Source organism: Calliphora vicina, chromosome 5 (assembly GCF_958450345.1).
Source record: "Calliphora vicina chromosome 5, idCalVici1.1, whole genome shotgun sequence".
In the NCBI taxonomy this organism is placed as follows: domain Eukaryota; kingdom Metazoa; phylum Arthropoda; class Insecta; order Diptera; family Calliphoridae; genus Calliphora; species Calliphora vicina.
In genome coordinates this window covers 84,861,703-85,150,060 of record NC_088784.1, presented here as the reverse complement: position 1 = coordinate 85,150,060, position 288,358 = coordinate 84,861,703, and the positions used below count along the sequence as shown (strand labels likewise).

Here is a 288,358-nt window from a genome sequence, read left to right as displayed (position 1 = left end):
GACCTGGCTGATATTTGTCTTCCGTGTCAAAATCGCCACTTCTGAACCACGCCAACCATTTGAATCACGTTGAAACCGATGGAACACATTCACCATAAGCTTTGGTGAACAATCGTAGTGCTTCAGCGGCACTTTTTTCAAATTAAAGAAGTAAAGCAAAACTTTCGAAGCAAAGAAAACTTTGTTGTTTACACTATAATGTTCAATAACTAAGAGATAATAAATGACAAATATGTACCCTTCAAAATGACATATAGGTTGAACTTTGTCATTTAATAATGGAACACAATATCATTCATATGACTACCGCGACTGGCTCGGCAGTACCTCATCCGATCAATCCAATTTTCGGTACATTTTCGATTGTTTCGGCTCGAATCTCTTCAATGGCAACTTCGGTTTCATGTTTCAACGCTTCAATTGTCTCTGGATGGTTTGCGTAACATTTATCCTTAATTGCTCCCCACAGATAATAATCGAAAGCGCTCAAATCACAGCTCCGAGGCGGCAAATTGAGCTGATTATTAGATTTTCAAAAGCAGTGCGTAAAATATAGATGGTTGCGTTGGCTGTGTGACATGCGGCCCCGTCTTGGGTTGAACGGATGAAGTACTGAGGTGGTAGTCATATGAATGATATTGTGTTCCATTCTTATATGACAAAGTTCAAATAATCAGTGCTTTTTTATAGCCGATTCAAATTTAAATTTTTAAATGGCCTCCCTGTACAGTGGTTGACAATACAATGGAAACTTGATAACCTCCCACGGATCCATTTTTTTTTGGAATTTCTCTTGCTTTTAAATGATCTTGTCTTACAGTAGTAAGATGTTGAGTTTTTACAGTTCCCTTCCACCGGTTCGACTGTTACCCTTCTAAAACTTTTCATGAAATTACACATTTATGACATTTTCTCCCAGGATAATTACTATAATACTTATTGTGAAACAAATATGAGCCGATTGAGAAAAATTAAAAAACACTTTAATGTTTTTATTTGCTTGTGAAAACTTGTGCAAAAAAAAAAACAAAAATAAGTGCGAATGAATATGTACGCATACATATTTTTGTACCAACAAAGTACGTCATACATTAATTATGATTTAATACTCATGTTGTACAGAGCAAAAAGGTACCAACATATAATAATCGTGTACTTTTGTTTCTCATACTCTTAGTACGAGTGGAAAACTACATTAGTATTTTTTTATTAACCGATTATGCGCAATGACAGGAGAGCGTGATGTCATTGGAGATGGAGAGTAAATAGTTTAGTGTAATATTTAGGTGTTTTTCTCTATATAGTGTTTAACAAGTGTTCTTTCTGGCATTGGTGTTCAATGATTTTTTTTTAATACTCCATGAAAAATTGTTCTCCATTATTTTCTATTATTATGATTTTGTGGATTTTTTTTGTTATAATAGAATTTTCTCCATAAATCTACTTACATACATAGACACACAAACTTTCACATAAAATTCTATTCCTTGGTACTGTTTTTTAGTATCAGGGATGAAAAAGTTTGTGGTATTGGGTTTTGGTACAATTGTGCTATTGAAAATGTTTGTAAAATTATTGAAAATTTGTTAATACTGTGAGTGGCAATACAATGGAATATTTATTTTTGGGAACTATATTCCATTTTCAAAAACATGATCTAAGAGATCTAAGATAAATTCTAATTTACTATTAAAATATCGTAAATTTAAGCGTTTAAACTTGGGAATAAGTTCTCGAACTGTTAACCGCAGGATAAATAAGGCTGGTCTTGGTTACTTTCCCATTGTAAAAAACATATTATTTCCATGTTCAAAGAACGTTTAAACTGTTCGAGACAGAAATGGAATACTGTTCTCTTTTCGGATGAATACAAATACAGTTAAGAAGAATATTTTTAAGACGGCCGAAAGGAAAGAGACTGGACCTCAAGTGCACAAACAAGAAAGTCAAGTTTGGGCGGTGGCAATATAAAGGTGTGGATCTGTTTTCATGATACTATACGTGGAATTGGATACATCTCCGTTTTTAACGATGTTATGTATCCATACGCTGAGGAAAATATGCCCCTACTTTGGAGATTCCAGCACGACAATGACCCCAAATATATCTCTAGGGTTGTAACCGAGTGGTTACAATCCAATAAGGAACGTGTTTTCAAGTGACCTGTCCAATTGCCAGAACTCAATCTATTATAAACCTATGTAAGTTTTAGATCCCATAATTCGGAATCAAAAAAGCGTTATTCAAACAAATATTTATTATCACCAGTATTAGATGGCAAATCGCCCAAATCTTTGAAAGCAGATCCACAGATTATTGCACAAATTATATTTCCCTTCATCGCAGACTTCTGGGAACCGAATCACTTCCCAGTGAACTTAAAGAAGTAGTTATTTTCTTAATCCCGAAAAAACCTCAAATATCGAAACAGTTGGCGAGGAATAACATTCAAAGGAGACGATTGAATCTTTAGTTGGATCAATGCATCCTCTCTGTGAAGCAGTAATAAAAAAACACGGGATATCCAACACAATATTTATTATTACCAGGATTAGATGGCATATCGCCCAAATAATCTTTCCCCACTGAACTTAAAGAAGTAGTTACTTTCTTAATCCCAAAAAGCGACCTCAAAGATCGAAACAATTGGCGAGAAATAACACTTCTCAGCATGATTAATACAAATAATAGTTCATATTCACCCCTATCGCGAATCAACATTTCACATGAAATATTTTCCCTTTTCCTTTTTTCCTTCATCAACTTTGTTCAAGTGAAAAAAATTCTCCTTGTTGTGAAATTTTTAGATGGAATTTTGTAAACAATAAACAGCTGTTACGAACAAAATCAACTATTGTGAATGTAAAGTTCATCATGATATTCCCGATAGCAATTTTCCCTTCGAGGGAAATGAATATTTCATGGGAACAAAATTTCACATGTTATTGCCGATAGGGGTGATTATCTTCAAACGAATCTCTGAGCTAGTAACAACAACACTCAGAAATTAACCGTCTGGCTTTAGGCCCCATAAAGCTAGTATTGATCATATCAATCAGCTGAGCATCATAACGGAGCAATCTTTTGAATGACGATTGCCACTATATCTTTGTTTTGTAGACTTTGATCACAACGTCATATGGAGCACGCTAATATGTAAAGGTGTTCCAGCGCAACTCATTTCTCTTATTAAAAGCAAACAAAATTTCACTTCAACATTGTTCTCGATACCATTATGGGGGCCTGAATGGAAGCTTAGCAACCTAGATTACGCTGATGATATTTGTATTATGACACACAGCTTCAACGATATGACAGGCAAGCTACAAAAACTAGCAAATACTACAGAAGACGCAGGTCTGAAGATAAATGAATAAAACAATGCATTACAAATTCTGCATTAAAAACCTTGAACTGGACTAGCTACTTGGGTAGCATTATAACAGAGACTGGTGGCTCTAAGGAGGACATTGAAAACCGTGTCACAAAAGCCAGACAATCCTTTGGTATGCTGAAATCCATCTGGAGCTCTCGAACTCTTTCTCGTCGAGTGAAGCTTAAAGTATTCAACATAAACGTGAAGTCAATCCTACTCTGTGAAACATGGAGTGCTGCCCCTGTGATATCCAAAAGCTGCAAGTGGTTCTGAAGAAGATACCAATCATATGTATCTTCTGGCCTAATGTAATCACAAATGTCAGATTTTGGTCCGAAAGTAATCAACTGTCACTTGCAACAGAAATGAAGAAACGCAAGTGGACTGGATCGTCCACATTCTACGCAGACCAGCTAACGACATCACCAGCTACACCATTGACTGGAATCCTCGGGGTAACCGTAGAATTGGAAGACCAGCACACACATAGAGGCAACAAATTGACATCGAAGCTGCTGCCATGTACAAAAGTTGGGGAGAAATATAATTACTTGCCAATGAAAAGTGCCCACTGTAACGTTATTTACCGTATGATAGTAAAATAACTTTGTACTTATTTAAGTAACATATAGGGTTATACAAATATGAAGCTTTATCTAGGATCGGTGCTTTGCGTTTGTAGAATATTTTACTCAAACTTAACATTTTTTTTTTTTTAAATTGACCAAGTTTTAATTCGTTTGGAGGGGCTTATGTCCGATTAAGTGAGCCAAATTTTACTTTATACGCTTTTGGATTAAGTTCTCCTTCCGGGACATATATAAATTTTATAGTTCCGAAGAAAACTAGGGATTTTTTTGGAAAAAAAACTTAAATATGGCCATTTTTACATGTTCTAGCTTTGGGAGCGTGTAACTTTTTATAGGGACGAGATTACTGTTAGCCGGTTGTTTTTATTTTATTCGGAATTTTATCACAAATATAGCTGATATTCTAAAAAAAAATTAGACTCTTCTTAGGTCCTGAAATTTTCGGGCAAACATTTACGTAGAATATTTTAATCCTTAAATGTCCTGTTTGAAAGGACTTTTTTGATTTTCTCCAAAACGGTGTCAAATTGACCCATAAAGAGAGGAGCTAGAGGGTTAAGATCTTCCACAAAAATGATCCCCACAAAATTCCACAATATAACTATGACAATAAGAATTGTCTAAGACATTAACTTACAACATTTTATTCATTTAGTATAATGCTCTCCTCAATCAATAAATTTAAATTTTGACCAACTGTAAAAAAAATACTGTGACCAGCTGGACTAAGGAAATGATCTACTCAACATGACCTTTCGTATGGTTGCTATTCTGTTCCAATCAAAAAGTCTTAATTTATTGGACTGTGTAATTAAATTAGTAAGCATTTATTCAGAAATAAATTTTTTCTTAAGATAAAGAAATTAAAAAATGGCAATAAAACTGATGAAAACATTTCTTTTTCTCTAAAATTTACACCACAGACGTGAGCTTGTTTGCCATCAAAAACTCATTTTCATAAAAATCTAAGATAGAGGATATCAAATATACTCCCTTGGTATTTCTATACAAAATATTTTGTACAACAAATATCATTGTTTAACGAAAATAATTAGAAAATTTAATTTAGTACTCTCAGGGTGAAAAAAGTACTTACAATTTGTTTATTATTTTAAAAACCAAACAATAAATCTCATTTTCCATCCCTGTCATGTATACATACAAACAATCCAATATACGAATACAACAACGAGAATTCTCGTGTTCGTTTTTTGCCTTCGTAAACAGTATTGTTGTTGGCTTTTCGTTTCGTTTTGCTTTAATTCATATTCTTGTTGTATTTAATGGTTGTTTTACACAGTTTGTTAGTATTCCTTGGTTATAGTCAGTAAATGCGTTTTCCTAAGAGCAAAAGATTCATACGCACTGTGTGACTCTTGATAGACGTAGACACCGTCAGCCAGCCAGTCCATTTAAAAGTTTGCAAAGGGCGGCACCAAAGAAAAAAAAAATATAAAATAAATTTAAATGAACAGTTTTTTTTTGGTGAAAAACTAAATTGTTTAAACAAATTTAAAGGTTTCTGGCTACAAATAAATAGTAGTAGACCTAACTAAAACTAGTGAAAAAATTATTAAAAAAAAGTAGTGTTCAAAAAGCTGGGTAATAGAAAATATCTAAAAAAAAATACAAAAAAAAATGTATCATCCGTTTCCGTTTAAATAAAACAAAAATTAGCTGCTTAATTTTAAATGAAAAAAAAAATCTGTAATATATCAGTGAAAAAAACCAACTTCTTTAAATTGTTTATACATAAAAAAAGAAATATATAAAATTGTGTATCTGATTAAAATAAGAAAAAAAGCTGTTGAAAAGTGTTTCAAGTTCTTTTTTTTTCTTCTTTTTTTGGTGAATGATTCATAATTCTGTTTTGGAATTTACTTTATAATTGTGCCTTGTGTATACAATGTTTTTTTTTTACAATTAAATTTTCTCCTGTGTGTAAAAGTGTGTGTGTATGAATAAAATACTGTTTTCATCCCATTTTGTGTTGTTACTCTGCTCCCCTTTTCCATTATTCTACAACAACAACAACAAGAACAACAGCAACAACATCACATCATTAAACATCGAGTGCTATAAACAAAATAAAAATAAAATAATTATAAACAAGAAGAAGCAAACAAAAATCTCCAAAAAAAAAATCATTTCTCTTTTTTTTACCACTATTAACAGTGTTGATGTATTTTCTTGTATCTCTTTCCAAAGCAAAGAGAGTTTCTATGTTTAATATAAACAATTGAAAATTAAATTAAATTCAGAAAAGAAAACACATTAAACGTAAAACTAGTGTAAATAAAATTAAAAAAAATCATTATAAAAACAAATGTACACTCATAAAATTAATCAAAAGCAAAGAGAATTGAAAATTATCCACCCATATGTTTTACTTGGGTGGAAAAAAAATAAAAAAATGACCTTGTTTAGAAGTTGGAATCCTTAATAATGTGTAGTAAAATTGTTTAGAGATTTTGTTTAATTAAACTGAAATCAAATCAAGTTGTTAATTTAATTTCGTGTCTTAAATTTAATGTATTAAAGCATAAATAAGTAAGAAATTCATTAATTTAAAATTTATGTTAAATATTTGTTTATATGATTTTTAAAAAAAGAAAAGTGAATAAAATTAGTGGCAATAAGAAATTGTATGCCTTATAAAACAGAGAGCCTATAAAATCGGTTTATAAGTAGACCAAAACTCAGTAAGAATTTTGAAATTTTAGTTGTCTTAATTCCCGGGAATTATTAAAAAAATGCCTATCATACCCGCCAATTATATTTTGGTTAACAAAACAATGGAAACTTTTCGAAATATTCAAAAAACCTCTTAAGAAATTTTGTATTTAGCCCTACATAGGAATATTTGAAAATAAAAGCATTTATAATGCAATTGCAATTTTTTTTTGCAGTTTTGACAAATGTCTACCTTTTTAATTTTTTACTATTTCTCAATTTATTAAAATGTGAAATGTTTAATAAACAGTCTATTATTTTTAAACATTTTATATAAAAAACTCAACATTTATTCTCTTACAAAAATTTTATTTTTTTTAAATAAAAAAAAATTGAATGAAAGTTTATTTTTTAGGAAGAAAAGAGTTGAAGTGGTTTTAAAAAAAATAAATAACTATAATTAGTAGGCGTTCATGTAACAGAACAATTTTTATTGTGCCGTTTAGCCCCCGTCTAGACTGGCAATAAATTCATTAACATATATTGCAGCATATGGGCAATTTCATGTCATCGTACGTGACATTTGTACGCCTATAAAGAAATAGATTTTGCAAAAATAAGAGTATCTGAAAAATAATTTGATCTTTATGTTCCCTTCAGAGGGTACAATATTTAAACAAAAATATTAAGTTCCTTCGAAACATTATTTATACAATCAACCAAATATTTTTCGTTTACAATAAATCCGTCATCTATATATATCTATATATTTAAAAATGAAATGGTCCATGTATGTAATGGCATCACGTGAGAACGGCAGGATCGATTTGGTTTCAAGAGATGGTTTGTAAAGAAAAAAAATTAAAAAATTCCGGGTAAAACTCGAAATTTTTTTTATTTAAAAAAGCACCCTAAAGTATGCAGTACAAATTTAGATATTTTATTTGCAAATAAATAAGAACAGGCAGGTGGGTTGGAGAAACTTGAAGAATTAACATTAGTAAATGCTACCGGGCGAAGCCGGGGCGGTCAACTAGTATTTAAATAAAAACAATCATTGGATGATTTTATAATAAATAAAATTTAATATCGTACGTGACAGATTTTTCTCTTATAGTAAAACAATATACACATCTGCTCAAAATAATAGATACACCAAAATTTATTTTTTAAAAACGAAAAAAAAATAATGGTATATTGTAAAATTATAAAAAAAATTCAGTCGATTTTTATTTATAGTTAAAAGGAGAGTAAAAAACAAAAACAAAATATTTCATAATTAATAATAAATATTATAAAGTAAATTAAATTTCTTAAATTTCGAAAAATTTGGTGCTCATAATAATAGATACATTTTTAAAAATTCTTATTAAACAAAAGCTAATAAATTTTATCTTAAAAAAATTAGTTTATTATTAAAGTAAAGCTAGTATCCAGTATATCCACCTTTGTTTTGTAAAACTTTCTCCACTCTTCTGGGCATACTGGATATCAAGTTCTGACACTTCTCCAATGGAATCTCGTACCATATTTTTTGCGTTTTCTCCCGTAAATCGTCTTTATTTTTGAAAACTTCCTTCGAAAGCCTTATCTTTAATTCACTCCACAAGTTTTCTATTGGGTTTAAATCAGGGGATTGGCTGGGCCAGCTTAAAACATGTACGTTATTCTCCAAGAACCAGTTTTTAACTAATCTTGAACTATGTTTTGGGTCGTTGTCCTGCTGGAATGTCCATATTAATGGCATATTTTCCGATGCATATGGAAGCATTACGTTTTCCAATATGTCTCTATACCCACTAGCATTCATGGTATCTTCTATTCGGAATATCGGACCAACACCATTCCATGAAAAGCAACCCCAAACCATTATGTTTCCCCCGCCATGTTTTACCGTCTTTTTTGTAAATTTAACGTGGAATTCTTTTCCTTTTGGTCGGCGTACATTTCTTTGGCAGTCGTTTCCAAACAAATTTATTTTTGTTTCGTCGCTCCATAAAATATTTCTCCATTTTTTTTCGCCTTCACACCCGGACCATTGTATGTGCTCTTTAGCAAATTCTAATCTTGTCTTGATATTTTTTTGGCGCATTAGTGGCACTTTTCTGGCAATTCTTCCCGGCAATTTAGCTTGTAAAAGACGACGACGAACTGTTTGTGGACTGATTTCGTTACATAGCTCCGCAGAAATAGCTTTCGATGATATGAAAGGGTATTTTTTAACCATAAGGACGATCCGCCTATCTGTTTCTGGACTGGTTTTCTTTGGTCTACCGCGAGTTTCTCTTTTTTGTTTTTTAGATAAAGCATTTTGGACAAAATGTAAAGATCTTCCTATGCTCTTTGCTATTTCCCGTAATGATTTTCCTTGATTTCTCATCGTTTGAACAATTTTTTTCTCATCTTCGGTACAATGATGATTTCGTCCCATTTTCTTCAAAAGAGTCCTATTTTTTATAAAATTGTTGCTAAAATTTAAATTATACTTACTGTTTCACGTAAATAGGAACAAAAATTGCACAAAAAAAAAATTGTATATAAACAAATTACAAATTACTGATGTGTATCTATTTTTATGAGCAAATCATTTTTTGTAATTCAAATAAATTCGTTTTTAAAAAACAACATGAAAGCAAATAGTTGCCAGATTTTTGACTGACATGACATTGCCAGATAGAAATTTTAATAATATGATGTATTTTTAACGCTTGCGAGGAAATTTTCAATGTTACCCATTTAAATTTTTTCCAATTAGGTGTATCTATTATTTTGAGCAGATGTGTATATTCTGTAAATATAGCAAAAAAAAAAAACACTATCAGAGTCAAATTCATTTCATACTACATGCTAATTGGGAGCTTAATTTTTGCCACACATTTAGCCTAAAACATAACAATTAAATTAAAAAATTAAATATAGTCAGTTTAATGTATTATTTTTGCCCTTAAAATGTAATAAACTCTAAATACTCTCACATATTAATATTTTATTGTTTTTTCGTCTTGAAAAAAAGGTTTCAAGGGTTTTTGTGTTTTCAGTCGTTGTTGTCATTCTCATGGAATTGCCTATATGTCAAAATTATGTTATCTCCAGTGAAGACGCATATTTTTTCGTACCTGGCAAAAATTGTCAACAGTTTTTCGTTGACAATTACTGCGAACATAAAATGTTAAATTTGGTTGTCAATTTGTGTTTGACATTTCAAGGAAAACAAAAACATTTGTACAATATAAATTTATTGAAAGTATTGGCCATTGTTAGCTATGACCTTTTCCCCATCTTTCTGGCAACATATGGATTCCGAGCCAAAAGAACTGTTCATCTTTTGAGACCAAAAACGAATCAAGCCAATTTCGGATACTCTGTTCTGAAGTGAAGCGTATACCAAAGAGAAAGTTCTGCATCGATCGAAACAAACAGTAGTCGGACGGGCAACGGTCTTGACTATAAAGTGGGTGAGGCAAAACTTCCCAACCACTTCATTCTAAATAGTTTTTAACAGATATTGCAACATATGGCCAAGCGTTGTTATAATGGTTTCATGTCTGGCCGCATATTTGGGTCGTTTTTCGGGAAATGCTCGCTTCAAACGAATTAGTTGCATTCGGTAAAGGTTTCCTGTGATGGTCAGGTCAGATTTCAGCAGCTCATAATAGATACGACCCTTTTGCTTCCACCAAATACAGAGCATTACCTTAGCGCCCTGGATATTTTGTTTTGGTGTCGATTAGGCTGGTTGGCCGGGCTTCACATACGATTTCTTACGCTTCGGGTTATCGTAATGAATCCATTTTACATCGCAAGTAATGATTCGCTGCAAAAATTATTATCTTTTATAGTGTTCAAGCATCATTTCGAACATGCAAAATCGTCAAGCGAGAGACCTTAAAAGACGATTTTGCTTCAATTCGTATGGTACCAAATTTTCCTGCTTTTGGATGAATACTGCTGCTTGCAAACGTTTTGAAATTGATGCTTAATAGCTCCTTGAGTTTTGACAACAATCTTCATGGAGTAATGGCTTCAGTTTTTGGTCCTCAAACTTTTTTGGATGCCCAAATGATCTGTTTTATTTAAGTCATACACTCAATACAATTTCCCCCATAGGTTTTCTAATGAATTGAGATCTGACGATTGGGCAGGCCACTTTAACACACGTACCTTACTGCATTGTAACCACTCGTTTACAATCCTAGAGGTGTATTTGGCGTCATTGTCCTGCTGGAATATCCAAACTAGTGCCATATTTTCCTTAGCAAATGGATACATAACATCGTTTAAAATGGATCTGTATCAGATTCCAATCATAGTATCTTTTATGATATGAATTAGATCAATACCTTGCCCCGAAAAACATTCCCATTCACATAATATTTTCACCGCAAATTTGACTATTTTCCAGTCTCTTTCTCTTTAATAGGTTTTTTCGAAAGGATTTCAACCAATACCAGCTTCATTTGCCCTGCGGCTAACAGTTCGAGAACTAATTTCCAATTTTAGATTATTGAACATTGATAACCTCCACGGGAGTTGTCTTTGGAAATTTCTTAAACTTTCTTGCTATTAAACCTTGTATTGAATTAGTTTTTACGAGGTCTTCCCTGTCTCACGAAATTCTTTTATAATTTTCGAAACTGTTGATTTATTAATTGAATATTTATCACAGATCTTGACTCTAGCGATGTAAATATGGAAATAATGGTAAAAATTAATGGTTTTTTCATCGTTTTCTTACATATTCTTTTTGTTTTAGTCTTCTTTATCGCAGAAGTTTGAACGTTTCTATTGTTTTGCCAGTGCTAAGAAATATAACCTCTTTCTATTAATGGATTTTTTGTTAAAGTTCAATGCTTAAAAACGCTGAAATTTATTATATTTAACAAAAAACCTAGTAAATTTGAATTTATCTTAGAAATATTACATATTTATTTGGCCAAAGGTCATGTTTTTGAAAACTGAAATTAAAATTCTCACTCACTCTATGTAGTTACGACAAAGTTGGCATCTTACCTCTTAAAACTACGGGGTATATAAATATGTATTGTGTATATTCTATGTGTTTGTATTTGTATTTGTTTTTTATGAAAATGTCAATGTGCGTGTTGTCATCCTAGACCACTAAGGACAAATTAAAAAGGAAACCGAAGTATGTAAAAGTTTTTAATTAATCTTTGCTATTTGTGGACAGATTTTTTGTGTTGTTGGAAAAAAGAGATGGAAAAATTAATTACAGACATTTTTGTCGAAGGTATTGCTAAAATTTTAATAAGTTTTTTTTTCCTATACTTTTCCCAAGTAATACATATTTACTTTGTAGGAGTTTGACAGGTCTAAGGAGGGAGAGGGGTCAAAGTATTACACGTTTTACTTTTAACATGAAAAAATATTAATAAAATTGTGTGTTAAAGATATTAACTAGTTAAATGTTGAAATAACAAAAAGGGAATAATGTTGTTTTTTTAAATATATCCAAAATAGCTTTTTATGTAGCTTTTTTAAATGTTTTTTTCTAATTCCTCCCATTAGTGTTTGCATGAAACTTTCATCAATTTTTCTGGCTACCAAGTTCTAAACTTTTCTATAGTTGGCACTGCCATTTATTTCTACTTTGAAGTTTTTTTTGGGGATCCACGTCTGATCTAAATATATTGGGATAAGAACTGAATTTTTGGTTATTTTTTGAACTTTGGGGGGCCGCTACGTACACATCTAAATACAAATCAATTCAAAACACCTCAGCACTGATTATGTGAAATTTCATTAAAATATCTTCAATCGTTCACGAGCTACCGAATCATTTTCCAAATAAAAAGTTTTTAAACCACTAAAATTCCCCAAATACTTTAAAATATCACCTACTCTCAAATGAAATTTTCTCTCCCCAAAATCACTATAAAATTCCCAAATTTAACAAGCCTGGTTTTAGTATTGAATTATTAGTATGAACCATGTTAGCGTATGAGTAATATTAATCAATCATAACAGGTATACTCAGTAATAATAAGGTTTATTAATAAGACAAATTTATAGTTTCAAAAGAAATGGCTGTGCCATGACTTTGGTTACAGAGGTAAATTAAAATGGAAAATTTTCCAAATATTTAGCCAATACACGGTGGTAAATTCCGGCCAAAAATGTTTTTTTTTTTTTTTTTAATTTTTATAAAATTTTGATGGTAAATTTATCCTAACACTTCAAAATATACAGTATCATTGTTATTTTGATTATAAAGTAGCTATATGGTTATTTATAGTGCTGTAAAGTCAAAGGTTTTTCTTGTCATTTTAATATATGAAAATTTTGATTTTTTTTACATTTGAATCGAAGTTGGCTGTGCTTTTTTCTTTATGTTTTTTTTTGCAAATTAGCACATGTTTTTAAAAAACAGTTAGCAGTTAACTATTCCACGTGTTTATTACGGAGTTTTTGCGTGTTGGTTTTTTATAAAAGTGAAGTGATTGGGAACTGGTTTGAAATCTATATAAACTAAATAAAAAAAAGTTTGAAAGGCCATAAAAAATTAAAAGAGGCTATTAGAGCTTAAGTGTAAATTACATCTAATACTGTAAAGTGTCAAAAGTAAGTACCATAAATTTCAGCTGCAATTATTTGCCATTCCATTAACCAGAACGATTTCAGTGCCTTCATCTTTTACAAATGGCGAACTTTTTGAAATATTTCAACTTAACCAAAATAGAAATTGGGATGAGATATTAATAATAATTTTGAAATATATAGAAGAACGTTCAAAAAAAATATTGAAAGAAGATGAAATAAAAAGAAAAATTGCTGGTTTAATAAGCACCGGCCGAAAGAAATGGAATACATGCAAACGATGTAGGAACGCGTTTGAAAGCCGTGAATCGGTATGGTTGAAATTAAATTTTAATTACTTAGAATGCGAAGACTGTGTAAGTTTTATAAGAAATATGTATATGATTAAAACTAACAATAAACAATATTTTTTTTACAACAAAGGATACCGGGACTAGTAAACAGTTAAATAGAGGAAGACCTGCAATGTCTTTTAAAGAATGTTCAGAAAGAAGCAAAAGACGAAAAATTACAGAAATCTGCACATCATATGATGCATCTTTACTGCATAAGGCATCTGAAAAGCTCAGTAAAACAAAATGTTGTGCGTTAGATAAAGACTATCTATTATTTAATGGCGCCCTAGCAATGTTTATGGATTTGCAGCTGTCAAAATCAAAATACGAAAGTTTAAGATCGTATAATGAGTTGTTGTTAGGAACAAAATATTATCCTTCATATCCTCAAGTATTGGAACGTAAAAAAGATTGTTACCCCGAAGACATAACCATAAACGAAAAGGGTGCTTCCATTAAATTGCAGGCGCTATTAAACCATACTTCAAGGAGAATATTGTTATCCATTGAAACGGATTTAACAAAAATCAATGAAACAAATTTTGAACTAATTGGAAAGTGGGGAATGGATGGCTCAACAGGGCAACAAATTTTTAACCAGAAGTGGGAAACTGAAGAAGATTTAATAAATGTAGATGAAAAAGCAATTTTTATGATCACATTTGTTCCTCTTCAATTAGTTTCAACGAATACAAATCTTATTATTTGGAAAAACGAAAGACCTTCATCTGTTCGTTTCTGTAGACCAATTCAGTTTGAGTTTGTTAAGGAAAATAAAGACATCGTAGAAAAGGAGTACAAAAGTGTATGTGAACAAATAAAAAATTTATTGCCATCAGAAATTGAATTCCACGACAAGCGTAAATTTATAATAAAGTATACTCTACATTGTACGATGGTTGATGGCAAAGTTGTAAACATTCTTACAAAGCAGATGTCTACGAGATCTTGTAATATATGTAATGTCAACCCGAACAACATGAATAAACTTTCATATGTTAGAGCACTAAAACCAGTGGAAACCAATTACAATTTCGGTTTAAGTACCCTCCATTGCTGGATTAGGTTTATGGAATGTCTTCTCCATATTGCGTATAACATGGATTTCAAGAAATCGTTTGCATCGAAAGAAAACAAGACCAAAAAACAAAACAGAAAACAGCAAATCCAAACCGAAATGAGAGCAAGACTGGGGATATGTGTAGATGTCGTTAGACCTGAATCTGCTAATTCAAATAACGGTAATGTTGCAAGGACTTTTTTCAAAAATTATATTGTAGTTGCTGAAATATTGAATATCGACGCGAGATTAATAAAAAAATTTGCAATTATTCTTCAAGTATTAGCTTCAGGGCATGAAATTAAAATAAATGAATTTAAAATCTTTTGCGACGAAACAGCTGAACTATTTGTGAGCCTTTATGGGTGGTACAATATGCCCCCGACTGTGCATAAAGTTCTTGTTCATGGTGGAGAAATAATTCAACATGTTGGAATTCCAATAGGCACTTTATCAGAAGAGGCTCAGGAGGCATCCAACAAAATTTTTAAATCAGCCAGAATGAGCCACAGCAGAGGATTTTCTCGCAAACAAAATAATGAAGACGTTATTCATTATCTATTAATATCATCGGATCCATTGATTAGTCAAATAAGAATCAAAAGTGATAAGAAAGAAATAGATATGCTGATCGAATCCTTAGAACTTATTAACTAATTTATGTCAAAATGTTTTAAAACAATTTTATTTCATAAAAAATAATATTTGCAATAAATATATAAAAAGTACTAAATGTGTATTTTTTTGGTCAATTTACAAAATTATGTAAGTTTGAGAGTTATTTACGTCTATGCTTATTTGTCCAAACCATGTAACTTCTTCAATATATCATTTATGTAATTTTGAATTATAAACCTAATTAAAGCCATTTACATAAATTACATACTTTTTTCGATACTTTTATAGCGTCAATGTTTATTTTGCCAACCCCTGTATGCAATTTCTAATATTTTTTGCGATGGATCAAGTGTGTTGTTCTTAAATTCACACAAAATTTCAATCATTTACATGAATAACCTATTTTTTTCGATAATTTCAAAACGTCCATGATTGTTTGGCCAAACCCTGTATATGTATTCCGAAATTTGTACAACAATTTTTTTCAATCACTTATGCTATTCATCATTTTTGGACTAAATTTCAGGCATTTACATGAATAACCTAATTTTTTCGATACATACTTTTAAAACGTCCATTATTGTTTGGCCAAACCCTGTATATGTAATCCGAAATTTGAATGACCAATTTCTTTTCGATCACTTATGTTATTCTTCATTTTTGGACTAAATTTCAGCCACTTACATGCAATTTTTTTGATACTTTTAGAACGTCCATGCTTTTTTGGCCATACCCTGTATTTGAATATCGAAATATTTATCGATCGATCGGTTATGTTATTCTTAATACAAATACCAAATTTCAAAAATTTTTATGAAGAAATATAGAAGTTATGGATTTTTGGCCGGAATTGACCACCGTGCAATAGTTCAAAATCTAAAAAAAAAAAAATTAATATACAATTTGAATTTATTTTAGTATTTTGTTTTATAAACATTATTTTTTTATTTTTAACAATAAAAATAAGAACATTATTAATTAAATTCTTAAAATAGAAAACAATCTAAAATGTATTCATTGTTATGGTATTGACAAAACAATGGAAACTTATCCCAATAAGCACTTAAGCCGAAAAACTTCAAGCACTTAAAATTTTAATTGCTTTCAACATGAATTCCAGTAAAAATGCTTATTGGTATTTGGCAAAATTAAATATTTTTTCAATCAAAAAACATTTGGCTTGAATTAATGTTTTCTTTTTACTGGAGTATGCTATTGATATAAAATGTAATACAACTACAATTCAATTGTTTGATAGTGGACTCAAGGCTTGAATTACACTTGTTTTCAAATTGAATTCCAGCAAAAATGCTTTAATTTTTAAAAAAAATGTGTCTGGCTCCATTTATAACTCAGTATTTTGTTGAATATCTCTTCATTTTTATTAATGCATCGCAGCGACAATGCTTGGAAGCAATTGAAGATTCAATCAATATGTTTCTATTCCCTTATAACCGCATGGTGACATAATTCAGAGTTTGTATTTTGCTATATACACTTCCCCATATGTTTTCTATGAGATTGGTGATTTTCTATGGGGTTCATAGACGTGCTGGAATCTCCAAACTAGGGATATAACATAGTTTTAAAAATATTTATATCCAATTTCAATCATAGTATCTTTTATAATATGAATTGGACCCATACCTTGCCCTAAGCAGCTTCACGCCATAATATTGCCACCGCCTAACTTGACTGTCTTATTTGTCTACTTGGGGGGTCAAGTATTTCCCCTTCGGTTGTCTTACCAAAGTTTTCCCATCAGTTTCCCTTAAATTGTATTTGAATTAATCCAAAATGAGAGCAATATTCCATTTGTGTCTTGATCATTATAAATGTTCTTTGCAAATTGTACTAGCAGTACGTTTTTTTTAAATATAAGAGGTTTTTTCTCGAGCCTATAGCAACCAAGACCTGCCTCATTTGCTCTGTGGCTAACAGTTCGATAACTATTTTCCATTTTTAGATTTTGGGAATTTCTTAAACTCTCCTGTTATTAAATTATCTTGTCTTGGAGTAGTTCAACGAGGTCTTCCTCTCAAATATTGAGTTTGTACAGAACCCGTCTTACAAAATTTTTATAATTTTGGAAATTGCATTTATTGCATATTTACCACAAATAGTTTTTCGTTTCAATTCAAAAATCTCTCTTACCCCCATTTTATCAATCGTCTTCTATTTCTTATCATGACAATATGCTGACAGTTCTCATACAAAAATTATATTAATTGGAAGTACATATTTTTTGACTTTCCTGAAATTTGGGCGCCTCGAAAATGATTTTTGAAATATGTCGTAGTGGAAATTTTGTTCCTCATGCCAAAAGCTATCGAGAAATCGATGGCACAATATCGATAAATTTTTGTCCTAACAAATCGGCCCACCCTAATAACCACATCCTATAAATGAATTTTGTTAAACAAAAGCTGACATTTACGAAATTTAAATAGAAAACATAATGAATTTGAATTTACATAAAAAAAGTCCGTGCCTTTTTGAATAAAAAATCATTTTATTTTTCAACATTGTCTTCTTTGTCCAACATTGTTTATCTTTTCCAAAAAATATGATTTCATCGTTGTAGTTAAATCTTTTTCCGCCGAGACATTTCTTTAGAGTTCAAAACAAGAAATAGTCACTCGGAGAATAGGTCGGAAGAGGTAGGTAGCATTTATTAGCCTAATTCATGGATTTTTGAAATGGAAACTGCGGAAAGCTTTCTTATACCCAAGTGATCATTCAAACTGAAACCACTGAACCATATAAGATGCCTATGGCTTCCACAATCTTTCAATCTACGTTCCGCAAACACCATATCGATATCTTTCGTGCTTGTACGGCCAAAACGAAATTCAGTAAACTCCTTTTTATACCCTTCACCTTCGTGAGCGGAGTCGATTAAGCCATGTCCGTCTGTTGAAATCTATTTTCTGAAGACCCCAGATATCTTCGGGATCCAAATCTTCAATAATTCTGTCAGACATGCTTTCGAGAAGTTTGCTATTTAAAATCAGCAAAATCGGTCCATAAATAACGGAGATATGAGCAAAAAACCGGGACAACCTCGATTTTTGACCTATTTTAGATCTATATATGGATTACTAAGTCATTAATATAGACAATATGGATATCTAATGATAGATATTTCAAAGTCCATTGCAACGATGTAGATAAGGCTATAGTAAATTGGACCTACAATGGGTCAAAATCGGGAAAAATATTTTTTAACCCGAATTTTTTTTTCATCAAAAAATTTTTTTGTCTTACATTTTTTTTCCAAAAAAAAAAAAAAATTTTTTAAAACAATTTGTAAAAAAATTTTTTTTAAAATAAAAAACAATTTAAAAAAAAAATTTTGAAAAAAAATTAAATTTTGTTTACCTAAAAATATTTAAAAAAATGTGTTTTAAAGTATAATTTGGTGAAGGGTATATAAGATTCGGCACAGCCGAATATAGCTCTCTTACTTGTTACCATTGAAATTGATGGTGCAGAGTTCCTGAGTATATATTTATATTTATCAAGATTATCCTTTATTTAAAAAAAAAAAAAATAATGCTATGAAATTCACTTTTTTCCAATTTCTAATCATGATACGAACGAAGTAGTCTGCCATTAATGGCTGTCAAACACTTACTAAATGACGCAGCTTGTTCAAATTTCGACAGGAGTCAACTGGCAGATGGCTGTTGACAGGAGAATTATATACTTATTGACCCACTCTCGTATTACATATATGTACACATAGAAAACAGATTCGTAGTAGTAACCGAATTTATTGCCAATCGATTGATTCGTTTGAACACATACAATTTGTCGGTTCTATCAACAGAAAGTCAGTTGATGAAGAAGAATCTCGGTTGAAGCAATCAAACTTTTGTTAGCCCTTCTATAATGTTGTACCCACAACTGTAAAATTCATTCTATAAGACAGATTGGCTACAAATTCGGTTGCTACCTCAAATCTGTTTTCTCTATGTATATTTTGAAAAATTCATGATTTTGAAAACTGAAATTAAGGAGTATAGTTCTCAAAAAAGTTTCCAATTATATTGTCACTTACCGTAAGGATCTCAATGATTTTCAAATGATTTTTAAGTTATATCTTTAGATTATGAATAGTCGAATATATTCTTACATTTGCATAGAGATGCAAATTTACAACAATTTTTCACATTTTTAAGGACTCTCTCTAACTAAACACAATTAATCTCCGATTTGAAAACAAATAAAATTCCATATAATAAAACATAATTTTAACACCAAAATTGTGCAATTTTCTTTTACAGAAAAAATAAAATGTTAATAAAAAGTACAAAATTGTATTAAAAAATTAAAAAAAAACAGCAAAAAATAAACTAAAAGTGCTTAAAAGTGTAACAGATTTAAAATAATTTATTTTATTTCAAATGGTCCTTAAAAAACAAACATAAATAAAGAAATACTCAAAGAAAGTTACAAAAATTAATTAAACGGAAATAGGAAAACAAATCAACTAAATACTACAACAAAAGTTGAGAAAAAGAGAGAGAGAGAAAGAGTGTGTGTACAAGTGTGTGTATAATTCTACGTACATGTGTTTTATTTATTCAACGAAATTATTATAAACTACAAGAACAACAATAACAGCAGCATCATCTTGGATTTGGAAAACGTTTTTTCAACTCTCTGTTAATGTGCTAAAAATCCTTTATTAATTACACTCCCCTGCTTTGGTGTTGTTTGAAAAGTTAAGAATAAAAAATAGAAAAATAAACGAAAAAAGTTTCTTGGAAGACGTATTTTTGTGTTTTCTTTTCATATTTTCGAAATAATTTCTTTTTCGTGTGTCACGGTATTCGGCCAATTGTGGCCGATATAAACGACCTTCAAAACGTTTTGTGTTGAAGCAATACGCACCATGGGCTGCGCACAGAGTGCTGAGGAGAGGGCCGCAGCCGCTAGAAGTCGTTTGATTGAACGAAATCTAAAAGAAGATGGCATTCAGGCAGCAAAGGATATTAAACTTCTTTTGCTTGGTGAGTTTTACTCTTTGTTCTCGTTATTGCTAACGATGTGTGTGCAAATATGTGTATGTGTGTGTGTGTCTGTGTGAAAATGTAGGTCTCTGTGTGTGTGTGTGTGTGTGTGTCTACACTCCTGTCGGTGTGAGTTATTTAATAAACATTTATACAATATTTTCTTTGCTAAAGTGTGTATTTATGAAATTGTATAAAGTATATTTACATTTTGTTTAACTCAAAAGGAATTTGAAAAGGACATACGTTAGGGTGGTCCACCCAAAACAAAAATTGTTGATGTTTCCAACTAAAATAAAAGTTTCTCAATAATTTGGTGAGGATTTTATGCTTTTTCTCGTATTTCTCCCAAAGTAAACATATGAAATATTGGCATCATGTTAAACGTCTTTGAAAGGCGCTTTCAATAACGTTTCTAAAATTATAGCGTAAGTTAAAAATAATCGAACTTTTGTATTTGTTCATAAGGAGTGAAACCTTAACACACGTTTTTCATTAAAACTTTTAATCCAAGTATTATTTGATGTTTTTTGATTATGTTTAATGTCAATTATGTTCATTTGTTGTTAATCTGATTAAAATGAGTGACGAGAAAAAAGTGCATACTAAAATTATTAAATATTTTCAACAAAACCCAACTTGGTCCTACAAAAAGTATCCGTCAAACTGATTACAATGTTATTATACAGTATCGGGAGAACTTGTCCGTTGATAGAAAACCTGGTTCAGGTAGAAGGAAAGGTCCACATAGTGTTTCTAAAGCCAATAAATAGAAAGCTCAGTACTCGGACTATTTGGTACGAAAAGTTAGGTTTAAAAACATACAAGGCTCAAAAACTTCCTGACAGCAACTCTGCTAAAAATTTAGAGGCCAAAGACAGAGCACGGAAATTGAAGTCAAATCATGTAAAAAGAAATATACCTGCTGCATAATGGATGACGAAATTTTGCATGTCCGAAATGATGCTTGAACACTGTAAAAGAAAATAAGTTTTGCACCGAATCATACCCTTTAGTTCAGAACAGAGTATCCGAAATTGGCTTGATTCGTTCTTAGCCTTAAAAGATGGGCAGTTCTTTTGGCTCGGAATCCATATGTTCCCAGAAAGGTGGAAAATGGTCATAACTAACAATGGCCAATACTTTGAATAAATTTATATTTTACAAATGCTTCAAAATAAAAACTAAAAAATTAAAAAAAAAATAACCCGCATATTCTATAAAAACTATATTTCCAAAAAAAAATATTTTTAAAAAAAAATTTAGTAAAAACCAGATTTTATACCCTCACATTCGTGAGTAAGGTATATATAAGTTTGTCATTCCATTTGTAATTTCCACATTATAATTATAGTAACCCTATAAAGTATATATATTCTGGATCCTTATAGATAGCGGAGTCGATTAATCCATGTCCATCTGTCTGTTGAAATCAATTTTCTGAAGACCCCAGATATCTTCGGGATCCAAATCTTTAATAATTCTGTTAGACATGCTTTCGAGAAGTTTCCTATTTAAAATCAGCTAAACCGGTCCACAAATGGCTGAGATATGAGGAAAAAACCAGGACAACCTCGATTTTACCTATTTTTTTTTACCTATATCTGGATTACTAAGTCATTAATATAGGCAATATGGATATCTAATGATAGATATTTCAAATTCCTTTGCAACGACGTATATAAGACCATTTTATACCATTTTCAACAAAAAACAATTTTTTTAAAAAAATTTAAAGAAATATGTTATATGCTTAGATTTTTTCGTGCAGTGTAAACAAATTTTTCGTTTATTTTTTTCACTTCAACATAAACAATACATATATTTGAATAAAGCTAATGCTGGAAAAATGGCAGCAGCAGAAAATTTAGAACAAATAGAAAACAGCCAATTTAAAATACCCTAAATGGAAAAATGTAATATAATAATTTTGAATTTGTTGGATTTGAATGCTCCTTTCTTTTTTTTAAGCACTACATAAATATTTTATCCTGCAACATAATTACAACAAATTGTCATCAGTCCATTCTAGTGAATCAGATGAATAATGAGAAACAGACAGATAAGAAAACTTTAATTTATTTGAAAGATTTGGCTTCAATTCGTCATGAATTTTTATTTAAAATTACAATGTCACAAATCCCTTTCACAAAACAATTATACTGAAATTTTGAATGTAGTGTTCGATAGGAAAAGCCAAATTAAAGAGTTAAAGTACATCATACACATAAGAAATTAAAATCATCAACATCCATTGTTCGTCTATAAAAATAAATACATATTTTTATTTTCAATAAATCGCAATTTCTACGTTCTAAATACTTTTTTTCTTTTGTTTTTTCAATAAACAAATAATTGAGGTTTAATATTCCCCCCATAACTTTTCTAAAACAAAAAAGAAATTCATAAACAATTTTATTGATGGAACAGTTGTAACACACTTTTCAAAAATATTAAAGAAACAAATAATAACACAAAATTATCAAAATTCCAAATGCCTTATATCAAATGCTTTAATGAGTAGAGCAGGGAGAAGGGAGGTATTTTACTAAGAAATTAAATAAAACTTAAAGAAACTTTGCCTTTATGTAACCGTTGAAATCTTAATAAAAACAACTGAAAATTCAATGAGACATAAAATAACTTTTCAAAGAAATATTTAATGAAACTTTTTAATTTAATCAGCTTTGATTACACAAACAAATACGTAACAAACATAAATAAGTGTTTTTGAGAATGCTAAATAATATTTTCTATTCTTGTAAACAAATTCAAACTATTTTAGGATTATTATTCCTTACAATAGACATTGTTTTTTGTTTTTGTACTTTATATTACTCGTAAATAGAAAAGTATGAGTAGTTCTGAGAAATGAAGAAAACAAATAATTTTTTTTTGTATCAACAACAATGTTTATGGTTAGAAAACTGTTTTTTTCTAAACAAATTTGTTGGTAAAAAATTCACATTAAAAAAAATATTTTCCGAAATTGGCTCATTATCGATGAAAACTTCTAATAACTTTAATATTTATACATATTGTCTGTATACATAATTCAGTATCCGAGATATGGGCAAAACTATATCTAACAATCAAGGTTGACGTGATTTTTTGTTTATATCTCAACCATTTAGAACAAATAGGCAGCAATCCATTTAAAATAAACAAAATGGAAACTTATGATATACATACAAGCAAAAATATAATAAATGGGGGGCGGATTTTCATGCATTTATAAAAAAAATTATGCCCCTAAGAATATGCTTTATTAAAAAATAATTATTAAAGCATGAAAACAAACAAACAGAACGAGTATTGATCTATTTTGTTTTTGTTGTTTTTCGTTGTAATAACTATTTCGTTTAACATATGAATCTATTGCCTATCTTTAGGCGCATAAGTTTATTTATAAATGCATGAAAATCCGCCCCCTATTAATAAATTACATGTCATTTCGTTTTTTGATATTTTGCTCAACTCGTTTCTCTTTCTACAGCAATTCAATGAGGTGTTTGATTAATTTAATGCTATCCCAATAAGCATTTTTACTGGACTTCAAGTTGAAAGCAATTGTAATTCATGCCTTGAATTATAGTCAAGCAATTGAATTACAGTTGTATTACACTTTATTTCAATAGCATTCTCCAGTAAAAAGGAAACATAAATTCAAGCCATATGTTTTTTGTTTGAAAAATATTTAATTTTTTAAATATTATTCAATTTTAAAACATAATTACATTTACATTCAAGTCAAATTCCAACAAAATGTTCAAGTGCTTGAATTTTTGTGGCTTTGGTGCTTATTGGGATAATACAATTACAAATTATATTCTAACTTAATTTACCGATAACAGATCAGAGACTCTGGCTGAAATCGAACCCGCAACCTCTAAACTGATAGATACATTTTATTTTGTAAACTACTTTTTTACAAGCTTAGCATTCGTTTATTCTGCAAAAAATAATGCTTAATGAGCAGCCGAAATTCACTTTTTCCATTTTCTTCTCGCTGTAGTCTGCTATCAATGACTCTCAAACACAAACTAAATGGCACAGCCTGTTGAAATTTTAACAGGAGTCAAGACAGATAGATGTTTGTTGGCAGGAGTTAAGAGGCGGGAAATTCAAAAACTCACGGATTTATTGACGCGCCCCCGTACTTGGCCAATATTCATTTATTGGTAGCAATTCTGGACAATTAGCTGAATTGTTTTTTTTTTTGGTATAAAATTGATTTCGTTTTTGTATATACCATTCAATCTTGTCCATTACATAATGATAAGGTCGGTGGCTAGGTCACGCCAAAATAACGCTTAAATAGTGTGAGATCTTGCAAATGCTAACATACGTTTTGTTGAAGTATTCTTCTCTATAAAAATAAAAAAAGAAATGATTTTCTGTCAGAATGAATTGCTTACCAAACCAGATACATTTTAGGGAATTTGAAAATCACCCTTTATAAATTATACATTTACAGTGCGCTCGCGATAATATGAACCAGTTTTCTTTCACATTTTCCTAATTGTTCCAAAATGTCTGCTTTTTCTTTTAAAGTTAAAAATTTGTGTTTTTTTGTATGCATTTTAAGAACTTTTTACGTTAAATTTATATTTAAACAAGAGAGCTATATTCGGATGTGCCGAATTTTATATACCCTTCACCAAATTATACTTCAAAATAAAAATTTTAAATATTTTTAGGTATACAATATTTATTTTTTTTTAATTTTTAAAAAAAAAATTTTCGAACGGTTTTTTTAAACTTTTTTTTTAATTTTAAACAAAATTAATTTTTTTTTCAGTTGTTTTTTTAATTTTTTGGAAAATAAAAATTTTCAAATTGTTATTAAAATTTTTTTAAATTTTAAAATTTTATTTATTTTAAAAATTTTATTTTTAAATTTAAAAAAAAAATTTTGTTTTTTAATTTTTTTTTTTAAAAAAAAAATTCGGGTTAAACTTTTTTTCTTCCGATTTTGACCCATTGTAGGTCCAACTTACTATGGTCTTGTATACGTCGTTGCAAATGTCTTAGAAATATCTATCATTAGATATCCATATTGTCTATATTAATGCCTTAGTAATCTAGATATAGGTCAAAAATCGAGGATGTCTTGGTGTTTTCCTCATATCTCAGCCATTTGTGGACCGATTTTGCTGATTTTAAATAGCAAAATTCTCGAAAGCATGTCTGACAGAATTATTGAAGATTTGGATCCCGAAGATATCTGGGGTCTTCAGAAAATTGATTTCAACAGACAGACGGACAGACAGACAGACAGACAGACGGACATGGCTTAATCGACTCCGCTATATATAAGGATCCAGAATATATATACTTTATAGGGTCGAAAATGAAAAATGTAGAAATTACAAACGGAATGACAAAGTGTTCGGATAATCGATGTTAAAATTCCATGTATTTTGATGTGTTTAATTCTCTCACAAGGCACTATAGTTCAAAGTATCACTTTTTCCGTGCGAAATTAATAATTTTAAAGTATTCTACTGTTTGATACTAAAATTGGACCATAGGTAGAAATACTTATATTTTCAACAAATTTAAGAAAAAATTAACCCTCTGTCGACCATTCAGGAGAAAATTAAAGTAAATTCATTGCTTTTGATTAGAAAAAATTTATTTCATATTAGTTTTCAGTCAAATTAGTTGAATATAAAAATAAATTAAATAAAAAAAAGAGGGAAATACATCTGTAATTTTTAAATCCTTAGTTAGATTTGAATAAAATTTGGCATGCGCAGAGAAGAAGTGTTGACGAGTTTATATTTTCAATTTTGACCGCATGGGCCCACCGGGGGTGCGACCAGGGGTCCCCATAGTAGGACACCTCGGGTATGTTCAATTTTTAAAACGATCCTATTTCTTCGTCTGTGTTTTCTATCGTCTGCTTCGAATGTATTAATACCTTGTGTACTGTTGATGTCATTGGTAACCTAAGATACAAATCTGAAAGCATATATCACCATTAAGCCATATAGTGTTTTCATTTCGAAAATTATCTTCCTTTCTTCTTCATTTTTGACATTTTACTTTTAAGTAATTGTAGACAAAATGGCGGACTTTTTCATCCAATAATTTCTTATAGCCCTTAGGAATAACAGGAGCACTAATTTTCTTCACAATATATTTAATAATAGCATCATACTTTGTGTCTTTTGGGCGTTCTTTTAGCCAAATTTCAAAAAGTTAATTTTTTTTATAGCACAGTAACCTAGAAAAAATTAAATTACTCAGAAAGCGCAAAAATGCGCAGTATGAAATAAAGTGAAATGAATTCACTACATTTCAATATATTCATTTCTTTTTGTTTCAAGTTTAACAAACGTTAACATTTTTTTAAAAGCTTCTATAAAGATAAAGTTTTGTAATCAAAAGAAATTACTTTAAGGTTATGTTTAAAAACTGTAATTTTTAATATAAAGGGAAATAGTTTCCAAATATTTAGGAAAGAAAAATTAAGTACTTAGACGTCTCGTTGTTTTCCATTTTAAATATTATTTAAATTATTCACACACTTTCCACAATTAACGGTTAAATGTTACAATATAATATTGATACTATTCACAAATTTTTAAAAATGTATCGAAACTTTGACTTTAAAGGCGTGCTGTCAAGCCGTATTTTGTACTTTACAAAAATCAATTGCGATTTTGATTGCATTGGAGTTTTAGTAACAGGTTGACAATAAAAAATAATGAATAATAACAACTTCGAAATTTGAATTTCGCACGGAAAAAGTGATACTTTGAACTATAGTGCAAGGGTTTGATTTTCTCTTAGCATTTCTCTCAGAATAAACCAGATATTGTTTGGTGAATTTGGAAAATCCGTTTTTTATTTACGATAAAATTAAATTGAAAATAATATAAATAACAGCTAATTTTAATTAACTAATTCGTTCTGAAACAGTAGTTTATGCTTTGTATGCTAAGCTTTTTTCGTTTGGTGTATTATTCCAAAAAAATAAAATAAATAAATCTTGCTCATTTGTTCTGAAAGACTGCTTTATATTTTGTATGCTTAGTTTATTTCGTTTAGTGTATTATTGTTTAATTTTTTTTCTGTGCTTATTCCAACAAAAATGAAATTATTTAACTTCAAATAAATGGAACGTGTATTTGTTTCATTTTTGTATTGAATATTTGTTTTTGTATTTTTTCATATTTCTTTCAATATTATTTATATTCAAATGATTTCTAATGATTTGTTTATAATTATTTTCAAATATATACAAAATAATAAAATAGAGAAAAAACAACTCATATGTATTTTTGAGAACTAATTGATGTGTTGTATATAGTTTGCAATAAAAAAATTTAAGTTTATTATTAGAATAATCAGAAATGCCCTACTTTTCAAATTAAAAATTAAAAAAAAAAAAATAGAACTCGAATTTAAAATTTAAAATTGTGTGTTGAATATTTAAAACTAAAGAACACTTAACAATGAACTTGTTTTAAGCCAAAACAAATTACTACTATCAACTGCTGATCGTCATACTTAATCACAATTCAAATTAAATTGTATTAAAATAATGATTACAAACATGCATGCAATGTATGCTTAGGAAAACAATGAATAAGATTTTAAGTGCAAAACTTAAGTACCCTCCTTATAAACATCTTCATGATGGAATCATCAAGTAAATCTCTTGTATTTTTCGCATTAAAAAAAAAAATATAATAAAACCCACACTAAACTACAGCCCATCATCTGATATCACTTTTTCACATCATTATTTAGTGGTGAGTAAAGAAAAATTAAAAGAAAAACAAAGAATTTTCTTATAATTTTCCTTAAGATGGATGAACTGTAGCAAGAGGAGTAGCCTAACACGCGATAACATCAACAAATAATAATAATATTTGTTTTATATGGAAAATCAAGTTCAGAAAAATAAATTAATTAATCCACCACATTTATTAAATATTTGCAATATTTTTTTGTAATACTTGCGTTATAAACAAATAATTCAATCAGATTTGATGGAATTCTATAAAGATTTGTTTTTTTTTTTTTAATATAAACATTAAAAATTATTGCTTTTGAAGGATGATTGTTAATAATAATTGTTTAAATAAAACAGCATTCATTTTTTTTTCGTAGAAAATTGTGTAAAATATGTAAATTTAATATAAATTTTCTTTAGCTTTTGAAGAGTAAGGGTTTTTCTTCAAAATAGCTGATTTTATGAAATGTTGTTATTAAAATTATATTGGTTGTATGACTTAAAAATGGTGGATTTTTTTAAACTTTTAGCTTTTATTTTGAAACATTTGTACAATATAAATTTATTGAAAGTATTGGCCATTGTTAGCTATGAGCTTTTCCCATCTTTCTGGCAACATATGGATTCCGAGCCAAAAGAACGAGTCCAAAAACGAATCAAGCAAATATCAGATACTCTCCTCCGAAGTGAAGCGTATCCCAGAGAGAGCATTCTACATCGATCGAAACAAATAGTAGTTGCACAGGGCATGGTCTGGACTATAAGGCGGAAAACGTTAAACTTCCCAACCACTTCTTTCTAAATACTTTTTAACATGTATTGCTACATGTGGCCTAACGTTGTCATGATGAAATATTACAGTATCATGTCTGGCCGCATATTCTGTTAATTTTTCGGTCAATGCTCGCTTCAAACGAATGAGTTGCGTTCGGTACAGGTTCCCTGTGGTTCAGGTTATCGTAATGAACCCATTTTTCATCGCAAGTAATGATTCAGTGTAAAAATTGTTTTATTTTATATCTTTCAAGCAACATTTCGGACATGCAATATCGTCTTTCAAGGTCTTTCGACTTCAATTCGTATGGTAACCAAATTTCTCTGCTTATGAATGAATCCTGCTGCTCGCAAACATTTTGAAATTGCTGCCTGATTAGCTCCCAATGATTTTGCAAGCTCTTGTAGAGTTTTGCAACAATCTTCATGAAATAATGACTCCAATTATTATTTCAACTTACAAAAAATATTAATTTTATAGTTCTAATCAATAGTGATGAATTTATGAACCTTTTCCGGAAACCCTTCCATTAAGGTTTTTATAGATCTTTCTGTCACTTTGTTCGAACAGGTAAGTCCATCTCCGTATAAAATCTACAACACTTTTGGACACCTTTTTGTGCTCTTCAATTCTTTTTTAACAAGAGCTCAATCACCCATATCGCGAAATTTTGTTCCCATGAAATATCCATTTCATTCGAAGGGAAAATTGCTATCGTGATATTCCCCTAAACTTTTCATTCACAATAGTCAATTTTGTTCGCAGCAGCTGTTTATTGTTTACAAAATTCCATCTAAAAATTTCACAACAAGGGTAATTTTTTCACATGAACAAAGTTGATGAACGAAAAAAGGAAAAGGAAAAATATTTCTTGTGAAATATTGATTCGCGATAGGGCTGAATATCTTTACACTGGCCTTAGCTCCAGGCAGTTTGGAGGATTTGCCTCTCTTGGTACAAATACCACATTATTGCTCTTGTACTACTCAATACCTTGCTTAACATAGTGACAGGATGCCAAATCAGCGCAAAAATAAGTGGATACATTAAGAATTATTATGAATGGAAGCATCCTCTTTTGTAAACATTCCTTGATGTAAATTTCGATATTTATAGAGACTTTTGTAACAAATGTTGCGGCTTGTTTTGCCGCAACTGCATATTGCTTGCCATAGAAAGAACTTTTTGGGAAAATGTTTTGCTTTTGGGTCCTAAACTTTTCTACAACATTCCCTCCAGCATCAGCAACATAAAAATATTAACCCGAAAGTTGCGAAAAATTTCTCGGAACATACGTTTCGTCATTCATTATGTAGCAGGTATATTTTTTTTTATAAAATTTTACTTCAATTTCCGTGCTCTGACTTTGGCCTCTACATTTTTAGCAGAGTTCGTACATTGGCTCTAACTTTTCGTACCAAATAGCACAAAGTATACAGAGGCGTCACGGCAAAAAAAAATATATTTGTCTCTTTCGCTCGAAACAATTTCAACTGGTTTGGTGTTGTGCTTATTTATATAGTTGTTTGTTTTAACGCACTGTCTGTATTAAACCGCAAATTTGTTTTCTCTTTCTATCGAAACAATTTCAAAAAAAGCTGATTTTAGTGTTTTTGAACTGTCAAATTTGACACCTCTGTATACTTTGTGCAAATAGTCCGAGTACTGAGCTAACCGGACTGCTTTCCTACCTGATGTATTGGTAGCTCTATTGAAAATGCTTTCTATTTATTTGCTTTAGAAACATCATGTGAACCATTCCTTCTACCTGAACTAGGATTTCTATCAACGGACAATTTCTCCCGATACTGTTTAATAACCTTGGCATCATTGTTACGCCAGACCTTTGATTGTTTGGCCAACTTTTTGTAGGACCAAGATGGGTTTTGTTGAAAATATTTAATAATTTTAGTAGGGTAGAAGGCGGATGATTCGCCATAGGGGCACATCTGCCAACACCGAATAACTTAAAAACCGAGTAATCGATTTTGTTACATTATCAATTTATGTATTCGTTTATCAATTATTAGTTTTTGTGATACAAAAAAGATATTGGTTGGCGATATAATGTCAATAATAGTGAACAATAAGTGCCAATAGTTCTTTCGTTCAATTAATTTAAAGTACGAAAAAAATGTATATTAAACTTCAAAACTACCCCTGGGTCACATTCGCCAGATATAAGGAATCCTTTGATGTAGAGCAAAATGTTGATAGAATATAGAAAAAATCAGTCACAATTTGTTTAATTTTTTTTCGTTAAGTTATGTGAAATCTATATATATAAAAATGAAATGGTCCATGTATGTAATGGCATCACGTGAGAACGGCTGGAGTGATTTGGCTGATTTTTTTTATTATATTCGAAATTTTCAAGAGATGGTTTGGGTAAAACTCGGAATTTTTTTTTGCGTCCAGTCAACTGCAATAAAAAAGCTCCCTAAAGTATGCAGTACAAATTTAGATATTTTATTTGCAAATAAATAAGAACAGGCAGGTGTATGTGGATTGGAGAAACTTGAAGAACTAACATTAGTAAATGCTACCGGGCGAAGCCGCCCCGGTCAACTAGTAAACTATAAATATCTAGTTTATTATAGATTGATTTGTAAATTAAGATATAAAACAGTAAAATATGTTTATATTTTTGGATTTTTTTTTGTTTTATTTTACAAATGACAAATCTGCCTCATCCTTTTGGCGTATTTACCCCATGGGTGGGGCGGTTTCGCCGTTTTTGGTCAGTACAGAAATGTTAAAAAAATATGTATATGAAGATGAGATAGGCAAGATTGAAATGATCAAAACTAAAGCCAACATATCTAAGTATCCGAAACAAGAAACAAATTAACAATATGTATTGTGGTTTTAATTTGAGATCGCCTCAAAAAAAAAGTGACGTATGGTCCCCCTTCTACCCTATGCACTTTTTTCTCGTCACTCATTTTAATTAAATATAATAACTGATATAGTTTTCAAATGTAACTTGATTAATAAAAAAAAAATAATCAAATAATACTTGGGTTAAAAGTTTTAGGAAAAACATGAGTTAAGGTTTTTTCGATCTCACTCCTTATTTGCCATATTTTTAAAAGCTAACGTGATTAACACTCTAACCCGCAAGAGTGCCTAAAAGCATGCATTACAAAACACCAATTATCTCAAAAAGTAATAAATAATATATATTTTTATACCCTTCACCTTCGTGAGAAGTTTGTCATTCCGTTTGTAATTTCTACATTTTTCATTTCCGACCCTATAAAGTATATATAATCTGGATCCTTATAGATAGCGGAGTCGATTAAGCCATGTCCGCCTGTCTCTCCGTCTATATGTCTGTTGAAATCAATTTTCTGAAGACCACAGATATCTATATCTGGATTACTAAGACATTAACATAGACAATATGGATATCTAATGATAGATATTTCGAAGACATTTGCAACGACGTATATAAGACCATAGTAAGTTGGACCTACAATGAGTCCAAATCGAAAAAAAATTTTGAACCAGAATTTTTTTTTTCAACAAAAAAATTTTAAAATTTAAAATAACAATTAGAAAATTTTTTTTCCAAAAAATGAAAAAAACAACTTTGGAAAAAAAAATTTTGTTTACCTAAAAATATTTAAAATTTTTATTTTGAAGTATAATTTGGTGAAGGGTATATAAGATTCGGCACAGCCGAATATAGCACTCTTACTTGTTTTAAATTTAACTGTGACTTTAGTTATAGATTTGTAATCATATCCCTCGAAGGTCGAAATGCATTCTGACTTTTAGTTTTTGTTCTGTCAGCTGTTTTGTGAGTGATGTCATAATTTTAGCACGTGAAATTTTGTGTGTCATTTTTATACCCTTCACCTTCGTGAGAAGGGTATATATAAGTTTGTCATTCCGTTTGTAATTTCTACATTTTTCATTTCCGACCCTATAAAGTATATATATTCTGGATCCTTATAGATAGCGGAGTCGATTAAGCCATGTCCGTCTGTCTGTCTGTCTGTCTGTCTGTCTGTCCGTCTGTCTGTCTGTCTGTCTGTCTGTTGAAATCAGTTTTCTGAAGACCCCAGATATCTTCGGGATCCAAATCTTCAATAATTCTGTCAGACATGCTTTCGAGAATTTTGCTATTTAAAATCAGCAAAATCGGTCCACAAATGGCTGAGATATGAGGAAAACACCAAGACATCCTCGATTTTTGACCTATATCTAGATTACTAAGGCATTAATATAGACAATATGGATATCTAATGATAGATATTTCAAAGATATTTGCAACGACGTATATAAGACCATAGTAAGTTGGACCTACAATGGGTCAAAATCGGGAAAAAAAATTTTAACCCGAATTTTTTTTTCAAAAAAAAAAAATTGAAAAAACAAAAAAAAAAATTTTTAAATTTAAAAAAAAAAAATTTTTAAATTTAAAAAAAAAAAATTTTAAAATTTAAAAAAAAAATTTTAAATTTTAAAAAAAAAAAATTAAAATAACAATCGAAAAATTTTTTTTTCCAAAAAATTAAAAAAACAACTGAAAAAAAATTAAATTTTGTTTACATAAAAATATTTAAAATTTTGAAGTATAATTTGGTGAAGGGTATATAAGATTCGGCACAGCCGAATATAGCACTCTTACTTGTTTTTATTTTAAATCAAAGTTTTACTAACTGTTAGTCGCCCGAACTATTCGAAATATTTTTTATTAGTTCTTTTTCATTAGTTTTTCAATAAAATCATCATAAACTTAATTTGCAAATTAGTTTCTGATGGCTGTTCTGACTTTTTTTAGATTTTTAAAGTCTGCGGTTTAGAAAAAAAATAATTTGTTGTACCAAGGTAAAGTTTTGGCTGGAATAATGTGTATAAGTTTTTTCTAACTGACTCTTTATGGTGAAAGGTATAAAAACAGATCATTTTACTTTATGCTGATCACGTTAAAGCAAAAAGCTATAGAAATTTTTTGAACATACGGATAAAATTTTATTATATTTTCTTTTCAACAAGTCGTATCGTCAAAATCTATCTTAAGTGGATAATTCCTATTAGAACTTTATAATTAACACAATCACCAACGAAAATTTATCTATGTTCTAAGAAAAATTCGAATATAATTTGAAGTTAATGTTTAGAGCGGCTTAAATTGAAAGTATTACCGTCTAGACTACATTTTTAATCATCTTAAATAATACCATGTAATAATTTTTAAAGATTTTCAAGTTATTGCTTTAATTTAAGCTGAAAATGAAAATGCAAATAAATTGTTCCTAATGAACTGCAACAATTTAGTTTTGAATATTCATGAGTTTTCTTCAGCGACATTTTTCTGCGTATTAGTTTAATCTAGTTTATAGGGGGAGGCAGGTGGCTGGATTTTGGCACGGTATTGTGGAGGATATGATGTTGCACGTACAACTATCTGCGTATTTATTTTATCCTTACGATAGAGTACAATGTAGCAAGCAAGTGTAACAGCGATGTTAATGTTTGCATGTATTTTTCAACAATTTATACAGCTTTTGTTATAGATACAAGAGTATGTACAGATAGATACATACGAATTTATATACAAGAAAATACAAAATGATACATACGAGTATTAGATACAAATATGAACGTACTGTGAGTACGTTTTTATTTTTCTCTGTTTATTATTCACAACACTGATTTCTACTTAAGATTCAGTTTTTTTTTTTTTTTTGTATTCTTCTGTTGAACAATTTTCTTTTTTTATTTTTCATTCTTTTGCATATTGCAACATCAGTTTGTGTGTTAATGTGTGTTGATTTGTGTATATATACGGATTTACACACATACTTATTAAGTGTTTTGCACTTTAAAAAGCCATTAGGGTACTGAACACAAAAACACTGTTTAGCTTAAACAGCCAGCAACAGCAGCAGCAACACAATTTAGAATTTGAAGGAAAGATATGAAAGGAAAAGTATTTGCTGGTTTAATTATTTAATATTTAAATAAATAAAATTAATTAACTAAAATATTTAATAAGAATAAGAATGCAACATAAAATTTAACCCTCTAACCCTCAAGAGTGCCTCAAGGCATGCATTACAAAACACCAATTATATCAAAAAGTAATTATAATATTTTGTTTTTAAATTTAACTGTGACTTTAGTTACAGATTCGTTAACATTTCCCTCGAAAGTCGAAATGCATGTTTTGTGTATAAGGGGCGGATTTTCATGCATTTATAAACAAAATTATGCGCCTAAGAATATGCTTTATTAAAAAATAATTATTAAAGCATGAAAACAAACAAACAAACATAACGAGTATTGATCTATTTTGTTTTTGTTGTTTTTCGTTGTAATAACTATTTCGTTTAACATATAGATCTATTGCCTATCTTTAGGCGCATAATTTTATTTATAAATGCATGAAAATCCGCCCCCTAGTTTTTTTTTACGTTTATTATAATATTATTCCTGCCTTTAATTTCTAGGCCTTACAATATGTAATTAAATCTTAAAACTAAACAATTATTGTTCTCTCAGTGGAGAATCATATTTGGGAAATTAGATGAGTGGTAAATCAGTTCTACGCAGCATTGAGTGATGTCATAATTTTAGCACGTGAAATTTTGTGTGTAATTTTTTATTTTATTTTACATCAAAGTTTTAGTAACTTTCAGTCGCCCGATATATTCGAAATATTTTTTATTAGTTCTTTTTCATTCGTTTTTCAATGAAATCGTATCATAATTATTGTTTTTTTACACCTAAACCGGCAACAATGCCCTGAGGCTAGGGTTGCCAGCCGGGCTGGACTTGGCTGGATTGTCCAGCTTTTTTGATGCCTGTCAAGTTTCAAGCTAAAATTGGATTTGTCCAGCTAAATATAAATTTTCTACAATAATATCCATAAATGCAAATTTACTCTAACACAAGTCAACAGGAAAAAAGGCTTCACTAATCAATATTATTATAATAACAAATTGAAACAATAAATATATTTTTTAAGTGAAAAAAGCAAATTATTGTGTTTTAAACAACTCACGAAAAATCTAAAATGGCAGAAATTGTTCAGGTTTATTACTTTGTCGCAAAATCGTATATAATAGCAACAAAATAGTATATCGAACATAAAAATCGATTGATTCTTTTCGAATTTATTCACAATTAAGTAAATTCGATCATTTTCAAAAAATTTCACTTTTTTTTGTATGATATACATATAATTGTGTAGTTAATGTTCTTCTTTCAATTGCTTGAATTTTGAAAACATTTTCCCTATGCTATGTACAAATTTTCACATATATCTTGCGTTTCAATCGGCTCAGTAGTTTCGGAGTTGTAATAACAAATTGAAGCAAAAAATATATTTTTCTGCGTGAAAATAATTTTTTTTTTGTTTTAAAAAAATCATGAAAAATCGAAAACGGGAGAAATTGTTCAGATTTATTGCTTTATCGCAAAGCGACATGTAATAGAAACAAAATGAGATTCGATCATAAAAATCGATGGATTCTTTTTTGAATTTATTCACAATTAAGTGAATTCGCTAATTTTCCTAGTTTTTTTTACTGTAGCACCGTGTACAATGGATATAAATATATTTTTAAAAAAATATTTACACAAAACCAAAATTAACATTGTCTCGGTCATATTTGTAATGTCCAGTTTTTTTTGATTTGTCCATATTTTTAAAACCCAATGTCCAGCTTTTTGCGAATCTGAATCTGGCATCCCTACCTGAGGCTCTCTTCACCTTTTTGCACCTGGTTCCTATACTTAATTTGCAGATTAGTTTCTGATGGCTGTTCTGAGTTTATTGGGTCATAATTACCCTAAAAAAAATTATTCGACAACTTTTTTTTAGCTTTTTAAAGTTTGAGGTTTAGAGGGTAAATAGGAAAAACTCACAGTCAAGGGTAGAGTTTCGTGTTAGGTTTTAATGGAAACCGGGTAAGTTCTGGTAACTTGTCGAACATTTTTCTTTGCCTCCATAAAATATGCTATGATTGGGGAAAATATGCTCCTAGTTTGGATATTACATCACGATAATGAGCCAGTAATAAAAAAACAAAGGATATCCAAAACAAAAGACCGAGTCTCTAAAAGGACCAGACAATTTTTGTAAAAATAACACCCAAGTTTCCATTGTTTTGTCAATACCACAATAATTATTTAATACTTTTCTGTTTGTTTTCTATTTTTATAATTTTATTAATTAGTTCAACAAATTTTTCAATATTTTTTTTTTTGGATTGAGATTGAAAAAACCTTAACATACGTTTTTCATTTAAACTTTAAAGCCAAGTATTATTTGAGTTTTTTTTTTTTTGATCAAGATGTCAGTTATTAAGTTTAATAACAATTATGTTCATTTATTGTTAATCTAATTAAAATGATTGACGACATACTAAAATTATTAAATATTTTCAACAAAACCCAACTTGGTCCTAGAAAAAGTTGGCCAAACAATCAAAGGTCTGCCGTCAAACTGATTCCATTGTTATTAAAGAGTATCAGGAGAACTTGCCCGTTGATAGAAACCCTAGTTCAGGTAGAAGGAATGGTCCACATGATGTTTCTAAAGCCAATAAATAAACATTTTCAAAAGAGCTCCCAACACATCCGGCAGGAAAGCAGCCCGATTAGATCAGTACTCGGAGTATTTGGTACGAAAAGTTAAAGCCAATGCAGGTTTAAAAACATACAAGACTCAAAAAGTTTCTGACAGCAACTCTGCTAAAAATTTAGAGGCCAAAGACAGAGCATGGCAATTGAAGTCAAATTTTATGAAAAATTTGCCAGCTGCATAATGGATGACGAAACGTTTGTTCTGGAAAATTTTTCACAGCTTCCGGATCAATATTTTTATGTTGTAGAAAAGTTTAAGACCCAAAAGCAGAAAATTTTCCCAAAAAGTTCTTGGCATGACAAGCAATATGGAGTTGCGGCAAAAGTAGACAAACATTTGTTACAAAAGGCTTAATAAATAACGAAATTTACATCAAGGAATGTTTACAAAAGTGGATGCTTCCATTCATAAGATTTCTTAATGTGTCCATTTATTTTTGGCCTGATTTGGATTCCTGTCACTATGGTAAGCAAGGTCTTGAGTAGTACAAGAGCAATAATGTGGTATTTGTACCAAGAGAGGCAAATCCTCCAAACTGCCTGGAGCTATGGCCTGTGGAGAGATATTGGGCTCTTGTTAAAAGAGAATTGAAGAGCGCCAAAAAGGTATCCAAAATTGTGGTATATTTTAAACGGTGATGAACTAACTACCTGTTCGAACAAAGTGACAGAAAGCTCAATAAAAACCTTAATGAAAGGGTTTTCGGAAAAGATTCATAAATTCATCATTATTGATTAGAACTATAAAATATTTTTCAAATAAAAAAATCAAAACTGTATTTAAAAATTTAGTGGTTTCATTTTTATTAACATTTATGTATGTTAAGATTTTTTCGATCTCAGTCCTTATAAATTCAATATTTGGAAAAGTTTCCATTGTTTTGGCCAAAATTTGAAGGACATGAAATCAATTGTTACTGTTTAATTGGTTGCTGTCACGATTTATTCAATCTCCATGATTATTTGACCAATTTCAAAGACTTTAGAGAATTTGACTGAAACGTTTGGAGGTGTTTAACAATATTTTGAATTTCAGACAGAAGTAGTCTGTGTTATTGATCTTCCGAAGCATTTTGTGGTAAAATAATAATGTTTTTCTTACTCTTACTTTAAATAAATTATGTCATACAAATTCATAGATTATATTATCATATTTAATTTGTGTTATTTTTTACTAATGAAATTTCTGTTTTGATTTCTTTTCATTCCAGGTGCTGGTGAATCAGGCAAAAGTACAATTGTTAAACAAATGAAAATTATACACGAAAGTGGGTTCACTCCTGAAGATTTCAAACAATATAGACCGGTTGTTTATAGCAACACAATACAATCATTAGTTGCAATACTTAGAGCAATGCCAAATCTTAGTATTCAGTTTAGTAATAACGAAAGAGAGGTAAGTAAATACACAAAATACATGTATATTTATGCCAAAAAAAAAAAAATAATAAACACGAAAAATGAAAGTCAATGTTCACAATATTATGAGTAAACATAGGAGGGTTACTAAGGGAGTCTATGGAAATTTGGCACTAATAGTGATAGGAAAGAATCCGAAAAAAAAAGAAAGATGACTTACCTTGTAATCTACAATGTAATGGGAGTCACATCATCGAATTAATTCAATTTGAGCTAAATTCTCTAAAATCTTTATTCAGAATTTAAAAATGTCAATAATTTATTCCAAAACTACATTTACAAAAAGATTAAAAAGGCATTAACTTAACCCCAATCATGTACTCATGGGTCAAAATTGCCCAAACAGTTTTTAATGCTTTAAAATAGGAAGATGCTTCCTTTGTCCAATTTTGTCAAATAGCTCTAGATATTCAAATAATTATTCGGCGTGCAATAATCAGGAGTGATAAAAACAATCAGAAATAATGTTAGTTGTGTTTTATTAATTCTTAATAGAATTCATTCAATCTTAAAATATTTCAATTTCTGTAAGTTCAGATCTATTTTCAATTAAATGATAATATTTTTTAATCATTTACAAATTGTATAAAGCTGAAAGATGTATAGTTCAAGACTTGTACTGGATCATTATAGACCAAAGGAAGGGGGGGGGCTTTGAAAATGCTCCAAATTGGGGAACCTCGACATGTTTCAAATTCAAAATTATTCCTATTTTCCAATTTTGATATGGGGTCGAGGTCTTGTGGCCGGTTCTGTTTAACCTCTACCTCTCTAAACTCCGAACGGGAAATAAGGTTTGCTTGTAATATCTTAAGGCGGCGGATCACATCGACGAAATCAACAATTTCTGCGCAGCACGCAACCTGCTGTTACACCACGAAATCATCTGCAACACTCTTCACCACCTGGCCGAAGGAATACAACTCAATTTAGGCATCATGGTCGACGGCGTACAAATTCTGACAGTGAACCTCCCGAAAATCTTGGTTGTCACTTTTGATAGCCTTTTTACCTCCTCTGCTATCACGCACAAATTGCGCAATAAGAATGAAGTCCTCCGGCACTAGCTGGTAGCATGGGTGAAAATGAGTGTATGGATAATGAAACCTTGCTAGTTACAAAAGGTTGGGCCGCAAATCGTCTACTATGCTGCCCCAGTGTGGTCACCATTTTTGAGTAATATTCAGCCTTAAGGATCATCACAGCCTGTCTTCAAATACCATCCGAACACCATCTTCCTGCGGTGACTAATGTTCTACAAGTCGAAGTACTACAATGATAGCAATTTATAAAAGATTGAAGACTCTCTCTCTTCAAATATTCGAAAATAATGATTTTTATAGGAGGTGCCACACCCACTGTTCTGGGTGTGGCTGGTTTGCTTCATCCAAAAGCAGGGAACTATACGAATTGAAGCCGATAGACCTTGAACGACGAATTTGCATGTACGAAATGATGTTTGAACGCTATAAAAAAACATTTTTGCACCGAATCATTGCTTGAGATGAAAAATGGATCCATTACGATAAACGAAGCGTAAGAGATCGCCCGGCCAAATCGACACCTACCCCAAATATCCAAGGCCCTAAGGTAATGCTCTGTATTTGGTGGGACCAAAAGGCAGCTATCTATTATGAGCTGCTGAAATCTGGCTAGACAATCACATGGAACCTGCACCGAACGCAATTGATTCGTTTGAATCAGTGAATTCGCATTGGCCGAAAAACGCAGAGAATATGCGGCTAGCCATGAAACCGTAATATTCCATTATGACAACGCTCAGCCACATGTTACAATACCTGTTAAACAGTATTTAAAATGAAGTTGTTGGGAAGTTTTACCTCATCCGCTTTATAGTACAGACCGTGCCTCGTCCGACTACTATTTGTTTCGATCGATGCAGAACGCTCTATCTTGGATACGCTTCACTTTGGAACAGAGTATCCGATATTCGAATATGGCCAATAATTTGAATATATTTATATTGAAAAAAATTTTAAAAATTTGAGAAAATCCCTAATTTTTAAGTCACACACCCAATAGTCCTCAAGATATTGGAAAATAACTATTTACTTGAAGAGGTTCACGACTGTTCTTCGAAATGGCATTGCGATCCTTCTGAGATCTCACCAGAGGAGACATAAAAAATTAGACAACAAACAGTTGGAGGACTCCCCGAAGCATGTCGGAGAGAAACTACGTATATACGAGGAGAGTATATAGAAGTATTTGCATTCAATCGCAGCTTGTATATGACAGCTTTGAACGACATTCATAGAAACGCATTTAATTTCGCAGTGACAGGATACAGCACTTAAAGGTCGCAAAGATTCTATCGCAGAAAACAAGAGTCGTTCTGGCACAACTTATGCCCAGCAAAACCCTACTACACTTGATCTCTATTCAGAACCCCCTGATTGAAAATTGTTTATTTTTTAATTTTATTATTGAAAAAAAACGCCTTTCTTCACAACCCTCGCTCTTTTATTTCATGTGCAACATAATAATATTTTATTCATATTATATTTCCGTTTACAATGCTAATAATGTTGATATTTTCTTCTTTTTTTTTGTTTCCATCCATACAGAATGATTCCAAAATGGTATTCGATGTGTGTTCACGTATGCATGACACTGAACCTTTTTCAGAGGAACTTTTAGCTGCCATGAAACGACTATGGCAGGATGCTGGTGTTCAAGAGTGCTTCTCACGTAGCAACGAATATCAACTAAATGATTCTGCTAAATAGTAAGTAAAATAATGTATTTTATTTCATTTTTATTACAACTATAATACTTTCTATATAATATTGTACATAAAGTAAGTATATTAAAATGGAAAATACATATTTTTTTTTGTGTATTTTAAATAAACTATAGTATAAGGTTTCGAAATTTACAGGAATTTTTTGTTACAGAAATGTTCATTAAGGTTGACAAAGTAACCTTCAAATATAAGTAATAGGATTCCTAAAATGAATACGTAGTCAGATTTTTTTAAAGTGAAATAAAATACATTTGCTGATTATCTTGAAATAAGGTAATTAGGGATTTGTTCTGAAAATATGTTTATTTCAAATCAGTCAGTCGCTAGTAAAATCCATACAAAACAACCATTCGTTGTTCACATCACAATTTTAGATAACTCCCATTTAAGATCCACTTCCAAGAATAACTATGACACCCATAAAATTCAAAATAATATTGTTACCCAGTTCCCAGTTCTAGGGGACTGTCCAGAACTATTAATTTTAAGTATCATTTAGGGTGACAACTAGTTATTTTAACACATGCATGTCCTAAGTTCCAATTGATCCCTTTCGATTACAATGAGACTGTCTAATAGCTGGGCCAAATTAGTCGACGCATTGGATTCCCATACCGGTTACATAGAGTCAGTTACCTTACTAGCTACCTTACTGGCTACTTGATAAGCTACACAACAAGTTATTTTCACATTTACAGGTGACAATTAACATCAAATAGTCAGTTAAAAATACATCTTATAGACAATTGACTTCTCTCTGCACTACAAAGAGCACATAAAATAAAAATGAAAGGGAGTCAGCCAAGTGGTGCGACATTAGTGAAAATTACTGCCTAGAGCATTTGTGAAGCTCTTATTTGAGTTTGATGGTCTTGTTTTTCAGTTTTTAATTTAAAATAATCTCTCTTCTATTTAAAAATGTCCAAAATTCCTTTCGTCCAAATTCGTTTTAGTTTTTTTTTGGCTGTATGACTTGAAAATGAAATCACAGATTGCTTGTAAACAGACCTTCATACTACTGTCCTTCAATAGATTACTTATGGTGGGTAAAATAACTACTTTCTAAAAAAATAACTACTTTCTAAAAAAATAAACGTTTAAAGAGACTACAATCTAGGTTACTTAGAGACACTTAAGTGACTATTGACTTCACGATAGGATGCATAGGATGTCAGTTTACTTAAGCAAAATACTCACAAAAAAGAGCATAACAAATAAACGTTTAAAGTGACTCCACTCTAGATTATTTAGAGACACTTAAGTAACTATTGTCTCCTCTCTAGATTACATGGGATGTATAAACTAACCAATTGACTTCTCTCTGCACTACAAAGAGCACATACATGTCAAATGACCCAAAAAATAAAAGGGAGTCAGCCAGTTCGAAATTTGTGCAGGTCTTATTTGTGTTTGATGGTCTTGCTTTTCAGTTTTTAATTTAAAATAATCTACAATCCCTCTTCTATTTAGAAAAGTACAAAATTCCGAAATTCGTTTTAATTTTATTGGGTGTATAACTTGAAAATGCAGGAATTTTTTAAAATTTTTAACTTTTATTTTAAAACATTTGTACAATATAAATTTATTCAAAGTATTATCGATAGTTAGCTATGACCTTTTCCCATCTTTCTGGCAATATATGGATTCGAATTCAAAAAAAACTGCTCATCTTTTGAGGCCAAGAACGAATAAAACAAATTTCGGATACTCTATTCCAAAGTGAAGCGTATCCCAGGGAGAGTTCTGTTTCGATCGAAACAAATAGTAGTCGGCCGGGCACGGTCTGGTCTATAAAGCGGGTGAAGCAAAACTACCCAACCACTTCTTTCTAAATAGTTTTTGACAGGTATTGCAACATGTGTCCGAGCGTTGTCATTGAAATATTACGGTTTCCTGTCTGGCCGCATATTCTGTGTGTTTTTCGGACAATGCTCTCTTCAAAGAAATCAGATCTGGTTCATTGGGATGGTCTGGTCAGATTTCAGCAGCTCATAATAGATAGTAGGCCTTTTTGCTCCCACCAAATACAGAGCATTGCCTTAGCGCCATAGATATTTGACTTTGGTGTCGATTCGGCTGGTTGGCCGGGCTTCACGTAAGATCTCTAACGCTTCGGGTTGTCGTAATGGCTCCATTTTTCATCGCAAGCAATGATGCGGTGCAAAAATGATTTTCTTTTATAACGTTCAAGCTGCATTTCAGACATACAAAATCGTCTTTCAAGGTCTCTCGGCTTCAATTCGTACGGTACCCAATTTCCCTGCTTTTTGGATGAATCCTGCTGATTGCAAACGTTTTGAAATTACTGCTTGAGTAGCTCCCAATGATTTTGAATCAAGCCAATATCAGATACTCTATTCCAAAGTGAAGTGTATCCCGAGAGAGCGTTCTGCATCGATCAAAACAAATAGTAGTCGTACGGAGCAAGGTCTGGTCTATAAAGCGGGTGAAGCAAAACTTCCCAACCACTTCATTTAAATGGTTTTTAACAGGTATTACAACATGTGGCCGAGCGTTGTCATGATGGAATATTCCGGTTTCATGTCTGGCCGCCTATTCTGTGTGTTTTTCGGACAATGCTCTCTTCAAAGCAATCAGTTGCTACAGGTTTCCCTGGTATGGTCTGGTCAGATTTCAGCAGCTCATAATAGATAGGACCCTTTTGCTTCCACCAAATACAGAGCATTAACTTAGCGCCATGGCTTTGGTGTCGATCCGACTGGTTGACCGGGCTTCATATACGATATATTCGCCTTCAATTCGTATTCTTTTGGATGAATCCTGCTGCTCGCAAATGTTTTGAAATTGATGCTTGAGTAGCTTCCAATGATTTTGCAAGCTCTTGTTGAGTTGGACAATAATCTTCATGGAGTAATGCCTTCAATTCTTGGTCTTTAAACATTTTTGGCTGGCATGGGCGATATTTGTCTTCCGTATCAAAATCGCAACTTCTGAACCGCACAATCCACTTCTCGCACTTGGAAACCGATGAAACACATTCACCATAAGCTTTGGTGAGAAATCGGTGTGCTTCAGCGCCACTTTTTTCCAAATTCAAGAAGTAAAGCAAAACTTCCCGCATATGACGCTTTGTTGGTACAAAATTCGACAATTTCGAAGCAAAAAAAAACGTTCTTGTTTACACTATAATGTTCAATAACTAAGTGAGAATAAATGACAGATATGTACCCTTCAATTAAAAACAAAAATAGCATTTAACAGATGGCCCATCTATTGTAAATCCCGCATTTTTAAGTCATGCCGCCAATAATTCAAAATGATTCCTGAAAAACCTCTAGCTCAATTATTTATTCATTGACTAGCTAGCGGCAATGATTTTGTTGCAATTTTTTCCCTCTTACGTTATATATTTTAAAATACTCCAAATAACCACCAAAGCCCAAAAAATTCAAGCACTTGATCATATTGTTGGAATTTGACTTGAATGCAAATGTAACTATGTTTCAAACTTGAAAAATATTTGAAAAAATTATATATTTTTCAAACAAAAAACATATCACTTGATATAAAGTTTAATATAACTACAATTCAATTGCTTGACTATAATTCAAGGCTTGAATTACACTTGCTTTCGACTTGAATTGCAGTAAAAATGGTTATTGGTGTCTTATTTCTTTTTGATATTTAATTATTTTTTATTACTTAATATTTATTACAAATATAGGTATTTATTTATGTGCTATAAACTTAAATTCTATTTAAATAAAATATATATAACTATCTGTATATACAACTGGATTCCAGCATTTTGAATTCATCATCATCGATAGCAATTTAAATATTTCAGCTCTCCCTTAAAGTTAATTTAAAATTTAACGGTGACTCTGGTATGTAGGTTGAATTGACTTTATAAACCAATTCACCATGATTGTATTCCACTCTATATTTACGAAATATCTGCAATGACAAACATAAAAAAACAAACACAGTTATTTTATAGCAAAAATCTTCAGTGAGTAGTGCTTTACATTTTCTTTATTTTCTGTTTTGCAGTTGAAATATTTAATTTGAAAAAGCAAGCACTGCACTGAACTTTTCACTTATTTATGAGTTAAACAGCCCCCTCAACAGACTGTTACTCTATAAGTTTCCTTACCTTGGCCAATAGGGTGTGTAATTCAATTTCCGCAAAACGTCGTCCAACACACATACGACGCCCAAAGCCAAATGGTAAACTGACAAAGGGATGTATTTTGTGACCAGCATGTGGACAGACTGATGATGTTCTATCGGTTTGGGAAACATCTACAAAACAAAAGAGAAACTATTTAGTTATGGTAGGGATAGGGAGATAGGAAATTGGTAACTACAAATTTTTTGTTAATTAAATTCATGTTACAGCCAACACAACACTTAAACAATATTCAGAGAGATTTTTATTTTTGTAAAAAATGTGTTTCACTTGATAACGCTGATTATAATGATGTGACTGACGGTGTTGTCATGGCTATTGCAACATTTTGTAATTGAGTACATTTTGTAATTCGTGGTACATACCATTTTGTTTAAGCCATCGTTCGGGTGAAAATCGTTTTGGTTCTGGGAAATATGTTGTATCATTTGAGACCACTAGATGTGGAAAAATTACGTGGGTCTATATAGAAAATAAAGAGAATGAATATTAAATTTAATTCAATTGCAGTTTTTATTGAAAGTTATAAAATTTCAAATGAAAATACTTATTTTATACGCTAAACTTCAACGTTCGCAGTTTATATTTGAAATATAATGCTAATTTCGCGTATATTTTCCATTTCTGGGACATAATAAAAGAATTCACGAGAATTTTTATGCCCACCATCAAAAAAGATGGGGGAAATATTGATTGTTTTTCATTTATTTTGTATCAAATCGAAATATTAGTCGTAGAATCAAAAAGTATATATATCTTGGGACCTCATAAGATTCTATGACACTCTAAGTATGTCTGTCCGTCGTACTGTCTGTTGAAAACACGATAGGGCTCTAACCAAAGGAGCTAGCTGGCTAAAATTTTCTACAAATTCTCTCTGTTTTTTGGGATTGAAAAACCAAAATAAACACCAAATAAAGCTTGGACATTCTTCTTTTAAAATGTTTCCGCAAAAGTAAAGAAAATCGTGGGTTTTGACAAAGTTATGAAGAAAACTCAAAAAAGGCCGACAAACTCGATTTTTGGCAAAAACTCCACTTGAGTGACCTCTAAACCTCTTCCGAAAAATCTGAAAAAAAATCTCAAAAATACTTTACCCTATAAGCTTTCAAAATATGCTTGAGCTCCAACAAAATTTTTTTTGGGGACACACTTGGTGCACTTCCACTCGAAGACCATATGGTCCATTGTGATTCCCTTCTAGAGTCATATATAGAGAAAAAAGTGTGAAAAAGAAGAATCCAAATCTGCACAGAGAGGAACAAATTGGTTAAGGATTTGAAATCACTGTAGAACGTCCTTTAAATAGGTAACCTATTCCCCTGATAAAACCTAGTATGTTACTCAGTTTACAGCCAGCAACACTCCCAAGTTCATCCAGAAATCTGTTAACTAGCCATTTAAATCTATGACCATGAAGTCTCGGGCAGTTGCACATAATGCGCTCTACTGTCTCCAACTCCTCAACATCCCCACACACCCTACAGAAATCCTGTGTGCCATTATATAATTTACCTATGAAGACCTCAATTGAGTAGTGGCCGGTTATCACTCCTACTAGAATTCTGAGACTACACCTATCTAAAATACCCTGGACACTTGGCAATACGTCCTACTACTCCAGGATTGGTTGGTGGAGTCACGGAATCTTTCAAATATTAGCCTGTAGTAGTGACATATAGGAGGTTTTACCCCCCATTCCCTAGTACCATGATCTAAATCAGAACCATGTATTGCCAGTTCATCTGCCACCTCATTTCCCTGTATGTTACAGTGCACCGGAAACCAATACCCAGAGTCTCTGACAGGAATCGAACCCGCAACCCTTGGATTGATAGTCCAGTACACTATCGTCTAGTCTATCGGGGCACCTTATTGAATAATAACTCTTCGAGAACTCTCCTACAGTCTTCCACTAAGCTGGAATATATTAAATGACATTTCAAAGCCATAAGTGCCGCCTGACTGTCCACATCTATACTCACTACAGTGTGCCTTTATCAACTCGGTGGCTTTCCAGATCTCGAAGATCTCTGCCTGGAAAACAGCATTCGTTAGAGATTCTATATGAACGTTTAATATCCTTGTCGATAAGATAAATCCCGCCCCCTGTACTAGAGTCCATCTTGGATCCATCAGTAAAACTGCACCCGCATCGAACAGTTGATAGGATTCAACCCAATTATCCCTACTGGGGAACTCTACTGTGGCATATTATTAAATGGAATTACTTGTGTTTGGTATCGTCAAAAAGGTAATTTAATGTATAATACTGTGAAATTAAAAGTTTAAATGGACTTTTTGGAGAAACATTAAATATGCATATCAATGACCTTTTGAATTGCCGTCTTTTAACTGAAAATTTGAACAAGCTGCGTTATTTAGTTTGGCTGTCAAGCCATTGATAGCTGACTACCTCGTGACTTGAGGAGAAATACATAGGAAAAAAGTGAATTTTGCTCATTAAGTATAATCGATGGTTAAGAATGGTTATAGTTATACTCTCAACCATAGATTTCAATGGTAATAAAGAGTTATACTGAATTTCGTTGTGGCCGTACAAGCATGGAAGACGCCGAACGTTCTGGACGATCAGTTGAGATCTCTACACCCAAAATATTTGGAAAAATTCATGATATGGTGCTGGCCGATCGAAGATTGAATCTCACATGGATCAGTGGTTTCAATTTTGAATGATCATTTGTGTATGAGAAAGCTTTCCGCAAGATGGCTGCTGCGTTTGCTCACAATGGGGTGCACACTAGGGTGGCCCTTAATAAACGAAAGTTGGATTTCGGGCATTCTCACGCCCCCGTTTGGTAAACATTAGTATAAAAATCATCCTGAAAAAATTTTAGGTAAATCGGTTGGGGTTAAGAAGTGCCGCAAGCCCTCTGAAGTTTTGAGATGCATTTATAAGGAGAAAAATGCATTTTTTCAGTTTTTGTAAAAATTTTGACATTAAAAAATTACTTTTGCAATTTAATAAAATGGGCTTTTATTTTAATATTTATCAAAATATGTTAATTTTGTTCCTACATTTCTTCTTCTAGTTGCCTGAGACACAGTAATGGCCTGGCGAATTTTTAATAACATTAACATTTTTTGACCAATTTCTGTTTTTTATATCTCATTAGAACGACAATTACGTACACATTTCTATTCTTTTAAATTAAATTGCAAAAGTAATTTTTTAATGGCAAAATTTTTACAAAAACTGAAAAAAATGCATTTTTTCCCCTTGTAAATGCATCTCAGAGGGCTTGCGGCACGTCTTAACCCCAACCGATTTACCTAAAATTTTTTCAGGATGATTTTTTTACTAATGTTCACCAAACTGGTGGGTGAGAATGGCCAAAATCCAACTTTCGTTTATCAAGGGTCACCCTGGTGCACACATGTGCAGTTTCCATAGCAAAAATCCATGAATTATGCTATGAATTGGTCCCTCATCCGCCCTAATCTGCGAATTTTACCCCGAATAACTATTTCTTGCTTCCAATGATGATTGCATATGACAAACAAATAATTGATGACCTCGACAAATGTTATTTTTTGGAAGGGAAACAAATTAGGAGAAAAGTTGGACAAAATTTACACTCTTTAGAGGAACCAGTGCGATATATATTTTTTGGTATATTGGGTTTTGACTAAAAATCTGAGAATTTCAAAATTCCTGTAATGTTCAACTTTAAACTCACCGATTTTTGGACTCGTATAATATATTGATTTTATAGTTTTTACGTGTAATCGGTAGGAGCATTTTCTAAACATAGATGTTAGTTTTAGTAAAATTCTAACTAAAATTCTCTGCAATATTTCAAAAATATGCATATTTAGGGAAAAATTTAGAAATTGGAGAATACATAAAGAATTGTTTATGTCGGTACACCTTTTGTTACCAAATGTTAAGTTAATAAATATTTAAAAAAGCAAACTCCGTAATTCCCAAAAAACAAATCAAAAATCAAATTTTTTTGCATTTTTTGGAATTTCTTCCATAAAGTCATAGGCCCATAATCATAGTCAGAAATAAAGTATATTTTAATAGAAATAAAGTCGTCTTTACTTAAGAGTGGACTTTAGGTCTACCATAGACAAGTTAAAGTATATTTTTGACGTTAAAGTCGACTGTAAATATAAAACTAGCTGAAGCTGTTATTAACTCATTTAACAACAGCATCAGCTGTTCTCGCCATGTAAAAAGGTTCGGCAAAAAGTAAACAAAATTATATTACAAGAATTTGGCAGAGATTTTGCAATTATTGAACAGTTATCAATAAAATTAGTACCAAAATATTCTAAATATGATATTAATCTTATCTTTTCCATTTTTCCACCACAAAGAACTTTTTTTCTTTAGTTGTCCCGGTGACTTTTATTGTTTACCTTTTTTGGTTTTTGTTTTAATTTTCTATGTCAGCTGTTCAGCGGTGCCACTTGTCTGTATTTTGTTGTATATTGTATGAAAACATTTTCTACATTTGAGGAGGCACCCAGTTTAAAGTCGGTTCAATTTAAAACATACTTTAATTTTGACTATAGTTGGGAAATAATATAAAGCGGGTTTTTAATTTAAAGTTGTTTTTAAAAAGAACCGACTTTAGTGTTTGACTATGATTATGGGCCATAGTATCTAAAACTATTAGCCATTTTGGATTTCCTGCTTTGGGATTTTATACTTAACCTAAATTCAAGATTTCGATAATAAATAGCTTAAATTCGAATGGGCCTTGAACGTATTTTAGGCATTTTCTTTTTTAATGCTTTCTTTGTTGAGATACCTTTCAAAGAAATATGAAAGCATTGTAAATTCCCTAAGAAAAAACAAAGAAAAAACGAAATTTTCGCCTTTTCTCAATTCTCAATTTCAAAATCGACAATTTTCGGACTCGTAAAAGATATAGCTTTGAAAATTTTGATATATCGTACTCGTTCAACAATACTGTATTAACTCAAAATTTTAAAATGTTCAGTAGATGGCAAAAACTGTTTGTGATTACATTTTAAGAGAATTTGAAAATCCGAATACATCATATTAAGCAAATTCCATTTGAAAATATATTTACATTGTTTTTCTTTAAATTTTTTGCAATTATTGCAAAATAAATAAATTTTTTGAGTTAATACCATTCTTCTGAAACTTCTTGATATTTTTTTGTATTATTTTATCAACAAAACAGTATCAACTCAAAATACAACCAAATTTAAATAAAACAATTTGATTATTTTTAACTTGAATAAAGGCTCAATTCAAAATAATACATTTTTTAATGAAAACATACGATGAATTTCTATTTAAATTTTTGTATTAACTCAAAATAATACCTTTTTGTTGATACAAGGTAGTCACTAATTATCACGAAAATGGTCTCAAATGTGGTTTTCGAGATGAAAGAGTAATCGGAATATGTTGAAATTTTTACAGTAGATAGATATTGATATTGTTAGTTGATTTCTTGCAAAAAGTGAATTTTTAAAAATTTTGAGTTAATACAGTATTGTTGAACGAGTGCGATATGATTATTTTTATTTTGTCTCATATTATGAAAAAACTGAGAGAAGGTTTGATAAAAATTTGAAATTTAGTAAATTGCTCCATGTGTTTTTATAGGGCTTCAAGAATATATAAAAATCATTGATTTTATACGAACCACAAAAACATGCGCCAATTTTTAAAAATGTTCAATGTCTGAGGTGTCCTACTTTGAGACCCCACTGCGCCGCTTTGGGGTAAACGGATCTTTGGGGTCCGTCTTCAATAAATAAACTCGAATATTAATTTGCTTGGAATGGCAGATTCATTTACAAAATACTTTAATTCTGTCCCACTGTACATTGTTTAAAATTCCTAATTGTTTGGCACACAAACAATTTGACGTTAAAACATTACTACATTTGCTTCTACAAATTGTTATTAATGACATTGATGTTCCTCAACCACACCCCCCCCCCCCATTTTTCTTTTCTTGGAATTTTAACCAAACGTTGACAAATTTCCCATTATCATCCCAACACCTCTGCCTTGTAATGACTTAATTCATATCCTTATTATGGCATACTTACACCTTTTGGTATGTGATAACCATTGATTACAGCATCGGATTGTAAACTACGACCATTGGCTATAACCACCGGATACATTCTACAAAATGGGACATGAAACAAATAATAAAAGAAAGAAAAGTAAAACCAAGTTAAATTAAAATTTATCACCAGCCATCATAGAACTTCCATCAAACCAACCACCACAACCATCCTCTTCTCATGTGATGTGGATGGATGTTATTTTTGCTAAATCTCACCTTAAAGTTTCCTTAATACAAGCCCTCAAATATGGTATTTGTTCAAGGGCATTTTGATTAATTTCCGCTTCACGTGTTGGAAAAACACGCTGTAATTCTTCAAATAGTTTTTGCTGTTTCTCAGGATTTTTAGCCAATTGATAGATGGTAGAAGATGCAGCCACTGAAGTCTATGTGGTTTCGTATAAAGTAAAATAAAATGATTTATATTTAAGTCTAGATATTGTTAAGTTTTATATTTTGTACTCGATAAGTAAGTAATCTGCTTACCGTATCTACACCCACTAAGAATAAATCCAATGCCAATATGGCTGCCAATTTGCGATTGCCCGTTTTACGGACAATTCTTTCCACAATACTTATATCCCCTTCCGCTTTATTAACAGTACAATTATCAGCTGCATCCATGGTGCGGCTTATATTTTTCATACAAATTCTATATGTGGAGGGAAACAGCCATAAATATAATGATACAAAAAACAAATGAATTGAGGATTATTACAAATAATACCTTTACATTCTGTTTTACTACAATTTTTAAAAATAAATCTCATACATATGGTCTATTAAATACAATTTCCTTTTCCACTTACTCTGTAAAATCATCCAAGGCTTTGTTAAAACTTCTATAAGCCTTTGTGGGATAGAATCTCCATAAAGGCATTCTCAATTCCAATTCAGGTACTGCCCAAAAGAAGGTATTTATGCAATTTATAATCTTTTGTGACTCTTCATTGCCCTCGGGGTCCAAGCAACCCAATCTAGTGTCCAAAGAAACTCTACCCACAGCTGGAAAATAAAAACAAAAATATGACTGTGAATTGAAAACCATTATAACATAAATGTTAACCTACATTCCAAAGCCCATTTGTAAAGTTCATGTAAAAAGTTATCGGGCAATTCATCATTTTCATCGCGCATTTCATGTATCCTGTGACAAAAAATAAATAAAAGATTAACTTTTGATTAATCATGTTTCCCTTTTTCTTACCTTTGCATAAATTCTGTGGCAATTTCATTTAAAGGTGGTATATACTTTCTAGCCGTCTGTGGCTGTAATAATATCTGTTGTACTTCCTGGCGAAATAGCTCCCAATTTTTGCCATGTCTATAAAACCAAACAGATTTAAAATATTACACTGAAGTCTAGGAATACAAATTATCCCTATTTGTACTTACACACCAATCAATCCCGCCGTATCACCAAAGAAATCCTTTCGTAATTTTCCTTTATAATTTTTCAAAGAAGGCATTGAAGGTCTGTAAAGTAAAAGAAAGACAGAAAATTAAAGTTTAGAATTTAATATGAAAAATATATAATTACATCATCATTATTTTATTGACCTTTTGTAACTATTACCTGACATTTTAATGGTAATTGTCGTGTAATTGTACTTTTGAAACTTGCATGCAATTTTGCAATTGTTTTAATCTTGCTCGTACTTTCCTTATTTGGTTATAGTTATAGTTTCATTACATTTTAACTGGAAATTTTTAGTCAATATTTCAATTGAATATATCATGTTCAAGTTTTAACTAGTTACTAATTAACTTGTTTAAATGGTGTTCTTATTTCCAAATTCTAGGAAGTTTATTGAAAATTTAACACACATTTTACTTAGTAATTTCTAACTAGTGACTATAACATAATACATCAATTAGTAGAGAAATATGACATGTTATCATTCGAATTCTTGAAATCATTTGGCCAATGAAAGAAAATAGTTAAAAAACAAGTAAGAAAGTATTGTCGGTCAAGCCCGACCATATAATACCCTACACCAAGTAAATGAGTAAAAATATTTTTCTTTTAAAATATCAATAATTTATATTTTTGAGTGATTTTTCGAAGGGGCCTTATATGGGAGCTATGATCAATTATGGACCGATCACCATCAAATTAGGTCGTGTGATTTATGTCTATATGAAAGTTATTTATGTTGAATTTTGTGTGTATACAAACATTTTTAAGTGATTTATGCACGTTAAAGTGATTTTCGGAAGGGGGTATATATGGGAGCTATGACTAATTATGGACCGATCGTAACAAAATTTGGTGACATGAATTTTGTCTATATAAAACTTATTTGGAGCGAAATTTGTGTAGATACATAGATAAATTAAACATTTATGACCGATAAAGTCCAATTTCGAGGGGACATTTGTATGGGGGCTAGGTGAAATAATGGACCGATTTCAGCCAGTTTCAATAGGCTTGGTCCTTGGGCCGAAAAAGTAATATGTACCAAATTTGATCGAAATATCTTCAAAATTGCGACCTGTACTCTGCGCACAAGGTTTACATGGACAGCCAGCCAACCAGACGGACGGACGGACGGACGGACATCGTTTAATCGACTCAGAAAGTGATTCTAAGTCGATCGGTATACTTTAAGGTGGGTGTTAGACTAATATTTTTGGGCGTTACAAACATCTGCACAAACGCATAATACCCTCCCCACTATGGTGGTGTAGGGTATAAAAAGTTGCTCTGCAGAAGACTTTTTATAGAAAAAGTTTGTTTCAGACGTAGAAAAAGTTGATCTTTTAAAGACGACTTTTTTATGCAAAAATATGATCTGTTACAGATGACTTTTTTATAGCAAATGTTGCTCTGTTACAGACGACTTTTCTATAGAAAATGTTTCTCTGTTACAGACGACTTTTCTATAGAAAATGTAGCTCTGTTACAGACGACTTATCTATAGAAAATGTTTCTCTGTTACAAACGACTTTTCTATAGAAAATGTTGCTCTGTTACAGACGACTTATCTATAGAAAATGTTGCTCTGTTACAGACGACTTTTCTATAGAAAATGTTGCTCTGTTACAGACGACTTTTCTATAGAAAATGTTGCTCTGTTACAGACGACTTTTCTATAGAAAATGTTGCTCTGTTACAGACGACTTTTCTATAGAAAATGTTGCTCTGTTACAGACGACTTTTTTATAGCAAATGTTGCTCTGTTACAGACGACTTTTCTATAGAAAATGTTTCTCTGTTACAGACGACTTTTCTATAGAAAATGTAGCTCTGTTACAGACGACTTATCTATAGAAAATGTTTCTCTGTTACAAACGACTTTTCTATAGAAAATGTTGCTCTGTTACAGACGACTTATCTATAGAAAATGTTGCTCTGTTACAGACGACTTTTCTATAGAAAATGTTGCTCTGTTACAGACGACTTTTCTATAGAAAATGTTGCTCTGTTACAGACGACTTTTCTATAGAAAATGTTGCTCTGTTACAGACGACTTTTCTATAGAAAATGTTGCTCTGTTACAGACGACTTTTCTATAGAAAATGTTGCTCTGTTACAGACGACTTTTCTATAGAAAATGTTGCTCTGTTACAGACGACTTTTCTATAGAAAATGTTGCTCTGTTACAGACGATTTATCTATAGAAAATGTTTCTCTGTTACAGACGACTTTTCTATAGAAAATGTTGCTCTGTTACAGACGACTTATCTATAGAAAATGTTTCTCTGTTACAGACGACTTTTCTATAGAAAATGTTGCTCTGTTACAGACGACTTATCTATAGAAAATGTTGCTCTGTTACAAACGACTTTTCTATAGAAAATGTTGCTCTGTTACAAACGACTTTTCTATAGAAAATGTTGCTCTGTTACAGACGACTTATCTATAGAAAATGTTGCTCTGTTACAGACGACTTTTCTATAGAAAATGTTGCTCTGTTACAGACGACTTTTCTATAGAAAATGTTGCTCTGTTACAGACGACTTTTCTATAGAAAATGTTGCTCTGTTACAGACGACTTTTCTATAGAAAATGTTGCTCTGTTACAGACGACTTTTCTATAGAAAATGTTGCTCTGTTACAGACGACTTTTCTATAGAAAATGTTGCTCTGTTACAGACGACTTTTCTATAGAAAATGTTGCTCTGTTACAGACGACTTTTCTATAGAAAATGTTGCTCTATTACAGACAACTTTTCTATAGAAAATGTTGCTCTATTACAGACAACTTTTCTATAGAAAATGTTGCTCTATTACAGACAACTTTTCTATAGGAAATGTTGCTCTATTACAGACAACATTTCTATAGAAAATGTTGCTCTATTACAGACAACTTTTCTATAGAAAATGTTGCTCTATTACAGACAACTTTTCTATAGAAAATGTTGCTCTATTACAGACAACTTTTCTATAGAAAATGTTGCTCTATTACAGACAACTTTTCTATAGAAAATGTTGCTCTATTACAGACAACTTTTCTATAGAAAATGTTGCTCTATTACAGACAACTTTTCTATAGAAAATGTTGCTCTATTACAGACAACTTTTCTATAGAAAATGTTGCTCTATTACAGACAACTTTTCTATAGAAAATGTTGCTCTATTACAGACAACTTTTCTATAGAAAATGTTGCTCTATTACAGACAACTTTTCTATAGAAAATGTTGCTCTATTACAGACAACTTTTCTATAGAAAATGTTGCTCTATTACAGACAACTTTTCTATAGAAAATGTTGCTCTATTACAGACAACTTTTCTATAGAAAATGTTGCTCTATTACAGACAACTTTTCTATAGAAAATGTTGCTCTATTACAGACAACTTTTCTATAGAAAATGTTGCTCTATTACAGACAACTTTTCTATAGAAAATGTTGCTCTATTACAGACAACTTTTCTATAGAAAATGTTTCTCTGTTACAGACGACTTTTCTATAGAAAATGTTGCTCTGTTACAGACGACTTATCTATAGAAAATGTTGCTCTGTTACAAACGACTTTTCTATAGAAAATGTTGCTCTGTTACAGACGACTTATCTATAGAAAATGTTGCTCTGTTACAGACGACTTTTCTATAGAAAATGTTGCTCTGTTACAGACGACTTTTCTATAGAAAATGTTTCTCTGTTACAGACGACTTTTCTATAGAAAATGTTGCTCTGTTACAAACGACTTTTCTATAGAAAATGTTGCTCTGTTACAGACGACTTATCTATAGAAAATGTTGCTCTGTTACAGACGACTTATCTATAGAAAATGTTGCTCTGTTACAGACGACTTTTCTATAGAAAATGTTGCTCTGTTACAGACGACTTTTCTATAGAAAATGTTGCTCTGTTACAGACGACTTTTCTATAGAAAATGTTGCTCTGTTACAGACGACTTTTCTATAGAAAATGTTGCTCTATTACAGACGACTTTTCTATAGAAAATGTTGCTCTATTACAGACAACTTTTCTATAGAAAATGTTGCTCTATTACAGACAACTTTTCTATAGAAAATGTTGCTCTATTACAGACAACTTTTCTATAGAAAATGTTGCTCTATTACAGACAACTTTTCTATAGAAAATGTTGCTCTATGACAGACAACTTTTCTATAGAAAATGTTGCTCTATTACAGACAACTTTTCTATAGAAAATGTTGCTCTATTACAGACAACTTTTCTATAGGAAATGTTGCTCTATTACAGACATTTCTATAGGAAATGTTGCTCTATTACAGACAACTTTTCTATAGAAAATGTTGCTCTATTACAGACAACTTTTCTATAGAAAATGTTGCTCTATTACAGACAACTTTTCTATAGAAAATGTTGCTCTATTACAGACAACTTTTCTATAGAAAATGTTGCTCTATTACAGACAACTTTTCTATAGAAAATGTTGCTCTATTACAGACAACTTTTTTATAGAAAATGTTGCTCTATTACAGACAACTTTTCTATAGAAAATGTTGCTCTATTACAGACAACTTTTCTATAGAAAATGTTGCTCTATTACAGACAACTTTTCTATAGAAAATGTTGCTCTATTACAGACAACTTTTCTATAGAAAATGTTGCTCTATTACAGACAACTTTTCTATAGAAAATGTTGCTCTATTACAGACAACTTTTCTATAGAAAATGTTGCTCTATTACAGACAACTTTTCTATAGAAAATGTTGCTCTATTACAGACAACTTTTCTATAGAAAATGTTGCTCTATTACAGACAACTTTTCTATAGAAAATGTTGCTCTATTACAGACAACTTTTCTATAGAAAATGTTGCTCTATTACAGACAACTTTTCTATAGAAAATGTTGCTCTATTACAGACAACTTTTCTATAGAAAATGTTGCTCTATTACAGACAACTTTTCTATAGAAAATGTTGCTCTATTACAGACAACTTTTCTATAGAAAATGTTGCTCTATTACAGACAACTTTTCTATAGAAAATGTTGCTCTATTACAGACAACTTTTCTATAGAAAATGTTGCTCTATTACAGACAACTTTTCTATAGAAAATGTTGCTCTATTACAGACAACTTTTCTATAGAAAATGTTGCTCTATTACAGACAACTTTTCTATAGAAAATGTTGCTCTATTACAGACAACTTTTCTATAGAAAATGTTGCTCTATTACAGACAACTTTTCTATAGAAAATGTTGCTCTATTACAGACAACTTTTCTATGTTACTCTATTACAGACAACTTTTCTATAGAAAATGTTGCTCTATTACAGACAACTTTTCTATAGAAAATGTTGCTCTATTACAGACAACTTTTCTATAGAAAATGTTGCTCTATTACAGACAACTTTTCTATAGAAAAAAGTTGCTCTGTTTCAGACAACTTTTCTATAGAAAAAAGTTGCTCTGTTTCAGACAACTTTTCTATAGAAAAAAGTTGCTCTGTTTCAGACAACTTTTCTATAGAAAAAAGTTGCTCTGTTTCAGACAACTTTTCTATAGAAAAAAGTTGCTCTGTTTCAGACAACTTTTCTATAGAAAAAAGTTGCTCTGTTTCAGACAACTTTTCTATAGAAAAAAGTTGCTCTGTTTCAGACAACTTTTCTATAGAAAAATTTGAGCTGTTACAGACGGCTTTATGACAAGTTTCAGCTCTGTTTCATACATTTATTTATAGAAAAAATTGCCACTCATGATGGAGGGTGTCTAACTATACGCCTACCTTGTCTACCGCTTGTTTAATTTATTTTAATTTGTTAATCCTTTACTGTGTAAGCAATGAAATTCTTGGAATTTTATTTAAATATTTGCCATTTATTGCTAATTAAACAATAATATTAAGATCTTCCTACTTAAATGTTAAATTTATCTCTATCTTTAATATAATTTTGCTGCCAGAGAGTTTACAATGTGTAAATAATGCAATGTCATGAATTGTTAATTAATTTTCTTCAGTAAACAAAAACATATGTAGGTTTTATTAACTACAAGATTTCTCTCTTAAATTTTACACCTTCGGGCAATTATTGTTTTTTTGTTAAAAATAGAGCAAATAATAATAATATTTAAGAATATGTTGGGTATTTATTTATAACTGATGTAAACCTGATATAAACAATTACATGTGTTTATTATATTTATGTTTCCCACATATGTTATTTGTTGGTGTAATCTTATGTTTATTTACAATATTTATAAATAATTTTAAATGCATGCCATATTTATTTATTTTTAAATGTGTTAAGGTCAGTTGTATGTACGTCTGCCTGTCTGTCCATCTGTCTGTCGGTAGTTAATCTTTTGTTCAAATATAAAACTTGAAAATTCTTTGCTACAATCTTCAATTTCATATAAAAATACTTGTAAATATTCAACAAATAAAATTTAAATTTTATTGTTTCCCAAAATAATCATGATTATGCTAACAAATACGAGTATCACTTCATCTCCACATCAACCATTCCATTCATAAACCTTAAAAAGCCAGAAATTATAAATCGTACAAATAAAACTTCAAATCAAGATGTAAATATTATTCAAACAATTCTGTCCAAACAACAAAAACTGATTATTCCAGGTGATAAAAATATTTCAGTTGAAACTTGAACATTTTTTTCACATGTTTTTTTTTTGTATTTAAAAGTTGGAAAGAGAAAGTAGAAGAAAGGAGGGAGATAGAGATAGATCCAAATGTAACTCAAATTGTTTGAGTTTGAGCCATAATATGTTTGCTGTTACTATGACATTTTGGTTATGACAGTTTAATAAAAATTTAACAAAAAATTATGTAAAAATCATTCACTGTTCAGTAACAAAAAAACATCATTAATTATTAAAAGTTTTTAAAATTTGTAGTAGTTTCAATGAAAATTTCTAACAATACATAATAGTTTTGAGTTACTGAACCGTCCAATAATGGTACACATGTTACTTAACTACAATAATTTATAACATTACTTAGAAATTTAAAAATTTGCTTCAAATAAATTGCATGAACTTGAAATTATTTAACATTTACTATAAAAAACCATTATCCTAATATAATCATCCCATTGTTTCATTTTTTTTATTTTTTCAATTACAAACTTTGTAATTACGGATAATAACTTGCTAAAAGTCCAGTAAAAGCTTTTGTATAAAGATAAGAACATTTTCCTAGAATTAATGAATTAATGAAACGCATCATTTTCCATTGAAAAGTTTAGCATTCTTGTTTTTCACAAACTATAAACTTTTATGCAAAAAAAAAAAATTATTTTGTTTCAAACTTAAGAATTCGAAATAATAATACATAGAGCAAAAAATATAAAAAAACTCATAATAATCACATGTACGAGTGTTGCTTTTGTTTCCACATTGTTTTATTTTTATTAATACAATCTCACCACTTAGGTTTTTGACAATTGAGTTAGGTGTTTGACAGGAGAGTTTTCGATCATACCAATTCAAGTTGAAATTGAAAAATATAAATTAATATTGAAACAATACTAATTTAAGGTGAGAAATTCAATTTTATTTACTAACTAGATCACCGCCCCGGCTTCGCCCGGTAGCTATTTACTAATGTTAGTTTTTCAAGTTTCTAAAAATAATGTCTCTTATTAAGAAAAGTGAGAAGTGAAAAGAAGGCAATATATTAAAAATTAAAATTTCCGAATTTTTGAATTTTTTATACCCTTCACCTCACCTTCGTGAGAAGGATATATATAAGTTTGTCATTCCGTTTGTTATTTCTACATTTTTCATTTCCGACCCTATAAAGTATATATATTCTGGATCCTTATAGAAAGCGGAGTCGATTAAACCATGTCCGTCTGTCTGTTGAAATCAATTTTCTGAAGACCCCAGATATCTTCAGGATCCAAATCTTCAATAATTCTGTCAGACATGCTTTCGAGAAGTTTGCTATTTAAAATCAGCAAAATCGGTTCATGAGCAAAAAACCGGGACAACCTCGATTTTTTACCTATTTTTGATCTATATCTGGATTACTAAGTCATTAATATAGACAATATGGATATCTAATGATAGATATTTCAAATTCCATTGCAACGTTGTAGATAAGGCTATAGTAAATTGGACCTACAATCGGTCAAAATCGGGAAAAAATAAAATATTTAAAGTATAATTTGGTGAAGGGTATATAAGATTCGGCACAGCCGAATATAGCTCTCTTACTTGTTTTCTCTACAAACCATCTCCTGAAAATTTCGAATCGAATAAAAAAAAAATCAGCCAAATCGCTGTAGCCGTTCTTACGTGATGCCATTACATACGCGGACCATTTCATTTTTATATATATAGAGTGTAATTCAGAAATTCAATTTAATATTGAGAATATACTAATTGAAATTCAGAATATCGATTTTATATTGAGAAATTCCCAACTGAAATTGGGGAATGGAAATTAATATTCATATCGAAATTAAGAAATCTAATTTAGTATGAATAAAAAACAAATTTTAATTGAGAAATCGAAATTAATATTCAGAAAATGAAAATTTATATTTGTCGTTTTTATACCCTTCACCTCGTGATAAGTTTGTCGTTCCGTTTGTAATTTCCACAATATAATTTTCCGACCCTATAAAGTATATATATTCTGGATCCTTATAGATAGCGGAATCGATTAAGCCATGTCCGTCTGTCTGTTGAAATCAATTTTCTGAAGACCCCAGTAGGGTTTTTATCCCGGGAATTTTGTAAATTTTTCACTACCCGATTCCCGGGATTTTTAGTCGGGAATCCCGGGAATTAAATACATAGAAAACAAGTTAGAACTCTATTTTTTACACCAAAAAACAGTGAAAAGATTTTTTACAGTTTTTTGCTTATATATCGGCAATAATATGGGGTTTTTCGTAGGAGAATTTATTTCTTATTGAATCATTCAAATTTATTCTTCAAATCCATAACAAAATATGTAGCTTCAAAATGTATTCAATTGTTAAATTTTTCTACAATTCAAATCTATTGCAAAAAGGCTTAAGACAATTTTTAACAATTAATTTTGTAAATGATAAAACCAAAACTGAATCAAGAAAAAAATGTTAACTCAATTTGAATTCACAAAAATTCAACCATTCAAAGTTTGAAGAAATTCTGTTATTGATTAACTTTAAAACTAATTTAGTTTAAGCGAAGACTTTTAATGAATCTAAAAAATTAAATATTGGGAATGGATTTATTGAATGAAAGGTTGACATTTTTTAATTACGGATTAAGATTTTAGTGATTTAAGCTCAAATTGTATTAATCAATTCGAAGCTCTGATATATAAAAATTATAACACTAAGTTTTTATATGAATTTTGTTTATAATATTCCTAAATTACAGTATCATTATATATTTCGGGAATAGCCGGCTACCCGGGAATGTAGAAAAAAATTTCCCGATTCCTGGGAATCAAAAAAGGTCGGGAAATTAAAAACCCTAGACCCCAGATATCTTTGGGATCCAAATCTTCAATAATTCTGTGAGACAAGCTTTCGAGAAGTTTCCTATTTAAAATCAGCAAAATCGGTCCACAAATTGCTGAGATATGAGGAAAAAACCAGGACAACCTCGATTTTTGACCTATATCTGGATTTCTAAGTCATTAATATAGACAATATGGATATCTAATGATAGATATTTCAAACACCTTTTCAACGATGTATATAAGACCATAGTAAGTTGGACCTACAATGGGTCAAAATCGTAAAAAATATTTTTTAACCCGAATTTTTTTTCACCAAAAAAAAAATTCAAAACCAAAAATTTTTTATTAAAATTTAAAAAAAAAAATCGAAATTTTTTTTTTTCCAAAAATTATAAAAAACTACTTTAGAAAAAAAAATAAATTTTGTTTACTTAAAAATATTTAAAATTTGTATTTTGAAGTATAATTTGGTGAAGGAAAGATAAAAAAAGATAAAAAAGCTTTATTACTTTAAAATGATATTTATTTAAACTTAAGATATTTAAAAAAAATATTTATATTTTTCATCAATTTTCAATTTTGTTTTTTTTTATGAAATAAAAATATAAAGATTTTTATAGAAGAGAACTTAACCCAATAAGCACTTCCGATCCAAAAGTGGTGCTCATCTTTTGAGACCAAGAACGAATCAAGCCAATTTCGCATACTCTGTTCCAAAGTGAAGCGTATGCCAGAGAGAGCGCTCTGCATCGATCAAAACAAATAGTAGTAGCGTTGTCATGATGGAATATTACGGTTTCATGTTTGGCCGCATATTCTGGGCGTTTTTCGGCCAATACTCTCTTCAAACGAATCAGTTGCGTTCTTTACAGGTTCCCTGTGATGATCTGGCCAGATTTCAGCAGCTCACCACCAAATACAGAGAATTACCTTAGCGCCATCGATATTTGGATTTGGCTTCGATTCGGCTATTTGGCCGGACTTCTCATACGAACTCCAACGCTTTGTGTTATTGTAATGGATCCAGTTTTCATCACAAGTTTTATTTATTTGACTTTATTCCATTACTTTTTATCTTACCCAACAATGACTTAATTTAAATGGGTGTCAAAGTACCATAGTTTTAGCGCCCTTAAGACCCCATTTGTTTTTAATTTTTTGTTCAATTAAACAAATTTTTTCTTGTAGTCCATAGAAAATTTAAATATGTGTGAGAAAATTGTATTTTTTTTTCTCCTAAATTAGGGTCAGTGAATAGATATATTTATATTAGAGAGTGAGTGTGTGTGCTATATTTTCTCCGCTAATTTGAAAAGACCTCAAAACCAAAAAAAAAAAAAAAAGTACATAATGAAAAATAATTCAGTTCTAACATGCTGCTGTTATTATGGAGAGCCCATGAATGAGGAAAATGAGTAATCGCTGTCAACTACAGAACACACAAAAACAACACACAGATGCCGAACGACATTTTATAGATTTTTTATTTTTAATTCCCTCAAACCAACAAAAAAATAATAATAAGAATTCATTCATTAAAATGATTGCGTGTAGACAAAGTGGCGTCCAAAAGTAAAAACAACAATAATAAACATGATGAGAAAATAAGGCAAATTTCCAGAAGCAAAAATCACGCTACTCTTAAAGAGCCGCAGAAAATTGTCAAAAATTTTACAATAAAATAAATCAAATCAAACAAATTGTAGCACCACAATCACATGCAAACTTGTAGGAAACGCTTATTCATGTGGATCTATCAGTCAAGTCAGTCAAACATTTTATTACATTCAATTCACTCACTCGAACAATTCATCAGTAAGACTTCTATTCAAATAGAAACAAATAAAATGAAACTATTAAACATTTACTGACTATGATAAATTAAATAAATTGTTTGTATAAAATACATTTGCTTGTTTGAGGCTTATTGTATTGTTATTTTCGATTTGTGGCCAGATTTCTTAAAAAAAATCTAAATACATTTTCAAGTTTCAGTTGTTCAGTTATAGCTTTTTTTGTTGCTTTAATTCAGGTCTTTGTAAATTGCTCGTAAACTGTTTTTTTCTCAATAGGCTCTTTTGTTTTTTGTATGTTAAATCTTTTAGAAATTGAATAGTTGTGAAAAAAAACAATAGTTTTTTCTTTGGAGACAGCTTTTTATGTAAATTAACATCTCTACCGTACATCGAGCATTAGCATTAAAAGTTTTTTGAATAATATGTAACAAAAACAAGTAAGAGAGCTATATTCGGCTGTGCCGAATCTTATATACCCTTCACCAAATTATACTTCAAAATAAAAATTGTAAATATTTTTAGGTAAACAAAATTTTTTTTCCAGTATTTTTAATTTTTTTAAAAAAAAAATTTTCGACTTGTTTTTTTTTTAAATTTAGCGAAAAAAAAACTTTTAGTGAAAAAAAAATTCGGTTTAAAAAATATTTTTTCCGATTTTGACCCATTGTATTTAGGTCCAACTTACTGTGGTCTTATATACGTCATTGCAAAGTTCTTTGAAATATCAATCATTAGATATCCATATTGTCTATATTAATTAGTAATCCAGATATACAAGGTAGCGAAAAAGTAAACTCCGATGTTTTTTTGGCTGTAATTAAAAAAAAGCTATATTCGGCTGTGCCGAATCTTATATACCCTTCACCAAATTATACTTTAAAATGAATTTTTTTTAAATATTTTTAGGTAAACAAAATTTAATGTTTTTTTTAATTGTTTTTCAAATTTTTTTTTTGGAAATTGTTTTTTAATTTTTTTATAAAAAAGTTTTTTCCAAATTTTTTTTTTTTTGAAGAAAATGTATGACAAAAAAATTTTTTGATGAAAAAAAATTCGGGTTAAAAAATATTTTTCCCGATGTTGACCCATTGTAGGTCCAACTTATTATATCTACATCGTTGCAATTAACTTTGAAATATCTATCATTAGATATCCATATTGTCTATATTAATGACTTAGTAATCCAGATATAGATAAAAAATTGGTCAATAATCGAGGTTGTCCCGGTTTTTTGCTCATATCTCCGATTTTGCTGATTTTAAATAGCAAACTTCTCGAAAGCATGTCTGACAGAATTATTGAAGATTTGGATCCCGAAGATATCTGGGGTCTTCAGAAAATTGATTTCAACAGACAGACAGACGGACATGGCTTAATCGACTCCGCTATCTATAAGGATCCAGAATATATATGTACTTTATAGCGTCGGAAATGAAAAATGTAGAAATTACAAACGGAATGACAAACTTATATATACCCTTCTCACGAAGGTGAAGGGTATAAAAATGAAAAACTTTGATTCTTCTTGTGGATTATTTTTATTTGGTCTTTTAATTTTTTTTACATCAAGTCGAGAATATGATGTCATGTAAATGGCCGCCGCCACAGTTGATTGTCATTTGAGCCTTTTTTATGGCATTTTCCATCACTTTGGCCAAAACTTCCGGCGATAGGTCCTCACATTCGTGACGGATATTGTCTTTAAGAGCTGCAAGAGTCTGAGGCTTGTTGACATAAACCCGCGACTTCAAAAAGCCCCACAAAAAGAAGTCAGGCGATCTTGCTGGCCAGTGCAAATCGCCAAAACGGTAGATTAGGCGCCCGGGAAATGCATCCTTCAGCATATCGGTTGTGGCACGTGCAGTGTGTGCCGTTGCACCGTCCTGTTGGAACCACATGTTTTCCAATCCCAATTCATCAAGTTGCGGCAAAAAGAACTCGTTGATCATTGCTCTGTAGCGCTCACCATTCACAGTAACCGTTTGGCCCGCGACGTCTTCGAAGAAAAAAGGTCCGATGACTCCTCCAGCGAAAACAGCACACCATACAGTGACTTTGAGCGGGTGTAATGGCTCTTCGTGGGTTACACGCGGATTTTCAGTGCCCCAGAAGTGTAAATTTTGCTTATTTACGTACCCGCTACGATGGAAATGGGCCTCATCACTCATGATTATTTTTGCCAAAGTCACCGACCGATTATTGGTCAAATAAATAGTCAGCAATATTCCGCGTTCTGGAGCAGTTTAGCGTAACATTGTTTATTAAAGTGTATTTCGCATGTGTTTACTACACAAATGTCAAAACAGAACTGACATTAGGGGCCAATCGCAAAATTTATAGCATTTTCTGATAGGAGGATTACTTTTGCGCCACCTTGTAGGTAAAAAAAATTGGTCAAAAATCGAGGTTGTCATGGTTTTTCCTTATATCTCAGCCATTTGTGGACCGATTTTAAGTAGCAACCGAGCCGGAAGAATTCCGAAGATATTGATATATGAATCGATATTGAAGAATCGATATGAAGACATTGAATATGTAAGTTATTTGGGGGCTTTGTTATCTATAAGGATCCAGAATATACGAGCCCTAACCACTATTAATTCGTACACCAAGAATTTTTTGACAAATCTACATTCAAAACTGCATATTTTAGAAAATATTGTTGGCTGTACCTCAAAAGTTATATTTTCTGAAAAGTTATTTTATTTTCTTTAAATTTATAAAGAAAAATCTGTACAAATTGAGGTAAATATTTTAAAAACACAAACTAAAGCTAAAATTCATTATTTTTATAAAAAATTATTTGGCCACTATTAATTCGTACAGTGTATAAATTTATCATAAAGTAGCACCAACAACTAGATCATGTCAAAAAATTAAAATATACCGTTATAATAAGAATAAAGAAATGTCAAAGAACAAAAAAACATAAATTTTGTTTCTTCTTTTCATTAAATTGTAACTATTTCTTAACAATGGCACGTGGTAAGCCAGTTTGCGAAGAAATTCGGATTCTAATTGTTAACAAATTCAAATCGGGTAAGAGCTATGGCGAAATATCAACTGATCTTAATCTTCCCAGATCAACAGTGCAAGGCATTGTTAAAAAATACGAAGAATCTGATAATTTTAGCAACAATGTTGCAAACAGAGGGTCTCAAAAATTACGTCTCGCGACAAAAGAGCTTTAGCCGCTATAATCAAACAAAATCGTCGTAGCACAGTTAGAGACATAGCATCAAAGTGGTCTGAAACGATCGGAAAACCCGTAAAACGTGAATGGACGCGTCAGCAAATGAAAAATATAGGTTATGGTTTTTATAAAGTAAGTTTAACATTCACTCGGTGTCGTTAAAAATAATTTCATGACATTTGTTTATTTAGGCCAAAGAAAAGCCCTTACTTACAGCACTTCAAATGAAGAAACGTTTATTATGGGTAAAAGAAAAGCGTTCTTGGGTTCAAAGGCAATGGGACACCATTATTTTTAGCGACGAATCTAAGTTTGACCTATGTGTCGGTGATGCTAGAAAAAGGGTAATTCGTAAAACCACAGAGGCATATAATAAAGACTGCTTAAAGCGCACTGTTAAATTCCCAGCTAGTCTTATGGTGTGGGGATGCATGTCCTCAAAGGGTGTTGGCCAGCTTCACTTCATTGATGGAATAGTAAATGCAGAAAAATATATTAAAATATTACAAGAAAATCTCCTCCCATCAGTACCAAAACTAGCCTGTGGCGAATATATATTCCAACAAGATGGTGCATCTTCCCATACAGCAAAAACAACAAAAAAATGGCTGCAAGAAAATGGAATAGAGGTCTTGGATTGGCCCTCGTCTAGCCCAGACCTGAACCCCATAGAAAATCTCTGGGCCATCATGAAAAGGAAGCTGCGAAATGACCCACAGCGTACTGTTAGCGCATTGAAAGACAAAATCCAGGAAATATGGGACTCAATAACACCTGAGGAGTGCAAACATTTAATAATAACAATGCCAAAACGAATAGATGCTGTTTTAAAAAGCAAGGGAGGCGTAACACAGTTTTAAATATCAAAAGTAACCACTGTACGAATTAATAGTGGTCAAATATTTTTTTATAAAAATAATGAATTTTAGCTTTAATTTGTGTTTTTAAAATATTTACCTCAATATGTACAGATTTTTCTTTTTAAATTTAAAAATAATAAAACAAATTTTCAGAAAATATAACTTTTGATAATAATAAAATGATATTTTCTAAAATATGCAGTTTTGAATGTTGAATTGTCAAAAAATTCTTGGTGTACGAATTAATAGTGGTTAGGGCTCGTATATACTTTATAGGGTCGGTTTAGAAACATTATATTTTGTAAATCGAATTATTTCCAAAATAAATGTTTTTTATTTGATAATTTATATGACTTTTTATTTCTCCACCCCTAGTGGCTCTGAGTGCCCGACCACTGCTCTATATTGGTTTCATTACTTGGCCATCCAAACTTTTAAACAACTTTGCCCTAAAGCCACATGTAATTTTAATATGATGATGTTAAATTTAAAACTTTTTTTTTTCAAATTATATTGACTTTTCGAACTAAAAACAACAACAACAAATTAAAACTTTTAAATATAGATAACAACACCCCTTATTTTTGCAATATATACCACCACAAATATCGACAACAATGTATGCAAATATTTATTGTATGTGTTAAATAAAAAATTGAAATTAGAAAAAAATTAAATAATTATCTTAAGTGCATATATGTATTTATGTGTCTATTTATCTTTGTACTTAAAGTTGTTAATTTATCAGTGGCTTTTAGATTCAATTAAATTTTTGCAAATCATTATTTTCGAATGAATTTTTCGAATTTGATAAATATTCAAATTAAACGTTTAAATAGTAAATAATTTTAACCTTGAAATAGTTAAAGAAAGCTAAATTATTTCATACTTTCATGCTTAACAAAAAAATGTTCAAAAAACTTTTGCTTTTTTAGTTGGTTAAATAAAAAAAATTAGCATAATAGTATTATGCATTATGTGCTGAAACAATAAATAACTCAAACGTGTGTGAAGTTTTTAGAAGAAGGAACAATAATATTCTTAGAATATATGGCAAAATGTTTGCTAATCAATCAGTTTTATTCTAAACAAATATTTGTCTTTCAATTTGGGGTTTTTTGAAGAAAAAATATTCCATTTTTTTGGCAAATGGTTTGATTTGATTGATGTCATTTTTGAACTTGACAAATAGTAAATAATGATAAATGGTTAGGAGATTCTAAAAACTATTTAAAACTTATGAAGTTGTTAAGCTAAACTAAAATAATATGATGTAGAAACTTTAAGTAATATTAGAAAATCAATAAAATTTGAAAAATTTTTAAATTAATTTCGAATTTTCGAACTTGTTAAATTGTAATTGTTAATTCTAATTAAATTAGAAAAAATTTCAAATTGTAATTGTAGTACATACATTAATTAAATTAGAAAAATTTTCAAATTAATTTCGAATTTTCGAACTTTATTTAATTGTAATTTAGTATATCAATTAAATTAGAAAAATTTTGAAAAAGTTAGTTTCGAATTTTCGAACATTAATTAATAGTAATTGTAGTATATCAATAAATATAGAAAAATTTTTAAGTTAATTTCGAGTTTTCTAACATTATTTAATTGTAATTATAGTATATCAAATAAATCAAACAATTTTTTTATTAATTTCGAATTTTCGAACATTAATCAATAGTAATTGTAATATGTATATCAATCAATGTAGAAAATAGTATATCAATTAAATTTAAAAAAAAAATTAAATTAAATTCGAATTTTCGAATATTAATTAATGGTAAATGTCGTAAGTCTGAAAATTTTCGAAATTAATTTCGAATTTTCAAACATTAATTAATTATAATTGTAGTATATTTATCAAATTATAGACATTTTTATATTAATTTCGAATTTTCGAACAAAAATTTCTATAATTATTTAATTGCAATTGTAGTTTTTCAATCAAATCAGAAAAATTTTGAAATTAATTTCGAATTTTCGAACACTATTAAATTGCAATTGTAGTATATCAATCAAATCAGAAAAAAAGTTAAATTAATTAAATTATTTAAAAGCATATTAATTAAATCAGAATAATTTTGAAATTAATTTGGAATTTTCGAACATTAATTATTTGTAATAGAGAAATATCAATCAAATCAGAAAAATTTTTAAATTTATTTCGAATTTTCGAACAAAAATTTTGAAATTAATTTCGAATTTTCGAACATTATTTAATTGCAATTGTATTATGTAAATTAATCAAATCAAAAAAAAAGTTAAATTAATGTAAAATTTTCGAACATTAACTAATAGTAATTTTTAAATTAATTTCGAACATTAATTAATAGTAATTGTAATATGTATATCAATCAATATAGAAAATTTTTTAAATTAATTTCGAATTTTCGAACATTATTTAATTGTAATTGTAGTATGTCAAATAAATCAGAAAAATTTAAAAATTAATATCGAATTTTCGAACATTAATTAATAGTAATTGTAGTATTTCAATCAAATCAGACAAATTTTGAAATGAATTTCGAATATTATTTAGTTGTAATTGTAGTATTTCAATCAAATCGGAAAAATTTGGTAAATAATTTCGAATTTTCAAACATTAATTAATAATAATTGTAGTATATCAATCAAATCAGAAAAATTTTGAAATTAATTTCGAACTTTCGAACAATAATTAATAGTAATTTGTAGTATATCAATAAAATCAGAAAGTTTTGAAAGTAATTAAGAATTTTCGAACATAAAGTAATTGAAATTGTAGTACATATATGAATCAAATTAGAAAAAATTTGAAATTAATTTTGAATTTTCGAACATTAATTAATAGGAATATATCTTGATATATGATATATTCCTATTAATTAATGTTCGAAAATTTTGGAAAATGTTTGAAATTAATTTCGAATTTCCGAACATTATTTAAAAGTAATTGTAATATGTCAATCAAATTGAAAGTAATTCAGAATTTTCGAACATAAAGTAATTGAAATTGTAGTATTTGAATCAAATAATTTCGAATTTTCGAACATTAATTAATAGTAAATGTAATATATCAATCAAAACAGAAAAATTTTTAAATTAACCTCAAATTTTCGAACATTTTTGTAGTATATCAATCAAATTTCGAAATTACTTCGAATTTTCGAACATAAATTAATAGTAATTGTAGTTATCAATCAAATCAGAAAAATTTGGAAAATAATTTCGAATTTTCGAACATTAATTAATGGTAATTGTCGTATATCATAATTTTTAATTTTCGAACATAATTTAATAGTAATTGTAGTACATCAATCAAATCAGAATATATTTGAAATTATTTTCGAATTTTCGAACTTAAATTAATAGTAATTGTAATATAACAAGTGAATTAAAAAAAATTAAATTAATTTTGAATTTTCGAACATTATTAATTGTTGTAAATCAATTAAATCAGAAAAGTTTTGAAATTAATTTCGAATTTTCGAACATTAATTAATAGGAATTGTAGTACATCAATCAAATTTCAAAATTTTGAAAGTAATTTAGAATATTCGAACATTAATTAATAACTGCTTGAAAGCGCACAAGTAAAGATTGTTTCTATGTATGAAATGAAAAAAAGTAATTTTTTTTCTTAAAAAAAGAGAAGTAACACTCAGGCAATTAATATGCCTATATATAATTGTGTTACTTTCTTTGGAAAGGAGATAGAGTGTAGAAGGATAGGTGGTGAAAGGAGGAGAAAAGCTTTTTATTGACAACTCTGCATATTTTTTGTATTTTACAAACTTTTAGAATGAAATGCTACTATGTTAGCATTTGATACCATTACTTGGTAATTAAAGTTTTTGCTGTGATGTTAATCAATAATGGCATGTCATTACCATGTATCAAGTTTGAAATTTAAATATTAAAAAAATACCATTGAATTATGTACACTATACAATTTCCTTTAACTTTATTACAATTCAATACACAGTACTAAAGTACAATTTTTTCCAACTTTCTGTTTAACTTTAACTAACATCCAAAAACTTTTTTTTTTAATTTTTCCTTTAACATATTTTTCTAAATATTTTCAAGTTTTACATAACTTTTTGTTTTGTTAGCTGTGAGTTAACCGAATCGTTAAAATACAATAACAAAGTATTGTGATTATTTGTAGCAAAAAAAAATTGCCACAAACAATTTATGTGGGTGTAGAAACTGCAATTGTTTAGTTAAGTTAAACTCATAGTATTTTAAATATTCAGTTTTCAATTTTATATTTTTGTATACTCATGTTTACATAAAAAAGGTTTTTTTTTGTTCTTTAAACCACTTAGTAAACAACCTGGGTTAACTTTTTTGCTTTTTATTATTGCTACAAAATAACATTTTATTAAAATTTATTTATTTTTTTCCTGTAACGTTTTACTAAACTACAACCATGTAATTATCATGATATTTTTCTGTTTTTTTATTATGTTGTTTGTTATTTATTTTTCATATATGTATATATTCTTGTTAAAGAAATGACGTCAATGAATTTTATGATTGAGGGATATATGAGGCTATCAGCGCAAAAGTGGTGTAACCCCAAACTATTCAACTTACACCATTTTTGCTACATTACTATGTTATATTATGCCCTGTGCAAAAACGATTTTTTCAGCTCCATCTACATTTGAATACCAAAAGGTAGCTACCCCACTTTTGTGTTAATAGTTTGTAATGCAAGCAAAAGCAAAAAAATTTAGGTTACACCACTTTTGCGCTGATGGCCTCATTAGTAGGGTTCTATCGAACAATCGACTTTTTGCTGATTTTAAGTTCTTAACAATTTTAAATAAGAAAATATTCTTACCTGTGCGGCATAGTTTCTTCTTTTTTGAATATATTTCGTATCTCATCGCCATCGAATATAAACAGCAAATCTGGATGACCAATTAAGCCGCCAACTTTGGCAATTTTACCATAGTTTATGTGCAGCTCTTTCATTACTTTATCCAGTTCACTGATTTTGTAATGACCTGTAAAATAAATTATTATTAATAGATTTATATTTGCAAATAAAGTATTGTAAATATTTGTTAATTTTTTAATGATATTAATATTACTCATACGTACATAAAACCCATAATTTAATTTTAAAATATCAGCTAGCATTCCATTTGAATACAAATAGTGATGTTTTTATAACTAACAAATTAGATAGAATTTAATGATTTTTTATTTATTTTGTTTTCCAAAAAATTATTATTTGTATTTAAAAGAAAATTTTATTTTATTCAAAAAAGTAAGTGAATATAAAGTTAAAAAATTAATTTCTTTGTAAAATAAATAACAAAATTAGTTTATATCTTTTTTATAGCGTAGAAAAAAATAATTTCTTCGCAAAATAACAACATTTACATTAGCTTTTAATTGAACTTAAAAAATTTTGTAAAACAAGTTTTTCATTCCCAGAAATTTATAAAAGACAAATATTAAAAATTTAATCAACTCCAAAACATTTTGATAAATAACTAAAATCTAGTGAATTTTATTTTATACTTTAGATATTTTTTTATCATTTATCATATAGTCAGTCATGCACAAAATTTACATAAAAACTGCAAAACTTTTTTTCATTTACGGAAATTCCTGTGAAATTTATTAAATATTTAATCAACTCCAAAACATTGAGACAAATAAAAACTAAATGGTGAGAATGTATTAGTCATAGATAATAGACAAACATAGAGCGTAAACTCTCCTGTCAAAGACCTAACTTAGTTGTCTAAAATCTAAATGGTGAGAATGTATTAGTAGAAAAAACTATGGTAAAACAAAAACAATACTCTTATGAGTGATTTTTTATGAGTAATTTTTATTAGTTTCCGCTCTATGTCTATTTCTCTATGAATATGATTAGTAAAAAAAAAAACTGTGTAAAAACAATAACAACACTCTTTCTTATGTGCGATTTGTTTGAGTATTTTTTTTAGATTCCGCTTTATGTGTATTTCTCTATGGCTACAGCTCTCATTGTAGGCTTTATTTCTACTCTTAGATACTAATCAATTCGACAGCCGGAATATTTTGAAATATTCATTATCCTCCATGTCTGCCAGGTAGTTAGGCCTGGCATGATAAAATTTTTCAGCATTCACTTGGAACTCATGTTCTTCGTGTTCATCCTCCATCAAATTAATGTTAATTCCTCTATTAAACTTTTTTTTATAAAATCTATTTAATTTCGTTTACAAAAACACATACAAACTATGAACAGCAGTCAGCTGATAATCACCTAATGAGAAAACGGCCCTAAGTGACCAACAATCTCTTAAAGGAATAGACCTAACTAAGGTTTCTTTTGAGCAAACAAAAATAAATAAAACAAGTAAGAGAGCTATATTCGGCTGTGCCGAATCTTATATACCCTTCACCAAATTCTACTTCAAAATAAAATTTTTGAATATTTTTAGGTAAATAAAATTTTTTTTTTCAAAGTTGTTTTTTTTTCATTTTTTGGAAATTTTTTTTTTTAAATTTTAAAAATGTTTTTTTGGTTTTATTAATTGTTTTTAATATTTAGCATAAAAAAACTTTTGGTGAAAAAAAATTCGACTTAAAAAATATTTCGTCGTTGCAAAGGTCTTTGAAATATCTATCAATAGATATCCATATAGTCTATATTAATGACTTAGTAATTCAGATATAGGTCAAAAATCGAGCTTGTCCTGGTTTTTTCCTCATATCTCAGCCTTTTGTGGACCGATTTTGCTGATTTTAAATAGGAAACTTCTGGAAAGCATGTCTGACAGAATTATTGAAGATTTGGATCCCGAAGATATCTGGGGTCTTCAGAAAATTGATTTCAACAGACGGACGGACAGACAGACAGACGGACATGGCTTAATCGACTCCGCTATCTATAAGGATCCAGAATATATATACTTTATGGGGTCGGAAAATTATATTGTGGAAATTACAAACGGAATGACAAACCCTTCTCACGAAGGCGAAGAAGGGTATACAAAGTCATAAACTGTATGTCTTAAGTTACAAAACATTAATTTTGGTAGATGTTCCACTCGGATCTCACCAAAAAGCTCTTAACGGAAAAAAAACCTAAGCTTTCCTTTGACATTTGGCCAAAACGTCAAGTTTTGAGACCCCATAACGCAAAGATTTCTTGACCGATCTTGTCGAAAAATTTTTGGTACAAATTTCATCCCGATCGGAAGACATCGGTTTCAAAAGTTGGTTCACTTGACATGAAATCCCCCATACATATAAGTTCCCTTCATTCCTACAAGAAGCATATGGCCTCAATAAAATATTTGAACATCTCTTTATTATGTGCTAACCCCTTCACTTCGCCCCAACTCTTGCCACTGATAATTACTTTGACCTCAATCTGTATTTTCCATGTCCTGGGCTGGGCGGCCCCATCTTCTGTTCCCTATGGCAATTCTTGTGATGTCGTAAGTCTGCCTTCTAGGGGTGTGGCCGATCTAACACCATTTCGAATTACGCTTCTTTTTTTATAGCCTCATTGTGAAATGTCATTGTTTAGCCATGTATGCAGTAACACACTGTATTTAATACATACATATATTAGTGTCCCACTTTATTGCAAAAGATTCAACGAACCGAAAATATTATGCAATTTAAAAAAATTATTAAACCTATTATTTATTCCATACATATTACAAATGTTTCCTTGCCTTTGTAATGGAATAATTTTAAAATGTCTGTACTATATTCAAATGACATTATAAATATTTTACATAATATTTTTAATAAAAAAAAAAAAGAAAATGGAATATAATTGTTACAAAATACCTGTCACATTTTGATTTATAGATAAATACAGATTGTTGATAATAGATAAATACACATAGATCGGAAACTCTCCTGTCAAGGACCTAACTCTGTTGTCAAAAACCAAACTCACCACTTAAGTTTTAGACAACAGAGTTAGGTCTTTGACAGAAGAATGTATTAGTAAAAAATAGGTGAAAACAAAAACAACACTCGTATTTTTTTTTAGTGTTTTTCTAGTTTCTGCTCTATGAGTATTTCTCTATGGTTTCTGTTATTATATTGTCATCTATTGTTGGTTTGTTTGTTTATGAATGTAAAATCTATAAAAGTAACACTTACCTATAACCGGTGCAAAACGCCAAGAATTGCCAATAAATGGCATGCCCCAGGGACCAGGTACTTCATTATAGGAACGTATATTATCGGCATTGTTCGATTTCAAATTGCTAACCAGGGATTAGATGTAAACAAAATTATTAGAACAAACCAATAATAAAAAGTATTTGTGTACATTAGGGTTGTGCCCTTTGTATGGAACCAAAAAATGTAGTAGTTATTCGCAAGTAACAAAAAGTTTACTTTATTGCAAGGTTGGCTACCGTTACCGAAATAACTGCAATTACCGTTAATAATAACGTTAACGAAATAATATAAATTAACGTTACTGTTCACTTCTAACCATTTCAAAACGGTAGCCAACCTTGCTTTAATTTAAGAACCATTTCTTAAATTTATTGTGCTATCACTTGCCTTTGGTGAGGTGGAGGAAATTTTTCCTATTTTCCCTTAAAAGGCAAATCGTTCAAAATTAATACCCAGCAAGTCCATTTATATAAGAATTTAGCTTTTAGTTGTTATTCACCCCTATCGGCAATAACATGTGAAATTTTGTTCCCGTGAAATATCCATTTCACTCGAAGGGAAAATTGCTATCGTGAAATTCTCCATGAACTTTTCATTCACAATAGTTGATTTTGTTCGAAAAAGCTGTTTATTGTTTACAAAATTCCATCTAAAATTCCCACAAGATGGGGATTTTTTTCACGTGAACAAAATTGATTAACGAAAAAAGGAAAAGGGAACATATTTCATATGTAATATTGATTCTCGATAGGGGTGATTATTGTCTACATTTCTGACTTCAGACAAATGGTGTTACCCTAATGTACATACATATGTGTTTGCCATTTGTGACTTACACATACAACCATTTTATTTATTTATTGTATTTCAATACTTTACTCACTTTTGACTTTGTTTGGCACGAGATTTATTGACTTCCTTTTCATGTGATCCGTGCTGTTGTTGTGTGATATGATGTGAAATAATTGATGGTGTTACAGCTGCCGAAAAAGAGGTACGTTTCACCAAGGAAGCGGATGTTTTACTTAACTTTGACATGGTTTTTTTGGGGAATTTCAATTTGCTCAATTTATAGCTGAAATTGGAAAAAAAAAGAAAATATATTTTAAAACGGAATTATTTTAAGAATCTTACAGTTAAACTTTTTTTGTTATTAAATGTTAAATTAAGGATTCTTAACCTATCCCGAATTATCTACAAGATAATTGTATAACAGATTTACAAGTAAAATTCGGTTGCAAAATTTACGAAATATTAAACATTTTTGTCTAACTAGAAAAACGCCATAGAGAAATAGACATAGAGCGGAAACTAGAAAAAAACACAAACAAAAAAATTAAACAAAATAATCTTACTCGTATGTTGATTTTGTTTTCACATACTTTTTTTCCCAATACATTCACACCACTTAAGTTTTTGACAACTGAGTTTGGTCTTTTTGACAGGAGAGTTTCCGATCTATGTGTATTTATCTATGGCTTATGCTATGTATAGACGGTTGTCAATGTGTCAGTACATTGTACTGACAGTGAAACATTTGTAGCAAAAGGTAAATTGTCAGTTTAGATAATTGTAAGAAAACCTTACAATTTCATTACCAGACAATAAATTGATCAGCTAACAAAAATTTTCAGTTCACATGGTTGTCAGATTGTTGTATTTAAAAAATTGCTACCAGATCGGTTTGTTAGATATTGCCGGAACTGTCAAATCATTTGAAACAAACAAAAGACAAAAATTTAAAGTTCACGTTGTTGTTAGACATTTTCTGATAGTACTCTTAAGGGTTAATTTACATTTTTGTACTGTTATTGTGAATACTAGACTTCATTTTATATTTGTCTTAAGTTTCATCAAAATCGGCCCAAAAATATATAATATTTCGCTATCTTTCCATGAGAAATTCCAAATATTGAAAAAATTGACCTTTGATCTTCACGATTTAAGGGTTAAAGTTTTCCGATTTTAGTAAAACTTTCAGACTATATTTAAAATTACCTGGACTATATTATTCTGAATAGCTTTTACTTAAAAATCATTACAGTAAGGAAATTCTGGTCATTCCCCAAAATATGGCCAAAAAATTAGTTTTTCTCGAAAATCGCAAAATGTATATCGCAGGTACGGCAAAACTATAGGAGGTATTGACATACTTTTTTCACATTTTTATTCCCTATTATGTTGTCAATAAATCCCCATGTGATGATCAAAAAATTCTGAAATTTGTTTAACAAAATTTTTAAAAATTTTAAATTGGAGTTTTGAAACTGCCGTTAAAAAAATTTTATTTTTTTGGTCATACCTGCGAATAGGTTAACGGTATCCTACGAGGACAAAAACTCATATACAAGTAAATATGGATATATTTTAAGTAAAAATTAGCTTTTATTTTAATATTTCTCAAAATATGTTAATTTTGTTCATAAATTTCTTGTTCTAGTCGCCTGAGACACGTTAATGGCCTGGCGATTTTTTAATAACTTTAACATTTTTTGACCAATTTTTGTCTTTTATATCTTATTATAATGACAATTACGTACACATTTCGATTCTTTTAAATTAAATTGTAAAAGTCTTTATTTAATGGCAAAATTTTTACAAAAACTGAAAAAATTCCATATTTTCCCCTTGTAAATGCACCTCAAAACTTCAGCGTCGTTGCGCCACCAGTTAACGTTATCCTATCATCCTAATATTTTACACAACGTGTTTCTACAATACATAGAACAATTCTAGAAGGGGGGACGGCCTGTACCTAGAAAGTTTTTTTCGTCCATACAATCTTGGAGCACTCTAATCCGCACTCTCAATTAATGACCTATGCTAATATGTCGCAGACAATTTGATTACGATTGTTGACTTCATTATTGTTAACAAGTAAAAACTGATAAATATATCAGACATCTTTTTTTTAAGTTCACTAAACTTTTCTTTCAGTGGAATTCTCTTTCGCTCACCAACACAACTGCAGTTTTAGCTTTGGGCATCCCTGGTTTAGATATATTATAGATTATGCTTTTTATTTACCTCCCTTCCTCAATATTCCAACTTTTAGTAATTTTATTACTTTATAACTTAATTTATTCAGTTTTTTTTCTCTGTGTCTTGTTATTGCGTTTTTAGTTTCTCACTATTCATGACATTTCCATGGCCAAATTCATAAAGTCGATAAAAAGAAAACTATGCTAAACTTTTTTCCAACTAAATGTCTTCATAGGTTAATAAACACTAGTCTCAAACTTTTTTAACTATAGATACAAATATATATAAACATTTGCTGTTCTATATAATATTGTATATATTTATTATACAAATCGTTTGTCTTTACTGTGTCATTGCGAAAAAAATTCCGATACATTTGGTGGTAACAACATTTTTGACATGTCCTTGACATTGTGTTTTCTCTTTGGCTCTCCCTCTAACTCTCACTATTGCATTCTGCTCTTTTTATGTCTGCTAAATGTAAAAGACAACATTTTATTATAGTTGCCAAAAAAATAAATAAATAAAAAGGTATTAATTCTATATACTTGTGTATATTAGTTGCAGAGATTCTTAAACATCAGGAGCCGAATGTCTGCATTCGTAAATCGAATAGGTTTCTTTTAGAATAAAATGTTATAGATCGTCATAATCTGAAATAGGAAAAATTTTACTATATAACGAATAAGTTAATTCGAACCTAAATAACATGGTGAAGGGCAATAAGGACTGAAATCGAAAAAACCTTAACATACATTTTTCATTAAAACTTTTAACCCAAATAGTATTTAATTTTTTTTATCAGTTACCTTTGTAAAGCATGTCAGTTATTATGTTTATTGTCAATTATGTTCATTTGTTGTTAATCTGATTAAAATGAGTGACGAGAAAACAGTGCCTACTAAAATAATTAAATATTTTCAACCAAACCCAACTTGGTCCTACAAAAAGTTGACCAAACAATCAAAGGTCTGCCGTCAAACTGATTCCAATGTTATTAAACAGTATCGGGAGAACTTGTCCGTTGCTAGAAAACCTGGTTGAGGTAGAAGGAATGGTCTACATGATGTTTCTAAAGCCAATAAATAGAAAGCATTTTCAAAGGAGCTCCCAACACATCCGGTAGGAAAGCAGTCCGGTTAGCTCAGTACTCGGACTATTTGGTACGAAAAGTTAGAGCCAATGCAGGTTTAAAAACATACAAGGCTAAAAAAGTTCATGACAGGAATTCTGCTAAAAATTTAGAGGTCAAAGACAGAGCACGGAAATTGAATTCGTTTTACAAAAAAATATACCTGCTGCATAATGAATGACGAAACGTATGTTCTAGAAATTTCTCGCAGCTTCCGGGTCAATATTTTTACGTTTCTGATGCTCGAGGAAATGTTGTTGAAAAGTTTAGGACCCAAAGGCAGAAAATATTCCCAAAAAGTTCTTGGCATTGCAAGCAATATGCAGTTGCGGCAAAAGAAGCCAAACATTTGTTACAAAAGGCTCTTGTTAAATGAGAATTGAAGAGTACAAAAATGGTGTTCAAAAGTGTGATAGATTTTAAATGGAGATGGACTACCGGTTCGAACAAAGAGACACAAAGCACTTTAAAAACCTTAATGGAAGGATTTCCGGAAAAGTTTCATAAATTCATCACTATTTATTAGAGCTATAAAAATCAACATTTCACATGAAATATTTTCCCTTTTCCTTTTTTCGTTCATCAACTTTGTTCACGTGAATAAAATTCCCCTTGTTGTGAATTTTTTAGATGGAATTTTGTAAACAATAAACAGCTGTTACGAACAAAATCAACTATTGTGAATGTAAAGTTCATCATGATGTTCCCGATAGCAATTTTCCCTTCGAGGGAAATGGATATTTCATGGGAACAAAATTTCACATGTTATTGCCGATAGGGGTGAATATTTTTTGCAAGTTGTAATAATAATATCAATAAAACAAACAAAAAATCGAAACTGTAAGTTTAGTGGTTTCATTTTTATTAACATCTATGTTAGAATTTTTTCTATCTCAGTCCTTAATAACGCTAACAGTCGACGCTTTTTACTTCGTTTTCTTACATATTTATTTTGCTGTAGTCTTCTGTCTTGCACAAGTTTAAAAGTTTCCATTGTATTGCCAGTGATATTTTTGTTAAAACGCTAAAATTTCATATTTTGATCGTATTGGGTCTTAATTTTTGGCCAACAAGATGAACTAACCTCTAAATCAGTGATCGGTGCTCATAGGGACGGAACATGATCTGTTAATTTACAACACGAATGTCAGCTATGTTCATAAAAATGATCAAATCTTCTATATATATAAAAATGAAATGGTCCATGTATGTAAGTCATCACGTGAGAACGGCTGGAGCGATTTGGCTGATTTTTTTTTATTCGATTCGAAATTTTCAGGATATTACGGCTAAAACCGGCTTTTTTGAGTCCAGTCAACTGTAATAAAAAAGCCCCTAAAGTATGCAGTACAAATTTAGATATTTTATTTGCAAATAAATAAGAACAGGTAGGTTTGGAGAAACTTGACGAACTAACATTAGTAAATACTACCGGGCGAATACGGGGCCGTCAACTAGTATTAAATAAAAATCACTATATATAGCTGGTCAGATTACAACAGAGAACATGTTTAATTTATGCCGACCACTACTCTAGATATCCTTAAAGGAAATAACAAAAAAAATTCATTAAAAATTCCGTTAAATGTGTGTAATTTAAGGTCTACATAATATTTAAGAATCTCTGCTTCAAATGATTACATTTATTTTTATTTATTTTTTGTTGTGAATTTCGTTTAATAAAAGTTAATGTTTCAAAGAACACTGACTAGTCTGTCAAACTGTCTCTTCTACTTTCGATAAGTAAACATTTTCTAAACGTACATAAACAAATGCGTATTAAATTCTAAATATACGATGTACATATATACGAGTATAAACCTAATATCATCTAATTTTATGACCACAGATATGTAGACAGACAGCTACACCCATCTACTTGCACTGGCAGCTCTAAAAACCCAATGAATTTATTTAGTTTTATCTCACAGGATTTGTGGTAATAGTTGCAGACCTAAATAAGGACTAATGTTTATTAATAAAATAATGCTCTCTGGTACATTACACTTTTAGTTGCTGTCCATGTATTTAGGTGTAATTTTGTTTATATTTAGTATAAAAACTTTTTACAATTACAATTTTTCAAAGCATAACAAACAAGTGTATAAAATTGTATAGGTTTATTGTTAATAAATTACCTTGGCCAAAAGTTATTTATTTATTTATTTCACTTTTTTGTAGTATTTATAGCTGCAATGTTTAAATATAGTATTTATTATTTGTTTTATTTGTTGTTAGTTTTTCCAAGGACATTTGTATACCCTTCACTATGAGTGGTTAGTTTGTCATTCCGTTTGTAATTTTTTTCAGTTTTGGTAAAAATTACATTAAAAAATTACTTTTGCAATTTAATTGAAAGAAAAGAAAGAAAGTAATTTAATTAAATTTTTAATTTTAAAAAAATGTTGTTTGTTTTTTAACCCGAATTTAACCAAAAAAAAAAATAAAATTCGGGTTAAAAAATATTTTTTCCGATTTTGACAACCTCGATTTTTGACCTATATCTGGATTACTAATTCACTAATATAGACAATTTGGATATCTAATGATAGATATTTCAAAGACCTTTGCAACGACGTTTATAAGACCATAGTAAGTTGGACCTACAATGGGTCAAAATCGCAAAAAATATTTTTTAACCCGATTTTTTTTGTTGTCTTGGTTTTTTCCTCATATCTCAGCCATTTGTGGACCGATTTTGCTGATTTTAAATAGGAAACTTCTCGAAAGCATGTCTGACAGAATTATTGAAGATTTGGATACCGAAGATATCTGTGTCTTCAGAAAATTAATTTCAACAGACAAACATGGCTTAATCGACTCCGCTATCTATAAAGATCCAGAATGTATATACTTTATAGGGTCGGAAAATTATATTGTGGAAATTACAAACGGAATATACCCTTCTCACGAAGGTGAAGGGTATAATTGTGAAAATACCTCCTATAGATTTTCTGTACCTGCGATTTAATCTTATTATTAGGCCATATTTTGGCGAATGAGCTCAATTTCCTTACTTTTATGAACTTTAAGTGAAACCTATTCAGAATATTATAGTTCAAATAATTTTAAATATACTGTGAAAGTTTTACTAAAATTGTAAAACGTTAAACCTTAAATCGTGTAAGTCAAAGGTCAAAGATCAAATTATTCAATATTTGGAATTTCTAATGGAAAGATAGCGAAGCGAAATGTTAAATATTTTTGGGCCTAATTTGATGAAACTTTAGAAAAATATAACATGAAGTCTAATATTTATAATAACAGCACAAAAATGGAAATTAACACTTTTAAAATCACGAAAAATACAGTCAATATGAATGCTGCTAATTTTAATGTCCGTGTGCAGAATTTCCCGGCTATTAACAGAAAGGTCAACAGTGCTGCTGTCAACTGGCATCTGTCAGTTGACTCCTGTCAAAATTTTAAAAAGCTGCAACATTTAGTTTGTTTTTGACAGCCATTGATAGCAGACTAACTCGTGACTGGAAGAGAAATTGGAAAAAAGTGAATTTCGTCTGCTCCTTAGAGGTTTTGAAATGATTTTGAAATTAAATTTTCTTGACTATATTTTCAAATATTTCTAGGATTTAGTGGTGATAAAATATTTTTAATTTATCTCAATTCTCTTGGTATGAAAAAACGAATAAATATTACAAACACTTACTCTGCCATGAATATATGTAGTAAATTAATAAATAATATAAACTTTAATGCAAAACTTTTGTCTAGACATTAACAACTAGGTCTCGTCGTCACACTTATTTAAAGCTAAAATATTTAGTTTTGCCAATATTCAACTAAATAATAATATATTCCAAATATTTCCATTGATTTATCATAAATTTCTGCACAAGTCCTTAAATTTAACATTTGTTCTCCTTGAAAATCATAATCGAAAACAAACAAAAGCAACTTCCCAAAAAAATGTGATAAATATAGCTGTAGGCCAATATTTTTATAAAGAAAATATTTGCCTAAAATATTCAGACAATAAATACAAACACTTAATATCAATCTAATGTATTTACAAACACGCATGCTTGGAGATTCATCTTTTTTTTATTCGATTTTTTCTTATTCAAAAAATGTTATTTATGCAAAAAAATAAAATTGAATGGAAAAAAAAAGATAAACAAACAAATGGTGATATTTGCATAAATTGTACGAGTATGATGTGATGTTTGTGGCTGGCTACTCATAGATGATAAAGATTGACATCAGTTTTCAGAGGGAATGGTCAAGCGTGTGGCTGTGCTGCTGTATTGTAGGCATAAGCCTACTGTAAGGCTTAATTTTATATGATTTAATTAAATTCAAAATTTACTTTCTAATTTAAATTTACAAAATGTTAAAAAAAAACATTTGTATTTAGCATTAATTTATTTGCTAATTCTAAAAAAATATTTAAAAAAAGTAAGAAACCTCACTCTATACTCTCTCTTTTTCAAAAAGAAATGGTAAAACATTTATGTAATTTTGTTAATAAAAAAATTTGGTTTACCTACGGAACAGCATTTTATTGTAATAAACCTGTTAATAGTTATAAATATTTATATTAACATAAATAGTTTTGTGACTTTTAATCTTAGGTTTTAACAATGTTGCTAAATTTTAGATCTTGATTTGTCAGTTTTTAACTTTTGTTTACATTTCAATAACCCTAATAATTGATTAATTCAAAAAAAATTAACCAAATTTTTATAATATGACGCACAAAATCACACGTTTTTTGTTAACATTTAACTTGCAACTTCTTTATGGTGCTTAGCAACACTCATTAGACAATTTACAGCAGTGATAGGCATAAAGAGAACATGGAATATGGATTATAATAACCTTTTATGTACTTCCGTTCTATGTTGTAAAATTATAATTGTTTACAAATAAATAAGCGATCATGTTCGTTCCCTGGTGGCTATGAGTGCCGACCACTGATTTACATAAACTTGATAGTGACAACTCGTGTAACCCAGTTGCTATTAATATCCTGCTTAACATATTGATAAGTGGATTTTGTGGACAGTGAAAATAACAAATGATATAATACATTTGTTTATATGTTTACTACAATTTTCAATGTGTCAACTATTTTAACCCATTACATGCGGTTTCAAAAATAAAATGATTCAAAGTTTTCTAGATATGCAAATTTTAATGAAAAAAATGTTTGGTGAAATTAAATAGGGTAAACAAAATTGTTGGTGTAAAAAATACTTTTCCCGATTTTGACCCATTATCGGTTCGAATTTCTATGGCGTTATATGTCATTGGAAAGGTCTTTGAAATGTCTATTATTTCGTATTAATCCACATGTACATGCAAAATATATTAAACGTCAAGGTTGAGGAGGTTTTTTGCTTATATCTCAGACATTTCAAAGCTGATTTCAACAGACAAGCGGACATGGCTATATAAGGACTGAGATCAAAAAATTCTTAACACACGTTTTTCATTAAAACTTTTAACCCAAGTAGTATTTTATTTTTTTTATCAAGTTACCTTTGTAAAGCATGTCAGTTATTATGTTTAATGTCAATTATGTTCATTTGTTGTTAATCTGATTAAAATGAGTGACCAGAAAAAAGTGGGTACTAAAATTATTAAATATTTTTAACAAAACCCACTTGGTCCTACAAAAAGTTGGCCAAACAATCAAAGGTCTGCCGTCAAACTGTTTCCAATGTTATTAAACAGTATCGGGAGAACTTGGCGGTTAATAGAAAACCTGGTTGAGGTAGAAGGAATGGTCTGCTTTTTCAAAAGTTTTGCCAACACATTCGGTAGGAAAGCAGCCCGCTTAGCTCAGTACTCGGACTATTTGGTAGGAAAAGTTAAAGCCAATGCAGGTTTAAAAACATACAAGGCTCATAAAGTTCCTGACAGGAACTCTGCTATAAATTTAGTAGGAGCCAAAGACAGAGCACGGAAATTGAAGTCAAATTTTATAAAAAAAAACAAGTAGGAGAGCTATATTCGGCTGTGCCGAATCTTATATACCCTTCACCAAATTATACTTCAAAATAAAAATATTAAATATTTTTAGGTAAACAAACTTTATTTTTTTTCCAGTTTTTTTTTTAAATTTAAAAAATTTTTTTTTTTTGTTTTTTAATTTTTTTTTTAATATTTAGCGAAAAAAAATTTTGATAAAAAAAAAATTCGTTAAAAAATATTCCGATTTTGAACCATTGTAGGTCCAACTTACTATGGTCTTATATACGTCATTGTAATGGTCTTTGAAATATCTATCATTAGATATCCATATTTTCTATATTAATGAATCAGTAATCCAGATTTAGGTAAAAGAAATAGGTAAAAAATCGAGGTTGTCCTGGTATGTAAGTTATTTGGGACATGGCTTAATCGACTCCGCTATCTATAAGGATCCAGAATATTATACTTTATAGGGTCGGAAATGAAAAATGTAGAAATTACAAACGGAATGACAAACTTATATATACCCTTATCACGAAGGTGAAGGGTATAAAAATATACCTGCTGCAAACAAATTTTTCGCAACTTCCGGGTCAATATTTTTATGTTGCTGATGCTCGGTCCATACTTTCGGACCAAAGGTGTCCAAAAGTATAGAAGATTTTAAACGGAGATGTACCACCTGTTCGAACAAAGTGACAAAAAGCTCAATAAAAACCTTAATGGAAGAGTTTCCGAAAAAGGTTCATAAATTCATCACTATTGATTGGAACTATAAAAATAATATTTTTTGTAAATTGTAATAATAATTTCAATCAAATAAAAAAATCAAATCTGTAAGTTTAGTGGTGTTATTATACCTTTCAGCTTCGTGAGAAGGGTATATGTATATAAGTTTGCCATTCCGTTTGTAATTTCCACAATATAATTTTCCGACCCTATAAAGTATATACATATATTGTGGATCCTTATAGATAGCGGAGTCAATTGAGCCATGTCCGTCTGTCCGTCTGTTGAAATCAATTTTCTAAAGACCCCAGATATCTTCGGAATCCAAATCTTCAATAATTCTGTCAGATATGCTTTCGAGAAGTTTCCTATTTAAAATCAGCAAAATCGGTCCACAAATGGCTGAGACATGAGGAAAAATCCAGGACAACCACTATTTTTTACATATATCTGGATTACAAAGACATTAATATAGACAATATGGATATCTAATGATAGATATTTAAAAGAGTAAGTTGGACCTACAATGTGTCAAAATAGGAAAAAATATTTTTTAAACCGAATTTTTTCTTCACCAAAAAACAAATAAAATTTAAAATAACAATTCAAAAAAAAATTTTTTCCAAAAAATGAAAAAACAACTTTGGAAAAAAAATAAATTTTGTTACCTAAAAATATTAAAAATTTAAATATTTAAAATTATAAAAATTTTGAAGTATAATTTGGTGAAGGGTATATAAGATTCGGCACAGCCGAATATAGCTCTCTTACTTGTTTTTATTAACTTAAGATTATGTTAAGATTTTTCGATCTCAGTCCTTAGTATTATTTCTGCAAAATTTAGGGTTCTAGTAGGTCGTCTTAATATAAATTGATATTTTAAGTTCTTAAAGGAATTATTACATATTTCGAGAAAATAATGACAATAATTCTGTTTTATATTTGTTTATATACATTCTGATTTGAAAATTAACGAATTACGAATTTTTCTCAGATTTTGAAATTTAACCGATTATTTGAAAATTTTTATTTTTTTTTGTCATAATTTAATATTGAAAAATTTTCGATAACACAATTTTTAAAATTTTGTTTTCCTGTTTTCAATATTTTTACTAAATTGACTTGATATTTACTTGTTTGTATTATTAAATTAAAAGAGTCTGTGGTAATAAAAAATCATCTTTATTTTTTTTATATACCGGCTTGTGTAAAATACTGAAACTAAACCTACCTTTATTGAATTTATTTTCTGCGCAGAAGATTGTTAACACAATTTAGGAGCGGTTTTTTTTAAATATTTTGTTTATTTCTTTTTAATTAAATTTTAATTTGCCTTTAGTGAACAAAGTTGAAGTCAATTTTTTTGCTATAAAAACAACACTTTATTTGTTTGTTTATTTATTTATTTTGCCTTTTTAACGAATTTGTTTTATTCAATATTGTTGGATTTTCTTTTAAAACACGCCAACTTGCACTTTAAAGAAACGCGCGGCTTTAAATACTTTACATTTGAATGAATTTCCACTTAAACAAAAAATAAATTTCCAACTTTTTCTTTCTTGTGTTATTTTATTTCACTTTTTTCTCAAGTATTAGTTACTCTAAACACTAAAAATATTTATACAATTATTAATAAAGTAGAAAAACCGTAAATAAGTTGGAGGCCAAATTATTTTTAATAACTTTTTTTTTAGATTTGTAATTTAAATTTAAACGAACTGTAACTTCAAATCCTTGTCATACAACCACCAACTAACTGATTTGTCTGTTTCGTCGCTTTACTAACAATCTTGTTCCGAAAGATCGCAGTTGTGCTCTAACATCGTATTAATTTGAAACTAAAGTTGTAAAACATTTGTGGTTTTAACTTATAGTAGTAGAAGTTGTATCGTACGAGTTTCGGTATGACTGTGAGTATGATGTGATTTGATTTGTGATTCGTTTGCTCACTATTTAAGACCACCAGACTTCAAACACTCTCCTAACTACTCTAATATTGTTTAAATATTGTTTGTATTTAAGTTGGAGAAAAACAAAATTACTTAAGCCATCACAAAAAACAGCCAACCAACCAACCTATCTGCCTGCTACTTTGAACCAACATTATTTATTTAATGGAGTTCTTCTTCATCAGATTAGTTTTTAATTTTATTTTTCGTTTAGTATTGTTAACAATTCACTCTCAATTTTAAGCCAAAATTATCATTTTGCTCGTAATTGTTTTTGTATTTTATCTGTGATCTGTTTCTCTCTAGTTTTGTGTGTTTTTCTGTTTTTTCAACAAATTAGTTTTTAAGTAGTTGGTTGTAGTTTTATCTCCACTGTTTTGTTTCGGACAAAAGGTGTGATTTACGTGTTGAGGCTTTATTTTATTTATATTTCAATAAAACTTTTTAGCAACAAAATTATGTTTGGTCATTGTGCTATTGTTTAAAAGGTTTTTTTTCTATTGTTTTGAAATTATTAAAATTTTATGCCTAAATTTGATTATTTTTAAATATAAATAAAATAAAAAAACTTATATTGTCGGATGGCTTTGGTCACACAACTATAAATAAAATTTAATTAAGTCTCTGCCTAATGTTAAACAAAATTTCTTTTGAAACCTTTTGGAATTTTGTAACACAGTTTTCATTAAGAATATTTACAAAATTCCTGAAGTGAATAACGTGACAATTCAATCAATATCCGATTTTCAAAGGGAATTCCAAAGCCTAATAATGCTAGGAATCCAGATTTTTCTCTTCTATTGGATTAATCCAGAGGAAAACCGAAAAGTTTTCATATAAAAAAGTAAAACAAGTAAGAGAGCTATATTCGGCTGTGCCGAATCTTATATACCCTTAATCAAGTTATACTTCAAAATACAAATGTAAAAAGGTTTTTTTTTTATTTTTTGGAAAAATTTTTTTTTCTCGAATTGTTATTTTAAATTTAAATTTTTTTTTTTAATTTTAAAATTTTTTTTCGAATTGTTATTTAAATTTTTTTTTTTTTTAAATTTAAAAAAAAAAATTTTTTTGGTGAAAAAATAGATTCGGGTTAAATTTTTTTCCCGATTTTGACTCATTGTAGGTCCAACTTACTATGGTCTTGTCGTTGGAAAGGACTTTAAAATATCTATCATTAGATATCCATATTAATGACTTAGAAATCCAGATATGGGTCAAAAATCGAGGTTGTCCAGGGTTTTTCTTCATATCTCAGCCATTTGTGGACCGATTTTGCTGATTTTAAATAGGAAACTTCTCGAAAGCATGTCTGACAGAATTATTGAAGATATGGATCCCGAAGATATCTGGGGTCTTCAGATAATTGATTTCGACAGACAGACGGACATGGCTTAATCGACTCCGCTATCTATAAGGATCCAGAATATTTTTACTTTTTAGGGTCGGAAAATTATTTTGTGGAAATTACAAACGGAATGTCAAACTTATATATACCCATCTCATGAAGGTGAGGGGTATAAAAATCAAATAATATTTGGGTTAAAAGTTTTAAGGAACATCGTGTGTTAAGGTTTTTTCAATCTCACTCCTTATCCCTTTAATAAAAATAAATTAGTTTTTCTTTTCCATTACACTGTTCATGTTTCTGTAATGGCATTATTGAGGGTTCTCCATGTCGAATGTTCGAACAATTGACTTTTTAATGAATAAATTCGAAATCGAAACAATCAATTACGTTATCACAAAAAACCAAAAAAAGTCGAGAAGTTTTGTATAAAAATTTTCAAATATTCGTTTTTCTGATTAATAAATCTGACAACTTTTTATTTTCTAACTTTTAAATAGGATGTTTGGGAATTTTAAAAACAATTTTTACAAAGAAACTAGTTTTTCCAAAAGAAGACTATATTTCATTAAAAGTTAGATTTTCCACCAAAGCCGGTTTTTTGTTCCATTGGTTTTAAGTTTTACTTTTCAGTAAATAGTCCAGTGTGAAGTTTTTTTAATTTTTTTTTTTATTTAAATACTTTTTACCACAGTCTACAATCATTTCCCTTTATCCACTGCCTCTCATTTGTGTACTACATTTTGCTTTCCCTAAATTGTGTATATCCGTTCCTAGTTTTTTATTATAATAATAATTTGACAGCAACTGTTTAGGTTTTTTATTTATTTCAAGCGATCATAGTTTAAATAAATTTGTTTGGTCTTCATTTTCATTAAGTATGACAGTAATTGATATTTGTAACATCTCTTGTCTGTCATGATGAATGGTTTTTTTTTAAATATTTTTTTTTCTTTTTTTTTTCTTCTGCTCAACAATAAAACATTTCAATTATGAGTTAATTTAAAGAACAAGATAAATGATTTTATCTACTTCTTTCAACTGTAATGATGATCTGTTCTTTTACAATTTTAAAATTGAAAATTATGTTAAATTCAATTTTAATTTTTGCAACATCTTTCTTTAATTAGTATGATTGTGAAAATGAAACAATGTGAAATTGTTATTAGTGGTTTACTAATGTTTGTTTTTTATTTTTCTGTTTTCATTATTTTTGTTTTGTAAATTGTTAAATTTTTCCTATGATTTCCTACAACTGAGTAATTTTGTGTTTTAGTTTTTTTTATGATTTCGAACAAAACGCAAAATTCACTATGATTTGTAATTGTAATGCTTGGCTGAACTGTAGAAATATTTGAAACTAAGTAAAATTGTTGGGCTTTTTGGGTCTAATAATTGTTTTAGCTGATCTGTTGTTTAAATTTGAAACAAAAGTTTGAGTAATCTTTTTTTATAATGTTGTTGCAAAGGTATATTCATTGTTTGTTGTCTTAATTAGCTGTAACGTTTGTAATATAAAAGTTTTCATAATTTCTAATTGCTAACAAGTTTTAAAATTTGGCAATGATGAAATGCTGCACAGTTTTGAAAAATAAAAAAGGGCTTTTTGTTTAAAAATTTTTGAAAAGTTGAAACCATTAACACTCATTTGTGGAAAACTTTATAGAGAATCATATTCCTTCTTCTTTGGGTTTTTTAGACTCAGAACCCAGGTTGTCATAAGATTTTCGTTTCAAAATTTATATTTTCTTAACCCTCTAACCCACAAAAAAAAAATACGCACAAAATTTCGCGTGCTAAAATTAAAAGACATCACTCACAAAACAGCTGACAGAACAACAACTTAAAGTCAGAATGCATTTCGACAAATCTGTAAACTAAAGTCACCGTTAAATTTAAAAATAAACAAGTAAGAGAGCTATATTCGTCTGTGGCGAATCTTATATACCCTTCACCAAATTATACTTCAAAATTTTAAATATTTTTAGGTAAACAAAATTTTTTTCCAGTTGTTTTTTTAATTTTTTGGAAAAAAGATTTTTTCGATTTTTTTTTTTAAATTTAAAAATTTTTTTTTTTTGTTTTTTCAATTTTTTATTTTGTGAAAAAAAAAATTCGGGTAAAAAAATCTTTTTTCCGATTTTGACCCATTGTAGGTCCAACTTACTATATATAGGCTTATATACATCGTTGCAATGGACCTTGTAATATCTATCATTAGATATCCATATTGTCTATATTAATGTCTTAGTAATCCAGATATAGGTCAAAAATAAGTAAAAAATCGAGGTTGTCCTGGTTTTTTCCTCATATCTCAGTCATTTGTGGACCGATTTTGCTGATTTTAAATAGCAAACTTCTGGAAAGCATGTCTGACAGGATTATTGAAGATTTGGATCCCGAAGATATCTGGGGTCTTCAGAAAATTGATTTCAACAGACAGACAGACGGACATGGCTTAATCGACTCCGCTATCTATAAGGATCCAGAATATATATACTTTATACGGTCGGAAATGAAAAATGTAGATATTACAAACAGAATGACAAACTTATATATACCCTTCTCACGAAGGTGAAGGGTATAAAAATAGGGTTAAAAAATATTTTTCCCATTTTGTAGACCCATTGTAGATCCAACTTACTATGGTTTTATATACGTCATTGCAAAGGTCTTTGAAATATCTATCATTAGATATCCATATTGTCTATATTAATGACTTAGTAATCCAGATATATGTAGGTCAAAAATAGGCCAAATATCGAGGTTGTCCTAGTTTTTTCCTCATATCTAAGCCATTTGTGGACCGATTTTGCTGATTTTAAAAAGCATGTCTGACTGAATTATTGAAGATTTGAATCCCGAAGAAATCTGGGGTCTTCAGTAAATTGATTTCAACAGACAGACAGACGGACATGATTTAATCGACTGCGATATCTATAAGGATCCAGAATATATATACTTTATAGGGTCGGAAATGAAAAATGTAGAAATTACAAACGGAATGATAAACTTATATATACCCTTCCCACGAAGGGGAAGGGTATAATAATTGATTACTTTTTGAGATAATTGATGTTTTGTAATGCATGCCTTGAGGCACTCTTGCGGGTTAGAGGGTTAATTTGGGTCAAAACCCTTTTTATTATCACTTGGCTGAGCCTTCTTAAAATGTTTAACAAATCGAGAAACATTATTGTTGCTTTAACTGTCTTTTAGTATGACGCACTTTAATCCCATGCGTATTATTTGATTTAATGTTTTCCATTGTAATTAGTTTGTGTGAACACAATATTTTACCAAAATTACAAATTATGTCACGTTTTCTGTTGGTTTATTTGCTTTTTGCCATTTAAATCTTTTGATAAATCTTTATTTTTATGTACTTGCTGTATTAAACTTAGTCTTTTTCTATTCATTTCAATTTATCTAACGCCACAATGATTTCCAAATGTAGCCAAATTTCCCAGCAAATGGCCATCGTGGTGCACACAAAAGCGATAACGTTTAATAACGAAAAAAAGAGAAGAACTGAGAAAAGAGATTAAAATAAAAACAATTTAACGCAACTGTTGCAATAAAATATAATTAAGCGATTTTAATGTATTTTAATTACGCATTAATGGTTTTTTTCTATCTCATTTTATACGTTGGCACATACAAAACTTTATTTAATTTCCACCAGAGAAATAATTTATATATTAAAAGGCAGATGGAAATATTATTATTTTTTTCTAACGGAGGAAATAGTTTTGCAAGATTTTTAATAACAAAAAATGTACTAAAAATTAGGCAAAAACTAACAGTAACAAAATTTGGAAAACACAATTTGGTGTTAATAATTTTACGGATGCATTTTAGTTCATAATAATTCTTACATACGTACTACAGTTATCATTATGATAACCGTTAGCTTAAGCTCTATATGTACAACTGTTATTTTCAATTTACTTATCCATTTAATAAGTAATATTTGTCTATAAAGTCTATTTTAACATTTGCCCCAAATAAAATTAACCACATAATGGGAATAAATGGGATGTTGTGTCATCATCGACATCACATACAATGTATTGACCAACTAAATGAACATTTTGTAAGCACTTATCACTCAGGTGTAAATTATTATCAATTTGTTTGTTAGTTATTTAGCTGCATGCTCACGAAAATTAAAGTTTTCCACACAAATTCGCAAAAATAAAAGCCATTTTTATTTGTGGTTATTTTCAATAAAATATTTGAAATTAATCTTTTTAATTCAAAAAAACCATAAATACATATTAATGACTTAAAATCTAGTAATAAACTTATTTTATTAAGTTCGTCAAAGCCAAATTTTATTGTAGATAAATACTTATGTACTATATTGCATTTAAACCACATTTTTTCATTAGCACTTCATTTCCAATTTGAAAATTATAAACTCACGAATAACTAATTGACATTTTTGTATTCACAATAATGACAGATATTTGAAAGAAGTTTTTATTCGTTTAAGAGGAGTAGCTAAGCTATTTAAACAATTAAACTTTTAATCATCCCATTGGAACACAGGGTGGGCTACATAGTTTCAAAGTTCAACATTGCTGTGTCATTTCAAAAGTTGGAGTTTTTTTATCGTGTAATTTAAAACTATTTTAAACCATATTGATAAGAAATTGCACTATCAATTTGAATTAAACAGTTTTAACACGGTTTTTCAAATCCACCATCTTTTGTATACAATGTCATAAGTGGATACTTCTACTTATCAGCACATTGCTGCCAACATTAACATTAAGACTGCTAAAAGATCTAGAAATAAAACATTCTAGTGTTGTCCATCAGATAATTCATGAAACTTCTAGAAGATGGCACTGTGTACATATATAAATAGGTACAGAAAGTTACAGTCATTTAGTTTTATCATGTTTGAATTAACATCAACTGTACACTGTATTCTTGGACATCATAAAATGTGTTTTTAAAATTGTGTAATATAAGTGTGTGTATTAAAATAGAGTGACTATTTAAATTGTTGTGTAAATTCAAATAAAGAATTGTTACAAATTTTAAACTACTGATCGTTTTTATTTGCGAATTAACTACCGTTTTTATACCCTTCACCATGAGTGGCAAGGGTATATATAAGTTTGTCATTCCGTTTGTAATTTCCACATTTTTCATTTGCGACCCCATAAAGTATATATATTCTGGATCGTTATAGATAGCGGAATCGATATAGCCATGTCCGTCTGTCCGTCTGTGTGTTGAAATCAACTTTCCGAATCCCCCAAATAACTTACATACACGATCCAAACATCAATATCTCCGAAATTCGAGAAAATCGGTCCACAAATGACTGAGATGTAAGGAAAAAACTAGGACAACCTCGATTTTTGACCTATATCTGGATTACTAAGTCATTAATATAGACAATATGGATATCTAATGATAGATATTTCAAAGACCTTTGCAACGACGTATATAAGACCATAGTAAGTTGGACATACAATGGGTCAAAATCGTAAAAAAATATTTTTTAACCCAAATTTTTTTTTCATCAAAAATTTTTTTTTTGTCATAAATTCTTTTTCCAAAAAAATTAATTAAAGAAATTTAAAAAAAAAATTTTGAAAAAACTTTTTTAAAAAAAAATTAAACAATATGGAAAAAAAAATTTTAAAACATTAAAAAAAAGATTTTGATTTTGTTTAAATAAAAATATTTAAAAAAAAATATTTTTAAGAATAATTTGGTGAAGGGTATACAAGATTCGGCACAGCCGAATATAGCTCTCTTACTTGTTTAAAAGTAAAAACGTTTGAATTATATATTGTTAGATCTGACAAAAAAAACAAAGAATTAGGGTTCCAAATCGGAAAATTGTTTTTCTAAAAATTTTAAAAAAAGACTGGTAAAAGGCTTATATTGCATTTTAAAAACATAATAAGGTAAATAAAATTATATTTCGTTTGGGATTCCGTACTATGGGTTTCTAGAACAAATAGGCATAATCCAAAATTTCAACATAAAATGGGCTAAACTTGGAAGGACTATTAAAGGACCACTATAAAATTGTGTAACTAAACATTTTTTTAATGAAATCGCCAAATATATTGTGTCTGATATTATAAAAACTGAGCCAATTTTGATGAAAACTGATGAAATTTTGAAATTTATGTTCCCATGAAAAAATATCCATTTCACTCGAAAGGAAAATCCCTGAACTTTTCATTCACAATAGTTGATTTTGTTCGAAACAGCGGTTTCTTGTTTACAAAATTTCATCTAAAAATTTCACAACATGAACGAAAAATGGGAAATATTGATTCGCGATAGGGATGAATTACTACGAGTATAAGAGGTAAAAAGCAAATGCCTAATCAAAGTTTTTAAGAATATATTGAAATTTTTGTTTTTAGACAATCCAACAATTTTGCATGTCTGAGCTGCCCTACTTTGAGACCTCTCAGCGACGTTTCTAATGATATTTCTGGTCCGTCGTCAAAAAGTAAACACGTTAAATGTAATGTCAATCGAATAAGCCAGCTAGAAATGAAAGATTTATTTGATTTTTTTAAAATATCATACTTTTTATTCGTTTGTATTGAATGAATTCCTTTAAGGCTCGTCTCTCATCTCTAAAACAAACAGCCTAAATTTGTACATAAGTTTTGTAATGCAATTGAAGTTGCGGTTTAATTTCAATGAAATATTTAAGGTTTTGCCATCACCTGCATTAAAAATAGTTTTTAAATTTTAACTCCCTTATTCATAAACAATTTTTAATTTTATAAAAGGTTTATAAAACTATAATTCTATACAAAATGTGTTTTATAAATCTGTAATAAATTTTAAGATTGATTATGATTAAGGCCTTAAATATTTAAAATAATTACATAACAAATCTAATACAAATGGGTAAAGTTCTTTTCTAACGCATTAGTTTTATGTAAATATTATTATATTTAACATACTAATTCCTACAATTCCAATTGTAAGTTCAATATATGCCACTAATGTTTTTAACTACTTGAACACCATCAAAAAAGATGGGCGGTATATTGATTTTGTCAATCCGTTTGTAACACATTGAAATATACAGCGCAGAGCCTCTGGGTCCTTATGAAATTCTAAGAAAATCTAGCTATGTCGGACGGACATATTCTGTTGAAAATATGTTAGGTTCCAAAAGGAGCAAGCTGGCTGAAAATTTTCACGAATACTCACTGTGGATAAGATTAATTTGGTATTGAAAATGGTCAATATCGATTCATGATATCACCTAGACCCCCTCGAAATACTGTTTAAGCTGTCATAAATATATTGAGTATGCGGAAATTCTGCTAAAATGTTGCACAAATTATTTCTAAGTACTGCGAAATTATACAGCAAAGTATGGTGAAACTCGGGCAACATTTGTCCCTAGTCCTAGTTTCGAATATTCATAAGTGTCTTATAATAATTAATATAGTAATGAAATTTGGCATAAACAAGTTTTATATGAACCTAAATCTTTCTACCAACTTTTGCGAGGACCCTAAACCCCATATAACTCCTATATCAGAAAATATTTTATTGTCACATATAAAATATTCGGCACAGCCGTGTATATAACACTCTTACTTGTAGTATTTGTTTATTTAAATTTAAACAAAAAATTTACCGCTTATTTGATCTGCAAAAATTATTTACAAAAAACCACTTGTTTTAATACCAACCACCACAATTTGTACCGCGCTTGGCTACGGTTATAAATCAATTGTTTTGCAATTAAATTAAGTACATAAAAAACATTAGAAAGAAATGGTAAAAGGTAGCAAAAACAAAAAAACAACCATTATAATTATATTTTATACTAAAGGTATAATTAAAATTTTAAGCTGCAAAAATACTCACAAACATGTGTAATAAGATACACGAGCGCAAAAAAAAAAGAGTTTTAATGAATTTTTTTAAGTTTAAATAAAACAAATGTCAGCATATATCTACTACACCTTTTACACTTATTAGTATAATATTTAAATGTCAAATGTTTTGTGGTTTTTGACAAGATATTTAAATAATAAACAGTAGTGCCAGAAATTATGGCACACCCCTTAAGTAAACAAGCTGGCAAAGAAGGTCAATAAATTTTTAAGTGAGACATATTTGTTTATTTTGAAAATAATTATTTATGTATATTTTACTAAATTGTTTACTTCTTTCTATTCTCATTTTAGTTTCCTGGACGATTTAGATCGGTTAGGCGCCAAAGATTATCAACCAACCGAACAGGATATTTTGCGCACTCGTGTCAAAACAACTGGTATTGTTGAAGTGCACTTTTCCTTTAAAAATCTCAATTTCAAGTAAGTATTTGTTTTATTATTCCACCTAATTACTCACTCTTTCCAATTAAATAAAATTTAATTTTAATTATTTTAAATTTCTAGACTTTTTGATGTTGGTGGCCAACGTTCAGAACGAAAGAAATGGATTCATTGCTTTGAAGATGTAACTGCGATTATATTTTGTGTTGCCATGTCAGAATATGATCAAGTTTTGCATGAAGATGAAACTACAGTAAGTTGATCAAACAATTAAAAAAAGTTTAAATTAAAGCTTACATTTTTATTATTCTTATCTCTTCAATTTTAGAACCGAATGCAAGAATCCTTAAAATTGTTTGACTCCATTTGCAATAACAAATGGTTTACGGATACTTCGATTATTTTATTCTTAAATAAAAAAGATTTATTCGAAGAGAAAATACGCAAGAGTCCATTGACAATCTGTTTCCCAGAATATACAGGTAAGATCAAATAACATTACATTACAGATTTGTAAAATCCTCAAATAATTTTGAAACAGTCTTAAGCTTGTGTTGAATGAACTTCTAAAACAGAAAATCTTAAAACATGTTCGAAAATCTCTCTCAGCAAATTCAACTAACTGGATATTTGGGATAAATTTGGTTTTAGAAACTAAATTCAGCTAAACAAATATCTATTACAAAGATAAAGCCCTTAAATCAGTCTATATTTATCGCAAGCATGAAATTTTAAATAAATCTCTTAAAATATTGAGTAAACTTTATTTAAGCGAAATTCAGCGCAAGACTTTTTTATTTCAGTTATAAATGTAAACTAGTTAATATATCCACCATAACCCACGTGACAATAAAATATTTATACCCTACACCACCATAGTGGGGAGGATGTTTGTGCAGATGTTTGTAACGCCCAAAAATATTAGTCTAACACCCACCTTAAAGTATACCGATCGACTTAGAATCACTTTCTGAGTCGATTAAGCGATGTCCGTCCGTCCGTCTGGTTGGCTGGCTGGCTGGCTGGCTGGCTGGCTGGCTTGCTGGCTGTCCATGTAAACCTTGTGCGCAGAGTACAGGTCGCAATTTTGTCACCAAATTTTGTTACGATCGGTCCATAATTAGTCATAGCTCCCATATAGACCCGCTTCCGAAAATCACTTTAACGTGCATAAATCGCTTAAAAATGTTGGTAAACACACAAAATTCAACGTAGTTAACTTTAATATAGACATAAATCACACGACCTAATTTTATGGTGATCAGTCCATAATTGGTCATAGCCCCCATATAACCCCACTTCCGAAAATCACTCAAAAATATAAATTATTGAAATTTTAAAAGAAAAATTTTTTTGCTCTTTTACTTAGTGTAGGGTATTATATGGTCGGGCTTGACCGACCATACTTTCTTACTTGTTTTCTATTATATTGTGTTATAGGGGGTAGGGTCAATTATGGACTGATTCTCAGAAAAGTTTGTAGAAAGATTTACATTCATATAAAACTTGTTTACGTCCAATTTCATCACGATATTAATTATTATAAAACAATTGAATGTTCAAGTAATTTTCTGAGGGGAACCTTGTATGAGGACTATGTACAAATTTTGCCCGATTTTCGCCATACTTTACAATATAATTTCGGAGTACTTAGAACTAATTTGTGCAGAATTACCGCATAATCAACATATTTATGACAGTATTCCGGAATGACATTTGCAAGGTGAAATCATGGACCGATATTGCTCATTTTCAATACAGAGAGTATTTGTGGAGCCAGCTAGCTCCTTTCGTTTGGGCACTATCGTGTTTTCAACAGACAGATGGATGGTGTGCTAGTTCGTCTTTCAATCTTATGAGGACCGAGGAGATATATACTTTTTGGTTCTACGACCAATATTTCGAATGACAATGATATTAGATGGTAATTTAGTGGAAATATTTTTATACGCCGATGACGTTCAAATGTTATTTACATCGGAAAAGCATTTTATTGATGTCTTCGAGGCCAACATTCAGTTTCACCTTGATGAGGTTGTTAGTTGGATGAGTTGTAATGGTTTTGAAATTAACCCTAATAAGTCAAGGGCAATTTGTTTTAGGTTAGACTCCGATAAGTTAAATATAACAAGAAAATTAACTTTTCTAACTTGTACGACGACTATTTTAAGTTCTTATAATTATTGTTGGGATGCTTAACATTAAAATGTCTAAGGATTTTCATATTTAGAGAACACAATAATACTGGTTTAAATTTGTTTATATACATTCTTAATTGAAAAAGTTTTCTTTCGAAAGGAATTTCGCAGTTTTTACGGTCTGGAATTGAGCTTAATTTACATACATTCCCGGGATTGAACAGATTTTTTTTATATTTCCCGGAACAAGTCCGAAAAATTAGGAATCCTATATCCTATAATCCAATTTCTGATATTTCAAAGTGTTTTTTTTTTGTTTTTTTTTTAAATATTAAAATAATTTTTTTTTCTCCTTAAACAAATTTCACACAGGTGGTCAGGAATATGGTGAGGCAGCTGCGTATATCCAAGCTCAATTTGAAGCGAAAAACAAATCAACCTCAAAAGAAATTTACTGCCACATGACGTGTGCTACAGATACAAACAACATACAATTTGTATTCGATGCTGTCACTGATGTTATCATTGCTAACAATCTCAGAGGTTGCGGTCTTTACTAAACACATAATAATAATTGCATTCATTTCAACAACAACAACAACAATTAATTTCTAAATATTTTATTGAAAATAGCAGCAGACCCAAAAACAACCAAAACAAAATTATTTTAAACATTTATTAAGAGTAAAACAAAAAATGGTAAACATCTAAAACAAAAAGAGAAAAAAAAACAAACAAAACCCACCATCTTCAAAAATATTAGCAAACAAATAAAAACAAAATGAAAGAGAAATGAACCGTTTAATAACACCTTTAATTAAAGTAATGAAAATAGAAAAAAACTAAAGAAAATCAGAAACAAATTCAAAATTTTTATTTGTTTCATTAGAAAAGAAAACACACACAACAGAAATATTATCTACAATATCATTCATAATACAACACCCCTACAAAACGAAAACACAAATAACAGTAATTCCCTCTTTAGTACTTCGCTCCAGTCAAGGCGAATTCATTATGAATACAAGACTTGACAGTAGTTCTGTTCACAACTTCTTTATTTACTTATTAAATTTAATAATGAATGATTTTTAAACATTTCTTAGAACTTTGAGATAATTCTTGTTTTCTTTAGCATTTAATTAGTTGCAATTTCTTTTTTTTAATTTTAATGTATTATAAAATATAATTTACTACTACTACTATATATATTTACAATAATATATTTATATTTGTGTGTGTCTGTATGTATGTAACCAAAAGGACTTGTTTTATTGTCTTTAAACAAAAAAGTTCTTATAAGTTATAACAAACTACATCAAAACGTAAACATTCTTAGTCAAACTCAAGCAACGTAAATATTTTATTATTATTTTTTTTAAATATTAAGTTTCCTTTATTTTCTGTGTGTCTTCTGTATTAACCGGAAATTATACTACTACTACTTGTCATTGAACTTTCTTAGCCTCTGCTCGTAGCTACTTTTTATTGGTAATACGAGTGCATATTTTCATATATGACCTTTGTAAGAAAATCTTAAGCATTTTTTGCATTAACTTGTTAGGAATAAAATTGTTTTTGAGGCAAACTCAAAACGGAAATTGAAAATTAAACAAGCTTACAAATTGAATACAGTTTTTGAGAATTTCCTTAGGCTGCATTTTACTGCTTCAAACAGTAATTTCTAAAATTAAAATTTTCTTGTTTAAATGTTTTATATTTAACAAAATCTTATAAAACAAATTGTTTAAATCTCAAGGGCTTTAAAAAATTCTGAAAACGTTTCAAACTGGAAACAAATGCTCTCAAAAACTGGATATTTTGAAAAATTAAAATTTTAATGCCTAAAATGTTTTTAATTTGTACAAATAACACAATTTCAGTAAGAAGAAGTTAGAATTTTTCATATAAAGCTGAATCACAGTATTCAGATAAAATGTACTATAATGATAAACAATATTTATATTTATAAAATATGGTAGTACAAAAATTACAAACAAAACCGAATTTTTTTTTTTGGCAAATTAAATTTTGATCACACTTTTGAACATTAATCACGTTTGAGAACATGGAAATTCAAACTTAATTAAGAATTTCAAACTCCCATATATTTATCTACAAAGAATTTCTCACAAATTTTGTATTTGATTTCCTTGCAAAATTTTCCTAAACTTACTAAAAATCTACTTTAACTTGCCATATTTTTTTATTTTTATTATTTATTTATAATTAAAAATTTTTATATAAAAAAACGCTTAATTTTATCGCAATAACAAACGCACAAGTTTATATATTGTTTAATTTTGAAAATAAATTTAATTTATTTATATTTAATATACCACAAATTTTATTTATATTGATTTTAAAAAAATGTAAATCTCTTACTCTAAATGTTTTTTTGTTTAATTAATGCTATAATTATTTGTTTTGTCTTAATATACTATATGAAATTCCTAAATATATGTTCCACTTAGGTAGAATTTTTGACTTGAAGATTAAATGTCAGTTAATAATTAGATAATCTAACGTTAACTTATGTTTTTGGGTTATAGAGAAATAAACTTAAAACGGAAACGGAAACGGAAAGAAAAATAAATCAAACAAAAAAAATCATCTTTTTTATTATTACATTCACATAACTTAGGTTTTTGACAGGAGAGTTTCCGATCTATATTATCTATGGTTTAAACTTCGTAGTACTCGTATTGTCATACACCATGTCAGAAATGTCACATTTTGTTATCAAATGATTGAGAAATGTGTGAACAAGAACATTTTAGCTGGTTGTGTGTGTTGAAAAAATAAATTGTATAAATCAATTCTATGAAATCTGCCTTAGTACTAGAATGATCCAATTTTGTATGTTTTCCTACACGACTAGTTTTTTATCAACCGCCAATATTGGCCGCTTAAACTAGCAAATAAAACAAAATAGTTGAGAACCCAAAATCAATATTCGTTAATTTAATCTTCAGGTCAAAAACCCGTCCTAAGAGCTAATTTATTAATCAGCGGCAGTTTAAATTTGTTAGCAGTTAAAGGTTGGTTTAGGGTGTGTTCGTAAATTCAGTATGATTGCATCACTGCAGCAAATTAAAAGTTTATCGTTCGAAAAAGCATATTTGCGATTATTGCTTTACGTCAAACGTTTTTTAATGCAAATTGTTGGCAGTGATGCCGCAAATTTGTGCAACCAATGCATCATTAAGTTATATGTTGCAAAAGTTTGCAGGTCGTGGCATCAGTGATGCACAAATTTACTGCATTTACGAACACACCCTTACTTAAGATTAAAACTAATTTAACGTTTAAACCATAGAGTCTTTGACAGGAGAGTTTCCGATCTATATGTATTTATCAATGGTTTAAACTATAAATGGTGTAGGGCTTGATTCAGAAACTCGTATTTCTATTTCACTTAATTTATGGATTAACCCTACAAACACAGAGGCCAACCTGTGAAAATTATGTCTTATTCAATTATATCGAATGAAATTTTATACTTCTCTTCAAATCATTAAGAAATTTAGAGAAAAATCTGCCTAATTATTGAGGAATCCATTATTTGAGATAAAATTTCCGTGTTTGCGGTCAAGGGTCAAAGTTTCGTGTAGCATTATCAATAAGCATTTTTGTAGGAATTCAATTTTAAAACAAGTTTAATAACAGTCTTGAGCCAAAACATTAATAAGCTAACGAAATTTTCCTAAAAGCAAAACAAATTGAAAATTGAACAAAATTTTAGAACTTTTAATAACTTTTTAAAACGTTTTGAAATGCCACACATTTTTTTTACAATACCGACGAACAAATTACAATTTAGTACAATTATTTATTTTAGCAAAAAACGCTCAAATATCTTAATTGTTTTTTTTTAATTCTTTAGATTTACAAACTATTTATCTTTATATATGAATAGTACTATAACTATATATTTATGTAATATTTTTGTGTATGTAATTTGTATGTATTTTATTAAAAAAAATTATCTCAAATCATATTTGTTTAGTAAAATGGCATTTAACAATAAAAGTATTTTCATTTATTTACAATAAATCTATATATATTTAACAAAAGAAAAGTAACTGCATTTAAGAAATGAAAATAAAAACACTATTAAAGAAAAGGCACAAGAAATTCAACGAAAAGGCTGTATTAAAGAAAATTGAAAAAAGAATCTCATCATTTTTAATCTAAACTAGTAGAAAAATATCTTTACTTGGAAATTTAAAGGAACTTAAATACAAGCAGAGGAGAAACAAACCCTCCTGTTCTGTAAATTGGATCCGAGTAAAGATTTCGTTTTTAAACGAATTCACGTATTTTGGTGTTCTGTAACTCGAATCCCTATGATTCAATGCACAAAATTGTACTATTTGCAGACCATCAAAGTTTCCAAAATTCCTCGTTTTTGAAATCACTTGATTTACAGAACGGGGAGGAGACAAAATTACAATCAGTAACTTGTTAGCTTTCAACCTTTCGTGTGATGAAACATGCAAATACAAATGCGACATGTTCTCTCTGCACTAACCACTGATTTAGATACTAAGTAATCGATAATCCGATGTACAGAACAAGGGGCTATTTATCCGAAAGTAAAACTATTAAAAAAAATACTTCGTTTTAAAACGATATCATTACTAGGATTTGGTTTACAGAACAGGGAGCTATAAATCAGAAACCAAAATTGTCATCAAGTATATTTAAACGTAATTTTACTTTACTAGATTACAGTATTAGATATCGAAAAGTACCATCGATTTTTTTACAAGTCTAAATTTGATTCGTTACGATATAGTATTTGCGGCATTCGGTCCTTGATTCCTTTAATAGTTCTTGTAATAGTACATCCATAAAGCAGTTTTTAATTTAATTCAATGAAGCTCTCTATTTTTGTTCTGAATTTATTTTATTTTTTAATTTATTTTTATTTTGTATTATTTTTTTTTTTAATTATAATTTTAAGTTTATTTGTTATGTGAAGCAAAACATTTATTTATAATTTATATACATAAATCTTAAAGTCCTATATTTATATTTATATTTATATATATAATATTTAAACTATTAATAATTTTCAAAATCAAGTATGTACGTATTTTAATATTAAAGTGTAAACAAACAAATCAAACTCCTTTGAGATTTTTCTACAGTTTAAAAGGCATGATTTGTTTAAAGTTTCTATAAAACGTAAAAGTATTTATTATGTAAAATTAAAATAACTAAAAAAATAAAACCAAAAATTTGTTTAAAAATTTCTTTAAACTTTAATATAATACATATTTATTTCAAATTATAATAAACAAATAAATAAAACAAACAAAAACCTATGAAAACCTATAAAGGTATTAATGATTTCGAGTATTTTTTAGTATATATTTAAACAAAAATTCTAAATAACGCACATACATATATATTTCCATTAAAAGTTCGAATTTAATTTTTAATTCAATTTTCAAAATTAAATTAAATATATTCTCTTAAAAATTCCTTTAAAGCATTCAGCATGAATTCCTTAGAACTCCAAACGTATTGAATTCATTCCTTTAATAATTAACACTTTATTGAATCATTAATGCATTCATTCAGCATTAATAAATTGCTTGTCTTAATTCCATAGTACTCCAAAAATATTGAATTCCTTCCTTTAAGAATTTATTCCCTTTCTTTAATTCAAATTCATTACAAATTACTTGATCAAATTTTTCTTTAATTCTTTTTGTATGATTGAAAACAATACAAAAACAAATCGAAGGAAGAAAACATAGTCTTATTCAATTTGTATTCTTATAATCATTGAAAGGTGAAATGAAATGAATTCTTATATGAATTAACCCCATCATAAATTAATTCAACGATTAGTTGAATTAGTTTAAGTAGAATTAGTTTTTTTGAATGGATTTATAGAATTTATGGCTGACATTTTTTAATTCCGAATTAAAAATTTAGTGAAATTTGAATTTAATTAATTTATTTCGAAGCTCTGATTTGTAAAATTTAATCAAAAATAATTTTATCTTGTTCGAATTTGATATATATACTTAACATAAATACTTGAGATCGTAAGTACCTCTACATTCATTTTATACATAATAAAAAAATCTATTATCTGAGTAGAACAAGTGAGAAGCGTTCAGATATTATATGATTTTGAACTATACTCAGATGAATTCAAATTGAATTTAAAGATTTAACAAATAACACATTCCGTTTTATACAAGAATTTTTAAAAATAGGAAATTTTACCGATTCATAAATTATAATTTGCTGCAGTGAAGCAATATTACTGCATTTTCTAACATAACGTCACTGTATTTCCTTAAGAATTTGCTAAATGACTAATACAGCTCGATTTTTTTAAGGTTTTCTTATAATTTAAAATATATTTAATTATGTTATTAATTTATCAAGAGGGAATTACTTAAAATTATCATCAACTACTTACCACAAACTATTATATACAACAGCATACATACATACGTATATTTTTTTCAAATAACAACAAAATAACGCATTTAACAATTTTTTAATATTAAAGCTCATTATTAAAATGAAAAAAATTTATTTTCGCACAAAGCAAAATCATTATTTTTTTTAAAATAAATTTAACAAAAAAACATATTTAAATAATAAAAAAAAAACGCATAATTAAAACTCAAATTTTTTCTCCTCAAAATAAAATAAAAATCAACATAATTATATATAGTACATATAAAACAAAATATTGTATTAAAAAGAAAACAAAAAACGTAAGAAAATTCTTAAAAACAAAACAATATTTATTATTATTTTTTCTTTACTACTAATTCACAATTTTTACAAAAGGAAAATTAACAAAAAAAAATTATCATTAAAATGTTAAATTTTATAGAGATGTTTTACAAAAAATTTAATTAATTTAATTAAAGTTCTTATATTCTATTTTCAATTTATTCAATTATTTTCTTAGAAAACATCTCTATAAATATTTAACATTTACGAAATCTAAAATATTTAAAAAGAAAACAAATAAAATCTAAGAGTAATAAAAAAAGAAAACTTCAAAGTGACCATTTTTACAAATAATAATACTAATAATAATATAAAACGATATAAAACAAAACAAAAAAACAAATCTCTTAAAACAAATTATTTGTAATTATATTTATTAAAAGGAAAAAATAAAACCATAAAATAAAATCATTAAATATTAAAAGGAAAACAAAACAAAAAAATCACAAATAGAATTAATAATAAAATTAAAACAAAAAACATTTACATCATAACTAAGAAGGAAAAAAATTATTAAAAAACAAAATGTAATTACGAACGTTATTAAACAAACAAAACAAATAATTTCTAAATACATTATTGAAAAAAGTAAAGAATTATTAATGATTACAACAAAACTAACTGTTTAAATTTATATTTTTCACTAAAACAAACAATAACTACAACAATTTTTATTCAAAACATAAATAATAATAATAACAGAGTGATGAAAATTTAAAAAAAAAACTTATCAAATAATTAAAAATTGGGAGAATTTTTGTAAGAAAAAAATTCTAAAAAAAATTTAAATTTGAGGAAAAACATTTTGCGACGTTAAAAAACATTTGGAAATTCTTTGAAACTTTTTCGATTATATTTCAAACTTTTCAATTTTTAAAAAAATATTACATTCGAATAATAAAATTTTTTCAAATTAAATTTTTTAACTTCAAAATCTAATTCCAACTTCACTATAAATTAATGTTTAAGGTTAAATTCGAAAAATATCTGATAACTGAATTGCAATAAATAATAGTCATAACATTTTTAAAACATGTTCCAAAATCACTAGTTCTAGAACGATTCTTTGATAAAATCTACAGACCTAGTGATATCGCAAGCAGTTCTGGAACCAGTTTTGTGGAACTAGTTCTAAAGAACTTAAACTAGTTCTGGAACCCATTCTATGGAACAAGTTATTTTGAACAACAACTAGTTGTTTTAAAATGGAGTAAATAATAAGTAAGGAATCACAATCGTCGAAAATTAGCGAAAAAAAAATAGAAAGTTTATAGACGTCCTTTAAAAAAAAATGTGTATGATTTTCGGACGGTGATTCTGTAAATTCGATTATCTTACTGCTTAAAGTCCTGAAATATTTTGTTTTCTCCCCATCAAAGATTCAAAACATTCGAAAAAATATAAGATGTTCGAAAATGTTTAATTTGTTGTATTTTATAAAATTCATTCTCTCAATTCTTTAAACTAAAACTCATTTATCAAATAAACCAAAAATTAAAAAAGAACTAAAAACACTTGTAAAATAAAACTCTCTTTATAGCGATAATAAATACAACATATTTTTTATCATAAAAACATATTTTTTTTCTAAGCTCAAAAACACTCACCTAAATGCAAACACGGCAGCAAAATAAAAACGAAACAAAAATCAAGCTAAATAAACTTTAATAAATAAATAAATAATAACGCAAAAATCGAATCGAATGCAAAATTGATTTTTCCCTATAACACATGATTAATTGATTAATCATTTTCTCGGTCGTTATAAAATGTCCTCCGAAACCTCATAGTATGTTTATATTAAAACTAAACTTTGTAACAAAATACGATTTATAAAAGCTAGGAGAAAAATGTCTATACAATTTGTAACAAAACAAATATTTTGAAAAATTCATCGTAAATTATATTTTCGATTTTTTACAATTTTTTTTTTTGGAAAAATCTAAAGTTTATTTAGCATGATTTTTAAAACAACTACAAGTTATTACTTTATATACGTCCTTTTTTCAAGGATAAAATATCTAGTCATTTATTTTTTTTCTTTCCAAAATTTATTAAGCAAATACATACCAAAAAAAAACATAAAAATAAAACAACACAAAAAAAATCATTATAAAAAGTTGAGAAAACAAACAAAAAAATAGTTAGTAAAAAAAGAAACTTTAGATGTTAAAGCAGTTTAGTTTTCTTTTGGACAAAATAAACAATATATATTTAATAATTTAAAATTATTTTAGAATTTTGGCATTATATTTATTAAAAGGTCTTTAATAACATATTTGTTAGCTTATTAAAAATTATTAAAAAAAAACTAAATTGCTTTAGTTGTTAAAATCAAATAAAACTAAAAATTAAAACAAAAAATAATTTAATATAAAACATTATCTTAAATAAATACAAAAGAATAATTGAAGATATAAAAACATATTGTTCATTATAACGCAATTATGTTTAATGTTTTAAACGAAACATTTTGCAATTAAATTTTTAATTTTTATTTTTTTTTTTTTGCTTTAATTTCAATTTTATTTTTTTAATACATATTTGCTTTCCTTTCCCTATTGGTTATTTCATTATAATTTTGTTCAATGTTATTTAATACTTTTTTGCTCTTATTATTGAAAAAGTATAATAAAAACAAAAGTTTTAAATATAATTAAATTCATAATAAGTAGCAATGAAAATAAAAACTACTAATTATATCTAAATAAAAATAATAATAAAAAAAAGAAAATTCGTAAAAAGAGTCCTTTAAAAAATCACATTTGTATGTAAAAGAAAAAAAACAGAAAAATCTCCCAGTGTTAGAGAGAGACATCTTGAATTAATATAAAATTATATATTATATAATAAAAATTAAAATTAATAAACAAACGGTAAAAAAAGAAAGAAAGAATTTGTTAATAAATAATCGAATATTATGTAATGGTAAGTAATTAATATTGTATATTCGTCTTTTAAATATTAAATATCCATTTAAAATTTCTAATGATACCGAAATTCTAGCCCGTCTAAATAAAAATAATACAGTTAGTTGTAGTTGCTAGAAATTTCGTCCCTGAAGAAACCCTTCCCCAGTGTCTGATTTCTTAGCTGATTTTCAAATAAGAATATTATTAATTTAGACATTTTAATTGAGACCGGTTTTAATTATTAAAAATATTTTATAAGTACCTAAATGGAATTCTAATATTTACATAATTTATGCACAAAATTTTTACTTTTGTTTACATTGATCTTAATATAATCGTTTTAATTCACTAAGATTTTAAGAAATAGTTTCTGCGTGTAGTTTATTACTTTACCAAATGCTTTATTAAGTAAACATAATAATTAAACATAAAAGAAATTATTTAAGTATTTATGTACAAATAATTTTGAATTCACTTTTCAGTAGAGTTTCCAAAAAACAGAAGAATTTAAAAACCGCGGATTCGGTTTAAAATATTGAAAATGGATTGGATCAGTTTTGGGGAAATTGATTAAATATTAAGATATTGAAACAAAATCAGTTGATATTATAGGAAAATTCTATAAAAAAAGACATGCATACTAAATATGGGCATTTCCTCTGTCCCGAACGCATGTGAAGTGAAAAAAATTGTGTCTTAATTACATTTTTCGATAGCATATTTGTAGCACTATGTTTTGTGAAAAAGATAAGTTTTGTCAATTAGTTATTAGCAAAAAACATGGTATCCCGAACGTCACCAAAATAGAACTCGTTTTCGAAAAAATGCAAAAATCAGGGAAATGGAACATAAGTTATTACAGAAAATATATTTAATTAAAATGGAATACTATTAATTGTTGAAATTTTTGCATTGGTTTAATATGATTTGTCACGCGACATATTTCTCCGTAATATTTGTAATACCGATTAGTAAAGTAAATTCAAGTTGAAATTTGATAAACTTAAAAAAAATCATATTTATTTTATTATTTTATCAAATGGAACAATAAAATAACAAAATCAAATGAAAAATTTACAGTTAATCAAGCTTGGATCGGCTTCTTTTAATTTTTTGGTATATTTTTAAATTAATTTGTATCATTCTTTATTGGAAGGTTTCCTAAAAATTGGATTAGATACATGTTATTATCTAAATACTGAAAAATTAAGCTGGGGTGTTACTGCGTAACTCAATCCGAATACGAAAATGTGTGCTAAATGCATTGTAATTCGAAAAGATTTTCTTTCGAATCGAATTAGGGAGTAACCCCCCTGAAATAGAACTAATTCGAAGCTCTGCTCGAAAATCGCGCAGTTGACGACCAAATTCTGTTTATTGTGTTTAAAAGCAACTCTGTGCATACCAAAAAGTAAATTGATCAGGTAACACTGTTATTGTGTTTGTTTATATTTTTCCAGACGTCAATATGACGTTTGAACAAACAACAAAAAGCAACAATTTGGCGCGATTTAATTCAGTCAGTTTACAAAAGAATTTTCGTTAGTATTTTTTTAATTTATTTATATAAATTTATTACTATAAATTTTAAAATGAAGTGCAAAATTCCCGAAATATCGTGGCACAATCGTGATCCCGTATTAAGTGTTGATATACAACCAAAATCAAATGCGAGCAGTAATTACTACCGTCTGGCTTCTGGTGGTACTGATGCTCATGTATTAATATGGTATATGAAATCAATATCTTCCGGAGAACATGGTGATATCGAATTGGATTTAGCTGCTGATTTAACACGGCATCAAAGAGCCGTTAATGTTGTCAAATGGTCGCCAAATGGGGAACTTTTGGCTTCGGGAGATGATGAAAGTGTTGTTTTCATATGGAAACAGAAATCCGACAGTGAACCTTTGAATATTTTGGACTCTACAAATGAACAAGACAAGGAAGTGTGGATTACATTAAAAGTATTGCGCGGTCATATGGAAGATATCTATGATTTGAGTTGGGCTCCCAATTCGTTGTATTTGGTAACGGGCTCAGTTGATAATTCGGCCATGGTATGGGATGTTCAAAAAGGTAAATCCATGTCGATTTTAAATGACCATAAAGGATTCGTGCAGGGTGTGGCCTGGGATCCTAAAAATCAATACATAGCCACATTGAGTACTGACAGGTAAGATACAAACAAATAAATATTTAACGCACTGCAACTAAATAAGTTTCTCAAAATTAATTACTTTTTATAATTGGTTCACTTGTTGCAATTTTATATTTAAATTTTGCTTTTAGGTATTTGCGCATTTTCGACATACAATCGAAAAAAGTACTTTATCGCGTGAGCAAAGGTACTTTACCAGTTCCAGAAGACAACAATTTGCATGGCAAACGTATGCGTCTATTTCATGACGATACACTACAAACATTTTTCAGGCGTTTATGTTTCACACCTGATGGTAAATTATTATTAACACCCGCTGGTGTTACGGATTATGAGGGATGCACTAGACCTTTAAATACCACATATGCCTTCAGTCGTTACGGTTTTCGTCAGCCGGCCATAGTACTACCATGTCCTGATCAATATACTGTTGCGGTTAAATGTTGTCCGTTGTTGTTTAAATTACGGCCTTTTAATGGCGAGAAAAATCCACCAGTTGTACCTTTACCCTACCGTATGATATTTGCAGTAGCAACCAAGAGCTCGGTGTATTTCTATGATACTCAGCAGAAACAACCATTTGCTCTAATTTCAAATATACATTACACACGTTTGACCGACATTACCTGGTCAAACGATGGTCGCATTGTTGTAGTGTCCAGTACAGATGGTTTCTGTTCTCTTATCACTTTTGAAGAGGGTGAACTAGGTGAGGAATATGAAAATTCAGAGGCAGCGCTGGAAGCTGCTTTAGCACAGGTTACCAAGAAAACAAAAAAACAAAAGGACAATGAAGCTTCAGCAAAGACAAGAAAACCTTCTACTGATGATAGCGCCGCTGCAAAGGAAGCCGTGAGTGTGCAAAAAGAACCACAGTTGCAAAAAGTAGTTGAACAAGAGAAGAAACAAATACCCAGCAATACGGATGAAACTAAAAAGAAAGAGAAGCCATCGGAGGACAAGCAAGCAGTGCCTATAGCCATTAAGAGAAAACCTACTGAGAGTGACGTCAAAGAAGATACTAAAAAGGCTAATCCAATACCGATAAAACGCAAACCAGGACCAGTGGATAAGTCAACAACAAATGCAAATGACGAGAAAACTGATAAAAAGACCGGAACTAATACAAATACTGAAGAAATAAAAGAAGATACAATTCAGGCTAAACCAATTGCTATTAAACGTAAACCAGGACCTGTGGACGATGCAACGACAAACACTAATGAAGAAAAAACTAAACACAAGCCCGAAACTGAAGCAAACGCTTTGGAAAATAAGAAGGACGTCAACGAGGCTAAACCAATTGCTATAAAACGCAAACCAGGACCTGTTAACGAAGCAATGACAAACAACACTGTAGATCAAACTAAACTCAAATCCGCTACTGATATAAACACTGCCGAAAAGAAGGAGGACGTTAACAAGGCTAAACCAATTGCTGTAAAACGCAAACCAGGACCTGTTGATGAAACAACAACAAGGACTAATGACGAAAAAACTGAACAAGAACCTCTACTTGTTACCAACACTGAAGACAAAAATGAAACTTCGACAAAACCCGCAGAAGATGCAACACCCCCTAAAAAAGCAGCCATAGCTAAAGTTTTGGCTGCTGATATTATTATAGATAAAGAAATCTTAAGTACAGATGAAAAATTCGAATCACCAGAAAAGAAAAGTCGCCCTGTTACACCAATAACCGTTAGGAGACATCCGCGTACACCCAGCAGTTTGCCGCAAACACCCACATCTATGACAAATATTCTTAAATCACAATCTCCAATATCGTCTTTACCAAAAGAAAAGAGTACTCCGCGCCAAGACAAAAAAGCTAAACCAATAGCAGTTAGAAGGGCACCAAGAGCTATTATTTCAACACCATCGGTTGTTAACTCAACATCTTTGGTTGAGGAGGCCATGGATGCCTGGCCCCTTAATAAAGAATCTAATACTGAAACCACACAAGAGACTCTTCCCGAACCCAATAAAGAACCCCTTAAAGAATCTGGCATAACACCTTTGACGGTTAGTGAGACCACTTGTGAACGTACAGAAGATATACGTCTGGTGTATGAAGAAACAAATGAGGCAACACCGCTAAATGAATCATTGCCAAAACCTTTAGAAGTCGCGGAGATTAATGCAGACATAGTTGAGAAAAAAGCAGATGATATTTCAAAACCACAGACACCGAGTGGCAACAAGACACCAAGACGTGTAGCTTTAAAAACGATTTCAACACCAAAATCGAAAAAGAAATTATTGGATTAACTAAGTTTAATTGATATGAAAGTGAAAATATAACCCTTTTTTAAAAAAATAATTTCGAATTACATTTTTATTATTCTGTTCTTTTTTAAAAAGTATTAAATTTTTCTAATTAATAAATAGTATTTGAAACATAATTTGTTAACAATCAAAGGGGTTTTGTATTTTATTTTTAGAAACTAGAGATTTTTGGATTGTTTTCCATTGCTTGCATAATTTGAAGTTCTACAGTATTTCGAAATTCGCTTTAGTTTGGTTTTTATGTAAGTTCAAAGTTCATATTTTTAATCGATGCAACCAAAATACATAAAGTTAAAATGTACATAACTTTTGAACTGTTAAGAAAAAATACTTGTTTCCTCCCTATAACGAAATATTTTTTTTAAACAAGTCGAGTAGTGAAACGCATTGAAATTACTAGTAGTATGTATATATTAAAAAAATGTTGTATTTTTCATAATTAGTTTAAGACATTTTATGTATTTAATTATGACGCATCCCACCACCCATGTTGGGTGGCTGAGATTGTTGTTGTTGCTGCTGCATTTGTTGCTGCTGTAAATGTTGTTGCAACTGCTGTTGCTGTAGTTGAAATTGCTGTTGCTGATGCAATTGCTGTTGTATTTGCTGCTGCTGTAATTGCATTTGATGCAATTGTTGTTGCTGTTGATTTAATTGCTGTGGTTGTTGTGGCTGTTGTTGCTGCTGTTGATTACCAGGTTGTGTTTGTGCCCCAGGATTATTATTAACATTTTGCATAGTCTGTTGTGGCTGTTGCTGCTGCTGTTGATTCGGTAAATTAGCAAAATTTTGTTGCATTGTATTGGCTTGAAATTGCATACTCTGGGCAGCCATGGTTGGCTGTAGATTTGCTGTTGTTGCGGAAGCTGTTTGTTGTTCACATGGCTTTTCGGTATGTTTATCCTCAATATTTAGATGACTGATGAAGCGTAAGCGCATTTGTAAAGCTGGCCTCAAGCGTTTAATAATAGCTTCTGACTCATTTTTAATTATGTTACCAACATGTATGTACTTGATGTGATACAGAAAATCACATATAGGATCCATATATTCCAATGGAGTGGGACCATGTTGTTTGTCAACCACTTCCAGCATCTCGTACAGTAGAATTGCAATGCCAGCTACAGCATTTGGTTTCTCTTGTTCAATACGTTGTAAAAATGGGCCAAAGACATGACACAAAAACACCAATTGATGTTCAGTTACCACACGCGGCTTCAGAGTTTCCTTAATATATCTATAAGAAATCGAATTACTAAATGAAAATATCTATTTAATTATGAATACCCTTATCTATACTCACTTTGTCATTGTAGCCAATTTAAGTCCGCCCATATGATGAAATATTGAATGCGCCACAGCCAAAACAACAGCAAACGTTTTCTCTACCATGGCTTCACGTACAAGTTTAAAATTAAACATTTCAAAAGCATTAAAGCGATATGTCCATCGCAACATATTCGGTACATTTAAAACCTCTTGTAATCTTTCGTAAATACCACTCCAATAGGCCTCCGGGAGTTCTGCCAACACTATGCCAACTGCATTTATATAGGAATGGATTTCTTTTTGCGGTATCAAAGCATAACCCTTAACAATAACATCGATTATGTTAGTGGCCACAATTTGAGGTGCAACCGGTAAACTTAAGAGTTCAACACAGGTGACATACATAGCATGGGCAGGAGCATTAGAAAATTCATTGAAACGCCAGTCCGCATTGAAGAAAACATTTTTACCACTTATCGCTAAATGTCAACAATATGAATATAAATAACATTAAATAATTCTGTACTAAATTACTTACTTTCGGCTAAGCGCTTTATTAAATTCATATAATAAGCCAATTCTGGATTCCATAAGAGATCGGGACTTTGTAAAAATAATTTATATTGTTCGCTAATACACCAGTTGGGCGGGCGTATATCACAAAAAGATCCAGTAACAGCACTAACCTAAATTTAAGGTTTTTATTAAATACTACTTTAAAGGAACATATGCTGACAGCTGTTATTTGTTCTCTACATATTTCATTACATTCCACATAGGTCCCAATACGATTTATTTTAGCCAAATACAAACATTATCTGATGTTAGCTATATGTTCAAGGCAATAACAATAAATTATAATAATCACATATAATAATCCATTGGGATTGTAAAAATTTATAACAATTTTGGAACAAAAAAAATGTATGTGGGTCCAATGTACATACCTAAGAATTTCATTACTAATGACAAAAAATTTCTTACTCACCAATTTTCTTTTCAATGAGGGACGATCCCTTAATATGCGCTCATAGAAATGCAAAGTGTTGTATAAATATGTAATAGGACGATCTGGAAATAAATATGATATATAAATAACACCATAACCACGGTTCTGTTTGGTTTTATATACTTACCATGAAATTTATATAAAATACTTAAGTGGTCCAAGATGACCTCGAGAATTTGATGGACATGCTGTATTGGCAATTCAATAAAGCGATGAATTACCACATCCAATACCGGTAAAAATCGTAGACAAACATTTGAAAAATACACTGGCAGTGGAGGATGTGATGCTGATTCATCAGGAGCAAATTTCTCAGGATATTTTTGATGGAAAGACAAATGTTTCTCGTGACTACGAGAGAATAAGTTAAAATGTACTCCAAGGTTATTTTATTCTAAAACTTACCAATTAATTTGTTTCCAATGGTCTGGATTATTTTCTTTGCAAAACTCGGTAACTCGATTTCTTAACTCAGATGCTTTAAGCAATAAAAGTTGAATGATCAAAAAACAAACTTGGGCCTCATTGCCTTCCAAAGTACGCAAGGCCAAACACAAGACTACACGATCTATAGTAACAACATTGTATTTCCAAATCAAATTATTAATAGAATCTACACTTTTATGTATAAATTCTTTGCCGTTTGAAGAGACCACCTCACTTATTAAATAATCACAGAGTTTACGTAAATTGGCAGATAAAGCTCGAGCACTAATACCTTCTAGGATTCTGCAGAAAGGAAAAAATATACATTTATTTTTACAATTTGAATTCTTAAAATTAAACTCACTTGTAAGCTACCGGATTTATATTATCAGTTTCCCATATCATTTTGTATAACAGACACAAAAACAAATGACTTGTATTAGGTTTTATAAAATGATTGATTATATCATTTTCATTGGTCATCGAAGACCAGTTGCGATATTCCTCTTCTACTGATTTTTTCAGTAGTGCTTTATTCTCTACCGGATGATTATTTTGGGCAAAGAATTCAGCAAGTGCCGGTGGAAAACAGGCCAATGAATGTAAAGCCCAAGCATGGGGTGTATTTTGCATTATAGTCGATAGTAATTCCTTGCACCAGGCTTGCATATCTTCCCCACCGCCCGTAACATGCATTGCACGGGCTAAGGTTAAAATTAAAACACGATTAAGTTCTTCACTCTCGGTTGAGGTCACAGAAGCAGGTGGTTTTTCATTAAAGTAACGCGATAGCTGAGGTTGAAACTCAACCGAGCCCATGGCGTTGATTAAACGAAGAGAGGTTGATTCAAAGCTATAAACATAAGACTAATGAAATAAAATTAACAATAATTTATTTTAAAACTCACCATATATTCAATTGCATTTTATTGGACTGAGGCACATGAGCCAATGAATGTAAATTGGAAAGCAATTGTATTCTATAATGTGTTGGTATATGATGCATTTTATATGAAAACATTTCCAATAATATGTGTAAAATACTCCAAGCTTGATGTTTAAAAACTGCCGGCAATAATTGCACTGAAAATAACAACAATAAAATAAAATATCGTTTTTTTAACATGCTTGAAACTTACACAAAAATCCTTTGATGCCCAAAGATTCAATTTCTGTATATACCAGAAGTCGGGCGTATGTCTCAATTAACGCTGGCGTAGGAACAGAGGTTTTAGTTTGGGACTGTTTAATCATTTGTGTTACAAAACTAATTTAAAAAATGTAAATTAATTGAGCAGCAATAGATGATAAATTAGTAGGAATTTACGTACCCATGTATCAGTGACATTTTGCTATGAACTGTTAGACTATCTAGTACTACCATTGAATAAGGTAGAGGTTGTATGGGAGCACCGGAGGCAGATTTTGCATTGCCATTTAAAGCTTCCACCAGTATGCTCATGGGTCGTGCAAAAAACTCTTGATTCGTCGAATACGCATTACATACTAAAACTATGCGAAAATCATTGCTCAAACTCATGGACATCATTGTTGTGGGCAGTACTAAATGCTGAAGAAAACTACAAGTATTTGTTTGGTTAATATTTATCTTAAATAGAGTTCCTAATATACATTTAAACAGCGATCGTTTATGATAACTTACTCATGATGATTTTTTAAAGCAATTGGTAAAGGCCGTGTAATGTTCATGTTCTCATTTCTAGTTTTTTTCATTAAATGAATCCAAATACAAATGGGAGCCATCTATAAAATTAAAACAACAACTAATATAACAACAAATAAAATTAAATTTTTAATGTTACCTGTCTCAGTGAACAAGATTTGTTACAGTCGGGTAATGGCAAAGGTTCTTGTTCGGGATATAATAAATCAAATAATTTAAACATGGGTAAAAAGTTGGCAATCTAAAAAAAATAATTAACATTGTATTTTATTTAAAAGAACAATCTACAAATTCACTTACAGGGTTCTTTTGTATACTGCCCGATATAAATTGTAATAATATCCACATTAATTGATCACGGCCTTTACGTAACTCCTTTTTCGAAAGCTTGTAATAATAATGAAAATAAATATATGAAATATTCAGGATTATAAATTACATTTATATGTAGTATTTATTACCTTATCGTATAGTGCTAAAACTATATGCGTAAAACTAACAAAATGAAATAGAACAAAGTAGATCAATTGTGATGACAAATGCAACCAGATCCACTCATTTTGGTTTATTTGTTCCTCGGGTACATTGAAACTACTGCCAGCAATATTTTCATTCGATTCTGTCATTTCCATAGCACTTACAATTAAATTAACCAACTGATCTTCCAATGTATTACATCTTTGCTTCTGATGTTTTTGTAAATTCAACATTATTGAAATCATTTCCTTGGAATAGGTTTGCTCCAAAACATAGCGCAACAATTGCGGCTGTTCTTCCATTAATTCCGGTTCGTATGGTAGACTACCTTTAAAATTAAATTTTAAAGTATTGGGATCTAATTTCCATGAATTCATCATATGATCAGCATAACCGAAATGTTCCACGATCGGTAACATATGGGTATGGCCAATTATAGACACCATTTGGGCAGTTTGACGAAATTCTTCTACAACATCAGTCATTAATTTATTAAGTTTCTGTAAGTAAATTAATAGAAAATATGATACAAATACATACTAAAAATATTAACTTACCCAATGATATGGAAAGGGTTTGATTATTTCATTAGCTATAAAATATGCTGGCAATAGACTATTATTGCGATCGAATATATATCGTATGGTATCTTCTAGTGCCAACAGTTGTGGTAAATATGTTACATTTACATTAAGTGGAAATCGTTGTGCTTTGTCACGACATGCTTTCATTATTTCCCGCACGCCCTTATAGTCTACATGATCTATAACTTTTTTTATCAGTCGAAGACTTTCTATCCAAAAATTCTTATTTTCATAGTTTAGCTTTTCACATAAGAGAACTTTGTCACAGAGTAGTCTAAAAAAAAATAATGTTAAATTATTAATCAGATAGCAAGCAATATTTCTATTCAATTAATTTAAAACCTTTTCTCAAATACTTACTTTGCTGTTATCAAATGAGATTCTGCCAATTTGCCCAGTGTACCCATCAACACTTTCAACTGATTAGTGTTTGTGGCCGATGCTGCCTTCTCTAAGTATTGACGCACAATTCCTTCTTTACTGTCCTGGGGAATAGAGCCAAATGCTGCCACTATAAAAATGTAAATTGAATTTTAGTTACTTTTTACAATATAACAAATCAATTCATTCATACCAATGTCATTGGTGAATTTGGTGGCTTTATCTTGCTCGCCGTCTGGCCGGTAAACAATCACACTTAGAAAGGCCTCTTCAATGGGCTCTACTTTCTACATTAACATAAAATAAACATTAACACTGTACATTATTTCCCCCCAAAGCCATAAACTTACCAAATAGTTATTAACATATTCTAAAATTTGCACATCCATGTTTCCTGCGAGAAATTATTGCACAAAAAAATCGACAATTGGACAGACCAGCAAAATAAAAATGCCGGTAGTAAATTCACAATATAAATCTTATTTTATTAAATGTTTTTGATAATTAAGCATTTAAATTATATGTTTTCAATTCCAATTTATTAATTTTGCACTAATATTTACATTTATATTAGATTTATAACAATTTTATTGGAAAATTTTAACTTTTTCACACCTGCCTAAACAATTGTACACTTTTTCTTCGAAACAATATTGTTGACACACTAACAACAACAAAATACAAACCATAACAACAGTGTTGCTCTTTTTGTTTTGCACTTAACAACACTTGCCGTGTATATAAACCAGAGTTGTTAAATGTAAGCATTGAAATTTTATATCATTTTACAACACTGAATAGAAATGTTATATTTTTAAATTCAAATTCGAAGTGAAAAATTACATATTTTGTTAAACTGTTTTTAAATTTAAAGTTTTAAATGAATAAAATTTGGCATAAACCATTACATACTAGAAAAGTGGTAATTTTTAAACAAACGAAATATAAAATATATTGAATTTGTAATTATTTAAAATATACATAGAAGAAAACTTGTAATTTTTAAATAAAACGAATTTGAGAAACGATTTCGTTTTTAAAACGAGTTCACATATTTTGATTATTGTAAATCGAAAGTAAAACGAATAATGTTACTCGTTTTATTTTCGATTAAACAAATCAGTTTCAATGTATAAAATCGTACGATTTGAAGATCATCAATTTGTCAATTGTTTGTTTTTTAAAATCAATCGATTTATAGATCAGTGGCGAGATTTTTACACAAAATTTGTAATTATTAAAAAAAAAAATTAAATATAATTTTTCTCTTAGTGGAAACAGATGTCTTTATTAAGTAAAATCATTTATTACCTACAACCATTAGTGGGCCATTTAATTGATACTTGGCTGCAACCTTTACCATTTCCCACAATATTCAAATTTTTGTATTCCTGTATTTTAATCATTCTAATATTACTGCCAGTTATCGTTCCAATTATGATCATGATAAGTTATTATGCTATACTACAATATTTACTGGAAAGGTAATTTATAAAAAATTTAATATCTCAATATGGTAATAACGTATATACTTTAGTAAAAATATTAACGAGACTTGTAGAATTAGTTAACGAATTAAAATTGAATTCGACTCATGAATTTATGGGATTTTACAAAACATCCTATAACTTCTATTTAAGTTGACTCTTGGCATTAACTACGTTAAATAGAATATTTTTTGTAAAAAAATTTGTTAAAACTAATTTTTCTAGCGAAACAATTTATGATTTATAAGCGGACCATTTATCGAAATAAACAAAAATCTGGGCTTACAAAACAAAACACTAGTTAGGGCCTTTCTATATTAAGGTAACGATATACTTTTGTTATATCAACATACAGACGGACATGCCTACATCGACTCCTATTTATAAATGTAATTTAGTTTTACCAGAAAACGGTTTTTAATTAAAGTTACTTAATTAAGTTTTCTTTCTTTAGTACTTTGGATCTTGTTTATCCCAAACATTTTGATGTCATTCACTACTTAGCTAAAGTTTACAATTTACAAATTGAAAATGAAAAATACGTTCAATTCCTTTACTTGTCTATGGAAAGATGGCGTTATATAATTACAGCATTGGCATCATGTATTGACTACACGCGTTTGGTTTTATCTATAGTAATGAGTTGATGATAAATTGAAAAAAAAGTTATGTTATTTTTGAAAATACATTTAATGTTTTTTAAATTTTATTTCATCACTTTTTCGTAAATTGTGAATGTATGTTTATGTTTTGTAAGTGTTTATGTATAGTTTTAAAGATAGAAATTATAATTATATTATATTATAATACATGTAAATATGTGTGTGTGTTCAATTGAAATTAATATATAATTTAATATGAATTATTATAGTATTTGCAAAATATTAATTTAAAAAAATTATATATGTGTATAAATATTTCAAAATAAAGGTATTTTTTATAATTATAAATTATTAATTTTTTATAGATTTGTTTCTTTTATATTGTATAAAATACTTTTACTTATTTTGATGTTTTGTTTGTTGTTTATCATTTATTAAATCCTACAACTTGGAAAAAAGAGATAAAAACTGTTTTTCTATTCTGCTTAATTTCTTACATTGTGTAAATATACATTTGAAAATATAATAAATGTGTATTTATAAAAAAATACGACTAAACGGAAAAATTAAAAAAAAAATAATATATATTTTTATGTATTAGAAAATATTTGTTGTAGGCAAATATTAATCCTCTGGTGGTCTAGCAGAGGGATCATCACGATCAATAGGTGGTGGTGAGGTCAGCACTTCGACATTTTGTGCTGGTCCTTGAGTGAGGTAGCCTGCAGTAGGATTGATACCTGCAATAAATAAATTCAGAAATATTATAACTTGTTTAATTTTACAAAATTTTATAAAGAAAATACCCGTTAGATATCCTCTAATATTTGTATCGGTTATAAATAGATCGTGTCGTTGATCTTTAAATTCTGACCATACTGGATGTTTGAGTAAAATTTGTGTAACGCGATCACCATAGTTGAGATTATGAGTCATGCCTTTTAGCGCAGCCACGATTTGTGCTTTAACAGCTGATGCATTGTCTACATAATCCAAACGACTGTCTAATAAACCCAATAGAAAGGGTATAAGACCAACTTCCAAAGATTGGCTAATTAAGGAATCCTAGAAAATAATTTCAATTAATTAAATATGAATTTATGATAGTACTCCAGTTAAACTCACATGCTGATATTTAAATAAACGACTCAACGTTTCACAGGATTTTTCTATACAATCTCGATGATGTTCCATGCATTTCTTTAAGGGCATAATGCATTCAGTTTGCGAAACAGCACTGACACAGAACTGAAATTTGAATTTATATTGTATTACATATGTTTAAATGTCAATCGTAAAACTTCTGCATACCTCTGATAATGATAATTGATGTAATACTGATAATGTATTCTTTGGTTGCACGGTCAGCAAGTTAAATAGTTTGGGTATGTGACCCAAGACAGGAATATCATCGGCTAAATTCGGTTGCGATCGTAAAAGTTCCACTAAAGCATTAGTAGACAAATCTAAAACATCCTTCTGTAAATTAATACAAAAATAAATATTTAAACAAATTAAGAAAATTAAATGGAAATCTTTTTAATAATTAATTACCTCCGAAGAACTTTTACTTATTTGTTCGACAACAAAATCTAAGAGATCTGATAAGAATTGCTTGGGTTTACGTAAAGTCCAGGCAGGATTAGCTACAAATAGACGCAAATAAACACCAGCTACAACCACTTCATTTGATACAATATCCTTAAGAATTTCAGGATCCTTCCACAAATGTTTGGAATTTAATTTTTGTGCGCGATAGAAACTGCCATCATACGAAAGAAAAACTATAGATTAAACTCTAGTAATTATTTATGTAGCCTTTAAAAGTACCTTTCACACATATCATTTACAGCATCACAAACAGTATTGCGGGTTTTATCATTCCATATTAACTCGGGATGTTCATGTATAGACTCGAACAGTTGTACCGAAGTTTGGGGTGACTCTATCATGGCATCCACAAATAAAGCAGGCAAAAATTTGGAAACCGTTATACGAACCTATTCAAAAAAAAGTCGTTAAGTAATTGTAAAATACTTTTAACAAATCTCTTATAATACCTTAGGACCACTCAATCGATCGGCAGTCATTTTGGCCATTATTTCAGCACACATTTCACGTATCAGTGGATTGCGGGAATTACAGAACATGTCTAATAAATATATGACTGCACCCTTCATTTGTGCTTCTTTAATCATTTCTTGCACATTCATAAGACCCGACATAGTTTCCAAAACTTTTTGTTGACTGGCTCTCAAATCGGGATCTTTAAGGGCCACCAAAAAGTTGCCCAACACCTCACAGGCAGCAATTTCAGTTACACAATCCTTATTACGTGAAACTAAAGCCACCACTTCCAGAGCCACCGTCTTAATTGTAGTATTCTGTAATGAGAAATAATATTTGGAAAAAAAAATTCTATTTGTTCATGATCATACACCCTCTTACCTCGGCAAATAGATTATAAGCCAAAAATCCAAATATCATATCGAAATTTCCTATACATTGAATTTCTACTTCATGATTGGCCTTAACAACAGCTATTAGAGCCTTAAGCACCATAATAATATGTTGCTCCACATGAACATCATTGGCAAAATCGTATTTATATTGACTTTGTATATGTTGCTGCTCCATCAGGGCTTCAGTTTCCAGTTTTTTACGACTTTTTGAACGATTATATGCATTAAGCACTTCATCAAATGTATTGCCAGTTTTAGGTTGCTTCAATTGCGGATGGTTAGGTGCTAAAGTAGGCTTAAGTATACCATCACCCGAGCCACTAAGTGTAGGTGAAACGGGTTCGGAATACGCAATAGTATTTGAATGTTTTAGCTTCATCATATAGTGATAGGCTTGCTTGAGATATTCCAATAAATCTAGTGTAAATTGCTTGGGATTAACTATAGGAAATGTGGGCATATCGTTGTAGATTCGTATAAATACACCACCAATTTGTAATTCATCTCTGTGTGAAATAATTATTATATAAGAAAAATATATACATCTAAAAGAAATTTAATGTTAAACTTACTTATGTGCATCGAACTCAAATTGTGCTACCAATTCATGAATCTCTGCTATATCTTCAAAGGTTTCCTTAACGGATGCCGAACGTTGCTGTTCTAGGAAATCTAATAATTGAGCTCTAGTACCATTATCCCAAATTAAATAGGGATTACGAGTGTTGGAGGTGAGTATTTTTAATATCTGAAATTTGTAAATTTTATGAGCATTAAATAATTTTTTGTCATTTATTTTAAAAGAAAATAAAACAATAGTGCTATATTTGGCTTCTTATTTAAAAATATTAAAAACGATTTTTAGTGAAAAAAAGTTAAACAAATTGGGAATTTTTTTTTTTTTTTTGTTTTAAAAAACAATTTGATGTATAAACAAGTAAGAGAGCTGTGCCTTCACCAAATTATACTTTAAAACAAAAATATTAATTTCGTTTTATTGAAATTATCGAAAATAATTTTATTGCAAAAAAGTTTTTATTAATTAGTGAACAAATTTCGTTTTCCCGATTTCGATCCATTGTTCTTAGTAATCCGGATATAAATAAAAACAATAAAAAAATACAAATTTTAAATATTTTTAGGTATACAAAATTTAAAATTATTTTTTTTTGAAAATTTAAAAAAAAAATTCAAAATTCATTAAAATTTTTTTTTTGGATTTTTTTAAAAAATTTCAAAATTTTTTAAATTTTTTTTTGAATTTTTTTAAATTTATGACAAAAATTTTTTTGTTAAAAAAAATCGGGTTAAAAAATATTTTTCCCGATTTTGACCCATTGTAGTTCCAAATTACTATAGCCTTATATACATCGTTGCAATGGATTTTGAAATCATTAGATATCCATATTATAGATCTAAAATAGGCCAATAATCGAGTTGTCCGATTTTAAATAGCAACCGAGCCGGAAGAATTCCCGATATATTGGTATATCAATCAAGTTATTTGGGGGCTATGGAAAGTTGATTTCAACATACTGACTGACATGGCTATATCAACTCCGCTATCTGTAACGATCCAGAATTTATATACTTTGTAGGATCGCAAATGAAAAATTTAGAAATTACAAGCGGAATGATAAACTTATGTATACACTTGCAACTCATGATGATGGGTATAAAATGCAGTAATGAAAAATTATTTTTGGTGAACAAAATTCGGATTTAAAAATATTTTTTTCCGATTTTGACCCAATGTCGATCCGAAATATATACAAATCGGTTCTTTGCTTTTATCACAGCAATTTTAAATAGCAACCGAACCAGAACTATACTCGATATATTGATGTATCATGTTTGTAATTTATTTGGGGGCTTCAGAAAGTTGATTTCAACATGCGGACGGACGGACAGAGCTATCTTTACTCCGCATTTGAAAAATGTGTAAATGAAAAACTTATGTTTTTCATTTGAATGGTCAAAAAATTGTATCTCTAAAATTTAAAATAGAAAAACGCTCACCTCACTATCCTTTTCTTTTGTTAGTTTATTTGCAATATATTTGGTAAGCAAGCGATCCAGCACTTGTTTGACCACCGTATTCTGAGCATCAGATGTTACCACATACTTCTGTCGCAATAAATCCAATGCCTTAGCACTTTGTTCGGGTGTGCCAGCTTCAGATTTTTCACTAGCCGTTGAATCTTGTTTACTAACAACACTCGATGTATTACTTTCCTGACCCGATGTTATAGCAAGTTGTTTATTTAAAGGATTTTGTGCATTTTGTGTATACGCCGTTTTGGGTTTAGGTGGTATAGAGGGCGCTTTTATGCTTGCTGCTGTTGCTGCTCCTGCGACACTGGTTGTAGGTGAATTATTTTCTGAAGATGTTACTGATTTCGTTTCTGGCGTAGTGCGCAATTCAAGGCCATAGCCGGCTAAAGCTATACAGGCAAGAATGCCCATTTTAGCTAATGTATTGGCTTGCTGTTGTTGATTCGTTTTATCACTAGCCTCAACGCCACTCTCATCCAGCGTATAGTCATATTCAAAGCAGAAGAGCATAAGGGACCACAACACTCCGTTGCAAGTTAAATTACACTGTAATTCGTAATTATTTGCTGCCAAACTTGTTACCAAACTAACGGACAGAGTGTGTTTGAAATAGACCACACGACACACGTCGGACATGAGACGTGGCAGCGTGATAATTTTTTGTTTACATTTCTCGAAATTACAGGCAACTTCGAAACAACGCGTTACATTAGAAATAACTTGATAGTGTAAGGAATCTGGTTTGGAGTCGGCGCCCATGATTGATACACATCTATCGTATGCCTCTAGCAATGCTTCAATACCCTCTTCCCTTCTCAACTCTTCAGCATTTAAGGCGGAGCAGTGCACTGTGTGATAGCAAAGTTCAGAAGCAGCGGTAAGTAATTGTGTTTCTTTTGAGAACAAATCATCATCCTTGGTCTCCAAACGTATGGTCTTAATAAGTTGAGGATAGCCAGCATATTTATATGGACGTAATACTTAAAATATTCAAATATATCAATGTAGCAAAAAAAAAAGTTACAAACCTAGGGGAAATGAAAACTTACCATCTGCATAACGTTCAAACAGAATACTTTGTGTTCTCAAAATTAATACAATATTATTGGGATCTGGACCACCCGAACTCCATACATTACGAGAGCAGAGAAACTCGTAGGCTTGATTAACTTTTTCGAAAACTTCACGACCATTGGGATTTTTATCCGGATGATACATTTGTGCCAAACGATAATAACTTTTACGTATCATTGATTCATCTGGTTTGGGATGTTTGGCCAAATCTATGCCCAAATCATTGTATGCTTGCTGGACGGTCATTTGTGGCGGTTTCTTTTCGACTTCCTTACGCCAGGCATCTAATGTGTGTTTCAGTAGTTGTACTGGATCCGAAATGGGCCAATTGGGAAATTTTTGAGTATCACAGAGATGTCTCAAGTAATAAATATGGCAGAATAATTCATTTTCCAGTTGGGGATAGCTTATAGCTGGTATGGCAAGATAGGGATATCTGAAAATATAATTGAGATACAATATATACTTTTTGGGGTCGCAAATTAAAACAGTCTAGAAGATGCAAGAAAACGTAAGGTCTAGATGCTGCACAGTTGTGTGGGAAATACTTTCTAGCACTCTAAATTTCAACATGCAACCATATTCTTGTGGAGAATTTTATAAAAATGTTGCTTTATTTTCTTACCTGGCCATTGTATGACCTCTAAGGCGTGGTGTAAAATCAGCTATATGTGCTGCAATTTTCTCTATTAACAGTCTTCTCATTTCCGAACTCCATATAACTTCGGGCGTATCGAATTCACCCAAAAAGATTTCTGCAAATTTCTCTGCACTATAATTTTCCAGAAAACAAACCATAGCTTCGGGCAATAGCTGACCCAAAATACTACGATGCATTATGCCAGATTGTGATGATTCCTCACTGCGGAAACCCTGTTTCATATGCGTCATTTTAAGGAATTTTGTAATGGGTAAAATATTGCTGCCGCTATACATCAGCATGAAATAGAAAACTCCCGTCAAATAGACTTTGGGCATTTCGGGATTGTCTTGCATAATTTGACACAAGAGCGTGGCCACACGTTCCAACAGTCCGGGGTCATGTGTCAAGCAAACTTGAACAATGTGAGGTAAGCAAATGAATTCGGATAGTTTACGCGACAGTTTGGGGCCAGGTATTAAAACAGCTTGACCATTTTGAGTACGGGATGGAAAGAAACTGGTACATTTGATAAGTATATCTAATATCATTGAAGACAGTTCTGTTTCATTATATAAAGGTTGCCCCTTGGCTATAAGGCACCATTTAAGTTGTGGTATCTGCTGCAACGAACGCCAACCATCCATACCAATAGCCCAACATCTAGTTTTCGGCGTTATAACACCTTTCGACCACAATTCCTTTAATTCTGAGTAGGTTATGGGTCCTTGGCGTTCGGGTTTCTGTCCCTCTTTTTCGATATTATAATACCAATCCTTTTCCTCGTATTGCTGCATGTTTGGTCCTGCTTCAATAACATTGGTTTTGGTGTTTGGTTGGGCCCGACCTTGATGCAAATGAGCCAATGTTATGAGATCAACTAAACATTGTACATGATCGACCAGAGGACGACAATTGGATTTTTCCAATACTAAACATGACATAAGATTTATAAGAGCATCTCTTAAGGATGGTGAGAAACACTAAAAAGAAATAATAAATATTTTTATTTTGAATTCATGGCATTAAAAAAAATTACTTACTCTATCACTTAATTGCAAGATATAGGACATATCACCAAACTGCCCAATTTCCTTGTGATATCGTCTATAAACTTTTGCCAAAGCTTGTAAAGAAGTTACAGTCAATTGATCATCATTAACACGTTGTCGGCATAACACACGTCGATACAGAGCATTAAACAATTCGATACTAAATTTACAAACGCAAGAGTTTATTAAAGCATACTTTTTTTTATAAAAACAAAAAATAAATTAAACTTACGGATCTTTTACTAAATTTTGAGGCCAGTCATCCTTTTCCAATATCAAACGTATATAATAATCACCAATTTGAATTTCATCAGCCAAACACTACATTAGCGAGCGTAAAACAAAGTTAAAATTAATTAATTAATAACTTCATCAGCCACTTTGCATATTTTTATTTACCTGATATGTTACTTCAAATTCTTGATAATTCCAAGCAACAATCATATTGCCAGCTAAATCACGATCATTTATAAATTGACGTAATTCATTTTCCAAGCAAATGCGCAATTCCTCGCGAGTCTAAAATTAAATAAAATTTTATTATTAAAAAAAAAGATTGTTAAATAGTTAACTTTTTTGTGATGTACCTTATGATTCCATATTAAATTAGGTATACTGTGATCTTTGGAAAAATTATAAAAGAAATAGGGTAGATTCACTATAGCTTCTGACGTTTTTTTACGCTGGCGCCTATTGCGCAAAACTACGGGGCGATTTTTTAGAGCTTGGGCAGCAGGATCTTGTTGCTCAATTAAATTCATGCCCCAATGTTTTATGCCCTAAAGAACAAACACAAATAGATTAATTTAAAAGGCGATACATAATAATTAAATTGTATCCAACCTGTAAATGCTTTTCAATCACATTTTTACGAGTTTTATTGGAATGCTGTATGGCAAATTTTAAATTATCTCTAAAATTTAACTTGTCTTCTTCAACGTCTGTTTCTGGCACGGTATCTTCCGATTCCAGAAACATTAATAAACCAGCAGGCTATAAAACAATACAATCGTTTTTTTAAACGAATTATAAAACATAAATTAATATATAAAACTTACAAATATACGCTTAAATAATTCCATGGCATCAACATTGTCCGTTATCCACAGACCAATCAAGTGTCTAGATAATTGACGATGTGTAGTTAAAGTGGGATCATTTGAGGGCGTGTACAATGCTACCAGCAAATGTCTACATAAAGCCGCCTCATCCAAAGCCAAAGATTGCATTTGTTCGGCAACTTTTTGTTCGCCCTCCTCTATGATGGCTCTCAAAACTAGACCAGCACCTTTCACAATGGCCAAAGATGGATGTTGAAACAGTTTGTATAAGTAGCGACCCCTTTCAGCCACCAATTCCAATAATATATCAAATTGTTTGCCGTCCGTAGTCTCTGAATAAGGCACACATAGGGCAAATGTTAAGAAATCTAACATGGCAGATAAAACCAATGCTCCACTGCCATGGCTAACATGATTGGTCCACATATTAAGTAAGGTCTCCAAAAATGATTTCGATGATAGTATGGATGATTTGTTTAACTGCTCTTGCTTCAAATCATGATCAGCATTCACCGAATGCATTAGAGAATTTACCATATCTATGGCTGAATAAGTAACGGCCAAATCTTTACGTCTTAGGGCAGCTACAATTTTTGTGCCAATAATTTCTCGAAATCCCGGTAAATTGGTAAATGCAGCATAGCCGGTTTTGCTGGCTAACAAACGTGTTAGACCATGAAAAATGGCTTCAAGTTCGAAATTTGTTAACTGGGCTGTTGGATTGTCCAACTCTTTTTGTGCCAATGCTTGTAGAGCACTCAGTATTAGTTTTTCTTTGTTTTCAGCGAAGAGACTCTGAAAGAATGTGATAATAGTAGATATATAGTTGCTATTTCGATTACCCGTAAAGTTAAGTTTATTTATTTCCGTCAGCAAATATGAGTTATTTTCGTTTAACCCCTTTTACTTTTTAAGTTTACTTTTTTTAAATTTATATGAAATTTGTTTTTATTGAAAATAAAAAAAGTATATATTTTATAAAATTTACCTTAAGCTCAATTAACTATGTATAATTAAAATTTATATGAAAAAAGAATACTTCCAGATAAAAATTTTTGAAAAGAAAAATTTTTGGTAAAATAGAAAATTGTGAAAAATTTGGTTTAAACAATTATTTGACCCATTCTCGGTCCGAATTTCTAAGAAGTTATGTATGTCGTTCAAAATATCTTTGATATGTATATCTTTAGATATCCTTATTGGTAGGTTAATGACTTAGGAATCCAGTTTTAGTTCAAAAATAATAAAAAAAAAGTAAGAGAGCTAATTTCGGCTGTGGCAAATCTTATATACTCTTCACCAAATTATACTTTAAAATAAAAATTTTAAATATTTTTAAGTAAATTTTTTTTTAATCTGTTAGCGAAAAAATAGTTAGGCCAAACATTATTGTTTATTTTTTTTTTTTATTTAAAATTTTTTTTTTTAATTTATTAGTGAAAAAAATTTCTTGGTGAAAAAAAAAATTGGGGTAAAATTTTTTTCTCGATTTTGACCCATTGTTAGTCCGGCTTACTTTGGCCTTATATACGCAATTGCAAAGGTCTTTGAAATATCTATTATTGGATATCCATATTGTCTATGAATCATGTATGTAAGTTATTTAGGCGCTACGGAAAGCTGATTTTAACATGCAGACGGTCAGACGGACAAGACTATATCGACTCCGCTATCTATAACGATACAGAATATATATTCTTTGTGGGGTCGCAAATGAAAAATGTAGAAATTACAAACGGAATGACAAACTTATATATACCCTTGCCACTCATGGTGAAGAGTATAAAAAACGAGGTCGATATAAATAATCACAGATTTTTATTATATTCTCTCCCAAACTATAGTTGACGAATTTTAAGGAGATAATTTAAAAATACCAAATATGTATATTTTTAAATAAATGTCTACAATTAGAAAGTTAAGTAATATCAAATACTTACATCTTGCGTTACACTGTAATTTAAACCACTATGCGGTACATTGGCATTAAAACGCTCTAAAACTTCGTAACGTTTAGCAGGATTTTGAAAATTATTTATAACCAATCGTAATAGATTTGCCTCGGTTTCTTCGTCAACAATGCTGCTTAGTGGTACATAACGTTTGCCACGCGGTGTATTAACAATGCGTATATGAACATCTTGATTGCCGCTGGAACGTACAGCATCCAGTAAAGTGGCCAATAGCGAATCACGATCGTTCGTTGTATAGGAGCGCACAATACCGTTTTTATACTCAATGCAAAATTTTTGTAAATTATCTTTCTCGCGTATTAATGCAAAAACATCTGCAAGCGGGCGTAGAGTGCAAACACTGTATGTCTGAGGGTCTCGTTCCAAAAGTGTAGACTCCGAAAGACAGAGTATACGTTTAACTGGATCCGGATGACGTGGTGTATGTTTTTGTACAGTAAATTCAGTCATAGAAGTTTGAAATTGATCGCCGCTTTTAACAATTGTTAAAATATTTTTTATTTATATATTTATAGCATGTCTGTGGGTGGATATATTCAATGCACTCACCTATATTTGCCAAATCTTTGTCTTTCAAATTGTTCCAGTGTTATTTGTGATTTTAAGATCTTTATGTCTATACCCAGAAACTGTGCTGATTTTTGTGCTATATTTTGCACTATCTCATGATGATTAAGAGCCTTGAACAGATGCAAACGACTAAAGCCACCATAGGCCATAACAATGCCGCCTTCATAGTCCGAAATTCCTGCTTAATTCACATTTGAAGGAAAACATAAGATGAAACACATGTCAAATAAATGGGTTAGAAAAGCTAGAGTAAAGGCAAACATAATTAGGTAACTATAACAGCGGTTAGTATGCACGAGCCAAAATTTGTTTCCTCTTGGTAATTTAACGGCTACAATCAGATGTGGGAAGGATAATAAACAATGAATTGTTGTACAAAGAAGAAAAATTAAAATTGAAATTTTGATAAACCAAAACCTTTTTTATAAATGGATGTATAAAACTATATATTAAATTCTTCGTTGACCAATAAAAATAATTTTATCAAAGAAATATTAAATAATATAAAACCATGAAAATTGTATATTTTAAAGATAAAATTAATTTTGAAAACTACCCTATTCCTTATAATATAGATAATGTAATAATGTACCCTTAGTTCTTTATAGGTATCTAGATATTATTTATCTTAACGATATATTCCAAGAATTCATAGATAGCCAGTAAATATTTATATCGTTTCCAAAAACAATAACCAGGCCTTTAAAAAAATGGGATTAAGTGCTTAAAAAATAAAACATTCATGTCTCAATCAACCTCTGTTTGGAAATCTACTTTTTTATAACCATTTACTCTCACCAAAAACCAATTTTATGTTTATTTTTTTATAAAAACCATCACCAAAAGATTTAAAAGCATGAAAAATATATTCAAAAACAATTATTCAAATTAATATAGTTCCAATAAGCAAAATAGTTGTAAAAAACTTAACTAAACTTTTTTTTCATTAACATTTAATAATTGTTTGAGAATATGTCTGAAAAAAAAAAAACATAAAAAGTGTAATACCTATTATTCCTTCAATATCCTTGTACATATAACTCGCCAATATTTCATTGGTGGTGGGATCCAATTGATCTAATGAGCAGGGCGTAACTTCCAACATTGTGGGTAAACTAATGCCCGACCAGTGATATTTATAAGCAGAAAAACGCTAAAGTAGAATAAAATTAAATTTGTTAATAAATAAAAAAAACTATAGATTTGTAATGATTCAATAAATACAAACGCAAACAAATAAACACATATTTTAATGAATGAATTGTGTTTGTAAGTAACAACAATAACAATGATCATTATAAAAATAATACAAACTTGAGAATTTTTAGGTTTATCAGCAAATTCTTTGTAGTATTTCAAAATGGATGTTAAAATATCATTGCGATACTCTGAGCTTAGTTTAATTGAATCCAGTTTTTTATCTTTTTTAACAGTCAATACAAATTCATTGGGAATCTAAATAAAAATAGTTATAAATTATATAAATGTAACAATAGACATGCAATCGTTAAACATACATTTGAGGTTTTTGTAGGTGCTGCAGATACAATGTCGGAATAAGACCATCTATTGGTTAAATCCAATTTGTCGGGATTATAGGTTGATATTCCTAAATTGCCTATTGCTAATATACGTTTGTATTTCCCCTTCCAGGAATGTTTTGTTACCAAAAAACTTTCCAAATCTATGCTCTCCTTAGGAGGCACCATCTTGTAAGTCTTCTTATAGAAAAAATTAAATCTCTACTCAAGTTCACAATAAAAATATGTATTTTACTATCAATCACTTTAAGGCTATTAATCTGCAACAAAGAAAAAAACAACAACATGAATATAAATTTTGATAAAAATCCAACAATCTACTCATAAAAGCAACACAAAAATGACCACTGTTTGACTCATCATTATAAACATAATCAAAATTATTTTACAGCAAAACCATTACTTTTACTTTGTATTTCTTTTTGAAACTAAAGAAAATTTTATATTATTTTCATTATTTTGTACACAATAATCGGCACTTTCATAATTAGTGAAGCTGTCTCAAATTTGTTAATGGAGTCTCAATTTAAACTTCATAATCAAGTTTGGAAAAAGGGGAGTAAACGTCATATGAACGACTTTTTTCTTTTCTTGGTTGCACTGCAAACACAGCGGTCATTTGTAGTTTTATTGCTATTTTCTTTATATAATATTCAACAGTTTTTTTTAATGCATACTTTTTATAAAAAGAACATTGTTTTTTTATAGAATACTTTTATTTTTAATAATTTTTATTATTTATTTTCTGTATAAATTTCATCTGATTTATTTTCTTCGCAAAAAAAACAGCTCACACACAACAATTCTTTTTTCTTCAATTGTCAATTATGAGATGACATTTCAATATGTATGTGATGATAACAATGAAAAATGTCCATTAAAAACGTCTAAACAGAAAACGATTTTTAGGAATTATTACAATGCAAATAATCGAAATCAATATGCAGTAGAACAAAAAACTGAAACATCCTGATTAATAAATTATTTAATTAATCAAATATTTTGATTAAGTTTCATGATTAATTATCAATAATTTTGATTTTTGTAGGAAATCTAGATTTCAATCATAATCTAATTTATTTTACAAGATTTTAATGATATGCAAAATCTAGTTAGATATGAGATTTTGCAAAATTCTAATTTACATTTTATGGGATTTTACAAAATATCGATAATTTTCAAAATACAATCAATCCTGCATTTGTTTTGAATGTGCTGAATAAAAATGAAAAACAAACATTTAAAAAAATAAATTACGAAAATATAAAATTATTTAAAATTAATGTAGAAAAAGATTTTATATAATAACGTGGAATTTAATAAATGTTTGAGTGATTGTGTTTATAGGGTTTTATGCAGTTCTCAAGCAAAATCTATTACAATCATTTAAATTTTATATAACTTCAGATTATTTTATATCATCGGATGGGTAAAAAATACCCAAAAATAAAGCTGTTTAATCAGCTCTGTATTGGCAACTCTATATCAATAATTCTACAACTAGAATTTACTACCTTTTATACAACCAAGTGCAGACAAATTATTAGTGATTGTTTTTGTTGTTTTTCCTTCTGCAAAAGTATGCAAAAATTATAAACTGTTTACAAAAAGTTGAAAACATCGCATAAAATACAATGCAGAAATATGAAAAATTGGAAAAAATCGGGGAAGGTACTTACGGTACTGTGTTTAAGGGACGTAATCGAGAAACTATGGAAATAGTTGCTCTCAAGCGGGTGCGTTTAGATGAAGATGACGAAGGTGTGCCATCCTCAGCCTTGCGCGAAATATGCCTGCTTAAAGTAAGAAGCATTCGTATTATGGACGAAAATGACTAATAAAATTAATTACAATAACACTTTTTTGAATTACAAACTTTCTGGCAGGAGCTGAAACATAAAAATATTGTTAGATTGTATGATGTCTTGCATTCGGAAAAGAAACTAACTTTGGTATTTGAGCACTGTGACCAGGATTTAAAGAAATATTTTGATAGTCTTAATGGCGAAATCGATATGCAAGTATGTCGCAGTTTCATGTTGCAATTGTTAAGAGGTTTGGCTTTTTGTCACAGTCGTAATGTATTGCACCGGGATTTGAAACCACAAAATTTATTGATCAACAAAAATGGAGAACTTAAATTGGCTGATTTTGGTAAGGAGCTACAAATGCATGGATTAGTGTATATGAAACCTTTTTTTCTCTTATTGGATAAGGTTTGGCTAGAGCTTTTGGCATACCGGTGAAATGTTATTCGGCTGAAGTGGTAACTTTATGGTATCGCCCACCTGATGTTTTATTTGGCGCTAAATTATACACTACTAGCATAGATATGTGGTCTGCAGGTTGTATATTTGCCGAATTGGCAGATGCCGGTAGACCTTTGTTTCCAGGATCTGATGTGTTAGATCAGTTAATGAAAATATTTAGAGTATTGGGTACACCAACGGAAGACACTTGGCCAGGTGTTTCTCATCTCTCTGATTATGTAGCTTTACCTCGTAAGTAGATATATATTAAGTAATTGTAAATCATTTAATATTGAAAATTGTTGATTTTATCCTAGATTTTCCCGCTATTACATCATGGAGTCAAATTGTACCGCGTTTGAATTCCAAAGGACGTGATTTGCTGCAAAAACTCTTAGTATGTCGTCCCAATCAACGTATTAGCGCCGAACATGCCATGCAACATCCATATTTTACAGATGGCCATTAGATTAGAAACGCTTAAAAGAGATTCCACAGAATTATAATTTTGTTTTCAGACACTCATGTGTAAATTTTAACGGAATTCTCCTGGTACCAAAAAAAATTAGAATTTTGTTTTTGTTAATAGACATTATTTTATATTCTTCAATCATTTAAGCAAAATTGTTTTCTAATTTAATTTATATTTGTATAATTAAGACTTAAATGTTGATTTATGATATTAGCCAGTTATGATTATTTTAAACTTAAGAATATTTTAACTATTATAAGTTATTAACTAATATGTCTGATCATTTTTAAACGAGCATAATAAAAGCAGTTAATAAAGCACATATACATATGTATTTCCTTATCATTTCAGTTATTACCACAATTCAGTAATATAAAGCCATAATAATGGCCATTTTTATCTATTTTTAATAATTTCGTTTATAAAAAGTAACAGGCATGTTTTAAAAGATGATAAATTTCCAACTATTCCAAGAATAATTTTTTAACAAAATATTATTTTGTAGCAAAATAAAGTGCAGCTAACAACAATTAATTTAATGAAATATTGGAAAGAATTCGATTCAATAGTTAAAAATTTAAACAATAAATAAAATTCCCATAATTTTCGGAAACGGATATATGTATATTGGAAAAATATTAATTTAAAATTATTCTGAGGAAAAACTTTATACATATTTTGGAAATGTGAATGTATGACTGGTGGAGAACCATATGTAAATCCATTTTAAGAATATTCCAATGGAGCATCAGTGGTGGAAGCCCAATAATATTTATTTGTACAAATTAAGAATTTAAGAATTAAAACTCAATTTGGGCATAGGTGGGGAACTTTTAATTAAGATTGAACATTGGTGAAAAACCATAAAAACTCAAATAAATGGAGTTCTTCAAAAAAAATATACTCAAAAGTCCACAGTAGTTCCAGCTTGAGCTATAAAACTATAGATTAGAAAATATCTACTTGTGGAAACTGGCATTTAGTTATTAATGGCAACACTGAAGAAATCACTAGAATGATTAGCGATTATTAAAAATCGCTAAAAATGTCAAGAAAATAGCTAAATTAGAACCACTGTTTGCCACCCAATAATTGTATTAAAACCAACAAGTGGCAACACCCTATGAGCCGACGCGGCTGACATGAGCAAATCAAGTTTTTCGTAGCTAGAAATGGGGGGTCTTCAAACCAATGGCAACACTTAAGAAATCACTAGAATCGTAGAGAAACAACAAGAGCGGAAACTAGAAAAAAACTCAAACCTAAATTTTACTTTTTTGTTTTCACATAGTTATATTCATATGGTTATATTTACTAATCCATTCTCATCACTTAGGTTTTTGACAACTGAGTTAAGTCTTTGACAAGCGAGTTTCCAATCTATGATTAAAATGATTAGCAATTATGCAAAATCGCTAAAAATGTCAAGAAAATATCTAAATTACAAACACTGTTTGCCTACCCAATTTATCACAAAAAAATGTAAACATCAAATCGATTGTGCGCAGTTTATTATTTTTAAGAATTTTTTCTTAATTCTATTCTAAAAGTCAAGCCGGCCAAAATAAGAATTTTAGTATACATTCATAATTGCCTACATACACTAACTTACAACCACTGCCAAAGTAACAAATTTATAAATATTAATAAATATAATTTACAGTATAAAACAAAAAAACAAAGTGAAAATCATATGTTGGTTTCTCTAATGTTATTGAATGCGTTAACATATTTTGATTAAATTAAATGTTCTTGGGTTATTAATTAATAAACACTTGTGCTTTTTCAATACGTTTCAATCAGAAAATATATATTTTTTATATTGCAAAAATGGCTTGGGGTTTTGTAACTTGTGGTCCTAATGAGGCTCTAGTAGTATCAGGTAATTATATTATTACTTTTTAATAAAATTTATAGCCTATTTTTTTATTTATTGCTATTTTTCCTAAAATGATATCAACTTAATGACGTCACGCTAACAATTTATCGATTTTTTTTATCGTAGACAATTTCAAATTAGAGTAAGCAAAATAATGATAGAGATGATACTACATCACCCATCAAAGTTGCTCGTTAACGCCGTTGATTGTAAATTTGATTTGTCAAGGTCGTTTTTGAAATTAAAAAATTCTAAAAATGTTTCAATAAGAAATTATTAGGGTCACAGAAAACATGAAAAATGTTAATGTTTTTTTCATTCAGATTTTGTACTCGTAGACTTAAATTAATTTCATTGTTAACATATTTGATAAAATTAACCAATGCAATCTTTAAGGAAGGTCAATATTCAATGAATTCAATTAGACAAATTCTTTTCTATGTGCTTCCTTATGATTAGATCATATTTATATTTTTTTTGGTTTTAGAAAACGGCATTATACCTATAACTTTAGTGTAATTTCTAATGACACCCATACTGAAATGGTTTGAATCGTATTTAACTGATGGAAAACAAATCACGAAAGTAAATAATATTAAATCGAACTAAATAAATAATGAATATGGGGTTCCACAAGTATCGATCCTTGGAGCTCTACTATTTATTATTTACATATATGATATGCATTTTTTTTTAATGAATCGGAAAATGAAATACAGTATCAAATCAATTTAATGCAAAAGTAATTTTTCTGTAACCTCAAAACAAACAGTTTTATTAGTTCTACAATTCAAGCTTGGATAAACTAGATTTAAGCCAAACTTGTTTTTCACTTAAAATCAAATTTTTCATAAAAAACTGTTTTCACCTGAAGTCAAATTTTTGTAAAAGATTTGAATTGACGAAAAACTTAATTATTCAATACATTTTATTAAGCTATTTTGTAATAGAATTCAATTAAAGAAAATATTAATGATTCAATAAGGAATTAATTCTATAGAGAATTAATTCTCAAAGGAATGAATTCACAAGTTTGAAGTACTAAGGGGATTCGTAATGAATTCTTTAGTTGAATGGTTAAGAGAACAAAATTTAATTTGTTTTCGAAAATTTAATTAAGAATTGATTCTTTCGAAACTTTGGGTGTACTTGTTTTAAAATCACATGACAATGACATCATATAAAATACATCGGGAACAATAAACAAATCGTTTTTAGAAGTGTTTTGTTTCCACAATGTACATATTTCTAAAAATAAATGAGATCAAGAAAATTGATAAAATTATATGTAAAATAACAGAAACTCCTATTTGAAACCGCAAAACAATATTTTAATCGTTAGCTTAGTGGCAAAAGTGCTAAGTATACTTTTTATGAAAACTGAGATTTTAATACGAAACGTTAGAACAAATAAAAAATGTTTATATTTAGTGTGCTGAATTCCCAATTATTGATAAATTCGCTGAAATTTATTGTTGGGGGGATAAGCTAGTTTTATATTATTCTATTTGTTGCAATGTAAAATTAATAATAAAATAGCACATTAAACTTAACATAAGGTATTTTTCGATTAAAAAAAAATCTTAAATTTAAGTTTCTAATTATATTTAGGAAAAATAAAAAAATAAAGAAACTAGTGATTTTATGGAGATAAAAGCTAAATCTCAAGTGTATTAATATGTACAAATTAAATGTTAACTTCTTGTTTATGTTTCTTTCAGGATGTTGCTATATGAAACCGTTATTGGTGCCCGGCGGTCGTGCTTTTGTTTGGCCATCCATACAACAAGTTCAAAGGTAACAGCTAACAAAACTTTCCTTCCTATTCGTCACTAAATTTGTTATTTGCTCAACACATTCTCATACCTAGAATCTCTTTGAACACCATGACTTTACAAGTTGAAAGTCCCTGTGTGTATACCAGCCAGGGTGTACCAATATCGGTTACGGGTATTGCCCAAGTAAAGATCCAGGGACAAAACGAAGATATGCTGTTGACGGCATGCGAACAATTTTTGGGTAAACCCGAGTCGGAAATACGTCATATTGCACTAGTAACACTGGAGGGTCATCAAAGAGCCATAATGGGTTCAATGACTGTTGAGGAAATCTATAAAGATCGTAAGAAGTTCAGCAAACAAGTGTTTGAAGTGGCCTCATCGGATTTAGCAAATATGGGTATAACGGTGGTATCATATACCATCAAAGATATTCGTGATGAAGAGGTGAGTGTAAGGATATCTTTAAATTTTATAAAAAAATCTGTTGAATTGATTTTCTTTTATTTTTGTTTATTTTCATAATTATTTTTTTTTATCTGTAAACAGGGAGAAGCAAAGGTACGAAAACATATTTAAAATAATTAATGTTGTCCAGTAATTGTAGTTCAATGTACCAGTCTGTTCTGTTCGTTTGCTTGCTAGTTTTAAAACTTTTCGATATTTTTTTTTTTACTTTTTTATTGAAAATTTCCAAAGCTAGTAAAATCTAGTAAGCAAACGAACAATCCATAATTTTTTTTATTTAAAATTTATTTAAATACCAAACCAACTAAAGAGTATTTTCTCTATGTTAAATTATTTGTAGGGTTATCTAAAATCTTTGGGTATGGCTCGTACTGCTGAGGTAAAGCGTGATGCTCGCATTGGTGAAGCCGAAGCCCGCTGTGAAGCCACTATTAAGGAGGCCATTGCCGAAGAACAACGCATGGCTTCGCGTTTCCTCAACGACACCGAAATTGCTAAAGCACAACGTGATTTTGAAATTAAAAAAGCCGCTTACGATGTCGAGGTACAAACGAAAAAAGCCGAAGCTGAGATGGCGTATGAATTGCAAGCAGCCAAAACTAAACAACGCATTAAGGAAGAACAAATGCAAGTTAAAGTTATTGAGCGTACCCAAGAGATTTCGGTGCAGCAGCAGGAAATCCAAAGACGTGAAAAGGAATTGGAAGCTACAATAAGACAACCAGCTGAGGCTGAGAAATATCGTTTAGAAAAATTGGCCGAAGCTAATAAAATGCGCATTGTCATGGAAGCTGAAGCCGAAGCAGAATCGGTAAGCGTTTTTTTATTATTCAGCAACAGCTGTATAAACCTTAATACCCAATATGGTTATCAAATGAAAGACTTTTAATATGTTTTTCAAAAGACGTACATACAAATATTAGAAAACATATTTTTCAAAACGAATTTTTTCACCAACAAATTTATTTTTAACATTTTGTTCAATCTTTATCTTAACGTATACTTTGGTGAAGGGTATATAAGATTCGGCACAGATAAATATTTATGAAATTCTTATATAGGAGTCGATTTAACCATGTGACATGTATGATAAATCAATGTTGTTATTGTGGAAATTTCGCAAGAGAAAGTTTATTAGATTCCTTACATTCGTATATACCTTCAACGTATATTGTTAAAAACATTTTAACTATAACTATTTTTTCTTATTTAGATTAAAATACGCGGTGAAGCTGAAGCTTTTGCAATTGCTGCTAAAGCCAAGGCTGAAGCTGAGCAAATGGCCCAAAAAGCTGAAGCCTGGCGTGAATATCGTGAAGCCGCTATGGTTGAAATGCTTTTGGACACATTACCAAAGGTACATACATAACCATAAATAAAATTCCTAAAATATCTACAACAAGCCTATTTTTAAAATGATTTTATTTCAATTTTAGGTGGCCGCTGAAGTTGCCGCACCCTTGTCACAAGCAAAGAAAATCACCATGATTTCTAGTGGTCAAGGTGAAATTGGCGCTGCAAAACTTACCGGAGAAGTTTTGCAAATTGTTAACAAAGTACCAGAGTTGGTTAAGAATATCACTGGCGTAGATATTGCCCGGGTACGTCCAAATCCAGCATTTATTTAAGACTTTTTCTTAATAACAAACAAACAAACAAAACAAAAACAAGAGATTTTTTTTTAAAAACTCACACAAATTTAAGTTAACCAAAGTAACAAAAGACTTAAAAACAGGAATATAACAATCTCAAAACAAGAATTTTTTTATGCAACTAATTTATTTTACTATTAAAACTGTCTCTCTATTTGTATATTTGAAATATTTTTTATAATTTTTTTCTTTTTTTAATTTATTTTCAGTCTGTGCATGCGGCTTAATTAGTTTTCTAAATTGTGTATTTCTTTTCAAAACACAATTTGAAAAAAAAATTTGAAATTAAATTTTAAATTTACAAAAAATATTAAAAAAACATATAATTGGTAAACGAAAAGTTTGGATATTTAAATTAACACTTATTTTTTTTGTTATATAAAAAAAGCTTAAAAAAGAATACTATTTAAAACGTTAAGACCAATGTAAGATTTTTTATAAAACTGCATTTTTGTACTCACCTAGTAAGTTGTACTTAAAAAGTCCCTTTTTACACAAACATTGGTCATAACTGTCAATTACATACAGTTGATTTCATTATTTGTAACGCACATTTTCAATACTCAAATTTTCGAATCTCTTACACTACATTTTCATTTCTCTAGTTATTTACTTACATATTTTATTGTTTTGTATTTGTAATGAATATTTCATATTTGGCATTTTTCAAAATTTTTATATATTTTATAAAATTTATATAAACTAGATATTAAAAAGTATGAAATAGAATTATATACACTTGTATTTTGTAATTTTGGTGTACTAAAAAATTAAAAAAAGTAATAAACAAAAAAAAAAAATAATTATTGTATGTAAAAAGTCAAAAACACAAACAAATGAATGGAAAATTCAATAAAAGCATTATATAATCTTTTGTATAAACCAAAACTAAAAAAAATTGTTTTATTATGTCATATGTTTAAGACTGGTACAATTTATCAGGCCTGTTTGGGGACTTGATTTTAATTAATTGCTTAAATATTATAGTTCTTTGTAAATCTTTAAAGTTAAATAGCTGAGATAACAACTAAATAAACAGTGGGTGGAGTAATTTGAATAGGTACATGTTAAAAATTTAATTACAATGTTCATTCCTTCCGACTAACTTTGAGTTTGACAAACAAATTTTTATTGATATGTAGCGTTTATTTTTAATTTAACAGAACAATGTGATTAGGTATTTTGATAACGACTACTTTAAAATCGCATATAAAAAACTAGTAGAGTGCTTTATTTGGATATGCTGTATATAACCTTCAATGAATAAAAAAAATGTTTGTTAAATAATTTTGTAAATTTTTTTTCTACAGTATCACTTTATTTAGAAGTACAATTGTCTATATACATGAATTTTTCCGCGAAATTAAACCATTGTCGGTCCAAATTTCTTAGGCGCTATATAAAGGTCTTTGAAATGTTTTTCATTTGATATCCATATTGTCTATGTACATGACTTAGTAATCGAGATATAGGCAAAATATAGGTATTCGTGGATTTTTGTTCATATCACAATTTTTGGACTTTTGTTGATTTCAACAAACAAACGGATATCGCTATATCGACTAAAAGACAAACTTATTTATATCACTCATGGTGAAGTTTATAATAACTGTTTAGCATGTTAAATATTTGTTTCAAACATAGTTAGTCATGAATATTCATTATTTTTTTGTTGTTTGCAAATAATAAATTTGCTTAAATATAGCACTCAACACGTATGAACAATTTGCTTCTTAATGTATTATTAAGTAGTTTTCGTTAGAAAATGTGGCAATCTTAATTATAGGTAACTTAGTGATAACACTTTAGAAAATGCTTTTCGGTATTTTGTTTCGCAGTTAAAACTATAAAACTAAAATTACAAGTAAACTTAAAAATTGTTATTAAACCTAAAAAAACGAGATCACAAGGCTCTGTGATCACTGATAACTAATTCCTTTTATCAAAATGTGAATTCTTCCACACATTCAAAAAACTAAAACCAATAATTATCGAAAACCGATCTTAAATTTTCAAGTAATTTAACTAAAAATCGATTTTTTGTATGAAATATGAGTGATCACAAATTGAGCTTGTTTTCCTTAAAATCGCTGTATTTACGAACTTATTAACGATTTACGATATTTGACTTTTTATACTATAAATCGATTTTTGGTATGAAATATGAGTGATCACAGATTGAGCTTGTTTTCCTTAAAATCGCAGTATTTACAAAGTTATTAACGATTTAAGATATTTGAGTTTTTTATACTAAAAACCGATTTTTGGTATGAAATATGAGTGATCACAGATTGAGCTTGTTTTCCTTAAAATCGCTGTATTTACAAAGTTATTGACGATTTAAGATATTTGACCTGTGATCAATTTTTTTATGAGTGATCACAGATTGAGCTTGTTTTCCTCAAAATCGTTGTATTTACGAAGTTATTAACGATTTAAGATATTTGAGTTTTTTATACTAAAAATCGATTTTTGGTATGAAATATGAGTGATCACAGATTGAGCTTGATTTCCTCAAAATCGTTGTATTAACGAAGTTATTAACGATTTAAGATATTTGACCTTTTTATACTAAAAATCGATTTTTGGTATGAAATATGATTGATCACAGATTGAGCTTGTTTTCCTCAAAATCGTTGTATTTACGAAGTTATTAACGATTTAAGATATTTGAGTTTTTTATACTAAAAATCGATTTTTGGTATGAAATATGAGTGATCACAGATTGAGCTTGATTTCCTCAAAATCGTTGTATTAACGAAGTTATTAACGATTTAAGATATTTGACCTTTTTTTTATACTAAAAATCGATTTTTGGTATGAAATATGATTGATCACAGATTGAGCTTGTTTTCCTCAAAATCGTTGTATTTACGAAGTTATTAACGATTTAAGATATTTGAGTTTTTTATACTAAAAATCGATTATTGGTATGAAATATCAGTGATCACAGATTGACCTAGTTTTCCTTAAAATCGCTGTATTTATGAAGTTATTAACGATTTAAGATATTTGTGTTTTTTTATACTAAACACCGATTTTTAGTATGAAATGTGAGTGATCACAGATTTACAAAGTTATTAACGATTTAAGATATTTGAGTTTTTTATACTAAAAATGGATTTTTGGTATGAAATATGAGTGATCACAGAGATATTTCAGTTTTTTATAATAAAAATCGATTTTTGGTATGAAATATGAGTGATCACAGATTGAGCTGTATTTACGAAGTTATTAACGATTTAAGATATTTGAGTTTTTTATACTAAAAACCGATTTTTGGTATGAAATATGAGTGATCACAGATTGAGCTTGTTTTCCTTAAAATCGCTGTATTTACAAAGTTATTGACGATTTAAGATATTTGACCTTTTTATACTGAAAATCGATTTTTGGTAAGAAATATGAGTGATCACAGATTGAGCTTGTTTTTCTTGAAATCGCTGTATTTGTTTTTCTTAAAATCGATGTATTTACGTAGTTATTAACGATTTAAGATATTTGAGTTTTTGATACTAAAAACCGATTTTTGGTATGAAATATGAGTGATCACAGATTGAGCTTGTTTTCCTTAAAATCGCTGTATTTACAAAGTTATTGACGATTTAAGATATTTGACCTTTTTATACTGAAAATCGATTTTTGGTAAGAAATATGAGTGATCACAGATTGAGCTTGTTTTTCTTGAAATCGCTGTATTTACGAAGTTATTAACGATTTAAGATATTTAAGTTTTTATAATAAAAATCGATTTTTGGTATGAAATATGAGTGATCAAAGTTATTAACGATTTAAGATATTTGTGTTTTTTATACTAAAAACCGATTTTTAGTATGAAATGTGAATGATCACAGATTGCGATTTTTTTCCTTAAAATCCCTGTATTTACAAAGTTATTGACGATTTAAGATATTTGAGTTTTTTATACTAAAAATGGATTTTTGGTATGAAATATGAGTGATCACAGATTGAGCTTGTTTTCCTTAAAATCGCTGTATTTACGAAGTTATAAACGATTTAAGATATTTGAGTTTTTTATACTAAAAACCGATTTTTGGTATGACATATGAGTGATCACAGATTGAGCTTGTTTTCCTTTAAATCGATGTATTTACGAAGTAATTAACGATTTAAGATATTTGAGATTTATATATTTAAAATCGATTTTTGGTATGAAATATGAGTGATTGCAGATTTAACTTATCTTCCCTAAAATCGGAGTATTTACGAACTAATGACGATGTTTGAGATTTTTATACTAATCGATTTTTAGTCTCTTTCCCTCTTTCCTAAATTGTGTAGAACAGTTTAAATGCACATCGGCAAAATACGAACAGTACGGTTTTTTTAAATTATATTGTCTTTGAGTAACCTCCTTTCAAATGTTCAGTTTTTGCTGTACCTATCTCACGATATCACAGATAGTTTTTTTGGTTATTTTAAATTTTCCAATATCTTGACTAGCTATTTTTACTTAGCATAAAATTAAATGACAAACAAGTAGTTCAAGCAGTGGATTAACTGATGATGCTTCTTTAATGTTTTATATTCTCAAAAAATGCGTTACCAGTTTTCTAGATTATTTTAGATTCCACACTAACTGCTACCCCTATTTGATAAAAAAAAAACGTATTACAACAACACACAAGAAGTACTTGAAATATCGCCAACTACTACAAATGTTCCGATATTTCATTGTCTTCTAAAACAAGTTTGTTTAATTAAAAAACAAATGTTTTTATTATGATGTAAGTTAAAGTTGTTCTAATATTGTAAGTGATGGAAAAGTAGTACATAATTTCGAATAAATGCCATGAAAGATATAATGAAATAAAACAAAATATATTAGTTAAAATTAGACATTGCAAAAATGTCTAATCTAAAATGATTTATTAAAAAAAACCGGTTAAAATTTACATAAAGACTTAACGCACAAAATTTATATAAATGAAAAGAACATTAATAAGCCGAAATTAAATGTCTCTTAAAATATGTACTTCCTATTTATAATTGAAAGACCTGTTATTTGATCTAAAAATATCTTTATAAAAACCATACATCTATTCTTATGCACCTAAAATAGGGTAAATAAACAGGTGTTTATTATATGTCTTTGTGTATGAACAAGTCAAGCTGTTATAATAATTTGCATAAAAAGAGAAATTTAATACGGCTTAATAAAAAATTATTTTCTAAACAATTTCAAGATAAAAACAAAACTGTAACGAAATTTATTAAATTATATATTATGCTATGTGTATGTACGTTAAAATACATTTAAACTTACTTTACGTATTCTTACAAAAATATTACGGAAATAATTATATACAGTAGTACAAAAAGAATTGGAATAAGAAAAGTGTTAATAATGTTAGAGATTGAATTTTGTTTGCCAAAAATTCTTGTCTTTTTTTTGTTAAAGTTTTAATTTAAACCTGGAAGCATTATAATAACACTTAACTAATATTACACTTTACCCAACATGTCATGACCATAGGGCTTCTTGCGATAGCTCCCTTTGAAAGCAAATAGTTTAAATGCCACCACCAACATGACAATACAAAAACCATAGAGCAGCATACCCATGCGCATATCCATATCAGAGAATACATTACTAATCATACGCTTTTGTCTTAATTTCTCTAAAGTTGGTTGCAGCAGCTCTTCGTTATCCAGGCCATACCGTGATACATATTCTGGGTTATGGATATTTTTCAAAAATTGCAAGACATGTGTTTTATCCCATTTATCTTCCAAATTGGCGGTTGAATGTGATTCTGGCTGCTTGTAACATTGGGGACAACTGCTAACCGAAGGAAATTGTATTTTAGGGAATTTAGGATCTTCTGTGGCATCACCAGCCAATCGCTGGTTAACTTCATTATGGGCAGCCCACAGCCATAGTATCGCTTCTTCTTTGCTGGGAGTACTCCAGATTTTACGTCTTGTAGCCATTGCCTAAAACATCAAGTTTGTGGGTTAATTGAAGTTTTTTTTTTGATTACATTCGAGTTTTTTGTTGTTATAGTAAACTAGACAATATAAGCGTGTTGAATTGTTTAAGTGGCAAAAAGTAGAATAATTAAAACAAAATGAATGTGAGAGAAAAAACTGGTAAATATGCACACTAATAATAAAACATTGCAAAATGAAGTGGTTTATATAAAGAATAAGACAAAAATGTTAATGACTTTAGAACAGTGGTCGGCACTCAGCCACCAGGGCACTCAGCCACAATACGAATATCAACAAAGTTCATAAACTTTATTGAAAAAGAATCAAAACACACAATCATGAACTAATAAGATTGCAATAAGGAAATAGAGTGCATAACATGTTATTGTAGTTCATGTTAAATTTTCTCCTTATGCTGACCATTGCTTTAGAATATTGTTTTTAAAGAAAATAAATTGTTCTTCATCGGTTCTAATGTGATTCGGAGTTAAGATTACGTTGACAATAACAATAGTCTTGCCGTATTTTACGATTAGAATATCACATAGGTTTTTGAGATCTGGCGATTGAACAGCCAATTTCAGGTATCTCATTGGTGAGTTTGGTGTTATTATCGTACTGGAATCTACAAACTCAGCGTAAATATACCGATTCCAGTAGAGTGTTGCTTGTGATAACCGAATTTATTGCAAAGCGAATGATTTAGTTTAAATGACCGAATTTTTCAGTTTTGGCTAAATTTAATCGAATCATTCGATTGGCGATAAATAACAACGAATCTGTTTTATCTCTGCAGAAATAATACTGTAACTTAAGAAGAAAACTTATATAGAAACTCCGGGAATTCCAGGCAAAATTTCCCGATTAGGATCCGGTCCAAAGAAAACAGTATTCCATGTCTCAACCAGTTTATATGTTTTTTGGCAAATTGTATACGAGTAATATGATTTTTTTAGTAATAACAAGTTTTTTCGCGGGGCGAAGGCAACTAATAACTAATAAAATTTTGCCCAGGGGCTAACAGAGAACTAAATTCCAATTTTAGATTATTGAGTAATGTTTGGTAATTTCTTAAACTCTCTTGATATTAAATTGTCTTGTCTTGAAGTTGTTTTATTCATGAAAATTTCTTAAAATTTTTGAAACAGCTTACTTTTTAATTGAATATTTATCAAAGATAGTTTTTTGCTCAAATACAGCATTATTGTCGTTTATTATTTTGCTTTTTAAATGTTCGCAAATATTGATTCAAGCCATTGTTTGCCAAACAATTATTAAAATAAAATAAATATTGAAATAACGGTAAAACATATTACATATTTTTGTTTTTGTCTTCATTCTTGCATTTCATTTCATTTCCAGTGACACGTCAGATTTCAAACCAGGTTAAAGTTCATATTAATTTCGTTCATGGTTAATTAAACAACATTTAAACCAGGTTTAACTAACAACTAAGAAAGCCAACCTCTGTAAAACGAAAAACTTACATTTTCTTAATTTAAACTCAAAAGAATCTATTGTAAAAAATATTTACAATATCTAATTTACATCTAAGTACAGTAATAACAAATAAATTATCACGTAGAACTTTCTCTTTTCGTTTCACACTTAAAGACACAAACAAATTCTGTATTGTATATCCCCTCTACAAATTTGTAAGTAATTTTCTTTAGCCAACAAATCAACAAATTATAAATTGTAAAGAAAAAAAACAAAAAATTATAATAGATAATAAAATGAATGCCATTGCTCCGTGATGATCAGGGTAAATTATGACTTAAATTGATAATTGAAATGAAATGCAATTCGCGGAGAAAGAGGAAGTTTCAACAATAAAATAGACACAATGTACAATAGTAGTAAGTACTTTTCAATTACACAACAATGGCTATAGCAAATACTTAGAACTCGAAAAGGAAAGGTGAGATCACTCCCTTTCTCATTGTCAAGGTTAACAAAAGTCATGTTTTGTTGTTATAAAAGGTATTTTTGACAAAAAATTTTAAATTATTAAAAGCTTAATACTGATTATTCTATAATAAATGCAAATGAAGCGATAATGATTTCACCATAACACAAATTAATAAAATGTAATGCCTACGCCACGTACGTATTAAAATTAAGACATATTTTTAAAAGGAATAACTTTTTTCTTTACTTTTGGATGAAAATACCGGTTAAAGAAGATATAATTATCAGATTTCAATGATTTGGTTATCATTTCAAAGTTCATAAATGGACAATGAACATGATTTTTTTTAGAAAAATAATTAAGGATTATTTATCAATATGAATATAATATAAATAGAATATAAGCCATATTTGGCCCCAATAGCTGTATTATGAATAGCTGGAGTATGTCGAAATTTGGTTTTGCAAATATGATATCCTGTTCCTTATAAGATAAACAAGAGCACAATGTTCAAATTTGAAGTGTTAGAAGTAATAATAACAATGGAAAATCTGTTCTAAGTGGGGGAGATCGAACATCGATCCCCTTATTAACTTTCTTCATATACCCTCACTCACCTGAAAATGTTCCGAGCATTCAGTGCAGCCAAAGAAATATTTAATATAACCATGCATTGCCTGCAGCACCTCCAAGGGATCTTGACTCTTGTCCATATTTGCCGCCTGTACAGACATAAAATGAAATAGCTGCCACAGCGAGCAAGAGAAGCCACGTAATCCGGTCTGTGATCCAGCGCAACCGACAAACTGTTTTGACGTATAGATGGGAGCCAATTGCTTTTCCAATCTCTTCAGCTCCTCTTCAAACTCTGCACCAGACAATTCTTGATTGTGTCGCGAAACAAATGCGGCTAGCTGTGACACTAGCGATCGTCCTGGTGCACCCAATGGATTATAACGCTCTAAAACGGCCAGAAAACGTTGTAGAGCCAACAGTTTTTCACCATTAATATTCGACGATTTGGGTATTTCGTTGTGTAGAGTATTGCGTATAGCCATTTCCAAATCAGCCTGATAGACGAGGTGTTTATTGCGTTTAACTTCCTCTATAATTTCCATTTGTTTACTATTATGTTCTGGAATGCCTTGCTGAATTTTGGTGGTGGTGCCTTCTGGTTTCGTTTCGGGTTTTTCGGTTATATGTTGAGATGATAAGAAAGATTTAATGGTTTCTTTATAGGAATCGGAAAGTTCATGCAGCGGAGCATAGGGTACTACTGAACCCTGTCTACTAATGGTGGCGATTTTATATCTAGTGCCATCTATTTGATATTTGCCTGCCAACTCAAGATCTGTAATTTTTTTCACAGCTATGTTGGGATATCGTAAAAAGTGTAAGATAGTTTCAATGCCCACTGTAGAATTTTCTGGTTCGTATACTAAAACTACATATTTTTTCAAGCTATCCAAACCATCGAATAGTGAAGAGGCACTAGCTGTTTGTACAGCTTGTAAATCCGGCCATGAAGACATATTACTTGTTTTATTCTCAGCTGCTATAAACTGGGCCAAATTGTTAGTTATAACGCCCAAGTCTTGTGATGTTATTGGTTTACCATAATTATCAGCTACAGGTTGATAAGCTGGACCAAAATACCTTAAAGTGGGATATGCCATTATCTCATACTCCCGACATATGCCATTGTTGTCATCGACCGCACAATCAATTGCACTTATGGGTAAAACATCACGCCAATCGTAGAGATTTTCTGCCAATTTCTTGTATGCCGGAGCAAACTTGCGACAATGACCGCAATAGCTATTGTAGAATTCGACCAATATGGAATGATTTCTGTCCAACACTTCGTTTTTAAAATTAACATGGGTTAATATTCTAACTTTATCGGTGGAATTGTAAAGACCCAATTCTTCGGATTGTTGTTTTAGTAAGGCCTCATAACTGGAACGTGGTACTCCGGCATTGGTCACTACCACTAAAGTAATTAAAAGGAAGACTGAATAGTGTTTTGCTGGCACCGTTATAAACTCCATTTTTGTTTGTTTTGCTATTATTCTTTACATTAATTTCACTTTATTGATCTAAATCTTTGTTGTTTTTATAATCATTTAGTAATTCTTCATTTCTTCTACCTACTAATTAAATTAGTCACTATCAAGTTTCTAGTATTAAGATTTGTCTTCTATGAACATATAATTAAACATAAATCTAAACTTTTCACTTATTTATACAGCCGTGTTTATATTAATCCCGTCTATTTTTGTGTATAATTATCATTCAACTAAAAGCAAAGCGAATTCATTTGGGTGAAAGTGATTCTACAACAAATACAAGAACCACATGCAATGTTTTTGTTTATATTGGCTGTAGGTGTCAAAGTCTGGCTGTTGTTTTTGATGCTCTTTCGTTTTTTGTAGTATGCGCAACAACAAACACTAGTGAATTTGAAAGATCGAGCATTCAAACAAGTATGCTGCTATGCTGTTGACACCACCTAATATGAATACGCCTAGTCCAGTAGTGATGGCAATTGTGCGATTATATTCCGTCAAATCTAGCGATTTTCAATTCAATGGTACACTGAAAAAGGTCATTCTTGAAACAAAAATTTAAATTTATATTTTAAAATAGCATTTCCGTGATTTTTTTCTTCTCACAGTTGCGTTTCTAGTTCTACCCTATGTAATTATGTTTATTTTTTTAATTTTCATTAGTCGTCTTTTACAATGTAGAAATTGAAAGGCAGACAGACGAAGTTTGTTGGCGAGGGGTTGAAGAGGCAGAGTGTGCATTTGACAAAGCAAATATTCATACGCATCAACAACGAAAAAAGGAAACGACAAATTTCTGTCTGTCTATTACCTAGCGTTTACACATGCAAGTAACAGTTCGAAAAACACAATACATTCACACTTTTGCACTAACACAAGCACACATGCAGCCACTTACAGCTCACTGCCTAGTGAATTTCGATGGACAGTGATTTTTTGACACTTACTGCAATAAAGTGTCAAAAACACAAACAGAGTTGCCTAACTAAAAAAATTTAAAAAAAATTACTGGATTGTGGTAAAATAATTATTATATTTTTAACTTATTTTATGTATATTTGTAAAAAAAATTGTTTTTTCTCTTCAAATATGAATAAAGAACGCTATTAAATTAATTTAAGAGCACTAATCTCATTAAAGTAATAATAATAATTATTTATAACAATTATTTCCCTACAAATATATGTATGTGGTATCCTAGGCAACTCTTAATAATAATGTGTTTACGTTTTGACGACATTTTTAAAATGAACTTTTACTTGCATGTGTAAACGCTCAAGCAACTTGTAGACATTTCGATGTATTTTCGACATTTTCGATAATAATACGTATTCTCAACTTTCCTCAATCTACTTGCATGTGTAAACGCACCGTTAATTCCGCGGTTGTAAAATGTTTAGGAAAGTTCAAAAGAGAATGAGAAAAATGTCTGCCTTTCAATTTCTGCATTGTAACCTAGCGTTTACACATGCAAGTAACAGTTCGAAAAACACAATACATACATACTTTTGCACTAACACAATCACACATGCAGCCACTTGCAGCTCACTGCCTACTGAATTTAGGTGGACAGTGATTTTCGACACTTTCATACAAGTGATGACAAATAGAGTTGCCAATAAATAGCTTTTAAAAAATGTATCAGAAGGTGGTGAAATAATAATTATATTTTTAACTTATTTTATGTATTTTTGTAAAAGAAAATAGTACAAATGACCACTAATGCTTATCGTTTTCGTAAAAATAGCAATTTCATTAGTTTTAATAAATAAAATTGTTACTAATATCTATAAAAATTGTTAACCTAACATTTTCCCCAGAAATTTTTATATTTGAATATCATGGTAACACTTTATTGTTATGAATAAAAATAATAAAATTTGGTTTCAAGCCGCAAATGGACTTAAAAATAACAAATGCTGATATATAAAAGGTTTATTTATCGAATTAGCTGTAATATTCTTATATTTGTGGCATTTTGAAGACATCATTCTCCTTCGCTAACATTTACAAAATGAACTTTTACTTGCATGTGTAAACGCTCAAGCAACTTGTAGACATTTCGATGTATTTTCGACATTTTCGATAATAATACGTATTATCAACTTTCATCAATCTACTTGCATGTGTAAACGCAGCGTAAAAGGGGACTAGCGGTATTCACAATGTAGAGTACTTGGCCTGGTTATATAGTAAAAGAGCACAATATCAAAAAACAAAAAAAAAAATTAAAAGTAGAAATGTTTGTCAATAAATAGCTCTTCTGTTTTTTTACTAGGCCAAGTACTCTACATTGTGAATACCGCTATTGTCTTTGAATCATTAATTAATAGGTATACAAATTATAGTTTTAGCACGTAAAGAAATATTTAAACGAATTAAATAATTTTAAATTTTTGGCGCATATTTATGTAAAAATTAACATCACTGGACTTCAGCACATAAAACAATTAAATAAAATGTGCTGCCCATCTGTTTGTACATATTGTTTATGTGATATGGCAGCTTTTTGGTAGGAATTTTACAGTTTAAGTTAAAACTAGTGTTGATAAACGAATTGTTATTGATAGTAGTAGAAACCGTTAAATTTGATAGATATTTAAATAGTAAATATTCATATCAAATACTATATTATATAGATATAAAATTTAGTGGTATTTAATATTATTCCGTTTTTTAAAGTTCGAAATAAATCAATATCCCAGTAACAGTTTATATTTTCATAATATTGTTTTAGTTAATATTGACGTGACGATGTCTTTATGTTGTCTGGAACTCCAACAGTTTTGTTACCCATACGAAAAATTGATTGAGGTGAAATCTCAGGAAGTTTGTGTGTCAATAGTTTGTGTGTCAATGCGACTATCTTACTCTCTCCCATGCATTGTATTGATTGAGACCACTGTTCTGTAAGAAACACCGTTAGGTCCCCAGTTGAACGACTACTGTGGAGTCCAGTAGGTGATATTTATACATGCTCTTCATAACCTTCGAGAGCGTCGAACAAATAATAGGGGGAATTGAAGTACCGGTGTTGTTCCAAATCCTCTTGATAAATACCAGAAACTATTGCTGTTTTTTGGGGCATCAAGAATTCTAACTCGTATGCGATGTTCGTAGCTAAGCTTTTAGAACTAATTTCCAATTTTAGATTATTTTTAAATTCCCTGGGAATTTCTTAAACTCTCTTGCTATTCTTTCTTGGAATAGATTTACAAGGTCTTCCTCGCAAATCTTGACTGCTGTTTTTAAAGAGCTTTTTTCACTTTCTCTTAATAATAATTCACATTCATAATAATATAATATATGTGAACTTATTATGTACTTTAGAGTAATGACATTTAATAAGTTTAATAATGAGGCCAACTATTCATAAATTTTAAATACTGTTTGTCGCGTACACTCTTTCTCGTGCCTACTATAGTAAAAATTCCAACCATGACACTTTGCAATCAATTAATATAACTGTAGTTTAAATAGTTAAACACTTATAATTGTCATTGTTCAATGAATCATTAACAGCAAAAATAATGAAGAAAAAAAAAACTAAAGATAAAACTCAAATGTTTGTTTATAGTAAATAAACAATACAAATAATTGTTAATTTTTTTTTACAACAACTACTCATCGATAAACAATAACAGAGACCGGCAAATTTACAGTTAAGCTCTTCTTACATTTGAAACGACTGATTCTCTCCTAAACCGAAGAAGATCACCAAGAGCGAATGACGGAGTATATAAAAATTAAAATGAATTTCAAGTGTTCTATAGTATGCTCAGGAATTGATATTTATTGGAAGTATGTATGATGATTGGTGTATTTTTTTTTTACAAAATTTTGTATATTATTTAAAGCTTTTGTTTGACAAAAACATAGACTTGCAATCAGTCTAAATATAGACACAGTCGTGAAAGGTTGGCCGACTAAGTTGTACGATCACATTGTAAAAAAAAACAGAAACGAACCCTAAACAAAGTTGACAATTTGTTTACATACAGATAAAGTATAATTATAAAAAATAAATTAATTGCAAAAAATAATTTAAACTAAAAGTATTTAAAAAAAAATCATAACAATGTAAGAAGTGTTTCATATTTTAAAATTGTGAATAGTTAGTTGGGTAAAGGTGTGTAATGCGTGTAGTTTCTTAACGTGCCGAATATTCGATCAAGTTGTACAACGTCAGCGTTAAATTAAACGCGCTTGTTTTGTGTGTTTGTATTAGTGTTTTTTTTTTTAGCTAAACAAGACAATTGATAAGAAATAACAAAGAAAGTAAAGTAAATAAAAATATTTTTTTGAATTCAGAATTTTGTTAAAATTTGTCGAAATACAATAAAAACTCTAGGCGATTTAAGCACGTGAAGCACTATAGAGATTAATAACAATCTGGTAAGTTTAGGTTTAATGACAACAATCCTTTCTGTATCCGTTTCCTTTATATGGTGTTACTTATTACTAACGAAACATAGTCTTCGAAACTGAAGTTTTTTAATTGAAATAATAAACACTCAGTAAAATAAAAATCAATTTGTCGCGTTAGGAGACCTCTTCTCAGTATTATGTTCTGGTCCACACTATATAAATTGATGTTTGGACAAAAAATTTTCCGCTCATTGAACAAATTTATGGCGTGTCTAGACGGGGGTTATCAAATCAAATATTCCCATAATTACAACAATTTAGATCTTAAAAATTCGGATATCTGTAAGTTTCCTAATTTTTCTAGAATAGCATCGCTTAAGTTATTACGCGTTAATTTTGGAAATTTTTTTCATACTTAATTTACTTGCCACAAGGAATTTTTGCAATACAAATTGTTCGTTAACTCTTTTTTTTTATAATTTTTACTGTAAAAATCCTAATTTATAAAAAATTTATATGAATAATTTGATTTTTTTTTAATATTAAGTGTACTAAACCCAACTCTAGTTCTAGTTCACTTATTATTTTTTTTATTGTTCACCATGAGTGGTTAGGAAATTCTTGTGGTCCTATAATGATATCTTTATATACAGCGGAGCGATATGTTTGTATTGAAAATCAGCACAATCTATTCTATCTAAAGAGTGTGCCAAAAAAAATTATACGTGTATTATATATTAATTCCTTTAGTTCCTATAAGGAGCATAGGGCCTCAAAGAGGTTTCGTTAATCAGTTGGTTTAAGATAAATAGCTGATTGGGCTTCTGCTTCCGATACTGGAACTGGGGCTGCCAGCATGGCCTCCAGGTGGGCTGGCTTAGAAACCTTACATCACGTTTATATAGCGAGTCGCTTGTTACAAGATCTAATTCCCGCTTCCAGACGCCTCTAACATTAGGGACAGTCGCTGGCAGTTGTTGGCTATTGGTTATTTGAAGGCGCCAATCGCACGCCTTGACGTTCCCTCTGAGACGCTCCACTTGTCTACTTTATTCCATATGATGCCAAATCGGGCCAGAAATGCACTTTGTGCTGCTTTAAGAAAGGTAAAAACCGTTTTTTTACACACTCCGTAATATATATTTCTGTCTTTATCGTGGCAGATGTCACAAATGATTGGCTTCTTTTGTCACAACTGCAAATGGTTTGCCACGCAAGAAACTTCTTGGGGAATATAAAAATCTTGACCTGGAAGTTGTGAAAAGTCTGCCAGTACTTATTTTTCGTCCGTTCTTTTGCATCTAAGTTCTTTAACGAATTGCCATATGGAACTTTATACGACTTCAACCCAGCATTAGCTTTGGTTCTGCTCACAAAAGAATCAGAGTATTTATCTTTACGAGCTTATTTTTCTGATAGAAGTGTTCGGTGCTCTTCGAAAGAGTTGTACGACTTCTTTTGCCTTACCAATTAGGGTTCCTACGCGGGAAAAATTTCCAGGGAATTCCCGGGAATATTTGTTTTTGTTAATTTTCGGGAAATGTTTGTCGGGAATTTCTTCATAAGTTTTCTTCTAAAAGTTACTATATTCAGATACGTTTTGATGGCCAAATTTGTTTATTCTATTATATCCATAGATTTTTTCGGTTCTAATAACAGATAGTCGTTAGTTGGCAAAGAAGTATTACTATTGAAATAACGGAATTTTTTTCACTCAATTCAAGCCACAGCAGAAAAATTTGGCTATTAAGAATGAATCAAATTTAAAGTTTATGCTCTTAAACGAATTATTAAGAATAATTATTTTAGGGATATTCAATAATCATTATTCATATTTAGAGAAAATAATAACAAACAGAGAAAACAGATTCGTAATAGCAACCGAATTTGTTGCCAATCGAATGATTCGGTTGCACACATAGAAATTTTCAGTTCTATCAACAGAAAGTCAGTTGATAAAGAAGAATTTCGGTTGAAGCAACCAAACTTCTAAAATATTGTAGGCACAATTGTATAATTCGGTTACTAAGGTAGAATCATTCGATTGGCAACAAATTCGGTTGCTATCACGAATCTGTTTTCTCTGTGCAATAATAATGGTTCAAATGGTACAATCAGATTTGAAAAATTTCTCTAAGTACGTTTTCTGGTTTTTGGGTTAATTTAGTGTTAAAAATGAAACGATTTTTTAATTTCCTCCCGGGAAAGAAAAAAGTCCGGGAAATTAGGAACCCTATTGCCAATATCTTTTTTTCTTCCTGATCCAGGTTTCCTTTCAATGTTCAAGTCTTCCCTGTAATGGCTTTGGAAATAATGTGACGATCAAATTTCAGATCTCTTGCTATTTTTTTTTTGAAAATTTTTGCGCACTTTTTTTCGGTGACCATTTTGACCGATACAACAGATGAAAATTAATTATTTAGAAATAACATATTTTTTAAAGCTAACGTGATTAAAAAATAGAGTTTTGTTGGACCAAGGATAAGTTTTTGCTAGAATAGTGAATATAATTTTTGTTTTTTACTCAGTCTTTAGATCCACTCATATCTTAAAGCTTTAACAACTTCGTAAATACTGCGGTTTCAGGGTAAATTCTTTCAAACTGTCACTCATATTTTATACCAAATAATTAAAATAACTCAGGTTTTGAATAATTTTAAAGTTGTTTTCCTTTCGTGTTTTTGAATCAGGCCCTAAGGTCTTGAGATTTGAGACAAAATAAGCTCAATCTTTGATAAGTTTTTTAAAATATGAATACAGATTTGAATCGTTTGAGACATGTGTGTATCACAAAAACTGTCCGCAAAATAGAGGATTTTGAAAATTAAAACTTTACTTGTATTCCAGAGTGAAAAGGGAATTTGGTACTTTTTCTCCTAATGGTACTTTTTTAATATTAACAAATTATTAAACTTATCGACATAAAAGTTAGCTGATGTTTATCGGAGTGAAGCTAAAAACAAACATAGGGGGAATTAATGGTACTATTTCGTTCTTCTAATGGTACTTTTTGAATAATATTGTACCTGGAAACATGAAATTTTGGTATTTTTTTCTTTATTCTTCGTTACAGTCTTAAAAGGCAGATTAGAACAATATGTGTTTCGATTTGAAACAGCATAACTATTTATAGATAGCATAGTGATACAAAAAAGTATGAAGTAGATATACCTGGGAAGTGCTAGTTGGCCCATAAATGGTTGAGTTATAAGCATAAACACATTTACCTCAATTTGTTAAAATTTATACACAAAAATTAACTTTGGGAACTCTCAGATAACATATAGAACTAAAAAGCATACATTTCTTTCTCAAAGATGATTTTGTACTTTGATCAGAATTTCTTGAAAATTTGATTAATGTTCTTGAACTTCAGTGGTTTTTATCTCTCCCGTACACATATTACAAACATTTTCAAGTGGTATCTCTCTTAACCCTCCAAATTAAAAATAAATATTATTAAAAAAAAAAGAAAAACACAAAAAATAAGAAACAATATCAATAATTCGTATCACAAGCAAAATCTGTCTAATACATGTTTTATTTTTATGGCGCCAGTGGTTACGATTTAATTTTTTTCGTACGTTTTCATTTGAAATCATCATCCATAGAACTGATAATTTAGCAATTAAAAATTATTTGCCAGTTTTTCGTTTTTATTTTTATTATTATTAAGTATTTTTGTTAAATATTTTTATTTATTATTTTAGTTTTATGTTGGGTTTTTTTTTTGTCATAACCAATGATCTTAAAACAAAATATTTTTTCAAAGATTGAAATCTTATTTTAAAGTCTCTAAAATGTTGTTTGATGTGAGTGACAGACAGGCAAATGGACAGACGGACGGACTGACAGAAACATTCACTTGTTAGTTATCTACTCTGCTTCTTCGTTCGCAATAAATAAATTAATTGAACGTTTTTTTCTCTGTGATATGAAACAAGTAAAGAAGACACATTCAATTAACAAATTAAATGATTATTTTTTGTTTCTTTTCATTTATTTATTATTTTTTTATTTGATTTGTTCAAGAGTGGCTTTAAATTAATAAACAAAAAATATGATGTCTGTCTGTCTTTTTGTTTGTTTTAAAAATTGAGATTTTATTTATATTTGCACTCTTAAAGTTAATTTACTTACAGTGGGACATTTATAAGTAGTTCTCCAAAAATATTGTAAGACTCCAGTTTTATGAATTTAAATTCAGAGTAGGCTATCATTTGGAGTGGAAAACTTAAATTTAAAGAATGGTTAGCCAAATATGAATGAATACTCCAAGGGCCTGATTCAGAAACACGAAAGAAATTTTTGTATGAAAATCACTCAAAAATTATTTAAAAAAAAAATTAAAATTGTTTTCCTTTCGTGTTTCAGAATCAGGGGCAGAATTACCGCATTCGATATCGAGTAAAATCGATCGTAATTTAATGATTTGAGATTACGGCATTCGATATCGAGCCGAATGCGGTAATTCGGCCCCAGGTCTATCATTGAAAATTGTTATTCGTTAGAAAGGCCTGACGATGTCAATATGTATAGAATATACCATCGCTGGTTGGTCCGCTACGAAATGCCAAATTTCACTTGAGTCTGGCGCATAAATCAGGCTGAATTTGACCGATGGCATGGTTATTTGGGATTTGAGGGCTGCTGTAGTTTGTAGCTTATTCGCATATACCTGCGAATTAAGAAAACCCCAGACGAAAAAGTCGCCAATATCGCGCGTGAGATGACCATGACCTCAAATTTCTCTTGCAGAATGTTCAAGCCACATGTCGTTGGCGTTCATATCATCCAATTCAGGCCAAAAGAAGTTGGTAAGAATTGACCCATATTCGTTCTCATAGGAATATGGGCCGATGACGAAGCCTGCCCAAATATCCACACCAAACAGTAACTTTTGGGGATGCATTGAACGCTCTTGAATCTCATGTGAATTGGTATCGTCCAAAATTCAACAATTTTGTTTATTGAATTTCGCGAAGCTCGCAAAGCTTTGCCCGCACAGAACAACCAATTTGATAAAACAATGTTATAATGTATAATGACTTCTGTAAAAATTGTCATGATGAATATGAGAAGGAAACGGTTGAACATTTCCCCTGTCTTTGTACTTCTCTATCGGGGCCTCGGACTACGAAAATGGGGAGTCCTTTCATGCACGGCCTAGCGGATCTATCGAGCGTGGATATTATTAAGGTGGATTTGTTTATTATTACCTCTGAAGGACCTGAACATGATTCTTTAGGGTATAAAAAAGGGACCAATTCATGGACCCAAGTGAGCTGGTAAAACTGGCTGCCTTTAAAAGCAAACCTTCTATTACATGAGTCCAATATTGTAAAAATTGGATAAGTTGTTAAAAAGTTATATCTTATAGAAAATATGAACCTTGCACATCGATAGAACCTAGACCATAGCAAATTTAAAATTTGTAAAGAACTTTTAATTTCGTTTTACCACAGATAACCCGTGATACAAATTTCAACAAATTTGGAAGTGGTAAAGTACGATTGCCTTGTCGAAAAATTTTCATTCCTCCCATTATAAATCAAAGTTGAGCAATAAAAAAGTATTTTTTGTCAAATTAAAATTGGAAAATTAATTAGAATACAGTGTTTAAGGTATATGTTCTCCTGAGTTCCCTTTGAATGTTTAAATAGACCCCCATTTGAGAACCGCTGGTCTAAAGCATGCCAACTCGAAAGATTTTCTATTTTAGTAAAATTGATGCTAAATTACCAATTTTATTGATAAATTCGCTGAAATTTATTGTTGTTGGATAAGCTAGTTCCTATGCGCATTTCATTTTGAAATATATTACAAAATAACTCCCCTAAAAAAACTCGAGACTGAAGATCTGTCATTTATTTGAGATGATACTGCTTTAAAAGGTACGTAATAGGATTCATTCCTTATTATTCCAGAAATTCAGATGAGTACAAATAGGCATAGTGAACAAATTGTTGGGAGTCTTTATTTTAATATTTTGAAAACTATTTTTTTTAATTTCTTTAACATTCAAATATTTTTATTTCATTGTTTAAAAAGCAAGAGTAGGATTTTAAAGATGGCAGTTTAAAATCCTACTCTTGTCTTTTTTTTTGCAAATAATACGATCAAAATTTGCATAAGGTTTAAGGTTTTCTTCCTACACATTTAATAATTCTCTAAACTAAATCTGACAATACAAAACAATTTTTATAAGTTTGAATTCAAACACCAAGCACAATATCTAAACCCTTCCTTTGCAATGCCCAATAATGCTGTTGCTGTTTTAAAATATAAGCCTGAGAAAAAAAAACAGTTTGTAGCTTCTAAACCCGTCCGTCGTATATGAATTTTTGGCGTCATACAGTCTGGCCTGATAGAAAAAGCATTTATTTGAATTCCTTTTTGTGTCTCTTATTCTTCTCAGGGGTTTTCATTTTGTTCTTCAGATCTTTTGTGTTCACAAAAACCCCGCTATACATACCAAGTTAGTACGTCTTTCTGTCTGTCTGACTGACTGACCTATCGCCAATTACACTCGAATGTACATATGTACAATATATATTGTAGTATGTATGAGTATTTCAATGTCTATGCACGATAGTGTTTTAAATGACAACAAGAAAATGTTAAGAACATTAAAAAAACAAGACGAAGAGGAATGAAAGAAACAAAAAAAAGAACCGACCGGACCGAACCAAGCAGCACAGAAGAGCCCATTTCAATTCTACGCTTGCCATCACAATAATAACAATAAATCATTGGACATGCCATGCCATATGCCTTAAGGACAACACAAGAAAAGGTGCACAAGTCTCGATACTTAAGTATGTGTGATTGTAAATACTCCAATACAAATGCAACAAAGTAATACTTGGGTTGTTTTATAAATTTTGGGTACCAATTAAATACTTGACTGAAGATTGACTAGTTCAGAGTTAGTTTGCTTATATATAAGTTCCTGTCGTTCCTACAAGGAGCATAGGGCCTCATGCTCCATGTGTAAGCTGGGCGTCCCCTTCTTCTGTTCCCTTGCGGGTTCCAGTCTATGGCATTTCTATTGATGTCGTTAGGCTGCCTTCTAAGGTTGTGGCCGATCCATCGCCATTTTCGTCTCCTTATCTCAATCGATAGGATTTGTTGGCCTGTTTTTTCCTAGAGCGTGTAATTAGATATGGTTCTCGGCCAGAATACACGTAGGATCTTGCGAAGCGGTTCACGAATACTTGCATTTTCCGCATATCACGAGTGGCAGCGTTCCAAGTTTCACAGCCGTACAAAAGTGTAGATTTTACATTTGCATTGAAGATTGCTATTTTCGTATGCGGTGATATCCAAATTGGTTTTAGGCGACCAAATGTTTGACGTGCCTTCTGCAAGCGATTGTCGATGTCCTCACCCGATCCCCCGTACGTAGATATAGTGCTCCCAAGATAGCAGAATTGGCTGACATCTTCTATTTCGCTTACTCCTATTGCAAATAAATCCCGGTAGGTTGCATTTATACGTAAAGTTTTCGTCTTCATGACATTTATTTTCAAACCTGCTTATTCCGCTGCCAGCGTTACGCTTCGTATGTTAGCCGCGAGATCTGAGTTGCTGTGAGCCAGTATACAAATATCTTCTGCATAATCAAGATCATTTAGGCGACCCTGCAATCCCCACAATATGCCCCTGCCGTTATCCAAAGCTCTTCCAAGGATCGTGTCCAGAACTATATTAAATAGAAGTGGTGACAGGACACATCCCTGTCGGACACCTATTCCAACTTTCACAGTTTCACTCAGCAATTTTCCATATTTTATCCTACAAGAGGTATTACGGTATAAGCTTTTCACAAGGCGTATAAGTTTGAGAGAGTTATTCTCCAACATGCCAATGAACTCCAAATCACATCGTAGTTTAGTTTATCGTAGGCCTTCTCGAAGTCTATGAAGCATAGATACAATGGTGAGCGCACTCTGTATCCTGCTTATATTGACGGAAGTAAATCTTTGAATTCTGTTTTGCCAAAGGAGTTCCACCTATCGCGATATATCGTCTTAAACCTCACTATAGTTTTTCCAAAATACTAAACTGGTTCGCTAACGTATCACACAGTAATTAACCTCACATTCCGTTTTTACCTACATATAACGGCTTCTGTAAGTCCTTACAATCAATGAGATATTATAGTCCTTTCATGTATCTAATTATTTTAGTAATGTTAAAGTAGCAACTTAATACTTTAAACTCGAACATGAGTAATTCAGGTGAATTTCCCGGCTTTCAACTGAAAAGCTCCTGTCAACAAGCATCTGTCAGTTGACTCCTGTCAAAATTTGAACAAGCTGCATCATTTAGTTTGTGTGAATTTGGTTTGCTCATCACTCAAATAAAAGTTATGCTTGAAAATGGTAATTCTGCACCATTAATTTCAATTGTAAAAAAGTAGTTTACAGAATTTCGTTGTGGCCGTACAAGCACGGAAGTTGCCGTTCGTTCTGGACGCCCAGTTGAGGTCTCTACACCTGAACAAATTGAAAAAAAATCACGATTTTTATCCCTTTGCCGATCGGCAATTGAAAGTAGGTACTAGAGATTGTGGAAGCCTTAGGCATCTCACTTGGCTAAGTGGTTTCAATTTTGAATGATCACTTGGGTATGGGAAAGCTTTCCGTGAGACGACTGACGCGTTTGCTCACAATCGGGTGCACAAAAGGGTACACACAAGTGCAGTTTCCATTGCAAACATCCATGAATTAGGCTACGAAATGCTCCCTCCTCCACCCCATTCTCCGGAGTTAGCCTCGACTATTTCTTGTTTTCAAACCGGAAAAAATGTATCAGCGGAAAGAGATTTGACTCCAAAGAAATCATCCCACAAAAAATACCTATTTTGATGACCTCGAAAAATCTTATTGTTTGGAAGAGCTGAAAGGAGACTATGTTTTTGTCCTATCTTCGTATATACTTAAGAACATGTTCGTTCGCATTTTAACTGATTACTTGGTAATGAAAGTTTTTGCAGGATTAATATTGAAGGGTGTAAAGGTGTTTAGGAATGTTGCACGATTTTTTCGTGATCAAATTGTAAAAACAACAGTATGCTCCAAATCTACGCTTAAGGATTACAAATTTAAATTGAACAAATTGTTTTTTAATCAGATTTGTGTTGGGTTTCCTTATATGCCGGGGCAGGGTCCTGCTAAAAGGTCCATTGTTAGGAACCACTTCGGATACTTGTCAATATGACGTAACATATAGGCTGGACGTTACTTGCATACTGACGAAGTAGTTGCTTTGATTATTGCATCAGTGCCGCCGCATGTAAACCGAAGTCACAAGTCATATTTAATGAGCTACTTATTATATATAATGAGATAATAAGATTTGAAATCTACTCGTATTGGAACACCCAGCTCTAGTCTTCCATTTATACGATTTCTGATATTATTCTTATTGTAACCGTCATTAATATGGAGATTCGGTAAATTATGATTAGAATCATCATCAAATTTTCAAAATTAAACTAAAATCATATGAGAATAAATGCTTCAATTCTGCACAAAGGCCAATAACTTATTACACAGCCTAATACAACAACTGCCGGCCGGCAAAATATTTTCTTTTAACATCTCCAAATTAATAAAACAAAAACAAAAAAAAAAGTAAATGAAAAAATTAATGCACTTGTATGGAGGCTCAAGTTAAATCAAACCATACAGATGGTTAAAATATGTGCACTGGTGATAGCTGGCTGGCTGGCTGATCGGTCGTCGGTGTTTTCAAAATGATCGCACTCACTAGCAGTGTTGCCAGGAGGTAGATTGGAGGAAGTTACAGCATTCTTCATGGGGTAATGTCACCAATTTTCAATTTTCAATATTTTTGTCTTCCGTGTCGAAATCACCACTTCTGAACCTTCCCGCATATGACGCTTTGTTAATAGAAACATCCATGCATTTAAAGTACTGAACATTTTTAGTACTATTTCATATAGTATTTTATTTAGTTGCAAGGCTAAAAAGTTACAAAAATAATAAGGTCCAAAACAAGAAAATTATACATGTTACGTAAAAGGTTAAAAAGTTACGAAAAATGTAACCAAACGGCATCACTGCTCTCAAGTAAGAATCTGCAGTAGAAACCAAAAAAAAAAATATAATGAAACAAATGAGGAACGAAGAGAGCCATTAAAAGAACGGACTTCTCGAAAAAGTACGTATGCAAGTAAGTGTAACTATGAGCATTCATGAATACAAGTACGAGATCTTTTTTCGAGGGGTTTTTATATTTTTAATACAGGTTTTCATGCCTTCTTTTTTTTTTGGTTGGGTTTTGGTTGTTGTGGCTGCTGCTGCTTTGCCTGGCAAACAACAAAATCTTGAAGGCGGTTGGTTGTGTTAACCTTTTTAGTTTTTTTTTGGTTTAAACTCTTTTCTTTTGTTAGTTGTGTTTTTTGGATTTGTTGTATTTTTTTGGACAAAGTCAGTCAATATCTGTGTGTCTGAGTGTTAATGGTGAGTCGTTTAGTACAATGAGTACGATCGTTGAATGCAACAACCACTTGAGAGATACAAAGAAAGATAATTTTTGTGTTTTTTTTTTGTATTTTGAAATGCAATGAAGTACGTTATGTATTGTTGTGGTAGTATTAATATTATTATATACTCTCGTACATTTTTTTCTTTTGCTTTTTGTCATCCACATGTTGAAATTGAATAGCAATACACACCTGAAAAGACATGACAGAAAAATACACTGTTTCCAATGAACAGATAAATATTTTAACCTTAACCAGTATTAATCAATAGGTTTATATTAATCTGATATTTATAGTTTCAAAATTCTTCTCTCCACAAAACATTGGTCATCAAACTAAGGCATCCGAGCTTTGACAGTTGATAGCGGCCATATTCTTGAAGCTACATCTGTCAAATTGCCTGTCATTTATTCAGTTTCTTTTGCCAAATCACCATTAACGAATATAGTGTTCAACAACACGTCCAAATGATGAAATTGTTTTACCAAAATGAGTGTTCTGTTCGGGCAACGTTTTCATCAAAAAATCATCTTCAGCGATTTGGTCAATTTCTGAATGAATGGGTACGTCAACAATCAATATTGTCGAATTTGTTAGATCACCAATCCAAATGAGATTCAAGAGCGTCCAATGCAGTCTCGGATCCAAGTCAACCATTTGGGGGGAGGGGGGTAAAAAAAGTAAAATTTATTTTGTTACATTTTTCCTTTTTATACCCTTCACCTTCGTATAATTTTCCGACCCCATAAAGTATATATATTCTGGATCCTCATAAATAGCGGAGTCGATTAAGCCATGTCCGTCTGTCCGTTGAAATTTATTTTCTGAAGAACCCAGATATCTTCGGGTTCCAAATCTTAAAAATTTCGAAAAAAAATTTCTCTTGTTTATATTATTTTTTGATTTTTTCAGTGTTTGGCGTGGATCTTTGAGAACGATGTTGACCAGACCATCACCGTCAAAGGTGAGCGCTATAGGTCGATTCTTAACAACTTCTTTTGGCCTGGATGGAATGATATGGACACCAACGACATGTAGATCAACAGGACTGCGCTACGTGCCACACAGCTCATACCACACTGGACATTCTACACAAACGATTTGAGCGCATGATCTTCTCAAGTGGAGAGGTGATGTGCGAGTAGATCCCATTTGTTTGTGTAGTTTTCTTAAATCACAGGTCTATGCTTGATTTCTTTTGCATGGCCACCACGGGCACGCTTGCAGAAGTCCAGACGCTGAACCCAATTTTCGACGGTTTTCAAGCATAAATCGGTCGATACTGCTGCAATTTCAGGTTCGATATTCGTACGAAGTTCATCAATCGTCGCTGGCTTGTTGGCATAGACCATAGGCTTGACGTAGCCCCACAGCAAATAGTCTAACGGCGTCAAATCGCACGACCGAAGCGGCCAATCGACTGGACCATTTCGTGAGACAAACATGGTTTCCAATAAATTGATTGTGACATTCGCTGTGTGGCTTGTATCGCCGTCCTTTTGGAACTACATGTCCTCCAAGTCCATATCATCCAATTGGGGCCAAAAATATTATGTTATTATTGAACGGTAGCGATTCCCATTCACAGCAACGTGCCGGTCTTGATCATCACGGAAGAAGTACGGCCCAATGACGCCGCCGGCCCATAAACCGCACCAAACCGTAATTTTTTCGGGAGGCAATGATGACTCATGGAGTACGTGTGGATTGCTGCCTGACCAATAACTCATATTTTGCTTATTGACGAAGCCATTCAGCCAGAAATGAGCCTCATCGCTGACTGACTCCGAATTTCGGTAGTAAATTTTAATAATTTCGTCTCGTTGTTGGCTTGTATAGCTTTCCATCATGAAATGGCAAATCTTACTGAAGAGAAATGTCAAAAGAGTGGCAAAAAATATGGCGTCGTTTGGTGTCCCTATCGGTCTATTTTTGTAGCGTCCCTGTTGAAAAACCCTTATCTGGGCAACCAATACAGGAATTGATCAAAAATTGGATTCATGAAACTGCATGAAATACGTACGTTTGGGTAACAGTGTAGCTGTTATGTTTAGTATCGCACAGATGGATATTTTTGTGGGATTATTATGGAAGATATTTCTTTCTCTTTGTCTCTCTTGCTGCTTATTTCGTAGAGATTCCCTTCTTCTCATGATAATTGAAAGGTTTAACGAATGTTTGTTGTATAGGAATATTTTTTATGTGTGTACTTCTTATTGTACACTTGAGAGCTGAGACAACTTGCTGGCTGGTCAGTTTTCAATTTCAATGTATTAGTTCGATTTAGTTTTCGTTTATTTTCTTCTTTTTGTTTTTTTTACGGTTTTCAGACTAAGATAAGATATGCCAGACATGGTAGACATAGTGGCGACATGCTTTAGACTGGCTGTCTTCTATGGTTGCTTCTACCAGCCAGCCAGCCCCTTGTTAAGTATGTGTTGCATGGGGTCTATCTCTAAGGCAAGCAAGCAAGCTTCTTCTTAAACTGCAATTGTTCAGACTTCGCTTGGCCAGGCAACGAACGCAAAGCGAATCAAGAAGGTATTGTGGTATAAAGACAGGCAAGGCAGACAGACGGACGGACGGATCAACAGACAGACTTGGAGACTACAACAACTTGTATATTTCTGTTGTTGTTGTTGTTGCTAGTGCGTTGCGGTCATCATCGCTGTTGTTGTTGTTGTTTTTATGTGGTATTCAGTTGTTGTCTGCATCTAACAGATAACCAAGCAACAGGCAACGTTCGTTGTATTTTAGCCAAGGTTGGGTCTTTGAATTTATTTTAACTCAGTTGCGTTTGATTCGTTGTTAAGTCCACAGCATTTGCGCGTTCTTTAATTTTCAATACATTAAGCTCGCTTACATTTTACAGTTTAAAAGAAAAATTAAAAATATATAGTGACAAAAAGCTATTTTTCTATGTGCAGTTTTTGTTTCTGCTCATTTCACATAAAATGTGGGTATAAAAATATTACTCATTTCTTTTATGGCAAAAAAAAAAAAACATTTAAATTAACACCAGCAAAAAGCCTTTAATTTAAAAGACTTGAAAAAATTGCTATGGCAAAATTATAAAATAATTTAATGTAATAAATATAACTTAATAACATTTAAAATAAATAAAAACGATATTTAAAGTGTTTTTTTATATATATTGTTTATATCTTTTTAGATTTATAAAACCTAAACACCAACAATTTAATCATTTAATAAAAACCCCCGGAATATACATGGCTTTTCTTTGTAAAAACACTAAATTAAAAGAAATGTGCAAAAAACCAAACACCATGTTAAATTAAGCAAAAAGTGGACAAATATCTAAAACTAGACTAAACTCAAATTTCAAGTGAAAAAGTTTCGGTAGTATATTGAAAAATACACCAATAATCTGGGATAAATCCTCAAAGAGAAGTTTTCTACTGCTGCCGTTGCTGTTCCTTTTAACCACAAACTTATAGTTATTGTAAAGTTTTTATTTTTTTCTTCTGTTTGTTTTACCACATTACACGACATTATGATCCTAAGAAGTGTTTTTGGTTTTGTTTTTGCATTATGTCTACATGTTGGATTAACAGCGAATTTACAACGTCAAGAGTTATCGGTAAGTACGTACGTATTTATATATGAATATATGTACTATGTGTAGGTAATTTAAATATATAAACCCAGCAGTTCTGGCCAAGTATACCGAACTATAGTTATTTTATCTATCACCTGGGGCTACTGAAAATTACAAAGACTTAAATCCACATTACAAAAGAACACTTAGTAAAATAAACTACTATCTAAAGTCCAGTACAAAGAAAAGTTTAAACTGACTACATCCTAGATTACTTAGAGTTACTAAAGTGGTGATTGACTTTAAGGTAGATAACATAGAATATATGAAGTAACCAATAGACTTCTCTCTGCATAAAAAATAGCAATACAATGAAAACTTTCCCAAATATTAAACTAATAGGTCATAATACAAAAAAGATCTTATGAAATTTGTATTTTTGTTTGATGTTAATGCCTGTCAAACAAGAAGCGAAATACGGATTTAATTCCTCTTTCGATCGGAATGAAATTCTGTGGCAGGCCTGTACATTCAATGTGTTTAGTTCGCTAATAGATAGAGGAGTTTGCATTATAAGAAATATATTTTAAATTGGATTTATATTGTGGCATCAGTAAATTTGAGCATGTTTTATTTATAGTTATTATGTTTCAAAGTTATGGGCAATTATATTAAATTAAAAAATTTCCAAATCGCGATATTTTTGAAATGGAAAGGTTCTCCGATGAAATAGTCATAGATTTGAGGAGTAAAATTCATTAAAATCGAAGATTTCAAATCCGAAAATAGTTTTCTTTCCGTTTTGATATGGATTCTCCCCATTCCCTTATAACCACATCGGATTAAGCTTCCTTTGAGGTATAATTTTGAGTCCATATTTTGCGATATACAATATTCCACAGGGTTTCTATGGGATTGACATCTAGCGATTCAAACAACCACTTTCAAACAATCCTTGCGGCATGTTTGGGATCATTATCGTGCTAAAATCTATAAACAATGGCACATTTTCATCCGCCTTTGGATACATATCATCATTTAAAAAGCATCTGTATCCAATTTTAGTCATAATATTACCAAAACTTTACTGTCTTATTTGTGTAATTGGAGTCTAGTCTCTTTCCCTTCTGCCGTCTTACAAATGCCCTCCCATCGCTGTCACTTAAATTGTATTTGGAAGTATCCGAAATGTGAATAGTATTCCATTTCTGTTTTGAGAAGTTTAAATGTTAAATTTGGAAAATTGTTGTCTGGGCCATAGCAACCATTTTTGGGAATTTCTTAAACTCTCTCTATTAAACTATCTTGCGTTGTAGTAGTTTTCGAGGACTTCCTCCCAAATGTTGAGTTTTTACAGTATCTGTTTCACGATTTTTCTTTTTTAATTTGTGAAACTGTTGATTTATTGTATATATATGTTCCCTTCACTCCTCGAGGAAGCATAGGGCCATAACAAGGTGGTTCCAATAATCTGTATCGTCGGCTCGATGCTTGACTTCGTTAGGAATCTCTATAGCTCTGTTTTTGTTTTCTTTTCCAAGTATGAGCTGGTCTCCAAACTAGTCTGCTTCCCTGCGGGTTCCAGTCTATGCATTTCTTGTCAATGCATAGACTGGGTCACATTCTCCTGGTTTTCGGAGAATGTGACCCATCCAACTCCATTTCCGCTTTCTTATTTCCATTTTAATAGGTTGCTGGTTGCCTCCACTAAAAGTTGGTTGTTGGCTATTGTTACAGTCCAGAAAATCGATAAGATCTTGTGGAGGCATTTGTTGAGAAACACTTGAAGACATTGTGTATCACGTGATACCATGATCCAGGTCTCACATCCTTACAACAGTGTAGATTTTATGTTTGATATTGTTTCGTTTCGAAATATTAGATGATTTCCAAACCGGATTTAACTCGGCAAATGTTGTATCAATTTTGCTTCCATCTTCAATACTTGTTCGAATAAGAAGAAAGAAACGGCGATCTGTGTTACAACTGATCCGGAGCGATTTTGTTTTGGGTATATTTATTTTCAGCTCAAACCGTTTTGCGATCTCACTGATGGTGGAAATTTTTGACTTTATCTCTGAGAGTGAGTGGATAAGTAGACATATTGTCGGCATAATCCAAGTCCTTCCATCCTTGTAAGCCCCACAGAGGTATTACTCTTCTGATGGCTTGTTGCCTTCTACATCACAGCATCGAGGACGCAGTTAAAAAGAAGAGGTAATAAAACACAGCCTTGTCTAACTCCAGTTTTTACTACGAACTTGTTGCTCAGCTGATTTTCATGTAACAGCAAGTGGCTTTCTTGTACGGGGCATTGATTAGCTGTGTTTAGTTTTCTGGGATACCCTTGCATACCAGGGAGTTGAGTGTGTCAAAGGGCTTCTCAAAATCTATGAATACAAGGTATAATGGTGATCTTCATTCCACTGATTGGTCAACGATAATCTTAAGACTATTTGGTCAACACAAGATTTTCCGGAGCGAAACCTAGCTCCGGAAAATGTTGTCGAGAGTATTTTGTTAAGTAAGGTTATGCCTCTTCAATTCTTTATATTGGTTAAATCACCTTTTTTGGGAAGATTTATGATGACTCCATCAGACAGATCGGCAGGCAGTTTCCATGTATTTTAATAGAAGTGTCTCTAGGTAATCTAGGCTGTAGTCACCTAGAAAGTAGTTATTGTACCCACCAAAAGTAATGTGTTGAGAAGTAAATTGTCTTTGTAGGATCAATTGAACGCCTAAAATACGAAATTGTTAAAATAACTAGTCAAATTTTGAATTTTGAAACCCTTCTCAGAACTGCTGGGTTCAGACTGCATTTTAAATATTTATTTCTACAATATAACAATTTGCACATGTATGTGAGTTATACACTGCACATATGGTTATTATTTATATGTGTAGTAAGTACTATGCCTTCGATTTCAGTCTTGGCCATTAACATGTGTATCGAAAGAAGCCAGTAAGTTCAGAGCCATAATATCCAGTGCCAAAAGAAGTACAATCGTACATATGTATGTACCTGTATACAAAAAAAAAAAAACCGTGTACTCGTACACTTCATACATGTATGCATATTTAATAATAAAATATTGTATGATTTATCCATTGACAAGTTTCCCAAACAGAATAAATAATGATTTATTACAAGTTCTGTGACAAAAAAAAAAATTTGAATTTCAATTTAAATTTAGTACAGCGACATAATCTGGTCCAATGTTGTATGTAGGAAGGCCTGAATATTGCATTAAATACCCCCTGTTCATAATTAAATGATATCGAAAATGCCAGCAGTTTAAATTTTATGAAAACACGACCAAGAAGTAGGGATAATGTTAATATGCTAATGATTATTTCTATTTCGTAAGATGAAAGGTAAAAGAGACCATTTCAGTTAAGTATTTAACACATTTTTTGTAAAATCATCGATCTATCTATGTCCGTCCATCTGTATGTTGGAGGCAATATATGTCTAGAGGGAATTAGTTTTCCCCAAATTTTCTCTGTTGTTTAGAAATGTTTGGTATTGACAATTAAAAAAAAATTAAAACAAAATGTATGTCCGACGATAGGGCCTAAACGTGTACAAAAATTAACAAAATATGTTGAACCGGTAAAAAGTTTTGTATCAAATTATATGAAAAACTTCGTTTGGATATACACAATGTTCCCGATAACATTTAAATGCAGGAATCCAGCAAGATAAAATTTACAAAGGAAATTTTTTAGAAAATATAAAATTAACCAAATCGGCTGAACCGGATAAATGTTTTTATACAAAATACACAGAAATCGGAAACCGAAATATATTGGCGGGACTCTTGTTTATTTTAGATTTTATAAAAAATGTACCACCTTCTTTTAATAAATGATGAAGTGACAGGCAGCCTTGCGTACAGAGAAAAACATGGCATCTACAATATGTGACCTTGTAAGCTAAAAGGCACCTTACGTTTTCGAGAAAAACATTAAAAAAGTCAACAAGTCCTTATTCGTACTCCTTCAAGTTTATATGGCTTGAAAATCGATACTCGGGGGATTTTGGTGTCACTGATTACGAAAATGGCGGACAAAATTAAAAAAATTTATTACGCGTGGGTTTTGGGGTAGCTAATTACGAATGTGGCATCAGATTTTCAAAATTCAGTATTCACTGATTTGTGTTGGCTTACAAAATTCTGACGTACAACGTTGGACAAAATAAGAATAATTTTGTTCTTCAATCCTTCTAAAGCTACGTTTTCGAATACACCGTAATCGGCACCGAAAACGAAATTCCATACATACAACGGCACCGATCAGTAACGAAAAACCTGTCATTTGGGGCCGGAACGAAAACAACTTCAAGTAGGTTGTTTTCGGTGCTGTAGGAACGAAATTATTTTAATTGTTTTTTATTTAAAATTTAAAGAAAATAAAAATGAATAAAAACAAGTAAGAGAGCTATATTCGGCTGTGCCGAATCTTATATTCCCTTACCAAAATTATACTTCAAAATAAAAATTTTAAATATTTTTTGTTTTTTAAAATTTTTTAAATTTTAATTTTTTATTTTTTTTATAATTAAAATTTTTTTTAAATTTAAATTTTTTTTTCTGGTGAAAAAAAAAATCTGGTTAAAAAATATTTTTTACGTCGTTGCAAAGGTCTTTGAAATATCTATCATTAGATATCCATATTGTCTATATTAATGACTTAGTAATATAGGTCAAAAATAGGTAAAAAATCGAGGTTGTCCTGGTTTTTTCCTCATATCTCAGCCATTTGTGTACCGATTTTGCTGATTTTAAATAGCAAACTTCTTGAAAGCAAGTCTGGCAGAATTATTGAAGATTTGGATCCCAAAGATATCAGGGGTCTTCAGAAAATTGATTTCAACAGATACACCGACATGGCTTAATCGACTCCGCTAGCTATAAGCATCCATAAATATACTTTATAGGGTCGGAAATGAAAAATGTAGAAATTACAAACGGAATGACAAACTTATAATATACCCTTCTCAAGAAGGTGAATGGTATAAAAATAAATTTTCTTTATTGGAAGAGGAAAAAATAATAGATTTTGTCAAAAATAATGAAATTCTATTTAAAGTGCGACATCCAAAATTAAAAAATAATTTCGTTTCTGTTTTATGCCGCAACGCACCCAACTGAAACGAAAACAATTCAGAAACGAGACGGTGACGAACACCAACGTTTTTCAGTTTCAGTTTTCGTTATCGGCGCCGATTACGGTGTATGCGGAAACCCAGCTTAACTGGCCACACTAAATTCTAACCAGACAGGTTCTCAGGTATGTTTAAATCCATGAATGCAGTAAGCAATATCGAGTCACATGAAGATATAATGTCTATAGAATATATAATATTCTTTGACCAGGACTCAGCCTCCATACAAAAATAGATTCAAGTTTTCCAGACCTTTTAACTTTCTTCCTAAAGCATCAATAAGAAATAGTTGCAAAACTGGTTGAAATAATGTAAATGTCATTCAATCAACGATATTTATTTACTAAACAATAAATTAATTTGTTTAAAGCGAAAAATTATTAAATGCATTTCGAAGAAATCACTTGTTTTGTTGCAATTACTTATAAATAAAAGGTTAATTTTTAAAACGATATGTTTTAAATGTAGGTACGAATTATGAATAAATTCAAATAGAATCAGTTAAATCTGAATTTTTTTCTAATTATTGAGAAATGTAATTTTGCCCTATGAATCAGCGTAAGGTATAAATAAGGCTTATATATTGAAGTTTCAGTTAAATCAAATAAAGGGTGTTTTTTTATAGAGTCGTAGAACTTAAAATTGTAATAAAATGGAGAAAAACGTTTTTAATATCTATCCAATTGGCTTTATTAATGAGATAATTGTATAACAATACATGTTTAAGTATGATTTCGGGTATATAGCCGCCCTTCATTTGAAAATTTTGTTCTAAGATAAGCACACTTTTACATAGTCATTTCATGCCCCAATTGAATGCACAGAGAAAACAGATTCGCAGTGGCAACCGAATTTGTTGTCAATCGAATGATTCGGTTGCACACATAGAATTTTTCAGTTCTAGCAACAGAAAATCAGTTAATAGGGAAGAGTTTCGGTTGAATCAATCAAACTTTTATTACCGCTTCTAAAATTTTGTAGCCACAACTGTAAAATTCGATCACCAAGGCAGAATCATTCGATTGGCAACAAATTCGGTTGTTATTATGAATCTGTTGTGTTGTGTTCTCTGTGTGGCATTGAAGATATGTGGTTTCAGCTGGATGGTACCACATGTCACAAATTACTGAGAGAGACATTTGGAGATCGAATAATTTCATGAAATGGACCTGTTAACTGGCCACTTCGTTCATGTAATTTGACGACACTAGATTATTTTCTCTGGGGATATATATAGTCCCAGTTCTATGCAGAAACGATTTAGAACTTTAAAGCGAATATTCGACGTGTTATTGATGAAATAAAGCCTGATTTACTTTGAAGGTTGTGTGAAAATTGAACCTCCAGGTTAAGCCCCAGTTCTATTTAGACCAGAAACGATTTAGAACTTAGAAGCGAATATTCGACGTGTTATTGCCGAAATACAGCCTAATTTACTGCAAAGGTTAAATTTTGCTAATTTTGAGAAGCAACATCTGTCGAATTGGCTGTAATTTATTCAGTTGGTTTTGCCAAACAACCCTGGATGGATATAACGTTCAACAGCACGTGCAAATTATAAAATTGTTTTATCAAAATGGGTGTTCTGTTCGGGCAAAGTTCAGTGTACTTCCCCCATTTTACGCGTTGAGTCTTATTACTGGATGAATGGATACACCAACAAACAAAATTATAGAATTTGGTAAGATACCAGTCCACATGACTGGTCACTGTTTAGTGTGGATTTTGAGCAGACGGCGTCATTGGTCCATATTTCTTTGAGAACGATGTTGGCCAGACCACCACCGTCAACGCAGAGCGCTATAGATCGATGATTACCAACTTCTTTTTACTTGAATTGTATGATATGGACACCTCGTTCATGTAATTTGACGCCACTATAGTATTTTCTCTGGGGATATATAAAGTCCCAGTTCTATGCAGACCAGAAACGATTTAGAACTTTGAAGCGAATATTCGACGTGTTACCGACGAAATAAAGCCGGATTTACTTTGAAGGTTGTGTGAAAAATTGAACCTCCAGGTTAAGCCCCAGTTCTATTTAGACCAGAAACGATTTAGAACTTGGAAGCGAATATTCGACGTGTTATTGCCGAAATACAGCCCGATTTACTGCGAAGATTAATCCCGGATATGATTTCAGAATGTCATAAAATTTTCTAATTAATAAAGCCAATTAGATGATAATTAAAGACGTTTTTCTCTGTTTTATTCCAAGTTCTCCGCCTATTGAAAAAACACTCTATTATATTAATGCATAATTAATAATTTTTCCTACGTCACTTTGCATTTCAGCTAACCATAGGAAAAATTCCCTGTTGCCTAGGAACTTTTAAACATATTTTCATAATAATGCAAGAATTAACAACGTTGAAAGCTAATTAAAAAGACTTGTTAACTAAAATATCTTCTAGATTGCAGATAGCAACATATTTGCACTTTAAAATACACTGTACTAATTGGAATATTCACACATAGGTTTATACATATTTATGATTACTATTAAATACAGCAGACAATAATCTTTTGTCACTGCATTGTAAAATACCCAGTAGTTCATGAAATCTTGCTGTGGACTGGTCACTTAACTGGCGAAAAGTTGTCACCAGCGATTACTTCACTAGCGATGTTAATGTCGTAGGAGGTGTTAATTGATAAGCCAAAATACCGTAACCGTTTAAACATAGTTACCGAGATAATCCAAATTAGCGTTACCTTTACCTTTAAAAATGGATTCTGCGGAATTTGGGGAATATTTCAATTTCTACGAATATGTCCATTAATGGATCTTTAAAACCATTGCAAAACGTTAATGCCTATATCAAAAAAGGAACTATATATTGAATCAGTGTCTTTCGTTAAAAAAAAGAGCAACAGTGCAGTATTTGAACAATGTTACAGTACATTTGAACAATGTAGCCGTTTCAATAGGCTTCGTCCTTCGACTGAAACAAATCAATGTACCAAATTTGATCGAAATATCTTCAAAATTTCGATCTGTACTTTGTGCACAAGGTTTACATGGACAACCAGACAGACGGACATCGTTTAATCGACACGCATTGCACTATGGTGGTGTAGGGTATAATGAAAAAAAAAACATTTCAATTTAATTTGTATTAGATTTGAATTAACAAAAATTTAACCATTCAAAGATTGAATTAATTTTATTAGAAATTAAATCAGCAGTGAATGAATTCTATTCATATGAAAGCCTTTTAATTAAGCTAAAGAATTTGTTATATTGGGAATGGTTTTATGAAATGAATTGCTGAAAGTTTAAATTCTGAATTAAGATTTTGGTAACTTAAGCTAATTAATTCGAAGCTCTCGTTTGGGGTCATTGTAGTGCAGGAATCTCCAAATTAGGGGCATATTTTCCTAAGCGTATGGATGCATAACATCGTTTAAAATTGATCCGATTCCATTTGTCCAGAAAAACTTGACTATCTTATTTGTGTACTTGGTATCCAGTCTCTTTTCCTTCTGCCGTCATACAAATGTTCTCCCATCACTGCCTCTTAAATTGTATTTGGATTCATCCGAAAAGAGAATAGTAATCCATTTCTGTCTCGACCAGTTTAAATGTTCTTTGGCAAATTTTATTCGAGGTTAAACATTTTTTTTTTAAATAACTGTTTTTTTTTGGCGGGGCGATAGCAACAAAGGCTGTTCGAGGGCAAATTTCCAATTTATGATTATTGATACCGTCCCGAAGAGTCATTTGAGGGAATTTATTATACTCTCTCACTATTAACTTATCTTATATTGAAGAAGTTTAAAAGTTTCCATTGTTTTGCTAATGTTGAGAAGCCACATCTATTGGCTGTCATTTATTCAGTTGGTTTCGTCAAATAACCATGTAATAACGTTCAACAACACTTACAAACTACAAAATTGTTTTATCAGAATGGGTGTTATGTTCGGGTAAAGTTCCATGCACTTCGTCCATCTTACGCGAATGGTTACGTCAACAAACAAAATTATTGAATTTGGGACGATACCAATCCACATGCAATCCAAGAGCGTCCAATGCATCCAGAAAAAGTCATTGTTTAGTTTGGAGTTTTGGCAGACGGCGTCATTGGTCCATATTTCTTTGAGAACGATGTTGGCCAGACCACCACCGTCAACGCTGAGCGCTATAGATCGATGATTACCAACTTCTTTTCACTTGAATTGTATGATATGGACACCAACGACATGTGGTTTCAATCAGACGGCGCTATGTGCCACACAGCTCATGCCAAATTGGACATTCTGAATGAGAGATTTGAGGGCATGGTCATCTCACGTGTAGGTGATATGAACTGGCCACCGAGATCGTGCTATTTGACCCCGTTAGACTTTTTCTTTTGGGATTTTCTTAAGTCGCAGGTCTATGCGAATAAGTCACAAACCTCAGCCGACCTCAAAGTCAACATAACCCATGCCATTGGTGAAATTCAGCCTGATTTATGCGCCAGAGTCATGGAAAATTACACATTTCGGATGCGCCACCCAACGCAGCCGCAGTTATTAAATTTTAAGAATGTAGACTTCGTTAAAAATCTAAAAAATTTCTTTGGTGTTAAAATGTAATTGGATACAAATAAAAAAAATCCAATAAAAATTTAATATGAGTAGATAAACTGATTCGATTTTTAATTTTATTTATATACTAACTTGTCACCATTTGTCAAATGTATCGGAATTTCTATTAGATTTTGTTCTACCTTCTTTAGATTCCAATTAATTCCGTTAATTCACAAAAAATAAATATTTTATTTTTTTTAATTTTGAATTGGCTATGAATGTTTTGCATATTAGTTAAATGAAAAATTAAGTAAAGATGTTAATTGAAACTTGAAGAAAATCCAACAATATTAAACAAAATTAATTTCACCGAAGATGGTTTTATTCCAAATATTTTAGTTTTACTCTTTGTGAAAAAGCTAAATATGTACTAAAATAATTCACTTTCGATCGGAATAGAATACTGTGACAGCCGTGAACATTCATTTTTGGAATATTTTGAATAATGAACTTGTTATTTGTCTATTTTGGGTTAAATCTTTTTTCTTGCATTTGTTTTGGAGCTTTAAGCATATTTTAGATAAAGTCAAGTTCAAAAAACTTCACATAAAACTAAGGAAAATAATTCCCGGGAATTCTCGCATAATTTCCAGGGATTTCGGTATTGAAAATTTTTCGGAATTCCCGGGATTCAGGAAAAACTCTATCCCCATACACTGTGTTTCTATTGTATTGTCACTCATTGTAGGTAAATAAAAATCTTTGCATAAAGCGTTAAATTTGTAAACATTTACAACAGGTAATTAAAAACGATTTTACTGCGAATTAAAATGTATAAATCTATAAGAAAATTATTCGCAATTTCTACTCTATAGATTTGGTTTTTCCTTATTATGAATTTACGTTTTATTTTTTTTTTATTAATTTCATTATAAAATATAATAAACAGCTAAAAAGTATTGGAATACTAGCCAGCATATATGAAATCTCAAATCAAGTTCTTAAATACCAGTATGTAGATACATTCAACAATTTGAAAGCCCTTCCATATTTAGCACAGCTTCTTAAAAAAATAAATATCACATGCATGGTTTAATGCATTGAGAGAAACAGCAAAAAAATAAAAGAAAAAAAAATACAAGAAATATCCCATTTCAAAAAAATGCTTACAAATGTTTGCGGTCAATCCTTTCAGTTTTTGTTAATTTTTTTGTTGTTGCTTTGCGCTCAAGTATAAAAAATGTCATGTGATGACCAAATGAACATGGGAACTTCATATAAAATGAAATATTTAAAAATGTTTTTCTTATAATTTTTTTTATTTATTTTTTTTTGGTTATAAACCTCTAGTTCTTAAAGTCTTGTACATTTTTATATATAAAAAAAGAAAGAAATAAGCGGCATCTTCAGTGGTTTCTTCCAATCTACTGTGAGTGTGTAAGTGCATGACATAAGTATGAACATATGAATGTAGCCAGGGGTCTTAAATCTTTTTGCTCTCTTTCAGGTGTTTAAAATTCATATAAACTCTTTAGATACATGTTGTATGTATCTAGATACTTACAATACTTGTATAAAAATCTACTACTATATCTTGAGTACGAGTATATAACAATAGCAGACAATTTGTAGTCTTTTAATTTTTATTTATTTTTTTTGGTATGTCCAACTCGTTGGCTCGAATCTCTTCTGATACCTGGAATATTGAAGTATTTTCTTAGGATTTGCACTTCTTTGTATTGTCTGTATGCGTGTGTCCAAATGTACAAGTAAATATTTCGATATTTATTTATTTTTGTTGTTTTTCTGTTAAAGTTTTTTTTTTTAATTTTCACGGCTGTATAACAATTGATTCGTTAATATTAAGTGTTAGGGACTTAAACTATACTTATGTTGAATTATGGAGTGTATTGTTGATTTAAGAACAATTAGAAAATAGACATATGTACCTACGTACATATTTATTTTAATAGACTAATACTTGTACTCTAATTTTTAATTCTATGAACTATTTGACAAAGAACTAATATGTGGATATTAAAAAAAATAGTTGATTTAAGTAGAGCTAAATGAAAATGCATACAATTAAGGATCAACAAAAACAATTATCGTTTTAATGAAAACAAGTTAAGCTATGTTTCCGCATACAACGTAATCGACACCGAAAACGAAATTCCTTACACTTGCACCGAAAAAAGTTCGTTTCAGAAATCGCCAACGAAAATTGGGAACGAAACGGCACCGATTAGTAACGAAAAACCTGTCATTTGAGGCCGGAACGAAAACAACTTCAAGTAGGTTGTTTTCGGTGCAGTAGGAATGAAATTATTTTTTTATTTAAAATTTAAAGAAAATCAAAATAATAGATTTTGTTTAAAATAATTAAATTCTATTTAATGTGCGACATCCAAAATTAAAAAAATAATTTCGTTTCGGTTCGGTTTTATGTCGCAACGCACCCAACTGAAACGAAAACAATTCAGAAACGAGACGGTAACGAACACCAACGTTTTTTAGTTTTCTTTTTCGGCGCCGATTACGGTGTATGGGGAAACCCTGCTTTAGAGAGCTATATTCAGATGTGCGGAAACAATTTTAGTTGAACAAATATGTTTGATGAAAGATTAGTTTGAAGAACATTGGCTTAAAATTATGATTCGTCCGAATTTCTGTGGCGTTTTATTTGTCGTTGGAAAGTCTTTTGATTAGATATGGGGTCTATTATTATCAAACATCTCAATATTTACAAGGCAACGTGAGTATCCCCTGAACAATTAACGAAAATCCAGATTGATCACATTGTTGTGGACGGAAGACATAGTTCCAGTGTGCCAGACGTGCGTTCGATACGATAATTACCTTGTTGCAGCTAAGGTTCGCACTCGTCTCAATTTAGCGAGAAACACACGTACATTACAACCGAGGAAACTGGACGTCAAAAAGATGCACGCACATCAAATTGCTACCGCCTATTCCACTCAACTAACTCAATTGCTACAAGAGATCACTCCTTATCCCGATGATATCTGCGCGGAATGGTAACGTATTGTACACTCCATGGAAACTTCGGCCAAATCCGTGCTTGGTTTTGAAAAGCCATCCCCCCAAAAATCAATGGTACGACCGAAGTAACCCAATGCAACTGCAGGAAAAAAAACGCTGCATTCCACTGTAATGTGAGGAGTACGGGATAGGTAACGGGAGAAAATGAGATAGGAGAAACGCCTGTTCTGCCGCAAGAAAAGAGAAATGGAAAGGCATTGGTACTGGTGGTTTCTCATGTAGGGATAAAGACGAAAACCTGATGACACATGATAGTAGCGACTAAAATACCCTTGAACCAATCATTGACAACGGTGTCGAATGTACACCACCTAGCCAAAATTAGATTGAGAAAGTAATATCCCGGCTGAAGAACAACAAATCTGCTGGTGCCGCAGAACTGTTTAAAGCAGTGAGGAGTACGGGAGAGGAACCGGGAAAAAGGAGAGAGGAGAAACGCCTGTCCTGTCGCATGAAACGAGAAATGGAACGGCATTGGTACTAGTAGTTGCATCTGTATGGATAAACACGGAAACATAGTGACAGATACTGAAAGTATATTGAGCATATGGAAACAACATTTGTCCATTCTATTGGTATCACATGATAATAGCGACTAAGATACCCGAATGTATGTACACCACCTAACAAAAATGAGATTTATAATGAAATATCCCGGCTGAAGAACAACATATCTGCAGGTGCCAATAGTTTGCCCGCAGAGCTGTTTACAGTCGGAGGCAACGAGTTGTTAAGGAGAACAACCATTTGGCTAGAAGAACGTAACCGATGACTGGACCTAAGCATGTTGTGTCCTGTGCATAAGAAAGGATACAAAGCAGTATACGCCATCTATATAGGTATAAGTCTCCTTCCTATTGCATTCAAAATTAAAGTCAGCGAAATAATAGGGCCTTACCAATGTTGCAGCTAAGGCTAAGGCTTTAGACCAGGTGTATCGACCACCGACCAGATATTTACATTACGGCAGATCCTGGAAAAGAAACAAGAAAAAAAAATCGACACCTATTACCTGTTCGTCGACTACAAAACTGCTTTTTACAGCCCGACACGAGCACAATAATTTAAAAAATCTAATACGCTTATGCAGAATGTCGTTAACTGATACAAGACCATCGTTTAAACTTGGAACAGTCCTCTCCGAGACGTTTAATACCAAACGAGGTATTAGACAAGGTGATATTTATAATATTCTCTAGTATCGAAAAGCAGTCGGCCAAAGTGGGTCTGGTAGTAAATGAAGATAAAACAATGTTAATGGTATCAACGAACAAGGAAGCAACAAGACTGGGTCAATATGTGAACGTTGGGGACTATAACTTCGAGGTCTATCTACCTCGGATAAAACGAAGAACCATTCTTGCTAATATATGCTATTTGGGGCTAAGCAAGCAGTTTAGAAATAAGGCCCTCTCTCGACGAACAAAAATTACAATCTAAAGAACGCTTACATTACCCGTGCTACAGATAAAGCTGTTCTTGGGGTATTTAAGAGAAGGACTCTCCGCAAAATATATGGACCTATCTGATAGGTCGCAGATAGGTCGAGGATATTAACATAGTTAACCGCATCAAGGTGCAACGGTTGCGCTGTCTAGGGCAATGTCTAGGGCAATTCTAGGGATAAGAATGCTCCGGCGAGAAAATCATTCGAATTCGATTCTGAAGCAAAACCCAAACTCCGGTGGAAGGATCAAGCAGTGGAAGATGTCACAAAACTTGGTGCTAGAAAGTGGAGGAGAAGAGCATTAGATCGACGCCCGTGGAAAACTTTTCTGAATCAGGCTACTGACCTAAACGGCTGTGTATATCCATCTAATAATAATGGGGTCTTTCATTAGATATCCAAGTGTTCGTGGGCCTTCCTCTTCGACGGCTACATTGTGGTTTCCATTCTATTGCAGCTCGGACTATATCCTTATGAGGCTTAGGTAGCGTATTTCAAATTATAATTTCACAATCGGTATGTTTTTTATTTATCTGTGCCCATGTTTGAAATTATGTTTAAACATAATATTCTGAGAATTCTGGTAAGCGCCTGTTTTTAAAGACCTGTACAGTGTTAAGATCCAAGTCTGGTTTTAACATTTGTGGAAAGACATGTTGATTTCCACAGATTCGTCAATCGTCCAAAGCTTGCTTCGACGACTTGCGATGAAGTTCTCTATATACATTGCGGAGTCTCCGGATTTCGTTGCAGTGCTACCTGAGTAGCAAAACTTGTCCACGTCCGCTGTGGTATTGTTATCGATTTTGAATGCTCAGGATATCTAGCTGTACCTTCGTTTTGACCACGTTATTTTTTAGTCCTGCCCTGGCTGCGTCTTGGACAACATAGTATAGTGTTTTCCACATATCCATTTAAATATATGACTGCAGGCAGAAGGGTATAAAAAAACACAACTAATTATTTCATTACAAAACAGCGCATGTTTTCTAAAACAACATGGACTTTCATAATTTCCATACAATCTTTTAATTTCCAATTCTATATTCTCATTCCTCGTGACAATTCTTAATAAACAAAACTAATCAATTCCAAAGCAATTATACATTCAACTAACATTCTGAAATGTACTGAGGAATTAATTGATCAGTTTAATAAAAATTTCCTTAATTTAAATCCACCCATTTAAAAATGTTGTTCTATATTTAAGCCACTCATTGAATTTATTAAAAAAAAACAATTTTCTTAAACGCCCTTTTTATCTATTTCAAACACGAAATGCCCGATTACATTTATACATTTTAACCGGACGGCTTTCTCTTTGAAACCCAACAAACAAAATGCAATTGGAATTCGAAATAGAATTCAAGGCATGGAACTTGGACTGTTCAATACAATATAAATTGAAAAAAAAAACTTACATACATATTTACAACGTAAGTAAGTCTATCTTGTGCAGTCTTTTTTTTTAAATAATACTGCAAATAGTTACTCGAACTTATTTACGTGTAAGTTTGTGTGTCGTCGTATTATACGCCAGCGGCGCCTCTTGGCGAAAACTGAACTGAATGTGAAAAATTGAGATGTAGTTGGGTTTTTTTTTTGGTATGCCACAGATCAAGTGCTAGATAAAGATGATGTGCATAGAATTTAATTAAGTAATGAAAATGACTGTAGGTGTTGTCAACTATTTTAATGGTTGTACCAAGATGATATTTAACACGAGATGCACGAGTATCTATCTATCTCTGCGAACACTTACTACATACATTTACGAAATTCCATCTAATCAACAAAAACAAAAGTGGGGAACATATACTAGAATAGAAGAATTAAATTAATAAGGGTATTCATATATAAAAAGAGTCAATACTTTATAAAAGAATCGTCCAATAATGTTACCATTTATACCCTTCATTCCGTTTGTAATTTCTACATATTTCATTTGCGACCTCACAAAATATATTTTCGATCGTTATAGCTAGCGGAGTCGATATGTTGAATTCTACTTTCCGTAGTCGCCAAATAATATACATACATGATTCATACATAGACCTTGCTATTTAAAAATCGAGAAAATCGTCCCACACATGGCTGAGATATAAGGAAAAAACCACGATAACCACGATTTTTTATCTAAAAATATTTTTTAAGATTCGAAACAGCCGAATATAGCTTTCATAATTGTTTTTATATACTTTGATGTTTTAGAGATAATAATAAATTGATTTGATTGTCAAAAATAATAAAAGATAATGCAAGTTTATCAATTCCTACTCTTTTAAGGAATGACCAATCATTTATTGTCCCGGTTGATAAAGCTAACCTTTTGGCTGAATTATTTTCAAATAATTCGAACTTAGCGTAAAGCAATCAACCGTTACACGAGCTCGAAAGATTATCAGTTACTATTATTATTATTATTAGTGAGGCTCTACGCACTGCGACCCAAAGGATCTTTTGTGCAGCCTATATTTATTTCATCCTAATAGATTTAGGCTACGTATAAAGCCAAGTATTCTATTAGGTGAGAGATCAATTACGTCCCCCGGGGCCATTAAGGCCCTTCCGAGCCATTTAGTTCTGCATATTGCCAGCATTGGGCAGTCGCAAAGAACATGTTCAGAGGTTTCGGCATGAAGTCCGCAGAACCTGCACTGTTCATTCTCAACTTTACCTAACATAAATTGGTGATCCCTCAATCCACAGTGTCCGGTGAATAATCCAGTAAGTATCCTCAAGTCACCCTTTCCTAGCAAAAGCAACGACTGGGATCTACGTATAGATAGGGTGATGAATCGTTTGGATTGTCCTGGTAGATTACCCCAAAAACGGGCAAATTCCGATTCAACCCAAGAACGAATACGTTCCATAGTGTATCCATGTGGGATGCCAAAGAACGGTTCAGGACCTATAAACGAGCGTCGAGCTCCCCTGTTGGCAAGACAATCAGCACGTTCATTGCCAGCGTGACCTTCATGGCCAGTTACCCAGCACAGTGTAAGTTCATTGTGTTCATTCAAAGATGTCCAGCAGTTCATAACCACACCAGACCTCACTTCACATGATGATAATGCTCTAAGAGCAGCCTGACTATCAGACATAACAAATATTCTATTATTCCTTAGTCTCCTTCTTCAGTTACTATGCCGAATATATTGTTTCGACCTCGCGCAGTTAAAAAGATTTTTGCGGGTCTCAACATAAACAAGTCTCCTGGACCTGATGGTAGGTATACCAGTAATCGTCTTGAAGCAGTGTTATTCGACGCTAGCCCATCCATTAGCTAATCTTTTCAGCACCTAACCTTTATACCGTACCGTCAAATTTCCTGAGTGTTGGATGGTTGCTAATGTAACGCCAATTCATAAAAAGGGAGAGGCTAACAACTCTGAAAATTATCGCCCAATAGCAATTTGTTCTGCACTTTCCAAAGTAATGGAGAGTATTGTTAACTACCAACTTGTTAAATATTTAGAGTCCAACAATTTACTCACTGTCAGGCAGTATAGCTTTCTTAGAGGACGCTCTACGAGTCAAAAGAATCATTCAAGTGCCTTGGTTTTCTATAACGTTGTAGAAAATATTTCACTCCATCTAATCCCTTACTATTTACAGCACCTAATTCGATCAAAAATGGAATACAACTCTCATGTATGGGCCGGTGCTTCGAAGTCTATTTTGGAGTTACTCGACCGCGTACAGGAGAGGGCGAAGGTGACAGTAGGGTATCCAGCTCTATTGACTCACTGGAACATCGTCGCAATGTGGGTTGTGTTTAACTGTTCTACCGCTACTACAATGGTATATGCTGTGTTGAAAATAGCGAACTTGTTCTTCGGCAAGGGCTCACCAATTCATTGTCGACTGGACAGTAGATCGCACAACACATTACAAGGAAAATTCGTTGTTTAGCCGTACTGTATGTGGAATAAGCTTCCTACTGATGCCTTTCCCGTCACTTTCAATATAGGAAAATTCAACTCAAATGTCCAAAAACACGACTCCCTCAATCTTCTCTCCCATAACCTATTTTCTATGTTATTAAACTTCTAAGAATAAGATAAATTCTTACCCAAATCGTGTATATCTTGAGACGATATGGGTCTCATCGGTAACGGAAAGGCTTATAAGAACTATCCAATATGGGATCATGTATTTCAAACCCTTCCAATATTTCAAAAATTAACTTAAAGAATGGGCAATAATTGAACATGTCAGAAACCGGCATAACGACAGACATTTTTAAGAAAGCCCAAACCAAGAGAATACAAAGTAGATTCTGAACATATCCAGCAGTTAAGCAAGTAGTCAATGTATCCCTTAAAGACAGTAATTGTCACAAATGTCTTATCACTTGGCTGACTCCAATTTATATATTTCGGTCATTTGAAACGTGTATGCATTTTGTAGTGCAGAGAGAAGTCAATTAGGTTCTTTATACATCCCAAGTAATCTAGCGTGACGACAATTGACACTTTAGTGTCTCTAAGTAATCTGGAGTGTAGTCACTTTAAACATTTTGTGAGTAATTCGTACTCATACAGTTTATTTTTATTTTTGCTTAAATATACTGATATCCCATGTAACATAGCATGAAGCCAATAGTCACTATAGTGTCTCTTAGTAACCTATGGTGAAGTCACTTCAAACTTTTGACTACTTTCGATCAGCTATCACATAGTCACATTGTAATCAAAAGGGTCAATTGATAGGACATGCACGTGTTAAAATAACTAGTCAAGTAGCTGATCAGGTAACCAGTTACAAAGCTAGTAAGGTAACTGACGCTATGTAACCAGTATGTGAATCCAATGCGTTGCCTACTTTGCACCAGCTATTGGACAGTCCCATTGTAATCAAAAAGAGACAATTGTCCCCCTGCTTAGGACATGCCCGTGTTAAAATGACTAGTCACGTGGCTATTGAAATAACTAGCTCCCACCCTAAATGATGGGTAAAATCACTAGTTCGGTACTGTCTCCTAGAACTGCTGGGTAGAGACCAATGCTCAGAAGATTAATTAACATATTACATACAGAGCTGATGTCCCATTTAACTTGTATGAGTATATCTAACGAAACGATATGTAGAGCGTGTGAAGAGCAGGACGAAACGCTAGAACATTTCCAGTGCCAATGTCCTGCGAACAGTTTCATATGGAGACTATACCAAACTTGGAATAGTTTAGGAATACAAATTGAAAATCAGGGAATAACTATATCGAGGGGACTAAGAGCCTGATTCAGAAATATGACAGGAAAACAATTTTTAAAATTTTTGTATGAAACACACAAATTTAAAAATTGTTTTTCTGTCATGTTTCTGAATCTGGCTATTAATTTTGAACCTAGCTGACTTTTATTTATACAAGGTGGCGCAAAAGTAACCCTCCTATCAGAAAATGCTATAAATTTTGCGATTGGCCCCTAATGTCAGTTCTGTTTTGACATTTGTGTAGTAAACACATCCGAAATACACGTTAATAAACAATGTTACGCTACACTGCTCCAGAACGCGGAATATTGCTGACTATTTATTTGACCTTAATCACCACCAAGAGGAAGATGATTTTTCATCAAAAATAATCATGAGTGATGAGGCCCATTTCCATCTTAGCGGGTACGTAAATAAGCAAAATTTACGCTTCTGGGGCACTGAAAATCCGCGTGTAACCCACGAAGAGCCATTACACCCGCTCAAAGTCACTGTATGGTGTGCTGTTTTCGCTGGAGGAGTCATCGGACCTTTTTTCTTCGAAGACGTCACAACCGATATGCTGAAGGATGCATTTCCCGGCGCCTAATCTCCCGTTTTGGCGATTAGCACTGGCCAGCAAGATCGCCTGATTTGACCGCTCCAGACTTCTTTTTGTGGGGCTTTTTGAAGTCGCGGGTTTATGTCAACAAGCCTCAGACTCTTGCAGCTCTTAAAGACAATATCCGTCAAGAAAGGGCTCAAATGACAATCAACGGCCATTTACATGACATCATATTCTCGACTTGATGTAAAAAAAATTAAAAGACCAAATAAAAATAATCCACAAGAAGAATCAAAGTTTTTCATTTTTTTTTAATTACAGCCAAAAAACATCGGAAGTTTACTTTTGTGCCACCTTGTACTATAGGCTTATGCGTATGGAGAATAACTTTCCTGTAAGAAAACAACACGCCGAAATGTCATATGTGTATACTCTTAACCTAACCTATGTCGAATTAAAACTTTTTTGGTCTTCATGGAGCTTCTGCAAGCTCTAGAAAGAAGCAAACATGACAATTTCCCATTCAAAAATACAATTTTCCAGATCACACTGTGAGTGGCCCTAATATTGTGGAGCCGTTAAAGAAATTAAAGAACTATTAAAATCATTGCGTTTAATATAACGTTGTAATAATTATAGTGACTTTTTAAGCAATCCATGTGCACGCTGTTTGTAGTAAGTGGGCTTGAAAGAGAGAATGAGTTAAATGGAATATCTCAAAGATTGTGTAATTTTATTTACTGTCCATTTGATGTCATCAAAGTTAATTACATTTGCAATTTGACTTTGACGTTTTTTTATGTTCTCGTCTACAATTGTCTAGACTTTTACATTTATAAAAAGTTTCACTGCGTGTATAGAAATTAAAATGTGAAAATATCACTGATAAATGTTTGCAACAAATACAAAATTGTATGTATTTTTTCTTATTACGAATTTGAAAATAGTACACGGCTGCCAAAAATATATGGCTATCAGATAAAGGAATACGCAATAAAATAGACTAGAAATTTAAGCATTCCGAACATACACTTCACTATAGGTATATCATCTGAACATTCCTTAAAAAACCATTTGTCTACATAATTATTTTTTACCCCCGTATTCATAAAAAAAATTAAAATTCGTTTATGAATACGGTCTTTAGTCTTTAACCAAAATTATTATACCAGATAATCTTTTATAATCAACGATAAAGTTATTTCTGTCCTTTAAAATCAATGGCCTTCATCAAATATTTGAAATCAATATTTTATGTTTAACCATTTGAAAAAATTGTTTACATTCCAGTATGATTATGATTATGTATCCCCCCAATAAGATTAAAGCCACAAATGGAAATTTTAAACTTTGTGGTGAACACAATTTAAAATACCAAACAAATCATTTTATGATCCTTTTGTTCTACCAATGACATAAAATAACGTGGTTAATTTGGAAATTATCTGTAAATTTTAAGGGTTTTCTAAAAGGGAATTGTTTATCACCATAACAGCACATTTTGTTGCAAACTATAGATAAATATATCGATTCCTGAGTTCAAATATTATCTTTTCGGAATTGGTATTGGAAGTGCAAAATAAATTGCTGTGAAATTCAATTGGAAATTCCTGAAATTTAATAAATGACGTAGTCACAACCTTTACAACTGAGAAAGAATTTCGTTAGATTATTGAACAAAAATTCTATTACAGATCCAATACTGAAAGAGAAAAACAAGCCGAATCGTATATACCCTTCACCAAATTATACTTCAAAATAATAATTTTAAATATTTTTAGGTGAACAAAGTTTATTTTTTTTGTAGTTTTTTTCAAATTTAAAATTTTTTTTTTTTTAAATTTAATTTTTTTTTTGTGAAAAAAAATATCGGGTTAAAAAATATTTTTTTCGATTTTGACCCATTGTAGGCTCCAACTCACGTCGTTGCAAAGGTCTTTCAAATATCTATCATTAGATATCCATATTGTCTATATTAATGACTTAGTAATCCAGATATAGGTCGAGGTTGTTCTAGTTTTTTCCTCATATCTCAGCCATTTGTGGACCGATTTTGCTGATTTTAAATAGCAAACTTCTCGAAAGCATGTCTGACAGAATTATTAAAGATTTGGATCCCGAAGATATCAGGGGTCTTCAGAAAATTGATTTCAACAGACAGACGGACAGACAGACAAACGGACATGGCTTAATCGACTCCGCTATCTATAAGGATCCAGAATATATATACTTTATAGGGTCGGAAATGAAAAATGTAGAAATTACAAACGGAATGACAAATTTATATATACCCTTCTCACGAAGGCGAAAGGTATAAATATGGTATATCTCTGCATTATGCAAATATGCTAAAAATCAGTACGTCTCGCTCTCTCATTGAGCATTACTTGAAAAAAACTGAATGCCATGCAGACAACCAATAATGTCCTATTCATAAACATACATATATACGAATATTCTACAATATTTTAGCTATTGCCCGTTTGATGACCCACATTTTAGCCAAAATAATAGTATCGTTGGAAATTATTGTCAATTATTCGAGCCATTGTTAGCTATGACCTTTTCCCATCTTTATGGCAACATAAATATGTATGTATTTATTCCACGCCACAAGAATTGCTTATCTTTTGAGGCCAAGAACAAATTAAGCCAATATCGGGTACTCTGTTTCAAAAAGAAACGTATCCCAGAGAAATCTTTTTGCTTCGATCGAATAAAATAGTAGCCGGACGGAGCAAAGTCTGGACTATAAAGCGGGTGAGGCAAAACTTCCCAACCACTTCATTCTAAATAGTTTTTAACAAGTATTGCCACATGTGGCCAAGTGTTGTCATGATGGAATATTACAGTTTCATTCCTTGCCGCATATTCTGGAGGTTTTTCGGCCAATGCTCGCTTCAAACAATGGTGTGGTCAGATTTCAGCAGCTCATAATAGATAGAACCCTTTTGCTCCCACCAAATATACAGAATTTCCTTAGCGCCATGGATATTTGGCTTTGGAGTCAATTCGGCTGGTTGGCCGGGGTCGGGTTATCGTAATGGATCCATTTTTCATCGCAAGTGCAATAATTATTTTCTTTTTTAAGATCGTATTTCAAGGTCTCACGACTTCAATTCGTATGGAACCCAATTTCCCTGCTTTTGGATGAATACTGCAACGTTTGAGAACCTCCTAATGATTTTGCAAGCACTTGTTGAGTTTGACAACAATCTTCGTGGAGTAATGCCTCCAATTCTTGGTCTTCAAATTTGTTTGGCTGACAAGGGTAATCTTTTTATTCCTTGTCAAAATCACCACTTCTGATCGAACGAACCATCGCGATTGTTCGTGCGAGCAATGGGAAACATGAGACACATTTACCATAAACTTTGGTTTCAAATTAAAGATGTAAAGCAAAACTAAGTGAGAATAAATGTACCTGTCAAAATGACGTATAATTTATTAAAAACAAAAACCGAGGTCAAAAGATACCCCATCTACTGTTAATCCTGCATTTTTTCCTCGATTATTCGAATAATTTTATTCGAGTATCCAGCATAAAAATTACTTGGAACAAGGACTATAATAACAGCTATCGGCTATTGATTTTTGTTGCACATTTCATAATTTTTATGAACTTTGTTTACATTCGTGTTGTTTACAGGTAAATAAACGATTATGCTCGGTCGCTGGTGACTATCAGTGCCGACCAATGTTTTACACTCATAAATTGACCTACGTACATATATCAACAAAGATTTATACACAACACATTGTCAACTATGTATATATTCATATTATGTTTATTTTTATGTACGAGTTTTTGTTTTATTTGTTTTCTTGGTGTTATTATTTATGTTTTTCCATGTTTCAATCATATCGATTGTACCCCTTCTACGATTACAAATAAATAAACTATATATTTGGATACATATGTACATATGTATGTACCCACCTATACTTAAACAAGTAATATTCTGTAGATACATTTTTATTTGTATGCGCGTGCGTGTATCCGATTACACGCTGTGAATGTGGTTAAAGACGCGTGCTCAGCGAAAAATCTCCAGTAAACAAAATACGTAACAAAAACATACAAATTGAATTGGAACTCGTATAGAAAATTAAAGAAAAACAAAATGCAAAGCAAAAGAAAAGAAAACAAAACAAAAGAAAAAAAAACTTAAAAGTTACTCATGTAATGTCATGTTATCTCTTTATGAGTATCAATTGAAATTGGCGCTGAACGAGTACATTCGCAATCGTGTCCAATGACAGCGACAAGGGGTAACTTACTTACATACATACTTACTTACCAACACTTAGTTATTAGTTGTACTACTGTGAACACAATGGGAACAAAGATTTTTGCAAAATTCAATAATAGTTGAATCGGACTATCTTTACCCTTCAATAGAAGTATTTTGTTTGGAAGGGTTGTACTAGACTCTGCCTTTTCGATCGATCGATTTCATTCTGATCTAATGTAATTGGTAGAATACTGCACGAAGGCTAAAATTTAAATATGTGTATGTATCTCCAACAAAATGATAAATATCAAAAATTATTGCACGGTTCAATGTTATATTTTCGCATTGCGATTTTATCTTAAATATTTTTGAGAACAAAAATAGATTGTATGTGTAGTTTAAATATAGTCAAATAGGGATATTGATTGCAAAAGATAATACACTCTTTCTAGTATCTATAAATTTAGGACGCAATCTCGTTGTTAGAAATCAATTGCGAACCCTACTTACATTTCCTAAACCTTATCTTTAATTTGTATACTAGAATTAGTAATTCTTCCCCAATGATCTGTGGTAGTTTGTCACTAAGTTTCGATCAACATCACTGAACCTATAATTTTCTAACCAACACGGACAAATCCTTTGTTGTCTAGATACCGACTAGACAAAGATTGAAATCTTCATATCTAAACTTTTCAGTTTTATAGATTTGTTCAGTATGTGAGTCCCAAATAGACTTCAAAAGCTCAATATATTGCTACTGTGGATAAAGAAGGCTTATCTAATTTATCTAAATTTCTTAGTTTTTGAGATTTATTCTGTATCGGAGCTTAACATATCGTCAGCTTATTATTGTTTTTGGCACGTATCCAAAAACTGATGGCCTGGCCAACATCGTTCTCAAAGAAATATGGATAAAAATCCACACCAAACAGTGACCTTTTCGGGATGCATTGGACACTCTTCGATTTCATGTGGATTGGTATCGTCGAAAATTCCAAAATTCATGTGGATGAATCGTCCCATTCATCCAGAAATTTACCTTATTTGCTGAAGATGATTGTTTTTAAAGAAAAACATTTCAATAAAACAATTTTATCATTTGCACGTGTAGTTGAACGCTATAACCGTCTATGGTGATTTGACAAATCAAACTGAATAAATTAAAGCTACACGTGCCAATGTTGCTTCAACAATATGGCCGTTATCAACTGTCAAAGTCCAGAAGTCCCTATTGGAAGACCCTTTATATAAACCACTACTAAAATGATCTATGGGTCAAAACAAGCTGAAGATATACAAATTAATACGATAACTCCAAATGTTTCAATGAGAACATGTGAAGCTTAACTAAATTCCGTTTAAAATAAAGTTTGAAGTACATATTTCTATCCAACTTTTGAGATTTCTGCAATAGCAGAGTTTTATATATAAAAATTAGATTAAAAAGCATAATATATGTAAATCCAATTAATATGCCAAACCTACAATTCACCATTAAATTAAAGAAAGACTGGGAATGTTCCAAACGTCAATGCTTTTCAAATAATGTCACCGTACTCTTTATTAAATATATGGCTGCTGGTTCAAGAGATTGTTTGCTCAACAAACGAATCCACCAAATATTCCTCAAGGATTCCCACAAATTGTAAAGCCTCATTCAGGAAATGGTGCGAATGTTTGTGAAATAGTATAAAAACCAATTCTGTACCCCGATCATAGATGGGCCACTATTTTTGCACTGTCCATTCAGAATCTCTGAGTTACTGCAGGACATAATTAGCCATCAGTAATTTTTAGGCTGGCAACGTACTATTAAAAAGTCAAGAAGTTCCACTGACAACAGTAGCTCAATTAGGGATGCCAATTCCGAAATCCCAAAAATCCAGGGATTTTTCGGGATCGGGATTTCCCGAATCCCGGGATTTGTGAAAAAGATTCCCCGGATTTTTCGGGATTAACAAATCCCGGAATATTATGAGATTTTTGATATTTTTGATATTTTAGGAAGATTTTTGAAGCACCCAAAATACCTAGAAAGCTAAATTTCAGCATATTTATAATACTAATCGCAAAAAATTCCGGGGTCCCGAAAAATTCCGGGATCCCGGGATTTACAATTCTAAAATTGGCATCCCTAAGCTCAATAAATATTGAAGAAACCTTGTTGCTGATAAAGGGAAAATCCCAATTGCCATTAAATGAGGGCTTAACTAAACTTTATTTTATATACATATATATGTGGAGTTTGACACTTCACGATACAAATTCTGTAATCACTAGGGTTCCCATTGACACCTTTTTAAACCAAAACGGTACAAAATCGGATGATCAGCATCATAAAACGCACTGAAACGCGCTGAAAAAGTAACTATGTGCTATTTAACAAACACAAACTGTAAAGCATTTTGTCTTGTCTACAGAAAATCCCAGAGTCTTTGTCGGGAATCGAACCTGCAATCCTCAGACTGATAGTACTGCACACATCATCCAGTCTATCGGTGCAACCAATTCGCTTGTGTTTAGTGAGTCTAAAAACAACCATCACAAACAATGTATTATTTTGATTATTTATATTTGTTGGCAAGATCACTCACAAGTTCACTTACTTAAAGTCTAGTATTTATGTATGTGAAAAACTCAATGATCTTATCTTGACTAAAAGGGGATATTAATGAACATGAGGTATGGCATCGGCCATACCTTCTGAATAGTAGGTCAACATGTATGATTAAATTTGACATTCCCAATAATTTAAAAGCAGTTGAATGAAAATTTGAAACACAACTATCTAGAGCATTTTTCTAAAATGAAGCTTACTGACTAAAATGAAAATTTTGGCAGCAGATACTTGGATATTTAGTTTCTTTTAAAATTGTAAAGGAGTTTGGCAAACAATTAGCTTGAGATATTGGTAGTTGTAAATGTTGCAAACGCCCTGAAAGACTTATATGTTTAAATTTTTTACTTCTTTTGGCATATAAAACAATTTGATTGACTGACAGATTTAAATAGCTGACTGGCAGACAAACAAACAAACATTTAGACTGAGACAAGCTCATGGTGCCCATGCATTATAATGTAAGGCGATACAATTAGGGGAGAATCACACAATATAACAAATAAAAAAATACATATCTATAAATCCTAAGAATTTAAGACGTATAAAACAGACATTGTGTGAACTGAATAAATTATATTTAGCGAGTGCAAATTCTTCAGAAAATGTTTAGCTCAAATATAGGGATGGTTGGAAGGTTGGAGAGGATCACTCTTGGAATGCAAATAAAATAAGTTTAATTATTTTATTTACTCGGCAAACCCAATAGGAAAAAGAACGAAATAAGAAAATAACAAAACAAAGGAATTAATGTTTTAGAACAAATTCAACGTTTTATTTTTTATGTGGTTGGAATTACCTTTTTTCTTCAATAGTTCAAGAACAATAAGAACAATTTTGTATAATGAAAAAACGGAAGCAGTGTTAGGACATGTTTGACGTTTCACTTTAGGCATTAATAAAAATTAGAAAGAGATAAATAGTTGTGTTTATAACTATTTATCTACGTAAACAACAGCTTTTGTATATGATTTATGAAGTATACAGTATTTGGATGTTGTAGGGTTAAGAACATGGATATGTTACGTTGTTGGCGTAAACATTGCCGCCCGCCTTGCAGGATACATGCAAATGAAGAGAGTAGTCATGGCCATGTCCTAATACTGCTGTGAAAAAAATTAAGAAAGAATATCAAACTTAAACTTAATATGTGTACAATTCAATTTTACTGGTATTCAAATGCTTATGTACTAGATTACAAATATGCAAATAATAAAGTAATTAACAATTCAATTTATTATATGAAATGAAGAGAAAAATAATATATAAATACGTTTCGTATTTTGCATGCCTAAAAGTGCATTTCAAGATTACAAAGAACATGGACCATAAATAGTCCACCCGAATATAGTGCTTTGAGCAGAAGGCAAACCAGGTTTCGAAAAAACACCTTCAAGAATTATCTTTGGATAAAGATCAGCACCAATTACTATGTCAATTGAAGAAGATTCATAAAATTTCGAATCGGCGAGGAACATATCGCGGAAATGGGTTTTGTAGTGTTCTGGAAGGGATTCTGATGGAGTTCGGAGTGTTATTCGATTATCTACCCTAAAGGTTCCTTCTATTTTTGAACTCGGATCGAATCGCGATTTGAGAACGATTGGACAAAACGTTTCTTCGCGTAGGCTGAATGCTGTTAAATTCAATTTGTCAACGAACCGTTTTGAAACTCTGCTAACCGTTGATCCTGAGTCCAGTAAGCATCTTGTATGATTAGAAGAAACCTTAACAAGGACGGTTGGTAGAAGCACTATTGTATTTTGCCGCAGGATAGATGTTAGCGATGTGGCTTTGGATGTCGAAGGTAACGAGGCTTTACTCCTGGACGAAGAGTTACTTTTGGAAGTCGAAGGTAACGAGGCTTTACTCCTGGACGAAGAGTTACTTTTTCTCGAAGTTGAAGGTTGTGGAGAGGGCGAACGGGAACTTGAGCGGCGAGTCAGTAAGTCTTTTATGAGACGTGGATTCACGTGAAGGAGGGTGTGGTGGAACTTATGACAATGCTTGCACCCGCGCTTCGAAAAGCATATGCCATGCGAATGGTCATGAGCTAAGCAATTTGAGCAGTATTTGTGCTTACGGACTGCATGAATGCGATCATTTATGTTCATCGACAAAAAAGTTCTACATGTTCGCAACGGATGTGGACGCTTACATATTCTGCATGGAAAAGCATGATATCTTCTTGGTAGTTCATCGTGGGAGGACTTGGAGTCTGAGGCAGCGATTTTAGGCATGTTTATCTGAAAGGGAAATTATATAATAACTAAGGGAACTAGAAGAAAAGTAAACACCTAAGTTTCTGCAGGCAGAAGAATAAGTTTCACGATTGGACGCGTTATTATGCCTCGTTGAGTGAGTATTTCAGCAACGCGTACTCGATTGTCGGATCCAGTTTAGATTTTGTACTCAGAACAATTGGACAAATGAATATGGAAAATAGAAAGAAATAAAACGAAGTAATTAGTATATTTTCGAATTATTTATTCAATTGTTTGGACAATGGATTCTTACCACTAAGGAACAATATGAGTAGAATAACGAAGTGCACAGTTCAGAGCTAGAATTGTATCTCTCGCGAAAAGAAGTATTTATGACTATTGACGTTTAATTTAGAACTTATGACAATTGGAAGTATACTGCAACACATAGCATTCTGCATTTATATATTAAGGAAAAATAGGAATTGCAGGGAACTGAGGAAAATCGCTAAGTGTTGTTTTTGGCGTAAACATTCCGCCCGCCTTGCAGTATACAGGTAGGAAGAAAATGGAATATATAGTCGTAAATACTTGTTTTTGCTATGAGGAAAACTTAGAAATTAATATTAGTAATTCAAGAAATTTGGAAATTAGGATTACATTTCAAATGATAAAAAATAGTACAATATTATAGAATTCATTATTCTAAATTAAATATAAAATCAAGGATAAATACAAGTTAGTTTGCTTTCATTTTGCTTATTGATACTACTAAAGTGCGTTGGAATGGAAAAACTAAATCAGAGTGCTTTGTGTCGTGATTTTCGGTAAATATTATGAGTTTCATTAAATAGAAAATGAAAACGCAATATTAAATAGATACGAGAAAGGAATCGGAAAACATAAGATATAGTACGAATTTCAAGGAAAAAATTAAAATTTAATTCGGAAATATTAAATTTTGGAAAATATGCAAAATGGATTTTTACATAAGGAATAGTAAAATATTTTAATGGAGTATTGGATTCTATTAAGTGACTGGATCTCTTAATACCATTAGCTATTCGGATATGTAACGCATCACAAAATCCATGGAGTCGGATTTTAGCGTTCGGAACAATATTTTCCAGGATTGGAATTCGGATCTCATTATGAATGTAGTTCCTGGATTGGAAAATGTGCCATTGCTCTAAGGATTTCGATGAAAAATGCTTGTCCCAAATCATCTGCTTCTGGCTTTCTGGTAGAAACACGATCTTCGACAAAACCTCCTTCCATAAAATACATCGCGGCTTTGCGGTCCTGTTGTCATCACATCGTAGGAAGTTTTTATATAGCGGATGTTTAGGTTGAATGTCCGAAAGAATTTCTTTGGTATTTTTCGACCATTTTCTAATCGAAAATCCAGCAGAAATGCAATCGTTTTTGGATTTTTTCGCTTCTTGGATAGAGTGAGCATCGGCATACATATAACTACGGAGAATATGACTTACTTTTGGATAAGTAGCCCCTTGGAGTGAAGTCCGAATAGCTAGGTAAGGCGAGGAATTAACGCCGAGCGTCACTGCTGATTCGTAATTTTGGACAATTACGTTTGGACTTTTATGGAATTGGATTATTTGGATATTAGTATGCTTCAGATCGACTAGGATATGTCGATCCAATTTTTGGACATCTGCATACTTGGAGAAACGACCATTTGGATTTAGTAGGTTTAAGCCATTTTCTAGATTCGGAATAGCATGAAGGATATCATGAGCACTTAAACCATTAGGAATTAGAAATGACTCAGTGCCAGTAGCGCGTAGTTGGGAATATAAATCTAAAATGCACTGCGGAAACACTTTGAACGTATGAACCAAATCAATATATTCATCAACTAGGCTTTTGTAAATGGATTTCAAGTCAGGAATAAGGAATACAAAACTGGTATTTTCTAGAAATTTGGATAATCTTTTTGGAGTTTGGCTATTTAAATGACTTTGACCAGGCTTCAAATGTAGCATTTCAGAAATTAAAGATTTTATTTCTACTCTTTCTGTCCCCAGTAAAATCTGTTTAGAATTTACAGAAAAACAAGATTGAACCATCTCAGCTCCGGAACTATTAGTGGACTGTAGAGTATTGGAATTAAGTTGAAAGGGAGCTGAATCAATATTAAGATTTGAATTTGGAATAGAGCTTGGGGAAGATTTTTGTATGGATGTGTCAGAATCTTTATGGAGTAATGTGTTATGCCTTTTGCTACAATGGATGCAACTATTTTGGCTATAACAGTTTCGGACTGAATGCGTTTTGGAGAAACAATTGAGACACAAACCTTGTCGTTTTATCTCATTGAAGCGCTCAGAATAAGTCATTTGCAAAAACATTGGACATTTGCGAATTGGATGATTGTCGTTCGGACACCATTGACATTTGGACGAATTATTTAACTTTTTAGAATTTGATTCTGAAGGTTGGAAAGCAGTTGCACGAATTTCGGAAACGGAGGTCTGTCTGATGGAAGCTGGTAGAAAAGCCGTAGAAATTGTATCACATTCGACTGGAGACTGGACCCGAATGGTATCAGACAATTCGGACAACTTTGTAATAATACTACAATAAGTAATATATGTATTTCTGTATTTTTCTTTAAATGTCTTCTCTTCAATGGCATTGTCGAATGAAAATGTATCATATACTGATTTTATGCGACTCCATGTGGACTTCAGATCGGATTTGTGGACCTCAATCGCATGAATAGAATTTATGTTATATCGATTATCATTATAATCAGCATCAAATTCAACAATGCTATCGGCAAGACAATGGAAAAGATTGAGAGACATATTGGAAAACGGAAAAATATAACCAGCAGAAAACTAATTTAAGTTTGGAATTTGGACTAAATAATGGAATCTATCGAAATATGATTTTCTCGAACTTGGGGAAAAAATTACAGAAATATTCCAAGAATTGTAAGAAAAATCAAATTAATTGTTTAATGCAAGTGGAAAAAATAAATATTTCGGAAAATATTTGTTTGAAGAATTAATTGTTTTACAGAACTGGATTGTTAAAATCAACTGATCACAACTTTTTTGGAAAACAACAACAATGCAATGCAACTAGAATTTGTTTACAATTGTAATTCAATTAACCCTTTGGAGTTCAGAAAAATTAATTAAATAAATTTAAATTGATATTATCTATCTATATGCAGGAATATTGATTATTTATAGGATCATGGAACAAGGAACGACAAATAAATTTAAATTTATTTGTTGTATACAAAAATTAGTGGAATAAATTATTTACGGAACTAATAATTATTTATACAAATGTATTCAATTAATTAATTTAACAACAACCGTAAATATTTTAGAGAATTATATCAATTAATTCAAATAAATAATTTTAAACATAAATAAAATCATTAAAAAATTTGAAAATAATTTAAAAAATTGTATGCACCCACCGGTCATACAAGGGTTAATGAAGATCAGTTGCGTATTGTAAGAATAAAGAGAAAAGGAAAATAGAAAGAAACTGAGTTCTGTTGATGTACATACGCACAAACAAGTGTACTTATGGGATGATTGTAACCACGCATAAACAAGTGCAATGCTTGTTAGTGTGATATACAAACGGACAAACGTATGTAAATTATAGGATTAATAACTATACAATATTAATAAGGAGAATTAATATTGTTTGGAAAGAAACAAAACAAATTGTTAAGAGAAAGGAGTAAAGAAATTTGAAGTGTGTGGAATATTTTTCGATGGGAAAGAATAAATAAACCAAAATCATAAAAGGAATGGAAATGCAATTGAACCAGGAAAACAATAAGAGGAGAATTGAGCTGTAAGAGAATACTCGGAGTTGAAATGGAATATTTATCAAATAAATATATTGGAGAAGAAATGAAATGGAGCAAATATACACGACAAAAACGAAAGAAATACCCTACGAAGGGTCACTAGAAAAGAAACAATTGTCGGTATATTTGTTCCGTACTACAAATAAAGTAAAAACTCTCGTTAATCTCTCACAGCGTATTTATGTAGTGTGAAACAATGTCGATGTTCACATGTAAATTTTATTCTTTGTGTAGGAAATTCAATTGCCGTCGGCTTTTTGATTTATTTAAATTTGGATAAATATTTTTCACTTCACAAACACTCTTATTTATGCACTTTGGAATAAATATAAACAATGCAAAATGTAAGGAAAACAAACTAACCTGTGTGTTTATTGTCGAAGAGAATGGATGAAAAACTTTTTGTTGGTAGGAAATCCACAACAACTGAGTGAAATCTCAGAGAATTAGATGAATCTTCCAATATAAATCCGGTTCGTACTGGACCAAATGTTGAGCTGAAAAGCTGGGTGAAGGGGGAAAGGCTGGATAATTGGAAGAGATGTTCAAACTCTCTGAGCCGAAACAAAATTGTTTAGATTTTGTACTCAGAACAATTGGACAAATGAATATGGAAAATAGAAAGAAATAAAACGAAGTAATTAGTATATTTTCGAATTATTTATTCAATTGTTTGGACAATGGATTCTTACCACTAAGGAACAATATGAGTAGAATAACGAAGTGCACAGTTCAGAGCTAGAATTGTATCTCTCGCGAAAAGAAGTATTTATGACTATTGACGTTTAATTTAGAACTTATGACAATTGGAAGTATACTGCAACACATAGCATTCTGCATTTATATATTAAGGAAAAATAGGAATTGCAGGGAACTGAGGAAAATCGCTAAGTGTTGTTTTTGGCGTAAACAGTGAGGTATGAAACTTTGCAGTATTTTTCTTTTTTTTTTCTTTCTTCAAGTGTCACCAATTCTCACAGTGTAGTATGAATATGGATAGTTAAAATACATGATAAATCTTTGTGTGAGTTATTGTTGACTTAAATATTTTGATTGTGCGGACTATGTTTGTTTTTGTTGCTGGTTTTGAAAATAATCATAAATCATTACATGCGATTTTTTTTTTGTTTAAATATAAAACTCTTATATCCATTTAGATTATTTATGACTGATTTTTAAGTAGCAACTCTAAAAATAATATTTCACACTTGCTTGCGGCATTACTTGTTCAGAGGAGGTTCGTTCATTAAAGTTAACTTGTCTCACTCGCCAACTGACTACGATTTACAAGTCACACACATTTATGGCTCCAACTCACAACCTGAACAGATAGAGTTTATGTCATTTATTTATTTTATGTATTACTAAAACCTGAACAGATAGAGTTTATGTCATTTATTTATTTTATGTATTACTAATTGATAATACTCTTTTTTTTTTTGTTATTTAATTTTTATTATTATTTTTTACGTATCATATAAAGTGGTTCATAAAATTGATTTCTATAAAAGTATTTTTTTAAAATTAGAAGGGAAGTATGCTAAACATACAAAGTGGAGTAAATGCGATTGAATTCCAAAAGGTTTCAAATCATTATTTCTTTTCTCCATTACAATGAAATGTTTGATATTACTGGAAGAATTTCTGACATAATCACTTAAGTTAATATCCTGTGAAGAATTTGTGCAAATTGCTTTAAACGCCTAGTCTTGAGATTATTTTCCTTAATCTCAAATATATAACTATCAATGAATTTTAAAACTCTTTTGTACAAGATATCAATTAATTTTATGACCAGTATTATATTAGGTTAGGGTTAGGTTAAACAAGCTGTCTTTTGTAGTAGGGACACATAAGGGTCCAAACAATAGCTGCCGTTGTGATTTCTAGAAAGAAAGGATTGAGATTAAGAGTACAAACAATTCAACCCTTTTTGAGTCCTTAACCAAAATATTTAGTTGCACGAGCGAAGACATTTATCCTTCTGATGTACACCCCTGATAGGTTTGTCAGATTGTGCAAAATCTCAGATCCTTTAAGGCCGGATACTGACGGAGCTGAAGCCGCAAAATGTTTGTCATACCAAAAGAGCGGCGGATATTATATTCAGGCCATATTGCCTTTGTCGCCCTTCAAGTAGTCTCTATGTACCATCTTGGTTGTGCATATTCGTAGAGTCTGTCAATAATCATATGATTGCACCATGGAAACGGTACCCCGACAAATCAATAAATTTTCGCTTCTAAGAGCGAAGTTCCCCTCTTTACCATAATGTCCAAATATGATTACCTGGAACATCTTGGTGCCCAGGTATCCAATACTGTCCAAATGTAAAATGTCTCGCCATCTCGTTGAGAGATGAATGGCATTCCAGGACTAAATTGGATGTTTTATACAGCCCAATTATGAATAAAAAATTCCGAAGGAGTTTGTTCCCCGGGAGTTTTTTCCCATTGAATTTGAATAGGAAAAATCAGAAAAGGGAAAAAACTCCCGGGGAATTTTTATTCATAATTGGGCTGATAAATACCCCTAATCGATTTTCGGACAGACTGGCAATGAGTATAAATTGGGATATCAATGTCGTATATCCGTTAAAACCTTAACCAATTTACGGTCCTTTTAATGGCCGAAATTTCAGCCTACAGAACACTTCATTCGTCTGGAAGCCTAAATGTCTATGTTCCTGCAAATGGACTTTCTTTGGTTCGTTAGTTCTTTTTAGACCAACGATGTAGGCCTCAAATGGACTTTCATGGGACACTCCCCCATATCATTCTATCCAGTTGTGATAAGCACGGAAGACAGGTCTGGAAGATCAGTAGTTTTTCCACCAGACTATGAAGTACGGTGGCATGTCCATAGTCTACCATATTCCATGCACCCGAAGCATAAGATCTGAAGGTAGACATTTCATCATTGCGAAAGGAGCCTTTGATGGCGTGATACGAATTGCACATGTGCTCATAAGTGCAGAACTTCCAAGGATTTTATTAAAAGATTTACAATGGGTGACTTTTGAAAGAGCTGTCCACCAGACAAGTGCACCATAAATCAGTATGTGCTTAACTGATGAGAATAATTCCCCCGGTTTTCCCTATTGCCCTTTACGTGAATAAATAGCTAAAGCAGCCTTATACATTAAAGATTGAATATTTAGATTCCATGACAGTTTCCAATTCAGGAAAAGAGGTAGAGAGAAAATTGGGACCTTGTATTCTATTTAATATATTTTAGAAATACGTTCCAGAACTTTGGTAATGAAAATCATGAATATCAGTGAAGAAATGACTGAGACATGATCAAAAAAACACCACTACCTAGATTTTATTAAAAATATGTTCATGGACAATATGTATAACAATTAAAAGGTATTTGAGAGGCCTTTCCAACGCAATATAATTTGTTCGAAACATTTTTAATTTTTTTCACCTGACATTCAAGGGTATAAAGGCTGTGGTTCAGTTAAATATTGGACTCAAAACCGTTTTTTGACTAAATACCAATTCTATACCCAGATCCAATAAATATCTCAATATTATTCTACTTTAAATTTTCAGATCCCAGAATGTGCCGCTAAAGTGGGAGAATGTGATGAGAGTAAAGGACGACCGGTTTGTGGCACCGATGGTCAAACATATCCCACTCGCTGTCACTTACTAAGGGTGCAATGTAGTGGTCATCAAGTAAGCATTAGATATCGAGGGCTTTGCAAAGGTATACCACGCTTTTTATTCTCTAATATTTCCTAAAATTAAAATCTTATATATCCTTACAGCCTGTAATGTAGCTCGTGAATATGCGCTCAAGCATCGCACCAAAAATCCACTAAAATTCATACCACGTTGCAAAAAAGATGGCACTTATGCTTCCATACAATGCCTCACGAATAGTGGTTGCTGGTGCAGTGATATTACCGGAACACCTATAGATAATACAACGGTGCGCACGGTGGGCCGGCTCAAGTGTCGTGAATTTAATAAGGCCTACACTAGACGTTCACCCTCTCGCAATTCGAGTGGGAATAAGAAACGATCTTGCAGCCAAGATGATCGTGCCACATTTAATACAAATCTCATAGGACTTTTCCACAGTGAATACTTAAGGATGGGATTTTCGTTGAATAAGAATCGTAAGGCCGTAGATGCCTTTGTACCCACACTCGATGAGGCAGAGGTTCTTAATTGGAAATTTACCGATTTGGATGTGAACAGCAATCAAATGTTGGACAAAAATGAATATCGTGAATTAAAGAAACTTGTGAAGAGGGTAAGTGCCAATAAAACAATAAAAAATGCAATACATGAATTGAAAACAAACAAAATGAAAAATGATTTACAACTTATTTATTATGCTGGTCTTAGGCTGTGAAACCCAGACGATGCGGACGTGCTTTTGGCAAATTTTGTGATGTTGACAGTGATGCACGTTTATCACGTCTCGAATTTAATAGTTGTTTATCCAAGGATGGTATTAACAGTAAGTTTTACACCTAAATATTTTCAAAGTATTGTTTAACTCTAAAACTCTAAAGACTGATGATCTTTAATAATCTAAATTTGCATGAATCTCATTGATTAAAATTGGCTTTTTAACTTTTTCAAAATCTCACAAAATCAAACAACAACAAAACAAACAAAAAAAACATAAACATAACTAGGACATTTTGCAAATATGGGTCAAAAACATAATAACACAAAACATCGTAAAAATAATCATCATGTCTTACACACCAACACGGTCTATCGTCATTCGTCCGCCTCTGCTCCCTCCACTACCCAACACCACAACCAACAACACTCTATCCAAGACAACAACCATTCACATCTAGATCACAATCAAAATTCGAATCCTAATCCAAACCATTTTAACATACTACATCATAACAATAATAATCATCAAAATCGTTTACGTCCAGATTCTTATGAAAATGAAAGTAATCCAGCCGACGATGAGGATGACGATGATAATAGTAGTCATACAGCTGATTATACGGATGATTATGAGGATGTTGATGATGATCATATGGCGTCAATTAATTCACCTACAAAATTTCCATCTATCAATAGTACGTACTCTGCATGTGAATTAATGTGATAAAATGCATGGCATGTTTTTATGGGGTTGTTTTAATAATTGAAATTTGTTTTTAAAAATTTTGGGAATCTTTTTCTAGTTTTAAGCACCAGCGCTAGCGTCAGCACCAAGAGCAAGGATAATGAACCGGATTATGCGGCATGCCTTGCCGATCGCAAAGATGCTCTTACACAAAATGAAGAGAATTTAAAGGTAATTATAATTATTTTGTTTGGTATTCGTATTTGTAAATTTATATGTATGTTTTCTTGTTTGTTTTTTTTTTGTAGAATGGTAAGAAAGTGGGTCATGTTCCAATTTGTACGACGGATGGCCGTTTCCAGCGTGTCCAGTGTTATGACTCGATATGTTGGTGTGCCAATGAAGAAACTGGTGAAACTTTAAATGGTACTAGTGTGAAAAATCGTGTTCCTCAATGTGGTGCTGTGACACGAGCTATGAAGGGTTGCCCGAACGAAGTTAAACTAGTTTTTCTTAAAGATCTCAAAGAATTTTTAAAAACCAAAATAATTGCTGGCTCAAACGAGGGGTGAGTTTTATTTATAGCACTGTCATTTCTGCTCTCATGTTCACCGTCTATATGTTGAAATCGACTTTCCGAAGCCCCAAAATAACTTAAATAGCTAAAGTAGAAACAAAAAGGAAAAAATCTAAATCAGCATAAAGAGGAAAAAGTGGTTACGGATTTAAATTCACTGTAGAATATCCTTTAAATAGCCAACCTATTCCTCTCCATTATCCCTCTTAGGAGCATTTGAAGCCTCATTTTATAAAACGAAGCGATCAGAAACGTAATCAATTTGTATGAAGAATACTGGGAAAATGGTTTGAAACTTGACTATTTTCCATACAAATTTTGTCTAACGTTTATCGTTACAAAATTAGACCCTTGGCTTCCACAATGCATCTCCATCTTATACGATTTGTTGTAGTTGTTTTCGCGTATTTCCCTTGTATGTACGATGTTGCCATAAGATCGAGTCTATTGTTATCATTCCCTTGTATCAGTTTTGTTAATCGGTTGTTGTTCCAGCTAAGTCCTCTACATTCCCACATAACCTACAAAAATCCTGTGTGCAATTATCTCATTTACCTATGAAGCAGTGACCGGTTATGACCCCTACTAGAGTTCTGAGTTTACACCTATCCAACCGAATTCATGTTTTGTTTGTGTTTGCATTCAGTTTTGCCCAAAAGGCCTTGAGCACTTGGCAATCCGTCCTACTATTCCAGGATTGGTTGCTGGTTGTCGAATATAAACACCGCCCTATGTAGCAGAGTCCAACTTTAATCCATCAGTGAAAACTGCACCCCCATTGATCGGATCCAATCCATTAATACCTACTGAGGAACTCTACTGGAAGGTGAGATACTCAAGTTAAAGGTCGCGACCCTATGATCAGAGATTCCCGTGGGAATAATGTCCTAGTCTTTCACTAAATGACTTTTCAAAGCCTAAAGTGCCGCCTGACTGTCATAACAGACCCCTCTGAGACGTGTGATTGTATCAACAATATGGCTTTCCAGATCGCGAAGATCTCTGCCTGGAAGACGCTGCACTCGACAGAGAGTCTATATGACTGTTTAATATTGTTGTCGACTATATAAACACAGCCCTCTGTAGCAGAGACCAACTTTAATCCATCAGTAAAAACTGCACCCCCATTGATAGGATCCAATCCATTAATACCTACTGGGGAACTCCGAAGTTAAAGGTCGCGACCCTATGATTAGAGATTCCCGTGGGAATAATGTCCTGACCGACAAGACCTGACGCATACAATATCCTAGTGTGACCTACCCGCAATGCGTTTGAAAAGAGGGGCAATATATGGGGTTTTCATCTCAAGTGACACAACTTTTGAAACTGATTATTTTCCGATCGGCATGTAAGAAAATACAATTGTGCTCAAATTTTTCCATAGAAAATTCAGTTGTTCACAATAGGGATGCCAATCCCGAAAATCCCGGTATTTTTCGGGATCGGGATTTCCCGAATCCCGGGATTTGTGAAAAAGAATCCCGGGATTAACAAATCCCGGAATATTATGAGATTTTTGATATTTTAGGAAGATTTTTGAAGCACCCAAAATACCTAGAAAGCTAAATTTCAGCAGCCAGATTTTTTCATTTGAATCAGGGAGCAGCACGTCTACCTTGCGTTGACAGACTTTTACACAATTTACACTTTTACGAAATTTATATTCAAGTTATTTTCTGAAGGGGACTAGGGGCAAATGTAGCCCGATTTCCGCAATACTTTACAGTATAATTTCAGAGTACTTACAACTTAGTTTGTGCAAAATTTTATAAGGATATTTAGGACAGTACTCCGGGGGACAATTGTATGGAGGTAGGGAAAATCAAGGACCATTTTATTTTAATTCAATGCATTAGTTTTTGATTTGTTATATTTTTACTTAAATATATTAATGAAATTAATAGTTTTTATTCTTGAATTTGATGTTTTTGACGTTTAACTAAAATCCCGAAAAATCCCGGGATCCCGGGATATACACTTCTAAAATCCCGAATCCCGGGATTTGTAAAACCCAGTCCCGTTTAGCATCCCTAGTTCACAATACTGTTAAACATATAATTTTCTGTAAAAAATCCAACCCGAAAATATACAGGACTGCAATTTTCGCACCTTCAGGCTACTCAAATGGGTTAAGTTTCTTTGCAATGAGTGGTTTCTTACTCTTGCATGACATGAACGGACATGCTTATATCGAATAATAAATAATTCTGAGTTTATAAAATAGCAAATGGGCTGCAGGAGTACTATGTAACTTTTTTTGATCGTATTAACTTTTTAAATAGCGTAAATTACTTTTCTATTTCATATTTTTTAATATTTTAGTGCCAATACTACCCAGTGGAAATCAGAAGATGAGCGTATCGCTACCTTAAGTTATGTGATATTGGATAAGAATAAAAATAAGTCTTGGGAAAAGAAGGAATGGAAAATATTTAGAGAATTAGTTGCCAATAATAGGTAAGTCATAGGTTTTAATTATACATAATTCATTTGCAATTAATTGTAATTAATTTCAGAACTTTGCGACGTTGTGGTCGCAAAATGCCCAGATATTGTGATGTTAATGGTGATAAGAAAATTTCATTAAGCGAGTGGCTAAGTTGTCTACAATCTCATAGAGTGGATGTAAATACGCAACCAGACTTTAAACCTCCAATTCATATGTTATCAAGTAAGTTTCTTGGAAGAGTTCTCAGAGAAATTTATTAATTAATTATTATATTGTTAAAAATTTCAGATGATACAACCTTTGCCAAACCCCCCAAACTCAATGGAACGAATCCTTTGACTATATATCTAACATAGAAACGTTAAAAACCGAATCGAATTCCGAGAGCAAATTATGTTTGAGTTCCAAAAACATGAATTGTATACTTCATATAGTTATATGTAAACATAATTAATTTCCTTTGAAATCTGTTAAACATGTATTTCGATTTAAAATCGTTGGTAGTGAGGATTTCAACTTTTTATGTTTCTATCTTTTTTTAATTGTTAAAAAGTGCCATGTTGCAAGTTATTTTTATTGAAAAAAATATATGTAGTTTTTTTTATTAGTAGTTTTAGCTGTAGTTTGTGAAAAAATATTGTTTTATTTTTACAAAATAATGAACAATTTATTAACTGAGATTATTAAGTTGGAAACTTAAATTAATTTTATTCAGTTTATGTTAGTGTTTTCTTTTAAATTACCTTTGAACTTGTTTCTTTGTAAATATTTATGCTATTAGTTTTTAGTTTTATATTTATATCAAATTTCCTTTTAAAATTCATTTAAGTTATAATATAAAATAAGTTTTTAATTTTACCTAAATTTTACATATATTTTAAAATAGTGCTGTAAATTACGAGTAAAATAAATTTTAAAGTGTAAAAAGTGAAAATAAAAGCTAAAATTTAAACTTACCCAGTGTTTTTAAACAAAATATAAATACAATTGTAGTTTTATTTAAATGTAACAGCATTTTTTGAATCTCCAGTGTTTGTAAACGGTAACAATATAATAGTTTTTTTAACGTTTTGCAACACTAACTGAAACACACAAATTCATGCACACACACACTTGTACTTTTGCTAAAAAACGAAATTGGTATTTTTGTTTTTCAGGAAAATTTCACAAAAACTTAAGTTTTTCTTGCAGTTTTGAGTGACATTTATTTATTATTACTTAATTATGAAGTAGATAAAATTATTTTTTAATTGTCTTATGATTATTAGCACTTTTTTGTAATATTTTAACAGAGCACAAATTTACTGCAAACTAACGGCGCACAGTGTTTAGAATATTTTTATAGTTCAGTGGTGTTAAGTGTTACGATTTAAGGTCATTTTGACGATTTTTTAGTGTAAATTTAGTGATTTTGACTATTAACGTAATTTTTTGTAAAATTTCTAACATATAGTCGATTTTTAAACTTAAATTTTATTAAAGAAATTGAAATAAATAAAATAAAAAAGAGAGAAAGTTTTTCTAGATATTTATGTAAAAGAAAAGATTTCTCGATGTGCAATTAATATTGAAATAATATTCAGCCCAATTACGAATAAAAAATTCCGCGGGAGTTTGTCCCCCGGGAGTTTTTCCCCATTGAATTTGAATATGAAAAATGAGGAAAGGGGAAAAACTCCCGGGGAATTTTTATTCATAATTGGGCTGATTAAGTATTTAGAGAATAGGAAAATGAGAAAAGGGGAAAAACTCCCGTGGAATTTTTATTCATAATTGGGCTGATTAAGTATTTACAGAATACAAATTAGTCCTTAATATTTAAAAACTGAGTTTTTTCCTTTACTTTACAAACATTTTCTAATTAAGTCAGTAGTTTGGAATCTATAATATAGACATATCTCATATCAAACTGCTTTTTCATTTCTCATATCTAACTGCTTTGTCAAGTTTGTTCAGTATCGTTTGGCATGTCATCATGGAAATACTCGCACCGCAACAGCCTCCATAAATTGTTCAGCTGTATTACGAAAATCATCGTTCTGTGAGAAATGTTTATCGTGCTATTCAAGAAACTTACGGTGCCAACGCCATTCACAAATTTGAGTCATAGTTTACATTAGTACATGATACTCGACCGGATAGACCACATCCAGCTCGTAGTGAAGTGAATATAGTAGCTGTAGCTGAGTGTACGCGAAGACCATGACGAATTGATTCGTCGTCGTTCTCATGCTATCTAGGTGGGCTATTTTCTCTGGGGATATGTAAAGTTTGAGGTCTTTAGGAATAAGCCAGCTACGATTGTCGTCATGGCCAACAGTTACATGATATCATTTTCAAACAGTACCCTTCTGGAGACTGAAAATCTATTTTGCTTATATGGCTGATATATAAACCACGACTACCTCAATTTTTGACCTATATGAATATCTAATAACTAGAGTTTTTATCCCGAGAATTCCCGGTACAAATTTGCCGGGAATTTTGGCAATTTTTCACTACCCGATTCCCGGGATTTTTAGTCGGGAGTCCCTGGAATTAAAAACTGACGAAAATACATAGAAAACATGTTAGAACTCTATTTTTTTCACCAAAAAACAGTGAAAAGTTTTTTTACAGTTTTATTATTATTTATTTGGGGATTTTCGTATGAAAATTTAAAAAGTGAATTCATTATTTATAGAATTTATTTCTTATTGAATCATTCTAATTTCTTTAAATTTCTTCTTCAAATCCATAACAAAATAGCTTCAAAAATTTATTAAATGATTCAATTTTTCTTCAATTCAAATCTAGTTCAAAAAGTCTTAAGACAATTTTTTCAATTAATTTTGTAAACGATTTGATTTAACAAAAATTTAATCATTAAAAGTTTGAATAAATTCTGTTATTAATTAACTTTAAAATTAATTCAGTTTAAACAAAGGCTTTGGTATGAATCTAAAAAAAATAAATATTAAGAATGGATTTATGGAATGAAAGGCTGACATTCTTTAATTATGGATTAAGATTTTAGTGAATTAAATTCAAATTTTATTTATTAATTCGAAGCTCTGATATTTAATAATTATACACTAAGTTTTTATATGAAATTTGGCTATAATATTCCTTATTTACAGTATCATTATATATTTCGGGAATAGCCGGGTACCCGGGAATGTAGAAAAAATTTCCCGATTCCCGGGAATCAAAAAGGTCGGGAAATTAAAAACCCCACTAATAACCCACCCGACCTGAGTTTCGAAAATAATGATTATTCACTAAAATGAAGAAATTTTGAAATAAAAATGTTCGAGAAAACATCGAAAATTTCAAAAAAATTTGAATCCTCAATAATTTGTCGATAATACATTTTTTTCGTTAAAATTTCGAAACAAAAATGTTCGAGAAATTATCTATGCTTCAAAATTTCTCGAAGGTTCGTTTTACAAAGCGACAGGTGAGCTCTAGGAGCACATTCTCTTGTCGCTTTCGATAGCCGTTTTCGAATGTTTTAACCGAGAAATTATTGAGAAAACTTCTATGGTGATATCATTATCGACAGCCGTGGTCAAGTGGGAATAGTGGGAATAGAAATAGTAAATACTTACGTACACTAAATATTTGTATTGCGGTTAATTAAGAAAACAAAGCATTTAGATTTAAATTTTATTAAAAAAGTAAATAAAATACACATGAATATATTGCAATACTTGTAAAATTTAATACAAAAATAAATAAATTAATATAAAGTAAACAAATTATATTACATTGCACTACAATTAAAAACTTATTTAATTTTACCCAAATTTCCAGCATATCCGGCTGATACTTTAATTTTTAATAAAAACTTGGCTAAATTAACAAATAATACTAAAACAACCGTTGTCACTTGCATAATAACAAAATGTGATATAGAGGAGCCGATTTCAAGCCATGAACCCTGATTTTTAACTAAAAATAAAAAGTTCAAACCCATAACATCGCATACGATTAAAAGGCAAATAAAGATTTGACGTTCGTATTGCAAAGCCAATGGCGCTAAAGCAAATATTATGGAAATAATCAGTAAAATTGGTATAATTAATTTTAAGATAACCAAAAACATAATAACAAAGGGGGAAAATGTGGCCAGAAAACAGCGTATTATATTGGGATCAAACGAGCTAACCGAGGCAATATTACCGGTGCCAAAGAAAGAGAAAAATGTATAGAGTAAAATAATGAAAGCCAGGCGAAAGCAGTGGGATAATTGCAAAGTCGTAGCCGCTAAAGGGGAATTAAGAATACTATAAGATTTGGAACAGTCCAAGGACAAAATTAATTCGGATATTAGTAATAATATAAATAAGGATTCATAGGAAGTACAAAACAGGCAGTAAAGACAGCTTAAAAGTAATATAAATTTTTCTAAACGTTGTTTAAGCGTTAAACTGCAAGGTTTTATCAGAGACACTAAAACATACAAAAGATAAAACCAAGATATTAAGTGGGATACAAAACTAACACCCAATTGTTGAGTATGCAGGTAAATACATAACATGGCATTAATTAAAGCTATAAAACCAACAATTTTATCCACTACAGCTATGGAATTTTTCACTAGAAAAGGCCTTAACATGGTCATACATATGCCAGCATATAGCAATATGTTATTGGAATAACCCACTGAGGTGGGCAGTAAAGGAAATATACATAAAATCACAGACAAAATAAAACTTATATAAAATTTCAGCTTTTGCTTAAAGAAATTTCTGGAAATTTTGTCTTGCAAAGCAAATACTAGAAAGCCTAAAGAAATTGCTCTTCTGTCGAAAAATGTATAGACCAATAGTTCAGCACAGAAGAATAGCAATAGTAAATGGAATTTAGTTAAGCCTAGTTTCGAATCGAACAGTAATATATGACCTCGTTTAGTTAGAAGTAAAGCGAAAACTGCAAATGGCAACATAAGATAAAATGTTATGTTCCAGTTTAACTTTTGCAGCAAACAAAATATTAAAGTTATTAAACCCAATGAAAATACAGTTATAAATTTCAATTTATAAACAAAAGAAACTTTCTTAGAATCTCTGGCTGATGTTGCACCAACATTACCCAACAATTTCAATAAATAACCCAACCAGGCTATAAAAGTAGCTGAAGTTGCTGCCAATAATATATGACGATAATAACTAAAGTAATAGTCTATACCGTGCAAGGCTGAATACATAAGTTTGTAGCTGCTGTTGATAGCAAATTCCTTTGAGTTATAGGATCCTTGTGTTGCCAAATATTCATCGAAATCTATTTCCATTTTAAAAGTAGGTAGGAATTTGGTGAATAAACCGTTTTCATGTTGCTGCAACAGAGATTTGTATTGATTATATAACTGGAGGGCATTACCCTGTGTCGCATGCTGTAGATATAGTTCGGAGGCATTGATGACATCTTTGGGTAAAACACCGAAATTATTCATTGGTGTAGCTATGCCCAAAAGAGCAGACATTATGGGAGCCATTTGTGCCTGTTCCAGTTCATATAGAGCTGTTGATGGATTGTAGGGCCTGTGTTTAACACCGGCGCCCCATATGAAAAATGGAGTTTCTGTTTCGTAATTGGCGCCAGCGCCATGAGAACCTAAAATTAAAAAGAAAATTTTAATTAATTGAAATAATTTTATGGCCTAATGAATAACGCCTACATCAATTATTTACTTTAAAATAAATCTTAAAATATTTATAACTCACCCGCATCTGTCATGCCATGATCCGACGTCAATAGATATGCTGTTTTACCATCTGGAAAGGTTTTTTCAAACAATTCATACACTTCCTTTATACCTCTATCGGTATAATGTAAATTTTCTAAAAATAACTTCGTATTAGGTTTATGTACATGACCGGCCGTATCCAAGCCCAATAAATGTAAAAAATATATAACATGCGATTCATTCCTCAACTCTTCCTTTTTACGTTGTAAAAACATATCCACCTTATCGAACACCCATTTATCCAGTTCATATGTCTTCTCTTTACCCGAAAAATCTAATTCATGATTATAAGAATCAAAGAATAAACGCTTTTCATCTTCTCTAGTCAAGCGTGAGAAAATATGTAAAACATCATTTGCTCCCCAGGCATAAGTTTTAGCACTTCTATTAAAAACCGTATCAAATTCAATGGGATTCTCTTTCCAGCCCCTCGTAACAGCTGAGGGGTCTTCGTAGAGTCCGGCTATAAGAGCAATATGACCAGGTCTCGATTCAGTGGGTACACGGGTTTTGGAAATGCCGTACAAGCCATTTTTTGTGTCAATAAGTTGTTTTATATACGGCACATTTATAAAATTGTCATGATAGAAAGATTCAGCTCTCAAGCCATCCGTCACAAGTAATACCAAACGTTTTGCTGGTGGCTCTATGGGAATGTTTTTGTATGGCTGGAGATTAGTGATGACCGGCGAACGAAAGTATATCACAAATATAGAGCCCAAAAGCAAAATATGTATGATTATAGAGTAAAAAATCCACATAGCTAAAGCATATTATAACAATTTTCACTATTTTAATACAATTTTATAGAAATATTTAAAAATTTACTAATTTTTTGTTATTTTGTTTCCTCTAATCAATGAATTTGTTGTTGTTTTTATCTCTACTCCAACAGCTGTTGGAAATGTCAAATTTATATGAAAAATGTAGTGTTGTTAAGTGTTTGTGTAAACTAATTGACATTTCGCCGTAGTTTCCTTCCTTTTTTAGCGCGTAAATAGTTGTAATTATACTTTGTGGTTGGAATCGTGTGTGAGTTGTTAAAAAATTAAAAAAAAATAGTTTTTCATGGAAATAACGCCAAGAAAAGTGTGAATATTGAAAATATAACATGTTTTACATAATAATTTTATGAATTTCTTGTGTGTACTATGAAATTAAAAGAATTTATTAAGATTTATCAAAAGTGATCTAGTGGTGGCCTAAAAGTGAAATAATAGTGCTGCCATACTGAAAACTCTAATGAAAGCTCAACGTTACCGTATGTAAATATATTTTTTATTAATCAGTTGAATATTTAAATACGGTTTAAAAAAAGAAAACGTATAATTAAGTTATTTGTCTCAAAATTTTTTTTTTATTTGCTATAGCATATACAAATCTTCAAATTCTCTGCGAGATGTTAAGTTTTCCATAAATAATTTGTCACGTAAAAACCATAAGGAGACATGTTATATATCAATGGATAGGTGATTTTGTGTATACATATTTCAAAAATATGTATAACTTTTGAAAAATACAAAAAAATATGACAAAAAATGCTTTTTGTTGAGTTTTGTAAAGATAATTTTTCAAATTGAAATTAAATTTTTATTTACGAATCTTTTTTTTATAAAATTTTGCAGTTATAAAGATTTTTCAATTGAAAATGCAAAAATTTAAATAATTATTTGAAATTTGTTATCAGGAATCCCGCATTTCAAAAAAAAAGTTTTGAAAAATTCCAAAAATGGAATTTTTAAGTTTTTTGGTTATAATATCTATAGAGTGGGGGTTTTCGGAACCCTTTACAAAATAATTAACAACATATTGGGACATCTACAATGGGTTACTATATTTTGATTTGAGAATTTTTGCCCTATATTTGAATTTTACATAAAAAATAGGCGTTTCGGTATCAAAAATTGGAAACAAATTTTTCATTTATATTTAATTTAAACTTAGCTTTTCAAAAAGTATAAATTCCTTATACATCTACTTAAAAATTTTCTAAATAACTTAAAAAGAAAAAAGTACATTTTTCACAAAAAAAATAGCGAAAAATCGACTTTTTAAATCTTTTTTAATTGGAGTGTATATATCTTTGAACTCAGTCATTTGTTATTAGTCCAATGAAAGAAACATGTAGAAAATCGGGTAATATTTGGACCCGCTGTTATCAAAAAACTGTAGTAGGGTTGGTAAAAATTTTGAAAATTAAATTTTCAATTGCGAATATCTCCTAAGCTCGTCGGGAAGTTTCTATGTATGTAATTTGATTGAAATCGAACTACAAACCAAGAAATAGGATCGTTTTAAAAATGTAACATACCAGATGTGTCCCACTTTGGGGACCCCTGGCCGTGCCTCTGGTGGGCCCATGAAGTCCTAATTCAAAACTGAAACTCAGCAACATTTCCTCTCTGCGCATGTGAAATTTACACTAACCGTTTAGAAGTTACAAATTTATTTCCCTGTTTTTTTCTCTACCACTGTGCGTCCGTTAATTTAAATGTTGAAAATAAATTTTATAGAGAATTTATAAAAATGTAATAGAGAAAGGAAGCTGCACAGATTACACAGATATGAATCAGCTAGTTCCAGTAATATGGCAATAGAAAACAAACAAAAGAAAATGTCAAAATGGTTGTAGTGTGGAAAGAGGTATGTATATTTTGTTTCTCTTGATCTGCAAACCACAACCATTAAAAAGTGGTTGTAGATTCTACAATGTATATTCTTAGAATCTATAATATATTTACGTTATACAATGTAGAACGTAAATATAACCATACGGTTCGATATTACTATTTTAAGAACTGTTATTTGTTTCATATCTGTATAATATGTGGAATGCTGGTACAAATGTTTATATTTTTTAATAATTTTATTGAATTGTCTTTATTTAAATTTCGGTGAGCTTTAAGTGTTATATATTTAACGAGTGCTTCAAACCAATAAGTATGTAGATATTTATTGTACTAATTGTTCTAATATTTTAAACCAAAAACTACATAGAAATGATATTTAGATCTATAGATAAACATAAATCGGAAACTCAACTGTCAAAGACCTAACTCAGTTATCAAAAATTTAGTAAGAAAAACTACTTAAAAACAAAAACAACACTCGTGTATGTGATCTTTTTGTTTGAGTATTTTTCTAGTTTCCGCTCTATGTGTATTTCCAAGGCGTATTAACATTAATTTGTTAATACGCCTTGGTGTATTTCTCTATGTTTAGATATGTTTTAGGCGACATCTGTTGTAAACAAATGTAATTTTTCTATTATTCGGCAGTGCTCCTCACTACAAAATGTATAAATATTTTAGGATTTTCCAATTAATTTTTCAATAAACTCTCCTTAAGTCTTTCGATAGCAGTAGGTGAACCTTTGGCTCTTTCCTCCACCAAACCACTCTCTTCAGCTTCTTTCAGGGCCTTGGCTTCCTCAATTTCCCGCTGCTTTTGTAATTGACGAAATTCCGTAGGCGTCAACATGCCGCGCAAAATAGTGTCATACGTAATATTCACCCCCTTTGTGGACATTTTCATATACAATTTCCAGCATTCGCGTTCTTTAAGACTGCGCACATATTCGGGAAATTCATATTCATCTTCCAATGGTTTGTCGGACTGGGATTGTGACAGTGTATTTCTCACATTATTGTTTATATTCTCAAGATGTTCGCTTTCCTCGCTCGTCTCAATGTTGCTGGCGGGCATTTCGCTGCGTGCTGTATGAAATATTGAACCAGCTGGTGCTGTAGGTGGTCTATTCGATTTGATACGTTGGGCTACAGGTGCTATGGAGCCCCTCCTCAGCATGTGAGAGTATTCTTTGGAGGCAAATTGAAAGGCTGGTGGATAATTTTCTTGGAATGAAACTAGATATTTATTACACAAGAAATTAATTTAAAATCATTTTAAATACTTTTGCAAAAAAAAAACTTACCCGATTTTCCGGTCTTCCTTAAGGAAGGTGGCCTTCTTGTGGGACTACCTTTATGCGAATTGGTTGGAGTTATGGAAGAATCTTCCTTTTCCGAATCTGAACCCTCTGAACTAATAAGTGACACCAATGTAATGACATCAGGTGCCACCGATTTGGAGCGAGTTAGAACTTTTCTATTTAAGCTCGATTTCGCATCAAAATTTAAATCTTTTGCTGTTAAAATATCGTTGGATCCCTTGTCACAGCTTATATTGCGTGCATTCAGTTTTCGTCGTCGCGATTTTCGTTTGGTGGCTAAAAATGCTGAACCTTTTGCCGTTTCATCGAAACTACGCACTGGTGCCGACATAGCACGTACCAAGGGCGGACGTTTCTGTACGGTCAGTGAGGGTGAAGCGTTAAAGTTTTGAGGATTTTGAATGCCACTCTGTAAGGCTGTTGGATTGTGGCTATTGCCGCTTAAATTTAAATTCGTGGCTAATCTACTAGTGTGATAGAGAGCTCGTCGTTGTTGAGCCGCTACTGTTGACCGTGTGCTAGAGGACTTGGCCAGGGAATTCAATGAGTTTTCAGTTTTTTTGTTGTCTTTCGATTTGGTAGAGGGATTCTGGAAATGGAGAGTTTTGAAAGTTATATTTTTATAAGCAAATAATATTAAACTTACTATAATTTTCCCAGTATCACTTAAAGTATCATCACTGTCTTCATTATTATCCTCATCCTCCTCTTGATCACTAAATATATAGTCGTTTTCTTCTTTCGTTGAGTTCAGAGCATGTGACAAAACTATGCTTAAATTTACTTTGTTAACTTCGGGTTTTGTGGACTTCCTACTTGAATGAGAACTGTGTGAATTGGATGTTATCACAGTGTCCGATTTTGGATTGTTGCTAGGTGGATTAAGGGAAAGAAGTTTTTAAATATTGTGGTTAAATTAATGAATTAGCTTTCAATGAATTAATTTGATTTCAAAAACGCAAGGATCAGTTTTCAATAAAATGTCTTTAATTGCATTAAGAATTACAAAAAATCGGTACATTAGATTCGATGCCGCTAAATATACGAGTAGTAGTTTATTTCTTTTACTTTTTTAATAGTTTCACATGTCATTTTATGTCATGTCAGGTATTGTGTTGTCTTAATTTTGTTTTGAAATTTTCGTTGCCAATTCTCTAACAAATGCAAATAACCTAAAAAAGTACTTGCAATTATTGTTGTTGTTGTAGTTATAAGTACTTTTCCTTTTATTTAAATACCCTGCTACCGCTTCCAAATAGTAAACATTCCTAAATAGATTGTGTTATGTGAAATTTCCAAATAAAACATTGATCTGTAAAAACTAGAATTACTAAATAACATGATTTTCAATGACTATTACATACCATCTGCATTACTTTGGAGTATTCGAATAATGACTTATTTATAATATGTTATATAATTGCTTATTTCCTAGTCATTTGCATTAGATAATTTTGTTCTTAGGGACAACATCATCTGTGAGACCTATCAACTAGCTATTAAAGAAATTCAGGAATGTATCAAAAAATATTTCCATATTTAAAATTATATTAACTAAAAGTCTACCTTGATCAACAATCTCTCAGTTTGCGTGGTTGGGCAAATAAAAATTGTATAGAAAATGAAAAGAAAAAAGGAAACTAATTCATAATGTTTTTTTTTTATTTTTTCCATGATACGAGTAAAACTTAAGTATGATATGGATGGAGTCAACACTAAATATACATATTTTAGAGTTTGTCAAAATAACAAAAATAAAATAAAACTATGTCAATTTGATTGGTTTTTATTATAGACATACACACACAAGTACCTCTCTATAATTTCCTAAATAGATTTCATTTCCACACACACAAGTACCTCTCTATAATTTCCTAAATAGATTTCATTTCGTTATTGACATATTGCCAATATTATTGATAATTGGTTCAATAACCGTTCTTCATTTTTCACATCCCTGACACAAAAACATGTTAAATATTTATTATTATTAATACATAAATAAAATGTAAGATTATAAAATGTTTTTAGACATAAATAGAGTTTAAAACTAGAGATTGTTAATAAGCAAATATTTCGATAATAATATTTTAAATTACATCATAAATTGGTGTTTTCTTTTCTGGCATAAATGATGCCTTCTTCCTGTGTACTTTTCAAATAATGTTGCCCTTGAAACCCCGAAAATATGCTACATATTTCTTACCAAATAAGGATTTTTGTATGAAAAAACTAAAAACACTCATAGAGCGTTAATAAGAGGTCCTAGACGAAAAAGGGAAATAATCTGTGATCACTCTTATTTCTCACCAAATATCGATTTTTATATCCTAAACGAAAAAGGGCAATCTGTGATCACTCTTATCTAAAATCACTCATAGATCTTTAATAAGAGGTCCTAGACGAAAAAGGGCAATAATCTGTGATCACTCATAATTCCCACCAAATATCGATTTATTACACCAAATATCGATTTTTATATCAAAAATCTAAAATCACTCATAGATCCTTAATAAGAGGTCCTAGACGAAAAAGGGCAATAATCTGTGATCACTCGTAATTCCCACCAAATATCGATTTATTACACCAAATACGATTTATTATATCAAAAATCTAAAATCACTCATAGATCCTTAATAAGAGGTCCTAGACGAAAAAGGGCAATAATCTGTGATCACTCATATTTACCACCAAATATCGATTTTTATATGAAAAATCTAAAATCACTCACAGATCGTTAATAAGAGGTCCTAGACGAAAAAGGGCAATAATCTGTAATCACTCTTATTTCCCACCAAATATCGATTTATTACACCAAATATCGATTAATTATATCAAAAATCTAAAATCACTCATAGATCCTTAATAAGAGGTCCTAGACGAAAAAGGGCAATAATCTGTGATCACTCGATCGTATCGACTTTTATATACCAAAATCACTGATAGATCGTTAATATGAGGTTCTAGAGGAAAATTAGTTGAGCGTTAAATAATAATAATTGGAGAACAGATCCTCCCTCAGCCATATCCAAACTTGGTATTTTAGAAGAAATTTTTTTATAAATTCATAGAACCTTTGAATTTTGTAAGCGATTAAAGAAAACTTTTATAATTCAATAAGCAATTAATTCTATAACGACTGAATTCGACTCTAGTTTTAGCTACTAATAATTTAATGGAATGGTTAAAAGAGATCATTTGGAATCTTTTCAATTCCGTAGTTTTTATTCCGATTAATTTCGTTTTAGGTTCTTTAGATTTCGTGTAATTTATTAATTCCAAAAATCTATCTATCTATATATGTATATAAAATACAAAAAATGTTTCTACCTATGTCCGTTATAGACTCTGAGGCCATCCAACCGATAAGCTCCAAACTGGTATCATTGGAAAGGAAATTTTCTGAATATGGTTTTAGACACCTAAAATACAACATTAGGTCCATTCGTTGCTTTCATAAAGAAGATTTTCGAATTTTCTCATACAAACATTTTTCATCAATATATGTATATAATAATGGATGTATGTTCCCAATGAACTCAAAAACGGCTGGACCGATTTTTGATTTTCGGTCTGTGGGCGGAGGAATGTGGCAAAATCAAATTTTTACATTATACCGCTAATGCCATCTATATATATAAGAAACGGCTCGACCGATTTTCCGTCTGTGGGCGGAGGGGCGTGTAAAAATCAAATTTTTACATTATACCGCTAATGCCCTATATTTCATAAAAATGGATGTGTGTATGTATGTTCCGTATGGACTCAAAAATGGCTGGACCGATTTTGATAAAATTTTCACGGAATCTTCAGATTTTTGATTTTCGGTCTGTGATAAAAAATTTTGTTTACTCTTGACACAATAATGAACGAAGAATTAGTCGTCAATTGCCATACTGAATTTTTGAATTCATTGGAACCAGCCGAAATGTATTAACATTGAAGGTTGGATAACCGACTTTTTCCGACACTGTATATTAAGATCGAAATGCAATATAAAACAAATGTTTTCTAAAGGCCAGCAACGCAGACCGGGTTCATAATTATTCTGAATTTCTGATTTTAATTGGACAGTTCTTTATATATTAAAAAAATTATATAAAAAAATTAATTCATTAAAAATGTTAGAAAAACAAATAATTACAAAGAAATATCAATTCCACTTTCAAAACTGGAAGTGGTTTCATTCCGGAAGAAATTTTAGTTTTACTTTATCTGAAGAAACGAAATACGGAATTAATTCTACTATCGATCGGAATGGAATTATGTGACTGGCCTGTATATCTAAGTTGATTTTGAAAATTGAATTAACCTTTGGTTGTATGTATTATATGAACTACAACAAAAATAAATTTGGTAATTGAAACTCAATTCAAATGAGTAAAGTTTGGCTAAAATCAGACAAAAGTTTTCCATAAACCATGTAAAAAAATACATTTCAATAATAACAACTATTACTATTCTATTACATGTACTTACGTTTTAGCGTTATTCACAATATCAGCACGCCCCTTTAAGACCTTAACGTCTTGACACTTTCCCACCACACCATTCAACTGGGCCAATTCCTTATCCAAAGATTTTAAAATCGACGAAGTCGATGACCAAGCTTGTACTCTACGAGAATTTCGCAACAAATCACCACCGCCCACACTTTGTCCGCAACTCGTTATGTTTCTCTTTATTAAATCGCCCGCTTTAAAAGTCTCTCGATCATTTCTCCCATTACAACATTGGTTGGCAATGGCAGTATGTTTCTTCGAAACTTGTTTGGGATACGATGCACGTTGTATATCATGAGATCTTCCTACCGAAAGGCCGCGAGATAAATACGCACGTCCCGTATGAGCCGTTAAAAGCGATTTATTTAAGTGTGAAGTATCTATAAAGGATTTTTGTTTGCGTACCGTTTGATTTAAACAATGATGGCGCAATAAATTATTCGAGCTCGTTGCTGCAACGTCTGTATTAAGATGTTGAGCGAGATGCTGTTGTGACGACCAATTAGCTGAGGACGTCTGTTGCCTACGACGAGTTGTAAGCGATAAAGGCATATTGATAGTTCGTACAAGTTGAAATGGTTACACAAAAAAAAATGTTTTATTTAAAAATAAATTCTTGTTTTATGAATTTATTTATTACTTTTCGTAAGTATTTGTGGCAGGCAATAAATACAATATAATTACAAATCAATTGCTAAGCCACTAAAACACTCCATACACAGCCCCTACTTCAGTTGAATTATTAATTTACATTTGTTTTCTACGTTTTTAGCAATAGACTTGATAGTAACTTATTCTAATCCTTTTTAAATCTTTAACTAATATATTTTTTATTCAGCAAAGATTTCGTCACGTTCTTTAACTTCACGTGTCACGCGCTAACTGTTTTTGTGAATGAATTTCCATTCAGTATTTGGCTACGACTTTCTGCTGTTTTCCCCAAACAAATTACAACTGCTTGCACAGCCAGCTCTCTTTGCCTCTGACTGTTTCTGGCGTTCACTCTCATTTACTGTCATAACTTATAAAAATTCGTGTCGAAAACAATATTAGCAATATACAAAAAAGCAAAACAAAATAATAAAAAAAATAGCAACAATAAAAACAAAACGTTGCCAACGAACAACAAAAAAATTGGAAATAGTTCATAACCCCATCATTTGGGGTTCATTGGCTGATTTCCTTCAACTATTATTATTACTAATACCAACATAATTACATACTCCTTTGCATGTGGGTGTGTATGGATGTGTGTTTTGTAAATAATAAATTCCCTTTTACTTTCAACTCTACATATGGGCTGAATTTGTATTTCCGATTTTTCCTTAAACACCCACACATGGTAACCAACCATTCATTCATTTAAAGGAAGTTACACCATTTTACACCTCTAACTCTTACTCTCTTTTGCTGTTAATGGTTCTCCCATTGTTTTTGTTTATTTTTTATAGTCAAGAAATGTGGGAAATCAAGAATTTTTAAAGATACATTGAGAATAAACGGATATTTTTTTTTTTGCGGTTCAAGATGGGTAAATGCGTTACGCATCTAACGAGATCGTCAAGCTCGTCGTATGCCGGACTAATTTGCTACCGGCTAAAAACCTATCATCGGGGAATTGTACCACCTCGGAACCGTTTCCACATTACTTCGAGGTGGCCCCTTATATGGTAGTTTACCACTTCAATATTTGTACCCGCGTCCGGTCTCCGCTTTTCACTCCACTGCATCTATGTCCACTTTCGTTTCACGGAGGACATGTTCTACAAAACTCTTTACTGCATTCCAGCAACTTTCATCGTTTAACATTTGTTGTATGATGTTTGTGACTGCTATGGCACCGATCACTTCTTCCAGCCTTCTACGGCGCTCGGCCCAGTGGCGACAGATAAAAAAGATGTGTTCGGCGTCATCTAAAACTTCTTCTTCGTAAATGCAGAATGGTGAACTGCATTTTCCCATACGGTAGAGGTACTTTCGGAACTACCCATGCCCGGATAACATCTGGATCATGTAGTAAATTACTATTTACCTATTTAGCCACGTGTTCAGATCAGTGATCAGTCGATACGTCCACCTGCCCTGTTCTCCATTTCTCCATCGGAATTGCCATTTTTGTAAAATGTCCTGCCGTATAGTCGCTCCATCTTGCACTTGAGCCGTGTTTTACTTGGCGTTGAAAATCATCTGGCGCTCTATTGCCGGAAGATCTATGGGTATCATTCCAGCTATTGTTAAGACAGCTTGTGTAGACACTGTACGGTACGCTGACGTCACCCGTAGAGCTGCTGTTCTCTACACAGAAAGTAGTTTTCTCGCTCTAGTCTGGGTCGCCAAAGTGGAGGCCCAGATTTCAGATCCATATATTAATATACTATTACTGGCCTCCATAAGTAGTTTTCTTCTGCTTTGGAGAGGTCCACCGATGTTCGCCATTAGTCTACTTAGTTGTGTTGTTATTTTTGATGCTTTTGATGTTGCATACTCAATCTGCTTTGTGTAGGTTAGTTTCGAGTCCAGTCTAACGCCAAGGTATTTGATCGATGGCTTCGTGGGGATGACAAGGTCGCCTACATGCATATCTACCTCGATTGGAATGTGTCTTTTGGTAAGAAGCAACAGTTCCGTTTTGTGCATGGCCAGTTGTAGGCCATGGGAATCCAGCCAACTCTTAGTTCGGATCATAACTTGTCGCAATCTACTTTGGGCTTGCTCTGTGTTCCTTGATTTGATGACCGTCGCAATGTCGTCCGGATAATTGCCGATATGTTAGTATATTGCACTACTTCTAAGTAGTGCAGAAGGTGTAGTAGTCTTTAAACATTATTTCATTCAATAGCAAGTTTTAAATGAGTATATCCGATGATCTTCCCATATCCCGAACATGAACCGAAAGAAATGCAATCTATCAAATTGGAAAGAAAGACAATTGATTCCATCTATTGATCGTTTGAAGTCCCAATAGCCTTCTTAAGAGTCTAAAGAGGATGTAGTTAATTTCAAATTAATCTCGACATCAGAACATTTCTAAACGTTCTTGTCCTAGGGAACTTTAAAGCGTATCATCAGCTTAGGCACTATAGACTACAAGAAAACCAGAGAGGTGCGTTGTTCACGTAGCCTATTGACGAATTCACCTTCTACACACTGAAATTCTATACCGATTTGTATTATTATTATTTGAGCTAACTAACCAACTACGCATCTTAGGGATCAATAATTTCAGGGTCTACCAAACGATTTCAGAGTCTCAACGCCATAAGAAAGCAATGTGACACGGCTTTAGACTGACCGACTACGCATTCAATGATTTTCCGATACCCTTCACCATACACGAAACACAGAGGAAGTTCCCGGAAACTGTCATCTCAGTAGTCGTACTCTTCAATCCTACAGGTCCTAATATCTGTAGTACGGCTGCGCTTCCCATCCAAAATATCAACCTTGACGTCCAAAGGATCGAGAGGGTTGTTAATTGAGAACAAACTGAAAATGTTTTTAGATAATTTCAAAAACTGTATCTTGACACGGATTTAGACTGACCAATCGCAATACCCTCCATCGTACACGAAGCGGGACACCTTCTACATACTGAAATTCGATGCTTACATACGTGTTATGGGCAACTGAGCTAGCTAACCAGACATCACGATATCGACATTCCCACGACAGCTGGGTCTACGCACCGGAATGACCCGAGTTCACTCGGCCAAGGGCTGTCCACTCAGCAACCACTGCTGCTACAACAACAACATATCGACAACATATTAGGGTACAATACTTTCTGGGTCTACCTAACGATTTCATAGTCTCAACACCGTAAGAAAGCAATGGGACACGGCTTTAGACTGACCGACCACGCCTTCAATACCCTTCAACATACACGAAGGAGGAAGTTCCTCGAAACTGTCATCTCAGCAGACGCACACTTCATTCCTATAGGTCCTCTATCCGTAGTTCAGCGGTACTTCTCATCCAAAATATCAACTCTGACGTCCCAACGTTCGAGAGGGTTGTGAATTGAGAACAAATTTTGAAAAACTGCAACTTGACACTGCTTTACACTGACCAATCGCGATATTCTCCAACGTACACGAAACGAAACAGATCTAAAGAATCATTGTTGGCTACATGCAACACGATTGGTCGGTCTGTGATCAATTATGCTGCTCCAGTGTGGTAACCTTCACTGAATGATAACCAGTGGAGAAATATTTGAAAGTGACAAACCGAGCTGCATTCAAATAAACTCGGAACTCCATCTAAACAAGGAAACGTATGTCATGCTGACAAAACAGTTCTTCCTGTGATGATATCTTAGCAGTGTTCCGAATTTTAACATTACATAGCTGGAGTGTCCCCGATGCATGTCAGAAAAAACCTTGTTCCACATATAACGTGCCGTCTCTAAGATTTATACCCAGTATAAGTTGAGGGTGCCCGTGATAAGCCCACATATTCAATTGCCCAGCCAAGTCTATCTCACTTCGTTCAATAGATTTATAGAAGTAGAGTGATTCCATGACTTAGACCTAAATGCAGAACCCTCGGATTAGCAAGCGGCTAAAACCGCAACTAACAGTACGTTCCCACGACAATTGGATCATCGCTCCGGAAAGATCCGATTCTCAGTCGGTCAAAGATTGTCAACCCAGCAACAGCTGTATCAACCGGAAGTTTTTCCCCATGGAAACAGCGGAACTGTTACAACAACTAACAGTTTCCTTTATTTTAGAGTTCTTATGAAGTACCAAATAAAGTTCAAATCGCTTTCATCTATTAAATTTCTCTATGTGCACAATATTAGACTCACAATTAGATTTTGTATTTCTCATTTTTGTTTATTCGCGTGACAGGTATTTTAGATTTAGAAAAAAAAATACCACCCACGGAAATTTTAACCTCTTTCTTTCCCACTCTCTCTTCCTCACTCACTATTATAACACAACATAAAAAGAAGGCAAAAAGAAATAAAAAACTATTTGTAACTACATGAAGGAATAAACCCGCGTCAATGTTTTCATTTTTGTTGCCAAAATAATGTTTGTTAACTTTTCCAAACTAATCATGCTAAATTTATAATTTTTTTTGGCCAATTTTTTTCCTATTCGTTTAGTTGTTATGTTTGAAAATGTTTAACCTCCTCCATAATGATACTTGCACTTGTAACTCAGTTGGAAATACAAATCTTTATTCATAAAGCAATTTTTTTTTATTTTCATTTAGTTAGTTTTGAAGTTTTTATTGTGAGTTTATTATTTCTTTTAATTGTAGCAAAAAAAAGAGAATAGTTTCAAGGTTTTATTATTGTTTTTATGCTGAATGAAGAACAATTTGCAAAAATTAACATTTCTAATAAATTTCTGGAAAGTTTATGGCAAATGACACACAATAACAATATTATTATTTGTGACAGACAAACCTGTAATTGCCGCCTTCAAAAATGTTTATGAAAATTGAGTTAGAAATTGATTTTATATCATGGAGTCTTGGGCCACTGCTACACGTTCAATATATATTGGCAGCGATTGAGTATTGCGATATTTATTGAACGTGTTGCATACAGTATTGATGGATCGCGATCCATATCAAAGAATAGCCTAATATTCTGAAATCTTGCATCATTAACTGTGAATCGTTGTTATAATTGATGTTTTTTAAATCCAAAAATTTGGTGTCTTTTGTATTGCTACAAAACTTTATTGATCAGTTTAAATTTAACGGTTTTTAGTTGATTGTATGACATAGTGTTGCCAATAAAGTTTACCTGAAAGTTGTAGATCATTAAAAAATTGTTCACAGAGGTCGCTGTTTTTATATAAAGAGATGCCAGTGAGTTGCCACTGTTGTGTCTAGATATGAATTTGTCTCGTGTGGACCTCTCTTGTCGATAGTCATGTTCGTCAAATCATAGGGTTCAAACATTTTTGAACAACATAAAAATATAAATGAAATTGAAATTATATTTTTCAAGCCTAGACTTTATTTCAAAACATAAAATATGAAAAAAATCATACTATTTAAGAAATTATTTATAAATGTTATGAATTGAAATCAATGAAATCGAATTATAATATTTATGTTGAAACTTTTTTCTGTGTATGCTAATAGCTTTCATAATAAAGTATTATAAAATAATTTGTCTATTGTACTTAGCAAAAATGTTGATTGGCTAATGTTGTTAGATTTTTAATAGGTTCTCTAGAATCAATTGTTATTCTGATCCATATATTTCCACAAAATTTCAAATTCAATGTTAGCCTGTGTATTGTTTGTTTTAATGATAATCAATCTAGTATTTAATGATTTTCAAATGCTTCTGATTTTGTTTTTGCAAATATTATTGTCGTGCATGGTGACAATAAAATTATCAGCCATTTTCGGCGGAATAATAAATAAACAATCAAATGGTAAAAAAGGCAACAAATATTAAAATTGAATTCAATTCAAGGTTAGTTAGTAACTGATTAACAACTAAAAAGCTTTTATTTCTTACCATAATCAATTGTCATATTAATAGGCTGCCATTTCTTTGATATTAAATACCGTACATATATAAATAATATGTATTTAATTGTTGTTTTAGGAAGAACTTCTTACTACTTACAAGAGATCTCCACTCAATATGTTATGATACACAATAATATAAATTTGAACATAATTAAATGCATTAAGTTTTAAAATAAATTTAATAAACATACAGTGCGTGACACTACAATGGAAACTTTTTTTAAAAATTGTATTCCGTAATTTCAGTTTCCAAAAACATGATCATTTACTAAAACAAGAGATATTCAACAAAATACTGAGTCACTAAAAGGTTTTAACAATTTTTGGAAAAAGTTTCCATTGTTAACCAGCCAATGGTGACACAAATTTGACTTTGATCAATGGTGACACCGGTATTGCACACTAATAGTTCACTTTTTTAATTTATGTTCTTTGACAATAAAACAAAGATATTTAATCAATTTAAGCTCTTTTACTTCAACATTCAAATTATTCGATTTTTTTAACACACCCGGTCTCACAGACATATAAGTCACCATTGGAGGGTTAATATTTAACATAATAATAAATACTTTATTGTTTGTTTTCTAATTTCACAATTTACCCCCTTCTTAGGGTTCTATAAGTCGATTGTTCGAACAATCGACTATTTCCTGAAAAAAGTCGAAATCGACTTTTTGGTCGGAAAAAAGTCGAACAATCGATTATGTTATCTCAAAAGTCGAATAGTCGATAAAAGTCGAAAATAGTCGATAAAAGTCGAAAAAAGTCGAATAGTCGATAAATGTCGACTTTTTAGATTGTTAAAAAAAATATTGCTATTGCATTTTTTGTAATTTTTTATATTTAAATAATACATAAATAAATGTTTATAAAATAAAGCTTTTTCTATACAAAATTCTTATAACATTATTCTAACTATTATCGCCTTGATAAATTTCAATTTTATTGCTAAACATTACAAAAGGCGCATCAATAAATGTAGAAACCATGTATTTTTTACAAGAAATGGTAAAAAGTTTAAAAAAGTCGAAAATAGTAGAAAAAAGTTGGTTAAAAGTTGATAAACTACCAAAAGTCGAAAAGTCGACTTTTTAAAAAACGGAAAAAGTCGACATGTCGAAAAGTCGACTTTTTGTTTCAGCTATAGAACCCTACCCCTTCTATACCTGATAAATTTTTATCATGATAAACGTCAAAATGGTTGTCAAGATAAAAAATTATCAGGTATAGTCCTCATTTATTAGTATTATTGCTTCGTTATGACCAAAGTAAATTAATAAAGTAGCGACAGTACTACAACAAATACAACATTTACAAAAACCACAAGCAATTTTGGTTTAAGGTCTGAGCTGTCAAAGTTGCCTGTTGTTGTTTTTGCTTTTGGGCTTGTTGTATTTTTCGCCACAACAACCACAAGTGAATTGACAGTTCAGACCAAAGTAAAAAAAATAGTCAGCTGTTCTACTGAGTCTACTTTATTAATTTACTTTGGTTATGACAAAATTGTTAGTGCTTTTGCACAGACATCTTTGTCTTGACAATAAACGTCAATTATTGTTATGATAAAGAAAGAAATAAAAATTACATAAGATTTTTTTTTTAATTTTAACCTATTTTCATTGTTTACCAATCACTGTGCATGTGTCCAATTTACATTTGCCCGAAATCTAGTTTAAATTAGATTTCGGTCACAATCTAGTTTATTTTATCAGATTTTAATTAGATTTCCCATACAATGGGATTTTGCCAAAAACTATTTAAATTTTATTAGATTTTAAAAATTTTCAATAAATTTCCAAATAAAATATAGTATTTTTTTTCAATGTGTTAGTAAAATGCACCTTTGTTACCCGCTGTCTATACTTGACAAATATTTATCATAATAATTAATGACATTTATTGTCAAGACAAAGTTGTCTGAGCAAAAGCACTAACAATTTTGTCATAACAAAGCAATAATATTAATAAATGGAGCCTATGCCTGATAATTTTTTATCTTGACAACCATTTTGACGTTTATCATGAAAATAATTTATTAGGTATAGATAGGGAGTTAAGTAAAAACTGTTTTTGTGTATAAACAAATATATTGAAATTAATAAAATAAATCAAAAAGCTCATCATCAAATTTATAACAAAAATGTATCCATAATTTAAAAAAGTGTTTAGTGATGCATTGAATAAAATATAACAGCGTTTTACTGATTCTTTTAGATTTATAGACAATTCAGTTGTCAAAGCAAATCAATAAAAAAATTCAAAAAGGCATGTGTAAACGGTTAGATTTTGTTCTACTCAAAATCTCGATTGAAGAAAGTGTCGAAAATCTTTATAGCAAATTTGTGCGTTTTTTCTACAACGCAATTGACAGCACTATAATCAATAATTCTGGCAACACGCTTTTTCTCAAATCGATGAAAATGAAGTCTGGCTACTTATATTCAATTACTTTGTGAAATTTTAAAAGCGCGGTTGTGTGTTGAAAAAGTTCTTGTGTTTTAAATAAATTTGATATTTTACAACAGAAAAGGTAAGAATTTTAAATAAGTTTATATTTTATTAAAGAATTTGGAAATAAAACTGTGTATTTGTATTGAAATTAATTATCTATATCAAGGCGTAGTGGTTTTTAACAAAAACGAAATGTTTTTGTACAGTTTTATTGAATACGCCTTGATCTATATTATAATTATACAAATATTCCAAATTATAAAATATTTAATTGAGTTTACAGCTATTTTAAAGTTTAGTACAACTTTGATTTTTTAAATCTTCCCTAATTGTTAACTAAAATTCATACGTATTGATTTGAGTGGTACATATATTATTCTATAGTATAGTGTTAATTAAAAAAATTATATTTCCATTAAAATTGAATTAAATTGATAGTTTCTGTGTAAAAACTCATGTTGTCAACTGTGAATGTGTGCCAAAATTCGGGGAATCACATAAAATGGTGGTTTCATTTGTTGTAGGCAACAGGGTAGGGTTTGCATACAATAAAAGAAACATAGTTGAAACAAAAAGTCGACCTTTGAATTTTTTCGAACTTTCGACTTTATTTATAATTTATATTACAGATTTGACATTTTTATTATCACTCTTCTAAATGCTTATTTTTTGCCCGATATTTCTAAAAACTTTTAGTTTTAATAGATAAATTTTGCGTACAAATAGCATTATTTTATAAAAATTTATTTATTTTTGCATACACTAGAAAAAATGTAGGTGTATCAAATTGTCTATTATTTTATTTTTCGAATTTTTTTTTGGGATAACGTGATTTAGACTTTTTTTTCATGAAAATTCCACTTTTTCGTGTTTGCTAGATTTATTGAAAAAAGCGTTTTAAAATTTTTTTACAACAAAAATTAAAAGTAAAAAATCTGCAAAAAGTCCGGTAATTCGAAAAATCGACTTCTAGAATCGTATGCAAAAATCGTATCTCAAAAATGTTCAGTCGAGTTTATAAAAATCTTCCAAAACGAAGTTTAATTTTCATGAAATTTATAAAGATGAATAGGTACCTATTTAGTTTTAAGATGAATAGGTATTCACCCCTATCGGCAATAACATGTGAAATTTTGTTCCCATGAAATATCCATTTCCCTCGAAGGGAAAATTGCTATCGGGAATATCATGATGAACTTTACATTCACAATAGTTGATTTTGTTCGTAACAGCTGTTTCAAGGCGAATCTATAGAAGGTGACGACAGAAGAACAGCTGATTATTTTTTTTATTCAGTTGTTTAGACAAGTGAACTGTCAATTCACTTGTGTTTGTTGTGGCGAAAAATACAACAAACCCAAAAGCAAAAACAACCACAGGCAACTTTGACAGTTCACTTATCTTTTTACAAAAACAAAGTACCTGTTGTTTTTGTATATGTTGTATTTGTTGTAGTTCTGTCGTCACCTTCTATAAATTCGCCTTGAGCTGTTTATTGTTTACAAAATTCCATCTAAAAATTTCACAAGGGGAATTTTTTTCACGTGAACAAATTTGATGAACGAAAAAAGGAAAATATTTCATGTGAAATGTTGATTCGCGATAGGGGTGATTATGTATTTAGTTTTGAAAAAAAAAAAAAAATATATTTTACTTTCAGTAAAAATTTTGCAAAATTAATGCAGAACACTAATTGTTGGACATTAATCGGTCAGACACAAAAAGTCGATTTTTCAACCTTTCGACTATTTTCGATTTTAAAAATCGACTTTTTAACTTTTGCTATTTATGAAAGGTCAACTTTTTTCGTCTTTTCGTACTATTTTAAGGTAAACAAATTATATGGTTGCTAGATTTATTTATTATTAAAAAAAACAAATTTTAAATGAATTTTTCATCGAAAAATCATTAAAAAATTTAAAATCTTTAGCATAACAGTATTTTCTATGGAAAATCTTCAGTATAACAATATTTTCTACAGAAAATCATCTTTATCAGTATTTTCTATAGAACATCATGAAAATAATTAAAACTTTGTTTGATCAATAATTTAATATTCCAATATGGTACAGGCGTTTTAAGATGGAAATTGTTATGGTAATTAAGATTTTTAGAAATTCTCAGTAATAAAAACTAGAATGAACATTTTTTTAATGCAGCATTGTTAGTCGTAGATTACAATTATTTCCAAAATATCAATTGTTTCTAATGAAGATTAGAGATGGTAAAAATGCTTTAAATGTCTGTAAGCGTCTCCTTAATACTGAAATATAAGTAAATAGCTCAAAATAAATATCAAGGTACAGTGTTAAATTCGAATAAATTGGAAAGGGTATACCTATTGTTTTTAGATTCCGTTCGTTATTTACAAAATTTTCATTTCCGATATCCCAGTTGTTTTAAATTGAAAATCGTTCTCTATCTATTTGGCATTGGATTTAGCAAAAATCATAAATAATTAAGCAAAAGCTTAATTATAACTTCATACCCCTCTAGGCAATAACATGTGAAATTTATGTTCCCATGAAGTATCAATTTCCCTCGAGGGAAAATTGCTATCGTAATATTCCCATGAAGTTTTCATTCACAATAGTTGATTTTGTTCGTAACAACTGTTTATTGTTTACAAAATTCACCTGAACAAAGTTGATGAACGAAAAATGGGAAAAGCTAACACATTTCATATGAAATATTGATTCGCGATCATCACCCCTATAACTTATTTAATCATTTAAGTTTTCTTTAATTAAATCCATTACGAAATGGATTAAAAAAGTATTGAATAATTAAAATTGTCTTCAATTCATTTTGTAAAAAAACAAACTGAATGAAGAAAAAATTGTTTCATGTTTGCATCAGATTGACTGAATTCATTAGAATTATTAAAAGACTTTGAATAAAGCTAAAGAATTCGTTGTTAGGCAATCGATTTATTGAATAAATTGCAGACTTTTAATTCAGCATTAAAATTTTGGTGAATTAAACTCAAATTGAATTAACTACTTCTAAATTTTGTTCGGAAGATTGATTTAAAAAGCTAGACGTCCAGTATCATAAAATATGATTAACTTCTCGGATTGAAAATATTGTAAACAAAGTTATATTTGTTGAGTCCTTTCCAAGAAAATATGAAGAAGTAATAAAATAATGGATTTTCAAATAAATAAATACTCAGCCCAATTATGAATAAAAATTCAGCGGGAGTTTTTTCCCTTTTCTCATTTTTCCTATTCAAATTCAATGGGAAAAAACTCGCGGGGAACAAACTCCCGCGGAATTTTTTTATTCATAATTGGGCTGACTATGTAGATACAGTAGGTCATAATAAATTTAAAAATTGATCGAAGAATTATAAATCAAAATTGATTTTATAGACCTTGATAAGTTTAAAAATATATTATTACAATTGATCCTGAACAAAGGTTCGAAAGAATTAATTCTTAATTCAATTTTCGAAATCAATATATTAAATGTTAACTCTTAACCATTCCGTTAATGAATTCATAGACTTAATTCCTTTGCGCTTCAAATGTATTGAATTTATTTTTTTATAGAATTAATCCATTACAAAATTGATTAAATACTAATTAAATTTAGTTCAAGAGAAATCTATTACAAAAAGGCTTAAATCCATTTTTTATGATTAAGAAAATAGTAAAAAAAATAGAAAAACTGAATGAGAAAAAAACATTTTAATTCATTATAAATTAAGCGATGAATGATTTCTATTTAAATAAAAGATTTTAAGCCAAAGAATTAGATGTTGGGAATGGATTTATGTATGGAATTTTTAATTCCGATTGAAGTTTTTTTTTTAATCTGTATTTGCTAAGTTTAATGAATAGATTGTATTTAAAAACTAAACAAATTAGCTATTAAAAATAATTTTTTAAGACATATCCCCTTTGCCTTTAATTCCCATTTCTTACTTTAAAAAAAGTGGCCACTCTTGACTCTCTTACGTTATGACAGTTACGTCAAAACAAAAAACGATTTGTGACGTGTTCGGTGTTGTCGTGGCATTTTGACGTTTCGAATTGTCAAACGTGAAAGTAGCCAGCCAGCCGACAATAATTGCATTTCATTTATTTTTCCAATTCAAAGCAAACGACAGACAGTGTGTGTGTTTTTATTTTAAATTATTAAATATATAAAAATTAATAATAATAACTAAAATGCGTCAATTTGTGAATGTTTTGTTGATGTGCTTGTTTGCTGCCTCTGCTTATGCCAGCGGTTGCACTAGCCCCAAAGCCACCGTAACATCTTTCAGCACTCAAGATGCCACTATTCTAACACAATTGGCCCACATTGGAGAATTCACCTTGAAGTGTGGCAATGGAGCTAAACCTATTTTGTTTGCTGAATTCCCCTGCGGCAAAGTAGTGCCAGTGGCCCATGTTGGCGAAGAGAAATATCAAGTGAGTACAATTGAAATACACTAAAAAGTGATGACGTCTAAATGTGTCCAAATTGTTAAAAAAATTTTAGGTGAGCTGGACTCAAGAAATCAAAAAGTCTTCCGGTGGCAATGTTGTAGTACGTCTTTTCGACGAAGAGGGTTACTCCAACTTACGTAAAGTACAACGTGATGGTGGTAAGGTATCCAGTGTCAAGTCTTTGGTTGACATCACCGTCAACACTAAGAGCGCATACAAGGGTCCCTGGGTAAAGGCTGAATTAGTGGCTGCTTTATTAGTGGCAGCTATTGCTTACTTCGCTGTCACCACCAAGAGCAAAGTGCAAGCTTAATTTGTATGGATTTTGAGTTTGATACAAGTTCTTTGCTTAGAGATTTCTTTTGAATGAAATTCATTCACCTTAAAAACACACTGTTCAACAAACAACATAAACATTGAGAAAAACTACCTCTACGGCAAAAATGTGGAAAAATATTCATGTCATCATTATTAAACACACAAACGATGAGAGGAGGTTTTATTCTTTTTTTTTAACTAAATGTAAGATTTGATTATTATTTTTATAATTTAGATAACTTATTGATTCTAAATTATAAACGAAACAGCGTAATACATAAAACACTTAAAAAATAAAGTTTTTTTTATAGTAAACAAAAAGAAATTTAATTGTATTTATTTCAAATATATAGCTGTAAAGAGAGGTATATCGATTTATACGGCAAATTGTATAGGTATATATTAATAGCATAGATTATTTGTTGTACTAGAATTATCTTCTAAAAATTAAAGGTTCTTTTTATCTTTTAGGGTTAGAAATTATGTTAGTATAGTTCTGCTTCTTTTCAGTGTATTGGGCCAATCAAAAATTAAAAGAAATCATGATCATAACAGATACTCCGCCGTTACCGAAATAATTAATAATAACATTGCCTTAAAATTACAGTCGCTTCGCCGTTACTTTATTATCATTTTTAAATTATAAGAAAAACATTTTTTCGAAAATCACTTTAACGAGCATAAATCTCATTGTTCATTTGTTCAGTAGTAGGGTATTTATTACTTGACATAGTCAAGAATTGCAAAACTTTTAAAAAACCAAAATAATAAACAATTCTATAGCTGGATTGATGCAAAAAAACTATCTATGATAAATATTCAATTAAAAATTCGTGGAAAAGGTACTGCAAAAACTCAACATTTAAGAGGAATACTTCGTAAAACTACTCACAAGACAAGATAATTTAATAGACAAATAACTTCCAGGCAGATTATCAATAATCTAAAATGGGAAATTAGTTCAAGAACTGTTAGCCTCAGTGCTAATGAAACGGAGCTGGTCTTTGTTGCTATCGTCACATAAAATACCACTTGGAACATTTTTGGATGAATCCAAATACAATTTAAGAGGCATTGATGTGGGGAAATTTGAACCCCAAGTACACAAATAAGACAGTCAAGTTTGTTGGTGGCAATATTATGGTGTGGGGATGTGTTCCAGTGCAAAAACATGTCCAATGACTGGATTTGGATACAGATCCATTTATGACGATGTTATGTATCCATACGCTGATGAAAATATGCCCCAAGTGCAATTTTCAGCATGATAGTGACCCCGAACACACCGCTAGGGTTGTAAGCGAGTGATTGTTTTACTTGCTTTTAATCCCCAGATCTCAATTCCATATAAAATCTTGAGTCAAAATTATTCACCCTTATCGTGGTTGGCGTTAACGTCATACGCCTACGGCAGTATCGTACTAGATTAAAGAAACAGTTTGCATTTTATCTTTAATCTAGTACGAAACAGTCGTAGGCGTAAGACGTTTACGCCAACTACGATAACGGTGATTATTTTTAATCACTTTAGCTTTTAAAAATATATCTGGTATTATCTTATCTAAAACATTAATTTTCAACTATTATTTCCGTCAAAATGGTCACGGAAAAAATAATTAAAACTTTTCAAAAAAATCCAATATGGACTTTCAAAAAAATAGCAAAATAGCAAATGCCATTAAACAGTAGGTATAAGGAAGACTTGGACATTGATAGAAAACCTGCATGAGGAAAAAAAGGCCTGACAGATTTTGGAAAGGCAAAAGTTGTCGAACAAGTCCTTCGAATAGCACCGAACACTTCTATCACAAAAGCATCTCATAAAGTTAAATGCTCTGATTATTTTGTACACATAGCCGAAGTTAATTCTAGGTTCAAGTCGTATTAAAGAACTTAGCAGAACGAACGAAAAATTTTTTAAAAAAAAATACCGGTTGTGTGATGGATGATGAAATTTAAAGAGGCTGATGGACTAGGAAATGTTCAATAAACACAGCCTCAAAATTGAGGTAAACACCACAAATTATTTGATTTTTTTTAAGATAATGAAAATCATAAAATCTATCCTTTGATTAAAATTTAAAAGTTTCGGTTTGTTGGAGATTGGGCTGAATAATTCGTTTCTGAAAAAAAATATTTTAGTCGGACTCTAATGATTTTCATAGAAAAAATCCAAAAATTCACTGGTGTTTACTCACTTTTGAGGCTGTATTATTTTATGGAGTGTCTATGACTTCTACATTTCTTAAAACAGCACAGTGAGCTTTAATATTTCTGGCCCGATTTGAAATCATCCACTATGAAAAAAACCCTTGAGTGGTAATCAAACAATAATGTCAATTTTGTACCACAGGAGTCAAATCCACCCAACTGTCCAGAGCTTCGGTTTGTGGAAAAGTATTAGGGTCATGTAAAAAAAAAGATTAAGAACAAAGATATCCCAGGACATGTCCGAATTTAAGCATAAGTGGACCACCTCGTCCAAAAAGGCAACACAAGCAACTATAAAATCCTTAATGGGAGGATTTCCGGAAAGAGTACATAAATTTATAAATACCGAGTAATATGCCAATATTTTAATGTTTAATGGACTTGTACAATATTTGAATAAATTTACGGTTTTTTGAGAATTTTTATTCTGAACGGTTTAAGTTTTATTTAACTTAATACAAGTTAATTATTTCTTAATCAAATACAAAAAATAAAAATTTCTTAAGAATTTTTTGGATTGCGACCTATTAGAATAATTTCCATTGTATATTGTCAACCACTGAATATTAATAAAATTGAAAGAAATGTTAATTCGTAATTGTTTTTGTATGTATGTAAGAGGAGAGAACAGGGAATTTGGTACTTTTAATTCTATAAATGTGAATATTACCGTTAAAAAAGATATAAATACTGAAGACGCGGGCGGAAAGTGTAATATAAAACAATTTTTATAAACTTTGTGTAATTTTTATTTCTTCCACTCCAAAGATGTATGAAGGCTAGAAATTGGGATCGAATGAATGATCTAGAAAACTACCACAATTTATTGTTATTTCGTTGTAGACATTATATTTCGTCCCCAGTAATGAATCTAACAAAAAATATAAATTAAATTTACATATAATGGTAAAATGATTTATTTTTCATTATAATTTTTACATTATAACAACAAGCTTATAAATAATATTACAATACTGTCTGTCTCATTTTCTTAATTCATATCCTTAAGTTGTTTCTCTGAAACATTTCACATATTAAAATAAAAATAAATATTTACATTACAAAATTTAAATAAGTTAGAACTACATTTTTTACTTCACTGATAAATTCTTCTAATTACCACTATTGGCTGGATTCTCATCGTCGGACGATAAATCGATCATACTCTCCACGCGTGACGGTGACATAACATAAACAAAATGTTCCGATTGCGGTATTTCATTGATATTATTACCTGCAGCCGTGGGCGGAGAATCCGTATCATTTGTACAGTATTTTGTATGTCCATCACCACTGTTGGCCTCATTACTAACGTTGTCCAATTCCAATTCGATGTCGCTTACTATGCGCATACAACGCATTTTAGCCAGTGATTGGAATTTTGTGGGCATAGAACGCACCGAGCGAGCCAAACTAAGGAAAAACAAGGTATTGGCATCTAGATCACGATTGGCCTGTAAAATGGCCGATATATCAACCTCAGCTGATTTTAGTTTTTTTATGGGCGGTGGAACACCAACACCACCACCATTGGTGGTGGTGGTAGCTGTTATGGTAGTGGAGCCGCCTAGAGCAGGCATAAAACTATTGGCCAGTGTAGAAGTGAAGCCATTTGTTTGGTACTGAGAAGTTAGAGCGGAGGTAGCCGAAGCCGATGATGAGGGTGTGGTGGAAAAACTTAAATTAATGGCTGAAGATTGTGGTGAAGGTTGCACGCGACGTATTTTTGTTATGAGTGGGGAATTCAAACGATTAGCCATCGTTTGCGATGTTGCACTCATGTGGCTGGTAACATTCGGATAAATTTGTAGACCCGAAGGTGTAATTTGTGCAGTCGATGAGGAAGTGTACACAGAGGAGCTGTTACTGAACTCCTTTTTAAAGGTATCAGCAGAGGCGAAGAGTTGTGGCTCGATTATGAGACAACCCACCGAACTGGCGGTATTACTTGAGGGCATTGGTATGGGTCCTTTGGCTGAGAGTTGCGGCAAAGCGAATACCTGTGAGGGCATAGATGTGGATGTAAGCGAGGCTAAAGAGGCTGAAGTTGTATAACTATGAGAAGTATTACACATTGAGGAGGCAGCTGAAGCGGACGAGGTTGAAGAAGACGTTGATATGCTTGCCAAAATGGGTTTAGCTGTCAGTGAGGGCGGCAATTGTACGGTGGGCAGTGAGGGTACCGGCAACATTATTGTTCCCGATAAGGAGGACGTTCCTGTAGCTGCTCCTCCACCACTGCTGGGTATAGACAATCCTATGCCCGAGGTTTTAATACCGCCCGTATTGGTAGCATAGTTTGGCATCATATTGGATATGGATGCTGCGCTAATGGGGACATTTTTTAACATTATATTATTTGCAATAGAATTTTGTTTTAGATCTTCCTCGTCCACTGAGTTGGCGGAAGCTTTGCTCACTACTTGATAGCCCAAATCACATTCATTATCTTCGTCATCTTTTGCTATTGTAACATTTGTACTTGATCTGAAATGGAAACGAAGGAATTTTTAGACTGAGGTTTAAAATAGAAGATTTATATATTTTAAGATATTGAACTTAATGAGGTTATTATCAAAACAATAGCTAGATTTGATTCAAATTAGTTATGATCTGTCAAATTTGATGGTATAAATATGAATCTCTCACTAGCCTCCTATTAAACAAAACAAATCAAGTATTTGTAATTATGTTATTGACTAAAATAAGAAATAGATCTTACCTCCCTGGTCCTTGATAGGGTTTCAAAAAGTCCATATGCTCGGCATGAGCCCAAAATTGATATTTCTTTGAGGTTTTGGTGCCAACACGAAACGAGCGCAGATATTTTGTATAACTGTCTCGTAAATTTTTCCACTTTCTTTTGGAGGCATCTGAAAAATTGAATAAAATTTCAATTAAAAAAGTGTTTAATACAATAAATTCTAAACTAGTGTCTGTATCATCTTGATATAAAGATTTCAGCTAAAATTAGTACACAAAAATTACTATTTGAATTAAATATTTCAACATTTGCACTAATGCAATATATTCCACTTTTCCATTTTAAATAAAATCAAACGTTACATTTATAATTACATAGGAATATTAGTGATGTTAAAGTATTGAAAGTTAAAGATTCAAACTATTGAGTAGTAGTATTGATTCAATACTTGAAAAGTATTGAATAATATCGAGTATTTAAAAGTACCAAAATTTGACCATACTAAAACATATAACCGCTTTCAAAATATGTTTGTTTATCTATCCGAAACTTAATCTTACCACCCTTATACTCCTCCACTTCCTCAACTGGTTCAAGCGAAGGTATAGCAGTTGGCATCAAACGAGCTCTTTTCGATTCATGATGCAGTTCAATAAAATCCGATTTTTTAAAATGAAACATACAAATTTTTGAATGTTTCTTGAGATTTACTCCACACGCATCACTCCATATTTTTATTTTGTTTTCGGGACATTTTACAAATTTGACATGTTTCTGTTCAAATGAATTTTTACAAACACAACACTTGACTTTCATGTTTCATATAAAAATTGAATGTTATCTAATTGTTTAACAAAATGTTATTAAATTAAACGAATATTAAAAGAAATGTAAATTTTTTTCTTCCCCAAAATGAGCTGTACAATTATTTTAATGCTTGAAATGTCAACCAACAGAAAGCAAGAAAACAAAGCAAAGAAAATAGGAATGATAAAATAATATAAAAGTATTGTTTTTTTTACTCTTATTACGACAGAAAAAATGGCAAGTACAATTATGTCAATTGCAGTGCCTGTAATGTCAAACAACAAGTACAATTGTCTTTGGCTCACGTCACATTTGAAATTGTAATTTCTTAGACGTTATAGAATTTAGGGGACCCTATCATAGAATAATATGTAATACATAGAACAAAATGCATCAAAATATTTGTTTGTTGTATCAACCATATTTGTGTTGTAGTAATTATTTGTAATATGCCATACTTTCACCTTTGCCTAAAGTTCTTACCTATGGCGCCCTAACACAAAAAATACATGATTTCTCATAAACTAATTAAAGTAAAAAAGTGCCCTAGGTCGGCCACTACTTCAAACATCCATACATGGTTGCAATTAATGTAGTTTTTTTGTTCATCGTTTAACGGAAAAATGTTATATTCAAAATCAAACTTATAATACATTTTAGGGTGGTTTAAAAATAATTAAAGAATCGAGTATTAAATTAAAAATGTTTGATTTGTAAACAAACAAATCATATCATACATATAGAACATTTGGTCAAATATGTATGTATATGTGATGGAATAACATCCGAGGAGTAGGAGGTATGATTGTCAAATAGAGGTGTTTTGTTTTTTTTTAGTTTAGTACATTTATTTTGCTTTGTTTTTATCGGCATCTTTGGAGCGTAAAATGTTTTGAGCAAGAGAGCAGCTTCTCTTTTATTATAATAACAGTAATGCAAACTTGTCAACAGTTGTGAAAATCGCCGAATAACAACTTAATAAGAAGTTATTTAGTATATGTAATAAAATTACATTATTAACTGAAGTTTAGCAAACCTTTCACTTTAAACAATGCTACGTTTAAAAAAGTAGGTCAAAATTAGTGGAAAACGGATTTGTAGCTTCCCGAAACAAAAACACTTTGATATAAACGTTAATAAAACCACAAAGACAAAGAAATCTGTAATATTTTTTTTTTAAATTTTCATACCTTTAGGAATCGATAATAAAAACCAAGTCCGATAGTATACCTACAGTAGGATTTGGCACATTTTCACTTTAATTTAAAGCACTTTGGTATTGAAAATCAACAAACGTTGCCCACAAATGGCCGAGATATAATTTTGGTTCTTAAAATCATCAAAATCTACTTATAAATGGCCAAAAACACAACTACCTCGATTTTATCACAAAAAATAACTTTTATGGCGTTTTCTTTTCTGACACAAAATGTTGCCAACATATTTTGTACCATTTATTAAAAGTTACCCATACCCTCATAATGTTTTACATTTTTAACGATCACAATAGAACAAAAACCATTACCATTTATGCAATTTTCTTTTATGTACCTCCTAAATGTTGTAAAACTATACATTTTGCTGTTTAAAAAGTGCAGCATTTCTAACCCTTTGATAAAATTGAGGGTGAAAAGTGTAGCATATCTTCGGGGTTTTAGGGCAACATTATTTGAAAAGAACACATACGCTTACCAAACTACATTTCTTCTAGAAAAGAACACAGAAAAGGGTAAATGCCAGAAAAGAAAACGCCATTAGTTGCTGCCTATTTCAAAATCAAAATAAAAACCAAGTCCGATGATAAACCGGCTAAGATTTGTTAGTTTTTAAAATTTAACATTCTCTTCACTTTAAATCTTATTTTAAATGGTGAATGAGGGTATAAATAAGTTTGTCATTCCATGTGTAAAATTGAAAAATAATCATCTAAGACCCAACAAAGCATAACACAAAAAAACCCCCTTCATGTGCTTGGCGATATGTCTTGGGTTTAAAAGAGGGACCTTTCTTGGACTGCACGCTTTTAAATTATGTTCTCTGAGACATGTGCGAACAGTCGCAGTTATATTAAGGTCCTTTATTAGTTCGGTTGCAGCTTTGAAAGGATAATTTTTGCTCTCGCGGATCAATCTTTTGACGTGAAGCGAAGTCGTTATATTCCACGGCTTTCAGCCATTTCCTTATAATTAATTGCTTTGTGAATCATTTTGTTAGAACACTCAACCAATCGACCAACTTGTCTATAAGATTTTCCATCTTAGTTTTTTGATTATTTTTCGTTTCTCCGCACCCATTTTATTTAAAATATTTGAACCCATTTTATTATAGTGGTGCTATTATTTTTTCCCTACTGTATACATATTATTGATCCTTATGAAATTCTAAATCGATTGAGCATGTCTGTTCGTCTGTGTAAAACGTGAGAACGTCCAAAATACACAAACAGAATTAGCAGACTTGCAAAAATAATGTTTATTGAGAGTTATGATCCAATATGTTAAACAACCCAAACAATAATTTTCACATCTTTTTTTGTTATTTGTGTAAATATATTGCAGATAATACCATAAAATTTTACACCCGTTATTTTTATGATAGAAAAATGCATATTTCTTTCCGAAATATCCATACAAAATTCAGCAAAAATAAGTTTCGTGCTAAAATAAATCAACACTAAATGTTTTGTGGCTCGGCCCATTTTTGACCATAGTCCCCATATAATAAAGTTCACTTCCGAATATCACTTAAATAAGCATAAATATCTTATGAATGAAATCAAGTTGAAATTCGACATAAATCTATGCTTGATAAATACTATGGGAATTCTGCACTATCAATTTCAATGGTAAAAAGTAGTTTACTGAATTTCTGGACGGCCAGTTGGGGTATTACACCCGAAACAATTGAACAAATACACGATATTGTGTTGGCCGATCGGAGATAGAAAGTGCGTGAAAATGTATAAATAAATATTTCACATGGTTCAGCGGATTCTATTTGGAACGATTACTTGGGCATGAGAAAGCTTTCCGCAAGATGGTTATCGCTTTTGCTCACAATCGGGTGCTCACATGTGCAGTTTCTATGAATTAGGCTATGAAATGCTGCCCCTTCTACCCTATTCTCCGGATTTAGCCACAAATGACTATTTCTTGTTTCCAACTCTGAAATCTCGGCTGAAAGAGATTTGACGGAGAGATAGACAACTATGTATGTACCTATTTTGAAGAGCTCGACAAATCTTATTTTTTGGAAGGGATAAACAAATTGGAGAAACTTTGAACCATAGAGAATAGACATAGAGCGGAAACTCTCCTGTCAAAGACCTAACTCAGTTGTCAGAAACCTAAATGGTGAGAATGTATTTGTTGAAAAAACTGTGGAAACAAAAACAACACTCGTATGTGTAATTTTTTGAGTCATTTTTTTGTTTGAGTTTTTTTCTAGTTTCCGCTCTATGTTTCTCTATGCTTTGAACTATGTTCAATATTAAAATGATTTTTTATCTAAAAACCTGTTTCATTCGAAAAGTAACGGACTTTTTGATCCTCCCTCCTACCGTTAAATCTATTTTTTTTTTACAAATAATAAAATTTTTCAAGCGATATAGCGCCTGAAGGATTACTTCGGTGAGGTTAAATGGAGCACAGCTGATACACCAATTATATCAGCTGTAAACGTCAGTTTAGCCAAATCTATATTATTTCTGTGCTGAATATCAGCTGCTGAAAAATGCACTAAAGTAGTTCAAGTAGTGCACAAAAAAAACACTACATTGTCAGCACCACTGCTGTGTATCCACAAAATTGCTCTCTCTTGCTTCTCTCACACTATTTTGTTTTGGTTTCTTCCTCTTGCAGTTTTCTTGTAGTATTTTAACGATTTTTTTCAATTTCTTCCTTTTTTTTGCAATATTATTTTAGCTACAAGATTTTCTTCTATGGCCAGATGAAAAATTGCAATGAAAAAATAACTAAACTTTGTAATTTTGATTATAAAAGTGTTTTTTTTTTGTTTTTTTTTGTTTTGTTTTCATAAATAATGTGTGGAGTTGCATTGCCTTTTATAATATAAAACACGCACTATACATACATACACACACAATCTCTCATACATACACACACTTCCACAAAGTCCGTTTTTTTTTTGCACATACCCACAGATAAACCAATTTCTTCGGCGATTTGTGTCCAAACTTTTAATTTGATTTCAACATTTTTATAGTCCGGATGATGAGTGTTATAAACGATGTCATGTTTTTTGACAATATCAATAAAATCGGTGGTATTATCGGATGTTGTAGACGATTCACTGATACCGCCGCGTTGTGTCTTAATTGATCGCATAATGCTGGTTTGGGTGGTGGTGGCGAGGGCGCTGCTGCTATTACCGCTTAAGGAGGTGCCAATCAATTCTTCAGTAGTGGCTACAAAAGACATTTAAAGTTGTGATCCGTGTTTTTCCAGAACTGTCTTATAGTGCAAAATATTGTGCATTGATTAAATCCAGACAAACGCAAAACCCAGGAGAAGAGGCGACACAATTGCTGCGGCTGCTGGTGGTATTGATGATGATGGTTTGTGTTGATAGTGTATAGTTTAGTCCGCACATACAAAAGAGCTTTTTGTTGTTTTTTTTTTGTTTGCTTCTTTTGCGCTGTAGTTGTATTTCTTTTTTTCTGCTGTTTTTTTTTTGTATCCCCGTGTATGCGTTTCTATATATTGTGCTGATGATGATGATGCGACGACCGCTCCGACAAAAGTTGGACACTTGAATGAGACGATTATAGATATGCGAACTAACCAACAACCACCGCTTTTGCAAATGTACACACAGCCAACGACGAAAACAACAATAACAACGCCAGCAGCAGCAAACAACAACAACACCAACAATATGAACCCCAAGAGCAGTAGCTGCAGCAGCAGTAACAGCCAGAGTCACAGCAACAACAACGACGACGACAATGTTAGCAACGACTACGAGCCAAGAAAAATAAAAAAACATAAAAAAAAATCGCGCGCACAAACATACACACTCAACTACACATGAAACAATTGATGAAGAAGCACCATCTCCAACGTTAACAGCCGCAACAACAAATACAGGCTGGCTGCCTGTTTTCCGAGAGAACAGAGCACGAACGTCATAGAGGGGGGGAGGGCTCAGGCAACAGCAAAAACTGCAGTAGCAGCAACCGCGTTGTCAAATCGCTAAAATACACTACGCTACAACGTACGTCAATAGTTTGTTTTGTTGCTGTTGCTGTTTTTATAGCGAAATTCTTTTACCGGTCGTTTGTTTCTTCGTTTCAGTTTGTTGTTTAGGTGAATGTTGTTGTTGTTGCTGGTGTTGTGTTTGTTTTATTATTTTTTTGTTATGCTTTTAACAAAAACATCAAGCAACAGTGTAACAAAATAATAACAAAACCTCCAAAACAAGTTAAGTACGAAGGTGTGAGGAAAAGTCCTTTGAAATCTGGAGGGAAATTGCATTATTTTCTGTGAACACTTTAATGTATGATGATCATTGTCCCATGATTTGATGCTCACAGCAATTGGAAATTCGTTACGAAACAATCTGAGTTGATTTCCCAAAAGAGAACAACAAGTTCTCATTCTTGGAGCCATCTTTCATCGATGCACTTTGTCACACGATTCACCAATAGAATTTTGTTTTCCATAACAATTGGATCCTCGATCTTTAATAACCTCATTCCAAACGGTTAAAGATTGTCAACTCAGCGTCAGCCAGCTGCTTTAACAGAAAGTAACTTTCCCAGAAAATATCATTTAAAAACAGTGGAACTGTGTTACAACAACAAAAGCAGGTCATTATTGGGTTCATATCTCCATCTCACATCGATCCACTCTTCTCTATTATTGAAATAAAAAAATTCCATTAAAAAAAATAATGAATAGAAAAAGTCGTAGGGTTAAACTACGAGGCCATACTCAAAAGTCTTTCCAAAGTAATTTAAAAAATGTAGCTTCGGGAGAATAATAACTATAAAAATGCCATTTCTGGATAATATCTGTGTCCGTTTGGAAGAATAGCGTAAGTCGAAAAAAGAAGTTTTGAAATATTCCTAATTTAATTTGTATTATTTCTTACAAAAAAATCTGTAACTTATTTATTAGACATCAAAGGAACATGTTTTAAAAAACGTATTGGTAAATATACAGCCCAATTATGAATACAAAATTCCGCGGGAGTTTGTTCCCCGGGAGTTGATAGAATATTTGACACAGATTTGAAGATTTGACTACTTTAAGAGCTTTTTCGTCATAAATGTCGATTTAAGCTACAACTTTAACCCCCCCTCTTTTTTTTGTCTCCTCTATCAAAATTTTTTGGTCGGACCTTGTAATTTTGGAAAAATTAGATGTAGTATAGTGTTATTAAATTTGGATTTAAGCAATTTGGATTAATTGGATCATTGCAGAGTAGAAACACAAGCTTGCTGACTGGTGTGCAGATTTTTTGTCAACTTAAACGTAGACGGAATCTCTAAAGCTCTCATCTTTTCACTCTCAGTTGAAGTGACCAGGCTTTTCTTAACGAAAAAAATTGTTTGGCAATGAATATGCATTTTCTCAGAGAAGCGGCATCCGCCTTCAATTCCGCTAGCTTGTGTTGCTAAACTCAAATAGGGTCGTTATTCAGGGTCGTTATTCAAACTAACAATTTAATTTGTCATCGTAGTCTCTTTACCAAATCTACCCATTTTTAAACCATAACTATAAAATTTTCTAAAAATCGCCACTCGGTTACAACCCTAGAAGTGTGTTTGGGTTAATTGTCTTTCTGGAATCTTCCAACTATGAGCATATTTTCCTCAGTGTATGTATTAATAACATCATTTGAAATGAATCTGTATTCGATACCAGTCATAGTAACCTTACCACCGCAAAACTTGACAGTCTAATTTCTCTTTCCCTTCGGCCTGTCTTACAATGTTCTTCTATCACTACTTCTATATACCTTATAACATGTATTTGGATTCATCTGAAAAGAGAAAAGTTTTGCATTTCTATCTCGTCCAGATTGAATAAGACGAGTACGATTTTGTTGGAAATTAGGGATGCCAATCCCGAAATCCCGGGATTTGTGAAAAAGAATCCCGGGATTTTTCGGGATTAACAAATCCCGAAATTTTATGAGATTTTTTATATTTTAGGAAGATTTATAAAGCACCCAAAATACTTAGAAAGCTAAATTTCAATCAGGGTGCAGCACGTATCCCTTGCATTGACAGGCTTTTACACAATTTACACTTTTACGAAATTTATGTTCAAGTTATTTTCTGAAGGGGACTAGGGGCAAATGTAGCCCGATTTCCGCAGTACTCTACAGTATAATTTCAGAGTACTTACAACTTATTTTGTGCAAAATTTTATAAGGATTGCCGCATAATCAATATATTTATGACTACTCACACAGTACTCCGGGGAAAATTGTATGGAGCTAGGGGAAATCATGGACCATTTATTTTAATTTAATGCATTAGTTTTTGATTTATATTTTTACTTAAATATATTAATGAAATTAATAGTTTTTATTGTTGAATTTGATGTTTTTAACGTTTAACTAAAATCCCAAAGTCCCGAAAAATCCCGGGATCCCGGGATTTACATTTCTAAAATCCCGAATCCCGGGATTTGTAAAACCCAGTCCCGTTTGGCATCCCTATTGGAAATAGAAGGTTTTGCTGAGCGCTATATCTATTATCATTAGAGTTGTGCCGATCTGAACTAAGACACTATTAGTTTATTGATTCAGTTAAAAGGTGGTACTAAAACTACCAAACAATTGCAATGAATTGAAAATGAGATTGATTTGAAAATAACATTTGATATATAGTGGAGGAAATGTCATTTGTCAAACAAATTTCCTCTCAAAACAACCTCAAATTGAATTCAAATTTAAAACCCAATACCTTTTTTTTTGGAAATTTAAGTTTGGCGGAGTTAGAAACTCTCAAATTGCCAGGTTATCCCACGTTGATTCTTGTTTCCAGTCGACCTATATCTTCATATAGGAAGCTGGATCATTAAATCTTGTATTAAAAAGTTAGGTTATGAAAACCAAAAATCAATTGCATGTGGACAATGTAAACTTCGAAGAAACTGTAACGCGGTACAGTTAGACGACGCCAAACATTATCCAATGCGAGAGTGAGCCGCAAAACTCTCGAAGGCGGCGAAAAATGGACGGCCTGATTGCCCTTAAGCAATAATGACAATGACGCGCGAGATCTTTCTCCACCCAGAGCTGAATTACGACTCGAAACCCAATACCAAGGCGAATTTATAGAAGGTCACGACGGAACTACAACAGGTACTTTGTTTTTGTTAAAAGATAATTGAACAGTCAAATTAGCCTGTTGTTGTTTTTGAGTTTGTTGTATTTTTCGGCACAACAAATACAAGTGAATTGACAGTTCAATTACCCAGCAGTTCTGGGAGACAGTCCCGAACTAGTGATTTTACACCTCATTTAGGGTGGGAACTAATTACTTCAATAGTTACGTCACTAGTTATTTTAACACGTGCATGGCCCTTTTTCATTACAACAAGACTGTCTAAATGCTGGTCTAAAGTACTCAACGCATTGGATTCACATACTGGTTAAAAAGCATCAGTCACCTTACTAGCTAACTAACTGGTAACTTGAGCTACATAACTAATTATTTTCACATGTACGGGTGTTAATTTACCTCAAATAGTCAGCTAAAGGACATATCATAGACAGTCCAACAAACGATTGCTTGTAAACAAACCTTCCTTCGACAACGCTCCAATAGATTGCTTCTGGTGGGTAAAATAACTACTTCCTAAAGTGAAGTACAAAATAAAGGTTTAAAGTAACTTCACAAAAGCTTACTAAGAGACACTGAGGTGACTATTGACTTCAAGCTATATTACATTGGATATACGTATACTTAAGCAAAAATTAATATAAACTGCATGAGAATTATATCAACACAATTTGTAAAAAACACGTCAAATGACCCAACATGCATATATAAATTGTAATCAGCCAAGTGATAGGACATTAGTGACAATTACTGTCTATCTGTCAACTTGCTTAACTGCATAGTATCTAAACAAGTGAAGAAAAAAAATCAGCTGTTCTTCTGAGGTCACCTTCTATAAATTCGCCTTGCCCAATACCATATATGACAACTAGATAGGTATCATTCCCACCATTCCCATTCCCACGTGTGAAAAGACAGTAATTTTGTTTGATTTTTTCATTGATATTTCTCTCTCCGTTCTATGTATTTATTCTATACCACAGATTAAACAGATATGAATCAGCTGGTTTCAGTATGGCAATAGGAAACAAACAAAATAAAGTGTGAAAATGGTTTTGGTTTGGAAAGAAGGACAAATATATATCACATTCGTTGCCTATTGAAAATTGTATTCTTTCTCTCGCTCTGCAAACCACTACCATTGAGAAGTGGTTGTATAATGTCAAAATAATACAGCCATACAGTTGGGGGTATATTGATTTTGTCATTCCGTTTGCAACACATCGAAATATTCATCGCAGACCCACAAAAGTATGTATATTATGGGTCCTTATGGAGTTCTACGATGATCTTGCTATGTCCGTCTGTCTGTCTGTCGGTTGAAAACACGATAGGGCACAAACGAAAGGAGCTAGCTAACTGAAATTTTCATCAAAAACTCTCTGTTGATATGGTTTGTTTGGTATTGAAATTATCGGTCCTAGCCCCCATAGAAATGTCCCCCCGGAATACTATTTGAACAGGCATAAATATGTTGAATATGCGGCTTGCTTCTGCAGATCTTCAATTATGCTTTAATTTTCAGGCTTTTTAATAAAAGTTCCTAGGTAGAGGTATTACGCGGCTGGTCTTCTTACAGGCTTTCAGGAGAAGACCTTCTATGCCTTCTTAACATTCAAATTTCTAGGGATTTTAATATTAAGAAAAGTGTCATTTTAGTATTCAAAAATTAATTACCCGGAATTTTTTTTTAATAATAGGAACCCAGCTCGAAACTAAATATATTTTTTTGTTCATAACTCCTTTGGTCATAAATTCACCTTTAGATTTTGTATTTTGAAACATATCACAGAGTTGATAGCAGTCAAATTATGGACCTCCTAAGCTAACTTGTTTAAATACTAAGAGGACTTTTCAGATTGCATTTGCAACTGACGGTGCTGGTGGACGGACACTATTAACCAACAAACTGAAACTCTGTTTAACCATGACAGTTGTCTATCAAGCGAGCCAGTCACCCAGTCCACGACAATAACAACAGCAACAGCAATAATGATGATGATTTTTTTATATTTTCATTTATTTTGTTTTTGTAACTGTTACAAACCAACGAGAGAGTAAGGCGGCATTAAAGAGCACAACGACGGCAGACAGCCATACTGCTGACTTGACTACAACATCCTCTTCAAAATAACAGCAACAATAATATACAAACCAGCGGCAGCAGCAACAGCACACCACAATTTCTAGCAGCAGCAGCAGAACGAACAACACACACAACAGCACTGTATACTCTTGCTCTAGAATATTTGTTGTTATTATTGTTGTGTAGGTATCCACAATAACAACAACGTACAGCTCTCCCTCTGTTCTTTATGCCTGCCTGACTGACTGCTTGCCTACCAGCCACCTTCTCTCCTACGCCTCGCACTAAACCAACAAATTCTACATTAGTAGAAAACAAAACAACAAAAAAAACAATAAGGAGAACTGGCGTATGTCAGCTAGCTAGCAGTGGTGGAGGAGGTTTATGAGGCCGCTTCTATTTTCTCTCGTTTTTTTTTTTTAATTTATTTTCAGTGTGCGTTTGTTGGTGTGTGGGTTTCTGCAGCAATTGCCATCGTTGTTCAGGTACTTTAGCGTACAATGTGTGTTCGGGTATATAGACGCCTACATGTTGACGTAGTTGGACGAACGTTTCCCTCCCGCTGGAGTAGATATTATAGGAAGCAATTTTGTTAAGGACTTGTTAAAATCATTCTAGCTGTGTTGCTAATTCGAAAGCTCTTGGCTCCCAAATTTGGAAATCCTTAAGTATTAAAAACAAATAATCCTTTAAATAGCGAGCTTTCCAACTAAGATAATGAATTTTAAATTTATTAGGCGCCATAGATGTCAAAGATCTGTTTTCATATCACGTGGATGGTTGTAACGGTTGTGTTCAAAACGAAGGCTGGAGAAGATCAGTTCATATCGGTTCTTCTAAAAACATTGCATATGCCCCCTATTGACTAGTAACTGTTGCTATACTGGTACATATTCCTATAAACGCACATCACTTTTTTGAAACAACTTACCAAAAATGAGCTTAAAATAATATTTAAGGAGCAACAAATCTGTTCATTAAATCTTTATTGAAATCATCTACAATTTCAATTGTACATTTATTGTATTTTTTTAATATTAATTTTAGTGGTTACCTCTATTTTTTTGAGCGCTCCCTATAAACGCACTTTAAGTTATGAGGTCGTTTGACATTTTTATACCCACCAAAGGTGAGGTTCCGTTTGTATCAAACATCAAACTATTTGTCGCCTGAGTACATATTCTGGGTCCTCATAGGATTATATGACAATCTAGACGATATGTCCGTCCGTCTGTCTGTATGTTGAAAACAGGATAGGGTCCAAACGAAAGGAGCTAGCTGGCTGAACTTTTCCATAAATTCTCTCTGTTGATAAGATTTGGAAATGGGCAATGTCATTCCATGATTTCAACTAGCCCCCATACAAATGTCCCCCCGGAAGACTTTAATAAATAAAATGAATAATAAAAATAATAATAATAAAACAGTTTGAACAGACAGAAATATGTTTATTAGGAGGCAATCCTGATAAAATTTTTCACAAATTTGTTCTAAGTACTCTGAAATTATACTGTTAAGTAAGGCGAAAATCGGACAACACTTGTCTCATGTCCCCATTCAATGTCCCCCTCAGAAAATTACTTGTACATTCATAATTGTCTTATCATTATTAATATCGTGATGAAATCGTTCTACCAAGTTTTGTGAGGTTTTAACCCTTTTTATACCCTTCACCTTTGTGAGAAGGTAAATATAAGTTTGTCATTCATTATAATTTTCCGACCCTATAAAGTATATATATTCTGGATCCTTATAGATAGCGGAGTCGATTAAGCCATGTCCGTCTGTCTGTTGAAATCAACTTTCCGAAGACCCCAAATAACTTACACGATTCATACATCAATATCTCCGGAATACTTCCGGCTCGGTTGCTATTTAAAATCGACAAAATCGGTCCACAAATGGTTGAGAAAAACCAGGACAACCTCGATTTTTGACCTATATCTGGATTACTTAGTCATTAATATAGACAATATGGATATCTAATGATAGATATTTCAAAGACCTTTGCAACGACGCACAGTGGTATGAGAATAAAAAAAAATGGAAATAAATCTGTAACTTCTAAACCCTTAGGCCGATTTGAATGCGCAATGAGGAAGTGTAGTCGAGTTTAAGTTTTAAATTTGGACCTCATGAGCCCACCAGGAGCGGGACCAGGGGTTCCCAAAGTAGGGTATGTTCAATTTTTAAAATGATCCTATTTCTTCGTTTGTGTTCCGATTTAAAAAAAATTACACATATAGAATCTCCTCATCGACTTTGCGACGTATATAAGAACATAGTAAGTTGGTCCGTACAATGGGTCAAAATCGGAAAAAATATTTTTTAAGCAACCACAGTGTGCAGTAAATCATCCCATAAGTATCATAAGGTATCCGTTATCTAGCAATAGTAGCTCCCCAATGGTGAACAACCTCCAAGTCAATCAAGGATCCGGTATTTTATCTGGCATATCCATTTGTAATACCAAATAAATACGTTCAGTACTCCTATTGAACTGGTATCCTGTACAATGTTAAACTGTTGTTTAACTTAGTTCATCCAAATATGTAAATCAATCAATAACAAGTCCCGACCAAAGAGAAGCCGCCTAGCTGTCCAACATCACAAGTATCCCTCTCCTCAAGTACTCTAGCGCAAATGAAGACGGCGCAAATTTCAATCTAAAAGATTGAAGAATATTTTCCCCAGGCTCTGGCTTCGATTTTACAATTTTCCTGTTTGGATCCATCTGTGAACCATATTTGATCAGTCATCAGTCCCTAACGGTATTAGATCTTCACAGGTTCTAAGCAATACCAAACGGATAGTCTGGTGTCAAGCACTCTGATATAAATTTAAATTTCAAATATTGAGAAGAAACGATAGATATCCGCGATAAAAGAATTTCACATTTACAAGACCTGTTCTTTAGGCCAGAGTGCTGCGACATCCTTCTCCCTCTACCAAATCACATTGCGACTGATTCCTCTGAACAGGCACCATTCCATGCTTTATTACTGAAGTTGGGTTCATCCATTTTTTCCACTGCTTCTCATCGAAGAATGAATCGCATGAATGTGGTATCGATTTGGATAATCGCCTTAGGAAAGTTGTCATCAATATTGTCTGATTTAGCCTGTCCTCCTCGGTTTTGGTTGTTGTTAGGTCTTATTTGAACAGTTCCAAATCTATGTGATAACCTTTCTCTTTGAATTACATTTAGTGACCCTGTTCAAAACCTTTCTGTACTCTATCGAGAGACCTAGTGGTTGGAGTTTTGGGCTTTTCTGGGATGAAATAACCTACAAATGTTTCTGCAGATAACTCTTTGATTCAGTGAGGGACGTGATATGCCCTAGGGAACATAGGGCTTCGACAAGATTATTCCATCTTACACTATCGTTACTATATGTTTTGATTTCTTGCCATGTTTTATTTAGCTTTGTTGTGTCCGTTAGTATTGTTCTTCGCCAAGTGTTCGCTGGCAGTCCTGTTCTTCGCCTTGCGGGTTCCAGTCCAGTGCAGCTCTGGATATACTTTCGATGGGCTTAGGGAGTGTATGCCCAATCCATTTTCTCCTCTTGATTTGGTTTTCGATGGGTGTTTCTTTGGTTTTCCTCCAAAGGTCTGTATTGGTAATTGTGTTTGGCCAGAATATATGGCATATAATTCTTAGGAATTTGTTGATTTGCGTTTGTACCTTTCGTCTCACTTCCATAAAGCAGCGGTGATTTTACGCATGCATTGAAGATGCGCAACTTGGTGTGAAGAGATAGTTGCTGTGAGCGCCATATGTGTTTCAATCTTCCAAACGCTGATCTCGCTTTGCCTACTTTGGAACGGACATCATCATCTATGCCTCCGGTTATGGTCATCATACATCCAAGGTAAGAAAAGGTGTTCACAAACTCAATTTCCTGGTTGTTTATTATAAAAGAATCGACAATGTTATTATTAATGCACATTGCCTTGGTTTTCCTTATGTTCACTTCAAGTCCTACAGCCTTGGAAAGAACTGTAACATCATTTGACCTTGCAATTACATTTAAATGTGCTGTCTGGAAATTACAAAGCCCTTCTTGAACTTGAGAATCTTGTCCAGGACTCTTGCTTAGATAATCTTCAGCTTGTCGATGGACCAAATATCTATTAGGTGGAACTTTGGTGAAATAACTCAAAGTCGAACAATCACACAACGTCATTGGGCTTCTCAAGAGTCGATACATCCGTCCTTTCATTCTGGGAATTTTTATCGGTTTAAGACATAATTTATGTGTCTCCTCGATGTTCATGCCTTGCGCAAAGTTTCGGACTTTTGACGAGCATGGTTCAAAAAATTAGTATAATTACCAGACTTTTTCAACTCAAATATAGTACCTCTTCTATATTAAGTTTCCGTTGGCCTTCAAATTAAAATTTTAAACTAAAAAAAGTTTTAATTTTTATCTCTTAAACAACACAAAACGTGTGTTTTTAGCTTATCTAAAAAACAATTAAATGCAAATAAATCATTATTTACAACTACACATTAATTTAAGTTGAGTCTATAAAAGAGATTAACATGAGACATTGATTCATCTATCAGTTTTTGTTGGCTCAATATGTGCGCGTCTTTACTGAGCAGCATTTGTCTAATTGTCGGTTGCTTTTTGGTGGCATCCATAAAAGCTGCAAAAGTTCCAGAAAATGAAGTGCAACCTAGAGTTATTGGAGGACGTGTGGCGGTGGAAAATTATCCCTTCATAGCTTCTCTAATAGAGTCTACCGAAGACGGACTTTTTCATATTTGTGGTGGATCCATAATAAACGAACGTACCATTTTGACGGCAGCCCATTGCCTGTTTGGCGTTTCACCGACGACATTAAAAGTTCATGTAGGAGATAAGTCCCTTGCGATAAATGAGGGAATAATTTACGGTGTTGAGGCCATTTATATGAATGAAAATTGGACTACTGCTTCATATGACTATGATGTGGGCTTGGTGAGAATTGCGGGTTTCTTTGAGTTTGACCCTCAGGTACAACCCATACAATTAGTCGGACCTAAAGATAGAATAAGAGTTGGTAGCTTTGCTACCGTCATCGGTTGGGGATTTACTGATTTGGATAATCCACGAATTTCCGATACCCTAATGGTGGCCCATGTACCAATAGTTAGACATTCAACATGCAGACGTCTGCTGGGTGCTGAACAAATCACCAGGCGCATGATATGCGCTGGCTTCAAAAAAGGAGGTGTAGATGCTTGTAAATATGATTCAGGCGGTCCTATGGTGATCAATAGGAAACTTGTGGGCATTGTATCATGGGGTATTGGCTGCGCTGAACCCAATAAGCCGGGTGTTTACGCAAGAGTAACGGAATTGTTGCCCTGGATTAAGAATATTTTATTTAATGAATACGATGAAGTTTTGTAAACAACAAATATATTGAATTGCAAATATAAAATATCTCTATTGGATTGTGCATAACGGTCTGTAGTTGAGTAAGGTGTCAATTGATAACATAGAAGCAGTAAAGGATAGGTATGTTGTGCAAACTACAGGCACATAACAGTACATTGCCATATTCAGAACTAGAGGGTATTTAAAGACAAATCAGAGTTTCCAATGTTTGAAATATGGTATTCGTTTTTATATTACACAGTTGCATTTTCGAAAGGGAGATTTATGAATACGAAAAGGGCAATTGACAATTTTTTATGGTTTTAGAAGTTTGGGGTCATTTTAACCCCAAGTACTAGAAAGGGTTAATTTTAATTTTTGTGCTGTTTTTGTAAATACTAGGCTTTGTGTTCTATTTTTCTTAAGTTTCATCAAAATCGACCTAAAAATATATAACATTTCGCTATCTTTCCAAGAGAAATTCCAAATATTGAAAAAATTTACCTTTGACCTTTACGATTAAAGGGTTGACGTTTTCCGATTTTAGTAAAACTATCAGACTATATTTAAAATTACCTGGACTATAATAGTCTGAATAGATTTTACTTAAAAAATCATAACAATAAGGAAATTCGGCTCATTCGCCAAAATATGGCTTTTATCGAAAATCGCAAAATTTAAATCGCAGGTACGGAAAAACTATACGAGGTATTGTCATACTTTTTTCATATTTTTATTCCCTATTATGTTCCAAATAAATCCCAAGGTGATGATCGAAAAATTCTGAAATTTGTTTAACAAAATTTTTAAAAATTTGCTATTGGAGTTTTGAAACTGCCTTTTTAATTTTTAATTTTTTTTGGTCATACCTGAGAATAGGTTAACGGTATCCTACGAAGACAAAAACTCATATACAAGTAAATTTGGAAATATTTTAAGTAAAAATAAGCTTTTATTTTAATATTTCTCAAAATATGTTAATTTTGTTCCAACATTTCTTGTTCTAGTGGCCTGTGACACGTTAATGGCCTGGCGATTTTTTAATAACTTTAACATTTTTAAACCAATTTTTGTCTTTAATATCTTATTAGAACGACAATTACGTACACATTTCGATTGTTTTAAATTAATTTGCAAAAGTAGTTATTTAATGGCAAAATTTTTACAAAAAATGAAAAAAATGCATTTTTTTCCCCACCTCAAAACTTTAGCGTCGTTGCGCCACCAAAGTTGCGCAGTCAAAATTCACAATTTTTTTTTTTTTGGAGCACTCTAATGTATATACACATCTGCTCAAAATAATAGATACACCTAATTGGAAAAAATTTAAATGGCGGTAACATTGAAAATTTCCTCGCAAGCGTTAAGAATACATCATATTATTAAAATTTCTATCTGGCAATGTCATGTCAGTCAAAAATCTGGCAACTATTTGCTTTCATGTTGATTTTTAAAAACGAATTTATTTGAATTACAAAAAATTATTTGCTCATAAAAATAGATACACATCAGTAATTTGTAATTTGTTTATATACAATTTTTTTTTTGTGCAATTTTTTGTTCCTATTTACGTGAAACAGTAAGTATAATTTAAATTTTAGCAACAATTTTATAAAAAATAGGACTCTTTTGAAGAAAATGGGACGAAATCATCATTGTACCGAAGATGAGAAAAAAATTGTTCAAACGATGAGAAATCAAGGAAAATCATTACGGGAAATAGCAAAGAGCATAGGAAGATCTTTACATTTTGTCCAAAATGCTTTATCTAAAAAACAAAAAAGAGAAACTCGCGGTAGACCAAAGAAAACCAGTCCAGAAACAGATAGGCGGATCGTCCTTATGGTTAAAAAAGACCCTTTCATATCATCGAAAGCTATTTCTGCGGAGCTATGTAACGAAATCAGTCCACAAACAGTTCGTCGTCGTCTTTTACAAGCTAAATTGCCGGGAAGAATTGCCAGAAAAGTGCCACTAATGCGCCAAAAAAATATCAAGACAAGATTAGAATTTGCTAAAGAGCACTTACAATGGTCCGGGTGTGAAGGCGAAAAAAAATGGAGAAATATTTTATGGAGCGACGAAACAAAAATAAATTTGTTTGGAAACGACTGCCAAAGAAATGTACGCCGACCAAAAGGAAAAGAATTCCACGTTAAATTTACAAAAAAGACGGTAAAACATGGCGGGGGAAACATAATGGTTTGGGGTTGCTTTTCATGGAATGGTGTTGGTCCGATATTCCGAATAGAAGATACCATGAATGCTAGTGGGTATAGAGACATATTGGAAAACGTAATGCTGCCATATGCATCGGAAAATATGCCAATAATATGGACATTCCAGCAGGACAACGACCCAAAACATAGTTCAAGATTAGTTAAAAACTGGTTCTTGGAGAATAACGTACCTGTTTTAAGCTGGCCCAGCCAATCCCCTGATTTAAACCCAATAGAAAACTTGTGGAGTGAATTAAAGATAAGGCTTTCGAAAGAAGTTTTCAAAAATAAAGACGATTTATGGGAGAAAACGCAAAAAATATGGTACGAGATTCCATTGGAGAAGTGTCAGAACTTGATATCCAGTATGCCCAGAAGAGTGGAGAAAGTTTTACAAAACAAAGGTGGATATACTGGATACTAGCTTTACTTTAATAATAAACTATTTTTTTTAAGATAAAATTTATTAGCTTTTGTTTAATAAGAATTTTTAAAAATGTATCTATTATTATGAGCACCAAATTTTTCGAAATTTAAGAAATTTAATTTACTTTATAATATTTATTATTAATTATGAAATATTTTGTTTTTGTTTTTTACTCTCCTTTTAACTATAAATAAAAATCGACTGAATTTTTTTTATAATTTTACAATATACCATTATTTTTTTTCGTTTTTAAAAAATAAATTTTGGTGTATCTATTATTTTGAGCAGATGTGTACATACGTTGGGAAATAAATTTTCGATAATCATATTACACGTATTAATCGTTCTATATAGTGGAGTCGATATACCCATGCCCGTCTGTATGTAGAAATCAATTTTCCGTAGCTCCCAAATAACTTACATACAAAATTCATACATCATAATATCCGCTCGTTTTCGGTTGAAATCGTGAAAATCGGCCCACAAATGGCGATTTTTTACCTCTTTTGGATCTACATACATATATCTGGATTATAGTCATTAATATAGACAATATGGATATCAAATAATAGATATCTCAAAGACCTTTGCAACGGCGCACAGTGTGGCAAAATTAAAAATAGCGGCCAAAACTCTATAACTTTGACACAGGCGGAATTTTTTAATGCGGTTTTTTTGATAGGTGACTTGTTTACCCTTATTTTGGTATATTAATTTGTATATTAGGTTGTGGCGAAATGTAGTTATGATTCTAGAAAATTTCTGAAGAATTATTATAATTTCCATATGAAATTTATAACAAAAAATTGAGTATTTATTGTATTGTATAATATAAAAAACCTTTCTGTCGAATAATTAAAAAAATTTTTTCGAATAATTAAAAAATTAAAAAAAATTTTGATTTTTTTTAGAAAGGTTTTAAAGAAAGGCCTTATATGGGAGCTATGACTAATTATGGACCGATCGCCATGAAATTAGGTCATGTGATTTATGCCTATATGAAAGTTATATGTGTTGAATTTTTTGTGTATACCAACATTTTTAAGAGATATATGCTCATTAAAGTGATTTTTGGAAGAGGACCTTATATTTGAGCTATGGCTAATAATGGATCGATCACAATTAAATTAGTCTGATTTATGTCTACATGAAAGTTATTTGTGTTGAATTTTGTGTAACTATCAACAGTTTTTAGAGATTTATTGTCGTTAAAGTGATTTTCGCAAGTGGGCCTTATATGGGAGCTATGACTAATTATGGACTGATCGCCATGAAATTAGGTCTTATGATTTATGTCTATATGGGCACTGCTACACGTTCAATATATATTGTGATATTTGGATCGCGATCCATTTTATTGGATCACGCAAAATTAGGTTATTCTGCAATTTGGATCGCGATCCATCAATACTGCTTGCTACACGTTCAATAAATATAGCGATACTGGATCGCGGTCAATATTTATTGAACGTGTAGCAGTGCCCTATGGAAGTTATTTCTGTTGAATTTTATGTTTATACCAAAATTGTTAATAGATTTATGGTCGTTAAAGAGATTTTCGGAAGCGGGTCTTATATGGAAGCTATGACTAATTATGAACCGATCGTCATCAAATTAGTATATGTATATAAAACTTATTTGGAAAGGAATTTTGTGTAGATACCTATATTAATTAAACATTTATGACGGATAAAGTCCAATTTCGAGAGGACTTCCGTATGGGGACTAGGTGAAATAATGGACCTATTTCAGCTATTTTCAATAGGCTTCGTCGTTGGGCCGAAAAAATTGTATGTAGTAAATTTTAGCAAATTTTAAATAGTACATTTCATTATTAACCATTTCTCTACAAAACTGCATCATTTGATTTTTGAAATTGAGTGTTTGAAAAATTGACTTTTTGACACCAAAATCCCTCTGTGCGGCATATAGTCCGTCCTACAATGGGTCAAAATTATTTTTTACCGAATTTTTTCACAAAAAACTTAAAAAAAAAAAATTACAGAAATTTAAAAACAAATGTTTGCCAAAAATGTTTTTCATTAATAAATAAATTTGAAAAAAATCTTTATTAAATTTTGTTCACCTAAAAATATTTACAAATTTTTATTTTAAAGTATACTTTGGTGAATGGTATATAAGCTTCGTCACAGCCGAATATAGCTCTCTTTCAATTGCTTTGTGTTTTGCGTTTCATTTCAATGCGTTCCTCCTGTGTTGATCAAATGCTCTTAACATTCATTTTTGTACGGACAAATGTCAAACTCAGATAATCTGTGAACAAAGAACCTACTCAGTTATAAAAGAAACAATAATTATCGCAAAAACATTACCAACTTATTGTGTAAAAAATAATAGTAATTACAATTTTAGAGAAGATACGACAGTGAAATAATATACATTTTTTACATACCATAAATATTGGAAAATCAGAAAAATAAATGGAAAATTGAAATAGTAAACTCTGAAATAGAAAAAAATTATTTATATTTGACAAGTAGCTCGCTGGAGAATTTTGTGATGTGGGCTGAAGTGGGGACAGTTGAAATAGTTGCAAAATATTAAATCGAATAATACAATTTTATTGTGTGTGAGATCAGTTCTAAAAAAAATTGGTTTTATTTCTAAGTAAACATTTAAATTTTAATTAGTGTAAGTGATTTATTTCTGATGCAAACATTTGTATTTAATAGTGGACTAAAATCTACTGAAATATTTTAGGGCATTTCTTTCTATTAAAAGAAAATTGTTATCGTACTCTACTTTCAATTCTACGTACATATAAGGGGAACCCCCAAATTCGGAACTACAACATTGCTTTACTTAGAGTAGACAATGTCAATAAAAAGGTGTTGACGTTATCCCCAGCGCACTGTAAATTAATTGAGTTTCTGAATGCAATCAGTTTCATAATCTAATTTACGGTTAAAAAAAATATAAAACAAGTAAGAGAGCTATATTCGGCTGTGCCGAATCTTATATACCCTTCACCAAATTATACTTAAAAATATTTTTATTTAAACAAAATCAAAAATTTTTTTTTAATGTTTTAAAATTTTTTTTAAAAATTTTTTTTTTTCAAAATTATTTTTTAAAAAAAAGTTTTTTCAAAATTTTTTTTTTTTAAATTTCTTTAATTAATTTTTTTTGATCTATATCTGGATTCTAAGTCATTAATATAGACAATATGGATATCTAATGATAGATATTTCAAAGACCTTTGCAACGACGTATATAAGACCATAGTAAGTTGGACCTACAATGGGTCAAAATCGGAAAAAATATTTTTTAACCCGAATTTTTTTTTCAACTAAAAAAAATTTAAAAAACAAAAATTTTTTTTTCAAATTTAAAAAAAACAATTTGAAATTTTTTTTCTCCAAAAAATGAAAAAAAAATTTTTGTTCACTTAAAAATATTTGAATTTTTTTCACTTAAAAATATTTGAATTTTTTATTTTGAAGTATAATTTGGTGAAGGGCACAGCCGAATATAGCTCTCTTACTTGTTTTTTTTTTTTGAAAATAATTCGGTATCTCGGGAACTATTAGAGATATTGTTACGAAATTTAACATGGTTGGAGCTGCTGAGGTGTTTTCGAGTTGATTTTATTTTATTTAGAATTGGAAATTTGCATAAATACTTTTAAAAATCTCAATTACCTTTCTTTTCAATACTCGTTAATTTATTTGGTTTTCGTTTTGTTTTTTATTATTTAACAATTCAAGCTGTTTTCAATATGCCTACATTTGAGGATCAATTACAAATAATTCATCAAGAAATTTCCATTAATGATGAAGATCGGCAGCCATACACCGAAATGTATAACACAATTAGAGATTGGCTCATGAAGGAAATGTGCGAAGCTGATCTGGTTTTTAAAGAAATGTACAAGGGGACTTCATTGTTTGGTAATTTCTGCTAAATTTATGAAAAAAAAATGGTAGTTTTATAAAAAAATTGCATATATAACGTTTTTGTGCAGGTTTAACACAAATATTTTTATTTCGAAGATTAAATATCGTCACCTAAAATCCAAAACAACATATCATCAACAAATTCGAAATAAAGTTTTCGTTTGATTACGATTCTGTACATTATAATAGATGCGCGTCCCTAAATTATCGTACGATTTGGCTTAAATTTCCAGTATCCCCAGTATCACAAAATTCCATCCGATACATCTAAAAAAAAGCTAGGTAAAGCTTAGTCTATAGTTAAAGCCAAATTCATACTATTACAAAATGAAATTTTAATTATTTCCAACAAATTGAAGTAGATGATACGTTATTTTGGTTTCCGATAGACAACAGATTAACAATACAAAATAATGTAAGGTAAAATAGCAGTTTCATGTTAATCCAGTAGTAGTTTCCATTTTATATCTTTTTTTTTTTGTTACGTTGTTTTGCATTTTAGGCGACGCCTACTTTCGCCTGGGCGTGGCTTTAAATTAAAAATATTTTTGCCATTTTAGGTAGCTATCCAAATCGCGTACGCATTATTAAGCCAAGCGAATTTGATGTTTTTATTTTATTGGACCTACCATTTGAATTCAAAGTCAAAACACATCCCGATAGGCCTGGATTTGTACAAATAAGAAGCGATGAATGGAAATATTACGCAACAAATTCAAAAACTAAAAAAAAATATAGAGCACTGTTTCGACAATATATAATAAGGGGTTTAAATCGCAACAAACTCAAGCGATGGATAGAAAGTATAATCGAATATGTACTGTCATGCAGACCCCCACCAAATGGCTACACTATCAAATATACCTGTTGTAGTGTGGCACACCAAATCTATGTCCGAGAAGAACGAGCGCCCTATAAAACAATTTCGATTGATTTTGTACCAGCCATACGTATGCCAAAAGAATACATGAAGCCATTAGTAAGAAAAAGGGCATGTCTAAAAGATGAATACTATGAAACTTTTGTAGCTATACCAAAGCCTTTGGTTGGTTGTGGTTCCAGACATTCCAGAAAACTTACATTTCAACTGGTTAATCCTGTGGCCGAACGTGACATAATATGGGATAAACAGAACTTAAAAGTTGTATATCGTCTATTGAAATCCTTGCGTAATCAATATAAGTTGCGTCGTTTAAAAAGCTATTTCCTGACAGCAGTCTTCTTGCGACAAGTTACCAAGTGCAATGATACGTTTTGGCAACAATCTGTCAGTTATATATTTCTTTATGTAAGTACAGATGGATTCATTTAGAAAATTTAGGAAATTCTATTGAAGTCAGCTTGTTACATAAAAACTAAAGTTTAAACAAAAGTTGTTGTGTATATTAGACTTGAGATTTATGATCGTAAGCCATCTTAGAATTGTTGCTTTATCTGTAGAAATACATTCTAGACAGTGTGAACTTCGAAAGTCACCCTGTTAGGGCACTGCTACACGTACAATATATATTGTACGCGATCCAGTATCGCGATATTTATTGAACGTGTAGCATGCAGTATTGATGGATCGCGATCCAAATCGCAGAATAAGCTAATTTTGCGTTAGCTTATTCTTACAATTGCTCGCGATCCAAATATCATAATATATATTGAACGTGTAGCAGTGCCCTTAGAGTACAGGAAAAACTAGAGCTTGCCAAAATTTACCACTTTAAGTGTAAATATAATCGTTAGAGTTATGCTTAAAAAGTACCATTAAAAGAAAGGAGAAGTACTATTTGTTGGTCCCTTTTTTTTAATTCCAACTAAGTCCGGATCATGTCTGTCTAATTTCATTATTATAAAATATTCAAGAATTACAATTATAATAAAGAACAAGTAAGAGAGCTATATTCTTATATACCATTCACCAAATTATACTTCAAAATACAAATTTTAAATATTTTTAGGTAAACAAAAAATTTTTTTTCGAATTATTTTAAATTTAAATTTTTTTTAATTTTTTTTCGGTTTAAACAATATTTTTTCCGATTTTGACCCATTGTAGGTCCAACTTACTATGGTCTTATATACGTCGTTGCAAAGTTGAAATATCTATCATTAGATATCCATATTGTCTATATTAATGACTTAGTAATCCAGATATATGTCAAAAATCGAGGTTGTCCTGGTTTTTTCCCCATATCTCAGCCATTTGTGGACCGATTTTGCTGATTTTAAATAGCAAACTTCTCGAATGTATGTCTGACAGAATTATTGAAGATTTGGATCCCGAAGATATCAGGGGTCTTCAGAAAATTGATTTCAACAGACAGACGGACATGGCTTAATCGACTCCACTATCAATAAGGATCCAGATCCGGGAATTCCCGGGAATATTTTTTTTGTTAATTTTCGGGAAATGTTTGTCGGCAATTTTCGGGAATTTCTTCATAAATTTTCTTCTAAAAGTTACTATATTCATCAGATACGTTTTGATGGCCAAATTTGTTGATAATTGAATTATTCTATTATATCCATAGATTTTTTCGGTTCTAACAACAGATAGTCAGTTGGCAAAGAAGTATTACTATTGAAATAATGGAATTTTTTTCACTCAACTCAAGCCACAGCAGAAAAATTTGGTTATTAAGAATGAATCAAATTTAAAATTTATGCTCATAAACGAATTATTAAGATGCCTGACATTACATCAGGCATTACATTAGAGAAACTAATAACAATAATAGTGGTTCAAATTTGTTTATCTACAATCAGATTTGAAAAATGTCTCTAACTACGCATGTTTTGTAGATTTAACATGGTCGAAATTCTTAAGTTTTTTAATTAAACAATAAATTTATTGATTTCATACTGATTAAAACTATGACTGTGACAATACCGATCAAATGTCACTCTTAAATCAGAAACCCTTATAGAGGCTGGACCTACAATCAAATATAAATTTCCCGGGAATGAAACGATTTTTTAATTTCCTCCCGGGAAAGAAAAAAGTCCGGGAAATTAGGAACCCTAGTATCGTAGTAAGAATTCATATTAAAATATTAATATGTCGATGTCAATATATATGTCAGTACCAAAACACCCTGTCTTTTATTTTTTTTTAAGTAGAAAGGATGTATTTTAAATTTTAGAAGATATACACCCCTATCGCGAATAAACATTTCACATGAAATATTTTCCCTTTTCCTTTTTTCGTTCATCAACTTTGTTCACGTGAAAAAAATTCCCCTTGTGAAATTTTTAGATGGAATTTTGTAAACAATAAACAGCTGTTACGAACAAAATCAACTATTGTGAATGTACAGTTCATCATGATATTCCCGATAGCAATTTTCCCTTCGAGGGAAATGAATATTTCATGGGAACAAAATTTCACATGTTATTGCCGATAGGGGTGATAATGTTACCGAATTTACCCGTTATTGGATCTACACAGAGAGAGGTGAACCATTAGTCCAAATTTCATGTCTTTAACTTTTGGCATTTAGGTTGGGCGATGCTGAATCAGTTAGTCACTTAGAAATGTTACCATTTTATATAATGTGGGTCTTTCAATACGGATTTCCGAACTTTGAAATATAAAAAAAAATTCCGCACCGAAAATCGGTAAAAATTTCAAAAAAATAATTTTTTAACCTAAAAATCTCTTGAACTATCAAAATATTAAATTTCTTTAAATTCGGATATTAAATTTTTGGTGATTTTTTTTTAAGTATGGTTGGTGTTGGCCAGCCACTTGTCCCTATTTTAAATACAAACCCATGTAAATACAAATCAACACTGCGTGAGAAAGGTATATATAAGTTTGTCATTCCATTTGTAATTTCCACAATATAATTTTCCTATAAAGTATATATATATTCTGGATCCTTATAGATAGTGGAGTCGATTAAGCCATGTCCGTCTTTCTGTTGAAATCAATTTTTTGAAGACCCCAGATCCAAATCTTCAATAATTCCGTCAGACATGCTTTCGTGAAGTTTCCTATTTAAAAGCAGCAAATCGGTCCATCGGCTGAGATATGAGAAAAAAACCAGGACAACCTCGATTTTTGACCTATATCTGGATTACTAAGTCATTAATATAGACAATATGGATATCTAATGATAGATATTTCAAAGAACTAACGACGTATATAAGACCATAGTAAGTTGGACCTACAATGGGTCAAAATCGCAAAAATATTTTTTTACCCGAATTTTTTTTATCACCAAAAAAAAATAATTAATAATTTTAAAATAAAAATTCGAAAAAAAAATTTTTTCCAAAAAATGAAAAAAATACTTTGGAAAAAAAAAACAAATTTTGTTTACCTAAAAATATTTAAAATTTGTATTTTGAAGTATAATTTGGTGAAGGGTATATAAGATTCGGCACAGCTGAATATAGCTCTCTTACTTGTTATACCTGTAATCGTTCACGAGCTACCGAATTATTTCCATATTAAAATGTTGGGAACGGATAATATAACTTTGCACGCCTGTAGAAGAGTTACATTTATAGACCAATAGGGCGCGAGTAACAAGGCCCCATAATGATATAATTTCCTACCTTATCATGTATGTATTTTTTTACAAAAAACAACAATTCTTGGATGAGTTACGGTTTAAATTAACAAATTAATTTCACAGTGCCGTCTACTGATACCACAGCTCTGTAGAGATTTTATTTTATATAACATGTTGAATGAACCTCCTCATTCCTCATTATAAATGTCAGTGCCGTCTACTGATACCACAGCTCTGTAGAGATTTTATTTTATATAACATGTTGAATGAACCTCCTCATTATAAATGTCAGCGCCTTCGTTCTTTATTTTTTAGATGTTAGACAAATTGATTGTTTATTTTCAACAAGGCAATTTGCCATACTATTGGGTATCGGATTTTAATTTACTAAGCATTTTGAAACCTGAAGAAATTGACGATTATACCGATATCTTAATAGATGCCTATAATGATCTTACTATATTGGAGAATCAAAATTCGGTATCGTTTGATGAAGTGGCTGAACATTTCATGGTAAACTTATGCTTAAATTTTGTTGCAAAGTCTAGATTTTATTGTTATTGAATTTATTTACAGATAACTTGAAAAGATTTGGAATAATTAAGAATATAAACAGGAAGTTGTTTGTCTTTATTTTTTATTTATTTTAAATAATTTTCTTAATATTTAATTATATATTTACATAATATGTTTGTATGTTCGTACCTTATGCATTAAAATGAATTTCTTTTAAAATAAAATTGACCTTATTTTATGTTTTAACAAAAATTGTGTTTTTTTTTTTTTCATTAATTGATATTAAACAAATTAAGATCAGAAGCGGTGGGGTCTAATAGCTATCAATTTTCTTTTTTAACCTGTGTTGTGTTCAAGCAATAATGTTTTCTAATAGTTCTTTTGTTATTTAAACTCTGTACGAATTAATTTCATATAAATATACGGAGTTTGGTTGAAAATGGGCGGGATTGTATTAGTGGGCGTGTCACCTCCCATACGAAGTAAATAGTTATTTTCCAATATCTCGATAACTATAATTGTGAAAGTCTTCAAACTTTATATTAATAAATTTCGTATCACTGCATGAAGTTTAACAACAACAACAAAATGGGAGTGATCAGAACAGGGGGTGATTCACCTCCCATACAAAGTAAACAGTTATTTACAAATATCTTGAGAACTATTATTTAAACTTTGTCCGAATAGCTCTCTCTTATTATTTTACATAGTTTGGCTGAAATGGTCGGGATTGGATTAGTGGGCGTGTCACCTCCCATACATATGACAAATTAAATATAGGACAAGCTATAGCAACTATCAATATGAATATTTTGGACAGAAATGTGCGGGAAATCAAAAAAAAGAGGAAATATGTAAATCTATAACTTCTAAACGGAGCCTCAAGGCCCCACACCAAATTTTTGTTCTCAATCCGATTTGAAAGATTTATATATACATATATGTATATTTTTTCTCCAAAAAAAAAAAATTAAAAAACCAAAAATTTTTTTTAAAATCAAAAAAAAATATAAAATTTTAAAAAAATAAAAAAAAACAAGTAAGAAAGTATGGTCGATCAAGCCCGACCATATAATACCCTACACTAAGTAAAAGAGCAAAAAAAATGTTTCTTTTAAAATTTCAATAATTTATATTTTTGAGTGATTTTCGGAAGTGGGGTTATATGGGGGCTATGACCAATTATGGACCGATCACCATGAAATTAGGTCGTGTGATTTATGTCTATATTAAAGTTAACTATGTTGAATTTTGTGTGTTTACCAAAATTTTTAAGCGATTTATGCACGTTAAAGTGATTTTCGGAAGCGGGTCTATATGGGAGCTATGACTAATTATGGACCGATCGTAACAAAATTTGGTGACATGAATTTTGTGTATATGAAACTTATTTGGAGCGGAATTTGTGGAGATACATATATAAATTAAACATTTATGACCGATAAAGTCAAATTTTGGGAGGACATTTGTATGGGGGCTAGGTGAAATAGTGGACCGATTCCAGCTAGTTTTAAAAGGTTTGGTCCTTGAGCCGAAAAAATAATATGTACCAAATTTGATCGAAATATCTTCAAAATGGCGACCTGTACTCTGCGCACAAGGTTTACAGCCGACCAGACGGACGGACGGACATCGCTTAATCGACTCAGAAAGTGATTCTAAGTCGATCGGTATACTTTAAGGTGGGTGTTAGACTAATATTTTTGGGCGTTACAAACATCTGCACAAACGCATAATACCCTCCTTACTATGGTGGTGTAGGGTATAAAAATTGGAAAAAATAACAGGACAAAAAAAAATTTTGTTTACTTACAAATATTTAAAACAATTTGACCGGCTTCGCCCGGTGGCATTTACTAATGTTAGTTCTTCAAGTTTCTCCAACCCTGCTCTTATTTATTTGCAAATAAAATATATAAATTTGTACTGCATACTTTAGGGGGCTTTGTTTATTACAGTTGACTGGACTGAAAAAAGCCGGTTTTAGCCCGAATTTTTTAATTTTTTTCTTTACAAACCATCTCATGAATTTCGAATCGAATAAAAAAAAATCAGTCAAATCGCTCTAGCCGTTCTCACGTGATGACATTACATCAGTAATGCGCAGCCCATACCACAATTGTGGAAAATAAATTTTATTTTCCATTTATTTAATAAAATCACACGTATTCTTATGCTCTTACATTTTAGTAGTCGTTGTCCACTCAACAAGACAACTAGGAATACGCATGAGCACTGGTGTATGACTTTTTCTTTATTTTTTCAGTTTTTGTATTTGTGTGTTTGTCAAGGTTGCCAATTGAGCCATTTTCCGGCTAGATCTAGCGATTTTATTTTCATTTAGCCATAAAAAAATGGCTAGATTTAATCTAGCCGGAAGATTTAGCCATTTTATTTTTTCCTAGCCTTTTTTAATTTCTTGAAATTTTTTAAAAAATTTACCAATATTTTTAATCAAAAGACAAAGAAATAGTCTTTTTTAAAAAAAAATCTTACGTAGTGGATTTGATGAGAACAGGCTGCGTAATTGTTTCCAAAGCAAACACATATTCAAAAATCAATTTTGCATTTATTTAATGGATCCGATTTTGTTTATAAGTGCCCAGAAATTTGTTTAATTTATCAAAAAAGGAACCAATTTATATTGATATTTCAATTTTTTTAATCTGCTAAGAAATTTAATATTTTATATACATTATTTTTTTATTTTCGAGGTTAGATTTCCAATAACAGTGATAAATGGTAATTAATCCTTAAGAGTACTAGGGGTCAAAATTAACCTCAATTTGACTGTGTTTTTCGTGATTTTAAAAGTTGAGGGTCATTTGAATCCAAAGTGCTCTTAAGGGTTAATTTAAATTTTTGCACTGTTATTGTAAATCTAAGACCTTAGGGTATACTTTTCGCAATTTTCATTAAAGTCGGCACAAAAATATATAATATTTCTCTATCATTCATTTAGAAATTCCAAATATTGTAAAATTTTACCTTTGACCTTCACGATTTAAGGGTTAACGTAGTCCGGTTTTAGTAAAACTTTCAGGGTATATTTAGAATTATCTGGCCTATAATATGCTGTATAGGTTTTACTTAAAATTCATAACAGTAACGGATTTGGTATCATTCGCCAAAATATCGAGCCCTTAGCGCCAAATTATCGTAAGCGACATTTTTAAAATTTTTGTTTTATTGCAGAAATTAAAATTTTATGGACCGACTGATGTTTTAGCGTTCTCAGAATATCAAAATTGTTAATAACATCAAAAATATAGGGGGTAAGATTTTATCGTAAGTCAATGTTTATATTTTACAGTAAACAAATTATATCGTAAGCGACACACAGTGGTATAGAAAAAAAGAGGGAAATAAATCTATAACTTCTAAATGGTTCTATTTGTTTGAATGAAATTTCACATGGACCCCATAGGCCAGGGGCCCTCAAAGTAGGACACCTCGGGTATGCTACATTTTTAAAACGATATTAATTCTTGGTTTGAGTTCCGATTTCAAAAACATTATACATGTAGAATCATCTCATCGAGCATTACAAAAAAACTCCTCGTAGCTATCAATTATCTATTATAGCTTAGGAGATATTCGCATTTGAAAATTAAATTTTCAACATTTTTACCCACCCTACTCCAGTTTTTTGATAACAGCGTATCCAAATATTTCCCGATTTTCTCCAGTTTTCCTTTATTGGACTAACAACACATGTATGTGTCAAATGGAAAAAGAACTTTTTAAAAATAATGACTAAGTCCAAAGTTATATGCATTTGAATTTAAAAAAAATTTTAAAAAGCGATTTTTCGCAATTTTTTTTGGGAAAAAAGAACTTTTTTTCTTTTTAAGTTATCGAAAAAATTTCTAAGAGGATGTATAAGAAATTTTTACTTTCTGAAAGCTAAGTTTTGATAAAATATTTTAAAGGAAAACCACTTTCAAAATTGTTGTTACCGAGGGGCCAGGTCCTTTCAACATATTTTTTATGTAAAATAAAAATTTAGGGCAAAAATTCTCAAATCGCGTATCCGATATCAAAATATAGTAACCGATTATAGGTGGCTCAATATGTTTCTAATTATTTTGTAAAGGATCCCGATAACCCCGACCCTGGTATGGATATTATAGCCAAAAAACTAAAAATTAGCATTTTTGGAATTTTTCAACACTTTTTTGGGAATTGCGGGATTGCTGAAAATAAATTTCAAAATTCGTTTTTATTTTTCCATTTTAAATAAAAAAATCTACATAAATGTGAAATTTCATTAAAAACTATTTATAAATAAAAATTAAATTTCAATTCGAAAATTTTTTATCTTTTTTTGTCATATTTTTCTATAAAGTATTCTATGAATTTTTAATTGTCAAAAGTTATAAATATTTTTGAAAAATAATCAAAAAAAAACTTCTCCTGTAAAATTTGTGTTTTGTCGCTTACGATAATTTGGCGCAAGGGCTCGATATTAGTTTTTCCCGAAAATCGCAAAATTTAAGTCGCAGGTATGGGAAAATTGTAGGAGGTATGAACATCTTTTATGCATATTTTTATTCCCTATTATATTCTTAATAAATCCCTGTGTGATGATCAAAAACTTCTGAAATTTGTTTAATAAAATTTTTCAAAATTTGAAAAATGGTGTTTTGAAACTGCCGTTAAAAAAATAAAATCTGTTTGGTCATTGCAAAAGTAATTATTTAATGGTAAAATTTTTACAAAAACTGAAATAATAGCATTTTTTCTCCTTGTAAATGTTCTCACGAACTTTAAACCTCGTGCGGCACGCCAATTTTTAACCGATCGAGCTCAATTTTTTTTTCAGATTTTTTTCTATCCTAACCTCACACAAAATTGCCCTTCGTTTTTGAAACAGATGAGTTTTCAATTTTTCCATACATTGAAGGTCCACCTTAAAGTCGGTCTCACTAAATAAAAAGACAATATTTATGAATTTGTATTCAGTCATTTTGGGTTTTAGCCATTTCTAGCTATTTTTAATTCTAAATCTAGCCATTTTCTGAGCTGAAGAGTTGGCAACCTTGGTGTTTGTAGGTGCACTGAATAAAATAAAGAATTGAATGTGTTGGTGAGAGTAAGTGTATTGGTGAGAGGATTTATATTTGCGAACCTCTGCATTACATCCATGATAGGCGTTCATATTGTTCAGGTTACGATGATTTTTCGTCAAATTTATCGTCATTTTGACGATTTTTGGTTTCAAAAATAGCAATTTGACGATTTCTTTCTCGAAAATGACGATTTTCTGCATTATGAAAATATGGTACTATTATATGAAATAGTTAAAGAATTTTCTCATTTTGTTGGTGAATATTTGGATTTTGAATTTTATCAATTAAAATTTTTAGATTTTAACTGCCTGTTCCATGATGTCGAAAGAAAAATGAGTCGAAAATATTTGTATGAAAAACACTCAGTTTTTAAAATTCTTTCGAATAGTATTCATACAAATTTGTTCGAATCATTTTTCTTTCGACATCGTGAAACAGGTCTTAAATCATTTTTTGTAAATAAATTACTGAAATAAAACGGAAAAATTCTAAAGCAACTTTTTCTATTTTGACAAAATTTATTCAGATTATAATGACATTACCCCATTCAATTGAAGCCGCCAAGCTGGAATTTATGCTTTAATCTCAGACCACCTAATGCTATATTTTAATGAATTTATCTTTAAAAAGTAATGTCAGAGATTTTTCTTTTGGGTCATAATAAAGATTTAGACATTAAATTCTATTTTATGTGTTTTATTTAAAATTAAAAAAACTTCCTGTTAGAAATCTTGAACTTTTTAATTTTCCGATTTTTTTGACGATTTTTAAAATTCGAAATGACGATTTTTTTCTTTTTTATCGGGATATTGACGATTTTTTCCCAAATTCATCTGGCAGCCCTGGTTGTGGATATTTTATTTTTTACCCAAAAGAGCACACAAATTAAATGCCTCTTTTTGCCTACCAATGCATTACATCAGTGATGTTCAAAAATAAAAATGAAGATATTTGGTGAGAGAGCTACCCAGCAAACATAATGTCAAACACTTAAAATAACAACAAAATGAAGAAAGTTTAAATTTAGAATTTTTGTCAAATAAAACCAATTTATTAAATGAATATAATTTAAATTTTAAGGAAATGAAAGAATATACATTATACGGCCGAAATACTCTCAAATTTTTTATTTATTTTTAACTTTGTTTTTTTGTGTTCAATTGTAATTGAAACGCGTGTGTTTGCTATGCTTCATCTAAAAACCAACCAACAACAATGCTTATTGAATTTCTGAAAAAATGAGACATTTATTACGCTCTTTAAAAGAGCGTAACAAATGTGTTTAAATTTTTTAAACAATTGTATGGGATGAACATCACTGCATTACATACATGGACCTTGAGATGCTAATCGGGACTGATTTTTGTAATTGGTAAAGAATCCCGAAATTTGGTAAAGAATGCCGAAATCCTGAACCGAGGTTTCGGGATTTTTGGGAAATCTAAAATCCGGAAAATTATAAGAAAAAAACGTACATAATTATGTCTTTACAATTGAAAGAAATTTTTTTATTAAGCAATTAATTTTTATTAGACACTAAAAAGCATAAAATACTTCATGAGTACATTATATAAGAAGAAATAACTATAAAGTATGTACATTAGGGTAAACGATTTTTTTCACGAAAAATCGTATAGCTAAAACGCATTCTACAGAAAATTCTAAGAAATTTTCCCCAAGAAACCATAGGTCTAAAATCAAATCATATCTTGCGCATTTCGTCTTTTATCCAATGATATTTCAGTATTTTTTTTTTAATAGTTTTTTTTATTGGATAAAAGACGAAATGCGCAAGATAGTATTTGATTTTAGACCTATGGTTTCTTGAGGAAACTTTATTAGAATTTTCCGTAGATTGCGTTTCTGCTTTACGATTTTTTACTTTTTGATCGTTCATACAAATCGACCCAGCCTAATGTACATACTGGTAAAAACAGTACCTTATCTGTTAGCCTTTTAGCAATCGAAATATTTTCATTTTGTTCGAGCTCCTCATCTGAGATAACATCTATTTCATTTGAAGAGGATTTAAATTGAGTTTTATTAGACAACTTACAAAAGAAGGTGAAGAATTGATTTTCTAGAGCCCCACTCAAGGAAAACCAAAAATTCCGTTTTCCTTTATTAACTATATTGTAGCAGGAGTTGAGCTTAACAAGTTTTCTGAACATCACTTTGTGATATTCGAACTAAAAATAAGTTACTTGTAGACTTAAACTAATGTTTATTTCCATACATATTACGTAAAAAGTCAATAATTCAAAAATATACATTTAACCGAAAAAAACAGGATTTCTAAAAAAGGCCAATTTTCGGATAACCGTCAAACCGGCTTTTTAAAAACACTATTTTCGTATTGCTATTTTATTTGGTTTTCGTTTTGTTTTTTATTTTTTATCAATTCAAGCTTTTTTCAATATGGCTACATTTAAGGATCACTTACAAAGAATTCATCAAGAAATTGCCATTAAAGATGAAGATCGGCAGCCATACACCGAAATGTATAACACAATCAGAGATTGGCTCCTGGATGAAATGTGCAAAGCTGATCCGATGTTTAATAAAATGTACAAGGGGACTTCATTGTTTGGTAAGTTCTGTTATAATAAATGCTAAATTTATAAAAAAATTGTTCATGCTATTTTTTTTTTATGGGCCTCCAAAGATTTTGAAAATCAGTGGGCCCTCAAAAAAGGTGTCATCAGTTTTTGGCCAAGAGCTAATTCATACTTGATGATACCGCTTGACTATATATCTCAATAATATAGCTAAGTGTCTAAAAAACAAATTTTGTTTACATTTTTTGTGAAAAAATAGGTTTTGGAAAAATTAGTTTTTCACTTTTTTTAGAATAACTTCCAGGGACTCTTAATTTTTCACTAACAATCACCCCTATCGCGAATCAACATTTCACATGAAATATTTTCCCTTTTCCTTTTTTCGTTCATCAACATTGTTCACGTGAAAAAAATTCCCCTTGTTGTGAAATTTTTAGATGGAATTTTGTAAACAATAAACAGCTGTTACGAACAAAATCAACTATTGTGAATGTAAAGTTCATCATGATATTCCCGATAGCAATTTTCCCTTCGAGGGAAATGGATATTTCATGGGAACAAAATTTCACATGTTATTGCCGATAGGGGTGAATATTTAGCAAAGTTGTAGCTACGGTAAAGCTGAACATATCAATTCATTCGGAACGTTTCTAGACACTCTAAATAGCACATAAAGATCACTTTGTACCTTAAACATTTTTAGTTTTTACTAGTTTTTTACACTAAAACAAAGATTTCTTTGTTAAAATAGTATATTGAAGTCCACACTTTTATGTTGTGCTGTATTATTTACTCGTCTGAGCTGTTTTCGAGTTGATTTACAGTTGTTCAGCTCCTTAGGCGGAATGGGGATCAGTGGGTGACTCCTCAAAGTCTCACATTTAAAAAAATTCGCCAAAAATCCGTTTATGATAAAAATGAGCTAAGATTTAAAATATAGATAGTCCTTAAGAGATATTTAGGTTTAATTTTTATACCCTTCACCTTCGTGAGATGGGTATACATATATTCTGGATCCTTATAGATAGCGGAGTCGATTAAGCCATGTCCGTCTGTCTGTCTGTTGAAATCAATTTTCTGAAGACCCCAGATATCTTCTGGATCCAAATCTTCAATAATTCTGTCAGACATGCTTTCGAGAATTTTGCTATTTAAAATCAGCAAAATCGGTTCACAAATGGTTGAGATATGAGGAAAAAACCAAGACAACCTCGATTTTTGACCTATATCTGGATTACTAAGACATTAATATAGACAATATGGATATCTAATGATAGATATTTCAAAGACATTTGCAACGACGTATATAAGTAAGTTGGACCTTCAATGGGTCAAAATCGGAAAAAAAATTTAACCCGAATTTTTTTTACCTTAAAATTTTTAAAATTTTGAAGTATAATTTGGTGAAGGGTATATAAGATTCGGCACAGCCGAATATAGCACTCTTATTTGTTTTTTTTTACATTTTGCTCGATCTTTTTTTCGTATTTCATATTGACGAGCCTCCAAAGGCCAAACTATTTTTTTTAAATATCATGTATATTAAATTAAAGTGAGCACTTTTCTAAAGAAAAAATGTGTTTTTGGAACACATTTTCACCGTTTTAGGAATTTCCATGTTTGAAAACAAAGAATGACACCTTACGTTACTTTGGTTTCAGATAGACAATAACAATTCAAAATAACGTAAGATAACATAGCAGTTTCATGTTCATCCAGTATTAGTTTCCATTTTTTTTTTATAATTTTTTGCTTCTCCTGCAAACTTATGATCAGTGAATATATAATCACCCAAAACGGCCCATAAATGGAGATATTTCAGATCTAGTGAAATTTGTTTAACCTTCGCTTTACCAAAGGTTTTTTATGTATATGGTTTACCAATACCCACCCGGGTGACACTAAACTTCAATAAATATATGCGACGAACGAAATTTTAAAAAATTGAAAAAACCTTATAAAAAGTTTAAAATGTTTCTATTAAATTCTATAGAACTCTAGAATTTGTTCAGTGAGTACAAATTTCATTTAAATTGAAACAAAATTAAAAAAAATATTAAACCAATAAAATCGATGTGGTCACCCGGGTGGGTATTGGTAAAGCGAAGGTTAAATCACATTACAAATTCTACCTTGATTGCAATTGCAAATATTTTTGTCATTTCAGGTAGTTATCCAAATCGTGTACGCATTATTAAGCCCAGCGAATTTGATGTGTTTATTTTAATGGATCTACCATTTGAATTCACAGTCGAAACACACCCCAAAAGGCCTGGATTTATACATATATCAAGCATGAAATGGGAAAATTGCGCAACAGATTCAAAAACTGAAACACTATATAAAGGACTATTTGGATATAATAAAAAAAGTGTTTTAAATCGCAACAAACTCAAGCGATGGATAAAAAATATAATCAAAAAAGTATTGTCAAGCAGACCCCAACCAATTGGCTACACTATCAAATATACCTGTTGTAGTGTGGCTCACCAAATCTACGTCCGAGACGAACGAGCGCCCTATAAAACAATTTCGATTGATTTTGTACCAGCCATACGTATGCCAAAAGAATACATGAAGCCATTAGTAGGAAAAAATGCATGTTTAAAAGATGAATACTATGAAACGTTTGTAGCTATACCAAAGTGTTTGGAGGGTTGTGGTCCCAGAACTTCCAGAAAACTTACATTTCAACTGGTTAATCCTGTGGCCGAACGTGACATAATATGGGATAAACAGAACTTAAAAGTTATATATCGTCTATTGAAATCCTTGCGTAATCAATATAAGTTGCCTCGTTTAAAAAGCTATTTCCTGACAGCAGTCTTCTTGCAACAGGTCACCAAGTGCAATGATGAGTTTTGGCAACAATCTGTCAGTTATATATTTCTTTATGTAAGTACAGATGAAAATTTAGAAAATTTAAGAAATTCAATTAAAGTCAATTTTTAAGCAAAAACTGAAGTCTAAACATAAGTTGCTGGGTATATTAGACTTGAGATTTATGATCGTAAGCCATCTTAGAATTGTTGCTTTAGCTGTAGAAATACATTCTAGACAGTGTGAATAACTTCGGATGTCACCCTGTCGGAGTGCAGGAAGAACTACAGGTTGTCAAAATTGAATACTTAGAGCGTAAATAATCGTTTAGAGCTGGTAACATTTAAGGTAATATGGACCAAGCTTGCCTAAATTTTACATTACTCCTATACTAGTTTTTAATAATTTTTTAAAAGCAACAATTCTTGTAGAAGTTACGGTTATTTCACAGTGCAGTCTACTGATACCACAGATCTTTAGAGATTTTATTTTATATAACATATTCATTCAGTCGAATATCGGCTGCATTTAGCGTGTTTTTAAATGTCAGCGTCTTCGTTCTTTATTTTTATTTTGTAGATGTTGGACAAAATGATTGTTTATTTTCAACAAGGCGATTTGCCATACTATTGGGTGTCGGGTTTTAATTTACTAAGTATTTTGAGACCTGAAGAAATTGGCGATTATACCGATATCTTAACAGCAGCCTATAATGATCTTAAAAAATTGGAGCATCAAAATTCGGTATCGTATGCTGTAATGGCTGAACATTTTAAGGTAAACTTATGCTTAAATTTTTAATGTTGCAATGTATAGATTTTATTATTATTAAATTTATTTACAGACAACTTGAAAAGATGTGGAATACTTAAGACTTTAAACAGGAAGTTTGTCTTTATTTTTTATTTAATAATAATAATTTTCTTAATATTTTATTATATTTTTTACCTTTATGAAATGAATTAAAATGAAATGAATTTATTTTTAAATAAAATTAACCTTATTTTATGTTTTAAACAAAAATTGCGTTATTTTATTAATTGATAGGAGGCATATTGAGATCAAATGCGGTGGGGAATAGTATCACATGGGCCTAATGTGCCATGAGTGTACGTACAAGGTGGCGCAAAAGTAAACTTCCGATGTTTTTTGGCTGTCAGCCCAATTATGAATAAAAATTCCGCGGGAGTTTTTTCCCTTTTCTCATTTTTCCTATTCAAATTCAATGGGAAAAAACTCCCGGGGAACAAACTCCCGCGGAATTTTTTATTCATAATTGGGCTGTGTAATTAAAAAAAAAATTAAAATCTTTGATTCTTCTTGTGGATTATTTTTATTTGGTCTTTTAATTTGTTTTACATCAAGTCGAGAATATGATGTCATGTAAATGGCCGCCGCCACAGTTGATTGTCATTTGAGCCATGTTTATGGCATTTTCCATCACTTTGGCCAAAACTTCCGGCGATAGGTCCTCACATTCTTGGCGGATATTGTCTTTAAGAGCTGCAAGAGTCTGAGGCTTGTTGACATAAACCCGCGACTTCAAAAAGCCCCACAAAAAAAAGTCTGGAGCGGTCAAATCAGGCGATCTTGCTGGCCAGTGCAAATAGCCAAAACGGGAGATTAGGCGCCCGGGAAATGCATCCTTCAGCATCGTCCTGTTGGAACCACATGTTTTCCAATCCCAATTCATCAAGTTGCGGCAAAAAGATTTCGTTGATCATTGCTCTGTAGCGCTCACCATTCACAGTAACCGTTTGGCCCGCGACGTCTTCGACGAAAAAAGGTCTGATGACTCCTCCAGCGAAAACAGCACACCATACAGTGACTTTGAGCGGGTGTAATGGCTCTTCGTGGGTTACACGTGGATTTTCAGTGCCCCAGAAGCGTAAATTTTGCTTATTTACGTACCCGCTAATATATAAATGGGCCTCATCACTCATGATTATTTTTGATGAAAAATCATCTTCCTCTTGGTGGTGATTAAGGATGGCTTGAGCGTATGTTAACGCGATTGGCGGTCAGCAGCTAACAGTTGATGCACCGTCTGGACTTTGTACGGAAACATCTTCAAATCTTGTACCAAAATTCGCTGTAAAGACCGTCGACTGATACCCATTTGCGTGGCACGTCGTCTGGTCGATGTCGACGGCGCTTCCATGACATCCTCGGCTACAGCAGCAATATTCTCTGCAGAACGGCTACTCTGGGGTATTGGAACTCAATAAAATACAACTAACTATTTTCAGTTTCAAAAGTAGAATGAAAATTTTTTATTATAAAACGTTATAAAAATTATTTAAAATTCAAATGTTACTAAAATTAAATTAACAAAGTATTTTTGTTGATAAGTAAACAATTTTATCTAACATCCCCTCTCAACAAAATATATTTTTAATTAACATTTGAAATTTTGGCAGTGGTAAAGCTTTTGTAAGAAAATCTGCTAACTGTTGATCTGTAGGACAATATAGTACTTGAATAACTCCAGTTTCATGAAGGTTTTTGATGTGATGATATTTTACGTCAATGTGTTTCGTTCTAGCACTAAATTTAGCAGATTCAATAATTTTAATACAGCTCTGGTTATCTTCGTACATAGGAATTGGTGTAGAAACAGAAATTGACATATCTTCAAGCAATTGTTTAATCCATAGTAATTCTTGAGAAGCAAACGAAGCTGCTATAAATTCTGCTTCAGTGGACGACAATGCAATTGTTGACTGCTTTTTAGATGACCAAGAAATAGCATTTAAGCCCAATAAAAATATAAAGCCACTAGTTGATTTTCTATCACCATGATCTCCAGCCCAAGTAGCATCAGTATAACATTTTAATTTAAGATCTGAATTTGCCTTAATAATTAACCGTTTATGAATTGACGCTTTCAGATATCTGACAATTTTCTTCAACGCTTCCCAATCACACTTTCGGGGGCTTTCAACTCTTCTACACAATATCGAAACAGCTGAGGCTATATCTGGCCTTGAAGTTATAGAAAGATGAAGTAATATACCAATAATTGATCTATAATTTTCGTTAATTGGTAGCAAATTTTCATTATGAGTTATTTTAATAAACTCTGGATCCATGGGAATTGAACTCAGCTTTCCATCTTCTAGTTTAATTTCTTCTATTAATTTATTTATCTTGTCTTCTTGATGAAGGAGAAAATCTCCATTAGAATTTTGATTTATTTGAATGCCTAAATACGATGATACATTTCCAAGATCTTTACATTCAAAATATTCATTTAATTGATTATTGATATCATTTATATATAATTCATGTTTGGCACAAATTAGTATATCATCCACATACATGAGTAGATATACAATTTCATTGTTAACTTGTTTCTTATATAAACAAGTATCTGCTTTTCCAGCTGTAAAGCCAATTTTCAATAAAATTTGATTTAACTTATCATACCAAGCC

At 31.1% G+C, this 288,358-nt stretch overlaps 18 protein-coding genes across 24 annotated transcripts in view; 10 read left to right on the top strand and 8 right to left on the bottom strand.

Annotated features, from left to right (window-relative positions):
• The window catches only part of Galphao (G protein alpha o subunit), a 131,750-nt gene extending 29,748 nt beyond the window's left edge, over positions 1-102,002 (top strand). The window contains exons 1-7 of one of the 2 annotated variants that reach the window (XM_065514114.1): positions 19,933-20,225; positions 38,566-38,750; positions 41,362-41,522; positions 98,923-99,051; positions 99,136-99,265; positions 99,341-99,494; positions 101,523-102,002. In XM_065514114.1, coding sequence (XP_065370186.1) covers positions 20,108-20,225; positions 38,566-38,750; positions 41,362-41,522; positions 98,923-99,051; positions 99,136-99,265; positions 99,341-99,494; positions 101,523-101,710 — 1,065 coding nt within the window. In that variant the 5' untranslated portion in view covers positions 19,933-20,107 and the 3' untranslated portion in view covers positions 101,711-102,002. Of the gene's footprint in view, positions 1-19,932; positions 20,226-38,565; positions 38,751-41,361; positions 41,523-98,922; positions 99,052-99,135; positions 99,266-99,340; positions 99,495-101,522 lie in introns of those variants that run through there. The other variant, XM_065514113.1, reaches the window with a different exon arrangement.
• Positions 45,230-89,240, bottom strand: LOC135962267 (probable cytochrome P450 49a1). Its single transcript, XM_065514112.1, has 14 exons — positions 88,653-89,240; positions 77,525-77,716; positions 76,618-76,724; positions 73,331-73,496; positions 53,178-53,258; positions 52,990-53,106; positions 52,853-52,929; positions 52,592-52,787; positions 52,269-52,434; positions 51,999-52,168; positions 51,760-51,838; positions 46,059-46,155; positions 45,658-45,806; positions 45,230-45,458 (listed from the first exon to the last, which is right to left on the bottom strand). Exons 2-14 carry the CDS (start codon positions 77,677-77,679, stop codon positions 45,345-45,347), a joined length of 1,674 nt encoding a protein of 557 aa, XP_065370184.1. The 5' UTR covers positions 77,680-77,716; positions 88,653-89,240; the 3' UTR covers positions 45,230-45,344.
• Positions 102,003-112,362: 10,360 nt separating the features above from the next.
• On the top strand, positions 112,363-115,418 carry Caf1-105 (chromatin assembly factor 1, p105 subunit). Its single transcript, XM_065513502.1, has 2 exons — positions 112,363-113,012; positions 113,129-115,418. The coding sequence occupies exons 1-2, from the start codon at positions 112,429-112,431 to the stop codon at positions 115,266-115,268; spliced, it is 2,724 nt and encodes a 907-aa protein (XP_065369574.1). The 5' UTR covers positions 112,363-112,428; the 3' UTR covers positions 115,269-115,418.
• Positions 115,419-115,692: 274 nt separating this feature from the next.
• Positions 115,693-121,743, bottom strand: MED23 (mediator complex subunit 23). Its single transcript, XM_065512168.1, has 18 exons — positions 121,467-121,743; positions 121,310-121,403; positions 121,096-121,246; positions 120,709-121,009; positions 120,136-120,651; positions 119,975-120,061; positions 119,814-119,915; positions 119,654-119,754; positions 119,322-119,570; positions 119,130-119,257; positions 118,899-119,073; positions 118,355-118,843; positions 117,970-118,293; positions 117,692-117,915; positions 117,544-117,626; positions 117,094-117,241; positions 116,590-117,034; positions 115,693-116,523 (listed from the first exon to the last, which is right to left on the bottom strand). Exons 1-18 carry the CDS (start codon positions 121,503-121,505, stop codon positions 115,749-115,751), a joined length of 4,431 nt encoding a protein of 1,476 aa, XP_065368240.1. The 5' UTR covers positions 121,506-121,743; the 3' UTR covers positions 115,693-115,748.
• A 186-nt stretch (positions 121,744-121,929) lies between these two features.
• On the top strand, positions 121,930-123,532 carry LOC135962109 (uncharacterized). The gene is made up of 3 exons (XM_065513852.1): positions 121,930-122,038; positions 122,389-122,600; positions 123,058-123,532. Exons 1-3 carry the CDS (start codon positions 121,997-121,999, stop codon positions 123,248-123,250), a joined length of 447 nt encoding a protein of 148 aa, XP_065369924.1. The 5' UTR covers positions 121,930-121,996; the 3' UTR covers positions 123,251-123,532.
• Rme-8 (receptor mediated endocytosis 8) lies at positions 123,270-136,443 on the bottom strand. 2 transcript variants are annotated; one of them, XM_065513850.1, is made up of 24 exons: positions 136,311-136,443; positions 135,610-135,893; positions 135,407-135,547; positions 135,101-135,245; positions 134,072-134,273; positions 133,490-133,994; positions 131,547-132,344; positions 131,332-131,481; positions 131,076-131,267; positions 130,888-131,007; positions 130,721-130,809; positions 130,480-130,648; positions 129,422-130,419; positions 128,772-129,232; positions 127,687-128,702; positions 126,240-126,415; positions 125,654-126,173; positions 125,266-125,589; positions 125,036-125,205; positions 124,760-124,967; positions 124,517-124,684; positions 124,331-124,453; positions 124,012-124,270; positions 123,270-123,945 (listed from the first exon to the last, which is right to left on the bottom strand). In XM_065513850.1, exons 2-24 carry the CDS (start codon positions 135,799-135,801, stop codon positions 123,830-123,832), a joined length of 7,242 nt encoding a protein of 2,413 aa, XP_065369922.1. In that variant the 5' UTR covers positions 135,802-135,893; positions 136,311-136,443; the 3' UTR covers positions 123,270-123,829. The 2 variants fall into 2 exon arrangements, with proteins under 2 accessions (XP_065369922.1, XP_065369923.1); XM_065513851.1 differs by having other exon boundaries at positions 134,072-134,270.
• Positions 136,444-137,191: 748 nt separating this feature from the next.
• Cdk5 (Cyclin-dependent kinase 5) lies at positions 137,192-138,676 on the top strand. Its single transcript, XM_065510784.1, has 4 exons — positions 137,192-137,435; positions 137,520-137,787; positions 137,850-138,134; positions 138,200-138,676. Exons 1-4 carry the CDS (start codon positions 137,268-137,270, stop codon positions 138,349-138,351), a joined length of 873 nt encoding a protein of 290 aa, XP_065366856.1. The 5' UTR covers positions 137,192-137,267; the 3' UTR covers positions 138,352-138,676.
• Positions 138,677-139,858: 1,182 nt separating this feature from the next.
• Flo1 (flotillin-1) lies at positions 139,859-144,439 on the top strand. 2 transcript variants are annotated; one of them, XM_065510781.1, is made up of 8 exons: positions 139,859-140,236; positions 141,955-142,030; positions 142,104-142,458; positions 142,561-142,572; positions 142,820-143,290; positions 143,693-143,836; positions 143,916-144,080; positions 144,341-144,439. In XM_065510781.1, exons 1-8 carry the CDS (start codon positions 140,185-140,187, stop codon positions 144,356-144,358), a joined length of 1,293 nt encoding a protein of 430 aa, XP_065366853.1. In that variant the 5' UTR covers positions 139,859-140,184; the 3' UTR covers positions 144,359-144,439. The 2 variants fall into 2 exon arrangements, with proteins under 2 accessions (XP_065366853.1, XP_065366854.1); XM_065510782.1 differs by lacking the exon at positions 142,561-142,572.
• A 4,537-nt stretch (positions 144,440-148,976) lies between these two features.
• Qsox1 (Quiescin sulfhydryl oxidase 1) lies at positions 148,977-154,283 on the bottom strand. The gene is made up of 2 exons (XM_065514399.1): positions 152,616-154,283; positions 148,977-150,089 (listed from the first exon to the last, which is right to left on the bottom strand). The coding sequence occupies exons 1-2, from the start codon at positions 154,047-154,049 to the stop codon at positions 149,598-149,600; spliced, it is 1,926 nt and encodes a 641-aa protein (XP_065370471.1). The 5' UTR covers positions 154,050-154,283; the 3' UTR covers positions 148,977-149,597.
• Positions 154,284-158,320: 4,037 nt separating this feature from the next.
• magu (SPARC related modular calcium binding-like protein magu) lies at positions 158,321-214,069 on the top strand. Of its 3 annotated transcripts, none has more exons than XM_065513491.1 (11): positions 158,321-158,462; positions 172,124-172,552; positions 208,954-209,110; positions 209,172-209,662; positions 209,758-209,872; positions 210,054-210,461; positions 210,570-210,682; positions 210,760-211,019; positions 213,354-213,488; positions 213,548-213,702; positions 213,769-214,069. In XM_065513491.1, the coding sequence occupies exons 2-11, from the start codon at positions 172,466-172,468 to the stop codon at positions 213,834-213,836; spliced, it is 1,989 nt and encodes a 662-aa protein (XP_065369563.1). In that variant the 5' UTR covers positions 158,321-158,462; positions 172,124-172,465; the 3' UTR covers positions 213,837-214,069. The 3 variants fall into 3 exon arrangements, with proteins under 3 accessions (XP_065369563.1, XP_065369565.1, XP_065369564.1); XM_065513492.1 differs by having other exon boundaries at positions 158,324-158,462; positions 210,312-210,461; positions 213,769-214,067; XM_065513493.1 differs by lacking the exon at positions 210,054-210,461 and having other exon boundaries at positions 158,322-158,462; positions 213,769-214,068.
• Positions 200,425-201,613, bottom strand: LOC135962172 (uncharacterized). Its single transcript, XM_065513944.1, has one exon. The coding sequence runs from the start codon at positions 201,562-201,564 to the stop codon at positions 200,635-200,637; it is 930 nt and encodes a 309-aa protein (XP_065370016.1). The 5' UTR covers positions 201,565-201,613; the 3' UTR covers positions 200,425-200,634.
• A 3,045-nt stretch (positions 214,070-217,114) lies between the features above and the next one.
• Positions 217,115-220,056, bottom strand: PIG-N (Phosphatidylinositol glycan anchor biosynthesis class N). Its single transcript, XM_065513906.1, has 2 exons — positions 219,189-220,056; positions 217,115-219,078 (listed from the first exon to the last, which is right to left on the bottom strand). Exons 1-2 carry the CDS (start codon positions 219,970-219,972, stop codon positions 217,250-217,252), a joined length of 2,613 nt encoding a protein of 870 aa, XP_065369978.1. The 5' UTR covers positions 219,973-220,056; the 3' UTR covers positions 217,115-217,249.
• A 2,440-nt stretch (positions 220,057-222,496) lies between these two features.
• Positions 222,497-223,501, bottom strand: LOC135962459 (uncharacterized). The gene is made up of 2 exons (XM_065514400.1): positions 223,146-223,501; positions 222,497-223,077 (listed from the first exon to the last, which is right to left on the bottom strand). Exons 1-2 carry the CDS (start codon positions 223,492-223,494, stop codon positions 222,533-222,535), a joined length of 894 nt encoding a protein of 297 aa, XP_065370472.1. The 5' UTR covers positions 223,495-223,501; the 3' UTR covers positions 222,497-222,532.
• A 13,133-nt stretch (positions 223,502-236,634) lies between these two features.
• Positions 236,635-274,725, top strand: LOC135960472 (cyclic GMP-AMP synthase-like receptor 1). 2 transcript variants are annotated; one of them, XM_065511769.1, is made up of 5 exons: positions 236,635-236,708; positions 269,258-269,440; positions 270,007-270,734; positions 274,273-274,470; positions 274,534-274,725. In XM_065511769.1, exons 2-5 carry the CDS (start codon positions 269,269-269,271, stop codon positions 274,540-274,542), a joined length of 1,107 nt encoding a protein of 368 aa, XP_065367841.1. In that variant the 5' UTR covers positions 236,635-236,708; positions 269,258-269,268; the 3' UTR covers positions 274,543-274,725. The 2 variants fall into 2 exon arrangements, with proteins under 2 accessions (XP_065367841.1, XP_065367842.1); XM_065511770.1 differs by lacking the exon at positions 236,635-236,708 and adding an exon at positions 267,837-268,181.
• Tapdelta (Translocon-associated protein delta) lies at positions 240,767-241,711 on the top strand. The gene is made up of 2 exons (XM_065512719.1): positions 240,767-241,050; positions 241,121-241,711. Exons 1-2 carry the CDS (start codon positions 240,805-240,807, stop codon positions 241,379-241,381), a joined length of 507 nt encoding a protein of 168 aa, XP_065368791.1. The 5' UTR covers positions 240,767-240,804; the 3' UTR covers positions 241,382-241,711.
• Positions 244,485-252,152, bottom strand: LOC135961960 (serine-rich adhesin for platelets). The gene is made up of 3 exons (XM_065513617.1): positions 251,265-252,152; positions 246,320-246,470; positions 244,485-246,084 (listed from the first exon to the last, which is right to left on the bottom strand). Exons 1-3 carry the CDS (start codon positions 251,545-251,547, stop codon positions 244,710-244,712), a joined length of 1,809 nt encoding a protein of 602 aa, XP_065369689.1. The 5' UTR covers positions 251,548-252,152; the 3' UTR covers positions 244,485-244,709.
• On the top strand, positions 262,101-262,916 carry LOC135961430 (trypsin-like). Its single transcript, XM_065512930.1, has one exon. The coding sequence runs from the start codon at positions 262,101-262,103 to the stop codon at positions 262,914-262,916; it is 816 nt and encodes a 271-aa protein (XP_065369002.1).
• A 5,152-nt stretch (positions 274,726-279,877) lies between the features above and the next one.
• Positions 279,878-285,776, top strand: LOC135961429 (cyclic GMP-AMP synthase-like receptor 1). Its single transcript, XM_065512929.1, has 5 exons — positions 279,878-279,932; positions 281,953-282,135; positions 284,271-284,998; positions 285,503-285,700; positions 285,768-285,776. The coding sequence occupies exons 1-5, from the start codon at positions 279,878-279,880 to the stop codon at positions 285,774-285,776; spliced, it is 1,173 nt and encodes a 390-aa protein (XP_065369001.1).
• Positions 285,777-288,358: the final 2,582 nt, after the last annotated feature.

Coding starts and splice junctions, on each gene's coding strand:
- Tapdelta (XM_065512719.1), top strand. CDS start 240,805: ATGCGTCAATTTGTGAATGTTTTGTTGATGTGCTTGTTTGCTGCCTCT. Junction 241,051..241,120: donor TTGGCGAAGAGAAATATCAA/GTGAGTACAATT, acceptor AAAAAATTTTAG/GTGAGCTGGACTCAAGAAAT.
- LOC135960472 (XM_065511769.1), top strand. CDS start 269,269: ATGCCTACATTTGAGGATCAATTACAAATAATTCATCAAGAAATTTCC. Junction 269,441..270,006: donor CAAGGGGACTTCATTGTTTG/GTAATTTCTGCT, acceptor TTGCCATTTTAG/GTAGCTATCCAAATCGCGTA. Junction 270,735..274,272: donor TCAGTTATATATTTCTTTAT/GTAAGTACAGAT, acceptor TTTATTTTTTAG/ATGTTAGACAAATTGATTGT.
- PIG-N (XM_065513906.1), bottom strand. CDS start 219,972: ATGTGGATTTTTTACTCTATAATCATACATATTTTGCTTTTGGGCTCT. Junction 219,079..219,188: donor TCATGGCATGACAGATGCGG/GTGAGTTATAAA, acceptor TTTTAATTTTAG/GTTCTCATGGCGCTGGCGCC.
- Caf1-105 (XM_065513502.1), top strand. CDS start 112,429: ATGAAGTGCAAAATTCCCGAAATATCGTGGCACAATCGTGATCCCGTA. Junction 113,013..113,128: donor GCCACATTGAGTACTGACAG/GTAAGATACAAA, acceptor TTTTGCTTTTAG/GTATTTGCGCATTTTCGACA.
- LOC135962109 (XM_065513852.1), top strand. CDS start 121,997: ATGAATAAAATTTGGCATAAACCATTACATACTAGAAAAGTG. Junction 122,039..122,388: donor CATTACATACTAGAAAAGTG/GTAATTTTTAAA, acceptor TTTTTCTCTTAG/TGGAAACAGATGTCTTTATT. Junction 122,601..123,057: donor CTACAATATTTACTGGAAAG/GTAATTTATAAA, acceptor TTCTTTCTTTAG/TACTTTGGATCTTGTTTATC.
- LOC135962172 (XM_065513944.1), bottom strand. CDS start 201,564: ATGCCTAAAATCGCTGCCTCAGACTCCAAGTCCTCCCACGATGAACTA.
- LOC135961960 (XM_065513617.1), bottom strand. CDS start 251,547: ATGTCTTTTGTAGCCACTACTGAAGAATTGATTGGCACCTCCTTAAGC. Junction 246,471..251,264: donor AGAAATTGGTTTATCTGTGG/GTATGTGCAAAA, acceptor TCAATTTTTCAG/ATGCCTCCAAAAGAAAGTGG. Junction 246,085..246,319: donor CCCTATCAAGGACCAGGGAG/GTAAGATCTATT, acceptor TTTCCATTTCAG/ATCAAGTACAAATGTTACAA.
- Flo1 (XM_065510781.1), top strand. CDS start 140,185: ATGGCTTGGGGTTTTGTAACTTGTGGTCCTAATGAGGCTCTAGTAGTA. Junction 140,237..141,954: donor TGAGGCTCTAGTAGTATCAG/GTAATTATATTA, acceptor TGTTTCTTTCAG/GATGTTGCTATATGAAACCG. Junction 143,291..143,692: donor CTGAAGCCGAAGCAGAATCG/GTAAGCGTTTTT, acceptor TTTCTTATTTAG/ATTAAAATACGCGGTGAAGC.
- MED23 (XM_065512168.1), bottom strand. CDS start 121,505: ATGGATGTGCAAATTTTAGAATATGTTAATAACTATTTG. Junction 119,074..119,129: donor GGGCATCAAAGGATTTTTGT/GTAAGTTTCAAG, acceptor TGTTATTTTCAG/TGCAATTATTGCCGGCAGTT. Junction 117,242..117,543: donor CCTCATTGAAAAGAAAATTG/GTGAGTAAGAAA, acceptor CCTTAAATTTAG/GTTAGTGCTGTTACTGGATC.
- LOC135961429 (XM_065512929.1), top strand. CDS start 279,878: ATGAGTCGAAAATATTTGTATGAAAAACACTCAGTTTTTAAAATTCTT. Junction 279,933..281,952: donor TTTTAAAATTCTTTCGAATA/GTATTCATACAA, acceptor TATCAATTCAAG/CTTTTTTCAATATGGCTACA. Junction 284,999..285,502: donor TCAGTTATATATTTCTTTAT/GTAAGTACAGAT, acceptor TTTATTTTGTAG/ATGTTGGACAAAATGATTGT.
- magu (XM_065513491.1), top strand. CDS start 172,466: ATGATCCTAAGAAGTGTTTTTGGTTTTGTTTTTGCATTATGTCTACAT. Junction 209,873..210,053: donor ATCCAAGGATGGTATTAACA/GTAAGTTTTACA, acceptor AAACATAACTAG/GACATTTTGCAAATATGGGT. Junction 211,020..213,353: donor ATTGCTGGCTCAAACGAGGG/GTGAGTTTTATT, acceptor TTAATATTTTAG/TGCCAATACTACCCAGTGGA.
- Cdk5 (XM_065510784.1), top strand. CDS start 137,268: ATGCAGAAATATGAAAAATTGGAAAAAATCGGGGAAGGTACTTACGGT. Junction 137,436..137,519: donor GCGAAATATGCCTGCTTAAA/GTAAGAAGCATT, acceptor ACTTTCTGGCAG/GAGCTGAAACATAAAAATAT. Junction 138,135..138,199: donor TGATTATGTAGCTTTACCTC/GTAAGTAGATAT, acceptor ATTTTATCCTAG/ATTTTCCCGCTATTACATCA.
- LOC135962459 (XM_065514400.1), bottom strand. CDS start 223,494: ATGTCGGCACCAGTGCGTAGTTTCGATGAAACGGCAAAAGGTTCAGCA. Junction 223,078..223,145: donor AAGGAAGACCGGAAAATCGG/GTAAGTTTTTTT, acceptor ATAAATATCTAG/TTTCATTCCAAGAAAATTAT.
- LOC135961430 (XM_065512930.1), top strand. CDS start 262,101: ATGTGCGCGTCTTTACTGAGCAGCATTTGTCTAATTGTCGGTTGCTTT.
- Rme-8 (XM_065513850.1), bottom strand. CDS start 135,801: ATGGTGCCTCCTAAGGAGAGCATAGATTTGGAAAGTTTTTTGGTAACA. Junction 126,174..126,239: donor TTTGAGTTCGATGCACATAA/GTAAGTTTAACA, acceptor TATTTCACACAG/AGATGAATTACAAATTGGTG. Junction 124,968..125,035: donor GTAAATGATATGTGTGAAAG/GTACTTTTAAAG, acceptor GTATGATGGCAG/TTTCTATCGCGCACAAAAAT.
- LOC135962267 (XM_065514112.1), bottom strand. CDS start 77,679: ATGTCAAAGTTAAGTAAAACATCCGCTTCCTTGGTGAAACGTACCTCT. Junction 52,435..52,591: donor GCCTTGGATGATTTTACAGA/GTAAGTGGAAAA, acceptor CTCCACATATAG/AATTTGTATGAAAAATATAA. Junction 52,169..52,268: donor TCTTAGTGGGTGTAGATACG/GTAAGCAGATTA, acceptor GAAACCACATAG/ACTTCAGTGGCTGCATCTTC.
- Qsox1 (XM_065514399.1), bottom strand. CDS start 154,049: ATGGAGTTTATAACGGTGCCAGCAAAACACTATTCAGTCTTCCTTTTA. Junction 150,090..152,615: donor AATGCTCGGAACATTTTCAG/GTGAGTGAGGGT, acceptor TTGATGTTTTAG/GCAATGGCTACAAGACGTAA.